Source organism: Corvus cornix, chromosome 4 (assembly GCF_000738735.6).
Source record: "Corvus cornix cornix isolate S_Up_H32 chromosome 4, ASM73873v5, whole genome shotgun sequence".
Classification (NCBI taxonomy): Eukaryota; Metazoa; Chordata; class Aves; order Passeriformes; family Corvidae; genus Corvus; species Corvus cornix.
The window spans coordinates 35,186,991-35,475,348 of record NC_046334.1 but is presented as its reverse complement, the minus strand read 5'-3'; the positions used below and the strand labels follow the sequence as shown (position 1 = coordinate 35,475,348).

The 288,358-nt window shown below is 37.1% G+C and overlaps 1 protein-coding gene and 1 long non-coding RNA gene across 3 annotated transcripts in view; one reads left to right on the top strand and one right to left on the bottom strand.

Annotated features, from left to right (window-relative positions):
• Nucleotides 1-80,210: 80,210 nt before the first annotated feature.
• Nucleotides 80,211-235,081, bottom strand: LOC120409861. Its single transcript, XR_005601678.1, has 5 exons — nt 235,020-235,081; nt 87,779-87,811; nt 86,897-87,046; nt 83,712-83,771; nt 80,211-82,548 (listed from the first exon to the last, which is right to left on the bottom strand). It is a non-coding gene; the product is annotated as an uncharacterized LOC120409861 (long non-coding RNA).
• A 48,291-nt stretch (nt 235,082-283,372) lies between these two features.
• Nucleotides 283,373-288,358, top strand: part of AADAT (aminoadipate aminotransferase) — a 15,977-nt gene continuing 10,991 nt past the window's right edge. Inside the window, exons 1-5 of one of the 2 annotated variants that reach the window (XM_039551422.1) lie at nt 283,373-283,471; nt 284,361-284,429; nt 286,081-286,249; nt 287,223-287,355; nt 288,033-288,107. In XM_039551422.1, the coding sequence (XP_039407356.1) occupies nt 284,363-284,429; nt 286,081-286,249; nt 287,223-287,355; nt 288,033-288,107 (444 nt within the window). In that variant the 5' untranslated portion in view covers nt 283,373-283,471; nt 284,361-284,362. Of the gene's footprint in view, nt 283,472-283,623; nt 283,725-284,360; nt 284,430-286,080; nt 286,250-287,222; nt 287,356-288,032; nt 288,108-288,358 lie in introns of those variants that run through there. The other variant, XM_010401438.4, reaches the window with a different exon arrangement.

Genomic DNA, 288,358 nt, shown 5'->3' with positions numbered 1-288,358 from the left:
TTCAAAAGCATTATTTTCACTCTATGGTGGAATGAAGTGCAATGGCAAGACTTGGCATGTTAACATGGATACATTCACTTAAGCAGGCAGACAGAAGTCAAAGCCTGGGGAAACTTGAACTCTTGCCTCCCACATCCTTCTCAGTCTCTGGTTCTGAAAGGGGAATCGGGGGGATCCCTTACAGGAAAACACTGATTTAACTAGATCATGTTTAAAAAAGAAAAAAGCCCAAAATTTTTAAGTTCATAAATGAAGAACAATGTAACTATAATAGAAAATTAAAGATAATTTACATCTAATCACAGTAAATATATTTAAGTAGATACTCTAGGAACATATGACCAGCTTTATCTAATAGCAGAGAAATGTTAATAAAACAGGATGGATTTTTCTTCCCCTTGAAGAGTGCTGTAAATAAGCAGCAGCATTCCCACAGCTGAGAGAAGAATTGAGCATGAATTATTTATACTGCCTGGAATAGATTCAGATTCTTTCAGACATTCTGTGAGTTTTGCAGTCAAGATGCAATCTTTCAATAATTCAAATGTCATCAGAAAAGAATAAGAAGTCATGTTTGGAAACATCATAGTAAATAAGTTTGAAGTGTTGAAAATATACAATGCAAGGACAAAATAAAGTTATTATTTAGTTGGCATTTGAATTAAATTGTTTATATTATTAGGTTGACTATGAGCTACAAAATAAGGGATTTTGAAATGATGTTGTCCTGTGGAGAAGTAGGATGATCTAGCAACATTTATGAGTATCAGATAGAGATGTCCTGAATATAGATGTTAATACTGAGAGAGAGAATAAAACCAACTAACATCACTGAATTTATGCAGATCACCTTTTTGTTTTTAATTCTAGTCAATTCAAGAGACTGTTTTTGAAGTTAGATGTTGTTTTTCAAAGCTCAGAGAGGTTAAGTATTAAATGGCTACTGTAAAGTCTGAGTATATGAAATTATTTCCTGATTTTATCCAGTAAATAGTAATCTTTTTTTGCTAACATGGTACTTCCTGATCAGACTTTCTTATTTCCAGTAATTCTCAATCTTCCCTCAACAAGTATGACTTTATAAAAGTAAAATTGTACCATATTTTCCCTAAAAGGAACTTAAACTATCTTAGGTGTTCTTACTCTCTAAAGATGACTTATGTCTCCGGGAAAGCGAAACAAGAGCCCTCTAAACAATGAAGATGAGAACTCATTGACAAAGATGATAAAAATGTCCTCTCTGTCCAGTATTGCCTAGGACCCTTTCTTCTGGTTCTATTTTCTAGTGTCGATACTTTCAGTGGCTCTCTTGGTTTAATTCTGAGTCCTCTTGAATCGTTATAAAAGTTTTATTTCTTCTACCCTGTAGCAGCTTAGCTCTTGGTCTGCCCAGAAGTCTGCACTGCTCCTGCAGTTGCCTGTTTGTTCTATCCCCCTCTGCATGTTCAAATCCAAACTTTTGGAATTTCCCAATCTTAGTACTCACAGCCAAGACCCTGCTTCCAAAAGACCCAAAGTAGGAGAAAAGCAAAAGCAGCCTCATTAATTTTAAAGGTACAGTTACTACTTTTCAAAAATAACAGCAAAAAAGCATGCAGTAGCCCATTGAAGAAGGCAACAAGTCATTCATTTGTTACACATGCACTTTTACAATCACATTTAATGACAATTGACCTTTGTATATATTTCTGTAGCATAGATACCTATTTCTATCTATATCTACATATAGCAATAGGAACTTTGGAAAGAACCAAACTGCACTGCTCGACAGAAAGAGGAATAGTCCAACCAGGCATCACTCTCCATCCTCCCCTTCCAGTCAGCAGGACTGGGGTCTTTGTGATGGATCCAGGATACAAATAGATCACTGCTGAAATGATGGTCAAGATCATATTTGATCCTCACAGGACAGAATAAGGAAGTTTGTATTTTATATTTGGTCCATTTATTTTATATTTGGACCATTATTTATTGGTCCACTTAAATGACATCCTTGTTTCCTTCACTCTTGTACTTCATTTAGGTGGCTGATGCTGTAAAAATTTTTCAATCTCAGTGGTAATGCAGTACTTCCAAGTGGCAGACACAGAGTGGGCACATTACAGCAGTTGTTTTCACCTCTGCCTCAGGCATCATTAACAGGAGTGAACATCTGCTGGGTTCCAAAAATAGTAATTTCTAAAAGCCCCCATCTCTCACAAGACAAGAATGTCTTAAAGGTTTTTAGAGAGATTCAGCTGACAGCACCAGTCACAGCAGTGTTTTATCTGATCAGAGACCCCTGATTTCTGTTCTGCTATACTGGTAAGAGGTGGGAGGAGAATCTGATTCAAAACTAGCCTGCCAACAGAACTGCTAGAACTGCCTCCAAGCAATGAGTTACACACACAAACACACATACATTTTCACAAATGAAGGCTAGAAAACACAGTCCATTCCTCACCTAAACTGTTAGTCATGCCCATTTTTACCTCAGCTGAGAATATGCTTTAGTAAGTCCTGAGCTAAAGGACTCTGAGCGCAACACAGAGCTGAATGTACAGGGAAGGGAACTAAACTGTGGTATTGAAAAGCAGGCACCTCCAGTGTCAGATGTGTTTGCTTTGGGTAATCTTTCTGTCCTTGCACACCAAGGTCCTTTTGGGTTTTTTACCCCAATCTATATTTTCCTCCTAAAATAAACTGGCTTCCACTGATGTAACTGTGATAAGAGCAAAATCTACAAAACATGTAGCAATTTCAAGCCAATAGTTGAGGTTTTTTTTTCCTTTACTGAGTAAAAGTAAATTGAAATATGTTAAAATAAATTATCACACAGTCCTCAGGTATAGGGAGCGCTAAATGGGAACATTAACTGAATACTGACAGCTTGAGAAAATATTCATTACCTGGTGTCACAACAGTTTCTGTAGCACAGTAGTGGAAAGATACATGCTAATAATATCCTAAGGTCCTTGTAACCTCCTGCTGGTATGGGGCAGATTTCATCACCAGATGTGGAGAGCAGCTTATTAGGAGATGATGCCTTAATACTGAAATAGCAGAGAAAGACTTCTGCTTTTCTTCAGGAAAAATTTGCGTTTAAAGTCTAGAGCAAAAGAGAAATTGCAGAAAGGGTACACACAACTACTCCAACACAGAAGAAGTGACATCTCAAGCTTTCCCAGAGACAGAAGTTTCTTTCAACACCAAAAGTTTCTTGAGAAACGTAATGCAGTCTGAGCAATGCGTAGTGTTCCTCTTCCTGTCTGCTCATATGTTGATATATGCCACTCCTCTAAAGGTATACATTCCAGTGTGGTCAGGTACCTATAAAGGCATCTTCCTGCATCAGAAAACCATCAGGATTTTGCTTAAAATATCAGGACCACAAGAACGCACCACACAAAATTCTTTTAAGACAACCTCCAAAATTCTGATTTTTGCAAAGTCTAAAAATGTTTAACCTCATCACCTCCTCTGGCTGACCATAATTCCAGGTTCTTTCTGCTTTTATGGGTGATATGTGTGACTATTATCCTAAAGATGTTTTTTCTAACCTAAGTGATTCTATGGTTTTTTGCCAAAATCTCAAATTTTGCAGCTTTAAAGTAATTTTCCCTCAAGGAAACAGATTTAGAAAAAACAAACAAACAAACCCAATAAAACCCAAAAGTTATCTGAAACTGTTTTTTGAATTAGGCACACCCCTCTACATATAAACTTTGAAGATGAAGTATTTGATGTTTGACACCTGTGTTTCTTAAAAAAAGGTTGGCATACAAGTTATTTCTATCTTTGCTGCTGTTCTTTGTGATTCCTTTCATTATTTCTGTGTGCCCAAGATACTTACAGAAAGGATAGAGCCATGATCATCCCAAAAATAATTTGGCTACTGTTAAGTGGATGAAAGGCTCCCAGAAGTACATTTATTTTAGCATTAGAAATGCTTCTCTCTCCTCTGTAATAAATTAAATCTGGTTACTTCCAGGTCCAGTTTCATAAAAGGATAGGCAACATTTCATCCATTTTCATTTCCCCTAAAGGATGAGTGCAGGAAGGAAGTGGGGGAAAGACAAAAACAAGTAATAGAAGGTAACAACAAAGACCAAGACTGAGAGGTTGGGTTTGAAAGGAACTTCAAAATATTGAAATGCACAGTAAAAATCCCAGTGTTACAAGTGCAAACATAAGCATTTCTGCAGCACTCACTGTAAGTACATTCCTATGTGCTGATCAAGAATATGAATCTTTTTGTCAAAAGCCTTACTGAGGCTCTCTAGGCAGTTAATTTTCAACAAAATTTGCTATGAGAAGCATTTATGTATTTCTTATTTTTGTATTTCTTTATTTTGTTCTGTTGGATATTTTCATGGAAACAAGTTCTTTTTCTCAGAAGCTTATTCTTTACCTGGAGCCATAACATTTCCACTGAAAAATGACAATGATGTCACAGAGGCAAATCAAAAGAAGTTATTCTGTTTAAAAACAGGTCATTACAGGGTTGTTCTAAAAGTGAGAAACAGGAGGTATCTCAATGACTGTTTCAGAATTGAGCTTCCCATGTTTTAATTTTCTTTAAAATAAAACACAGAGTGGAATGTTAGAATTCTTTTCTTTGCTCTGTATACACACCTTACCTATAGTGTTGCCCACTGCATAGCCTATGTAATTCCTACAGATTTATGAGGCAGGAAAGCCCACCAACTTGTTACAGAAAATAATCCCTTCTGAATACGACTTCAACACCTTCCTGTAGCAGGAGCACAGACTAAACAGCTGTTAACCATTTCTTCAGAGTTACTCAGAAGAATCAGCAACTGAGGGGTGAACAAAGAGCAACATAACCATCACTGCCATGTAAATTAGACTGAGATTTAACAGTACAGTCATGGCAAATAACAAAGAAATCACAGAGACAAAGAAAACCGTATTGCTGGACTTTTGAAATTCCATTGGTTTAAAACTATTTTGTTTCATATGCCAATATTAATGAACTAACTATTAGAATAGGGAGGAATTATGTTTAAAGTCAGATTGTTTCACAATTACTTTTCTTAGCCTCTCCAAAGCAACAGAGAACAGTTGCAGTAGACATGTTTAAGAGGGCTAGGACAAGAGCTGGTGAATAAAGGAAAGGAAAACTAGTGAAAATTGCTACAACAATAAAATTGTAATGATACATTTCTAGAACAAAGGCTGAAAGAACCACACATACAACCTCCACAGGGCAGGAGATTTCATCTAGGTCAGAAGAAGAAAGCGAGCTTCAAGATTTGAGCAGATACCTTAGAATCACTTAGGTTTGAATTATAATCTGTACTTCGTTCCAGAAAAGTAGCTTTGTGAGGCTCTAAAGAAATCCTTTTATGAAGAAAACCTGGAGATCAAGCCATGTTTTTAATCTTAGTACATCACATCCACCACAACGTCAGGCTAATAAAGGCACCTTGAATATATAAACCAGAACAATTTGGTAAGTATGGCAAAAACTCAAAACTAAGCTTATTTTAGAGTTTAAACCAAAGATGTGTCTTGGTATAGTAATAAACTCATATCCAGAAAAAATCAAGTCCAGAGTGTGCTGGAATATTCAAATTAAGTTATTCCTACAGCTATCTGGAAATATTCAGAGCAAAGAGAATCTTAGCAGGAAAAATCTTATGGAAAATTGCATCCTCTCTTCTGAAAAACTTTGTCTTTTTGAAGTATTTCAGGATTATAGTCCACCCCCTCTTTTTTCTTTTTCTTCTCCACATTCTTACAACAAGCCATTAGGCAATTAAAAAAAAAAAAAACCACAAAAAAAAAAAAAACAAAAAAAAAAAACCCACAAAAAAAAAAAAAAACCAAAGCAAACAACCAAACAGGATTTTGAAGTTGTCTTGGTTGAGAGGAGGTGTGGAGCTGAGCACTGTGTGAGCATGGCCAAGTTGTTGTTCCATACCATGCACCTTATCATCGGAAAGGGGTGGTTTCAGGAGGAAAAGCTGGCTGCCACTCCAGAATCGTGAGATCTTATTTGGAGTTGAATTTCTGGCTGGTGTTAAAACCAGCACAGAAGTGAAACTCTTCTGTCCCCTGAAGCCAGTATACTTAAAATGTAACAACTTACCTTTCTAGTGAATCAGCCTTAATAAACAAAATAACAATCAAACCAAAAATTTAAAGCATCAGGTACATCTGAGCCCCTTCTCCAATATCACCAAGCTATATTCTGCCTTCTTACACAAAAGGTAACAGTCTCTACATCATCTATATGTGTCACCTTCATCTTCTTTCTAACAAGAATGTGGAATAAAGGACAATACCTTATCTTTATGGAGGGCCATGTCTGTATATGAAGGGAAAATATAGTAAGCAGTAACATAAAAGAATTGTGAAAACAAAACCTTAGTATTTCTTATTGCACTGCAAGTTGTGAGAGGTGGATAAACAAGAGCTAAATGAGATCCAATCCCATTTCCTACACTGCAGGGAAGTTTGCAGGCAGCATAAGATAAATTGTCCTAGTCATAGGTCATCTTTAATGTTTATAGAGCACTTTCCTTGTGAATGATCACAGAGTGAATCATGAATGTTATAAACAAATTACATTAACATGCACAGTGGCTTGTACTTGACAGAAATACCAATAAAAGGAATTCAGTATGCAAGTAATACATACAGTTTCTTGGCTAAATAAGAATTTTGCTTTCATAGACCGAAAAATTACTTTACAAAATCATAAATGGCCAAAATTTTATCATTCCCTACCTTCTTAAATAGAAGTTAGTATCAATCCAAAAGAGTCCCTGGCTCCTAGCCAAGAGTCACTATTTCTTTCCTTCCCAGCCTTCAGCAGAAGTTTGCTGTCTAGTGTAATCACCAGATACAAAACTTGAATTACTAGTGTTTTTTAAACATCCTGGTTATTCATATTGGAATTTTCAGCTAGTTCCTACTAGGCAAGTTAGGATTTGTGTTTTGCTGTTTCATTTATTGTTTTGTTGTTGTGTAGCGTGGTGTGTTATGTGTGTCTCCCCTCTCACCTCCCCCAGCTGCACAAACTTCTTCCATAGAACTATCACATAGGTACACCAAACCACATTGACTTGGGTGTGGGGGGGGTGGTGGGGTGCATGATATGGTGTAAGGCACACTTTTGGGAGAAAAGCATTTGCTTTCTATCCCCTGTCTTCTGAAAGTAAAGTTTACAGACTTAGAATCATTCTACTGGATTCCTACCAAGAGCAAAGAAAGAACTGTAGCCTAGGTTCAGTGTACTCTCATGTAAATTCCCCTGTCTTCTTTTTTGCATGATGAGAAACCCAGCCATGAAAATTGAAGCCATATTCTGACTCATCCAGTTTCCTGAAGGGTAGGTGTCTCAATGAATCAGTCTGTATTTTCAAGTGTAGACCAACAAACGTGGCGAGTCATTCAAGCTAATGGCTTTTCTATTTTCACGGTCCTCATACATTCAGTGCCTTTATGCCTAGCTACATCTGTTATCCTTTTCACACACTTAGTAAAGCTATGTTCCAAGAGCCTTTGCAGACCAACTGACCACATACAGACACGTGTCCAAGTTCATTAATGAAATTCTACATTTCATTAAAGCAGCTCCATTTCATGTTGCAGTTTGGATACCACATTGTCACTGAAACAGATTTCTGTTATTGAAAGAGAGATCACTGTCACAAGAAAATTTTTTGTCAGGAGAACTACTGTTGAGAAATAAAATTTGGGCTTTAAATCATGTAATTTCCAGCAAAACTCCTGACTTTAGAGTGCAACCACACAACAGAAGGGAAAACTAGAGTCTCAAATGTTCTCCTATGCCATTCCTGTCAGAGGTATAAAGGGCACTCTCTTGCTTAACAGGCTTTACATTATACTAAGACACTGTTAAATGCCCTGCTACAAAAAAGGGAAAACTCAGTTTTTAACAGATTTTTGTCATTTGTAGTGCTTTCAGCCTATTCTTGCTTAGAGAGGAGAGAAAAAAAAAAAAAAAGATTAAAAGCCAGGGACAAAAGAAAGGGGGAGAAAACAGTAGTTTCCATTCCTGCTTTTCACTATAAAATTTCAGACATGCATTTCAAGATGTAGGTAATTTAACAGAAGTGAACTGTGGAGTAATGTTATCACTTTCCTTATGGAAGTTTTTGGCTCCTGTATACTATAACATAAGCATCTTGCATAGCATTTATATATTCCTGGCCATTCAGAGTTCACTAATATTCTGGAGACAAGATTCAGTGCTTTTTCTTTTATCTTCCCCACTATTTCTACATTGTAGATCTCCGCTGGTTGCCTTAATTTCAGAAACATTAGTCTAAAAGAGCAATAAGGAATGTCAGAGATGAGAGAGGAAGTTGATACAAAACTCTGCATTTGTATTCCTCTGCCTGCAGTGTACACTGCATTAAGTTTTCATCCACAAGAACACAGAATTGAAGCACTTTTCTTTATAAAAGCATGACAAAAACAAAAGCAGAACTGATCAGTGCACATGAAATATTTTGAATTATTATACCCTCTATTGTTATTTCTCTGTAGAAAAAGCTCTCTACTTGTTAGCACAGAACAAAACCAAGCAAACAATATAGCCCTTGTACCCTTAATGCTAGGTAATACTGATAGCCCAAGCAAAATTGTTTCTTAAAATTTCCAGTGCAAATAAATTTATTCAACATCTGCTATTATATTTGCATCATCATAATTCAGCAAAATTTAGGAACTACCACCTGCTAAAAGTAGATTCTTTTCCAAGTACAGCAGTGCTTTTATCATATTAGAATTAGAGGATATGCACATATTGAAAAAAAATTCTGATACTAATTTGAAACAAATTAAAATATGCACAGCTCAAAGCAACTCTGAGTGTTACAGGTATTTGACTTTCTGATTGCTCAGAATAAAAGCAAAAAATGTTTTTTCCATTTCTCAAATGAAACACAAACTCTTCTGGGTTCATTTTGCTAGGTAGTATCACTCACAAAAAAAAAAAAATCTAATTAATATATGGAATACATCTGGAGATTATACTTCTCCGGAATGCCAATTAATTGTACCATAAAGTAATGCCAACAGCAACATTTTCTGATTTTAAAATATTTTAACTGCAACAGCATGCTTGTTCTATATCACTGCACATTACCTCTCCTCACAGTTTCAGGTACCACAAAGACTTACAAATAAGTCTATGCCCAATCTTAAATTAATCACTTTTGCTTGTCACGAGAAACTAATCTGATAGCAGAGTCACTAGAAAAAAAATCCAAAACATAACAATTACATTACATAAAATTACGCCTCCAGCAAGAAAATTAAGTGATCCAAACTCAATGGGTACAACATCAATATCAGGGCAAAACACATGGAGGGTAGGAGCAAAGTCTATATTCAAAGAACAGCTTATAGCCAGCAAAAGAAACACAGTCAAAGTGGTAATTAAATTCCATAGTCAACAGAAGCACTCTTAAAAAGCTTCAATCACTACTTAACCTAATTGCACTACAATCTTCCCTGCTAAAATATGTTCCCATCCTTGAAGAGAAACACTAAACTCAGAATTTGTGTTTATTTTTATATAAAAAAGTAATCCCTAAAACCAATGCTAATGTGTTTTTCAGTTCTTCAGATGCCCATAACAACAAAACCAAATGGTCAGCAGGTCCTATGAAAGTATTCCAAAAAGCAATGAGTTTTTAGACAACAAAAATTTAAAAAAAAAATGCAAGAACTCACTAAATCAACATAAGATGATGCAAAAGCAAAGAAAAGGAACCCCACCACAACACAGCTACAAGGGGACAAACATATATGAAATAAGCAGTAGAGCCCTCTGGTTTCTATTTCTCACCTTTCTTAACCATTTTGAGGGTGCAGTCCAAATTCCCATGAGCATTTAGCTCTGGTTTCTTCTCCAAGCCACAGAGGTGCTCCTGCTAACTTTAGAACACTTTTTAGTTTCTGATCTATTTTTCACTTCCTTTAAAGTAAAAAAAAAAAATCTTATTGTTAAGAGATTTATTAATGAATTAGTAACTCAAAACTCCAAACTTGAAATAGTAAAAAAAAACCCCAAACAAAAAACCACCAAAACCATAGAGCACTTAACATTTAATCTTGAATATACAGACAACTCCTTAGATATGACACACAAAGCTTAAGAAGCATAATAACATCCTACTAGGTACAAAAAAAAAAAATACCTGTCCTTTCACGTCCCTAGGTCTTATCCCACTAAAAAGACAGAAGGATAAAGAAAAGTCTCCCTACTTACACTGGCACATGAACTTAATTAAGTTCAAACACAAAATAATTTTATTATTAAAAAGACAATTCAAGCAGCCGGCAACTGAAAAATGCTGTGCAATTTCTCAAATGTTTAATGGTTGCTGTAACAGTGCTAAGAATTACCTGATGCCTGACAGCTGAAAGTCATCTGAGGTTATCAGGAGTTATCAGGACAGCTGGTCAGTAGGAAGGATACTAAGCTGGTGCTAATGAATCCAGAGATCAATGGATCACTCTTTTAAGACCCAGGGAATTGCTTCATAACACCACCAATCTGGCAGATAAAGGTTCTGAAAGTTCCTTTGTTTAATTTTAACAGGGATCCAGAAACAGATATATATTGACTTTTCTTAAGTATTTTAGGATACTTCTGTGAAAACTGAATTTATTTATAGTTACACCAATTCCCTTTTACTCCTATTTTTATAATTACACCAAAGGGAACAGAGATCTTGAAGTAATTCAGTAAAAGAAATTCAGTAAAACAGGGTAGGCAACGTATCTACTTTTATCTCCATGAATTAGATGGCTAAAAAGCTGCAGGTGCTCCTCTCCAAGAGTCTCAGACTAAGAGCAAGGAAATCAGATGCGTTACCTATTTAGGGTTTCTGGAATCCACTTTCCATAACGGTATTTGAAAACTAGAATGCTAAAAGTAGCATTGATCATTATTGCCCTCAATAACAGTGTTCTGAGTTTCCCATGTAGTTCAGTGGGTGGGGGTTTAAGGCCTTTTTTCTCTACTGCCAATGTCACAACTCTACCCTTTAAACAGTGGGCTGTTGCTAAAGATACCATTGTCAGGAGGACTTTATGTAGTATGATAAGCTATGGTATTTTTTTCTTTTCTATAGGTACATAGCCATCAAATCACAAGGACAACAGAACACCAGTGCACTAGGATATTCATGAATTACAGCTTCTTTAAAAAAGCCCCATTTTTCCTATGGAAATCAGTATAGCCAAGCATCTGAAAAAAAAAATGGTTTTGAAAAGGACAGTGAGCAAAAACAACAATTTTTTTTTTCTTTTTTTGTAAAAAGGATTAATTTTAATCTTCAGGTTCATTCTAAAAAAGATTGGTGACTTTTAACAAGTCACCTATGCAGGCTCAGCAAGATGATATAGCTTACTGACTAGTTAAAGAATCAGGTCACGAATATAGTCAAGGTCTCCCTGTAAAAGTGTGATATGATAGCAGAGCAGCCAACAATTTTAGTCATGGACAGATGACAAATGATAGCATAGGAAATAGTCAAACCTGATAGTTAAATGGGTTAAAAAGCATAGTTGATGCTAACTGCATACCCGAAGAGATGCTTACCTGACAGTTATGGTGCCATTCACTGCTGCATGTAGAAAAAGCAGGATCCATCAGCAGCATTACACTCTTGTTCCCTGAAAGAATTCCCTGAATAATAATTCTTTTGGATGATCAAACTTTTTGTTAACCAGAAAGCAAATTCATACGAAACTTACTGGGAAAGTGGTTTGATTCAAAGAACCTCTCAGGAAAAGGATGCATTTCTACAGACTAAATAGTATGACAAAGGGAATTCAAGTCTTGAGGGATACAGTAATAGTTCCTCTTTTCCAATATGGCTGGAAACATAGAAGAATTATGTCTCTTAGCTTTATAAACAATAAACTTCATCTCTCCAGGACAGGAAACAGGCCACATAAAGGATAATGTTTGTATTACAGTGAATAGGACATCTGTCTTAATAAAATAGAGGCATGCAACTAAGATGTTTTGACTCTGTTATATATTTAAATAAAGATTGTCCTCACCTTTGTGTGCAAAACCAATTTTCACAGCAAAATAAAATGTCCTATGGATAAACAACAAGATCAGTGTACCCTGGCAGTGATAAAATGTGCATGATGAAAGGCAGGCTTTTGTGTAAGCTGACCTACTCATGAGTACAAATACCTGTAAATCCTGTGTGATAGTCGAAAATATATCAACTACACAGCTTATAGCAACAGGTAAAAATGAACTAAACAGATAATGCTATGTGTCATGCCTTCTTGAGGCAAGCCAGGTCTCAGGATATTTTAAGAACAGAAGGCTTATTTTGGTCTGGTTCGAAATTAATATACAGACACAGAAACTCATGGTTCTGGAGCAGTATATAAAGAACACAACAATGACATATTCCTTGCATCTCATTTTGAGAAAAGGGGGTTCAAACTGCAGCAAATTTGATCTTTTTTTCACCCTGCTGTAGACGTGGTTGGATTTGTAATCTTTGTAACAACCTGTTTGATATAAGGAGGAAAAATGGTCTAGCTGAGGGTTTGGTTTTTCATAATTTTGGGGTATATAGCTATTTTGATTGCTTAAAAGTCTTATATCCATTTTTCTAATACAGATACATTAATTAGAAATGTCAGTATGTCTCTCCTTAAAAGCAGGCACATGATAGTGATCTGTTCCTCTGTTTTCTGTTTCCTTGGGGAATAGAGATTAATACAAAAAGAGTTTCTCCAGCAGTTACAGCACAAGGCACTTTGAAACATTTTAAATGCAGCTGATAATTAAGGACAGGAAAGCCTTACACTGTTGAAGGGAAAACTTGAATCAGATAGTGTTACTGTAATTTTTACTTCAACCTTTGGTAATGTCAAATGCCTAACAATCAGATTTCTGAGGATCTAATAGTGGAAGTAAGAAGGTTGGTGTTCTGTGCTGATGAGTTCTCTTTCTCCTGATGGTAACTATCTCAAAAACCATAGCATGAACAATGGAAGCCCTGCTTTTCTATTTGCATTGTGGGCAGTACACAGAAGTCTTCTCATATTTGTTCTCTCAGTCTAATCCATAAGCATTTTAAGAGTTTAGTGACTTTAACAACCAATAGTGTCTTTAATAAAAATGTCACCAACCCATCATCTCTTGTGCCCTTTTGGGGTGAGTTTTATTCAGGTGAGAAGGAGTTGTCATCCTTAATACACGTCAAAAACTTTGTTTCTCCCTCTCTTTTTCTCTGTCTCACTGTATATACACGTAAAATTAATTGGATTTCAAACCCAGGAGAACATTTCTGACAAAACTCCAGTCTCTGAGGGATTTCTTCCACAGGCATCTCATTATATGAACTTAAAGTAATAAAAAGACAACCTGAACTGAAAAACAGACCTAGAAGAATGTTTCATTCCAGATCTTCATGCACACTTTTGTGGGAGCAGGAAAGGAGACTTGGAGAACTGGTTACATAATGCAGGAGCATTTGGGAGCATCCGAAAATAAGATAAATAGTGAGAGAAACAAGTCTTAATATCCACATAGAAAGTAATTTTCATTGACTAAAAAAAAATAAATTTCTAACAAAAATGCTAGTAGTTTAATCAAAGTAAGACTCAAATTTCTTCCTCTTTATTGCCTGTGCATTTTCTTTTCCTGACTTCAGTTTCTGATATCTCACAGGCTTGTGCATCTCTGGTTTTTAGAATTAATAAAAGTTATATTTGAAACCATATTTACTTTAGGGTAATAGTTTCTTTATTTTTCCAGTGCAACATCGTCCATTTTTCCTATGATGTCTGATGTATTTTCTCACACTAGTTGTATATTTTGTCCACATGCACTATTATAATTAGTTTACTTACTGGCCTATTACATTCAGCTGGAGACATCTAGAAAAACAATTTTTTTACCTGGTGCTTTTTATATCACCACTTTCCCTGTAGATCTGGCAGCAGCTTGTCCAATAAATTCATCTGCATTTCATTCAGTCCTTGGATGGGTGGTGGCCCATTTGCGAAAGTAATGCACTTTTGCAGATTTAAGAAATTCTGTGTTTACCTTCATTCTTGAAAAGGCAAATAAAATTGCTACACAAAAATAATGAACTCAGCATCTACTTTCCTATGACACTAAGAATAGCAACAGTTACACGCTGGGAAATTAAATGGTTAAAAGTTTCAGAGAAAAACTCCTAGGTGTGCTGAGCACAAGCATAATTTTAGAGTAAGCACTTAGCAGTGTAGAGACTCCTTCTGCAAACTATTCCTCCACTTTTTCTGGTTTTCCAGAAGGAAACCTTCTTTATGTTCCTCTGCCTTTGAATATAAGCTTTAAGCAGTAAAATTTTTAAGTCACAAGTTTATGGGAGAACAATACAGAACAGAGGAAAGCTGTCCTTACGTTTGTATCAGTCTATTGTCACCGGATAATCACAGACTTTAATTACTTTCAGGTATGTAAAGATAGATGAGAAATTGCATGTGTGCAATGCTGTTTTGGAGGAATTATTTTTTTGCTTGAGCTGTTCATATACGGATGTCGAGCAGCAACACTGATGTGCTTTGAGCTATTTTCTTTTACATGATTAAAAAAGTAAAAATGGACTCAAATTACCTGGTGTGCATCTGCAAAGTTTAAGAGAACAGCTCCATGAGAACCTGAAAAAAAGTTTGCTGGGAACTACACCAGGGTCTGACCCCCATTAACAAAAAAATGAGGGGCTATTACTATGGCAACTGGCTTTGGTTACAGGTAGAGGTGGTTGACATTTTCCCTCTCTGCAATATCTCCATAGGCCACATAAGAACTGAGGAAAATGTGTCTTTTCTGGACGTACAGATTTGTGTTTCAAACCCCACAGAGAAATTTTATTTATCATGCAGCATTGTCATCCCCAGCTGGAAACCCAGAACATACACAGTGTTCACTCACATGGGTGGCAGGATACCCCCCACTTGAAGGACTTGCATTCATTTTCATCAACTGTGAATTCCAGAAAATCTCTGTGGTTATTGCAAATCAGAGGGTAGACATGAGTCCCTAAGCTACAATGAATTTCTTCCTGATATGTCTTTCAAAGCCTCATTTCAGTATGGAATAGGCCTTCTCTTTTTATTTTCCCCTGAACTTCATGAGAGGAATTCAGTGCCACTGAAAGAGTTGTTAAACACCTTCCTGCAACAAAGGCACATGCACAGGCACACATTTATCTGTTCTTCCTTTCTTGGACAGAGTTAAAAGCCCTATGAGCTATATTGGCTTTATCATTGTGAAAATGGGCTTATTGGCACCTTAGCCAGAACAGTAAGAATGAGTTACTTTATCATGGAAGGTACTACTATGTAATTTATGAACTTCTGCTCCTTAAATGCATTCACATCCCAGAGACCAAGCTTGAGAAAAGACATAAATTTTCACAGAAAACAGAGGAGTCCACAGTAATATTTTTGGACACAGCTTTGGTATTCAATAAAGCAGATTTTAAGTATGAATGCTGGTTTACCACTTATACAAGGGCTAATAAACTTCAGATTCCCTATATTAAACATACATATATTTCCTCAAAGTTGCTTAATTGCTCATTACAAAATGACTTCTGCATGATGCAGACTAAAGATTGGCAAAATAGTGTTTTAATTTTTCATTAATAATATAATATTTTAGTTAACTACTATGTTTTCAGGAAGACACACGTAAAAAAAACCAAACCGTTTTTCAAGGAAAAAATTATCTTAACCTTAGCAATAGTAGTTACTGTGAAATGAAATTCAAAATTTTCTCTGTGAGAAACATTTTTTATTTTGCTGTAGTTGTTTCTTTAACATTTCTGCTAGCATTTAAGTATTTCAGTTGCATAAGGATTCTAAATGTAAGACATAATTCCTTTGTTCTTTAGTTGGTCCAGGATGCTAGACAGCTAAATGTAAAGTAATCTGCAGGGTTTTCTCCACTGTTTTTCATTTGGCAGTTCTTCTTTTATAAGGGTCATAAAGGCAACAGTCTGTAAAATCGGTTTCAGGTATTCTTGCTCAGTTGTACTAATCTTGGTATCTTATTCTTTTTATCAGAGGCTGGTGTCTTTCTTTTTTCAATTAGAATTCTCTGAATGATTCTTCATGATGTGGAAAGTCTTCATCTCTTCAAGGAATCTGATTCAGTTAACCTAAAGTGACCTCAATTTTGAACACAATAGAAATAATTTGTTTTCTTTACCTCTACTTTTTAACACAGTCATGCTTAGATGATCTTTTCTCGTAACCTCAGTAAGAACTTAAAAAGAGGATTTAGGTAAAACATTATGGGAAAAGAAAAGCTAATTGAAATTTCAATAAAAAATTAATTGCCACATCCCACTACAATAAAGAGGTCAAATCATTCTCTTACACTCATTGTGCACATTGTCAGAAATACTTTGATGCAGAAAAAGGACCATTGACTTTGCATTCATTTGCAGTTGGGAGAAGGGTAAAACAAAGCATTTATTAACCCTGTTCTCATCCCAGCACTGTGAACTTACTCGGAGGTATATGGAATGCCCAGTTGTAAGCTATCAGATGTATAATGTTTTGTATACATTTAGACAGTCATACAAAATATAATTCTGGGATACTTCACATTATGAATTTCTATCAGCTAAGTCAAGAATGGTCTGGAAAACTCCCTGGAAGTTTTTCTTGTATTTCCATATTGTTTAGACACAATACGGTGGGTCCTTTCTTCCTGGCTGTAGTTTATCCCACTAAAATACATGTTTGTTCATTGCAGAGGATGCTTTCAGGAATATCTCCACAGTGCTTGCTGTTTCTCCTGACCTAAGCTAATCCCACTCCCATGGTAATGTCATACCCTTGACACTGCTGTTGGCTGTTGCTGTCAGGATATCTGATGGATCATGATACATTTTTCATACAGCAAATATAGAAGTGAAGTGTGATCTCTGTAATATTAATGGTCCAGTTCTACTACAACTGGAATGTAAAACATCTGTAACCCATTTCTCACAACTCTACCAGCTACCTTTTTATTCTGGGCTAATATTAGAGTTCTATCTTTCATGCTTGATTAATCTGCTTACAATAAATAGAAGAACAACTGTGTAATCAGTAATTTTCACCCAAGAATAAAATTTTCTTGAATCTTAATTATATCAAATGTGCTGATGACAGATAGAGTTCTTGTGAAATAGGTTTCCTTTAAGATCTTTTCTACCCAATGTTTATGTCTAGATAGAACTAAATGAAGTATATTAATTCATTTTCCCAAAATGTTATAAGAATCTTCACATATAGACTTGCATTTCACCTAAATGGTCTCTGTCCATTGCAAATATAAACTTCACTGTGTTGTTAAATGGAAAAGAAAAAAGTTTCTAAAGTTATACTCAAATTCTTAAACTATCTCTGAAGACATTCTCCAATAAACTAAAAAAACCCTCAAAACACTGAATTCAAAAACATACCAACTTTATTCTATACTATTACTTTATTGTTTCACATGACTTCATGCTGCATTTACATAAGATATATTTTGAAGCAGTATGTTAAATGTTTGTGTTTAAAACAGCCATTTTCTTTTCTTTTTTCATTTTATGTAAATCAGTCTGTAATGATTCTCTAGAGATTTTTGTTCCATGATGTTAGAAAACATTTAAAATTGCAGTATCTGTAATTGTTTCTTGCAGGGAATGTTTGAAAAGCACTGTCTAGTCACAAGCATCATAAATGCATCGAGTGGAGTTTATGTCCTTGCACTAAATTATTTCAATTTCCTTTTAGAATCTTATGGAACTGGCAAATATGAATCTCATGCACAAAGAAACTTGATCTGAACCATTAAAGTAACAGAAACTTATTCTGAATCTAACTGATGCTGAAAATTACACTAAGACTATATTTTCAGGATCTTAGAAATTCTACCTAAGTACCTTTAGAAGCTGGACTGCATCTAGACTGTGGTATAAAGATGGCCTAGAAATATCCTCTTGAAAAATATTGTACATATTTTTGCATGCATGGGGGTTTTTAAGCCAACTGAGTACTTTCAAAATCTATTATTTGGAGAGTCAGTATTCATATGATACACAGAAAATCACATGCGGTTCCTAAATCAAACAGAAAAGATCAGAGGTCAGAATGTCATGGCTTAATGAGAAAAGACCTATCTCAGGAGTCAAGCAGAGCTAATTATGAAAAGTATTTTCTTTATTCTTTTTGAAGCAAGTCTTACGTGTTTGGAAAAGGGTTGAGCTGAATAGCATTGAACTTTGAGTTAAATGGTATTGAAATTGTCATGTCATTTCCAGCTTGGCATTCAGGACTGAATCAGCAGCTAATTGCCCAGTATACCAGCACCCCATGGGGAGGGCAAATCTGTGCTTTGTGGGTAAGAACTTCTCCAGAGCTAAAGAACAGGGGCAGAAGGCCAACTACTGGAATTAGCACGTTTGTTTATCTCAATAACAAAGGGAATAGGGTATATAAGGTGATTTTTCTGTAATCACTGGAAACACACTTTCCTGCTCTTTTTTCTTCCATTGCCTTCCCTCACTTGAACAAAACCTGAAGACAGATATTTTCACCTCAGTCTGCATTGATAATCAGCATGAAGCACTGAAAAGACAATGACTCTTGCTGCATTATCTCATGTTTAGGAAAAAAAGAGAGTTAAGAACATAAACAAAAAAAAAATCTGAATCAAACTCAGCATTTCTTTTCTTCCCAATTTGATAAAAGTAGTTACCCTTCAATTATTTCAAGTTTTAAGCTGCAATACCTTCCATAGCTAACAAGCTCATTTCAAGGAAAGAAATGTGGAATTATGCTTCAACTTTAATACACTTCCCCAAAAGGAAAATCTGCCTGCTGAATACAGAGCATGTTAATATCTTTACCAACACAGAAGAAAGTCTTTAATAGATTTCTAGATAGTGAGTGTATAAGTATTAGTATAAGTACTAGGCCATTGCCAATTTCACTGGCAGCAGCAATAGAACAAGGCAGAAAATCATACAAAATTTCAGATTCAGAGAATCAGAGCAGCAATGTTGAGCAAGACAAAGAAGGTGAGCAAAATAGAAGGGGTCTATTAGAAGACTTTCTTTAAATCTTTTAATAGTTTAAATCTGGTTATGATCACAGCATGACATGAATTAAGAATGGTCAGTCTTATACTACACTGTTTTGAATTTATCTAAAGCAAAATTGTGTTCTAAGCATTATATCTTCTAAGGCTACAGAGAAAAAATAAATCTGTGTAATGATTTATCATGTAGCCAGGGATGGTCAGTGACTATCTAGATGTAAGCATCATTGCAAGGAACATTATTCACCATGCAAGATACAGTGAGCTGATTCACTTTTCTATTGACTGATCACATTCAGAAAGCCAAAGGAGATTTTAACAGTTGTTTATTTATACATATACATTCTTCAGAAGTGTCCTGGGTGTCAATACTTATCCTCAAAGAATATACTTACAAAGTCACATTATAAATAAGGAGACAAAGCGAGAACATGAAATATATTTCCAGTCCCTGTCTATTAAAAAACTAACCATTTTTTGCTAGTATCTCTGCCAGTTCAATGGAACAGTAGCATAACACACTATCAAGTGCAATCAATGGTATTTGCTGACACAAACATTTTAATTATGCATTACAGAAATATAGTCAATTTTGGAGGATCTTTATACTTGTATTCTCAACTCATAATTATTTCAACAGTTCCATATGTCATAATTTGATCAATTGAAGGGCACAGGAAGCCCTCATGTATACATTACAATGATACAGTATCTGTAATAAAAATATAGCACACAGCAATCTTCGTCACTGCTGCTTGCAATATCTTTTAGTCTTTGATATTAGAACTGATGTTATCTACCTGGTGATAATGGCAGGCCCTGCTATCATTCCCTTGCAAGGACTAACTGAACATAATGACCAAGAAATAAAACTATGAGCTGTCTAGAAGGATCACTGGTCTTCAAAAAAGCTGTGCCTACATGAAATCATTTCCTCAATAGCACAGGACTTGGATTTCCACTAAGGGATCCTGAAATCAGCAGTGTTTTTCACAGACAAAGGGTCTTTCCATCTTGACTGTTCAACTTGAAACTTCCTGTGTAGCACAACTGAACCTTGACTATGTATTCTGCAGGTTCTTCCATAGGAAAGAAAAAATTGTCATTGCTCTTGCAGTACTGGCTGTCTGTTTATCATTGAAAGGGGTGGAGGAGAGGTAATCTGCCACTCAAATCACATTTCACTGGAGATGTGCAGGGCTTTGGAGCATAAACATGAGTTTGCCAGTCTGAATTTGAGTTGGCAGCAGCACAGCAGTGACAGAAAGCAGGCTGACAGGGAAAGGTGAAGTGAGATGTGAAGATCTAGGTGTCAGTTCAGGGGTGGTATTTAGTGATACCATCTGTAAATGGGAGCAGATGAGGTGGCCTGAGGACAATCTGTAGGAGATAGAGGAGGGAGAAGGAATCTCAGAGCTATAATGGAAATTGAAAGTAGATAGAAGCTGAAAAGAAATACTGCTTGGATAATAAGAACAGAAAGAAAGCTAACAGGATATACAATACTAGTCCAGATAAAAGAGCAGGGACTTGTGGATTATAGTATTTGAGAGAAAGATTAAGGTCATGATACCTGAGAAATTTTCCCAACATTGTACTGCTATCTTCATGTAAATGGATACAATTTCTTAGGGGAAAACATGAAGTGATTTTAAAAGAAAATTGAAGAATCATAATTGAATATGACTTTGCAATGAAAAAACCAAACTGCCCATCTATGCACAGCCCTTCCCCTCCTCAGTGAAGACCAAGTTGAAATGGGCCTTTGTACATCAGACCCTGATAATGAATGACATTTCATTAGCAACACTTCGTATGAGTTACCATGTAACTCATTAATAGAATTAATGTGAACTTCATTGTCTCTCGCAAGAATTAGGACTCTGCATTGCCTTTCCAGGTCAGTGCTGCGCCACTGTGGTGAGCAGGTGCTCTGGGTGTTCTCCCAAAAGACTGAGCTTGTGGATTTGGGCCCATCTCTGAAAAAGGAGGTATTAAATTTGTCTCACTCATATTCTAGGCAAATGTGCTAACTACCAAATTATTGTGGGAGACTAAGACCACCTTTGTGAAGGGATGAAATCACCCAATAAAGAAATCCAACTCCTGAATCATAACAGACTTGTTTAAGGTACACAAACTTTGGGGAAGAAGAGAAGGAAAGATATATCCACACAGTCTGTGCTTTTCATCTCCCTCTAAATGTGGAAGCAGTTTAAATGATGCAGCCCCATACACTAATGTACAAAGACCTTTCCAGTCTAATACAAGATATACAGGGTTTTTTCTTCTTGTATTTTAAATTGCAATGTAATATCAACTTAAGAACCCAATTAAACAAAACAAAAAGTGAACTCTGTATTATTTTGATTTCAGATAATCTGTTCGATCTAGGAAAACTTCCTTTCTTCTTTTTACCTAAAAATGTTGGATCAAAACTCAAAAATGTTTATGTGTATGCTGGAAATAAAGCACATTTCACTATCCCTTTTTTGTTATTGATGAATATTTTTCCATTAGAAACACTGCTGAAAATTAACAGTTTTGGGTGGGTTGTCTCTTAGAATAATTAACATGGAAAAGAGAATGAAACCACATACTGAAAAGTAAATTAAACCATCCACTAAGAATTGTGAGGCAGGGTTGTATCATTGTTTTTCCCCGAGAAAAATATTCACCCTTGTCATAGAGCTTTTACATCTGTCCTTTCAGTTCACTGACATCTTGATATGGAAGACCTATAGCAGGAGCTAAAAGTAAAATGCACTGTTATTTATTTGAATCAGCTCAACCTTTGTCCTATAACCAATATGGGGGGAGGTGATGGGAAATATATATTGCATTCAGATGGCATCTGATGGAAAGCAATGCTAAATTTAAAATATCTTATACTGACCAGTAGCAAAATATATGATGTATATAACCAAATTAATACTGCCTTGGACAGTGATAGAAAAACATCATGGCTACTATTTTTAGCTAAAGATATGTTAACAAACATTAGTCCTGATGAAAGAATAAAATATACTACAGCATTAAGACATTCATAAAGTGCTGGAAAAGACACACCACAGAAAACTTAATATTACATTTTGTATAAAAGTACCAAAGGATTCACAATGTGCCTACTGGGAAATGTCCCTTGTTTCCACAGTTATAAGTTTGAAGATATTAAAAATCACCCCATCTCCCAGACCTAGGGTTCCAGATCTTAAGAGATTTATTAAATTTTGTTCCGGACAAGAAGACTTTAAGATGCTCTTTTATCACAGAATCACAGAATCAATCAGGTTGGAAAAGGTGTCTGAGATCACTGAGTCCAAACCATGACCAAACACCACCTTGTCAATTAGGCCATGGCACTGAGTGCCACATTCAGTCTTTAAACACCCCCTGGATTCTACTACCTCCCTGGGCAGAACATTCCAGCATCTAATCATGCTTTTTGTGAATAATTTCTTCCTAATGTCCAATTTAAACCTCCTCTGGCACAGCTTTAGATTATGTCCTCTCACCCTGTCACTGGTTGTCTGGGAGAAGAGACCAACACCCTCCTGGCTACATCCTCCTTTCAGGCAGCTGTAGAGAGCAATAAGGTCTTCTCTGAGCCTTCTCTTCTCTGGGCTAAACAGCCCCAGCATCCTCAGCTGCTCCTTATAGGACTTGTGCTCCAGACCCTTCATCTGTTGCTTTTCTCTGGACACACTCCAGTGCCTCAATGTCCTTCCTGAACTGAGGAGCCCAGAACTGGGCACAGCACTCAAGGTGTGGCCTGACCAGCACTGAGTACAGGGGAAGAATCACTGCCCTGGCCCTGCTGGCCACACTGTTGCTGATACAGGCCAGGACGGCATTTGAAGGTTGAAAAGGCCCTATATAGTAAAGCATGTTTTCAGGTACAAGGAGACAATCTAAGGATTTGTGTGTACCACTGCAAAGACAAGTCCCAGTGATGAGTCCAAAAGACAGTTTTGACCAAACTTGTTTTCCTCCTGTGGTAACTGCACAAAAAGAATGAAGGCTGCTCTAGTTTGACATTGACTGGAATGTTTCCAGCTATGTGTGGGGAGGAAAAGTTCTACTTAGTCCCCTTTCCTGCTATTCTGCGATCCCCCAACATATCTCCTTAAACTTCTTTCCACTAAATGCATGTTGCCATTAAATTCTTTGTACTCTGTGGTTCCTTGAAGAAAAAAAAACAGTGTAAGGGAAAAAGAAATAGTGTTCAATCAGCATCTAACAAATCACCTTTAAATTTCCACCTCAGCCTCCAAATAAAACAAAGATCTATCTCTGTTTCTTGTCCTGTTGTCTTCCATCACATCATGTCTCATGCCTCATATCCTGCCTTTGTTCTGCTCCTCTCCCCAGCTCTTTGGGCAGCGGAGGGTCCTGCTCCCCACTGAACAACTCCTAGCCTTCTTTCTTGAAAAAAATATTGCTCCAAATAGCTACTCTCCTGAAAAGTAATCCATTTTCTCATTGAATTACCACTGACTTTCACCCATACACACAGAAAGTCACTGACATTTCCCACATCTTTCTAGGCACTTTTGTCTGTCCATTTTTCCCAGGAGCTTCCCAGAGTAAATGAATCCATTTGTGTTTCATTTATTACTAATCTCTTTATATTTTTATTTATATATATATATATTCTATTTTTTTTTTAATTTAAACCATTAATTATCTTAGAGTTTTTCATTCCCCTATGCTATAATGTCTATAGGTAGGGTATTTGCCAATAAAACAAAAATGCATTTAAAAAATTATTAGTTAGCAGACAAAATTGAAATCTCTAGATTTAGAGCTTGTCCTTGCTTTGCTCTATGCAAGCAGAAAATAGTAGCCACCAAACAGCACAACAGTACTGATTGTAAAGCACTGGGCTTTAGACTGATAAAAGACATTTTTTCACTCATTGTTTAGATATTTCAAGTTGAAGAAATCAGTATAATTAGCTGATTTTAGATACCTTTCAGATAAAACAAAAGTAAATAATAGTTTCAAAAATATTCTCACACAAAATTAAAATGTTAAAAACAAGAAAAATGCATTGCAAATAGTCAAAACGTTTCAAATACTTTGAAAAAACATTTTAAAGCTTTATCTTCAGGGTATAATCTAAAGCAATGTCTATCTTGTCTTTTTCCTTTGCAAATGGATTTGTCCTCCCTTATGAAGCTACCCATGACTTGACACTGACTGGAGTATCACTTTTGCATGACAAAGGACAAGAAAACATAAAATCTTTTCTAAAATGTTTCAAATTCAAATCTCAGGATACAGAAGCTGGTGCTGCTGCGCTGTACCTTGGGTGCCTTAGTGTTAATGGTTAATATTGCTAAAGGTCCAGTGTTTGCAGCCCTGAAGCCTTTCCCCTCAGCTGTGGCAGCAGATTTCCTTCAGCACCTCTGTGGCTGTGGATGCCCCTTGGATTCCCATGCTATTCATGTGGTGCTGGTCTCGTAATATTGCACCTGCAAACCCCTGGTGTTCTTGTTGTTGCTCTTCTCTCAGAAAGCAAATACCACTGGTGGTAGGTTGCCCTTCCCTCCTTTGCTTTCCTTTATCTCTTGTTTTCTGGGTTTTGTTTGTACAAAGAAACATAAACACAGTGGAAAAGAAGGTAGATAATGACCATCGAAATACTTTGTAAATATTATCCAAAAATACATGCATTCAGGAACTGAACAGAAAAATAGGATGCTGTACTTGCACAGTTAGCATACTCAATCAGCACTTACAACCTCACAAGCAACAATCAAGCTGTAAGGCATTTAAGCAAGTCTCACTGGAAAGCATATTGCCCTAGGGAGAAAGCATCACACAAAAATCATCATCTTCATCACTTGTCACCACCATTTCCATGTGCTTACTAAAGACTGCCTCCAGAGGCTGACCACTGAGGAGAGTTTTTTTCCCTTTCCCTTTTCCCTTTTGTTTTATCCTACCCCAAAACTTGCTCTCTGTGTACTAACATATGTCATCAGCTATAGCTCTCACTATGAAATCTTTTCTCATGTGAACCTGACCCAATATCCTTTGTGTAACAATAATATTGACAAATGGATACTATAGTCCTTATTTAGTTGGGGTATTTTGAGTGGCTTTTATCAGCCTAACCTGAAAGAATACATTAATAATGGCAGTGTATCATTGCTTTACCTCTCTGCATATGAATTGAATATCAACTCAAATATTTTCAACATGATCTGACTTTCAAGCAGTACGAGGTTTCTTTTAGCTGCCCCCTGCCCCCTGCTTGCTGCCATGATGGTAATTTTGATATATTTCTGGTTTCTTTATGGTAACAGAAGAAAGAGGACTACCCTAAGGCACAAGCCTTCCTCTGAAGCACTAATCCATCCATCCATCCATCCATCCATGCATCCACCAATCCACACACGAATACATACATACACACTTATACTCTCCAGTATGTTAGTGATTACTGTTTAAAAAGCAAGCTATAATAAAATCAGTTCCCTTTTCCCTAAAAATGTCTACTTTACTACTTATTTAATGATTTAGTTTTAATATTACAGCATTTAATGATTAATTAAATTATCAGAAATTTCACTCTAGGGGTGGGGTGAGAGGTTTTTTTTCCTTTGGCGGTTGAGCTTTGTCAAGCCAGATGTCACTGTTGTAACACCTGTGGTCTGTGCATCATGTGGCATGACTGAAAATCTCCAGTTCACAGAAATTATAACATTTTGCAACTGCTGAATTGATCCAATGCACTAATAATACAATGGACTTTGGATTTCTTTTGGTGCCAGATATTTTTCTAAACCATCTAACTTAAATACACAGCATGAGAAAAATGAAGATGCCAGTCATGAAGTTGCCTGGAATAAAACCACAAAATTTTCCAAATGGTATTAAGAGTGATAGCACAAAAAGCAACTCTTTAATGAAAGTTTTCAGGTGCGCAAATATGGTTATATGCACACATGATAAGGAATTTCTACAGTTTTTATAAGGTTAATTAGTTAATATATCTAGCAGGTACATCCAATACGAGATCAGTTGCCTCAGTAACCCACCTTTGGGTCAGTCCCTTAGAGTTGGTCCAAAGGGGTTTTTTGCCCCATTTCTTTTTATGTCTCTTAAGTTCTGGTGGAAAACAAAATGTCCTTGTCAGAAATTTTCTTCTTAGGAATAAGACTAAACAGAATTTCAAGAATGTGTTAGTAAGGGTTAGCTTATTGTGAGAAAGGGCAGGAAAAGTACTAGAAACCGTACAACTATATATTAAAAATCTACAAGGCTACAAATATATGAAAGATACATTAAAAACTAAAAAATCTTTAGGCATCAATGACAGTAGGAAGAAGACATGACTTACCACTATACTCTGCATAGGTATGTTGATTACCCTGCCTTCTTTGTCTGATTTTGCTACACTTTATGGTCAGCTACTGACACCCTGATATGCTCCAGCTTTCATAAACGTCCCCAGACCTTTAGGCCACCTGTTAGGCTTAATATGGCCAGACTCTTATGGCTGTAACAGCTATTTGTTAATTTTCTATTCTTATTCTATCAGGGAGAGAGAGAAACACGTATGTAAGTTAGGCTTTTAGTCATTCCCCCTTAAGAGAAAAAAAAGAGATAGAAGTTCTGTGGGAGCTTGACTAGAGAACAAATACAATAAAACATTAGGTTTTCTGTGGTTCAGTTGCAATTAATTATTTCAGGTTAGCTAGATGAGAATTAGAGAATGATCCCTTCTTTAAGTGCTTAACTTTCAAAAGAGGACTCAAATCTTAACATAAATTATTCACAAACAATGGTGCTTCTTCACTTTCTTTAAATTTTAATGGATTTGGTTTTTTACTTTGCTTTTACAATGGTCTTACTGTGTTCCACCTTACCAATCTTCCCTTCCATTTTAAATCCATTTAAAGATTTTTGTATAGATTTCTGAAGAAATTCTGATGTGAGTTTTGATGCCAACTTTTGTTGAAATGCATTAAATAATAAAACATGAGTAGACAAAGGATAGAAAAAATGTAGATAGAAGGATAGAAAAACTGTTAATGTAAAGAGTTTCCAGGAATGCATGGGGATCTGAAAATGGCAGTGCCTAAATTTCTAACATTTGCATCTGTTTCAAGTTTGTCATTCCTCAAGGACTTTGTTTATATACATGTAAATAGTAAAGAAATTTTATTTCTGCTTCAAAATGTTTTAAGTTAGGAACAAACATTCAAATATTTCCTGACTTACTAGCTGCAATTTCAATCTCTGCTACTGCTTGCTACTCAGTCCACATTTTCAGTATTCTTCATTATGCATTGATCAATGCACTGAATTGTGCCACAGGTCACACACAATTTTGTATTTAAATTACAAAACACAAAGAAATATGCCTGCTAGCTGAATAACTGGCATTCATAGAACATTTGTGATCCATGCATTTTCACAGATTTAACATTGATGACTGACACCTTGCAACAGCAATTCAAACAAGAAAACAGCATGACAGAGAATGAGAGATTTATTTTGATATAATATATCTTGCTCAATGTTGAATTTTTCCATTTAAGCAAATTCTGAGCAAGCAGAATCCTAAATGCTAATAATAAATTTATATTGTTCATTTCAAACACCTGTTTTGATGATTGTTTTCATCTTTCTGGACATTTAGTGTCCTCCAAATATACTCCAAAAAGTCAATGTAACTTTTAAATTTTTTAAATATTGAAAATTTAAACACAACCTAAGTGCAAATACCAAATAATCCCATCTAATGAGGTAGCGACAAGACACAGCTTCCCCGAAGTCAAAACTGTTCTTGCTTTCTAAATGACAAGAGTTTTTAACATCTCTTAGAATATAGACTAGCACTTTCCTTGCACAAAACCTACAGTCTTACTCACTACTACTACAGCTACGACAGAAACCATTATTGAACCAACATAGAACGTACTCAATTTGGAGTTCTCAGAAAATGCTTATACATGCAGACATTATAGCAGACTGTCAATAAGGAAGACACCAATGAATAGATACATAGTTTTTCAACTTTTCTTTCTCTTGTCAAGTTGGGGTTTTTCGTAAACACACAACAGCATATTAAATGTGGCATCTAAAGCTGTAAGAGCTTTCATTCCTCTTTTCTGGCAAAACCCCAGATTTTGTCCTCTAAGTGAAAGATCCCTTTAAGTATTTTAGGGTTTGGACCCATTCCTGTGCTTTTGAATGGCCTGCTTCTTTGTCTGGAAAAATACACCCTCTGAATCTCAGGCAAAAATTATTTTATTTCAAAGCAACAGTGAAACTAGACAGACAGCAGTGTCACTAGTTATGAACAGTGCTCTTTTATATCAGGATAAAGTGTAGTAGAAAAGTTGAGCCAGTTGATAAAAATCAGACATAAAATACATTATAGAATGCTACCTAATTTTTGTTAAGGTTTGTGATTTTATGTACTACTTACTCATTATTCCTGGTGTGTTTATAAGTGCATCAAACTATCTTAATCAGGAATGGTTTCAGCTTACTGATAAGACATCCATTAAAATTCACTAAGAAATAAATAGAGATATCTATTTGTAACATCTTCAAGATTCATTAGGATGATTGCTAAAAATACAATAGATGTTAAAAATAAAAAGACAACTATTAAACTGAAAAGGGTGTTAGCTCTCCATACCTTTACAGTCTGAAAAAAATTTTAATGATCAGCTACTGACTAATAAAATGTGTTTCCTCACCATTTACTCCATGCTTCCTAAAACATACATGACCAGCAAAGGCTGACACTTCTTTTTTTTAACAGAACTTGAAATTCTAAAATTATGCATTAAGAGTAGTCCAAACAAAATAAAACTCTTAGGTCAATGTAATGGTTTGACCCAAGGTGGCAACCTAGACCCACACTGGTGCCCGTTCACTCACTCCTCAGAGTGGGGTGGGGAGAGAACTGAGAGAGTAAAAGTAAGGAAAGTCGTGGGTTGAGATAAAGACAGTTTGATAGGTAAAGCAAAAGCTACATTCACAAGCATAACAGAAAAAGAAATTAATTCACCATGTCTCACTGATGGGCATCCAGGTGTTCAGCCATCCCCAGGAAAGCCAGGCTCCATCACTCCTAATGGTGACTTGGAAAGACAAAATACCATCACTCCAAATGTCCCCCGTTCTCCTCTTCCCCCACCTTTACGTGCTGAGCAATGCACCATATGCTATGGAATATCCCTTTGGTCAGTGTGAATCAGCTGTCCCAGCTGTGTCCCCTACCACCTCCTTGTGCACCTCCAGCCCCCTCGTTGGTGGGACAGTGGAAGAAGCAGAAAAGGCCTTGACTCTGTGCGCTGCTCAGCAGTAACACCCCTGTATTATCAATACTGCGTACAGCACATACTCAAAACTTCGACCCATACCAACTCCTGTGAAGAAAAGCAACTCTATCCTAGCTGAAAGCAGCATAGCCAGGAACAGATTTTGCCTCTGTGTTGGTAAAAGAGGTAAAATACATTATTTGGGTATTACTACTATGCACAACTCTGTTAGAGAGGTGATCCTGTGAGAGGTTCAATATCCTTTTCATTTTCAGGAAAATCTTCAAAATGCTCTCACCAGAATTTGCTTCTAACTGTACTGACATGATCCTTTCTTTCAAGGGACCTTTGGAACAGTTACCTCTGGCATGTACAACCACTCTTAAGAGTTTTTTAGGCCTTGAGATGTTAGATAGTGTGGGACTGAACTAAGAATAGATAAATGTGTTTTAGTCACCGTGACTAACGGAGCTCTAAGCAACATGGGCCCAATTTTGACAGTTGTTATGTTAAGCTGAGCTAACAAGAATAACTTATTCCTTAAAAAGCACTGGAGATAAAAAAACATATCAGAGCCTTACATGAGCCATGATTATTTAATAACAGTATTAGAAAAACTAGCTTTACTGAAGGTAGGTGTTTTTGTTCATTACACGAAGAAGCTTTTAGTTTAAGTAGGTGAAAAAATTATAAAACTGGGCATGAAAATTCAAACCATGACAGTGTTTCTCCTGTATTTTATATATGTTCACATAGAAGTACCTGTTTGTAGATACATTGAAACATCCCTAAAATGTAGGTTGTTGAGAAAGATTTTTTTCTCAAAGATGAGTCAGTTGTCACTGCTTTGTAATGCATTTTTTAAAATGCAGAAATGTAGTCTTATAAAGCCCCAGTCATGTCCAAACAAAGTATCAGCCTACTAGCTAAGGAAGTCACTTTCTGAAGCTTGCATTATACATGAGGAGCTTTGCTTGGTTAGTTTTTCTAGGGTTTAAATGTGTTGGTGTTAAACATCACACAAACATTACATGGCCACCATTTAACACAATGAGCAGCTTCGCTCTTTATAAGCATGGGTGTTGTTCCCATGACTGTCAAGCATTTCTCCTGAAGATTTTATTCACTTAAAAGCTGGTATCACTGCTATCAGGTTCATCACATCTTGAAATGTGATAGATCAAAGGTGAGAATGTGACCTGATCTTAACCTCTTTAAAAAAACTGCATCCTGAGGCAATCAAAAACTGGTGTTTCAGAAAACCTCACGTGATTTTTGTTATGAGTGAGGAGTGCATGCGTGAAAGGTGCGTGGCACATACCTTCTATTTACAGCCTCTCTTCAGTCTGGGATATAGAGGAGGTAATTCACAATTATAGGCCAAATCTTTAGAGATTTTAAGCATCTCCTAATTAGCCCAAGAGCTGTTAACAGCAGGAGACACTATAAAGTCTCAGCACATCCATAAAACATTGAATGAAAAGCCAGCACTGCAGTTTATCGTTTTATTGTAGTGTGTCATTTTGTAGTTTAGTATTTTTTTGGTTATTGTTGTAATTTTTGCTTATTATTTCATGTGTTATTTTATTTTTAACTCAAACCAAATATCCCATCATTTCAAAAAATTCACATCCATAGAAAAAGAGGATGGAATGAATAATATGACACAATCAGGATGCTGACAGTCATCAACTCTACCATATTTGTCTACATACATGTTCTCAGCTACTTCATTACTAGAAGCTATACATCATAACTTTGGGTGATTTTTCTACTACAGATGACACTTGAGGAGAACATTCCTTAAAAAAAGCACCTAAGTGCATAAACAAGGAACATCTTAGTCACCCATCAGATCTCAGCCCACACATTGGAACAAATGACTCGTATGGTCATCTGATAACTTTTGCAAAACCCTTTCTTACACCTAAACTTAAGATCCTCTTGTAAGAAACACGTTGATTAAGAAATGCGTATGTAATTTTGTCTAGTTTATTTGCATTTCCCTAATATCTCTACTTGTTTGTTTTATTGATTAAGCTTTAAACAGGGACTACCTTCAAGCATTTGACAAAATTCTATTCACATAGGAATTCTGCAGAAAATGTCATGCAATAAGATCAGTCCATTTTTAAAAGTCTAATTAAAGACATCAGAAAGAAATTACCTGAGGGTAGGAGGAACAGTTAATGGATGTTCTTGTCAGAAGTTGTGAAATGTGTTTTGCCAAAGGAATTTAACATACCCATTGAATACATCATGTCATACAAACATCCATTATTTGCCAGTTCAATCTATGAGAGGGAGAAATACTTCCCCATATCTTGTAGTTACAAAGCTGCTACTCCTATGGTGACACATGATGTGTCATTACCTATTTGAGAAGGAAGCCCCTCTAAATTAGGAGAGCCCAGTTTTATGTATCCCCTAAAGTCCATAGGTCAACCTCCTCTTTGCTCACCTCCAACCTTTCTAGGAAATCTCGCAGACTTCCTTGTAACCCCAGCAAGGAAAACATGATGAGAAACCCTTCTTGATGGCAAGATACTGCACTCACCTGCTGTACATGCCTACCATGCTATGCCACGAGCCTGGAAGATAACTTGGTCCTCTGAACAAGGAAGGCACTAACCCACTTGGTATTTATGACTTATTATGACAGTTCAAACTAAGGACAACATTTTAAAATGCGGGTTTGCTACTATAATATTTTGAAAGAAAATAATTACTCAAGGTTTGCTTTCAAAAAGATTTCACGTCTGTATAAGCTAAACACAGAGAACTCCTCACCTAAAGTCCTGAGTCACTTGTTTATGCTCAAAGTAAGTTTTGGGTAAGATATAACTAATTGAATTGTCATACTGGATGTTTCTCTTCATCTCTCAGGAGTTTGGGTTCATCGTGAGGTGCTTTCCTCTGCTTGCACATCATAGGACACCCAACTGGGTTCTGCATTGATCTCTTGAAGACAGAGCCCTGAGTGCTGTTAGAGGAACTTCCCTATTCAAACATCCAGGAGCCACTCTGGCAGTCACACTCACACAGTCAGACGAGGTTTCCTTACTGGCTCAGTCCTAGGTTTCCCATAGCAGAGTCTCAGAGTTTAATCTTGGTGAAATAATTAAGAGCTTGACTTGGTGTCTCCGAGGTAGGACCCGAAACACAAAAAAAAACCCTGGGATTTTATACCTTCAGTCTAAGGGGGCAAAAGTCTGGTGTCCTTGGCTCCCGTTGTGTCCCTAAGTGTCCCATCACTTGGCTGGGCCACAGGTCCCTGGGTGCTTTGTTGTGCAAAGGGTCAGCACTCAGCTCCCACTGCAGCTGCTCACTGAGCTGCCTGCACTGTGTGCCCAGCAGTGTTTCCCATCATAATGCTCTCGTTCTCAGCACCAGTTTGCTCACATGACTGCGGCAGCATTTCGTGGCTGCCTTTCACAACAGGACTGCACTCAGAAGTGGCAGGACTGTGAATCCCTCAGGAGAGAGCAGGGTGGAATGAAGCAGACGGATCCATGTGGGACCTCATCAGGTTCCTGGCTTCTCCTGGAAGAAGCACGGTATGAGAATGCTGCAGGCCAAGCTCATCACAAAGCAGCACTGAGAACTGCATGTTTCATGATTCTTGAAGCTGTCAAGACATTTCTGCACAAATGGGATTTCATTTAAAGCTAAAACAGAAATGGAAATTCTGCAGAATAAAAACACTAAAGTGATAATAATTCAAGTATTTAAATTAAAATCCAAGTCTCATGAGGAAACTTCATGTTTAATTTTATGTATGATGTGGAGAATAAGTTTATTACTGGGTACTGATTAATCTTGCTGTGAGATTTGTTAATTTTTTTGCAATGCCCACTGGACAATGATAAATCATTGCAATTAAGATAGGGCTAAATTAATCTTGTGGCTTCATTTTATGTCTGTTCTATCTTACTTGGTTTTGATGATCAGCTTTTAGATTTGGGGTGATGGCAGCAAATAGGTAATGTCACAGCGCAGCTACAAATCTTGTGTCATTTTGTATTTATTTTTATGTCATTTGCAATGTGTGAATTCACTATGTTTGATTTCTTTTGCCTGATGATTCATCCCCAAAGCTACTTTTAGGCATAGCAGAGACTTCTGAAACTTCAGGACACTGATTTACAACTGATCTCTAGGAATCACTGACATCCAAGTAGAACTACCAGCCATAAATTCAGGCAGAGTAAATCATACTGGCCATGGTATTGCATCTGAACATGCTTCTAGTCTCTTCCAGGATCTCCATTCATGCAGTCATGTCTCTTCCTTTGGTAACATTAGTCTGAAGCTTATTAAAGGGTATAATGTCAGAGTTACCAGCCTAAAGACCTGGATACAAATCTTTTAACCGGCACCTTGTACATAGAATTGTGCATTTTCTTATGATTTTTAGACTCTGTTGGATCTTCTCTCCAGTATGCGTATATGCGATCTATGCATCCATCTTCAAAGGTGTCACTGACACTTCAGAGGCTGTCCCAGAATTTCCTGAAAGCCTTCTTATCTGTTTACACTTTGATTTTTTTATGGACTACAAAAAGCCATTAACAGTTTATCAGACATGATCTATCTGTTTACCATCTCCCACTAATAGTTTGACAAATTTATGAACTAGGAACAGTCTTTTTCAAGCCTGCATTTTAAAATTTGTTTTTAGTAAAAATCCTTCTTTTCAATTGTTTATTTGTAGGTTATTGAAAAAGAACTACAATGAAGTCAAGCCTGGTTTTGTTTAGCCCATTGTTCTAATACATATTCAAAAACACTCCAGGTTTATAAAAGCTGGCATTGGCAGATCACGTCCTGATAGAGCTCTCAAGACAACTTGCTTCACCCGAGAATAAAAGTCAAAAAACATTCCATTCTTCCCATTCCTAATTTACATCTGTTTTTCCCCATTCATTTATTCTTGTACTGCATCTGCTTAATAATTCCAAGCAGTAGATGCATGTCAGTAAAGAATATATAACATCAGGATTTACAAGCAAATATTCCCAAACAACATTACAGTTCAAAAATAGTCCAAGGTAAGAATAATGCGTTATATATCTAGAACACTTCATTTGTGATCCATTTTATTAGCAATGTACTATGCTTTGTTCTTGTATAAAAACACCTTCTGGTCAATATGTAACACTGTCAAGCTAGAAACAACTTTAACCCAAACAGTATTAAACTGAAGATTAATAGAAAAAGAGACCTCAAGCAAATCAGTTTTGCACAAGGTCCATTGTTACCAAATCCTTTCTGCCTTGATGGTAGAAAAAAACCACTCCCTCCAAATCTCCCCTCAGTTAACTCTTTAGTGAATTATACACATGGTTCACATACATATAGAGTCAAAATTTTGCATGCCTATTGCTGATGTTCTTATGTGGATGTCACACATCTACAGAGCAACAAGACCAATAAATGAGTTTTAGAAAAGGCTGGGAACTTAAGTCCTGAAAAACCAAGTGTGGGCATAAAATGACACACACACAAAAAAGGGGGGTTTATTTTCTGAAGTGTTTCAGAACTTTTTCAGGTTGCCCATGAACACTTTTTCTAAAGGGTGTTTGACTAAACACATACAAAATCAAAGTTCAGTATGCCCATCAGTATCAGCAGATATCCCAGAACCAAGTGGTGTGCATGGACAAAGTGGACAAGTAGTTGTACATATGTTATAACCTTTTGGAGACAGAATATGATAAATTAATAATAAAATGCTAAATAATACATGGACCAGCATATGGCTTAGTGATTTTGTAGCTTCTGGTGTATGTGTGTTTATGCATGTATATACATAAACATATTTGCTGCTATTTTAGTTATGCTCATATAGGCAATAGCATCTTGACAGTTTATTAGTAACAGGTTATGTGTTTTTGCCTTCCTAAATGTCACCATTTGCTATTTAATAAATGCCAAGAAATCTGACCAGGTGTCAGGTGTGCTGAGGGGTGACTTTGCACTGGCTCTTTTACACATAATCCCTACTCTTTGGTGACTCTACCCTTGTCTAACCAACACATCATCTATTTTTGATAAATTAAGAGAATGGTTGTCAAACTTCAGAAAGGAGTGGCATGTCTAGACTGCTCTGTTAGTAAGCAATGGGTTATTTCCTTACTGAAAAATGGTCTACTGACTGAGAAAGCCTAATTTTTTGATCAACTCAACCATCTGCTTAAAGAAACTATCCTAAAATGGAGTTCTCACAAAATTTTAGGGCTAGCTTCTCAGTAAAATGTGACTTAAATCTAAATCAAATTTCTGCACCAAACATTGAATATGTTGAAGTATAGAGCCTAAAGAACTAAACCTTGTGAATTAGTAGTCTTACTCCTTGAACAAAAATGATGTAGGAGGTCTTCAGAACAACTGAGTGCCAGTATAGGCAATTCTATGGGAGTATCCAATTTAAATGAGTAGAACTTAATTTTAACTTAATTTGTTTTTCTTTAACTGGAAGTGTCAGTCTTGTCTAGTAGAATACTAAAGTTCCAGATTACTCATGGAAAGGTTATTAGCATTTACAGTTTCAAAAAACTTCTTTCTGATGCTCTAGGCTAGTGGATCACAACAGCACAAGTCTGCAAAATGGGGAATTTGGCTTGCAGCTCTCTGTGCAATGAAAAAAATATTAATAATTAGAGTTCATCAATGTGGTTATGTCATATAGTTATAAGCATTTTGAAGAGTTAATAAGAGTTCTGTTTTTCAAAATCAGGAAACAGCTGTATAATTATTTATCTTAGATTACTGCTCCTAAATAGCAAAAAAGAAAAAATCTAGTAAATATTAGACAACATTTTAGTATACTATAGCTTTGATTCTGTTTATTCTGCTAGGACTGTAAAAGAAATATAAAGCCAAAGAAATAACAGATTGGTTAAACAGTCTCTTTCATTTATTATTGAGCAAGCCATTTTCATTTGCATCTTTGTTAGAAGAAGGAAAGTATCCGCTTAAAGTACTCTGCAGAAATCTTAACTCATTCAAGGCAATTGCATTTGTGTTTGTTTAATTTATGTGAGCATTAAAAATTCTGCATTACTTGCCAGTTTTGTACAATAACATGTAACATGCTTCAGAACTATTGTTCTGTTTATTTAAAGGAAATAAGTTTTGGGGGTTTTTTTTCATGTATTTGCAAGAATGCAGGTAGATGAGAATACATGAGGTGTATTCTGTGACTGTTTCCTCATACATTTCTCAAGTTGCCTAGGTTACAACTGGCCTTCTAAGATGACATGTTTTTCCTCTTTTAATTGCTATTTTTGTTACAGTAGGGAGAAGATCCCTGATAATCAGTCCTGGGCTGGAACTTGCGGTGAGAATTGTCAGGATCTTTTCTATGTCTTCTCTTAGGATTTTCTAAGTGAGTGTGCTCTTGTATTGAAGTTCATATTCAAAGTTGGGGGCCAGTTTCCAGTTTTGACCACTCGTGTGTCAGATACTAACACTGGCCAAATACTGGAGATAAAACCGCTTAAAAGCAGATGAGAATTTCCACATTTAGAATCTTTGCCAGCAACTGTGATCCATATTTTTTCTATCTAATACCATTAGGAAAAGTTTTCCTTTCTTGGCTGTGGTTCCTTACTTCAAGGGAAATTTATTAGCATATATTAATCTCTTACATCTCTTCTGCACAGCTTAGCTGCAGCCTTATCTCCTCATTTATATTTATTACCTGCTTTATTTATATAAGGTGAAGTATTGTGTTCATAGTGTCCCCTCCTAGAATACTAATTGCTTCCTTTATTTTAGAGTATTTATGCTTTGAGTATCTAACTTAAAATAACTTAGAGGGGTGTTTTGTTTCTTCATCACTTACAGAAGGATGCTCTGTGGATGCTCCGTGTTGAGCTGAGGCAAAAGAGTAAGGTCATTCAAATTCCAGGTGACCCTTCCGTGGAGGCAGAAAACAAGCCAGAAGAGGAAAAGACCTGGAAAATCTTCTCCTGGGGTCTGTGTACATTGATTAACCTAATGTCAGAGAGTAATAATTTATGATACTTGGGGCGCAAACAGAAGGTGATCTATGAATTTCATGCCATTATCCTTATTATTCTGTATTATTGATGAGAATTGTTTCAACCTCTCCCATCAGCAGGGTTAAATCTTAACACCTATACACCTATACCACTGGAAGTTGCAATAACTTTTCTCTTATTCCCACTTCAGATAGGCATTTCTCATTAAATTTTAAATTGTTTCATTCTACCAGAGAAATTAACACTTATATAGCTGACTCTCACTTTTGATATATTTCAAAACTGTATAGTCAATTAATAACAAATCTAGAAACCATATTTTATGCCACTGTAAAATTTAACTAACCAAATGGAAGTCTGTTTCAGATGAGTGTTCCTTTCTTTGCTTAAAAAAACATTGCACTGCTTTCCTTCCTTTCCACCTTTCCTTCCTTTCACTGGTGAAAATTAGTTAATTTGTAAGTATATCCTCCAAGAGAGGCTATTGTAGCTAGGAGATCTTCTTATGACTAATTATTCCATGTGGAAATTTTTTTATTCAACAGATTCCTATCACACAGAATAAAGAGCCCTTGATTAAGTTCATCCAGACTGATTACTTGCATAAAGCATACAAACTGAGTAGAACTGACTTCAAAGGAGACCCTTTTTCAGCTTTCCTAGGGAAAAGGGGTCGTATACAACTACCAGATTACACAGAAAGATAAACTGGATGCCAGTCTAATGACTTTGTAGTAATATATGCTGATTTGCTGTAAGAATTTTAATTGCATAAGCTAATAAAATTTGAAATGATGATGTAGAGTAACAGAAGCTTCTTTTCAAAATGTATCTGCAACCCTTGCACATTGTTTCACAGGTTTTCCTTTTCTAATTTCTGTACAGATCCTTTCCATGTTGGTCACAGCAAATTACTCGGTGTTCATAATCAGCAAATTTCATCATTGCATGCAGCTTTTAATTAATAATCTCAGGTATTTCCACTCCACAGAGTGTACGGGGTTCCATGATCTCCTACATGAGTGGAGTGAGAAGAGGAATTCTATCCCACAAGGAACAGCTTGAACTACGTGAGGAATAAGGGGCATCCATGCAATTTTCCTTGCACCAGACCTATCTAATGTTTTCCATGGAGAGGCTCTATCTCCATGGAAAGGAAAACAGTATCTCCTTTTCACCCTTTTTTTATATCAGATGATTGTCTTTTCCCAAGATGTCAACTTCCCTGGGCAAGTTTCCATTCCTCCTTTGGGAGAAGCGTGGGCTGAAGTAGCTTTGTGGTTACTGGTGCTGCAATGAGAATGGACTCAGTGATGATGGGATGGATGCAGGACAGATGTGTCCAAAGGGAGCAGCTGCCATGAGAGAGCAGCCAGAGAAGCCTTTCTTGCCATGCTGATGGTAGGCTGACAATGAACGAATGATATGGACACAAGCTGTCAAGAGCAGTGCAAATAGACAGAGTATTGATCAAATAATGGTGATACTTACAGCACCCCACAGTGAGTCATCATATAGATAAATGACCAGATATGGGGGTTGGCAGATGGTGAATGACTCTTATATAATTGAAAAGTACATTTGAAGCCTGCCGAGAATGTTTCAGCAGCAATTTTATGATTTCATTCAGTTTTGAGGAACAATGAATGACTGGGGGTTTTCATAAATTTCACATTTGCTTCTGCATTTTTCATATGAATATTATAGATGTCACTGTATATTATTCACCGCTGTTACTTCTTTCTAAAATAATTTTCATCTTCTCTAAAGGGAACTATCAGATCTATTTTTTGGAAATCTCATCACTATATTCTGCAGATTATAAATCTTTGCAATGATCATAGTTCTAAACATAACATCAAAATAAAATAAAAAAAAATTAATGCTGCAATTTTCAAAAGATACTTCATCTTTGGTTTCCCCCAAACATTCTGCCAACCATTTAAAAAATAAAGCCAGAAAAAACAAAGCATTTACTAATCAACAACAAAAGAAATTATGCTATTTATTTTGTTTAGGACGGTTAAACAAATCAATATCAGTTTATCAAGATACTTGAATCTAACTGCCTTCTTGATTAAATGTATTATAAATATTAAAATACTTGCTTAAGTAAGCTCTGAAAATTATACATTAGATTTATCCTTAAGAAATTATCTATGCAATTGCAGTATGCAAGTAAAAATGTGTACCATGGAATCAGAGGGGATTTGATGTAAATGAAAGAACAGAAAAGGGTTCATAATATTCAAAGCTGATAGAGGATGTTTTTTATAAACATCAATACTTTTCAATATATGAGTAAAGAAAGAGAATCTAGCATTCACCTTGTAATGGAGGGCTTACACACGGCTAATGCCGTGACCAGGGGCAGAACAACTTACTCAGAATTGGTTTTACTTGGGTAGTTACCATTCTGTGGTAATGATCATGTTTTGCTTAATCTTGGAACTTCAGTCTCTGCCGACCTGATCTATCTGCCGAAAGTCTTTCTTTTGCTTTACAGGAGTTTTGGAGCTACTGTGCTTACAACATTTCTCATTCAGCAGGAAAAATGTCCCTGACATGGCTCAGAACAGCACTCTTCCTCTCCCCCATTCATGCATTTAATTTACACAGTTGTATTTTTCATTAATAGCTTCTCATGCACTAAACAAGTAAGCAGATTTTTTTAAGACTGGTTTGGAAAACGTCTGACTTTAAATATTTAAATAAAAAGATAACTTTCATACACTCTTCTTACTGTATCTGTCTGTCTAGTGAGAAATATATCTTGCTGTCTAAAGGATTTTCTTAGTTACTGTGCCTGTCTGTGAATTTCTAGATATTGCTGCCTAAATCTTACAGGCCAGACTTCACTAAGAATATGCTAAGTACAGTATCCAAAGGACCACTTTAAATTGTATGTTTTCCCAAAATGATAGAGTTGGGCAAAAAGTCAACAAAGGGCCAGGTCCTGGCAACAGAAGTCATGACCTTCCTCCTTGTGAGAAAAGGAGATTAAATAAATAAATGAATAAACAAACCAGCAGAGTTTAAAGAGTATAATACCGTAGGAAAGTACATTTAAGATCATCAATGATTTTTATTGTGGTGTTTGTATCAGATTCCACTCATGGAATGCAGTGGTAAACAAGAATAGAAACCCATACAAAAACTGTTTTATATAGAGCAGATTGTGCTTCCAGCAGATATCTGAAGGGGGTATCTGATTTATAATCAGAGTTCTATACCTTGAAAAGCAGTAAAATACGATTCAATTGCATTATATAGTTGTAAACTGAGTAAAAAATGAATGATAAGGTTATGTATTAGCAGGTGAGAAATCAATGTCCATTTGTGTAGGCATTCAGAGAGTATTCACACATTTTTGCACATGCTTCTGAGAAGCACAGTTGTGCTAATGAAAGAAAACCACTCACCCTCAGATGAGTAAGTGCACTGAAGGTATCTGAAATAGGGTTATTGATATTTGATATATCTGCTTACTTATCATGCCAATTTCTTCTTTGAGATGGGATGACAATCATTTTAGAAATTAAAAAAAAAAAATTCAAGAACAGTAAATGTTAGGACAATGTGAGCAAAGATTTATGGTTGATAATTCATGAATGTAATTAATGAAGATTTTGTGATTTACCAATACTTGTCCAAGTTATTGTAGACAACTGTATAAATTGAACTGAACCAACCTCAGTGTTTCTTTATTTCAAATCAGTAAAAAGAAATATAGCAATTTGGTCAGTTTGGGATTAGTTCTTAATACTCCATCAGCTGTGCTTGGAAAGAACCTCAAATGAAGAAAAGCAATGCAATAAATAATGATGCTAAAAATAAATGCACCTGTCTCGTGGATGACAAATGCAGATAAATGCAGACTAATGAGTTTGGATGAAAAAAAAGAGACAGTGTATAGCTGCTAAATGGAAAATGAGCATCAAGGCATTGACCTAAATAGAGATTTGAGAACTATTACAGACTAATCCTTAAACTCTGTAGCCTTTTTGGTGGCTAAACTGAGAAACATAAATGAGATACTGGGATGAAGCTAAAAATGCACGATATAGATCAAAGTCTAAACTTATTTTATAATGAAGCAACAGTCACAACGTTATATACACTAATTATCACCAACAGACAGGATTTCACATCAATCCCCAGGCAGGATAACTTTTAAAGACGGGGGACAACCATCAGATATCCGCATTTAGATCAAAGGGCAACAGTTAATATCAAGAGTGATGAGCAATTGGCAGCTTCCATTCAAGTGAGTTCAGATGCCTAATCCCATGCCCTGTACAGAAAATGCACACAAATAAATTACATTCCCCAGTATTTCCAGGTAGAGATCAAGGCTTCATGAAGTGAAGTAGTTGAAGTGCAGATTTGGAGTAATTAACAGGACTACATTTTGCATGAAATCATAGCAGATTTCTTGAGGTGACTGTGAGCAAGGAAAGCTTATTATTAATAAACAGATACTACTTTTATGCGTTGTTGCTTTCTGGTTGCTGCATATCACCTCAAACTGGTCTTCAACATAACCAACCATCCTATGGGAGTTGTTTTAGATAAGTGTTTGTGCACATAAGCATGCATATACACAGTAGATGCTACACTATATAAAAAAAAAATATATATACTGAATTCTATCAAGATTTCTGAGTTTAGAATAATGATTTTGAGGAAATTGTTACTTTTTACAGTGTATATATGCCCCAAATATTCTGAAAAATCTATTTTCATAAGAACATTAGCGAGTATAAACTAACTTCTTGTGCTGCATAACTGGCCTTTGATATATTTTTACTCTAATGTTTTAATATCTTAACCATTTTTAACAAAAGGCATAACAATTGGGGAAAATACCAACGTTTTATTATTAACAACTAAAAAGTGAACATTATTTCTCCCTCATTCACTCAATAAGCATTTGCATTACAAATGCCAGAACTTCCATTAATGTTTGTAGTGAGAAAGAGAAATCAAAGAACTGTAAAGAGTGCCTTCCTCCTTATGAACCTCACAAAACCAAACCTTTCTCTCTAGCCTGAAGGTCAGAGCACTTAAAGGAAAGACAGTGAGGACTTTCAGCCAGAAAATTGCTGAATCTCGCCTAACAGGTAACAGTAACTATGAGTCTCACAAATATAACTTTACCCAAGATCAGCCTGAAGAGGAAAGGCCAAAAGAGGGCCAAAAGGATGGTGAAGGACCTTGAGGGGAAGCCGTATGAAGAGCAGCTGAGGTCACTTGGTCTGTTCAGCCTGGAGAAGAGACTCAGGGGAGACCTCATTGCAGTGTACAGTTTTCTTGTTGTAGGGGACAAGGAAGGGCAGGCACTGATCTCTTCTCTGTGGTGACCAGTGACAGGACCTGAGGAAAGAGCATGAAGCTGAGTTGGGGGAGGTTTAGGTTGGATATCAGGAAAAGATTCTTCACCCAGAGGGTGAAGAACAGGCTCCCCAGGAAAGTGGTCACAGCACCAAACCTGACAGAGTTCAGGAAGTGTTTGGACGATACTCTCAGGCACATGGTGTGATACCTGAGGCATCCTGCACCAGGAGTTGGAACTCGATCATCCTGATGGGTTCCTTCCAAATCAGCATACTCTATGATTTTTATGATTTGTCCATCTGAACCAATCTGTGTGCCCAGAATAATTTTTTTCACAAAGCAACTCAGTCCTAGATTTGCAAGTCCAGTATGTATCTTACCTTCTCCTCTCCACAGCAATCTCTTTAAGGACAGAAGGATGCATTCAATGAGCTGCCTTTTGTGTCTCACTTTCAAGCTTTGCATTCTACTTTTCTCTATCACCTCAGTTACCCATTTGGATCTCTTATCTGAGAAAACTTGGTTTTCAGTTTACTGCCTTACTTTCTACTGTGATGATGGGTATGTGATATCTTCTGCTTGGAGACCTGCAGCTTTCCCAATCAAACAATACTTCTAATCACGTTAAACTTCCGTGTTGGTTAATATAATTGACCAAGATTTTGCTTAATCTCCCAAAGAACTCATTTTCTTTAAGTAGCCAGGGTCCCTATCTCTCATTTTCCACAGCCATGATAAAAATGCTAATTTCTTGTGACATGGGAAAAAATACTTGCCTTCAAACTTGTAAGTCCTCTTTCCTGGACTGGAGGCTTCCAGCTGCAATGGTTCCATTTCAGTGAAATGTAGGATGTACATAAGTAATACAGATGGTATTCAGAAGGCTAGTGAGTGAAAGCAGGCTAATGTCTGGAGGAAAATTACTATGTTAAAAAAAAGATAGATTTAAAATATTTCTAATTATAATTAAATTTTGCCAAATTGGTAGAACTCCATCTACATCTGCTAGAACTCCATTTACATCTGCATATGTAAAAGGTACATGTGCATGTATACAGAGAGATGCATATTCTAAATTACCAGATAGTATCCTCTAACACAGAATCAGCTTCAATTCCCATCCATCTATGGATGTCACAGTATATTAATCACTGAGATTGAAAAGAGCTATCATATCTCTAATGGGACATCTGGCATAATAGACAGGCAGGCATATTTTCATTCAGCCACTGAGGCCTCAGCAAATTATATCTGAAGCTTTGGATTTTGAAAGTAGTTTTGTTTAAATGAAGCCCGTTTTGGTAATGATTATATGTTAAATCATAATAAAGGAGTATCTTTATAGTTCCAATAGGGAAGCAAAGTACACTATGTGGAAACATTAGAAGTATTCATCTCTAAATGTCACTCAGCTAAAAAGTTTGACAATTGCACAGACTAGCCCAAATGGCAACTTAGGGAGCAATACAAAATCCTGATATTGGACAGATTTTGAAAGGCACAAAACCACGTTGTAAGTACTGTCTGACTCTCATCACACGGTAATTGTAGAGCTCTCTGGAATAGGAAAAGAAAGAAAATTAAAATATGATGCATTTGTTCAAACAAATACGAGTTAAGAAAAGCAAAAATAGTAGGCTGCTTCTCCAAAATGCACATCTTTATAAATCCACAGTCACATGGAGAAAAAGATAAATCTTTAGAAGAACATTTGCATAAAATATTTGGGTAGTTACATATTTTGTATATTTCAACTGATCAAGCAAAAAATCTTTTTATACATCCTTCGTTTTATACTTGAATGAACCATCATTTGACTTCTACTGACTTTACTCATACAGTTTAAGTTAAGAATACAGATATGCTTTCCTGGATTCTTTCTTCAAGTCCTGATTCTTTTCATAGGCCTCTGTATGTAAACTGATTTTTTTTTAATTGGATTAAAAACAGGCAACTAATGTAGCAAAACAACAGCCTCATCATTATAGCTGCCATTATTATCAATTGTTTCTCCCATTTTTCATACAAATGTCTCTTATTGATACTCAGTATCAATATTCCATGATCATGCATTATTGAGATTTAATGTGAGTTCTGCTATTGATTTCAGCAGGGGAAGACTCCCTGGTGAGAAAGGAAAACAAAAAAGAGTAGAGTGCTCTGTAGGTACCAGACTAAATTTTGTACTGAAATCAATGAGGTTATAGGTAGTGTAAAGCTAATACAGAATTTAGACTGCATAATCTTGAGCAATTAGATGTACCCAGACTTGCACGGCTTCAGTCTTCTATTGATTTTGCCATTGCCTTACAACGCGTGTTTTAGTAGCAATTATACTTTCTGGCAAACTTTTTTTTCTCTCTCAGCATCTAAATTGTTGCTTCTTTATTAATCAACAGGAAAAATCAATGCTCTATCCATTGCACTTCCAAGCTTTAATTCAATTACCATCTGTGAACTAATCAAACATTGATGTAGCTATGTCAATAGGCAGAAGGCAAATTTTTTTATACCACTATATTTCCTTGTCATTAAAGGTTACATTTTAGTTCATTCATCACAAGTCTAAATATTTTGTGTAGTTCAAAAAAAATAACCCCCTTTCAACTTTAATTTCTTTTAATTAAAACTCTTAAGACATTTTATGTCCTTTTGCCTATTTTCTGCTATTCATTCTCTGCTAGTGCAGGGTTATTTCCTAAACAATAGTCCAAAGTACTTTTTCCAGGGTGATTTTAATAGACTGAAACAAGAAAGAACAATTCCTTTTTCCTTGTTGTCAGAAATTACTTCCCATCCTTTCAATTCTATTGCCACTGACTTCCTCCTCTCTTCACAGCTGTTCTGTCTATTCATTTAAGGAAAAGGGCTCTAGGTTTTTTTAATGGGTAAATCCCTAGTAAGGGATTTTTTCTTCCATGAGCTTCACTGTCACTGCTTATAGCATTTTGCTTCCTATATGTCTCTAGCTAAATGTCAAACAATTTTATCATAAAAACAGCTACCAACAGTTTTGAGAAAAGGCGGGGCTAAGATCTTATTTACTGTCACTGTGGAAGCAATCACCAAATGGTAACTCCACTATTTTTATTGCCCAGCCCTAGGGCTATCACGGTTAAAAGGAGTAAAATAATCATAATGATCAACAACAGCACTAGTAGTATTATTACATTAAAAAGTGAACCTTTAAAACAAAACAGACAAGAAAAAAAAAAAAAACAAAAAAAACCAAAACAAACCCACAAAACAAACAAAAAAAAATTCCAGGGCCCTTTCATACCTTGGATTAAAATACTTTTAAAAAACACAGAAGTGTCTGCCCTAGGGGGAGTGGGACCTGACTGTCTTGCCTCCTATATAAATGATCACCAAAAATAGCCAAAGCAAGAAATAAATAGGTAAACTTCCTCTATGTCAGCTAGCTTTGTCTTAGGGAGACTAGGTATACCCTGAATATCTTTTAACAGGTCTAGGGGTTATAGCCTAAAAATAATTCCTAAAAACCCAAAGATAATAGTCAATTATCTAGAAAAGGCACATAAGGCACATAAGAAGAAGACTTGAATCAGGCAAGTCTTTGAAGAGTAAGAGTCCTGAATTGTCCTGTCCCTCTCTTTCCACCAAATCTTAGCTTATGCCTCTGCTCTGAGCACGTGATCACTGACCAACTTGGTGTTTCATAGGAATTTTTCCTCTGCTATACTGCAACTTCAATAATACATGTCAGCTTTACCTAGGTGTTTTACATTAGTCTTTTGGAGTGATTACCACTTTTCTTCTCAAAATTCCAGATACCTTTTAAGTATTAGCTGTATTTTTTTTTCTTTTACTCCTTTAATATTCTGTTTAAGCTGTCTCATCTTATTTGGGTTTAATAAGTGCTTATTTTTCTTTTATTTCAAGAAGAAAACTATAAGATTCTGATATAAATCCTGATATTGGACAGATACTGAAACAGTATTAACATTCTCTAGGAAGAGTGCTCTGGCCTTGCTGTGCTTGGAAGGAATTTGCTTAAGTGTTGCCAGGTAATTACTTTCTCCAGTTGGTATCAATATTCTTATATTAATAACTAGTTGTATTATCAAATGACCTCAATATATTTTTCATAAATCATGTAATTATTCATCTACAAGAGTATTAAGAAATTATTACATGAAGGTTACATAAAGATATGCAACATTTACAACATGTCTTAAAAGGCACTTGTCACCTTAGCCATAAAGAAGAGCCAAAATTTATTATACTGAAAGGAAATATGAGTCAAATAAAAGCTAACCAATGCTTTTACTATGTTCTTTTATAGAAAATACTTTTCTATGAATCATAGGTGTTCACTTGTGAAAGGAATAGAAGCGAGTTCATTTTGTAACAACATTTACAACTCTAACTCTATTCAATACCATTATGTTTGCATGTTCCTCACTAGAATGCCTTCACGTTATTCTACAATCAAGATATTTCAAAATCAATCTCAACCTGAGTTTTCCAGCTAAATATAATTCCAATATTCCAATTCAATACTCCCAAATGGTCCCATTTCTGAGAAAAACATTCCTTATTAAATGGCTTCTGAGTTTTTTTGTATTTATGACTTGCAATTACAGAAAACTCACAATAATCAATATTTATTCTTCAACAGAACATAAAATAAATTGAGAATTAAAGGGGCATGTAAATTATGAAAATCTACATTTTGGGGTCTGTACAAAGTATGGTGTTTTATGATCTTGAATTATACCTTGTGGACATTGCTTTAGCTATACACTGGGACTCCAGAAACCTATGGGCATGTTCTAAGCCAGTAAAATGATAACGTGAACAGCTGAAACAAAAATCTACACTAGTATATCTGAGTACAATTTCCAGATAATGGGAATATACAAATCTATCTCTCTTAAACATTAAAAAGACTCAGAAAAGATTGCAATTACCTAATTACACAATAAATACTAGTAATTATATTAAAAACCTATTTTCATACTTCAAAATAGCTCTGTGCTGTGAAATTTTGAATATCTTCAGAAAATTAAAAGAAGGTACTCAAACTCCAGTACCTTTCTGTGTCACTTTGTTCGGTACTTCGCCAATCTCATCATGAAAAATATTTTTCATATGTAAAAATACAAACTTGTCCTCTTGCCTCTGTTGTGACTGTGATTATTTATTTCACTGTACTTGTCTGAAAAGTCTGATCACAGCTCTTCCTTAGCTCCTAAGTACTGGAGAAAAACAATCAGCTGTTACTATAGGCTTTTTTTTCCAGGCTAGACAAACCCCTGTCTAGAATCAAGCAGGCCAAAACTGAACAAGATATGCTGGTTGTAGCATAAAGAAACCCAAGCAAAAGGGAATATTCATGGCATTTAACCTCTAGCTACTGTCTTCCTAACACAGCTCAACTGCCATTAGCGTTCCTCCACCCCAAAGGAGCATGGCTGACTCCTTTTTGAGATGTTATTCTATATTTTACACCTTCATCCACAAAAAATCCCACTTGAAGCAGTCTGTGGGATAAAGGGAGCAGAAGAGAGTACTTACACAGGTGGAATTACTAAGCTCAAAGGTCAGTGCATGCTTACCTAACTCTTCATTCAAAAGAATTGAGCATATTTCCACTTGTTACACTGGGAAAAAATTTTGAGAGCACTTTTCTATTCTTGGGTCTATCTCAGTAGCTATGGGATTGAAGCCGAGTGGCACTGCCACCAACCAGAGCTGTATCCTGCATTTGCTTCTCAATCCTCATTGCTTACCCTATTGCAATCCCATTAAAGTCAATGTGCAGAAAGAAGCCCAGCATGATCCTTACATGACATTTAATACATTTCAAAGCGATTCCTGCAGTATTTGCAGTCATAGGATATAACCCTCTCTTTTAGATTTTTCAGTTAGAATTCAACTAAAATTTTAATTTGTTTTATATTTCTGTGGAATCAGCCAAAATTACTCAAATCAACATTATGTTATTAATTTTATTACTTTTCCAGAGCATACAATATTCCACTTTTATTCTGTTTGTTGATTGTTGACTAATACGATCAATTACTCCAGTTCTTGTTGAGTCACAGGATCATGTTCTTTTTTTAATTCTTGGGCTTTACATTTTATTATGCAATGCTAACCTTTTTGCTTAGCCACTTTTTTGTAAAGCACATTTTGTGGGAAAAATTTACAGACTTACTTTCGTGCCAGATACAAATAATGAGAATTTTCCTGTTATAATTTTTGTAATAGTGCAGCACACTCACCTCCCACCAGGCAGCTTATACAAATTACTACAAACATAGTGGTAAATGTTATTTTAACACTTGTTTTGGACTCCAACATAGAAATAGATTACATATTTTATTATCTCATTTACCACCTACTAAGTTATATTATTAGCTAATTCATTGAACATCATATGTGTTGGGTAGATTTGGTTGCTACTTTAAAGGGACTCTTCTCTGAGTCTGTTCTGTGCTTTTTTGAATCCACAGAATTTACTACATCTGTGTGTTTTTAAGTGAAAATAAACCTGAGAGATGTAGGAAAGCTTAAAATGAAAAGGTAGGATCTGCCTCTGTCTGGCTCATGCACCATACCTTATTATAATAAGTAATTGATTTCTCATTGCCATTGTTCAATAGCTCTGATTCACAGCCCATTAAGGTTAATGAAAGAAAAAGACCCGTGAGTGAAACCTGAACTTCATTTAAGTACTTGTTAACACTTACAATGACTCTATAGGATTGGGAATTTGGTAAATGTTGAAGTGGCAGAATCTCAGACAAATCCCTTTGGTCTTTAATTTTGGTGGGACACATAATCCAAAATTCCCAAGTTCTGTTGAAGATCCTTATCATAAAAGAGATATCAACCAAGACTTTTAATAGCCTAGACCTACTGAGCATTATTAAAGCCTTGTGTTCCTATAAGCCTGCTACAGTTCAGGTTGTCAGCAATAAATGAGTCATGCATGCTACTCTTAATGCACAGAGATTTTAGGGATTGTCACTTTTGAAAGCTGGTTCTGTCTTAATAAAACCTGAGGTCACTGTATTAATATAGTACACATATATGTCATGTAAAAAGAATTTGGGGTATTTTTTTTGCTGTATCTTAGACAAAGATTTTTTTTTAATAATTCGACATATACCTTTTTTCATAATATCTAGCAAATATGTTTTTAGTACCACTGTGGCCCACAAACAGATCAGACACTTCATGGCTCTAACCAGACCTAAGAAACCTCCTGAGGATCATAATACTATTAAAAATGTGCAGCAAAAAGCCATGGTGACTGGAGTGAGAATTGAAAATGAGGAGCAGCAGTTAGGGTAGGAAAGAACAAAAAACATACCAGAGAGAGATGTTGCAATAGCCACCATCCAGCAGAAGGATGCTGCAGTTTTACAGTAAGAGGTGAAGACAATCCCATGGCATAAAGGGGAGTCAGCTTAATGAATAATACCAGGTCAAAAATAATAGAAAAAATAAACGTAAGTAAAAGTCAAAAAAAAAATTGAAAGCAGGAGGCTGAGGAGCCACACTGTGACAAAGTCCCATAGTATCTAGAAAGATGGGAATTTGTTGGTAAAGTGGAAAGAGAAGCTGAAGATAGGGTAAGTAAAAGGCATTGAAGACATAATATAAAAAAGAGAGATCATACCACTGAGTACATGAAGTGTCTCTTACAGTAGGCAATATATAGGAAAGAAGAAATAAAAGAACGGGAATCACACTTAGATCAGGGATAGAAGGGAAGAAATTTGCAAACAGCAAAATAAAAGTAGGAAATACAAGAATGGGCTGAAGAGCAATAGGATGAATCCACCCCCATTCTGCCTCCCCCACCTCGCGTCCCAACCCTGTGGTAATGAGACATTAAAAAAAAAAAAAACAAACAAACAAACCAAAAGCAGATAATTCCTACCTATGATTCTGTCTCTCATGTCTGAGCACGTCCCATCTGGAGGATGGAAACTAGGCTTAAGTGCTCCAGATAAACTCCTGCAGGACACAGCAGCATCCTATTCTCTTTCAAAACACAGAGAATTAGTACTTCTTTAGCATTTTCAACTCTCCTATGAATTTAGAAAAGGGTTGGAGGAAAGCATAGTTCCTGAGGAGATTATTTTTCTCTAATAACAATGCTAATCAATACTTAAGGAAGATAAGGAAAACAGAGAAACAGTATTTGAGAAGCTAACTTAGCCCTACAGTTCACTCACCTATACTCGAAGGGTGGCCAGTTGTAGTCCGTGGAATAAAATCTGCTTCCAAAACTGCCTTGTAGTATGATTGACAGCCTCTGCTTCTCAGAATAATGTTGCTATCATGACTATCCTGCACATTAGAATCTAAAACATCAACATGACAGAGGAAGACACACAGGAGTTTTACCTGCAAGCTGGACTCTTGTATTTCCAAAACTGCCCCAAGAAGCTAAAGTTTTGCCAGCTATGTTGCTCAAAAATTCTCATTAGGGAGTTTTTGAGCCTTCAGTATAGGCTGTGGCTATGGAGAAACCCAAATTCTTCATGGTGGATGTTTGACAAACCCACTTGGAATTACGAAAGAGGGCTCGGCTAAGCTTTCCTGAATTAGCAGCTTATATTTAATATCAGTTGTAGTAATAGTATTGTAGCAATAGTCATCATATTGGAACAACCTGATGGTTACTCAGCTGGTTTTTGTTCATTTAACAACATTCCACGCTTACCACTGACTTTTCTTCTGACAGAACTGGGTCAGGGATAGGGACTGACAGAGCCAAGGGGTATACTTCAAAGCCTTCTTCATGCAAAAGAATTAATTCCTGCATTTTGCTAGAATCTTCCCATTTGTTTTGTGGAACACAGCAGAGTGTATTAGTGTGACTAGTTATGCTATCAGTGCCAAGAAAGCTTTACTTTTCTGTTTGGCCTCTCTCGGCATGCAGTCAAGGCCAATTGCCTTTTTGCCTCATAGCTTTTTCTACAGAGATGAAAGTGAAGCCTTACTGACACACACACAGGATAGCAGTGCGATCACCAAAACAGCTTCAATCTATCGGTACAGGCATGATTAAGCTTCTCTCTTGTCATTTCCCTTAATGCATGCCAATTTGGCCTTGTCAGTCATTTTATCGAGTTTGACAGGAGCTTTCATCCAAAGAACATCTCTAGGAGCAATCAAAAAGCACTATGAGTAGGGCTGGACTGGAAGTACTTTTCCTGTACTGAGCGCTCCTTTTGTTCAATTAAAAAAAATTAAGCATTCTCCATTACTGAATTGTAAAATCAGTTTTAAATTTTAGAAGTGATCACTATGTCCAGAGTAGAGCAAAACCAAAAAATAAATAATATAAAGGCAGTATCAGAGCTGGCCTCTTAGTCTTAAAAAGAAACATAGATTTCCTTTAATTTCCAGGTGAAAAACAAAAATTATTGGGGTTTTTTGGCCAACAAGTTGAGCAGAAGTGTTCACTTTGCTTCTACAACAGCCAGTCCCTGATCATTCTCTTCAGTGCAGCACTATATGTCTGTGAAGTATTTTGGCCATATTGTTAACTGATCCTCAGTGCATTCTGCTGGATGTCACTTTGATAAAGATATAACTTGATTGCTGTACCATCAGGCAAATCTGTCTTTATGTCTGTCCTTTCATTTCTCTTCATCAAAGCTTTATATATAGAGGGGAAAGTAAAAGTAGGAAAAACCACCAGAAAGACAGTTAAGAATGAGAGTGCTTTTTGGGTCTGTTTTTTGATGTTTAATATTTCATAGCCAATCTACAAAAACTGGTCTTCTTGCTGCTCTTTTTCAAGGGGCTTGAGTTAACTGGAAGACTCTACAAGTTATTTTCCCATTCATCCAAATGTTTTCCTTCCATGAAGGAAACCCTTGATAGTCCAGGCCACTGAGCATCAGGAAATGCTGGCTTAGATCCCTTCCAGATAGAAAATGCCTTTAATGCTCTTTTTTTTAAATTAATATTTAATTTCATTCCAATAGGATTACAAAAGGTCATGAAAAATCTTAGGAGTTTTTCATATTGGGAGTATTATACTGCCATAAATATTCTCTTTCCTTTTTTCCGTATAAAAAAATTGAGAAGTTATTGAAAGGGTAAGTATCGTGGCTGAAGTTGATCTTTGTCTCCTAATGCTTTCTCTGGACACAGGCTGAAGACCTGAAGAGGCATTCAATTGTCTGGACCTGTTGCAGTGCACAAGGCAACTAAAGATATATTTTGGGGTTAATGACTTCCTCTGTTTTAAAGAGAAAGAAAAACAACTCATGGATCAGAAAGTGACCCCTTCAGGGCGTAAAACAGGTTGGATAGTAGATATGTCTTCTGTTTCTTTTTACATGTTCCAGGGTGAATCTTAAGCAACTCTGAATCTAGCCTTTACAAGATACCCCTGGGATTCTGAATGAAATACAGAGAGCAATGGATAGATAGCTGAGATGAAGAATTAGTCTGAATTTAACTGAGTCTATTGTGGAGGACTAGCAAGAGGAGAAAGCAGTTGAAGAAAAATGAATAATTTCTTTCAGGATCTGAAATGTTTACTCATAATAGCATAGACTTACATAGTTCACTAACCCCTGTGACATTCTTGGTAAAAAGTAAGGCTGAAAATGTTCATAACATGTCCTCCCTTTTGTGTTTAAGGATATGCAGGCATATCATGCTTACTATGCTTGCAAAGCAACTAAAATGCTGAAAAGCACAGGCAGGATCCTTCCTGTTTTTAACTTACAAAGGGAGATAATATAACAAGCTGGATTTGGAAAGGAGCCCCAAGTTTTGAATCTTTTGCTCAACGTCACGTATATCACTCCTACTAAGAAGATAACTTTGAATATCTGCATCTTTTCATTATCTTTAATTAAGACATAGTAATACATAGGGCAATTTCTTGGCTGTTTTTTTATAAACTGACAAGCCAGTCCAACATCCCAGAGCAAGCACTGAGGTGCCTTCCAAATCTGAATGGAAGATGCTGTACTTGACTTTGTTTCTTGTTCTTTAAAGTAGGCTTTGCCAGCTGAGCTTTCTAATAGGAAAACCTGAACAACATTATTTTGGCTGGTACTCTCTGTTAGTTAACTGTGCTATTTTCTCCTTCCTGAGTAAAGTATTTTTGCAATTCTCCTACAATTTTAACAACTCCCAACTAGATGAAAACATATTTAAATAGATCTAAGTATTTGTAAGTCTTCTTTTCAAAAGCTCACATGGTCAATGTAAAACAAAGTATTATTTACACTTCAATGGAAACAGAATACTTAGGAGAAAAAAAAGATTGCAAAGCAAGTAATGTACACATCTGGGTTTCCATTCCCAGTGGTTACCTAAGCAAGAACAGATAAGGATTTTCTTGTCAATGTTGCAAGGCATCTACAGAGTAGATGATTTAAGCACAATACTACTGCTGGAAAGTAAGATAAGAAAGCATCTGCACTGGTTTGACAAAGAGCCAGTTGGGGTCCAAAGGATTACAACTGTACACAAACAGAAAAGCAGACACTCTTGTAGAATCCTCCCAGCAGAATTCATAAACATGTGGCTACTGCATGCAGCCATGATTACAGCGTACTCTGGCCTTAAGCCATCCCATCTGTGAGGTAGAACACAGTTCTCTGCATTACACCTTGCAAATATCTGCACCGATGGTGCTCTTCTTTGGAAAGTGTCCTCCTTTCCAAATTCACTATAGCTCCTTTGATGCTCTGTAGAGCCATTATTTATTTATTTGGCTTGTCTCTTGCCAAATCTCCCACTGATGGATCTTCCATAAACTAAATACATCCTTGCCGGTAACCGGCATTCTACAGGTAGCACCCATTACATCGCTACAAGGTAGCTCCAGGTCTTCTCACCACCTACTGTTGCGCCTCTCTATCTCACCTGCGTAGATTACCTAGATAACCTCAGGTGACTTACAACATTTTCCATAACTCAGAAACAGAGCTGGGTGCCCACAGATAGAAATGGCACATGGAAGAGCTGTACCTCAGGGTTTCTGGCATCTGCTAACATTCCACATAGCAGCGTCTTTTTTTTCCTCTGAGACACCATTATTAATGAAGAAAACTGTAAATCCTGTTTCTGCCTTCAAAGAAATATCAAGAGTCGAGTCTAAAAATTAAAAGTCTCTTCCACTGAAGTAGCTTCACTGCTAGCACAGTTTAAACTAGGCTATGGCTGGTGGAGAAGGAAATGTGCATACCTATTAATTCTGTCATCTAGATGCTCTTACAATACCTGGTAGCTAATTCACTGAAAACACTAAAGGGATTATAACAAAATAGTTACATTAAATTTTCAGGCAAACAAGGGTCTTGAGAGGATGAGAAGAAAGATAATCTCTTTGGTTTTGATCAAAAGTATAAAGCTTTGGTTCTGTAATGGGTATGCAATAAAGCAGATATTGTATGTAGCATACATTCAAGAGAGATTAATGGTCACATTAACCTTTTGAAAAATGGTGAAACAAATACATCCATTTGTGATTGGTGTGACAAAGTAATAAAAGCATAGTAAAATAGAACTGTATTCATGTCTTCTGACCATCAAATAAACAAGTAAAATAATCAAAGATTTAGAGCACAAACACATGCTTATAATATTTGACATTTCATCCAAGCAATGGAGAAACACAATTAGAGAGGTGATAATAAGGTGTTCTAAAAAGTGCTTGAAAATTGTTCCAAAACTAATTTCAGCACCAGAAATATTGGTGCCATTATCTTTAATAAAATGCATAGACACATCCAAATCAATCTCTTGGAAGGTACTAAATTAAGACACATTTTTCACTATGTTAGTAATAGCCTTTTATGCTTGGCACTATTTACATAAAGTCAAAGTAAGCCATAATGTGAAAGAAACTGACCAGAAATAAAAATAAAACCTGCCATGGTCATGAATATTTTTGCAATTGTCATAGAAGTCAATGCTTAACTGCAGTGTTGATTTCATGATCTTTAATACTGGCCTCTTTTTTAGGTAAATATTATTATGGCCAGATTGAACATATCAATTTTCTTTTTGATGTAAGGACCTTGGAAAAACAAAAAATTCATCAAATACTTTTCATAAATCAATTTCTTTGAAAAAATCATGCCAGCACAATATCTAAAACTAATAAAAGTCACCTTATGAATATCACTGTCAAAACCAAAAGATGAAATCAGAAATGGCACTTCAGTTGTGTGTGCATTGCTACCTACCATGAATAATGTCTCTGTCAGACAGACTCTAAAACAGTCTGGTCAGGAGAGCAGCTGTGTGGTCTGTGCACCTTCACCTGCTTCACCCATGTTCTTACCTGGACTCATTTTCACTGGACTGGACTTTCAAACAGGGGAGCTCAAATTTATAAAGAAATCTCCTCCTCATAGCCAAATTCTTACAGACTGCATAGAATGGACCAACTTTGAAACTAAAAAGTCTGAAAGGCCACAAGAATGCAAGTTATGTGCTGTGCCTGGAGACGTTTCACTGAAATTTTGATGGCTGAAAGTCAAATGTCTGGTTGAGGGTGGTCGTCCCCACTCTTCTATAGAAAACAAAAGATACAATGACCTAGAAAATGTGATTCCCCACTTTGTGAGTGTTGACTCAGCCTTTTGCATCAAGTCCCATCCTGTCAATGAACAGTAACACATGTGAAGGACAGTCTTCTATTTGAGCAATTAAAGCAACAAAAATGATTGTTTGTTTATAAAAGTAGCCCTGGTGGCTTGACCCTGGCTGACTGCCAAGCATCCACCAAAGCCTCTCTATGACTCCCCTCTGCAAATGGACATGGAAACTATAACAACAAGTTCATGAGTTGAGATAAGGAGCAGGAGAAATCACTCACCAAATACTATCGCTGGTAAAACAGACTCAGCTTGGGGATATTAATTGAACCTATTACTAACCAAATCAGAACAGGATAATAAGAAGCAACACAAGACCTTAAAAACACCTTTCCCTCACTCCTCCCTCCTTCCCGGCTCTTAAAGGCAAAATGAAAATCAGATCACCAAAAACAATGTTTGCATAGCAATGTATGTGGATTGGAAAAAAGCTGATTTTTCTTTGTAACTTTATAACAGTGTCATTACACTGTAATGTTAAAACAATGAATAAAATATTTTCACCACTATCTTGCAAAATTACACACTGAGTAGCAGTCTACGTATAAAAGATCAGCAATAATCTGGACTACCTCTCTGTTGTAATTAATCTCACAAAAAGGACCTTGCAGGAGGTGATGAAAACAAGAAACAGACTAAGTACCTTTACAAAATTGCATGAGATATTCCCAACAAAAGGGCTATTTTCCACAGTGCTTGCTCCTGTTTTGTGTTCTACAAAAACCTCTTTGAAAATTTCTAGGAGTTTCAACATGTATTTTACATGTTTTAAAAAATAGTCTAAAGTACCTTCTTTCTTATGTCCATTTGGGGTAAAAAAAAAAAAAACAGTGCTGTAAAAAGCAATATGCTATTAAGACATAAAAAACGTTAGAAATTCCATCATAAACTTGCAGTATCACATAAGTGTATCCAAGTCAACATTTTATAGCATCGGGGACTACCTATGGTTCCTTTCTGCTGATTGTATTGTCACTAAAATGTGCATTAGTATTGATCAGTTATTCTACCATGATCTTCTTGCAGCTAAGTCAGCAGGAAGATAGACCAGAATGAACTGGACCTTTTCTGAGAACATCACAGATAAAAAGCAAAGGATTGGTCATGTAAAATATTGTATGTAAACCACTGTAAATATTTCCTAGCTCTTGGAAATAATTCATGTATATATATTTGTATATTTCTTAAAGAGTTAGCAAATAGCAATTTGTTAATTATCAAAACTATTATGCACATCATATGCTGGGAAATATATTAAAGATGTAGCATATTTTGGGCATTCATTTTATGTTATCTAATTACTTTTAAATTTTTTACTTAAAATTTCTCTAAATTAAATCTTTTCAAAAATTTTATATCTCTTCCATTGGACGATGACTATTCCTAACTCGTTCCATCTGGATGTTTAACATGCAATAACCACTCATTCTCTTAGCAATTATTCAGATGGTTGAAAGCCAAAATCTTTCCTTAGAAGTATGGAAAGTAAGGAAGAAAGGAATAAATTAATATGATGAGAGTAGGGCCAACAAAAATCATAAGAAATTTAGGAAAGGCATGCCAGGGGAAGAGATGAAAAACCCAAATGCAGGATGGTTTTGCCTCAAGCAGAATCATTGGCAGGTATGTCATGCATGCAGGAAATGAGGAGTCTGACAAAACCAGCACTGTCCTGAAAACAGCACAGGGTGTTACGGCATAATTTCAGTACACATGGGCTTCAGAAGAGGATGTGTGCCTCCTGGAGACATCCAGTTGACTATCTTCTGTCAGAGCTGAATGATAACTTGATATCATTCTTTGAAGAAAGGCACTGTATTGAAAATTTCCATTAAATCTCCACAGTAGCTAACTTCCCACTAAGACTTTTTAACTGATACTGATATTTCAAAGTCTTTTGAAAGAATTTTGACTACCTGAAGCAAACACCTGCTGTCTAATCCCATATCTTACATTATAGGCAGTACTTAATTTTCTGAAACAGATCAGGGAAAGAATTTAGCTACTGCATAAAATATTAAATAAAGATTTCTTCTCACACCAAGCACAATTTACCAGAAAAGGAATGTCTTTCTGTTCCTCTCTCCCAAGTCCTGTGAGTTTGTCCATTTCATTCTGCAGATGGAGGAGACACAGGAGGATGGGACTTGTAATATGGCAGAGGAACTTTTTGTCACAAAAAGAGCACAGAAAAGGTAACAATGACAATAGACACATTCACATAACACCCTGTAAAATGTGTATTTTCAAGTAGCGGGTTGACCCTGGCTGGACACCAGACACCCACCAAAACCTCTCAATCACTCTCCTCTGCAACTGGACAGGGGAAAGAAAATGTAACAGAAGGTTCATGAGTTAAGGACAGAGAGAGTCCATTCCCCAAATACCTTCACGGGCAGAACAGACTTGAATTGGGGATATTAATGGAACTTATTGCTAACAAAATGAAAGCAGCATAATGAGAAGTAAAATATATCTTTAAAACACCTTCCTCCCACTCCTCCGTCCTTCCTGGGCTCTACCTTCCTTCCCTCCAGCAGAGCAAGGAGACAGGGAATGGAGGTTGTGGTCAGCTCACTCCACACAGGTTCCCCTTCTCCAGGGTGGGGTGCCTACCATGGGAGACAGTTCTCCAAGAATTTCTCCACTCCGTCCCATGGCCAACAGTTCTTCACAAACTGCTCCAGTGTGGGTCACTCTTCCACGGGGTGCAGTCCTTCAGGCACAGCCTGTTCCAGGGTGGGTTCCCCGCAGGATCACACATCCTACCAGGAAACCAGCTCCAATGTGGGCTCCTCTCTCCATGGGTCTGCAGGTCCCTGCCAGGAGCCTGCTCCAGCACAGGCCTCCACATGATCACAGCCTCCTCTCAGGCATCCACCTGCTCTGGCCTGGGCCTTCTCCATTGGCTGTCAGTGGATCTCTGGATCCCTGTGGCCCTCCATGGGCTGCAGGGGCACAGCTGTTTCACCACGGTCTTCACGATACAGGCTGCAGAGGAATCACAACTCTGGTGCCTGAAGCACCTCCTGCCCCTCCTTCTCCACTGACATTGATGTCTTCACAGTTGTTCCTCTCATATATTTTCACCCCATTTGTCTTTGGCCACAATTATATCTATGCAATAACTTTTTTTTAATCTCTGTTAAATCTGTTATATCACAGAGGGGTTGCCATCATTTCTAACTGGCCCAGCCTTGACCAGTGGCATGTCAGTCTTGGAGCTGGCTGGCATTGGCTATATTGGACATAGAGGAAGCTTCTGACAGCTTCTCACAGAAACTGTTGCCTGGAATCAAGAGACAAAACCTTTCCAAACAATTATATTAAGAGTGGTAAGATAAAAAGCAACTCTCTAATGAAAGCTTTCAGGTGCACTAATATGGCTATATGCACACATAGCTAAACTGTGAGAGAGGACAGGAAAACTACTTGAAGCTATGCAACTATATATTAAAAATCTACAAAGCTACAAGTATGAAAAAGTCTAAAAATCTTTAGGCTTCAAAACCACCTCTGTAGACCCCCTGCTACCAAAACCTGGACATGCAAACCCAATACAACTTCCTTCAGCAATTATTATATTTGGTAGTTACATGATTAATACTGTACATTAATTATATGGTTACTGATCAATAAGAATACTTGGGTCTCTCACGATCACTAAAACGTAAAGAAAAGGTGCTGGAAACATTCACCCTGTGCTAACCCCTCTGGGCGCTGTCCAAATTCATACTGTTTAAATGATGTTATAGAATGATTTGGCTTGGAAATGATCTTCAAGATCATCACATTCCAACCCCTCTGTCAGGATACCTTCCACTACACCAGGCTGTTCAGAGACCCATCCAGCCTGGCCTTGAACACTTTCAGGGATGGGGTAACCACAGCTTCTCTCAACAATCTGTTCCAGTGCCTCACCATCCTCACAGTAAAGAATTTCTTCCTAATATCTAATCTAAACCTACTGTATTTCAGTTTGAAGCCATTCCCCCTTGTCCTGTCACTACACGCCCTTGTAAATAGTCTCTCTCTGTCTTTCTTGTAGGCTCCTTTCAGGTACTGGAAGGCTGAAATTAGGCCATCCCACAGCCTTCTCTTCTCCAGATTGAACAATCCCATTCTCTCAGACTTTCCCCATGGGAAAGGTGCACCAGCCCTCTGATATCTTGGTGGCCTCCTCTGGACTTGCTCCAACAGGTTGATGTCTTTTCTGTGACCCTATAGATGGATGCAGTTTTTCAGGTGGGGTCCCACCAGAGCAGAGCAGAGGGGCAGAATTCCTTCCCTTGCCCTGCTGGCCACGCTGCTTTGGATCCGGCCCACAATACAATTGGGTTTCTGGAATACAAGTGCACGTTGCCAGCTCGTGTCCAACCTCTCATCCACCAGCACCCCAAGTCCTTCCCATCATGGCTGTTCTTCACCTGTATCAAGCCCTCTCAACTGCCAATGTGAGAATGTCCATGGATATCCCAGATTTTTCTACACAACTTACAGTTGGTGGAGAGATCAAAAGTCCTGGTGAATTAACAGAGCTATATGGATCCACACTATCACTCTTATTTAAACGTACATAAAAGCAGCTGTTTGATCAGTCCTGTATCTTGAGCCAATGACTCAATTTGTGAGTAATCTGTAGTACAAATAAATGGAACTTTATGAAACTAAAAGAATTACGGGAAAAAATACAGAATGCGAAGAGAAAGGTGCAAATAATGTACTTGAGGCCAAAGGAAAAGTGTCATTTGAAGAGAAAGATATTCTCAAGAGTGCAAACTTGCTGTATACAAATACCTAAATTAAAGGAATCTTTTAAGATGTAGCACGAGATTTGTGATGAATTGTTGAGAATTAATGTTTCTGCAAATCTCCAAGAAAGAAGAAAAGTCCCAGAAAAGCCAGTGAGCTGAAAGATCTGTGAGGCTATTGGACATTTCTGGCACATCTCCTGGTGCATTTGTATCATAGCCAGAGTTTGTTTCCTGGTGTCTGCACAGTGAATCTTATCTTCCTGCTCTCTCCATGGTTTCCTAATCCTCTTCTCTCATCCCTAAGCTGGAACAGAAGGCATAGAGCAGAAGATAATGCTATTATGAACATTTTAAGCTGCAACTCTTTTTTCCCACTGGGTATCCCAAAAAAACCTGCCCTCTTTTCCTCTACACATTGCCATTTTATAGCTTCACTTCCCACTGCCGGGTAATTGGGGATGCTTATGTCTTTGCTGTCCCTAGAGCATAGAATGAACACATTCATAATTTATCAACTATTCTGATAAATATTTAGAAATATTTTGAATGGATAGACTCTCTACATCACCAAAGAAAATTTAGAAAAACAACTAGGAGTTGTGGAGACATGTATAGAAGTCAGAATTTGCTAGGAACTTGAGGAAGTTGGGATGGTGAATGCATAGGGTCTTTGAAGCAAGTAAGGAAGGAGGACAAAGAAAGAGAACTCAACTGTCGAGTAGTTGCAGGGTCAGGTATATTTTTATGAGCCACTTTTACAAAAATAGTCCAAATAATCCTAAATAACATGTAGAGCCCACAGATTTAACAAAGACCTTAAATAATTATTGCGGATTTTCTTCAGGGAAAGCCAAAAAATATAATATAAGAGAAATGGAGCTGGCATTTACCACTGACATGTTTAGTTAGTTCTATATGAATAATTTTTTTTAAAACAGTTATGCACATAAATGCACCTATTTTTGAATAACGTTTCCTTTAAATAATTACCATAAAATTTATGAACTTTCTCATTCATTTCTTCTCTTTTTATTTTATATTAAGTCAGGTGTTTATAGATTAGCTGGGTTTTTTTACCAAGTGTACTGTTCCCTCGCGGTCTGTAAAGCGAGATGAGAGCTTGATGTTTATGTGGTTAAACACGATTTGTGCTTCCTGCCTTTGAGGCACAGCCATAGATCATGCTGTGTTATTTATCTTGCTTACTCTAGCTTTTTGTGATGAATTATTAAAATATGCCTGGAAGCATGGAGCCATTTGGAAGAAGGGTCTTACTGGAGAGTAGAACAGATAAAAGCACTGAGATAAAACAAGCAACCCTCTCACCAGCAGACGCAAGCAATATTGCAGAGAAGAAAGAGACCATTTTATCGGTCAAATTCTGCTTACAGCCACACTAGTGAAACCTCATCTAGTTCAGTGAATACAGCTGGTTGCTTGAATTCATCAGCTGCTTAGAAAGCTGTATAGTGACTATCCAAAGGCAAAACTGCCACATGAAGCATGGAAATGTAGTTTACATTGTTAGTATACCAGCAGCTAGACTGCAAGATGACTGTAACAAGACACTAGTTCAGGAAAAAAAAGTAGTTCTGCATCTGAAGTCTTCATACAGTTTCTTTTTCATCTCAAGAGAGGTAAACCACTACAGGATTTTTCTCCCAGGGGAAGCACATGAATTGCCCTGTTATTGTGTTGGGTGAAAATATGCCTGGCTTTTGAAATAATCAGGAAAGAATTTCTCCGTCAAGTATTGTTAGCTCTAAGTTTATAATTCTCATTTATTTCACTAACTACAACTCATTTTGAAAAACTTAGAGCGATACATCAAAATTTTGTAAGCAATATGTCTCAGATTTTTAGACAACTCAGGCAAAAATGCTCAATTATTTTTAATAAAAAAAAAAACAAAAGAGAAACATATTTTTTATGCCCTATTAAACTCTTAGAGCCAATTCACACAGAAGTCCTAATGCCTGCAGCAGAGCATGAAACTTGTAGGAGGACTTACACGAGATAAGGATACGCCTTTTCCATGTTTCCTAGAGATCTTCCTATACTATACCACTATTAAAATGAAGTTTGCATATGCTAAAATGCATAATAGCTCAGAATTTAGCAGTGAATTCTGCAAAGATTTGTCTTTCCTGACTGTGTTCCTGTGCTGTGCAGGACATGCACAACCACTGCATTCACTACATTCATGGTACTCCAAGAAGAAGTTAAGTAGTCTGTCCTCTTAAGGGAAGGGAGATATTTTTTCTCCTCCAGATTCTCCAAGTCACTTCTGGACTCTGGCTGCTGGAGATAACTTGATGCCTACCCATAATGGTAACATGCCTAGAGAGAAAGAACGGAGGCAGAGGCTAGAGCATGAAGAAGCAAAGACAACAGCAGATCAGACTAGGACAAGTTAGTGTAGAACCAAGAAGTACAAGACAGCTTGGGAAAAAAATATAAAGGAAGAAAACAGAATGAATAAAGGTAGGGAAAAGAACTGAGGAAATTACTTGAAGTAGTTTTTTTTTCCCCTGGTGATAGTCAACCATTACCATATTTTACATGAAACTGAGCTCTGCACAGGTCTGAGGAGGACACAGGTATTTTTCCTGATTGAGTCATCAGGTGAGTTGGACTGGAAGATATCACTGTCAAGATACAAGATTTTCCATGGAGTTGAAATTAGGGTCCTTTTACAGTTCAGATCCCCTTGGGATTACACAATATCTCAGCAGGGTTTCCAGGACCACAATTTTGGATTTAACTGTTTAAGTGCTCTTCAAATGGCCATTTCCATATCTGCAATCTCCAGCCTAGTCCGGCAAACATTTTCCGTTCCACTCCTCCATAGATATGATAAAATGAAAAAAGCCATGAAATTCTGAGCGTGAGTCATAGTATGGCATGTAGAAATGCAGGAAGAATAATAACAAGACAGAATTCTCTCAAGAGAAAAGTTTAGAAAGCCTTCAAAGCCCAACAATACCAACAAAAAAAATAGCTCCTTTTCAATAACAATGCGAACATGAAAAGAATTTTTGGTGGAAGTACCTAACACTCATGTGAACTGCACCTTCTGTGATGTACTGTAACACAGGTAGTATGTTACACAGGTTTCCAGTGTAGTGAATCACACATATTTCTCTTCGGTCAAAAAGGTAATAGGAAAACTGGACAACTAATTCTGTACAAGTTGTGTTAACCCCTTACTACACAACCTTACATACCACAGATTTTAGATACAATGAGGTACCCACATTAAAATATTTAATCACTTTGTGAATTCCTAAAAGTTTTTTAAGTGTCTGTTTATAATACCAGCTTATGAGATGTGCAGCTGGAGCTTGTTTGGAATGCAAAAATAAAGAGAAAACTGACAGGTAAATGAAACAAATGCAGGTGTTAAACAAAGAGACAATAACACCCCAGTCACAGTGTGGCTTTCAGAATCTACGCAGGAACTCAGAAGTGCTCTTGCTAAACTAATATGCTCTAGGTGAAATGCCCTGGAATCCAATAAGTGCATGGCAAATTTTGCAGTAAATTAGAGGCAAGTCACTTAGCATAGACATTTAGTTTAATTAGCTAAATTCTACAATTTGCAAACACAGACAAAAAACCTAGGCATAATTTCTCTGTGAGGTTCACTGCAGAAAATATGAATAACGAGAGTTAAGCAATTAGACTCCCAATTTGATATATGGCATGCAAATCTTCAGGTGTATACAGATATGTAAGTAATGTTGCTTCTATGCAGCTAAGCTTCAAACATTTAAATATTCCTTGCTAGGATGTGTTTGCGGCCACTATGATATTCCTCAAAAATGCACTTTGAATTTCAGTCTAAAACTTATTAATATTCTATAGAGATTGCAAACAGATCACATCTCAGAACAAGCAGTAGTAATAGAGCCCAACACCCTGAATTCACTGCAGGTTTTTTTTAGCAATAGCATTGTTCAGTAAGCTCATATAAGAAAGTTCTGGGAATGAAGAACTTCATCATTTTGATTATGAAGTTCTGAGGGCTTACCTTTAATAAACTGGAAAATCATCAATAAGCTGAAGAGATCCATCTGTCAGCAGAATATCTACTTATTCAAAAAAGGTGAATCCATCCTTGATTTATTCAAGTTTAATATCGCTCTTTTGCCTGAATGAAATAGAGACAGAAGAAATGGGGTGAAGCAGAAGAAATGGGGTGAAGATAAGAGGAGCAGGAGAAAAAAAAGGATCCATGTGGGTTGGACAGAAAATTTAACATAAACTTTGCTGATAGGTACTCTCTTCAAAGAGGACAACCTGAGATACAAGATCTGATGCATGTAAGCAGGATCTCATAAGGAAATCAGGCCAGGGTTCCCAGCTGACGAGAGAAACTATTATAATTTTGTGTCGAGTATCCAGTTTAAACTTGGTTTCTTTTCCTTTCACAGTGGTGTTCTTGAAGACATTTGTATCTATGTTGTCTATGCTGGGAAATGTAAATGAACTTTTTTTTTTGCATCCTTCCTTATCTCAAACACTACAGATAATTTCAAGATTTTGATTTATCTCTTCCAAACATACTGAGAGACTAAAAATAGCAGTCCCAGAGCCCAGTGTCACAGCTTTCTGACATAAAGGTCCAGCAGGTCAAAGAAGACTAAGATTATTTTTTTTGTAGAAAGTCTATTGGATTATATCTTGTATTAAAGGGAACAAGAAAGAAGTGGGGTCAGTCACTGTCACAAAAGTTTTCTGACATACAGTTAAACGCTTGAACCCTGAAGGTTCAAAGAAAGTTTTGTGAAGTGACTTGCTTAAAACAAACCTTTTCTGAATCTTTGATGTGTTTATATTTACTGAAAGACAACCTGGAGCTCTTGATTTATGTTGTGTTTGTCAAGGCAAGGAGAGATTTCAATTTTTCAGGAATTTTTTTTCTACTCTCTTTTGTGATAGGCAGAAGTGCATTCAAACAAGCAACATTTAATTCAGTCACTTTCTGCAAAAGATTGGTTTGATGGTATATACATGGCTGAGTGAATAATTAGTTGTTTATATTTTTCTGTTAAACATTACAGGACATGAATAGAGCAAAGCTGTAGAGTTAGTCTCTCTTGCCTGCCATTAAAATGTTTTGGTTTGAAAGAATAAGTTATCTCATCACTATCTGTATACTTCTATATAACTTGGAAAGAAGTTATATAGAAAATAATTCTTTTGAATTAATAAATGCATAATTTTATACTTTATTGGCCACCCTGTTACACTCTATGAGTTGTATAAAAGATGCCATTGGAAGAGTGTTTTGGTGGTTGAGTTTTTGTCTTCTGCATTGTTAAAGTTTGAATTATGGATATTTTCATCACCTAATAAGATCCTGACTTTGCTGGAAGCAGAAATCATTATTTTGGAAATCCATAACAATTGCTTTATTTTTATTCCCTCTGGATGTTGTTTCCTCTCAGTATACCGGCAGTTAGAGTTACAACACAAAATAGTACCAAAAAAAAGTCACCAGACATCTTTTTTCCTTCTTTTCCTTCAAAGGACAGATTGTACCTAAGAAAACATCTTCACATTTTTAGGTTACATGTCTGTATTTTCATCTTCTAATTTGAAAAAATTAATGATAACTCTTCTGACTGCAGAGTACATGAGAACATTTTGGGCATATGTTCCCAGATATATTGGGGAATATTTCACAGAAAGGGCATAGACTATTCAAAGGAAAAAAAAAGGTGTAATAAGCAGAATGAGCCAAACACTTTAATGAAAGAGTATTAAGGAATACAGTTTTCTTACAAACCAGTAAGTTTGACTTACTATACAAGTTGTGTGTAAATATATTTCTTGCAAATAACTGCATCAGAAAAATAGGATTTCCACTGTAAGTAACTGAACTGTTTTACATAAAATCAGTTATGTTGAAAGACCAAGTTTTATTTTTTTTCATGTGGAGTAGAATTTGGTTCTGTAGAGTCTTCATTCAATGGCTTCTGCAACCTTATTGGAATGTTATGATTTCTACCAAAGCAGAACGAGAATTGGTGTTATTTCCAGTGGCTTTTCCAGGAAACTGATCCACTACTAAAGAAAATGCAGGCCCCATTAATTAGTTTCCAGACAGGACCACTGGTAACTTAGTGCTGGAGCTTTGCTTAGGCCTGATGGGATATTTCATTGCTGAGTTTGCTGATGCAGCAGCAGTCAGCAGTTAAATGTTATTAAAAACATCATTGCTGTAAATAGACATGGGCTCAGAGTAAGGACTTGACCAGAAAGAAGGGTCTCCAGCTTACCTACCCCCTCCAAAACAACCACCTTTTCCTGTATTCAATTCCAACTGCATTAATCTTCTCCAGACCCCAGAGAAGGGTTCAGTGTTTCAATGCTCCTAACCAGTTGTGCTACCATTCTTCCAAGGATGCAGTCAGAAAGTTGGAGAAATAAAATACACCACCTAGATTTCCCCTCAGGAGAAACACCTCCACATTTTCAAATGTTATGTAAGTTCATATTTAAATAATCACTATAAAAATTTAACAAAAATAAAAAAGCAACTTCAGAAATCAGCAGTGAATGGTCTCTCACAGCACATCCAAAATGAAAATATGCTGGACACTCTCTTACCACTTAGAGCAGCTGTCAGGGTAATCAAATTCTTCTTTCTAATAGTAGTTGTACAGCAATCATAATTCATTGTGCAAGCTTGAAGGTCTCCAGGTGCTGAAGGTTTCTGGAGAGCTTTTCCAGCACAAACAAGCACAGGTCTGTTGCTAGCTAAGTAACCCCCTGGCAGGAAGCAGGAAGCAGCAGCTGCTGTAAACCTTAATACCCTCAGAAAAGTGGCCTGTGCTGCTCCATCATGATTTGACTGCTTATCACTTGCAGTAAGCCCTCAGTGGAAACAGTGACACACAAGATCCCAAAGCTGCAATTTTAGCATATAGCATATAGCAATTAAAAGAGAACGTTTTCCCTCTCCACCAACTCAGTCCAAGGCTCTTTGACGTATTCATGATATAAGGCACTGTTAAGAAGAATCCTTACACTGCTAAGAATAATCCCTTATAGGACTGGTAGACAATGGTCCCTGTAAACATAATTTCCAGCAATAGCATATTTGACTTCAAATCACTTCAAACCCTGTGAGAACATGTTTGCAAATAAGGTCTTCAGATCCAGTTGCTTCTCTCTGCTTGCCTACAGATGCCATCAAGAATATATTACAAAGAACTTCTTACACCTTTGTAAATATACTGATTTAATCAATTTATTATTACACCACAGAGATACACATATGCATGAGTCTCAATAAACTACTGACATAAACTTTGCTAAGCATGGAATAACCTCAGATAGCAAAAATATTTTCTTCATCCCTAAGTCCTACTGTTAAAGACACTGCCAAATGATTTTAATTTTAAACCTCTACTCTTCCCTTCCTGAGTCTGTTCTCCTTGGTCTTTATTCATGAAGGAATTGTTTCTTCAGAGATAGTTCCTCAATGTATTTGGCAGCTAACCATAATTCAGAACAGCACACATCAATACACTTCTATCTTCATTGAATCTCTCAGTGGAAAGTCTACAAAAGTTTCATGTACCATCCAGTTTAAGTATTCATATCCAAGACATTCCGTAAGTCATTAATGACCCAAATTATAAAGAATACACAAATGGAACTAAAAAGCAGGTAAACAGCTTGTCCTTTCCTCCTTCCAATTCTCCCTTTCCAAAAAAAGAACAAAAGATAACAAAAAACAACTAAATCACAAAACAAACCTCTGAACAAAACCAAACCCATCAACAACAAAAACACTCCCCTCCAAAAAGAAAAACAAAACCAAAAAAACCCCAAAAAACCCACAAACAAACCCTAAACCACAAAGCAAGAAGAAATGCAAGCATCAAACAAAAGAATAAAAACCCAAAAAACAATCTTAAAAATGACACAATTGTTAGTGGTTCAAAAGACTATTCTTAATTCAGTTTCATATTCACTGGGAAGCAATCAGCTTAAAAAAAAGGGGATTGAACATGAGTCTTTTCGAAGAAACAGACACACTAAATTCCCTTTATCTTTGCTTTAGACTCCAAGGTATAGGGCTTAGTACATTATACTTAAGTTTGTGTTGTAATCCAGCATTGTTGCTCAAACAGCTAATTTTTATTGGACAGGAACAGGAAAAAGCAATCTGACAGCAAGCTGAGGAAAAACCTTGTATTTCTTGGAATGACAGGACCAAATATTATGTGCATTTGAATATTTGTTACTGTTAGGGTTGAAATACAGGTGTTCAACATTCTAAATAACTTCTGCACCTATTGATAGCACTCAATACTCATTTTCTTGAGTAAAGAAAGCTGAATAAGCATCTACAAAATGTTTTGCCAGAAAAATATGGAAAACATTTTCTATGTGCAAATATGTACATATATGTAAATTTCTCCAAACAAGTAGCTGAGCAAAAGAGCATAGCCAAGCTTTATATAGTGGCACTTAAAACCTTTTCCTAAATAAATCCTTGTCCATTGCAGATTTTTGACTGAAGATTGGTGCTGAAGTTTGCAACCATATAAATTGTCCCTATTGATCTCAGTAGAGAACCCTTGCTTCTCACAGGAAACTGTCCAAAGAAGACAAAGAGCAAGAGGCACATCATATCTGTAACATATGGCTGAGCTTCCAAACAGTTTCATATACTGCTTGTTAGTTTGTAACTCCTGCCTTGCTCAGCTTAAAAGGAGACATGGTCAGAGAACTGCTGACATGACACATTAAAGGGAATAAAAGTATAATATGTCACTACCAAAAAAGTCCTCCCAGTATTCTGGGTACTTTTCTGAGGGCGTGATCCAGTACATAGCCTAATCTGTACAAAAAGATGCAAATGGCCTGTGGAAACTGAAATAAATAATTTTTAAAACAATTCACTAAAGTTATAAATTAAATCTACATCTCAAAAAGTGATGTGTGGTCCAGATTTCCAACTATTAATACAATACATCTATCAAAGTTTAAGAAATGGTTTCCCTGCTTGATCACAGCAGAAATTCTTTGTTTCTTTTTCATCACTGCTGGGGTTTTTTTTCCCCATTCCATTAAGAAAGCTTAATTCCAGCTTGGGCCATTTGATTTTTTCCTTAGTATCTTTAAACCTCTGTTGTAATTGAATCAACAGAACTACTACCTAATCATATTGTTCTGCTATTTATGAAGGTTTATAAATCTCTCTGCAAGTAAATTAGTGTCATATCAAACTGCTGAGCCTGAATTTTGCTGGCAGAGACAGATGTAGGGCACTTTCCTTTAGGAGAGAACAGCAAATCCTGTTTTAAAAATAATTCCTCTCTCTTCCCTCCTAATCTAGCATGTTCAGGAATAGGACTCTTATGTGGGTCAGCTACAACAAAGATGAAGCCCTCTAAGCTGCAATTTCTCAAAGTATAAGTCACTTATTCATTTTAACATATTCATTATTGTTAATTTAAAAACTGTAGCATCTAAACTCCTGCTAATATAATTATATTAAACCTTACTGCTTTTCACACACACAAAAACCCCTCCAAAACTCTTCAATTACTTTCAACAGAAATCAGCTTCAGCAAAAGAACATTTAGTGATACCATAACAACAGCAAATCAAAATCTTTCCTTACATAGTGAAGCCCATAAAGGAATGGGAAATCCCAGATACAAAGATAAATTTGCCGTCAGAAAAAAACAAATAAAATAAGACACACTTTTATATTCCACATTTTCAGCATAAGTAAATCACCATAATGATCTTTAAAGAGAAAGGTTTATTTACCACACTTAAGGATCTGATGCTATACACATAGAAAGAAACAGTTTACAGAGTGGCCAACCTTTTCAAAGAAGACCGTGCCTACTGTAGACCCTGTAATGAAGCTAATGATCACCCACCAAAAATAAGAGTGAGAAATCAACAGGTCTGGACATTAGACCACTCTTATTTAAACAGTTAAATGTGTATTATATGATTAATGTTAAAGAAAATGAGTTTGCATGAATACGTACATCTTAAAGGCTCAGGAGCAAGCTGTTCCCATGAGCTAAAAGAACAGTTGACAGAGAAGAGGACCACCCTGGCTGAACAGAGAGCTTTGTCTGGAACTCAGGGAAAAAAGGGGAGTTCACAAACTTTGGAAGAAAATGCACGACAGTCAGGACTAAAGTTATGTAAAGAGAAAATTAGAAGGGCCAAAGTCCAGCTAGAACTTAATCTGGTGACTGCAGTAAAAGGCAATAAAAAAATTTTCTATAAATACATCAGCTACAAAATGAGGGCTAAAGAAAAGAATAAGGGGGAAAAGAGTGACAAGGGAACAAGGAAAAGGCTGAGGTGCTTAATGCCTTTTTTGACTCAGTCTTTAATACAAAGACCGGTTGTTCTCAGGATACAGAGCCCCTTGAGCTGGAAGAGAGGGATGGGAGCAGAATGGAACCCTCATAATCCAAGGGGAAATGATCAGCAACCTGCTACACCACTCAGGCACACACAAGTCCATAGGGCCAGATGGGATCCATCCAGAGGTGCTGAGGGAGCTGGCAGAAGTGCTCACTTAGCCACTTTCCATCATTTACCAGCAGTGCTGGCTAATATGGGAGGTCCTGGTCAACTAAAAATGTGATGCTCATCTACAAGAAATGTTGGAAGACGAAGCTGAGATCATCCTGTCAACCTGACCTCAGTGCTGGGAAAGCAGATCATCTTGATGCCATCGCATAATATGTCCAGGATAACCAGGAGATCAGGCCAGACAGCAGGGGTTTGTGGAAGGCAGGTCCTGCTTCATCAGCCTGATCTCTGTCTGTGACAAGGTCATCCACTTAGTGGATGAGGGAAAGGCTGTGGATGCTGTCTACCTGGGCTTTGGTAAAACCTTTGATGCTGTTTCCCACAGCATTCTCCTGGAAGTGTTGAGTCACCATCTGGTTTAGTGGTGGACTTGGCAGTGCTTGGTTAACAGCTGGAATCAATGGTCCTAAAGGTCTTTTCCAGCCTAAACAATTCTGTGACCTAGGATTCTATGAGATACTCCTAAATAGGTCTTTAAACTTGCCATTTACACATAATTATTAAGTATTTGCTGTCCAAACCCTTCCAAACTAAATTCTAGAACTTTTTTTTTAATGTTATATGCAGTCAGACAATTAATTCTAAAATAATACGTTCTCAGACATGTAATACATACAGTCACTCCCAAGCTACTTTCACACATGTTAAATTCACTTGGCTCTTGTAGGAAAATAACAAGCTTCAATGGACTGGATTTGCAAAGAAATATAATGTTTAGATTTAGGTTAGGTTTCAGATATGAGTCTTCATGTTTGCTTTGTTTTTTTAATTTTCTGCTAATGTTCTGGTATATTTTGAGTTGTTTGGCTTGATATCAAGTTATGAAAACTCTACAGTCACTTCTGAAAATACTTTGCCAGCCTCCACATGGTCTGTATTTCTAATGTTTTGTCATTGTTTGTGCTGTTGTAATAGGCAGTGCTGCTTTATGTGGCTTTATAAATACCTTGAAATGGTTGCTGTTTTACAGGATTCTTCAGAATTTTTCAGGGTACTCAGGTCCCCTGACATTAAAATTTCTGATGAAACTTGGGTGTTGTTCAACATATGATCAAGACTGAGGAGTCAGAACAAGAATATTTATGACTACTTCAAAACTGGAGCTAGAGAAAAAATATAATTTTAAGAGACTAGATTGTCAGTGTTGAACAAAGTCTAGTAAACAGTGATTAAAGCCCTCCTGGTTAAGAGGGAAGGACTAGAAAGATTACCATTTCTCTCTGTAAACTGCAAAATTCAAGCCATGATCTGAATAAGTTACAGATAAATTTGCCTGAGGTGTTAAGTTCTGTTGACAAGGCTTACTGACAAATAAAATGCTTCTTATGCTCCAATAATTATATTTACACAAGAATTATTTTAAGTAGTGTCCTATGCTGATCAATCCCAATAATAGTCCAAAGATTTTCTTTCAAGTAAATACTGTTGGCAATAAATTTTTCTTCTAGCATGTGTTCTGGGGTGCTATACATTCCACATACTTCTTTGTTTCTCAAAAGATATTCCAGACAATTTTCTTTCACTTCTTATCATAAAGACCTTTACTAATACAGTACTGCATATTTAAGTTCTCCAGTTCTTACACTGATTATTCCATGTTCCACATTCCAGGTCCCTCCCATGTTTAGGGACATCTATCATATGGAGAGAAATAAATTAGTTTATGTGTATTAATCTTAAATTATTTTATAGCTGATGTCAGGCTTTTTTTACCTCAGTTAAAGCCATTTCTTTAAGTAAAGCATCTTGGTAATAATTTCCTTCATTCTGAGCTTAACTGGGCTATCACAGGAGAGAGTTAATGATAGTCATGCGATTGACTTAAGTAGAAGTAGGGCCAGGCTTTGTATATTTGAAATGAAGCAAAAAATATCTCCCAACACTACTAATTATACCCTGGGGAAAACTGCCACTGAAATTTATAGGCAGTGAATTCTTCTTTATATTCCAACCATTAAAGTTATGCTGATTAATAAACAAATAAAATAAAAAATGTCTGAATATTGCTACAAAAACTTCAGCATTTCAATTACTTCCTCTCTGAGTGTGTTTACGTGAAAGATGCACAATACTTTTGTTATTGTTCTGTTTGATGTTGGTGTGTTACTCCCCTCCTAGATCCCTGAGGGAGATTTCAAGTTTTGAGGTAAGAAACTTCACCCCGCTGTGTCTGCCACCCACCTCAGTTGGTGGGAAGTCATTTTATATGCTACATTTACTTTAATGATTATGAATTCTTAATAATATGAAAATCTATTCTATTTAGGAGATAAGGCAATTAAATGCAAACCAGATGCATTAAATGTTTATAATTCTATAAAGAAAAAATCTTTCAGTGTACAGGTCCTAAAACAATCTTTTCTAAAAACACACACCATCTGTTTTTCCTGCCTGGAATGCCAAGGAATCGCCCTGCTTAATCCCTTCAGTTTTGTTAGTCCTGAAAACAAAGACATAATTTCAAAAATAACACTGAGCAAAGAATTTTTGTTACAAGAGGTTTTCTCTTGAAAACTATTGGGTCTGTAATGACTTGGATATTTTTGAGGCACTACACCCAAGGGCTATCTTTTATAATAAGGCCACCAAATCCAAAGAAGAAGGAAAGAGTACTACGAAACTATACTAAAGAAACTACAGGTTTTTATACAGTTGGGGAAAACAGACACAGTGGAAACAGCCCTCCCATTAAGAAATTCAAAATGTCTCCACTGATAACCAGGAAAGCTAACAGTAAAAGTTTCCATGTTGCCTGACCATCCAAAGCACCACAGTTTCAGACACTGAGAAATGGATTGCTAGATGCAGTTGCAGAGGAGCTGATCATCCAAAACTACAAAATAGTATAAATAAAGAAGGAAAAATGAGTAATACAGCTAATATGAGAGATTATTAATAAAGATAACTAAGCAGAGCACATAGCAATAAAGGTGCAGTTCACCCAAGCTACTGGAAATGATGTGTTACTAGCATGATTAATATAAACTGGGAGAGGGCCAGCAAGTAAAAGAATAATACTGAAGCTCAGTAATGACCCTCATGAAATCGCTTACTTCAGGAGCAGAATAGTAACTATAACACACTGATGCAAAATAGTGGAAGGTTAAAGTGAGGGAAATTAAATCATCTCTTCATAGCAACCTGTCCACTAGTTGGGCTCTTCTCAGACTGAGGGGTGGAGAACAGAATGGGGAGATGAAGGTGAGCAGTCATTGCCTTTTCCTACCAGTCCTGTAAGCCCAACAAGCAGGACAGTCAGGCCACTTCCTAGAGTACTATTCAGGCTAATGGGGAAGGAGACAGGTGGGAAATAAGCTGACCTTTCATCTTCTGAGACTATTTGATTGACTGAGTAATTATTCAGTGAATTCCATAATCATACTAGAATGATCAGGTATTTTAGAAAATGCAGACAGTCAGAATAGCTCCTTCTTTGTGTCTTCTTGCTCAACTAGTGTGAGAGTGGAAAAGCATTGCTTTTTAATTCTCTGCTATGAGTCCCTGTCTCAAGCTCCTGGATGGGTTGTATGCTATCAGTTACTCAGGTATTAGTGCTGCCAGTCAGTGACAGGAGTCGTCACAAACCAAAGTCCCTTTTGCTAGAATGTGTCACTCATCTCAAGTAAGATGGTTGTGAAAGCCAGGAGACCATGACACAGTGCAGGCTCACCTAATGTGCGAGGTCAGCTATACTGCCTCTGGTACCCAGCCTGCTACACGATCCAGCTTCCTTTTCCTCAAAGGTTTTACCCAGAAGAAGGGTCACTAAATAAAATAAATAAATAAAAACCAGCAATTTCCTTCAGAAAAAACAAACAAACGAAAAAAACCAACCCAAACAAAACACCCCCAAACCCTGGCCAAGAAATTACGTCTGTTTGTCAGTTTCAAAAGATTTTGTTCCATAGGATAGTGTATTTTACATTTTGCTTACTTATGGGGACATGTCATAAAAAGCACAGCAGCTAATTTACAATACATATTGACATCATGGAAAATGGCTAATGTTCACTATCTTTCGAAATTTGCTTTGTGTCACTTAATATTTTTGAAACTGAGATTTAACAAACAAATAAGCGAATATGGCAAAAAAACTTTATAACCTGGCTTGAATGAGGAAAAACAAATAAATAACAGATTGAGCATAAGGGACTAGGGTATTTGAAGTTTTAGATTGCTATATAATCCAATAATGAAAACAGAAAAAATAGAGCAACATTTCAATTCATTTCATTTCAGAAGCTTTTAGCTCCACAGAACTTTAAAAGCAGTACTTTATCTTGAACTTTACTCACACTGATACAAATCTGAATTCACAGGCTACCTTATCTGTCATTTTCCCTTTTAATCTTCTATAAAATTACATGCAATAAGCCTAAACAAATTACTGTCCTTTCAGTTTAGTTTTACTATATCTTATCAAACCTTTATTATTTCTTTGGTTGTGAAAGTTTGATTTTACAATATTTCTTTCAACTGCAACTGCAGAAATATCTTTTAAAATTTGCATTTTCTCTGACTTACTTTTAAAAAGTAAACATTCCTTTAATATTTTTCATTTCATTCACCTAATTTTCAAACTTTTTTGAACTTGAGCTTCATTTGTTAAAAATAATCCCAGCATATACAATCTGCAATTTATTCAGTAGAAAAGTATGTTCTGCCTTTTTCAACCCGATGAATGAATTAAAAGTAAAGCAGTAATCCTAAATCAGTTCTGTATTTAACCTCTTAAGTAGCTACAGTAACATCCTTCTGAAAACAGATATTGTGAGCAAAACTAGGGACATACTAACTCACAATAAATTCTTCTCTTTGTTAAAAAACTAGGCCTACATTAAACTGTTCAAGAAATGTAATTTAAATGTCTTTCTCTTGCAGATGAAACAGACTTTAAAGCATCTTTGCAGAAGGTTATGGGGAGTTCAGCAGTTGCAAGGGGCCGTGGATGTTGGATTGTCACAGTTCTTCAAAGCAGCACTGATCAGAGCCTCTGAGGTAATTTATCCATGCCCTGCTGATTCCAGAAGCAACCAGCTCTATATGCATCTCTTTTCCATGTTCATATGCCAAGATCTGCAAGAGTGTCTCTAAATCAGAGTAATCCACCCTTGTCTGTGCTCAGGGCATCTGACAACTGTTTAGACAGTATCTTTTATCTTAAACTCATTTTATTCTCTTGCTGCATAGAAAAGACTATGGTCACCCTCCTACTCACTAATGAAAGGTGCATTTGGGGACTGGCGTTATTGTCTTCCACAAGTATATGAATGTTGCTCTGTTGTACTAAAAGTCACTGCTCTCACATAACGAGGTTTTTCAATAAGGTATAAAATTCTTCTCTCTTCCATTGAAAACTCCTTGCTTTTCCTAAAAGTTCTTTCTCTGAAGTTTCGGTTCCTGTATAGCTTATTATTGCAGCCTAAACACAGCAGCAATCTACTAGGCAAACAAGTGGGTGCTAACTGATCCCTGAAATGGTTTTTTTAGGCAAACCACAAGGGATAAAAAAAACCCAAAAGGAAACCGACACATGGTAGGGAAGATACATGCAAATTCAAATGTTACTGACTTAATTTAAGATTTATAGATAATTGCAATTAAATTAATAGCCCTGCAATAACAATGACAACATACACCTGTCAATCAAGTTTTACTCAAAAATGATGCACATACGTTATTCAAAAGATGACAAATAGATCAGCTTGGATTGCCACTTCATTTTACTTTATTTAGGTCTAGAGTAAAACACCATTATCCCAGGAACATCTAACAACTTCAATGGCAACAATCCAAATGCAGAGTTTGACCTACAATGATCAAGTCTGTGTACCTTAACCATCAGCATTTCTCAGAACTCCAGTGATGTCTTTCAGACTGACAGTGCACATGTGACCTGGAAATGTACTGCAGCTATTGTCACTCATACTTTGAATAAAGTAGAAAAATACCGAGTTGTTACTAGACTTTTTTAATGTTGAGGTGAAAATTATTTTAATGCTTCCCAATTCTGTCAAAATGTTTCAGGAAGAAACTACTGCTGAGAGTGACAAACGCATTGATGCTGTCACACACACTGGAAATGAAATCTGTAAAAGTTTCCTGTCCTTCAGTAGTTTGTAGGTGAAGACTGTTAATCTTGAAAATTTAAAGTACTGTACTTGATGGAGTGAACAGAATAGATATAGAACTGTCTCCTGAGAGTTTCCTACCTTCTCAGTTTAAAGCACAGTTACAATCTTGCAGAGCACTCCATTTTGGCTCAAATAATCTCTTATCTTACAGCATTTCAAAGTTTAACTGACTAACAATAACCTTACAGAGTTTAAGGAAGTGAACACACTCATCGCTTCTTTCAGTAGTAAAATGCCAAGCCAAAATCAACTGTCAGTGCAACTTCACTGACTTCCAGGTATGCATTTGATGTGTTATAAAATGCCAGCATGGAGCTAAATTCTGTCATGGTTTTTTAAGGTTTAATATCATTACTAAAATTTTCTTACCTTTTTCCTCATTAGTCATATAATGTGCCAAAGATCTCAAAGCACGGTTATTTTATGAAAACCATTATATAGGAGGTGAACATTACGTCAATATTGTAAAGCAAAAGTTGCCTTCAGGCTCAAGATCTCCCTTGCTGCAGTTCTGGAGGAGGATGGTCCTGATTCATATGTTTTGCACTGCCAGTAGGTGGAATAAAGCAATGTAGAGAGACTAGACCTGCCCTGCCAAGAAGATGGGCAGATGTTGTCACAGATATGGGACACCACTGATTGTTGTATCCACTGTTAAACCTGGCAGTCACGCAAAAAGTGAAAGCCAGTTCCATCATTCATATGGTTCCCAATTGCATGATCTTGCAGTCCATATAAGTGCAAGGGTGCCACAGAACAAAGGAAAAAGAGCTTATAAATTAGACTGGCAGGTTTATTTGCACTTTGCACTTAGACTTATTGCTGTAAGCATTTGCATACAGATTAATTTTCATTAATCTGAACCACCCCATAACAGTACTTCATAGCACAGTCTTACCATTGCTTGTGATGCTCCAAAACTTTCCTTGACAATGACTGCTGTTGTTGCCCTGGTGTAAGAAATTATTGCTTTATTTGTGTGCTCAACATACATTTTGTATTATTTAAATACAAAGCAGTAGTAAATAGCAGGACATTCCTGAACAGCAAACACTGCCTATGAAAGACACTTGCAAGCTGCTAGCAGAAGCAAAAAGATGAAATTGAAGAGGAGAAGCAAGTCCAGTAGAATAACTGCAAAGAACAGACAGAGCTACTGTCAAACAAGCTGCAGTACTGATAACACACAGAAAACAGTTACATGTAATATTTTTAACTCAGCCACTTGTGTTTCTCTCATCTCTGTACTGACAATAGATCTAAATGCTTATTAACCAGTTATCATAGAAAAGAATTAGAAAAAGTTGTTCTTGAGAAAAAAGGTGGAGAAAAGTTTAAGTTTTATGAGAGACCATGAGCCCTAGTATACAGCTGGTAAATTAATGCATAACCAGAAATTCATGCAATTCCTTACAAAAAAAAGGAAAAAAATTGCCACATTTGAAATGTAATAAACAAGTATTTGTCAGTACTTTAATACATATAATGAAATACTATAGTACAAGTAATTTATAGATACTTCTCCTCACCTTATAGATGAATAATTTTGAATGTTTCAATGATTATCCAATATTTTAAATTCTCCTTTAACTTAGAAACAGGGGGCCTCATGGGGTATTTATTTTGCTTCACATGACAGGTTGTCTACACTTTCTAAACAAAGAAAAGAAAGCCCTTGGATCAGTGCCATTGATGGTGCTGTCATATGTGCTGTAGCTTCTTTCAGAAGTAAGGTAGCTCCACTAAATAAAGGATGAGACTAAGCAACCACTTTCCAAGAACAAGACATCACTGCCACTGCTTTGGGACAATTCACTGGCAACCCCTGAAATATCTCTTGGTCCGTTGCTCTAATCCCACTTTTTCCCAGCCTGCCAGGTCTGTCTGGCTTGCTCCTTTTCTGATGGAACTGGATCTAAAGCCCATAGTTACTAGCCCTGACAGTGTTGTAGCCATAACTGTTTCACTGCAAGAGAAGAATTTAGGAAAATTTCACAGAAACCTTAAAAGAAAGGCCAAAATTTTGTAAAAAAAATGTAGCTGAAAACAAGATCAGCATCTCACCTAAGGAATTAAACTGATACCTTCAGAATGTGTTAGAGTAAAATGCCTTTAATTCTGTGTGGCACCATCTTTTGATTTGCAGATTAATTACTTCTCTTCCTGTAGCTGGAGCTATGTATTTGCACACCCAAACTTTTGCTGGAAGTGAGGGTACTGAAAAATTACTTATGTGACATTAGCAGTAAGAAATTTGTTTATTACATCAGGGTCCTGGAGATAAAACCTCATGTCATGAGGTGATGAATAATGTATTTTATTTAATTCAATCATCTTAAGGAAAAAAATAACAAAAAAAAATCAACTCCAGATATGAGAGACTGAAGGTAGTGGGGTGAAAAATACACAGCGTAGACTGAAGAGAATTATGTGTAATTATGAATAAAATGAAAGATAAAAGCAAAGTATAAAGTTTGAATACATGGCATAACAAAAATCATTTACAGAGCTTGAATTTGAATTTTGACAAATATAGAATTTGCACATGGCTGTAGAATATGCACATAGCTTTATTTTTATCAAATTAATTTTCAGACAGTGATATCACTATACAAATAACTGCCTTGAGAACATTGAAATATGATTTTGAAAGTTTCGAGGGCTCAACATTATGCTAAATGTTTGAACTCCAACACAATTTTTCTCCCTGATTATATTATTGCTCTTTTAAAGGAAGAGGAAAGCTTCTCTTATAAAACAATCAATTACAGTACTCTAGACTATCTTGTTCTGCATCATACCCTGCTGGGATGAACAGGGAATGTTCTAGTCAATCACACATCACTTGAACCCTAGAGGACATTTCTGTCTTTATGAATCAAAGGATTAGTGAAGACAGTAAGGACACCAAGAAACACAGATGTGAGGAGAGAAATACAATTCTCAGTAGACATAATCCACTCTTGACTCAGAACTTGAATTTGAGCTTGCAGTCCTTTCAATGAATAACATATTTGATATGTCTATTAGATTGTCAGGGTTTTTACTAGAAACTTTCTTTCATGGACATTTTTTCTTGTTTTGAAGACTCTATATGGATAGATTATGATGAATGGGATGAGATAAAATGAATAAAGGCTACAGTTAGATGTTCTAATTTGATTAATACTTGCGTCACTCTATAAAAGTCAAAGGCATTTTAAAGCTATTAAAGAAGACAAGTTTCTCAGGAGCCTGAGATGCTAAAAGCAAGATTTAAAATTGTGAAAGTTTCTGCCTATTTTTCTGATGATAAAATCCCACTGAGCCCTTAAACTTTGAGCTGGCTTCTTTCTTCAAAAATATTTTTCTTTTTATTTAGATCAGCCAGAATATAGATGCATATTTTTCAGTCTTCCACCACTTATTAATTTCCTAAGTTTTCTCACATCTCAATTTGTAGTGAATGATTATATTTCATACACTTTCCAATTCAGAAGTTATCACACCTTTCTTTCTCTTAACTAGCTTTAAATTTAATTCAATATTGATGCATTAGAGTGGCTAAGACTCCCTGGGCAGAAATGGAGGCAAGGGTTTTATCTCAGGCCACCAATGTGACATTGAAGGGCCAGCCATGTCCTAGGGTGCACCTGGCACAGCATCACCAGCTGGGCAAGAGAGGGGATTGTCCCACTCTGCTCTGCACTGCGGCGGCCTCACCTCAAACGCTGTGTGCAGGTCTGGGTGCCACAACATTAGAATCATATTATTAAGCTATTAGAGGGCATCCAAAGGAAGGCAACAAAAATGGTGGAGGGCCTCGAGGGGAAGCCGTATGAGGAGCAGCTGAGGTCACTTGGTCTGTTCAGCCTGGAGAGGAGGAGGATGAGGGGAGACCTCTAGTCTCAAGTCTACAGCTGAGAGTCTACGGAAGGCAGAGGGGCAGGCACCAATCTTTCCTCTGTGGTGACCAGTGACAGGATCAAAGGGAATTGCCTGAAGTTCTGTCAGGACAGGTTTAGGTTGGATATTAGAACAAGATCCTTCACCCAGACGGCAGCTGGGAACTGGAACAGGCTCCCCAAGGAACTGGTCACAGCACCAGCCTGAGAGAGCTCAAGGAGTGTTTGGACAACACTCTCAGGCACATGGTGTGATGCTTGGGGATGGTGCTGTGCAGAGCTGGGAGTTGGACATGAGGACCCTTCTGGGTATCTTGCAACTCAGTTTATTCTGTGATTCTGTGATTAATAGTGCCAGTAATACCTATAAGCCACATCCTCTTAAGTAAGATTAATTAATGATAAAGATCTGTTAATCTTACATTTGCATTTTACCTCAATAAAATCATGTTTTACTAAAAAATAAACAAAATATCTTCTTTTTCCATGTCATTTAGCCTGTAGAACTGTTTACTAACCTTTCTGATTTTACTAGAAGCCATCTTTCTGGTTATCATCTTTCCATCATCTGGCTTTCATTCTTTATCCTACATAATTATAAGCAATTATTTATACCTTGTTATTTGAAAAGGAGTTTCTACTTTATTCCCACCATTAATTCTCATACTCTCACATGCACACACAGCTATGTATATAAAGATGTGAATGGGACGTGAAGAAGGGTAGTGCCATGAGATGCATCCAGTACGTTTGTAGGCTCTCTTATAGACAACTCCCATGGAATACAGAGATAAACTCCAGGAGAATGTATAGTCTTCCTTTGAAATCTGTAAGAAATTATAAGCTACTCATTAGAGAGTCCCAAAATATAACCACCATCAAAGTACACAGAGTGATTCAGAAACTAAAAAACAGGGAATGAACCAAGCCTCCACAATCAAGTACTGCCCCAAAAAGATCCACAGACTGTTTCTCACTCACTAGAAAATAATGCATCAAATTCTAAACATAAAACAACGATTTACTTCAGTAAAGGAGTGGGAGAGACAGAGCATCACAAGCATCCCAGGTTTCTCAAACTGTTATTATTTTCTATTACATTTTAAAGGATTTCCCTCAAGGCTTCTTGTTTTAATTAGTAGCATTTTATTGTATTCCCAAGCACAAAAGAATTTAAGCTGGCTTCATAACACGTTTCTTAGAGTTTCTTCTTTCTTTCTTGAGCATTTGAAATGTAACTATAGCTAAAATTGTAAATCCCTTTCTCTACCATTCTCTGGCAGTGCCTCAGCAACAGAAATGGAGGAAAGTTGTCTGGCTATCAAGAGAAAAAGGAACTACTGTACTCCAGCTGGGTATGAGAGCTGTGGCAAGGCGTGACAGTGTTGGCAAAGGTGTGCAGAGTGTGTGAAACTTGACAGCTTTTCCATCAGAGCTAAGGAAGAGGACACTATTGGAAATATCGGAGTTGGATAGCACATCTGTAGTGCAGAAAAATAAATAGGCAGTTAAAGAAGGAAAGAAAGTTCATTAGAAAGAAAAATCAAATCTATCAAAGGAAGAAGAAAAAATGGGAAGGATAAGCATCACAATATAAAGAGACAACAAAACTGAGGAATCTGTTGCAATCTGTACATCGCAAAAAAATTTCCATCAATTGAGTTTTATTCCTACAGAGACCATTAGAAGCTTTGATCTGGACAAATCAGAAATCATACCTTTTGGATGAGATTCTTGTAGTGTGCCATAATTTGCTAGATATGCAAATTGTAGAATCCAATTATATTATTTACAGATTCATCTTGCTGTTGTTTTTCTTATCTTGCTTGTTTTGATAACACATTTGTTTGAAGTATGTAAAAGAAATTAAAACTTGAGGTTTCTTAAACAGCTACCAACTTTATTCACATAAAAAATAAATACTGAAAAAAAGCTTCTATCTGAAAAACAAAATACTGTGACTGATAAACTGGTAGTGTTAATTCAGTACCCTTTGGAGTTCAGCAGGAAAGGCAGTCTTTCCAAATGTGAAGTCCTCCTTCTGTTGCACCTTGGATAGAAAGAAAAAATATTCAGACAGAAGAAATTAGAGTTACTTATCCATCCATGACAGCAGCAATGTGTTAAGTTGATTTTAGCATTTGTCAAAAGAATGAAAATAAGATGGCACCATTTTCCAAAGCTGATGAACTGAAAACTACTACTGGATCTCCCCGACTGATCACCCAAGACATAAATACACTCTAAAAAATAATTTGTCAAATATAAGTGGACCTTAAAGAACAGACTGCAATGACTTACACCAGAGATTGTAAAAAGAAATACGTGCTCATGTTGCTGTGCTTTATGCCTTACTAGAAGGATGAATGTACTTCAGGATTTACATTAAACCAAACCAATACCTCATAATAAGAACAAAACAGCAGAATATTTCCCGATTCTGTTGTCCACAGAGTAATTTTTGTGGGAAACTGATAATTATGTACTAGTGATTTTTCCCCCTTATCTCTACCCACTTTTGAAAAGTTACATGTTGCTTTATCTATTTTAGTACTCAATTATAATTACAATATGGAGTAATGTCAGCTGATACCTGAGATGATTTTCTGCTAAGATGGAGCCTACATTAGAAAAGTTTTTTAAACCACTTTTGCTAACAGTATGCAACACTATGGCAAAAGAGTAAGACCCCAAAGACTCCTGGAACACCACCCTATCTGTAGGTTTCTGTAACCCATAAGCAACTACAAGGTGTTCTTTGGTAAATCATATTTTTAAAGAAAGACTCTTGACAAATAAGAGCTTATTTTTGCTTAAGCCCTTGTCTGTGGTAATTAACTGTGAACACTTGCCACTTTTAAAACTTTTGCTGACAAAACATGGCAGAGAGAGGCTCCAAACTTCTTCATAGTCAGTGTTATCTTTAGATTAAAATACATATTTTCCTGTTTCCATCAGTCAAAGTGACAAGCAGTGAAAATAAAAGCAGACTTAACATTGCTAAGATGCCATTCCATAGTTGCTCATGCTCAGATAATGTATTCCAGAGAGAAAGACTAAGATTAGAGAGAGATTTATATTTCTCTCCTGACTGCCCCCCAGGAGTAGGTATAGTGGACAAAAGATGATGAAATTCTATCAATTACAGGAAACCGCATGAGCCAACCTTACTCATACAAAAAAGGGTATTTTCAAGGAATTATAACTTTGCTTTGTAACACATGAACTGAGATGAATAGCTATAATAATACTCTGGACCTTGCTGAGATAGATTGTCTAACTTCACTCGTTTGAATTTTATCTAGCTCATAAATCGTGATCATTTTAATATGTGACTTGATTACAATGCCTGTTAATAACTGTATTCCTATATCATGTATTATGCTGCACAATGTCTTATCTGTTGTATATAGCTATGAAATATTTTACAACCTTTCCTTCAGAATACTTCAGGTTGGACAGACTTCTCAAAGTTTTTTTCTGATTCAAGGTTTGTCAAGGGGAATTGAGCTATTTTTTAGTGGATTTCTGAAAATTCCTTCCAAATACTCTGTTTCCCACCAAGTCATAAGTTACTGGCAGGAACATCAGTTGAAATGTGACAGCAGAGCTGAAATGTAAAGGTTTTTCACTAAACTGCTTCTTAAGAACCAGCCTGTAGAGAAGTTAAAAATAAAATGTATGAAGCTTTTGTGAAAAACACAGAATTGACCCTATTGATCATCCCCAGTGCTTTAGGGCTGTTTATTTGGATTCACCCTGGTCATGTCCCAGTATTACCTTTTTTTTTATGCTACATATTTTAATAACTGTTAGTAGAAACATATGAAAAAGTTGCCCAGTAAACACAGCAGTGCCTTCACAAAGATAAAAGATATGCTTTTTAGTCCAAACAGGTTGAGTTAGCTGAGATGAAATAATATAAAAAGGAAATGAAAAGGGTATAGATGGGATTCTATCTTCTATTAAAAGACTCCAGGAAACTGTTTCTGTCCCAAAATAAAATGAATTACTTGCACTTCAGGCTAAACTGAACAGTCAAAAAGGCCACTCATCCTTATCTAAAGAGACTTGTTTGCAAGCATTTGAATCTCTGGTGAACAGCCTGATGTAGTACTAATCAAAAGGTGCATGGTTTCCTTAGATGAGAAAGATTGAGTTTCTGCTGAAACTGTCTGATACTCATTTCAGCCTCAAACTGCCAGTAATAGATTGCCACTAGCCAGTAAAAAGTTCACTATAAAGAATTATATGTCCTCTCTGTCCTTGGTCACAGTTACTGTGTTACCTACAGTAGGCAATTTTGTCATGTGTTCTTCAGAAGGTCATTCAAAACTCTCTTACTTGGCAAAATGATGGGGATCTAAAAATATTATGATCTCCAGGCATTTAGCTTTAGTTAAATTTCCCAGTGTTCAAAATAAGATGAAAGTCAACAAGAAAGGTTAAATTCAAACAATCTGGTGCTTATAATTTGCATGGTATAACTAGAGCCCAATTTTGTCAGGAGTTTGAACAGACATAGTTAATAGAAGCACCAAGGATACAATATTCCTCCAATAAATTTCAATATATACACTCCTAGATTATCCATGCATTTTAGATATATATAATTCTGACTTAAATGCATATAGTTTGTACTTTCTAGCCTAATTTTTCAGTAACTAAGAAAGCAAATAGCCTGGGAAGTTATGTTTTCATATTTCATATCTAAAAAGATGCCCTCATTATGTACAAATCCTACTGCTTCTGAAGCATACACAATAACCTTGGAAAATTACATATGAAAAAAACCACCCAACAAACCGCCAGGAATATTTATAGGTAAAGTCCTCAAGCTGTGCAAGGTTTTATGAAAGGTTTGGTGAGTTTTTTGGGTTTGGTGTTTTTTAAACCACGATTACAATATATGTATGGTACAAAAATTTCAACAGCTGTCACATTCATGTTCATTCATTACTTCTTTAAAATAAATACTTCAAATTACCCCTTGATAAATCAGTTCATGTATTTCCCTATTTGCACAGAAATGGCTTACATACGGCTTCCTTTTGAGCACACATGATTGTTGAGAGCAACAGCTTCGTACACAAGTTCCAAATTTACAGTTTTACTACCTCTCATAAGGCCAGCATAAATAAAATACCATAAATACCATAGCGAAGGGATTCTTACCAAGACTTGTTTCAGCTAATGAGGACTAAAAGAAAATTAGAAGGAAGGATTTGCATTTTCCCAGAGTCATCTCCCTTTTTTTTTTTTTGGCTATGACTGCTCTTCTGAAAGGAAGATTTTATGAAGATGTAATATTTGGGTTGTTTATACCTAGTACAAAAATATAAAGGAATGAGAGAGAAGATAAAAAAGTATTAGAGGTAAAAAGTTTGTCAGGTGTAGCATATATAGCTGTTGCTCAGCCATCAACAACTATTACACACCTATCATCTAATTTGGACTCTTGTGTTACATTCAGTCTTTAATCTTCAGGAAATAAGTGTCTGAAATTTGTCTGACTGGAGATTTTAGGGTATTATTGGTCTATAATTTTGCTGGTTAGTTGCAGGGCAAGGTTTATTATCTATCTAATAGGCCCTCATAAAGCAGAAAACCTAGTAACCCCCTAAAGCTCATCAGATAAAAGGATTATAGACTGAAGCACTATCTTTCATGAAGCTCAAGAGCACTGAAGCCTCGCTTTCTATGATGAAAATTGTGCTTGGGCAGGGAACAGAGCCCTATCCAGCCTCTGCAATTTAGAGACGGACAAGTGGAGAGACCAGGGTATTCAATGTGGTCATGAAACAACTAGCAAAAAAAAGAAGATGCTTGCAGGTTTTGATCAATTTATAGTTCCTCTGGAAACATCAGTTGGAGACACAGTCCTATTAGATATCTCTGCTGTGAAACTGAATGTTGTCATATTTCTCACAGAACTGTCATCATGCCAATGTAAAAACAGCACCATTTTAAAAATTTTCAGCAGCAACTATTCTAAGGAATTCAGTTTTACTGAAGTTTACAGATGAATTTTTAAACTGTGCATAGTATAAAACATACCTGGAAATGCTTCCTTTTCTCAGGCCATTCACTCTAAATTAAGAAACAAAGAAGAGTTAAGATACAGGAAAATTCCCAAATGCAGTCAAATTGAGCTGTCTGTGGCTGGACTTTTGAGTTACCTACTACTAGCTCTCCCTTTCCCAAGTGAGCATACAAAGTTGAAAAACACTCTATTGCTAGATGAAATACACTCAGCTTTGACCAAAGCACCTTAAAAATGAGGTGACAGTGGGCAAAGGGAAATAAAAAGCCCTCTGATAACTAATTGAGCATCAACCTCACCCAGTTCTCCCTGTCTTCACTCACTCTTCGCATCTGTTCTTCTCAAATTTAACTGCTAAGGCAAAGCAGACTTTCAATCACTGATAACATAAATCTGTTGCAGCAGGTCCCCAGTGTCTTTCATGCATTCTATCCCCCTAAAATCACCACAATGAACCATACCATCATCCTATTTAGACAGAATTGCCATTGTTAACTTTTTTTAGGGACATATTGTGAAAATAGTAGCCAGACTCCGCCATCTGCATTTCATCCAGCTGCCTGCTGCCTCATTGAGCCAAGTGACTGCAAATGTATTCCTCAAGTGCCGGTCTTTCCATGGATTCTTAGTGCTTTTCTATCCTCAAATCAAAGTCTTAATTCTCCAAGTGATCCATGGATCAGGGTTTTAGCTACTCAGTGATAGTGATTTCAATAAAGCCTTTAGCTCTGCGATCAATGATACAATATGAGCTTCAGTCTGCAATTTTGGATTAAGTGCAATAATAAAAAGCAACAACAATAATGTGGTCTTCTCCTTTAAAAAGATGTGAAACATTGTAGTACCTCCCAAGGAAATTCAGCTAATTCATATCTTAGAAGAAACAATTTTGGCAAAAGTGTAGAACTATAAAAATTAAGGGATTTGTGTAAATGGTCGAGTATGTATTTGCACAGGAAGACTGTAACAGAATGCCAAAATTCACAGAAAAAAAAATTTAAATATAACATTTGTGTCAAATACATTTAAAAGGGGCAGACAACAAAAGAAACGAACTGTTTTGGCGAAGAAACATTATTACAATTTTTGTTGAGTTATTGCAGATGAAAACAAAAGGCTTTGATACATTTTGATGTATACATTTTTTTTAAAATATCATAATCACACACAAGAAAAGCTTTATTCAAAGAAGTTCAAGCACTTTCTATAGTTTAGCAAAGTGTCAATGAACAAAATATGTATGCATAAACTAAATGCTTCCTTCTTCAAGACTAGTTTCACAATTCTTAACAGCAAAGACTATCAGTTATTTGTTGCAACATTTCATAGGAAATTCAGGGAAAGCAAAAGATATTTCATTTTCTCAAATAGGATTGCAAAAAAAGAAATTAATTCATTCTCACCTATTTTCTTTCTACTCTACTTCAGCTGTATACAGGAGATAACTAAGAGAATAAATAAAAGAGCTGCTAGTGTGTGCAAGGCATATTTTCCATCAAAATAATGAAGAAAACAGTAGGTCTCAAACCCTGAACCTTGAAGTATAAGAATCCCTGGGACCACGACAAATGGTTTGTAGGTGGTTCCTCAAATGGCATTAAACATACAAAAGCTTCAAATTTAAAAACAGTAGCTATGCAAATTCGTGGGATTTGAGGGGCTTATTATGTCAAGAAGAACTCCACCTACAAGGAGTAAACTGAAAGAAGCCTTACAATATTTTAGAAGGAAAGGATCCTGCTTTGCAGTTTCTAGATGACTGATGAGTGCCTCACTAGGAACATCAGTGATGTGGAGTAGAGTGAAAATACCTGGCTAGAGTATAATGATCATTATAAAATGATATAAATATATAATGAGATAAGAGTGGAAGAATAACAATTTTTTCAGCCCATACTCATGAATGCTTTCTAAGAATTCCCCTTAAAATAAAGGGCCATCGTTTATGAACTTACATTCAAAGTGTAGATCTCCAGCATTCCATTAAAGTCTCACATATTTCTCCTACAGGTTGAAAAAACATCTTTAATGAGGGGTTTTTGGAGGGCTTCTAGGGGCTTTTGTAGTGATTAAACCCACCATTCCTTTTCATTTTCATTCTCCAAGACAGTAATTTTTTGATTATATTTAGTTAAAGCTATTAGAATTCAAGCATGGAAATGACAACTATGTGACTCTTCATTATATTCTCCATACCTCTACCCTTCAAACAAAAATTCAGTGTTTTTCAAGCTTTCATCAGCTGCATTTCACACCATTCTCTTGAGATACATGAGGAATACATAAAGATTTATGAAGCATAATCATAAGGATGATCAAAACCACAAATATAATCAATTACACATGTTATACCTGAACTTTTGTTTCAAAAGAAGACACAATGAACTGAAGCACTATTTCAGGCAAACAATTGTTTCATAGTTTGGGTTTCATTTTTTATAAATCTTTGGATCAGTTTCTTTTCCTGATGGAAGATACTCAATGCGTGAAAAATTCCTCAATTCAGCATCCCAGAGGTATTCTTAGAAACTCTGATGACCTTAACTCTGATATTATTTTTATCAATGCAAGTCACAAACATAACACCTAGAGCTAATAAAATCATGCTAAGGAATAAGACAGTTAGGCTCCACAGAATTCACCAAAAGTATGTAAAGATTGAATCTGTCCTGTAAGTAGATTGTTTTCTATTTGTTGTAATGAGATGGACCAACCTGCTCCTACATTTGGTGTATCTTAATGTGAGAAATGACTGGCTTTATAGAAGGACCCAAGGAAAACACAAGAAGCACATAGCAGAAATGTTTTCACTGGGAAAACAACTTACAGAACAATGAAAAGTAGTTCTGCTGCTGTTGATTGGAAAAGTTCAACGAAACCAAAAAGCATCCTATCAAATTCCAGTCGCAAAGAGTTTGTCCACTCAAACTGGAACCAAAATAATCAAATGCACTATATTCCATAACTCTAGTTATTTTTGAATAGTTTTAAACTTTTCTGCCTTAAAAAACCCAAAATAAAAAAACCACAAAGCCTCTTACTTATCTTTAGTATGAGAAGAAATTATGTGTTAAGCAGAGGCATTACTTGTTAATTAAAACCATAATTAATTGCTTTGCAGAATCTATTTTACTGCTACAAAACCAGGAACACTTTCTCAAGAGTTATTAATATGTAATGTCAACTGGAAGTCAAGGAAAGCCACATGTATGAGAGGTATAGGCTATGCTAACTAAACATTTAAGCCCCCAAAAATCAAATAATGAAACATGACTCATCTTATCATGTAACTGCACATGCCATATGAATTAATTTTTATTGGATTTTATGATGAGACATCTATTCAAATAACTAACCTATGAGTATCTTCAAAGATGATGCCTCCTATCCCAGTCAAAATATATTTAAAATAATTTATTATGAATCAATGGAGCAACAATCTCTCACTAGCTCATTTTACTTGTAACTTCGCATACTTTGAAAGTGCAAAAAAAGGGATTTAAATTTATCATTGCTCATTAAACCTGCAAAAGGCTGTGTTAATTGGATGTCGCCCTAATTCACTTACGTGTTTCCTGACAATAAAGACCTTATGATTTAAGTTCAACTGATTCTAAAGTCATTATTTACTGACTTCACTGAAGTTCATAGCCTGAAGTTGAATCAAGAGTGTTAAGAACTATGCCTTAGAAAGGAAAAGGATCAAAGAAACACAATTACTCAAAATTAGAAGGAAAAAAAAAAAAGTATAGAATATACACTAACACCTTCCATATTTTTAAAGCTATAATTCAGTGTCATCACAAATAAAAATCATACAATCTTTAGTAAATCTCATTGCTACAAAAAAAAAAAAAAATCACTCTGGAAGCTAAAGTTCTTTTTGACAAATTGAACACACCATTTTGCAGTAGTGAAGTACATGCACACTCAAGCCTTCCTAAAGCATCACAGTTTAACCCAACCATACCTGAGGGAACTAAAAGACTGATATTTTGATAACCATACTGAAAATGAGGGAGTAGTTGAAAGACTGACTCTATGATATGCCATAATAATTAGTGATAAAAAGATGCATATATCAATATATATACAAGACAAAATTGAAAGTAATTAGTAAATTACTTCAGAAACATGGATAATTGGAAAAATTGACAATAAAGTATTGCTTAAAGCAAGCTTAAAACATGAAGAAAAATAATAATAGATAGAGGGAAATGTATGCCATGCTTCTAGAGATTTTACTGAAATGATCTTAAAAACCGAATCTCTCTCCAGCACAAAGCCAACTGTCAAAAATCACACCCCAAAAATGACTCATGGTTTAAAGCTCTGCTAACTTCTCAGTGGGTTAGCACTGCAGTTGACAAAATCCACTCTCTCTCTGCCCTCGGCAGGAAGCAAAACCTCAGAAATCTCTTGCATACATACAGCAAACCATGGACTTTGTGTTGCTCATCTCCTGAGCATCAATAATGCTGAAGACATTGAATGATGTTATTGAAAAGGAATGTTTCACATTCAAATTGATTTAATCTGTAATATAATCCTTTGACTACCTGAATTTCTGTAAGAGAAATACAAGCTTTCCTTTCCACTCATGTCCTCCATCAAGAATAATTTTTTTTGTTGCTTTACAGAATAAATCCAATACATGATTAATAAATTCATAATTGCACTAGTTTGTATCTGGTCACTAAAACAAGAAAGGAATCACAACAAGCACAAAATTTTGTATGATTCCACTCACTCTGGGTTACATGATGAAAACAGCTGACTTTTGCTGCCTCCAGACCATAGTTCTTTTTCCTGTTTCAGCATAGTCCTTTATGGACTTGGTTTTCATACTTAGAAGAATACTAAATATGTGGACATCCAATGATTAAAACAGACCAGGAAATAATATCACAATTTAAGGGATCCTAAATCAAAAATAAGTGCCATTTAGAAAGCATTATTTATATTTGCCACGGGCCTCCTGGTCCTAAAAGCAACAATTGTGCACACTTCTTATGTAAATGAGATGCTTGGCACTGTTTTGTTCACGCATACACACCCAGCCCTTCTCCAGGAAGTGAGCTGGGGTGCACCGGGAGGCAGGGACTGAGCAGGAGTCTCAAGGTGGAGCCGGATGTTGGCTCAGAGCAGCGATGCTCCACCTATGCTGGATCCTCTCTTCCGATCACACCTTTCCTGTCACAACAGTCAGAGTGTTAGATTTGGGCCTCTACAGTCTGTTATTATGTTACTGACACAATATGTTCATTACAAAAGAAATTATTGATCTGAGAAGTTAGAAGCTCTACAAAGCAAACCAAACTATTGCTAATTCACTTTTAAAACAAAGTAATTGGAACTATTAGTGAGATGTTCCCTTTAGCAGCCCTGTGTTACAGAGATCATGCAAAACTCCTCTTAGATTGAGACACATAGAACATTTATCTGAAAAAGAGTGTGATCAATGAAAGAACAGTTTCCAGTGCGAGATGGATAATTAGAGATTATCCTCTACACACTGCACTACAAAACAAGTCTATCAGAGGTATATGGGATATGATGCAAATGCATTGTAATTGTCTGCAGATATGTGAGTGACAGATGGCTGAATTGAGTGGAGGAATAGAAACAGTGTATTCTATTTCAGTTAAAGGGAATACAATAAAAGTGGAAGTGCAATTTTTTGCAGCTGCAAAGGCTTTTTGACAGCAATTCGCTTCCAATCACTTTCAAGTAACACACAGCTAGGACAGTAAACATCATTAAAATAATTGACTAGTCATCAGGAATAATAAATTAATAGAATAATTTAATATTCACACCCATCTATTCCTAATGTAGACACCTAAAATATGTGGCTAGAGACAGCACTCTGAATGCTAACCTGTCAGACGTGATACTGAAATCCATTCTTTAGTGTGTGGCTTAGAGAGGGATTTTCAGACAAGAAATAGTACTGGAAAGAGCAGTGACTGGAATAACTTCAGTGGTATTTCTCAACCATTTGCCAATGAATTTCATCAACTCACTGTTCTTAAAATGAACTTTAGAATTACTAAATGAAATCAGATGTTAACTTGAGGTACTGCAAGAGTGATATGAAAGAATGCAGACCTTCATAGACAACTTATGTATTAAAAGGAAAACACCTGTAGAAAAAGGCTTAAATCTAATTTTTGCCCTTCCAAGGACATTTAATACACGGCTGCTGATGTCTCAGAGAACTCCTTAGTCCATTTTAGGCAATTTAATAGAGTAATAATCTTATACAAGAACAAATCTATAGTCACAGGGCAGTGGCTGTGACTGAAGTACCACTGCTGCCCAGCAGCAGTACTGCTTCCTCCTGTCCCAGTGGCTTCTGCATTCAGATGTGCACAGGATGATCTTTGGTAGCAGTCTATAAATCTGCCCAGCCCAAGGGACCCTTAAATCCAGGCTGCTGGCTTTTTCTGTAGAGTGAAAAAAGTGAACACCTGTTTGAGAAGAAAATGCTGCGGGACAGTGGCATGACTCTGAGGTTGACCACAGACTCCCTCACAGCCTTTTCTTGCTTCTGCCGGGGCTTCTTCAGCACCAGTCGCCCACCTCTGGTGCTGGACAATGAAATCAGCAGCTAGACAGGCCATGAAAATCCACTCTTGTGCTTTTCCCATTCTGGATTTAAAACTTCATCTGACCAGATAACTGAGATTACCATAAAGGGATCAACTTGTCCCCACCCCAATGAAGAAAATAAATTTGCATAATAATATCTACATATATACAAAAACAAAATCTGGCTAGATACAGTACTGATCAGCTGTGTTATAAACCCTCCGTATCAACAGTAAGATGAGCACAGCTTTTGTGGCTGCTAAAGAATCATTAACATGCATCACAATGATCTTCAAGCATTCAGGAGTTCAAAGCCTAGAGTCTTCATGCACACTTTACACAGGTCATCGCAAAAACCAGTCATTGAATTCAAAGGATGGATGATTTAATAAAGGAAATTTAAAAGTTTGTAGGGATCTCTGGACTTTCTTCTAACTTGTCAAAGGCTTTTTTTGTGTGCAAGAAGAAGAAAATATTGACAGTGTCACTTTCTCATTATCTTTTTTTAAGCTTCAACTTTACTTAATTAATTATCTAAAGCAGAACTAAAATTTAAAAATATATAAGCAAAGCCAAAGAACAAGTAAGGCATTATGCCTACTTTGCAAGTCTGTCTTGATTTCAAAATGCATACTTTGAATACCCTTATCTCCAGTGGAATCTTGCTTGCCCATATCCTAAATATAAAGTGGAAATTTATTCCCACATTTAAGTTATTAAATGTATGTTTAATTAGTCTAGGATCAGGTGGACATTGTGGAGCTCTACCACAGCAAGAGTACTACTTCCATTGTGAAAAAGAGCATTTACAGTTTTCAGTACAGAGGAGCTCCAACCTCCAGACATAAAATGCTCCTTATACATATGTCTCAGAAGAGGTAAGGAATCTATTCAAATAAATGAAACACTACAATCACTCTGCCTTATTTATAAGAATATGTTTCTTCTACATGGCTCAACTAGTTATATTCCAAATTCTGTGACACAAAGGCAAGAAAAATCTTCAATATTTGGAATGGATTTTTTTTTAAATTATCAAGTAATGATAACGAGAGAAACAAAGAGTAAAAATGCAGTCTTAAATAATTTTATCCAGTTAGTTGTCAAATATACCATAATTCTGCTCTCTATATTTTTCACCTGGGGAAAAAAAAAAAATACATTAAACTTATTTGTGTCAGTTCATACTTGTGTCTCTTCTTACATGAAGAGAGGTCTGAAGTAACTGTAACATTTTTTTACATTATTAACAAGTGATTGAAGTGCAAAACAGACTTTGCTAGCCATTATGGTAGTCACTGTTCCTATAGTAATTTTTTTTTTTTTTTTATGTTACTTCTGCATGTATAAATAAATATGCAGTTCAGTCCTTTTTGGATGTTAAGTGAGTGAACATCAACTAAAAATCCAGTGACTGTTCAATGTTTTACTATTATTTTTAATACAAAGGCCAAATCAGATCACTTTGAGCATATTCCTCTGATTAAAAGCCAGTATCACCATGAAATTAGTTTCTGTCATGCAAGTAAATCAGGTCAGTTATTTTTACATTCTCATGCTTTATTACTAATTTGAAATCTTTAGTGTTTTAAAGATTTTGCTAAAGTACTTTTAGTAAATGTCAGTTAATGGGATTATAATGAGAATTTGAGAAAATAATTCTACTTAAGAAAAAGAGAGTAAGAATCAAAGACTAACTTATTCAGAATTGAAAGCTTTGCCTGTTTGCAAATTCAAAACACAGAAAACTACAAAGCAAAACCATATTCTGTTTCTTATCTTGATAAATTCATCTTAGAACACTGAGTATCCAATACCTAAATCGTAATTGAAATATCAATTGGATTGGAAACAAAAAGTATGAAGATTGGGACAGATATTGCTATAATTATCAGCAAAGTTTACTATTAAAGAAATCCGTGGCTGCGGACACAAGATAAATATAAAATTCAATATAAGACCAATTTTATCTGAATAACAGACCCAGGTTAGGGGCCAACATCACAGACTGAGATTCTTGATACCTACTATCTTTATTTCACAATCAGCGTAGACAAAAGAAAGATACATGACTAATCAAGGGGATGTTCTCATATCCTCTCCTGCATAGAGAATATAATTTAATTAATTAAAACATTCCTATGAGCACAAGATATATTCTTTCAAGATTGCTGTGATTTTAGATACTCGTTGGATATTACATCTGGCCATCACAGGCATTTTCCTAATCTTCATAAACCTCAGAATCCCTGTGAAACACAAGACAATTAGGGCTCAAGTCATTTACCGTACGCAGGCATGAAATGCCATCTGAAACGCATCCAGATACCTTAGACAATCTCCCCTATCAGTTCCTGAAGTCAACAGCTCTCTTATAGGTCCTATGTTATATTTGCCAACTACATCCAGGTGTCCTAGATCTCGGATGACATGAGACACTTCTGAGCTGGCAAGAAAAAAACAACATGTGTTACTGCATTCAAGAAGCATGAAGCCTTCCTGCTCCACTAATGTATCAGACATAAATGCTGCCAACACACTGCTCAGCACATTTGAAGGGATCCTCAGTTCCTCAGAACAAGACCAGGTCTCAGAGAATAAGCAAGTATAATAATTCATACAATTTCTCATTAAATTTTAAAATCATATTCATACGAAAAATATGATTCTGTCCTCAGCTGCTGTCATGACTTTTTTTATAACCATGACAGACAGGGTGTCCAGTGATATGGAAGAATACACTCAAGAAAGGTGTATCTCACAGCACAGACCAAGAAGCAGAGGGTGGTCTCCTCAGCCTTCTCTTTTGTCAGCAAGCATATGAGCCACCAACTATGTGAACAAGTTACCAGATGCTGTATCAGAAAACTTAGGAAGAAGTGAGCATGAGTGTCCAGGACTCCAGAGGAAGTCTTGGTGCTCTTTGTCCTAAACAGCCACCAACTCAAATAAACACCAACGTTCTGTCCATTAATTCCAGATTTTCCAATATTTCAGGTATCACATTAAACCAGGCTTCGTGTAAAAATGTCAGTTATTCATAGCTTGTTTTCTAAGAAAAAAAAACCCAGTAGCAAACACACACAATGGACTACTCATATTCTGTGACAAAAGTTCGTCTTCACTGGCACTTTGTGAAACATACTCAGTGTGAAGCAGCAAAGACTGCACATTAAGACTATCAGATGCAAAGGGCTTTGATCTCCTCATGAAATTCTAGTTCTGACTGAGGTAATACAAGATAGATGAGAGCATACGGTGAACTTCATATTACATCTGTTCAACACATCGACGTTCAGCATTCTGAATTAGAGTTCCCTCTTGCTGCAGAGAAGAAGGACCATGATATCTCAGCAGGAATTACAGTTGGGCATCACAAGGGTACTGGTTGTGTATGAATGTCCAAAGTGAACCCTAAGCCTAACTAATTATGAAAACTCAATGTTGTTCAATTTATAAGGCAGGACCACAGACAAAATAAATAGGTACATTCAGTGTATACATCAAAGCCCCTGACACTTCAAATGCCTCATTTTCACTATTTGTAATACGTGAGTACCACAACATCCTACAGTGAGCACTACAGCTGGGTGTGCATCATTTTGCAGTTGGGATTTTCAAAGTGCCCGTGCCCATGAGTTTTTGCTAATTTAGTTCTAAGTTTTCTTGTCTTCTGTGTGAGTCCCCACAAGTCAGTTTCTTGTGTACAATCCAGAGACTGTCAATGCACACACCCTGGAAGATCTAGCAATGTAACCCAAAGAAGATATGAGAATGGATCTTCCAACCAAACCTGAAATGGCTTTTGGAGGATTATAACACGGGCAAGTGTTTCACCTGAATGGTGGGTTTAGCTGCCTTTAAAGAACAATGTAGACAGAAACTACCAATAAGAACAGAGGACAGCAACTGCACAGGAGAGTAACCCCTAAATAAAGCAGAAGGAAGGTGAAATCAAAAAGGAAGTCAAGGCAAGACAAGGTCACGAACCAGATAGTTGGAGATCTGCAAATGGAGCCCAGAGGCTTGGCTTTTACATATCTAGGTCATGCTACTTCCAAGTCAATGAACAGATAAACCAATTATAGGTTTTTTTCAGAGTTTTGAATCATTAATTAAGGGATCCAGAATATAAAATCTGTTTTCCTCAAGTAGAAATGTCACATAAGGGGTGCCCTACACTTTCCTCACAATTAGGTCACTAAAATAAGCTGTGGTTCAATACCCTGACATTCTTTCCCCTAGTAATTTAGAAGGGGAACACCTTTCAGACAGAAGTATCCAGCTTCAGATATACTACTTCTATTTAAAGCAAATTAAATTTTATTCTGTAAATGAAGCATTTTTTCACGGTTGCCACCTGAATCCTCCTGTCCCATGATTTATCACCTACTGCCTTTGTCATATTCTTCTTTGTTACTAAATTAAAAATGACTATCATGTCTGCATTAATAAGTCTAAGACCCATAGTTTTCCAGGCCTTAGAAATGACAGATTTATCAATCAATATTTTGTTCATTAATATATATCCTTTATTCACTACTTTGTCAAAACAAACATTGTAGGTCTCAATAGTTCTTGCAAAGATTTATTAGTTTATCTTTCATTGGCTGTTTCTAGTATGATTAGTTTTTGTGTGGATGAGGATTAAATAGCAAACACATTTGTCCAAATACCTTTACAGAGCCAATCATCTCAAATTATACAGCAGCTTACATTATTTATATGTTAGTGGTCAGGGTCACACTGCCAACACATTCTTGAGTTCTTGCTTTCTAAAAGAAAAAAAAAATTTAAGCATTAAATAATTCAGATATTATTGAAGAGAAATTGGAAGACTTGTTGGGCAAATATCAAAGTAATCTAAGGCTGGTATGTGTAGAAGACATACTGTGCAATGACATGAGCAGAGTTATTATGTTGGGAACACTTCTGTTTGCACTGCAAAGTTTAATAGACCACTGACTGTGAAATGAGATGTCTTCCACTTACATTTTTCTTCCTTCCACCTCTTTGTAATTCTGAACCTTCCAATTTTGAATAAAATTTCTTAATTATTATTTGGCTTTACTAGCCTCCCAAATGCAATTAAACAAAATTAACACAAATTCAAAGATAGGTAAGTGTTCAAATGACGTGCAAAAACAACGGACAAATTTGGTGAGACCAAATTGCTCAAGAACCCTGTACTTAATAGGCAGTGCATGTTTACTTGCAAAATAGCATGGTATAGTCCAAAACACAGTATTTCAAGTCTGAAAAAAGGCCCGGAGGGAGGACAGCAATACTGTAATATAAAAGCTTTTGTTCTCATAAAAGATTATTCTTGATTTTTTTTAATGACATCCTTACTAGCTGCAAATTTAAATTTTCTTGGGGGAGGTACAGGGAGAACTAAGAAAGGAAAGCAAGCAATTGTTTTGTTATTTTACTCTCAGGCTCAGCTGAGCCTGACCTCAAGATGAGACACTCTCCTCTCCTATGGCATGTCACTTGGAGTGTCTGTGTGTTACTTTGCCTTCAACACAACCTTAATTGCAGTGTCTTTGACTTCACCAGTGCAAATAAAGGCACAGTTCAGGATATACAACTTAACCATTTTACTTTCCAGTTCAGTACGGTAGAACAGATTGAGACAGAAGCAAGCTTAAAGTAATTGTAATCCTCCTGCCATGGACAGGGACACCTTCCAATAGATCAGGTTGTTCAATACCCCATCCAACATGACCTTGAGCACTTCTAAGGATGCAGCATCCATACTTGGTGATTTCAGTGCCTCTTCCAGTTTACAACCATTCCCCCTTATCCTGTCATTGCATGCCCCTGTAAAAAGTCACCTCCAGCTCTCTGGCAGGCCCCCTTTAGGTACTGGAAGGCTGCTCTAAGATCTCCCTGCAGCCTACTCTTCTCGAGGCTGAGCAACCCCAACTCTCTCAGCCTTTCCTCAAAAAAACCAACCAAAGAAAACCAACAAACCAAACAAGCCCCCAAAATCAAAACACATACATTTGCAGGATAACTTTTCCTCTCCAGATACATCTCAGGATTCACACACAGGAACTGGTTTGCATCTACATCAAGTAAATAACAGTATTATTGCAAAAAACATGGAGGAACTGTAACAAACCCTATCCTTGTGATACTGTTATTCTCAATATATACGTACAGAATTTTTTCTGAAGTAGGTGGGATACCAAGATTGAAAATCTTCTTCTATTTTTCTGGATTTAAATGAAAAATTACCCTAAACCTTGGATTACAGGGGAACCTGGAGTCAAACACTTCTTGGTTCTTCTGTTGAAGGTGTTGCCTATGCAAACATACCACAGATATTCAACAGCCTTGCACAGCAGGCCAAGCGGATGAGCATGCCTTCCCTTTTGAGTCAGTCTGGCTTTTCAGCTTTCAGGGCTGTAACTCCACAGATTAGCAGAAGACAGCCTTCTAAGTGCAAAGCAGAATAGCAACCTCTCATATCTCCTGAAAGTCTCCTCAAGACACTAACAGAAAGGCCAGCTGGTGATCTTAAACGTTGTGTATTCAATAAACTGTACACTTCAGGAAATTACTTTGCTAAAATGAATGGTTTTCTGCTCCTAATGCTGACTATATCAGAAAGGAAAACGTTAGTAGTCCTGTCTCACCAGTTTTGTAACAAAATTACTTGCTTTGGTAACCTTTAGACTTCCAAAGAGCTTCAAAAATCTCTCTCTCATGTTTTCTCTTCAATAATAAATCTGACAATAACAAATGAGCCCTGTTTGCTGACCAGAGTCTTTTAAATCACAGTCCTAAATAAAACAAAAGATTGAGCTAAGGAAATAAGACTCACAGAATGAAGTGAGTCCCATTTTAAAATTAAGTAACCATAGTTAGAATTCCTTTTCTTAATGTAGTGGAAGTCTCCAGCCCACTATGGGAGACTAAAATAATCATAGATACTTCATTTCTCAAGAAGCCTATATAACTCCTTTGTTTGCAGCAGCTCTTTGAAAATCATGCAGCATAAAAGACAATAATAATGAACATTTTACTCCATATTTGTTTCCAACTTACAGAGGCTGGTACAGAGGCTTGGTGCTGTATTCAGGTGACAAGAAGGTTTATAAAGCTGTGCTAATGCATGGTCTCACAGTTCTAAGAATATGACCCTGAGCTTTTCCACTACACATTCTTCTGAATAACTGCAAATTTCCCCTTCCATACCTGGCTCCCAACTTCCACATTGAATTCCACATTGAATTTATTATTTCGGTTTGGGGCTATCTAATTCCTGATACTTCGCAAGTCCCAGAATTGTTGGCTACTGTGGGGGAAAGACAAACACATGTTTTACTCTTAGAGTTATAATGCAATTGCACCTGGCTCCCATCTGTCTGCCTCCTGTGAGTCCTCCATGCCTAATAGTAGCTCCTCTTTCTATTAGTCTATTTAAGTTAAAGCTGAATGTCTGAAAATGAAGTTTTAACCATTTATGAAAGTATAAATTCATGTAAGACCAGGCATCTCACCAGCCTGAATCATTTCCAGGCACTCATATCCCTTATTGCATTCCAGTAAATGGAAAACAAACCTAAAACTCTAAAAAAATTTCCCTTCTCCTCTACTATACCCTTTTTTTTTCCAGTGAGAAAAGGCAAGGGCTTCACATCTTTGAGGATTTAATGTGTGAACACAGACGTTTACAAATCAGGTTTCACTGGTACTGCCTGCAAATTTCAGCATCCTTACCATTAGTAAGTAGTGTCAGCCAGCATAACTCTGAGACCTTTACCCTCTTCTCTTTGTCATCTCTACTCCCAAGCTACTGACTGACTACTTTCCTCTACAAAAGCATTAATGCACACATTACTGGGGAGATTTTTGCCACCTTACATTCCGCCCAGAATTTATTCCCAAGTAAACCGTCTGCCAGCTTTAGAACTAGCAGCAATTAAGAGTTCTCACTATTCATTCCACAAAACTTTCAATCTATTTTATCAATATAAAACTCTATCAGCTTTGCAAAGACAATGAAAATCCATTAAAAAACTCCTAAATTACGCACTGCAGCATGGAAATAAGATCCACGTGCTCCCTCTTCATGGTAAAGAGGTTTTGGCATTGCTGTTATACAAACCAAGTAAAAGCTTTCATAAAATTAATCAGTAGTGAACATGATGGAAAACCATGTTGATAATCTTTACTCTAAAATAGTGGAATCATTTAAGAGTAAAATTCATAACTAATTTTACATCAAGAAGCAAATCAGCTCAGTTTAGACCTACAGAAAGGTAGAAGAAATGTTAAGGTTGCATTCTAATTTAGTACACCTATCCTTATGTTCTATAGGAATTTCCAATAATACAGCACATAGTTAAGGTTGTAACAACCATTCATAAATTATGAAGTATTTTATATCAAAACTATATGCATTAGAAGTCTAATATCATTTCTCATCCCTGGTCATAATGATTTTTTCATTGCATCACCGTTTCCTAGACTTATTTTTCTTTTTAATAAGGAACATGTCACTTTTTCTGTAGCAGAGATACCAGAACAAAGAGAAAGAACAGTTCTGCCAACCCTTACACAAACCATACGAGGTGTATGACACTTAGCTTTTCATGTAAGAATCCCTATGACTATGAAAAGGGCATTCTGGGACTACAACAAGGATCAAAAATTAATAAGATCACAGAAAAGCATCAATTTGCAATCTCATAAAGTAAGGGATGAAATGCAGATTGTTTACGAAAGGCTTCTCAGTGTCTGGCCAAAAAGGAAAGTAATAGCACAGGAGAAAGTAGCCCACATTCCAGATACAAGGTGAACACTACACTATAATTGCTAATAAATAGAATATAAACCCGTGAGAAATTGCCACATAGTTTAGCATCTTGTCTGAGAAATAACTGGCATTTTAACATATGTTTTTTGAAAGCTGATTTAAGCAAGAAAAATAAAAACAGCTTGCATGTCTTCTAAAAAGAAAAAAAAAAGCTATAAATATCTTCCTTTGGTTTGTGATTATTGTTGTCTGTTTAAAAAGTGAAATGAAGTCTTTTTAATCAAGTCACGTGTTTCATATACATCTACAGATGCAAAGGATCATTAGGCACCCCCAAATGACGAGGAAGTTTAGATCATGCTAGAAATATCATGGATGTGACATATTTGTTATTCCCTTGATATTAATCCAAGAGTTACCTAAGTTTACACGTCAATGTTTTCATTTTCTACCCATGAATGCAATCATCCTGTATCATTGATTTCACATCAATTGCTCAGGATACATGCCAAGAAGAGGCCACAAAAATATATGAATTACTTTTTGCTCTAATTTGCACTTACGCCATCTAACAGTGATGCCTTACACTTCATAGATTATAACATCTTTAATTTACTCATTCAGTTACAGTAACTCATTTAGCAACATTAGCCACTATGCAGCAGAATTAATGTGTTAATATTTCATGAAAACATGTGGTTAATTAGGATTTTATTGCTTTGGGGTTGGGGCTTTTTTGGTTTAATCTCTGTGCGCAGGCTGTGAGCAATGGCTCCTGGGAACCATACTCACTGCCATGTAGCATGGGCAGAGCAATACTGGATACTGTGACTGTTTTAATGTTTATGCAAAGCAGTTAGACCAAGGGGTGATGTGACTGTCCTCTAGTCAGATGTACCAATATACACGGATTACAACATTTAAGCATGATAAAGGGTATGAGATAAATAAAGCTGCCACTCTTACATACAACTGACTACATTCTCATTCGCTAAACTGCTCCCTGATGCTTACGTGTCACAGGACAAGCTTAGAGAGCCCCAAACTGGTTACAGAAGTCACCTGCCACACCCACCCTAGCAGAAAGTACTGGCTGGGCAATGACGCTGGGTAGAAACAAAAACCTTTCCCTCAGCTGCACAAACACAGCTCAATCACTTTGTAAAACCCTAAGTGAGCACAGAAGCTTCAGCAAAGAGCAGCTAAGAGCTGCAGTGAGGTCCATAAACCAGGAATACCCAGGAGTGTTCTAACTCTGTGTTACCCTGCAGCATCACAATCCCATACACAGACTGTTGAATTCACTTAAGAATGTGCTGCCTCTCTAAAACAAATAGTTGACTTAGTAGTCCTCTGACTTTTCTTTGCAATTTGTTTTCACTTGCTTATCCAGACACTGTGAAAATATGAGATCTCCATTAAAGCCATCATAAACATTTTTAGCCTGACCCCATCAATGAGCTCTGCATTCATGTAAAAGATTGTTAGGCAGTAGGGGTTTACCAGGAAAAATAAAAAAATGATTGCTTTAATGGTTGAACAATCCAGCACTAAGAAATGATGGTGAAGTTTGGTTGCGGTGAGAGTGGCTGTGGCCACTATAAGCCCAGAGGCAATGAGAACATCTGAGTCCTGGTGGTCAGGCACCAACGTCTAAGATCACCCCGCAGTGATGGCGAGCTCCCAGAACCCTTGGGTTCCTTAACTTGCTTGTTACAAATTGGTTGGTTTTTGGTCTCCCTTTCCAGTTTTATGTAAAGAGTCATAAATATTTATCCCTTTTGTTGAATATGTATCAGTTCTGGAAAGTTCTATGTTCCTCGGTGCCCCATTGGTTACTCCCCATTACCCCTCCCAGAAGAGTTTCCCATTGGCTAATTCCCTGTGGACTCCTCCCCTCTTGCCCTTCCCTATTGGCTATCGCCCTTTTTCTCCACCCCAATCCCTCTGACTATAAACCCCTGGACCGACCCCCTTCCCCCCCACCTCCCCCATCATGTTCCCTGGTTTTGCCCTTGGGTCCATCACCTGCAATAAACCTGCCTGTGGCAGCCATACGGAGAGCGCCTCCTTCTTCTTTGCCTTCGCCCACAGACCTAAGCAGTTTAGCTTGGGGCTAGCTCCCTCGGGCGAGGAGCTCGCTCTCTGAATCTGTAGAGTCGCTGTCAGTGAGGTGCAGCCAGACCTCCAGGCTTTCCCGTGGCTCAGCGTGCCCTCAAAGTTTTTCTCCAAAGTTAGACACTTTAAAACCTCAGAACTGTAACAAAGGGCCTTTCTGTGTCTATGCATGTGTCTGTTATTTGTATGCAAGGGTAGTAATAGGAAATACTCTCAAGCCCTGAAATACACGTATCTAGTATGCATAAATTAATGTTATAGAGCTTTTGTGTACATGCCAGCAATGGTACAAGCAGGAAAAATGACATTAATATGTTTTATTTGATTAGTATTGGCATAAAAACATCACATTACCATTTGTTTCCTTTTATGAAATGCAAGACTTAAATGGAAATCTAACATAATATATTTACACACAAGGAAAGTAAATGTGCAAGTTAGCACTAAAGTAACAGTTACAATAAAAATTATAAGCAAATACCTTTTACTTTGAACTATCATTTGCAGTAAAAATATTTGTAGGGAAAACATTCGAAAGAAAAGGAAAACATGCTTTCTAATGAAAAGCGTGATTTTAATCTCACCTGTTTATGCAAGATGTCAAAAAAGTTATTACACTTGAAAGAGAAATATAATTATTATAATAATTAGATTACTTTTTTCCTGGTCTGTATACCATTATGACATTTAGATACATATCAGATGATTTTAAGCACAACTAATATTTCGTACACAGCTTTTATTTAATGCATTACAGAATACTAAATGCAACATTTCCTCCAAGTATCTTCTGAAAAACAACCGTAATAGCACATTAATATTCACAGCTCTGACATTCAGTGTTCAATCGTTTATATCCCTGCTTCCTTCTCAAAAGCAAGATACAGGCTCTTGCTATCCTGTATAACACCTTGAACCCACAGTAACCTCCCTTCACTCACATGCCACCACTTCACACGACCACTGCAGTTTGTTTACTGACACTTCTCTCCCATACACTGGGCATCCTGTTGACCTGGCTACTCACCTTGCCAAAGGCTGCAAAAACTCACCCACCAGACTAACAAAAACCTGCCATACACTACATTTGCAGCTCTTCAGATGATTCAGTTTGTCTTGCACATAGTATTTTTTGCAGGCAAGTTTAGACTTACCAAGAGAGTTCAAGAAATTCAGTGGAAAATTCCTTCTCTTCTTTGACATGTGAAAGAATAAATAATAATGCTTAATACTTTTTTTAAAAAGTGTAGGCTATATAGTAAAAACTAGTAGGATTTTAGCCACGTATTTTATACCTTCATATTGTTGTTAATAAGAATTAGCATGGAGAAAAAAAGAGATGCTCGTATTTTTAGCCAATTAGCATCTGACAGATAACGAGGTAGGAATTCAGTTTGCGGCCCTAAATTGTAGAAAAGAAAGTGCTTTTGACATCAGCATCCCTGAAATAAGCCTCAAGGCAAAATTAATTTTTAAGCATAGTTGAATCAGATGCTAATATATAACACAGTGCATGCCAGACATTGTTTTTATTATTTTAATCAAGCTATTGTCCTGACAAAAAGCATGATTAGTAAACAAGGTTTGTGGTTTAGAAATTCCAATTAAAAAAAGGAGTACTTCTTGTTAGACAGTGTATTTTAAATTTCTTTCAGTTCTGCTGGCTAATACATGCAGGACCCAGTATCAACAAATTCTTTCTACATGTTAGACAATTCATTTTTCCCAGAAAAACTGAGAAATTACAAGAAACGGAGTACAGACCTATATTTTTCATCTAAATAAGGCACCCTAAAGGCAAGGGTTTATACACAGAATTATTCTAAAATAGTGCCCTCAGCTAAGGTGAAGGCAGAGGGGAGGAGGGACAGAGGAGGATAAGAACCCCAAAACCTCAAGCCATTTCCATTTCAAGAGAGTAATTCATTTAGAGGATACTGTAAACACTCCAAAATTCATTACACACAGGTCTTATACACTAAGAAAAAAACACCTTGTAAAACTCTAAAATGTCTGGCTCAGATACAAACTCTGATTTATACATTAGATCTCAATAGTAGTGAAATCATTTTCTCTGGGATCAGAGGCAGTATTTTCATTAGAAATTCAATACTTTCTTTTTTCTACTTCAAAAATGGTCCAATCAAATATGTATTGGGTTTTCATGGCCAAGCTTTGGTAGCAGGGAGCTAGAGGGTGCCTTCTGTCAGAAGCTGCTGAAAGCTTCCTCCATGTCCAGGAGAGCCAATCCCTGGCAGCTCCAAAGACAGACGTGTCGCTGATCAAGGCCAGGCCAATTAGAAATGGTGGCAATGCCCCTGTGATAGCAGAGTGGCCTCTTCATGGGCTGCCTCCCTGTGGTCCTGCAGGGGCTGCAGTGGCACAGTTGTTTCACCATAATCTTCACCACGGGCTCCAGAGGAATCTTGGCTCCAGTGCCTGATGCACCTCCTGCCCCTCCTTCTCCATGGACTTTGATGTCTGCAGAGTGTTTCCTCTCACATGCTCTCATCCCACTCTTCTCTGGCTGCAATTACATCTGTGCAGTAACTTTTTTCCTTTTTGAATATGCAATCACAGAGGAGTTACTCTCAATTCCTAATTGGCTTGGCGTTGGCCATTGGTGGGTCTGTCCAGGAGCCAGCTGACATTGGCTCTGCTGGACATGGAGGAAGCTTCTGGCAGCTTCTCACAGAAGCCAATCCTGTAGCCTCCTGCTACCAAAGCCTGGCCATAAAAACCAATACAATATATTCGAGCAAAACCAAAACGAGATAAAGGTTTGGATATGCCATTAAAAGGTTTCCGAGAAGTATAAGCTTAAGAAACATTTGCTAGCTCAGCTAACCCATTTTCCATTTTCTTCAGTGTCTCCCTTCATTTTAGGGTAAATCAATAAACTATCTTCAGCTAGAATACTAATCTTGCAAAACAGAAGTCTTAAAACATTGAACATCTGTAATAAAACTAAAATGCTGTCTCTATCATACCTGAAAATGCAATTTTCAAGAGCTCTGAGCTTGTTTTCTCAACATGCAGAACCAATTTTCATCCATTCTTATTCCCAACAACATTTTGAAGGCATACACAACTTATCCACAGCTGAGTTCTACTATTATGATAGAGCATCACACAGTGTCATTTTATACCAGGAGTTCAGATTATATGTTTTCACTTAAATGCTTAATTAGAAGCCCCATCACTGTCAAGGAAGCGTGTTGGCTTAAGAGAGAGTTATACAGTGAGTAATTAAAGTCTAGAAACAAACACTTTGTTCATTTGAGTAGGACTCCTTAGAGCAGTTTTTTTTATTTTTAATAATATAAAGGAGTGCACTCGATAGGTAATTCATTCTCACAGCTCTAGATTTATAGCTGTCTCAGTTTATTATCCTGTTAATAACACCACTGCAGAAATAGTCAATGGTTTATTTGAATTGGGTAGCCTTTCTCAGTGAGATTATAAATCACAAAAATATCATCCGTACTTCATTCAGCTGGTGTCCCAAGGGAGAAGTCATTCTCAGAAAAAGTTCAGAGATATTTCCTTACCAGCTTATGGTCAAGGTATAGTCATAAGACTTGATGAGTACATTTCAAACAAAACTATGGATACTATGGTCACAGATATAATCCCCTATACGGTGTGGCTATCAACACTCTACGTCACATTCTGACTTAGAAGCTAACAGTGTTTTGTCACAGTTCAGCATTCCGTATTTGACAAAATCGTATAATTAAATATAGCTTCTAAATGCTTATGGAAAACACAAACACTCTGGCATAGGACAAGCGAGGAAGGTGAAAGCTTAGTCGGGAATACACATTGCATCTTACAGACACAGCAAACGTAAACAGGTTGCTATATCTCCAAATTCCATTAAGTTTATATGCTTTTAATTGCTAAACAAAATAAAACCATCTCAGAATATATGCTGGTAAGGTTCATGCAGGCTGTAGATAAAATATTTTGCCTCAACCACTGCAGTGCTAACTGGTGGCTATGGGATGTCTTGCTGGTCATCTATGAAAACAGTGAGGAGAACGTTAGAGGATATAAGCATCCTGACGCGTACCTAGACTGCTGAAACAATTAAATAATCCCCCTTTCCTTTAAAGTAGGGACAGTTCTGAAAACCTCTGTTGCTTAGAGGTATGACATTGACTCATGACAACAATGTTCATACACAACACATGTGTATGAATTACACATTAATTTATCAGAGACCTGACTGAAGCAAATTTCTGCCTTGCCTGGGCTGTCCTCAACTCTGGGCACTAGAAAGCTCAAGAATGTGATAATGGAATCCAAGAGAAGTAGTCCTTGAACAACAAACAGGAAAGAAGCCCCTTGTTGAAGTTTCCCTTGCCATTTTCCAGTATTTGAATATTTTGCGGTCAAAGTTTTGCCTCCGAGACTTTTGAAATGACTTTTTGCTTCCATTAAGCTCTTTGAAAAAAATGGTGTGTTAATAGTTTCATTAAACTACATGAACCATATGTACAGTGAATGCAGACATCAAAACACTGACAGAAAATTATATAAGATTTTTACTCACCTTTTTCAACATTGGAATTTGTTTCCTTAAAGACATATTTTCATTTTACTGACCATATTGGATAAAGTAGAAAACATTTATATACTGCCCTTAAGTTCATTCCTTGCCAATTCTATCAGACTGTTCAAGGAAATATGCAATATAAGCAAGATACATTAAGTTTCATCTTGCCAGGCAAAGCCCTTGCTCACAGGTATAGATGCGTGCGTTGAAAGGAAAAAACAGGATTGTCTCAGAACTATTCCTTATCTCATGCAGCCAGAGTTACAGTTAAGATGATTTTGGAAGTATTTTTTCTAAAAGATGAGAGTCTGAAATTAACTCCATGGATTACTGTAGGTTTGATTTTTTTTCTCTTTACTGAGCTGTTCTGTGAATGCAACAGCACAACATTCCTCAGGTTTGCATATCATGATAAACCACAGAAGGGTTTGTCTTGAAATAATTGTTTGAGGGGACAAAACTAAGGGTGGCTAATGCTTGAGCACGTTCTTCTTCTGTTGCAGTCAATAACTGCAGGTGTCAGTGTAGTCCTAGCAGCAGCAGCTGCTGATCTCTCCATAAGAAGCCACAAATGAAGCAAAGCAGAACAGGCCAAAACCAAAATCAGACTATTGCTTTAATTCTACCTTTCTGTGCCTCTAGTAATAGCAGAAGTTCTCAAACAGACATCTCAGTGCTGGAGCAACAGTAGTCCTGACTAGCAAGAGTGCAGCCCACTGGTCAAGATAAGTGGTTCTTCACACCTGCACAGCACTTGTGAGGATACAGAGGAGATGGAGACAGATCCTTCTTCATCAGAATTGTGGTAGGACGAGGGGCAATGGTCACAGGTTGAAGCACATACTAGGTTTCCCAGATAGGTTATGCAATCTCCATCTTTGGAGACACCCAGAACTAGAGAACAGGGCCCTGAGAAGCATGATCTGATGAGATCGGGGTTGGACTAGAAGATCTGCAGAAGAGGCTCCTTCCAGCCTAACCTTTAATTCTGTGCAATTTGCTAGCAAAAAGTGCGAAGACTCATCAGTGGTGAAGCAAATCATTGCCTAGTAAAGGGAACCCCAAGATAGAGCAAAGATGGTTGATTAGGAACATATAGACATGTTACGAAAGACTGTGTTGGGCAAGACAACATAACATAAAACAGAGAATGGCAGTTACTGCCAAAACAAGAATGGTGTTGAACTGTCCAAAGAGAGTATTCATTAAATAGAAGTATAGATAAACTCTTGTAGATGCCAAAATGGAGAAAATAAAGTGGCCAGCAACAGTGGAAAAACATGGTTCAAAACTACCTGGTTTTGCACTTCTGCAGTGATAATGAAATAAGAATTCTTGTTGTTTAGAACCATCCTGTGACCAAGTGCAAGTCTGACATTTTACTGCTAAAAAATCATTTTATGTTTGTTAGCATCTTTCCTTTAAACTTCTGATTTTCCATACAATGATGCATATTTTTCAATTTGGGACCAAAATGAGACATTCTAAAATTCTGATGTAGGGTCATGTGTTTCACTTTTTTTTTCCACTTTTGTCCATCTGTAGATCTTCATCACTTATTCAGCTTCTTCAAATAAAAATAGTAACTTCAGTCAAGCAAAAATTTTTAAAAGGAAAAGAAAATCAAGAATGAAGAAGAAATAATTGACAAAAAAAAAATAGGTTCCTAAAGCAATTTTTTATCTTCATATAATTGTTTTTTGAAAATTTCATTAAATATAATTTAATTAACATTTCCATAAACCATTTCTAACTCAGCTTCCTAAGAGAGCAGCTTTTGCTGTGGTCTGTTTATCCCTCCTGCACAACATTTTGAATCTATCAGCAAATTTCAGCCCTATTTGAAGTAAAGCACTTAGATTCCTATGACAGTTCTCCACAACACAGGTCTCCACGGCCACATGAAGCCCTAGAGCCTTGGCTTCTGAGAAGCTAAGATTCAGTGTGTTCTGCTGAGTGACAGCCAAAAGGCAGGAGCCAGTTTGCCTGTCAGCACACTCACATAAACTAAAGAAGACCCACTTATTTAGGGCCTGCCAGCAACAGAAGCTGGGTATCAGGATCCTGGACTAGCCCCTAGTTCAGGAGTGAAATTTTACTTCTTGAACAGCCATTTATGAGCCTACGTACCCAAAATATCTGCAATTTGAACAGCAGCACTTTAGCCCTTTTGTACAGAGAGAAATCATTATTGGGAATCTGTCTCCCAAACTCCAGAAAGAAAAATTACCAAAAATAGTCCATTCATGACTGGAATGTCTGCTGTCTGTACACAACACATAATATTCAATCTCATAATTCCTTAAATTATGTACCTCAAATCTTCTCTTTCCATGAACACATCAAACTGGGATTATAACTATGCAGCAGAATTGAAAATGTACTTCCTTTACAATTTCCTGTAGATTTTTAAGAGTATTATCAGAAAATTTAAGTCTGCCTGGACTTTAGTTAGACCATATCTACCTCTGCAAATGTTATTATTAGGATGTGTAAGATTATGCAATCAAGTCAATTATAATTACATTGGAGAATAATAGCACATGGCAATTTCAATACCAACAGTATTTCAAAAGCATCCATAATAAATTTCTAGACATAATCCAACTGATTTCCTGTCTTTGAAATAGGATTTTCTTCTTTCCTGAAGGTGAACCTATTTCCATTTTTCAGTTCAAAACTAAGTTAGACTGCACTTTTAATGTGTTTTCTTAGTATAATTAAAACTATAACTATCTTTCAATAAATGCATTAACAATGCAAAATGAGAGATTTATTAACATCTTAATCTCCAATTATGTTTTTCCAGCCACATTTTTTCTCCTTCTAAGTCGTCTGGGAGGTAACATATTCAATAGCATTTTAAAGTGCCCCTAGGGCTGGCATAAGTACTGGGGATCCTATTGAAAAAAGCAGAACCTTTCTGTACAACTGCTTCTTTTGAGGTCTTATTTATTGAACTACTCCAGTCCTACCACATTAATGACTTGTTAATTATAATCTTCTTTGGCTTCCACTCCAATCCCATCTTTCTGAATTCAGGTCATCAACAGCCAACCCTTTGCCCGCATGAAGAGGTCTCCATATAGAGAATCAGGAAAAAATCAGTGACAATGACTGTTCTGGTTTTGGCTTGGGCAGAGTTAGTTTTCCTAAGATTAGCTGATATGGGACTATGGTTTTGATTTGTGCTGGAAACAGGGTGGATAACACAGGGGTGTTTTCATTATTGCTGAGCAGTGCGCAGTCAAGGCCTTTTCTTCTCCTCACCCCACTCAGCCAGCAAGAAGGCTGGAGGTGCACAAGAAGTTAGGAGAGGACACTGCTGGGACAGCTGATCCCACCAGACCAAAGGGATATTCCATAATATGTGGTGTCAGGCTCACCATATACAGCTGGGGAAGAGAACAGGGAAATGTTTTGAGTGATAGCATTTGTCCTTAGAAGTCATCATTACACCTAATGGAGCCCGGCTTTCCTGGGAAACCTGCCTGACCAGGGGAAGTGGTGAATTAATTCCTTGTTTGGTTTTGCTTGCATGTGCAGCTTTTGCTTTACCCATTAAACTACCTTTAAGTCAACCCGTGAGTTTTCTCACTTCTACTGTTCCAATTCTCTTGCCCATCCCACTGGGACTGTGAGCAAATGGTAATATGGGACTTGGTTTCTGTCTGGGGTTAAACCATATCAGACTTCCAGAGAGTTTCAGAGGTATATGTCCATTCATCTTGGTGATTTTTGCATTCAGTATTAGTGAGATGAGCATTTTAACATTGTTTTATGTTCTGTGATTAGCAACAAGCATTCTGGTTTTTGCAGCACTAGGCTTGGCATGGCCTACTAAAATCCTTGAAGTAAAAATGCATGTAACTTTCCACAGAAAAAAAGTCTGAAAGGTTCTATCAAACTCAGGCAGGAGCTTCAAAAAGAAGAGGCAGGTATGAATAACTCTGATTTTTTGAGGTTTCATGTTGCCCAGGCATGGTTTATATATTGGAAATGGACAGCATAAGCAATATTGTCTACATGGAGAAGTCATTCTTTTACAGAGAACAAGCCGAAATTTTTGCCAACTATCCAATATAACTTCATCCTCATAATTGTTCTAGGAAAAAATAATAGGAGTCATCTATTACTGATTTTTTACAGCTCTTCTGAAAGTCAGGAGAGGTACTGAAACATCAGAGATAATAGAAAGTTTGCACTTATGCCTTGCTTCAACATTTATATGACATGCTCCTACATTTCCACAAAATTGTATAGGATCTGAGTATTGCTGTCAATCACAGGAGTCTCTCCTACAGGACAAACCCACAATGTGCTGTTCTCCTGATGCATCCCCACAGGCACCAAAGGGCAGACCACAGTGAAATGTGGAAGCAATTCTGCAAGAAATATTACCATTAGGAAACAGTGAGGCATTCTCTGTGATACCATGAACTATCATGGGAGCTCTTTAAGCACAAGCTAATCTCAGAATGACAAAAAAAATCCCAGTTTCTCAGGAAGTCTTAGAGCTATTTTGTTTTTTACCTAGTTCCACACAAAATCCTATTGCTTCCATTTCTAACACCATAACATTTATTATTTTCTTCCATTTCTAACAGCATAACATTTACTATTTTTCTTTTAGAAAAGGATATCTCCAAGCTCTTAATCATTTGTTGAAAAATATTTTGAAAGCAGTAAGGCTTATGAGTAAATGTGTACTCTGGGACTGTGCTTTATTTTAATAAATGAAAGGGAAAGGGCTTCTTCATATGAATTTCAGTGATGCTGAATGCAGGGAGCAACATATTGTCACTTCAAATTACTGTTATTGAAAGGTATTTACAGACTTCAATCTGAGTGCCTTCACACACTAGGCATGTTACAATTGCAAGATTTTCTGCAGTATTAATAGTATTCCCCCGGGCCTTCCTAATTGTGTATATCAAAGGTAAAAGTTTCTCTTAATTCACAGCACACTCCTGATTACTGGATTAAAACCAGGTCCAGTTCATGTCTATTTACAACCTATTCCAATTCACCTTCCTAAATTCTAACAGCTACTATAACAGATTGTGTGTTACATCATGCTCCTAACCTCTTGTCATTTTCAGCTGTAGAGGTAGTATTGTCATCAGTATTTTACTTTTTATTTCAACTGCATGATTTGTCTGAGTTTCTTAGTCTGTACCCTTCATTTTACCTCTGAAAACAAAAGGTATAAAAGGGATTTTAGGGAGGGATTAAAGTATTTAGTCTTCCAGAGAGTGTTATAGGTAATTTATCACCTTAACTCATGTGAAACTCAAACATCTATAAATGTCTCACCACGTCCCAAAGCACAAATAGTGACAGGAGGCAGAATTAAAAATCACCCAAACTACCACAAAAGATTTTATCTCAAACTATATGTGATGTAATGTCAAATACCTCATCTACTATGTTCTCTACATCAGCAACGAACTTAACCAAAGTGGCACTAAAATCCAAAGACTTTTCCACACAGAACCTGACACACCAGCCAGTGCCAGGACTAAAAACACAATTTTCTTCAATATGACTGAGATGTATCTTCATCTTTTTTTTGACAAAATATGAAATTTTAACTATCTAGATAGCAGGAATAATAAGATAAACTCAGGTTCTAGTTTACTGGTTTGGCAGTTCTTATCTTCCATGCCTGTTGTCTTTTTCAAGTTTTCTATTTTCTCTGAATATCCTTTTAGGAGTTTTTGTGCAATTATTCTTGCAGGAGTTTACTTCATCACAGTTTTTTAAATACAAAAGACTATGCTGAAATTAATTTTGTACATTCAGTGGTGGGTATTCAGCACAAGTCTTTGCTTAACAACAGTATTTCTTCTCCTAACAAGGAATTTGTCCTCTTCATGCCTATTCAACAATAGCTAATGGAAGAGAAACTGGTGGAGAAATTCTGAAAAAAAGGCTACTTAGCTGAAATCAGACCATTTACAAAAACTGGATTATGTTGCAATTCAAAGTAGAAAATAGAGCTCTCACAGGATGCAAGCAGGAAAAAAAAGTTCTGCCCTTTAATTGTCAAATCATTGGTTGTTCAATGCCATCAGTTTGTATAATAGCATAATAAAAAGTCTAAATTTTAACATACAAGACTGATTTTTTTAAAAGAAGATACATTTTGATTATTCTAACTTTAAAAAAAATCTAGATTTTCCTAGTAAAAAATAATTAAAAATGTTAGGACTTGTTCATTGAGGAGACAGGAGAGGGTGGAAAGGAACAAACCAAAATACATTTCAGTGTCTTCAAGTCTTTTCAGAATTTCTCTTCTCTCCATGTGTTTAGCCTGTTCTGCAGATACTGTGGTAAAAAAAAAGGAGTGTTAGGACACAATTCAAACAGTGTCTTGGGAAGTGAGTGAAAGCAAAAGAAATGCAGTGGAAATGTCAGACAATTCCAGGAGATCAAGTAACACAAGGAACTATTTTTGAAAGCAAGAGCTACAGTGAGGTTAATAGTGCAAGACTGAAGCGTCACACATGAGTGTAGCTTAGCTCTTATTGTTTCTGGGCAGGGCTACCTCCGTTTCTGGGAGGTATCTCCACTCTAGTCTCTCTCTAAATGCCTTCTCCCTTTCCTAAAGAAATAGAATTTTCAGTTCAGACACCAGCAGTTTCTACCTCAATTTGATCCATAAATGCCTCAGGACAAACTTGATGAAATAGACCGAACTTTCTGAATCATCCTGGTCATGTTTAGAAATCCACAAGGGAAATGACAGTACACAGACTTGAGTCAAACATGGCTACTGGATTTACATAATGGTAAAAATGGATTGTGAAAATCTTTTTTTAAAAAGTCGTTGAAAGAGAAAAGTAAGGAATTGTAACATTGACATAACATCAGCTTTCAACATACATTGAAAACTGTATTTCCAACTTAATCATGAATCAGCTCCTTCTACAAACACAAGGAATTTCTTCTGTCACAGTTATCTCTACTCCTTTATTCCTCACCATTCTTAAAACTTTGGATGAAACTCAAGCCACACATTACAAATTTCCATATTAAGAAGCTGGGATATGCACTGACAAGTAACACACACATACAGCTATAGAATTCACAGACTGGAAAATGTGCTGGACACGGGACTTGTACTGGAACAATACCGACTCCACAGCTTCTCAAGGTCCCTTCCAGCCCTGTTTTTCTGTTATTAAATATGGTCATGCAGAACACACAATTTTCTCAATGTTTTGTGGGGTTTTTCCTCTTTGTCATCAATTATCCATTCATCTCAATAATCGAGGCTTCTTGGTGGAAAACCTCCTACATCCTGGCACACGGCACATCGTAGCTCTGTAGGCTGGAGATCATTAATCACATATGACTTCAGGAGAGAAGACAGGGACATTGTCTGTCCACATGATTCCACTCTAGTCTCAAGTGAAGCACATAGATTGCAGTCTGTACACAGGAGTATAAAGAAAGCTGAAAAATCGAAGAGAGATTTGAAGCTATACAAGACCTAAATGACAGGATTTTTTTTTTTTTTTTCTGAGAACCTTTGAATTCACCAAAAGCAAATAAAGTCCAAACCTTAATCCTGTTGTCCATATCACTGTAAATCTTAGATGACTAAGCTTTAATACACCACTGTGTGTTTATTGTAATAGGTGAGGCACTCAAGAGAGCAGAAAACACCCCACCAGCTTTCTCTGGTACTTTAATATGTGAAGAACATGTTGGAAGATAACCAAGGTGCTTTCCAGAGGAATCCTGAGACATCTGAATAGCAACCATCTAAGAAGGATTTTAATTTCTCCCAAAGTTTCAGTCTTAAAGAGAAAGAGCACAGTGGAAATCAGACAAGACACCTTTGAAGATTATTTCAAAATGCCCCTGAAGACCTAATAGCAGGAGATCCGCAGGATAATAAAAAATCAAAATTTTAACTACAGACCTGTGTATTTTCAGAGTGGAGAGCTGCCAAGATGTTTGTGACTCACTTCATCATGTCAGATGAAAACAGCTCACATAAGCCAAGGTACACACCTGTTTAAATATCAGCGGAATCACAGCTTTAAATTCTAAAAATGCAACTAAATATCAGGAAAATTTAATTTATTTTGATGATAATTTACTTGACATTTCTTCCAACATGGAAAGAAGAATGCTAGTTTTGCAGTAAAGGCAGCAGTCTCAGCCACTTGGGTTTTATTGTTAAACAGAATTCAAGCTTCCCATGAGATTTCTGATTGAGATTCATAGCAACACTGACTCCTTAAATTCACATATATACCTTCTTTATAAACTCTTTTGTTTAATTTCTAAGAAAACCTAGGTTAAGGTTAGGCAGGTCATATAGCAGGACACTACCAATGCTACAGCTTAATGCATCTCACCAAATCCTCAGGTTTTGTTGCCTATCATCCCTCATTTTATGCTTAGATTCTAAATTGTTTGACAAGAGATCATTATTTGGTCTTTCTAGTATAGTGTGTAAAAGGGTGAAATTCTAGGTGATCATAGGATGTTCTGTATGCCAGGAAATGGCAAAAAAATGAAAGTAATAGTATGTGATTTACTGTGGAAATCTTTGTCAGTAATTTTCACCATATAATTTGTACTCAATAGCATAATTGTCTTCTGAACAGTAGGATGTGTTTTATATTTTAAATATACTTTATTTTGTGATTTATTATTTAATGTTTGTGTACATCCTTGAACAGCAAAATACAATGAAAAGCCTTAGTATCATTTTCAGTCTTTTATCATGACATTTTGTTTTATCATTCTATATTTTGTAAAGATTTGCATACTGAAAAGACACTAAATTTGTTCCTGGCTTTTTCCATATACTGTTTGTGGTTAGTGGGATGTAGCTAAATTTATGAATGCAAATATTAATATTTTCTAAAAACTTCAGGTAAGAAACAAATCTGAAAAGGAAAGTATCTGGGGACACCATTCATATGCAACCCTCAGACAAAGTCTGTAAACCAAAGAGCAGTCTGGGGCAGTAAATCTGTGTGACCTTTGGTTAGTCTGCTGAGATGACCGAAAGGAAGTGAAAAAGGAAAAGGTATGTAAGTTAGGAAGCCTAAAAACACAGGAAAAAAAAAAAAGTAAGTGTGGATATGGGGATAGTTAGCAGTATGAGAACTCAAGAGGAAAAATACTGACATTAAAAGGTTTAAAAATGCTAAAAAATAATGAAGAAGCAGAAGATGGCAACTCAGGAAGATCAAGGATCAAGTGCAATCTAAGAAGCAAAGATTATTGACCTCTCCTCACCCAAGCAGCAAGTGTTTGTCAGATATCTCATCAGATTGGTGACTATATAATTCTCAGTCTGGTAATATTAATCCTTACCTAAGAGCTCACTAATCCTTGCTATCCACAGTGTGCTTACCAATAAATAAATGCTCTTTACTCTTCAGTTGTTTAAATCCTGTGCTTTATGTTCACAGTAAAAAGAAAAAAAGGAAGAAAAGTTGTCAAGCAGATAAAGAGTTACCAACTTAATTATCTTAAAAAAAAAAAAAAAAAAAAAAAAAGACAGAAAAGGAAAAAGACCTCCTTAGAAAGAGGGGGAGGGCAGAAAAGTGAGTTATGGTTGCAGTACCATAAGCCTGGTAAGTCCTGAAGGCATTTTCATCTACAACATGCTGCCAGGAGCCTTTATATCCACACTGAAGAGATTATTATGAAATATGCCAACTCCTGGAGTTATTGTGCTCATTCCATATAGAACCCACGCACAGAAACTTTCACCAGCAAAAATTATGTGAACATAAGATTGACATATAAATAGGCAGGAAGAAATAGGGTTTTCATATTAGAAAATAATCACACCGCTGCAATCAAACTCAAAGGGTGGGCTGAATGGTACTGAATGGAAGCTTTCTAATCAGCTCCAGCAGTAATGTCTACATTGCCTTTGACTCGCCCAGATTCAGGCTTCAATTTGTCAAGACGAGTGCTGTGCATCAGCAATATGCATTCTGCAAGCTGCCTTTGCCCCCAGGCGCCAGAGAATAGAACACGCTGCAGAGGACAGTCCCGTTACTGTGCTGCCCCCACCAGTGCAGTGTAAATTGCACTCCTTGGCTAACACCCCGTGCCCTGTTCCCACCACAAGACTCTCCAAACACATCCCCCTGGAGGGGGTTGCAGCTCATCATTATAATGTCTGTGCTAAATTTGTTTGCACGAGCTTTGTACCAGCTGCTGGTGAGGGATCAGAAGCCCTTCATTAGAGCAGAACTTAAGTCTGTTTCTTTCGCTGTGCTGAGGCCAAGCACAATAAAAGTCTCTCATAACTTCCTGGCATAGAAAGACACTTTCTGCACTCCAGCAAAGGGATATCTGCCCTTTAGTACATTTTACAGGAGACAAGAAAAATGAGAATTATCTTTCTGCCTTCAGTGCAGTGTCACCTGTGAAATCTGCAGCACTGGTACATAATGTTTAAAATCCTGATCTAGTTCATAAGAAGACTTCCTTCACTACCTAGATTTTGGTACTTCACTGAGACTAGTATGGAAAAATGCATCACTATGTCACAGAAATAGGCATAGTCATGAAGCACGTCTTCCATCTCTGTACATTTATGTCAAAGATGATATTATTCACTCCCTAACTGGCTGTCAAAAGGTGTTCACCTTCCAATCCACTGCCCACTGAAGGCATCTGTTCAAAATTATCATGGTATTCATGCCAACGTCTTCGAGCTGACTGTCCTTACTTTTGGCCTCACTAGTGCAGAGTTTTCACCACTAATGTCCGCTCCTGCCATTGCTGGACTCCAAACTTCACTGATATTCAAACAGGTGCTGACTCCCTGCATGGGGATAGGAAAGATGTGCATGCTTAGCTGGCTACCTCCACTGGAGTGAATTTCACACTATCACCTGGAGACCAGAATCTTGACAGAAAAATATCACACTGTGCTCCTACACATTCATCTGTCAAAATTGAGGAGGCCTAGTCCTTCCCTATTTTTCAGCTGAATAAGTATAGTCTGAAATAACTGTGTGGTTCAGCTTCAGCAAAATTTGTGGTCTGTAGGGGTAGAGTGGAAGTCTGACGTCACCTTCTCCTACCTACCATAGTTTGAAGCTCTTTTGTGATCTAATTTATTCAAGTTATAACTCATGGGAAGTACTAAACAATCTGGTACTAAAAGATTTGTCTCTCTTTTTAATGCTTAGACCTTTATCTAATCTATGCCAGATGAATGAGCCCACACTGGGCACACAACTTTTCCAACAGATAATGTTCTGAAATTAATCTGCTAAATACGAAGAGCAATAAGACAGTCTCATACAAGCTTCTGCACAATCTCTCTAAATTACAGATAACATATGGGTTCAGAAACCATGCATTTTTTCCTCTCCTGACACACAAATGTATATACCCCTTTACTCAGAGAGCTAAAAGCAGATGTTTCACCTAACCAAGACAACTGTTTGCATACCTAAGTAATGCACATTACAGACAACGGATGTAAAACCGGCGACACATAAATATCCAGTATTTACAAACAACTCGCATTTCAGTACTGGCAGAGCTGGCACTTCTAAGCAGTTTTCATGTTCTAAAATATCTGGACTAATAAAGTGAAAGAAAATAACATTTGGGTTTAAAATTCACATTAGCCCATTCTCACCATCTCTGTAAATGCTTGCATTCCCAGCATCTCATAGACATGCAAACGAATTCAGAATTAAAGCACCACAAAATGCTTTCTGTGGAGTTGCTTAAATTGCTGCAGATTTTCTGAAAAGAGTCCAATATATACACAAGGAAATATGGACTTGACTTACACACAGGTAAAACCTGTCTTAATATACAAAGGGGAAAAAAATTTGTTCTCTAAAGTACAGATGCCATCCCTAATTAATATATTTTAAATTATACCATCTTCCTCAGCAGCATTAATTTTGAAACATAACACATATTTATAAAAATCAGTTTGCACTAATTTATAAGAGCAAGAATGTGTTTCAGAATCCATACCTGCTACAAAATTTTTGTCTTTTATCAATAATAAAACTAAGTTTAATAATTCCAGCTCTCAGACATTTTGGTATATTTCATAGGTCCTAGTTTGCAAAGATGTGAAGTACATCCACAATGTATGTCTGATCTATGTTAATCAATGAAATACAATCAGAAATAGGGCCAAACAGGGAATACAATATAACAAAGAGCAATTACCTTTGTACATTTCCCACATTTAGAAATGAAAAAAAGAACTTGTAATCACCTTACCTCTAAATGTGAAGGAATCAATAGCATCATTTTCTCCTACTTGCAATAAACTATCAGGCTGTTACAAAACAATCAAAATAATGCTAATAGTCAAAGAAGATAAGTTTTCCAAGGCTACCCCAGTTATCAGAGTACTCTCTGTCATTAGATATGGCAAAAAGATTAAATTAAGAATATTAACCACTTTTGTAGGTTTAAACTCTGTGACTTTAAGATTCTAACTTTTAAAAAAATGTATGTTCCCCAGTTATGTCCACATCAATTATTAGTACTATCACAAAGGTGTTTTCAAACCCTCTGCATTATTAATTAATTTTTTCTGTAGATGACAGTGCTGTTCTGGAGAGCAATTTCTAGCAGGTACCTAAGTGTTTTCCTGAGTAGAAAGGAACTGTTACAGATTTTCAGGTTTTATAAATAAAAGAAAGGAAGACAGACAACCTTTAAGTTCACTTGGGGGAACAGGATCATAACTGTCACTAGCCTGAATGCTCAAAACCAGGGGAAAAACTCACAGTTGGTCCCTGTATTTTCAAACTGGTAGAACAGAAGTTGCTGTTTCACATAGATAGAATTGGAAAATATTTTTTTCCTGAAATGCATTAATATTCTAGATATTCTGACCAACTGTGATTTACTCTTCAGATGCAAAGTACTACAACCTATTAACCGAGGGAGAAAGCAGATTAATATTATACACTATGTGTCTTCTGAAAACTGGGATCTGTTACCGTTCATTGCCACTAGATGTAACAGCTGTTCTGTTTCCAGTTGTAGGCAGAGAAAAACAGATGCCTCATATGACAGAAATGTCTGGAAATGTGGATGACTGTCTTTTGCTGCCATCGCTCCATGGTTCAGCATGGGGAAGCTGGGCAACACTTGTTCCTCAGAGAAGGAGAAACTTTCCCTTCCACATCCTTCCTCTGAGGAAATAGCAGCAGGGAGTCTGGTCCCAGCCCTTCGATAGAAAAAACATCCCAAAACCATCCTTTACCCCAGGCAGGGACATTCAGAGTTTCCTGTGTGACAGCCTTGCCTAGAGCCATCTCCAAGTAGGCAGATCTCTTCAGTGGGATGATTTCTGACCTCTGTGAGTTAGGGAAAGACAACTGGACTGTTGAGGGTGACTGTCAGGAAGGGGCATATGATATCTAAACTCTATGAAAGATAACTACAAATCAAACTTGTAGCTAGTACAAGAGAGGCATTACAATGTTTAGTGAGGCTCTATCAATTTACATCAACCTAGTTTAAGGTTCTTTGTATATCCAACAAAGACGAACAGAGTAATTTCCAAAGTTTTACACATTTGTTCAGATGCTATCAGGTTTCCAGGGTAATTTTCAAACTGATGAAATTCTTACCTCTTAATTAGTAGTAAAATGTATTTTAACAGTGTCCATTCAGTCAGGTTTTTAAATGGGTAAAACAGAATTCAGGATCCTGTTAAGCAGAAGGGTAAGAAGATTTAATGCATTTTTTTTTATCAGACCCTACTTTCCAGTCCACAGGATAACCCTGAATCTTCTGACAAAGCGAAACTTTTCACGGTGAAACTGATGGAGTTTCAAAGACCCTCCACAGATGGGTGTCTCCCGTCTGCCATCAGCCTGCTTCCAATTGGATGGGCAACCTCTCTTCATTTGCAAGCCTGAAGGCATTTTGACTCTTAGAGTACTTGGTAAATCTTTAAAAAAACAGCTGGGACTCCAGAAATGGAACACATTAATTCCTGACACATTTACACATGCAAAGGCTCTACGTGTAAAAGAGGTCAAATACTTCTGACAGTCCATCTCCCCAACTCAAAGCCTTAACCAGATCATGTTTTATTGTGATATAAAAGAACATATTACTGGAGAAGAAGAGATGTTGTAACATGAAGCAAAGTTGTTGCTTGAAAACTATGCAGTGACATTTATTTTGCCACTTCATGTAAGAAAAGTGAGAGGAACTATGGGGGAAAAAAACCCTTTCAACCAGAAGGAGGAGTTCTGTCTCTACATGGATGGGAAATAAAAGCAACTCTGTCCACGATTTCTGTTTCACTTGGCTCTGAGGATAGTGATACGGGGGAGTCCAGAGAGAAAAATAACAACTGACACATTCTCTGTCTTGCTTGTCTGTATAAGTTTTCAGACATTGAATCATCTGTCCCTCAAACTCACAGTATTAGATGGAGGAAAACACAAAGACTACATTTATTATACTAGAACCAGTAGCAGTTTTCAAGGCATTGCAGCAGTAGCAAGAAGGCTGGAAGCAGGCGAAAGGTTGTGAGGGGACCCAGCCAGACTAGCTGACCCAAAGTGGTGAAAGGGATATCCCATAAAACATAATGTCAGAATCAGCAGTAGAACTGGGGTAGTGGGAACAGAAAGGGAAAGGCAAGTTGGCTTTTAAAAGTGGCCATCTCTCAGGGACTGGCTGGGTATCACTCTGCTTGTGGAAGGTGGTAAATGACTGCCTTTGCATCACTTGTTGGGTTTTCCTCCCCTTTTTTTCTTCACTTAAACTGTCCTTATCTCAACTAATGAGTTTTATGAGTTTTGCTCTTCCTAGCCTTTCCCCTGTCCTGCTGGGGTAGGTGTGGATGGGGTAGATGAGCAGGCAGTTGTGTGGTCACTGGCTGCGACCATACATTACCTTCTAAAAAAAATTGCCCTCGCTTCAAGAATGAGATTCTGTCTCGGAAAATACGTTCAAGCTCCTACAAAGACCTCACTGAAGTATTTATTCCAATATTTTCACCTCTATATCTCTCATTGCACAGAACAGAAATATATTAACACTAATAATGGAATCAATTTTAAATTTGTAATTTGATTGCACTTCCTCTTTAAAGTAAGTTCAGCCCTATACCAATTATTATAAGATCAGCTTCTTCCTATAAACAGGGTTAAATAGCTGACTCCCATTTAAACCTTGATGTGGATACAATATTACTGCTAGCAAGAATTTTTCTTTCTTCCAGTCCCGTGAGATACTTTTCTCTCTCACGAAGGGATTAGCAGAGTTCTATAAACTATGAACACCTGCGACCTTGCAGAGCTTTGTTTATGGCACAGTAGAAAAATATTTTGACAATGGATGTTTTAGGATTTTAGCCAATCACCCCAAGGGGTGGCTGATCCTTTGGCCAATTAGACTATGAAGAAAAAAGTCTAAAGAAGAGTTTGTAAAATAATTAAATAAATCAATCTTGCTGCACAATTCCTGCCTGTTGGATCTCTCCTCTCCTCCCTACCACTGCGGGATACCTTAATACCTTGGGAAAAAATTGCTGGAGTCTCATAAAAGTACCTCAAGGAGAATATGTCACCACAGAGGCAAAGCAGAAAACAGCACTGGCTACTGCCTAGTATTCCACAGACCCCAGCTTCATTAAATAATACAGCAAAGAAGAATCTCCTTTTTTACAGGAAATTATTTGTCCTCTTATAAGATTATTTTTATTATTAGAAGTGAACATAACATAGGCAAGTCACATGTATTCATATGGTTACGCAGATCATTTCCTATTGATCAAGTAAAACTATTTAAGAACATGATTTACTCTGTGTGGGTTTTCATAGTCATCATTCTTAGCGTAAGTATCTATCATGAGCTAGAATCTCACTGGTATTTGTTAAACATAATGTTTGCATAACAGTAAATGTAAAATTTTGTTTCAATTTGCTACAAATTAAAGTGGAGGATTTGTAATAACTTAATATTCTTGCTTTGCCCCAAGCTTTTCCTTCTTATCTTTTCAAATTAGCAAATTTTATGCCCAAAAAGCTGCCTGCTCCTGCAAGTTCCCCAACTTTGATCTATAAGAATTTTTCAGACTATGGACTGTAAAACAAGATAAAGATTACATTGCCAAAATAATCTAGCAGAAAATGCCCAGCTATCCCAGACTAAACTGTTTTCTTGTGCTTCAGCCAGTTATTTTCATGCAGAAGACTGAATGCATTGGATTTTCACCACTGTCTAATTTACTTAATGAAAGCTCTCCAAGCCAATTCTCGCTTATGATCCAGGTTTAGAACTTCACCCCCATTTTTTTTCCCCAATTCTGATAAGGAGGTCGAGGGCTTTTTTGCAACACCTCTCACCTTTCCCACACTCACCAAGACAAACACAAAAGAGCACATTGCTTATGGCCTGTAAAATCCATATTATCTCCCTTTATATTGCTGTATGCTTTTTCACCGCTACCTGGTGCTGTTATTCATAGGGGAGTCCTCTGATAAAAATCCTGACATCATACAAGTTTCTTCATGCAAGAAAATAGCCAGCAAGCCATGATCAATGGGAATATATAGATAATTAAATAAGTCAAGTTGCTTTTCAAAACTAAGTTGTAATCAAGCCAGTACTGAACATCCATTTTTGCAATAGATGAAAAAATCACTTCCCTGATTAAAAAAAAAGTCTGAGTGTAAGAAAGAATGATTTGTAATTAAGAAAAAAATCAGAATTAGGAAAGAGGGTCACAAGGTTTTGCTTTATTCCAAAAAAAATTGGGTAATTTTAGTGAGTTTACTAATTTTTTCCTCTGCCCTGAGAAGTAGTGAGCAAAATTTAAGTCTCCCTGCAGTGTGTGTTTATGTAAAGGAATACATTGGAGCCTCTTTCCTTGAACCTTTAATGGGATTTATATCATATCAAGGGGTTTCTTGCTGATTGTCTTTTTTAATGCAAAAGCAACAATGGGTTGCTGAAAATATAATTAGTATTTGTTTTTAATTGTGCAATTCCACAACATGAAAAACCCATGACAAAGATTTCAATAAGCTTTGTCTGTACTAGAAAGGCAGCTATGCTGCCTAGAAAATAAGCCAAACGTAAATAAACCTTTCATGGTAATTTGACAAGGCTATATCATCAATTTCAATACATAAAGTAATACCATCTACTCCTCTAAAGATTCTTCATCTAAATGCATCTTATTTTGACAGTCATAATGTTTACTTATTCCATTTTTCTAATGCATACTATTTATATGACTCAGGGATAAGTACCGGAAAGCTCTAGGTAAAAATTAGCCCCACTTTTAAGAGAATATTCATTTTCCCATAATGATGATTTATTTTTTAAGTTATCTTTGAAATTGCAGCTCAGACTTCCTTTCTGCTTTGGCCTTTTCCATGTCAGCTTCCCACTGTTACATATCAGCATGTGCAGACTCTGAAACATGGGAGTGACTGACAGAAGCCACAATTCTGAAAAACATTGATTCAAGACAACAGGGAGCCCCAAGGTAGGTCAAAATAGAAAGAAAAGTGTTGAAAAAGAGACTTGATAAATATTCAGATTTTCACTGTCTGTGATGCTTGAAAAGACAAATACTAATATTTTTGTTAGTAGCTAAATCTCTGCAAAAATACAACAAGTAGCTCAAAACCCCTTTTAAATCTATCTCCACTTTGCCTTCAGAGACTCGGTGGGGTTTTTTAAAGCCTTTCTTAAGATTAGATAAGATTTAGTGCTCTGACAGTCTTATTAGAAACTCAGTGTTTATGGAATCAGGCAGAAATACAGAATGGGAAAACAGAACTTAATTTCTTAAATTATTCCATCTTCATCTGACACAATTCACTCACTTTGGCATAAATGATTTTTAGCCTAAAATTAGAGGGATTTCCAAGTTCTCTTCACCTTAACTTACTTGTTATCAAAGTTAACTGCAAATTTCTCATTATCTGTAGTAGCTGTGAGCTTAACTCCATGCAAACCAAAAATATCTACTCTGCTTTCTAAAGCAAAGGTATTTATTTTTGAGAATGTTACTGTAAATAAAATACCCGATGTGAATCAAATTACTTCATTTTATATATAATTCATCATTGCTCTGAACATAAATAATTCTGGGCCTGCTCAGGTATTTTTATTGAATTCTTTGCTTTGATTTTAAAGACTGGATCCTTCTTTCTAGTGAATCAACAGGAATTTTGGCTGAGTTACTGTTTCTGTTGCATCAATTAAAGCTTAGCTAGTAAAAATTTATATTCCAAGATCCTTTTAAAATATAGCTGTAAGGATCTAAGATCTTGGCTTAAGGACAATAAAATCACAATGACAAACAGGAAAGCCTGGTTAATAGCACTAATTAAACAGTAAAGAAAACAGTTACTATAACTTTCTAAGCATAAGAATCATTGCATGTGAGTACCCAACCATTTGGCAAAAAAAAGTGCATTACAAAAATCAGCTTTAATCCATATAGATAATTCAGTACAACGCAGCGGTCATTTAGTTCCTTTCTATATTAATTTGATTCCTCTTACTGTAAATTTACACTTTAAAAAATCATTTCAGTTATCTTTTTTTTGTCATATTCCAGTGCAGTGCTAGTAAAGTTGATAGATAATAAATAATCAGGATTTTCTTGCTTCTTGCTTTAGCCTTCTCTTCTTGCCTGAAGATTTTTTTTAATCTTTATTCACATTCTGTACATGCCCAAAGGCCTTTGCTTTATTGCTCCAGCTACTTCACAGACAAAACTGACAAAACAGCCACTTAAGCGATTTATTTGACAACAAATTCTTATCTATGCAGTCCATGAGAAGCCAAATCCTAGTCCTGAACATCCTTGAACTGAAAGGAAGTTTGTCTGCTACATTCTCCCAGTATTATTGGAAGGAAAAAAGTGTTTCCTTTATTTAACCGAATTATTATCTTTACAAGTCTTCTATTCTGGAATTTTCCAATGCCCAGTCACACAATCTTATTGCCTTAAAACATCCTGCAGTATCTTATCAGCATGAAGAATGAAGTAATTAAGGCACACATTCTTTATCTTGATCAAGAACTCTCCTCCTCTCCCCTGATTCTTACCCAAACAGTCCATTATACAGAAAAGGCTGCAATAGTTCAGTGGGAAATCCATATTCAGGCACCCACTTCTGCCAGTTCAAGGCCAGAACCAGAAGATGTCCATACTGCTGAGGGAATCAGGATGTGGAGATGGCAGTGCATGAGCTGATGTCTTTAGAATAATGTCATCATCTCATCATCCTAAGAGGTCAGGAGATGTCTCACCTGGAAGTGGCCTGTGATGGTCAGTGCAGTGTGATGCACCTGCTCTTCCAGTCTGAGGGAATTACACGGGTACCACTGAGTGTGATGCAAGGCCCTCTGCTCACACCATTCCACTCTGTTCTGTTCACTCTGATTGAGACAGTGAATTACTGGAGCACTAGAAGGGTAAAAAGTCAGCCTACTTTGTGAAGTAAGCTTAGAAAAGAACTGGATTTGCTTACCTCTCAGCGTTCACTGAGGCAAGAAGCTCCCCTCAAGCAGAGATTCAGGTTTATGTCTTTGCTTTCATTTCAGCAGAGCAAGGACTCTTCCATTTCCCAGGTAGGTACCTTTACTTCCAGTTTACAAGTTATTATGTAATGGCTCACTATCTATGCTTTTGTTCACAGAAACTTTCTCATCAAAACATGCAAAAATCTATGAAGCAGTTTTGATATAACAAGGGTTTAATCATGGCTTTTTATATATATCCATCCATATATAGCCATTCATACATTCATTCCTACAGGCCAGGTAAAACATGGTATGGCAAAAATATCAACATAAAGCTCACCAACCAACCCCTGGAAGTGTGAAAATTCATCATAATCTGAAACATTCAGCACTGGCAAGATGAATCCTCTGCAGACACCATTGGAAAAACTCCTGCTCAACTGTTGCTTATGGTTTACACAACCACAGAGCAAAGCCAGGAAAAATGGCAATTATACATTGTGACAAAAACTATTTTCCAGATGGAAGGTGACAATGAAATTCAAGAACACAGTCAAAGAACTAAACACAATTTTTGGGTCAGCAAATTTTTTCCTATGTCAAACATCAATTAGTATAGTAATTGTACTGGTCTTATAATAATTAAATTAATTTTCAGGAAAAAATATTCTCATGTATTTGTCCTTTACTAGTTTTAAACACCAAGTTTTACATGAAGTGTATTTGCCTATTGATATATGTTGACTGTATATAGAATATATTTGAATGTACTTCAATATTTAAGCTATTGAACCCTTCCCACAATGAAAATATTAAAAACAAGAAAATATTTTGTAGTGAGGGAGTGATTAAACTACAAAAAATTATTTCGATCAAGCATTTGTATAATGTTTTTACCAACTTTGTTTCAGGAAACACTTTCCATAAGTGTCATTAACAGCTGAGGTCATACTTCCAGCTGTGCTGATGCAACAAAACACTTAATTGTGAGGTTTCAGTTAACTCTAGGGATGGCTTGGCACTGGAGGTGTGCAGGCTCAGGAACAGGCACCAAGTATGACAAAGGAGACCCACTACAGAAATAGGTAGTAGCAGGCAGCTGCCTGTGGGGATGCTGAGAGCACTTTTGGGAACATGGATATTAATGTGCTTGTTATAAAAGCAGAGAAAGTAAAGCCTAACAAAAGTCAGCCTGATTTCCTCTCCTCCCTCTTCCTACTTACACCCATACTCAGTAGGGGACAGAAAATAGTATCTCATTGTCAGCATCTACAGATGGACTACAGTGCAATTTTTCTTTCTGGCACTTTGAATATTTCTCAGATAGCTCACTAACCACCACAGCCTTAACATGTCTAATTAAGTGAAAAACTAATATGACAACATAGGAGAGTATTTTTTTTTCCATAAGCCTAGGCAGAATTTTCCAAGTTTAAAATTTCCAAACTGCAGCTTAATATTTAAAAAATTATTCAAGTTTTTATACCTGTAACTCAGTGATACATATTCTATTTCCTCCTCAAATACATTTCTTGATTCTACATTTTGCCCCAGATATAGAAGAAAAATTAGCAGTTGTAGAAAACAGATCAAAAGCCAGGGAAGGGGGAAAGGATGCAGGTGAGACTTAAGATTTGGTTACATTTTCAGTTTTGTTTATCTCATTAGACAACAGTGTGAGAACATACCACAGTTCCCCTGAGGTAAAATAAGTTTACAGAAATGGGAATTCAGCATCTTTCAGGGGTTGCTGGAGACTGGCTACATTACTTACAAGAAATTCTCTCAGACCTTAAGCAGTTGTAATAATATTCTTGATCCTCTTGTAAACAGCAGAGGTTAAATATCAATTCTCAATATTAAAATTAATCTTATTACATCATTATCAAGCTCAGAGGATAATCAGTCTTCTGATGTAATTCTGCAACAGAAGACTACATCCTCTTTTTTGCTATGTCATGTTTAAATACAAGGTAATTCAATCGTAGGTATTTATTTCAGAAAAATCTGTTTAGTAGACATAAAAGTTAAACCATACTAAGACAGCTCTATGAATCTACTTCAACATAAACAAATATTAAAAACAGTATACAATGAATTTATCTCCTGACCTCTTAGGATGATGAGATGATGACATTATTCTAAAGACCCACAGCTCTTTTAAGTGGGAGAAATGTCATATTAATCTTTTGTGCTACACTCAGCCTTCTGTTCGAGTCATGTGCATGACTGTGCCATCAGAATCCATGCTCTTCCTTCCAACACAAACCATTCTATGATTCTGTGATTAATTCAGGTATTTTGTCAATTCCTACTGAAACATATGAGACATAAAGCTTCCCTTTAACTGAACTATAAGTTGCTTACTTCTTTAATGTATGCTTTATTGCAGACTGAGAGTGAAATAAGAAAATAGGGACTTCATTACACATCACAAATACAGCTTAAAATTGTTCCATATTCAGAATAGCTTAAAACCATTACCCCACATGTACCAAGTACAAATGTAGCAATGTCTTTTTGTACATTGGTTTGGTCAGAGATGGTCTCTGCCTGGATGCTACATATGTCCGAGATGAAAAAAAAAAATACTAGAGTATGATTAGAATGTATTTTAAAAAGAGGAAATTAATTAATATTGATGATTTGCTGCTAAACTCAAATCAAGTAGGGAAATCAGGCAAACTGCCAGTTTGTGAAAGTAAGCACAATTCTACCCAAAAATTTGGTTTTGGCTAGGCATCAATTTCATCTGGAAAAATATTCCATTGCAAAAACTTTTAGCAGAATGCATAGAGAAATATGGAAGATTGTTCATGTGTCATGCTCTGTTATTAAACACTGCCAGCTATGTGTTCAAGACTGAATCAGAACTCTCTTAATCCCTTCTTCTTTATCAAAATGTAACATATAAAATTAGCAGGGAGATAACCACTTTGGGTATCAGTTTTCTCACCCTGCAATTAGGTTATATTTTCACCAGAAAAGTTAAAAATTTGCATTATTTAATGAAGTGTAGATTCCAGTGGAAACTGTCAGTTGTAGGAGCTCCAGAATTAATGCAAGACTGCCAACTAAAAGCTGAGATTTCTTTAGTTGTTTGGGGGTTATTTTGTTTATACTCATTTTTAGAGAATATTTTGAGCAAAAAATAACACAACAGATATCAAAAGCTTGAAGACAGCTGCCTGCCAAACAAAAAAAAATTGTTTTGTTGGCATTGAATTGTTTCTTTACAAAGAACAAACTGCAACAATTCATAAAAGCTGTGGGATAGGATTGGCTTGGGGGGATTGTGTGATTTTGGTTTGTTTGCATGATAGGCCAGGCCTGGTAGAACAGGCCCAGAGAAACATGTCAAAGGATACATACAGCAAGTTTTCTAACTTCCTTCCCTTTGGGTTAGAAACTGTTTTTCTAAATATGGTATAGTGTTTCATACAGCTTCCAGTATAAAAAATCTTCTCTGAAGATTGAGGTGACTGATGAGAAATGTTGATGTGCTTGACCTGCAACTTTTGTTTTCAAAATTCTGCAAGATTTAGCATGAAATTCAGGTAGACTTTGTGTCTGCAGTTGGTACTTCATCAGATTGTATTTTTTTGTCCAGGTAGACCAAGACATAATTGTTACTACTAAGATGAAACAGAGCAAATAATACTAGAAAAGAACATCCAGGCAAGAAAGCAATAATAAGATACTTGGTCTAGCTGCTTCTTTTTATCAGAGCAAGTACTGACCCCTTTTGGCACCAAAAAGCTAGTCTAAGCAGCTCTGTTCCACCCCTGAAGGAGTAATAAAGAATAAACCTGTACTATCCTGAAGAAAATCTTATTATAAAAAGCTGACTACTAATGAGTCAGGTCAAACAAAACCAGAATAGGCTAAAAGAAAGCCTTGAAATTAATGGTTTCACTGGAAATTAGTTTCACTATATCACATGATCTACAAAGTTAGGAAGGTCATACTACTTACTAAAAAGTACAACAAAGATTTGTTACCTACTCTTTTACAACTATCTCATCTGTAGTATAAGAATTATCCCAACTGATGAATTGCCTTTACCCAGCTGATGAAGAATAGCTTCTGAATATAAAATAGTTTTTTCACAGGCTAAAACCACAAAATCAGCTCTCTTTCTCTAAAATATCTGACCATCACTGTTGCATCCCAGTTCCTCCTCCTTAAAATACTCTAGGGAAAGTGCTTGGCCCATCACCAACACAGCATCAGATGAGGATGTCAGAAAAGCCCTGCAAAAGATTTCATTTGTACTTCCTCACTCCAGAGTAGACCTAGGAACAAGTCCTTCCCAACACATAACTGATAGCAGTAGCCAATCTGGCCCTTCCAAGAGTGCTCATATTCCAGAGGCATTCCTGATTATTTCACTTTTCCCTATCATCACTAAGAGCTACACAGATATTTCCTAGTTCGGAAACTTTTTTTTTTCTACAGCACTCTTGATTAAAAAAGAATTTGACTTTTTGACCAAAAAAGTGCCTTATACTTCCACAATTTTTGAAACATTTTGCAGAAAAATAATTTTCATTAATTAACATTATTAACACAATGATTAATTACTATTTTATTTCAATCATCACATTTCTAATATGTTTTCCGTGTCCTCAGATATACCATTCTACAGCATTTCTTCAGTCTACATACAGGTCTTATGTTCTATCTATTTTCTCTTTGCGTGATTCTATGATAATGATTCTCTTGCAGGCTTTTTTTATTAACAAGGCTATTTCTTATGCAGAAGTGGAAGATTTAATGCAATTAATGACACTATGAAAAAGTTAATTATCATCAAAGCATACCTCAGTAGAAAAAACTGAATTCAGATTTTGGAAGGATGCTAAAGTATATTGCTTTATCTATTCAAACTACAGGGCTAGTAAAACCATGATATAAAATCAGGCAAAAGAGGAAAGTATTACAGGTTATCAGTCTTCACATTACCCTGAATTTTACTATATTTTAGTGATCAATTCTATCTAATCATGCCCAAGTCTTAAAACTTAGGTGCCTACACTATCTAAATATTAACTCTGTGCCACAGACTCTCAGTAAGTGATTTGCTGATTTTTCAAGTTGACTGCAACATGCTTGTGAATCAATGATGCTCCATTACAAATTCAGGTACATTCTTTAAATAATTTTACAACATCTGCAGAGCACAAGAGACTGACTCCTATTGAAAATCACTGGGAATTAGGTACATAGCATAGATTTTCAAAATTACTCATTGCCAGAATAACTCTGTTAGACATTTACAGACACAAATATTTAGCCTTGGGTTATAATTTAACTAACATTTAATGCTCTTTAACATACATCATCCTATTTTAAAATTTAATTAATTTTTTTTGTCAGGATACATGGTGCCCGACAGCTAAACTGTAAAGTGTGTTGTAAATAAAGCAACGTATGAAATACAGGATTTAAAATTTAATTAGAAATACTTCAGACTTATAGATTAAACAAGTTTGAATCAGTTTTATTTATCTAGAGGGAAAAAACAAGAATTTATTAATGCATGTTTTTACAGTTTATTTAAAAGCCATAGGGCAGGAAAATTTAAAACTCAGACATATACAAACAAGCCTGAAACTCAAAAAAAAAATGCTGTGGAAATTTCCAAAACTCTCTGCAGTTAAGTACGTATTTTCACTAGACATATTGTGGCAATATCTATAGAGATGTACAAAGGGTGGAGTTAACAAAGACTTTCTTCATTGTTACCAGTACAGAGAGGTTTTGATTAAATGCATATAAATTTGGATTGGATGGCCAGTCACCACTAATTTTTCCTAAAGGCCATGGAAAACTGAGATAACATTACAATTTATGTATTAATCTAGACAGAACTAGTTTCAGGATTTAAATCTGAGTTTGAAGCAAAGTTTCTGCTTGTGTAATTCAACAGTTCAGACACATGTTAATGCTAAGCAGATTTCCACACACAAGTGTATCCAGTCTACATGCATTAAAACACTCTGTGAAGTCCATTTTCAGGCTCTTTAGACTTGTCAAACCTTGGACTGCAAAAGAATGGGTAAAGATATGTAACATATGTGTACTAGCTTTCCAGAGTAGACAATTTTTGTGATGAGTATTCCCTAACTATATGCCCCCAAAGTGTGTGCTCCCTTTCCACCTTATACTATAACAAGTTGAAACTGCATTTTTAAGTTGCAGCTGAAGGATTTCAATCTTTACTGAAAAGATCTCTCTTAGTTCCATTAATACAGACATTACAATCATGACAAAATAGTTTGCAGTCTAAATGTTCTACAGTTTTCACAGAAGACAATATTTGGGTTCTTCCCCTCTCTGTAATAATACTACACCACAGAAACTCGTGGACATGTTAAATCTGCTACAGCACATTTAGTACATTTTCTAAACGTGAATATAGAAACTATATAATTCTTCATTAACAAGGTGTCTTTTTTTTTTTCTTGTTTCAAAACCAAAGTCTGTTTGATAGACTGGTTACTGCAATAGGACACCACTCACATATGTAACAGTAGCAAAAAATATGTCAGGAATTTTGTACATTGGCTAATTCTTTTCCTTCTGGATGATATATGTGTAAAGGTATCTTAAAAAGTAGCAAAAAAAGTGACTGGGATCTGATTTGTAAGCAGAGTTTATGTGTTGTATCCCAAACATTTCCAGAGCACTGCAAATGTCGTATTAAGTTATTCTGCACATGTTCGCAATGTCTGCTTCTCTAATTTCACATGTAGAAGAAACCAGAGTATTTTCAAAGACAGAGGAGAGCTTTGGTGATTGATATTATGGCTCATGTTGTTCTGTTAAAGTTTTCTGCTTTTTGAATGGACAAAGTTGTTAATAACATTTCCTGACCTAGCAGGTAAACTCTGCAGTAGCAGATTCATATCTACACTGAAAATTGCACTCATATCTTCTAGCTAGAGAATACCACATTAAATACTGTGCTGCAATATTGAGGGTGCTGTGAAAATTGGGCTCCTTCTGCAAGGAAGGATTAAGTTCTGCAGTAAAATTTCAGAAGCTGTCGTAAAGATTAATATTTTTTAAATCTAATTTATTTCCTCTTAATCTTTTAGGATTCTGAGTTTAAGACATGAGTGAATAAATACAAACAAATGATGACTCATCTTTATTTGTAATGCAGCTTACCCAAATGGCATGTTTCACAGACACAGCTCTGATGGCTGAGATCAGCACATATTAAATGCCTGGTACAGAATGAGAATAATTTTCCTCCAAAGATATACGTCTTAAAATTTACAGGAGAATGGTAACAGTTACAAGCTATGAAAAGCCTATTTAAGGAGAAAATATTTTTGAGAAATATTCTGTTTAAAGCCAAGCTACTAATCAATTGCTTCCAGAGGAGACCAGTAGGGAGTTAACTTGAAAGCTACTACTTGGTAAAAGCCTGCTGAGCTACACTGCAAGAATTACACAGATGTACTAACATTGCACATACCTTGGAAAAGAAATACCTAATTTTGAGAGGATCCTGCAGTAAAAAGTCTCCTATGGGGCTAAAAAGCTAAAACACAGCAAGAGCTGACTACAAAAAAGGCAGTAACATCTTTAAAGCTGCAATCAGGAACGGATATTGTTCTATGACACCAGTTTATGCTTGTTCACTTCTTTGTATTCTATAAACCAGTGAAACTCACTCTACATCAGTTTCACAGTATGTAACAAACAAGAAGACCTCATGGGTAAACTAGATAAACAATCCTCTCTCTGTCAATAGTATAATACTGCTGCATGCAAATATATCTGCACATAGACCAGCATGAAAAGATCTCAGTAAGAAAGTTATATTCCCACTTCTGTTGAGAAATTATTTTGTATCTAAATATATGTAGCTGAGTAATTTATGAAAAAGAATTTTCTTGCCATAGTACATCTACATTTCACCTTCCACCTATTTGAACCACTGTGTTTTGTTCTAAAGGATTTTTCTTCCTCATTTTCACTAACCTTCAAATATTTATTGGTTATTTTCATTCTTCCCAGAACTATTGTGGGAAGCCCATACAATTTGCCTTCAAAGTATGCAAGGTCAGGAAACGTCAGCTGCATCATGATGTCCTGGAGCTGTGCCAGCATTGTTTGGAACTCGCCAGATTTCTAGGCAGAAGGTCTCATTATTGATCCACTTTTTAATAGTTTAATCAATTGCTCAGCACAGGATATAAATATTCTTCTGACATTTCTAAATTTCTAAATTTAAATATGTAATTTTTAGGTGTTTAGGGGTTTGGAATGTGTAGATACAACTCTTATTTGATATGTACTATTAATGGACTTTTTCCTGGTTTATAATGGATGTCTCTCATGCATTTTAATAAACTTTTAATGGCTATAAAGGAACAGCTAAACCGCTTGCAGCAAAAAGAACCCACATGGCACATCAAGCGAGATTTGTGGTTCTTTTCACCTCAGCTTCCAGATTGCTGCTACACTAAATGTTGTGAGTGATGAGTGAATTGTGGAGAACATCAGCAGAAAAACCTTTCCACATGTGAGCTTCTCAGAAAAATAGTTTTTTCCAAAACACCAGTCCCTAAATAATTCATCTGTGAATACTCTTGGTCCATGACAGAAGTGCCACATCTGGTTTAACATGATGTATTTTGAAAACAGTTTGAGATAAACCATTGTGGCAATTCTATAGTTCGTAAGCACTGTTATTCTAGGATAATTAACCAAATCCTTTTCACAGAATCATCAAGGCTAGAGGAGACCTGCAAGATCACCTAGTCCATCCATCAACCCAGTACCACCATAATCACCCCTGAATCATATCCTCAAGTGCCACATCCAGATGAATTTGAACACTTCCAGAGACAGTGATTCCACCACCTCCCTGAGCAACTTATCCAGCACCAAAACACTCTTTCAGTAAACTTTTTTTTCTGATATCTAACCTGAACCCCCTCTGCTGCAACTTAAGGCCGTTTCCTCTCATCCTTTCTCTTGAGACATGGCAGAAGAGACCAACCCCACCTTGCTACAACTTCCTTAAGGCTGTTGTAGAGAGCAATGATGTCCTTCCGACCTTCCTCTTCTGCAAGCAAAACAACCCCAGCTCCCTCAATTTCTCTTCAGAAGAAATGTTTTCTAGACCCTTCCCCAGCTCTGTTGCCCATCTCTAGACACGCCCCAGTACCTTAATGTCTTCCTTGTAGTGAGAGTCCCAGAACTGGACACAGGATTCAAGGTGCAGGCTCACCACTGCCAAGTACAGTTCTATTGCCCTAGTTCTACTGGCCACACTATTCCTGATCCAAGCCAGGATGCCATTGGCCTTTTTGGCCACCTGGGCACAGCTGGCTCAGATGCTGCCAACCAGCACCCCTAGGTACTTTTCCATTTGGCCACTTTCCAGCCACTCTGCCCCCATCCTGTAGCACTGCATGGTGTTATTTTGACCCCAGGCCATGACCTGGCACTTAACGTTGTTGAACCTTTGCAGTTGTCCTCAGCCCATCAATCCAGCCTTTCCTGGTCTCTCTGTAGAGCCTTCTGGCCCTCCAGCAAATCAACACTCCTGCCCCGCTTAGTGCTGTCTGCAAACAGACTAAGGGGTGCACTTGATCCCCTCATGCAAATCGTCGACAAAGATGTTAAACAGGACAAACCCCAATAATGAGCCCTGGGAAATCCTGCAGGTGACTGGCAGCCAACTGGATTTAGTTCCATTCACCACCGCTCTCTGGACTCGGACAGTTTTTCACCAAGTGAACAGTGCAGCCATCCAAGCCATGAGCCATCAGTTTTTCAGGAGAATGCTGTGGGAGACAGTGTCAAATGCATTACTGAAGACAGTAGATAGATGACACGTGCAGCCTTTCCCTCATCTACTAAGCAGATCACTTGGTCACTGATCAGATAGGTCAAGCAGGACCTGCCTTTAGTAAGCCCATGTTGGGTAGGCCTGATCCCCTGGTTGTCCTGTATATGCCATGTATAACTTGAATTAAAGTTATCCATCAAGAGAAAATAAGCCCTAAGTAACTGAAATACTTCAAAAATGCACGGAACAGAACAGTAGCAGAGCTGGAGACCACTGAGTGAGAAAAACAGAACAAACATCACAGTAGCTACTCACTCAACAAACCTAGTCTAACTACAAAAGGAAAGCACATAGAAGACAAAATTGAGAAACATCACATCCAGCTCATGAGTAAACAGAAAAACTCTGGAAAAAGAATATATAAGTAGAAGAATACTGAGATAAACACTACCACAATATAAGAAGGGAAATGCACAATCTACATAAGATGATATTTTGTTTGCTAGAATGCTAACCAAGAAAGTTGAGATTTCAACCTTACTTCTCACATTTGCATTCAGGATATCTTAACCACCGCATTAATTGACTGAAACACCTGGGGAAGTCGTGCTTGTTTTTCAGTTTCTTCCTAAGATCTTACTTTGGTTATGCTGTGCAGAAACCCTAAAGTCTCCCCCGCCCCCACGAGAAGTGAGGAACCTGTGGGTGCAGATCTTCTCTCAGCCTCTATTAGTGCATAAATTTCAAGGCTCGGGACTCATTTTCTCTAGTGGAAAGCAATAACACTAGTGGAAAGCAATAACACTTGCGGGTAACTTGCAAACTTTAATTCTTCTTTTGGCACAGAAACACATTTGGTATTCTCTATTTGAAATTCATCACACAGAAGAAACCAGTGCCTTTACATCCCCTTCATTGTCCAGTTTCCTTTTTTCCAAGTTTTCTGTGATGTTGCTATCATTGCTCAAACTGAATATTGACATGCAGCTGAGTTTCAGTTCTGTTTGTTTCTCTGATTACTTCACACTTTCACTATTTGACATGTGAAATCCAAAAAAGCTGCCGTCCCAAAGTAACATTTCTTCTGTTTAAACCAAACTTCCTAGATTAACAGAAAAAGATTCCTTTTTTGGGACCTCCTACCCCTCTTGATCTCTGAGGAGCAGCTGGAATGCAATGGGGTTTATTTTCTGCTAAATTTCGATACATTTAATGCAACAGCAGTGTTCTCTGTGCACTGCTTTTGAGTATCATTGATAAGAGAATCAACTCCAGCTCAGCAGGCAAAGAAAAGGCTTGGGCTGTCCTCCAATCATGAAGGATGGCAGTCTGTAGAGAAGGAGCAGTTTTTTCTGGGGAGATGGGGAGAGTGCTGGTGAGCAGACCCTGATCCTTAGGGGAACCTCAAGCACTGGGACACTGGGAGTGCTGCTTAACCTTCACTGCCTTCCACTCCTACTCCTTCTCTGAAAGGGAAGTGGTCTGAATACAGATCAGGGTTTCAAAAAACCACCCTCAGTCAGGAGGAGAACCCTTAAGATTTGGACCTTTTTCAAGACCAGTTCAAGACAGAACAGTTTGGAGGGGACAATGTTGGGAGTTTCTTTTAGATAAATTCATGACTTGGGAAGGTTTTTAATATTGTTTTGATTACAGGGGATGTGAAAATCTCTTTGTGTTTAACTCAAACACACCTCATCAAGTACTCAGTCTTTTCAACTCTAGCACTACTCTAAAAATACATTTGCAGTCTTTTTATTGCTGTAACCACAAAGTCTGCTGAGCTGTGAGGCAGTGCACACAGCCTAAGAACTCTTAACAACCAGTATAAAGCACTGTATAAACAATGCAAAAGCAATATAAGTTATATAAAAATCAAATACATAAACAGTTCAAAGCGCAGTACCAGAAGAAAACAGCAAATGAACAGTTATTTGTAAATCTGATGAAAGACTAGAAAGCAACGTTCATAAAATCTGTAACAACAGAAACATTTCCACTTTGACTAGACTGACACCAGTTAATGTATTCCTGCAGGTGTATGCCTCTATAAATGATCAGCTGATGTGCACTGGGCAGCTGAATATTTGTAACACAAGGTTTGCACTCCCTGCCCATTTGTGTACAAAGGCTTGATCTGTATTATGAGTAACATGGCTTTTGAGAGCATTTTTCCAAAGTTGCCCAGGCTAGACTCTTGTAGCATGCAAAGTATGGAAGAGTACATCAACTAAAATGTTTGGGCAAGAGCTCAGATCCAAGTCATAGTGGCACAGCCAGTGTACCCCGTTCACAAAATGTACAGCTACTTTGTAAACAGGAGGGGCAAGTAGTTTCTTTTGAAGGGAAGAGAGTGCTATGAAAACAAGTTTGGAAATGTTTGTCAGGAAAAAAATTCTAGCAGAAAGAAAAGCTGTTTGATTTTTAAAAGAAAAGTTTGAAACGGCTCAGGACATGTTTGAGGCACAGAGCAGATTGAAAACTCCCAGGCATCTGGGTGTGGGAGACATACAGTTCAGCTTGCCAAATGGATGAAACACTATGTCTTACCTCTAAGTGAATGGTCTCTCAGCAGCTCTTTGGTTATGGGCCCCATGTGGTTTTGGATAGGAGACACAAATAAGTTTGCATCTTTTGAAGATCCAAAAGAGCAACTAAAAAGGATGGTAGCGCTGAGCTGGGAACAATGGTCTGGCATAGGTACGTTGTATGGCATAGTAAAGTTAAACCGGCTGCCTAAAATTGAAGGGGCTTTTAATATGAGAGAACTGTTGCAAGCAGGGAAGTAAAACATTTTTATTCCCTTCTGGTGAGAAGGTAGAATTGGTGGTTTATATGAGCCGAATGCTGAGCAGGTAACCTGTAGGAAAGCTCTGACAGAAGCCTTGTGAAACTTTCTGCTGTTGGTTTTGTTGTTCTTTTTTTTTCTTGGGATTGTTATATCTATTTATAGGAGTTATTTTTGTAGAGGGATAGGAGATAACAGGAGCCCAAAACAGCAACAGTTAAGTAGGGGTACATGGGAAACTGCAGCAGAGCTTATGGATCTGTACCACTCCTGTAGAGCAGAGTTACTTCAAGGCCATACCAGTAAATTAAATCCTCGAATAAGTGGCAGAGGAAACTGGAAATAAGGCTCCTTCCAGTAGCAGGTATGTTCGAGTGGGGCTGAGCTCTGTCTTCATTGTTCTGGGCAGAGAGCAGAGGCATGTCTCCAGCCCAGCAAAAGTCTGGCAGAGAGGGATGGCATACTAGAAATCCAGAATGGGCACGGAGGACGTGTGCCATAGTGCAGATCCTGAGCAAGAAAGACAGAGCACAGAAGAGTGTGAAAGAAGTAGCAGTCACTAGCCTCTAGTTTTGCCACGTCATGTTGCACTAAAAGCCTAGATCTAAACATTGAGATGATCCAGGGCCAGAACCATCCTGTCAGACAGCAGGTTGACTCTCATTCACCTCTGGTAATGGTACCTCATCCCCCCCTCCCACCTTTCCACCATGAACTAAGCCAAATGGCAATGCGAAAAAAAGCAGCTGTCAGACTTATTGTCTGTTTAGGAACTTGGAAAGTTTTATTGTGCCTTAGCTAAGCATTAATTTTTTTGTATCTCTAGTACCAAAGCTGAAAGGCAATAGAAGCCAAAAGAAATATATTCTAAAGTAATAGCATTTAAGTTTCAATACATTAAAATGTTAGTATCCTAAACATGTTTGCTGATGACATGAGAGCTGGGCTTATAACCTACTGCTGAACACTTTTCCTTGCTTCATCAGCACAAGATCAGATACTTTATTACCAAGTCCCACATACACTATTCATAGATACAGGTACCCGAATAAAATGCGGATAAAAAACTCATACTTGCTTTTCTCCTCATCTCTTATTTGATTCTCTCTGACAACAGTTTCTAATTTGTAGCTACAAATATTATTCAAAAGAGATAAATAGTGAAGTCCAGCAGCTCTAACCTGACAAATCCTTTTAGTCATTTAATTGGTGCACTTTCATGTGCTTATATCACGCCGACCAGATACAAGTGGAATTTTTTTTTTATTACTTGAAAGCTGTTGGTGACAGGTATTTATTGCTGCAATCATCCACTCTTAACATTTAGACTATAAAAATTGACCCTAGCCTGTCAACCATTACGACCCAATAATTATGTCTGAAGTTGTGAAAGTGAAGTGTGACAGCCATTTCATACCTAGTGCTTTAACAGGTCTTATAACCTTCTGAATTACTTTTATTCTTTATTTTCCATGCACCAGTCAAAATCATGAGTGTTTTTAGGGAGAAGTGTCAAGTTTGTACATGATCAAAGAGTGAAATTTCATAACACTATCATTGTGAAAGAGAATTATCATGCATCAGGTGGGTGTTAAGTTGTCAATTCACAAAAAAATGTTTTTTCATCTGTAAATATACCTATAACCAGGATTTTTTTTTTTAACTAGATACAGTGACAATGCAAAACAAGGTCTTTGCTACCACTATTAAGCAAGAATTAGCAAACTTTGTATGAATGTCAAAGGTGGTACACTAATGGAAATATTTTTGTGAACTGTAAGGCTCTATTAACCACGTGATTTTGACAACAAGAGCAATTATAAATACCTCACATAACTTTTCTATAGTATAAAGCATACACCTCAAGCACAGTCGACAAGGCTTTTTAGAGCCACCTTGTTTATTAAGCTGTAAAATCTCTTTGTAACTGCATGTAACTTGTTGATGCTTGTTCGTTTTCTACTGGTACCACTCCTGTAGTACATATTTCTCTTTTTATTTTTTTTGTCTCTGTGCACTAGAAAGAAAGAGGGAGACAGTGCCTCAGTCATTCATTTGCTACATTGGCTTGGGCCTTTATGAAGCACTCCAGGTAAAATTCCTGGCAGATACCTCCCAAGAACTGCAGCAAGATAGGCCAGGCAATTATTAACAGCTATTATACAGCATGCGGCTGTAACATTAAATTCCTTTTCCCAAGTTAAACAGTTAAAAACTCATCAGTATAGAAGAATGAAAATAATTCAAGTGTTAACAATGTGCTGCAAAACATTATGCAGAACTCAGACACACTTTCAGCTTGTTTCATTTTGAATTATTTTGGAATAATACAGTTTATTTAGAATGACTGACTCATAATAGGAGTTTTTCTAAGCATTTGAAATTCACTTTATTTTTAATGGATTAAATTATTTTCATAACTTGACATGTCTTGTAAAGTTCTGTGCTGACCTAGTCATACATCTGCATCTTGTTTACATTTCAAAATTTTAACAGCACAAAATGACAGAAATATTATATGTGTGTAAAGTGACATTTGGATTGCCTGTTTATGCATATGGCACCTCAACATATCTGAAAGTCTTCTTAGAGACTATTTCTGTTAGCAGAAAAAAAACACGCACAGTGCTTCAGCAACAAGGAACTGATGTCTGAAAAACAACTGGTCAAAAATCTAGATAGGATGTCCATAATTTAGAACTCAGGAATGGCAAAAAAAATATAAGCTTTTTTTCTTGCTAATTCTCCAGGAAAAGCCTTCAAACTTGAATGTCTTACATTTTAGTAGAGAATCTGCCCCTTTAAATTAGGTAGACATCATCCTCACGGAGTCATATTTGCCAGGAAATAAAATTGTCATATTACTAAATTAGTCTAGCCACCAATACTAGATATTATCCTCTGAAGACTATGCACAAAGCAGGAAAATTGCACTGCATTTATCTTTTCATCCACTCATATATTTTCTCATTTATTCAGAAGACCATTCACTGAAGGTCAGAATCTCTGTACTACTTTAATGTCATTTCACTATTAGTGCAAGTTCCAAAACAAACTTAAGTATTCCATAGAAGAAAGCCAAATAAAACCAGATAAAATATGAGGTCTGAGAACTTAAATTTTATATTTTTAATAGAAAAAATAAGAATAAATATTTTGACAAAATCTTCCTTGCAATGATTTTGATGTTTAATCAGACATGGAGAAAACAAAAATAGAACCATTAAAACTTTTGAAAGGTTGAAGTACCTTTATAAAGAGCATTATGATAAGAGGTGTCAATAGGCAAAGAGAAGGAGCATCAGGTATTGACAAGGAGTAAGTGCTAAGAACAAAGCCATTAAGATAAGGCTGAATTAATTAATTTGTCAAACCTTACTCAGAAAGGTTGAAAGAAGTTCAATATGTTCAAGACTAATTGCAGGAATCACAGACACATGACAGAGTACTTCAAGCTGAAGTCAACCTGTTTTATGTATATATGTATATAGTCTATTCTCTCATCTTATTTAAGACTATAGCTATTCCAAATACGGAGTGATACTCCCTAAAATACTGTATTGTTTGGTTTCATAAAACTGAAATTTTTTAAAACTAGCACAGGTTAGTTCCTAAGGCAGGAGTTCCGTTTTCTTTCAGAGCTTGGCACAGTAGGTACCTACTCAATGCTAGCATTGTTGGCTGATACAGCAACACTGAGGATATTAAAAAGACCACTTTTTCATTGCAATTCATGGCTGAGCATACACTTCAGAAACAGAAGAACATATGGAATACTATTAAAAACTTTAGAGTATTTTTCAGTCTGTGCTGTCAAAGGTGCTCCATTTTGTGCAACACAGTTCAGTATTCATTAAAGCAAAGCCCAGCACCTACATGTCTCAGATGAATATGATCCCTACCACGCTATAGCTGTGCAAGAAAACAGTATGCTGGTATTTGAAGAAGTAACTACTTATCTTCTATTTTCATTTAACAGCAAAATTTCAGAAATCCTTTTTCTATAGTGAAACTGACTCACATACCTGGCGCACACCTGGAAAACCACCTTCCCCATTAAAGCACTCATCAGGACACTTCATAAAACTCCAGTTTCTCTCTAATATAATTCTGTACTTGTGGTCTCATTTCCTTTCTCTAAAAATCAGTTTTCAGCAAATTGTTGACATCAGGGGGTGCTCCGTGAAAAGTAGATTGGAAGCACCTGGACAATATGTGTATATTTATTAACACTGGTTTCCATAAAACAGTACAAGACAGACACAGAGATTAGTGAAACACAATAAAAACCAGAATAAATTCCAAAGGTTTCCACACAGAAAGAAGCCTATTTTTTTCTTGAGAAAAACCACAAACCTTTATATCTGGTATTCAGCATTCTAATACCATGCAAGAACAAGCATCTCACTTAACAATGGTCTTAGTTGGTCATTTTACACTGAAAGAAAAGGTAAATTAATATGATGATTTTCAAGTATACTACTACTCATCCTCAAATACCTTGCTCCTAAGTAAATAAATATATACATAAATAAATAAATTAGTTTTAGAAAGGTTTTCAATAAAATAATTCATCAGTATCCAGTATACCTGTCTCAGATCTTTCTGTAAGTTTTGCCTTGGAAGATATGGGGATAAATTAATTGCAAGTAAATTCCCTCCAGTCAAGCAGAAGTTACTTATATGTAAATCATTCTCTTCTCACTGAAGGAGAGGCTCAGCTTCTCTAGGGCACTTCTGTCTACCCCAGATCAGACTTGGTAGAGTCCTCATTTTGGGGCAGATGACAAAGACTTAGCAAGCCAAAAAAATGATTAAGCAAGGCAGGGGCCCATTAACAGTTTATGGTCTGGTATTTTCACCTACAAACCTTTGCAAATTATGTGTTCCACGAAGAAAACAGCCTCCAAAAACAAACTGATTCAGCAGCAATGCTTATCAAAGCAAGTACCAGCAACACAGCAAGATCCATAATACCCCTCTACTTCTGACTCATTCTAGTTTATTTGCTTATTTCCTACAGCTTCTGCATTTCACCAACACTTATACCAAAAGCCAAGAATTTGCAATAGTCCACAGCTATCTATGGAAGAGATAAGCATACAGAGATTTTTCTTGGATTAAAAACCATCTTTAAATAATTTTACTTTTCTAAGGAATTGTTTTGTTCTACATGGGTACATTATGTATATGAATTATTAATTTTGACATACTGTCTTGGTACCAAGTTCCAATAACAATGTGAAAAGTTCCTACAAATGGTGCAGGCCTAACTTGGAGGAAATGATAAATCTAGAATTCTCTTTCCGGACTGTGTGGGGATGGGAGAAGAATATTTGCAATACACCTGTGAACTTGGGAGAAAGCTGCATATGGGCACACTTTATTGTGGACTTGAGTTTAGCTAAGTTCACAACACAGCCTTCTCCGAAGCCAGATATCCTCATCCCAGGCTATCAGAACCTGGAGATAAGCAATGTCTGCTCCAGGAAAGGGTTGAACCAAATGGTACTTTTGGTGGGCTCACTAGCAAGAATCTTTGTTTTAAAGTACCTGATTTTTTTTTTTTATTAGTCCTAATGTTCTTTATCTTCATTCTAATGGTTCTCACTACTTTCATCTCGTTTGATATTATGAGGCTCCTCAGATTTTTTACTGTAGTATTCCTATATATAGTACTTCTTACATGGAGGTTTTATATTTTACCTTATTATTTCACAGAAGCTACCTTGGAATTTTAATGCCAACCAATGTGTTTGCTTTTGGAACAATATATGCTTACACTGGAGTTTTGAAGTCAATTTTGCTCAATGAAATGAGTGGCAATGATGTGAAATGGGATGAGAATGTAGTACATATGATTTTGTTTAAACTTTTTAAAAATTCTGTTTAAATCCATGAATTCTACTAATATTTAATAGATGGGAACTAGTGAAACTGAAATATTGAAGTAAAGACAAAACTGAGAAAATAATGAGAAGAGAAAGAAATTAGGTTACACTAAGAGAAAAGGGAGGTGGGGGAAAGATCCTCACCTTACCATAAATATTTTGGATTATTTGAAAAGTTTGTTATCAGAAGATGTGTCTAAGTCAAATGGATGCACAGCATCTAAATTATCTGTGTCTATATGCACTATACAGGAAAAGACTGAATGAGTGAATTGTAAAAAAGGGAATAATTTGCCTTAAGGGATGTGCAAACTACTACAGGATGAAGAATTTGCTACAGTCTAATCAGTGTGGATTTCACTGCTGTAGTAAAAATGAGCAAGATAAAAAGAAAGACAATACTGTAGCCCGTACTAATCATAGAAATATAAAGGCTATGAATAAATAATAAAGGGTAAAATGAGAAATGAAATACAGAAGAAAGATGTTAATGGTGAAATGAAAAATGTGTCTCAAAATGAACAGGGACTCTTTGTAGCTGAAAATAGTATTAATGTAGCCATGTTGAGCATCTATATAATTTAGAACAGTTTAGACTTCCTGACTGATTTTGTGTTGAGGTTCCAGCGCAGAAGTGCATGAGCCAAGCTTCCCCTCTATGTTCTGAACAGCACACAGTGCACACATGCGTCATCCTGAGCATTCCCTCCTACTATGACATCCAAGAGAATGGACAGTTTGGCCGTTCTCATTCTTGAAATAAAAAGCTTATAACAGGGGTGAAACGGAGTAACAGCAACAGAAAAAGTTAAAAAAAAAAAAAAATTTAATGAAAGGAAATAAATGATTCATTTACTTGTGACAGAAGTGGACCAGATTTAACAGAAATTTCCTTTGTACGAAAGTCCTTTGTACTTATCCCAGCAGATTGCTAGAAAGGCAGATGAGCAGGTTATAGAAAGTAGAAATTTCACTTCTGGGGTCACTGGGCCATTCAAAAGTGATTCAGTTTGCAATGTGGAAGTCCATTGTATGAGGTAAAGATCTTAATTTTTCCTTTTTACACTTAGAAGGCATAGCATGAGATTCATGGCTGGTAGGAAGCAACTACTTTCAACATCCTCCCATAATCACACCCACAAACCCTGGCAATAAAACCACAAGAAATCACCCAGTAGAATTCACTTTCACATGGAAGGGAAGTGGAGGCTAGCTGCCCACAACTTGAGTTTTACTCATGCTTGTAACATGACATTCTGCAATCAGGATCAATATTGCTGGATTGGTGGGGGGGGGGGGGTGGTTTCTGCCTACATCCAAGTTATCATTTCTTTTTCCACTTTTGGGCTATTCTTCATTTGGTTTTTAAAGCATGGTATCGGTAGAAATTTACACTGCTTTCAGAAGATTGCTAACCCAGGTAGTCTGTTTTATGAAACAATTGCTGTTACAAAAATATATAACAACTTTCAGTCTTTCATATTGGAAATTATGTTACATTGTAATTTAATGATGTCAGAAGACATTTGTATTCAAACCATATAATTCTTCAGGTACTGCTCTTTTCTTGATGCCTTTGTAAACAGTACCACCTTTAATTTTCCCATACACTTGAGCAACAATTGCTTTTGGTATTATCACAATATCTCAGGTGGGGTTTTTCAGCATTATTCATGAAATTAATTTTTAGGAATCTACCTAGAAATAAGTGTGCCAAATAAGCATGGAAGCAAATATTTATTGTAGCAGAACTCCAGTTTCTTCAATCATTATGTTTTACTGGTGTCAAAACAACAAGACAATTTCTACTATTATTTAAAATCCAATTTTCATAATGCCCTCAGGTGTTTTTTTAATCTCTTTATAACATATTTGGTTTGCTCTACAGCAGACTATGGAATAAAATTTTAGACAACAATTTTTTTTCATGACCACCAGTATTTTCCTCAAAAACTACTGTATGTAGTTTACATTCCCATTTCAATTCCATGAATATTTTGAACTCTGTGTAAATTTCTGTTTATTTTTCCTTCCAAGTTTATTAATGACACTCCTGCCCACTGAACTTTGTTAAGCTTACTTTAAAGGGTTTCTTATTTCATGTAGACATTTCTGCCACTCTTATTGCTATCTGTAGTAATACACAGATTCTTCTAAGTCCTGCTTTATCTCAGCTGCAAGATTATCTCGTTCTTTTCCTAGATTACAGCTAATTTCAAACTAGAAATGCCTTCTTGTGACATTCCACTTCCAACTTCATTAGAAAATCTTCAGTGAGAAAATGATAGTGGGAAGGAAACTGAAATATATATCAGTATAATGTGGCCATGAGAACTGAAGAGAGTGTAAAAAAGATGCAAAATTGTCCACAGTTGTAAAGACCTCTGTGTAAAACAGACTTAGCATATATGTTTATAAAGAAGGAGGGAGGGAGCTAACTGAACAGAAAATTTTCTGTGGTGTTATTATCTATGAATGATAGACAGAAATCTGGTGTCAGAAAATTATTAAAAATAAAAAAGAAATCCAGTGTTCATTGTAATAGAACAGAAGAACTGAAAATGCCCTTTAATGCTTTCAAAGCATAATAATGCTGCAGTGCAGACTCATTTCATATCAATAATGAAGTCTGAGTTGCCAAAGAAACAAGCATTTGTTATATAGAGAGAATATAGCAGAGAAAGCCACTTGCTGAATAAACTAGGAATTTGCCATGAATCTACAACATAAAAAAGAAGATAGCAAACACACTCTACATATTCATGAAATAGTTATGTCTAGGACTACCCCAAGATAATTCATGAGTAAATCTGGAAATTCATCCCAGAAACTGTTTATGAACAAGTAATAACTGCTTTGTAGAGTCTTTAGACTTCAAAAGTGACAGGAAAAAGAGCTAAATCTCATATTCACAAAGAAGTTTTTCCAGGCTATTAATAAGACATTAGCTCCAATGAAGGACTTAAAAACAGCAATGAGCATTACATTCTGCTTTGTTCCCTTGTTAAAGGACATGAATATGTAATACAGAAATTGGAGGATACTTAATATTAGCAACATTAATTGTTACATCAGACAATTTGGCATCTTAGGGTTTCAGAATAATTTACAAACATGAATTTAGCCATGCAACACCCTTCTGAAGTAACTGCTATTAGTATTTACTATTATGAATGGAAGATTCGTGGAAGGCAGCTGACGTTTCCAAAACTCAGCAGTCAGACAGCATAATTAGTAAGAGATACAATAGTTCTCCAACTAAACGGGGACCATTAACCTTCCCTTCCTGCTAACATAATAATCATCTTGATATGCTAAATGAAATAAACCATTCAATAAGCCAATATAGCCACAAGCAAAAGATTCAGACCAAAAACACTGAGTGAGCAAAGTATTTATGGGGATTGAAGTAAAACCTCTTCAGACTGCAGTCTGCAAATCTGTATGACAAACCAAATTTATATAAACCCAAATGTAAAATAATTGTGAGGAGTTATTGAGATTCTTACCAGTAAAAAGGGAAAGCAGACGGAGCACCAGGACAAGTAAGCAGCTCTATTAAAACACTGAGAATACATCCAATACCTCTAAGTCAGTCATTGCCCTTTCTTCTTCTCACCTGCACGCTATTTTCCCCACACACTCCAGCTTCCCCACCATCAGCCTGTGCCAATGCCTGGTAAATCAGACAGTGAAACTGATCCAGCTTTATTTTTTAGTAAAACATAAAACTTCACATTATCCAAACATAAAAGAACAGGGGTGGGAGTTAACATGGTTGCACTTCAGTCGGACCAGCTCTTTCACTCAGCTCGCTGTTCGAGCTCACCAGTACTCTCACCTGGACAGCACATGTAGAAGTGAGAAACATGAGCAGACAGAACCACATCAAGTATCTGACCGCGGCCTCTCACCCATCCCTCATCTCCCATCCCCAAAGCCTGCTGGCTCTTGGTTATAATCATTAAGAAAAACTAAAACCACAATCAACTCCATCTGGGCAGTTCTGGCAGCACAAAGAAATCTGAATTGACCACATCTTTGTCCTTGGGCAAAACCCTGAAGTGTATCCATGCCACTTTGAGGTGACTGATAGCAACACCCCCAACCCTGAGTGGGACACATAAGCTATGCAAGTGCCCAACCACCCTCTGTGTGAAGAACTTTTTTCTAATGCCCAACTTAAACCTCCCCTGACACAACTTCATGCCATTCCTTCAGGTCCTGTCGCTGGTCACCACAGAGAAGAGATCACCGTCTCCCCCTCCTCTTCAGTATAGGCAGATGCATAACCAGCTCTAATTTAATTCATTTCACTATCTCATGCATGTGTATAATCTGTAATTTAAATCAATAAACATTTATTAAGCAGATTGTCTATTGAGTCACAGATGCTCTTGCTGCAGTTCATTACGCTGGCTCATGTTCCAGAGTGCCCAGTGAGGGCTGGAAGGGTAAGGTACTGCAAAGTAAATGATAAATGTCTCATGCCTCCAGCTCTTCAAGGAGGAAAGGAAAAAGAAGTATTGCAGTGCTCAAAAGTTCAGTTTAGCAGTATTAGTAAGCAATGGGACTGGAACTCCAAACTAGAGTGCTGTCATATTTGATATTAGTTGAAAAAGAATCTAGAACAATCAATACAGCACTGCAAGAGCAAAACTACTTCACAAGAAGAATCCACAAAACCTCAGAAAACTGAGATGTTGCTCTGAAACTGTAAATGCACTGCTACATTGCTAGTCAGTGACAGGACTGGCAACATATAAATATCATATGCAGACTTCAGATGTATCAGAATAGTTCATCATATACACATACCACATTAAAGGTTAACATGAAACCTGATGACTGCTTTTACAGATACAAAGGAAATGAGTATTATTCTCACACTAAATAGAGTATTTAAATTTCCTATTACAAATAAAAGGAGACAGGAGAGCAATAGAAACAAGCCCAGTAAATTCTGGATGAAAAGAAATGTAATTACGTCAAAGTCCATTATTTAACTAGTAGCTGACAATCATATCGATTGAAAATATCAGAAAACCTACTAGCTTTCACTGCATATGAATAGGAGTTTCTGTGAAAGCACCTAGGGAGAGTTCAAAATAAACTATATTTAAATTTAAAAAAACAGGAAAATTCCTTCAAGGCAGCTGTTATCCCTTGGGGCCACAAACACACACATTTGGTTCATTGGTCTTTGACAGAAAGTTCATGTTCTAGGTGTTTCAGGCCATGTATTCTTTCAGGAAAAGATGAACAAGCTTTGTTTATAATGATGCAGTTAAGCTCTAGGAAATAAGGAGTTCTCCAGAGTTCTTGGTACTTTTTGTCCAGCTGGTATCCTAGGTGAATATCTTATAGAGGTTAGAAAGATATTCATCTGCAAATTGTTTGGGTTACTCTTTGTGACTCCCCAAAGTCTGGCCACTTAAACTGCGCGGAAGAGAAAGAAGTGCCCACCATAGAGGCCAACACTTAACATTCCTACACAGTACTGGTTCTTTTCCTCTGAACAGAGTTACTCACATTAAGCTTTGCATCAATAGGCAAGGCTCAGAACTCTAAAACGGAAGTTCTGCAGTGAGAATTTCATAAGGAGAAATGGCAGAAGTTAGCTATTGTTGAAAAGATGCAATACTACTGGCACTAGCAAGACTGAAGGAATTACCTGAACCTTTACCCTAGCAGAGTAAGGGGATGGAGCCCCATAAAAGAACCTACCCCTTCTTAAGATCATCCAACAGAGCACTCAAGACATTTCACTCCTGACAGGTGAAGTTTGGGAAATGGGGAGCAGGAAAGGTGATATGAAGCAGGTTTTGCTAGACAGTCACCCTTTGAGCTCAGACCAAATTCATAGACTACTCCAAGTTCCCAAGCTAAGCACTTTTCTTCCTCTTGGATATAAAACATTGCTATTTTTTTCTCCATTGTTCCTTTTGTCTCTAAATTTGCTTAGATTTATATTTTCATTTTGTCTAAGCAAAGAAGCAGTACCTACTAAAAGCACTCTCAGAGCCCACTGTCAGGAGGCATTTGAATTGATGGTAGATTACAGATTTAAAGAAAAAAAACCAACCCAAAACCAAATATAAATAACGTATTTCCACAGAGAAAATACTGACATCGTTTTATACTTAAATCTAAAATGCTACATTTCAACAACATAATGGTTGTGACAAACACAAATCTTCTCAAATTTAGATAGTATGACATAATTATAAATAAAGGTATTAGCTAGTCCTTGAGGATACTCCATTAGTCCCTTCTTTTTGCATATTTAAATTGTATTCAACCATCCAGCTAAGTTATTGCACCCAAGTGCATCATAAAGTATAGTTTGTGCAGTGTCATTAACACATAACGAACACAAGAAATCATTCTTTGCATGGATCCTAAATAAACAGAGGAACAAGATGCTCTCCTGCCACCATACAAATGTTTCTTAACTGTTCAACAGCTGCAGCACTCTAGTGGGAGATGCTGTGAATTTAAAATCTAACATTTTTCTAGCCCCTGGTCCCAGAAATGCCTTCAGCTAGTCTGGAGAGGCAATGAGGGACACAGTCTCTATCCTGAAGGCTGCTGATTTGCCCACACAGAGAGACTACACTGCACACTAACCTGTGTGAAACACACAATGGACAACATTCTCTGTGAGAATTCCCTACTGCAAACAAACCTAATTTAATCTAAGAAAGATTATATACTTTTACTGACAAACATGCAAAGAGTGTATCTACACCCTTCGGCAGCACACAGGCAGCCTGCAGCTATCTCCAACAAAGCTGTATGTACCTGCACATGACATAACAAAGAGCTATGAACCAGCTCAACCTAAAAGGAGCATAGCTACATCCATGCCATTGCTTCCATTTCTGAAGCCAGCATGGGCAGTTCTCTGCTATGCATGTCGGACACGTGCTCGAAAATTGCCTATGAAAGGGACTAGGATAAAGAGACAAATTATGTAGATGAATATATTTCTTTTTATTTTTTCAGCAATTCCCCCTTATAGACAAGTCCTGTTATTCCATAGGGCACGTTTAAATCCTGGCTTGCATTAAACAGCCATGAAATTGAGTGCAGAAATCTGAAAAGCTTACGTCACCAACAAAGACTAATGTCATAAGGACAAAGAACCAAGAGATTTTAGTATTTTACAAGCTTTGGAGGATTTGGGGGGGTTGTCTCTTCTCCTTCCCCACTCAAAACCAGTAACATACAGTAACAGTCTAGCAGCTTTTAAGCACAGTTTCCTTTGTTGTCTAAATCTAGTTCATGCAGTATAAGGAGTCATAGTCCTAAGCGGAGACAGTAAACTAACAAAGATTTTCTGATAATATCACATTTGCTTCAACTTTATTGATTGAACACAATCAGCTGTCAGATAACAGAGTCTAGAAGCTGTCCACATGGTGGGAAGAACATAAATTGTAATTTACAAAGTACTTCATGTGACACATAAGGACACAGTAAGAAGAATTCTCACAGCAACATAGCCAAGAGAAATCAAACTTCTTGGAATATATGTAACTGATTGACATAAAGTAAACTGCAGTATCAAGGAAGATCTTTCAAAGCTAAGTGGGAACTTGAGAAGAAACAAAGACCAAATTCAAGGATTTTAATTTTCAGAAACTCTGCTCATTCATTCCTTTTTACCTGAAAAATAAGACAAGGAAAGCATCTTATACCATTTATCAGTTAGATCAAGAAGGCATGTGAGTTATACATCTCTGAAGAGTGAACACCCTTCTACAGTCTCATTTATTTCTCAGTTTATTTATATCCTCTGGAAAAGAAAGCTGTCAAGTTGCCTTAGGTGCACCATGAATACCCTTTGCAAGAGATTTATGCAGACTTGCAAAGGGCAGCCATAGCAAAGCAGGGACCCACACACTGAATGGTGCCCAGAGTATGGAATTCTTGCGCTACTGTGTTAAATATAAAATCCCAAGAAACCCATGTTTCTGAAGGGTACTGATTTTTGCAAGATCTCCAATTCTACAATCCTGGTCCAGAAGGGAACCAAAGCCACCTGAGTGCAGATCTCATGAACAGTGGTTAACCAGTGGGGTTAACCCACAGCACAGATCTCATCAAGTTTCAGATTCTGAAACAGGTTCTGAAAAACAGCAGCCTTGAGAGTGTTTGGGAATTCCCACATCTATATTTTCTCCCCTTCCATCCTGACAGAAATTAGGATTTTTGTTTGAATAGCCCACTTAAAACTAGCAGCAGTAATACTTATCCCACCTATTCTACATTTACTTTATTAAAAAAAATACTGAGTATAAATTACAATTTTTCACCAGCACTCCCCATCATTTCCTTCACGTTGAAAATACCAAAAATTGTATGCTATTTCCATCAAGAATCCAAACTAGCCTCAGCACTATATAGTATTTTCCATTTAAGACAGAACACACTTCAGTGAAAGAGAGAAAAGCACACAGCAATCCAGACTAATGGAAAGGGAGGGAGTGGAGAATAAGACACGGGGAGAGGATTGACAAACAGTTTCTATTATTTTTGAAGACTTTCAGCATGAAAGCCAGCAACTAACTACCATATGACTGCTTGCCCACTCCCCCATGCCTCCCAGCAGGATGGGGAAGAGAATCAGGGGGGAAAAAAAAAAAGAAAAAAAAAAGAAGAGGGAGAGAGAGATAAAAGCAAAGAACAAGTGATGCACAATACAATTGCTCATCACTCCCTGACAGACGACCAGCCCATCCCCAACTCACAATCAGCCCCATTTCCGGTGACTCCCCCACTTTACCTTGGCATGGGATTTTATGTTATGGGATATCCCTCTGGCCTTTTTGGGTCAGCTATCCCAGCTATGCTCTCTTCCAGCTTCTTGTTCACCTCCTCACTGGCAAAGCACGAGACACTGAAAAGTCCTTGACTTGGGGCAAGCACTACTAAGCACCAACCAAAGCATCAGTGTGTTATTGATATTATTCTCATACTGAACCCAAGACAAAGTGCTCTACCAGCTACTGAGAAGAAAATTACCTTTATCCCAGCTGAAATGAAGACAGAGGTTAGAGACCCACACCCATAATTGAGTATTTATCTTGGTATAGCTGACCAAGGAAAGTTATTAATAAAACGTGCCACAAAGTTGGTTGTTTCATTCACGGAATTCAAGTTTGTCTATCTAAATAAAACTCCTTTCATGCAGCAGTGTACTGGGGCTGAGCATTTCAAGACCAGTGAAACCTGAGCTCCATAAAGTGCTTAATATCATCACTGCAACCTCAGAACAGTAAGAGTGTATCAGGAGTTAGTGAGAAAAGTCTTGAGGTTATAAATACAAGATGCCTCTATTTAATACATCCCATATTTAGGAAAACATATTCTATAAATAAAGTGACTTCAAGGAAACACATCCAATTTCTCCTAATAATTGAAACAAGCTTGAATGTTGTGCTGCTCAGGTCAACAAATGATAATAGTAATACTGCTTTAACACTTTCATGTTACAACCTCTGAGGAGAAAGTCCCATCATGGTGAATGCCAACAACACAGGAATCTTGAGATTGCAACTAAACAGGTCTAAGCCCAAGGAGAAATTATTGCAAGTTTGTTCTATTTGGCTTTAGCATGGTTCACTATAAAAGTAGAATGTTATATGCCCAGAGAAGTTGTGGCTGCCCCATCCCTGGAAGTGTTCAAGTCCAGGTTAGACAGAGCTCTGAGCAACCTGTCTAGTGAAAGGTGTCCCTGCCCATGTCAGGGGAGTTAGAACTAGATGATCTGTAAAGTCCCTTCCAACCTGAGCCATTCTATGGTTGTGTAACTCTTATCTGTCCCTAGAAATTCAGTAACATGTCTGTAAAATGAACAACACAAATACAGCTAAGAGATCTTGAAAGAGAAACCATAATCCAGAGGATGACACTTTTTCACATCTCAAAGTAACATTAAGTATTCAATACCAAATACCTTATCTGTTCTTTTATTATTTTCTGAAAAAAATAAATAGATAATAGTAAGCACAGGCATACAGTACTGGACGATAAATACACTAAAGGAAAATCTGAACTGAGCAGGACTTAATGTTGAACTCCAGAGGTTCTAATAAAGAAAAAAAGGTCTTCCTAGTCAGGGCTTCCTTTCTCATGGTGAAATATTTAGACAGGATTACAGTTTTTCAGGTGACCTTGGTTACCACAAGGCTATGCAGACTTGTCACTTGAAGGAAAATGTTATTACTTTTGGGGACTGGGGTAATTACAATCCATGTGCTATGCTGATTGGCAACAACCTCTTCAACTTCTGCATTTGGAGTACAGAGAAAGCGCCAAATGAAGTGAGTGAAGGCTCATAAAATAATCAGATATTCTAAGAAATACAGCCACAACACTGCTGAAAACTTCATTTAATATCCATTTGAATTTTTATAGGCTCTGCTATTTCCCTCTTTAGGAGACCAAGCTTCAGTGTCACCTGAAAGAGTGAAGAATATTACTAGGAACAGTCACTTAAGAGCTACTCATATAAGGAAACAGACCTAATTTCAAAATTTAACTGTTCATCTGGTTGTGGTCTCACACCATTCTGCAACATGGCACCAGATTTCACTGATATATGGGGAGTGGCTGTTCGACAGCTTCATAAAATAGTAACAAGTATTGATAATATATTTTTAAAACAAAGATACAAATCATTCAAAAAATAAACTCTTGGAAGCTGAAAATGCTTAGGTTTGATTAGTTACCTAACCATATCTGGTGGAATGAACTTCTTCTCTAATGATTGCAGTGTTCTCAGTTCTTGTCTGAACCCTTTCCAGAAGAAAATCTGTATTTGAGTTTACGATTTCCTTGTCAGGTTCCATTCAACTGCAAATTACCATAGCTGAATTACATAAACCACTGAAACAGACTTTAAAGCAAACTTCAGCCCTTAAGTCTGGCAATGCTGCTGAGTCTGTAATTACTGCTACATCAGCACTTCATTTACAATCCCCTAATGCCCTATGTCTATCGCTATCAACAAATTATGGATTACCAGGCCAGTTGGTTGCTGTCAAATATACATTCTGTCTAGTGTTCAGACTAACAGCCTGCAAACAACTGACTGGATCTATGTCATGACAATACAACACTAATAGGAATAAGGGGGAAATGAATACAAATGGGAAAACCTAACGTGAAAGGTATGTAGATGATTCCTTTGATGTAACAAAGTTAGGTGTATTTAAATTGGGACCAGAGAATCTGGAAGAGGAGTAGTGCTTAACTTACACTTTTATAGCAAATTATAGAACGTGATGTTGTGTAGTTACAGCTTCATAAAATAGGAAAATTCACTTTGTGAAATTGTGATTAGTTGATGGATTTCAGTGACACAATCATAGGAACAAAAATACCTGGATATCAGGAGTAGGGATTTATGAGGAGAACTATATGATGCATATCTATTCTATATAATGTTCCTGGTCTATAGGAGAAATTTTAAAATTGCAGGTAAATATCCAGCTGAGAATATAGAAAAACTAACAGTACAGTACATCCAGAATCATAAAATAGACTTTAGGTCAGGCTGTATTAAAAGAGAAATGGCCAGCAGATCCAGAGAGGTGATTCTCCCCCTCTACTCTGCCCTTTGGAGACCCCACCTGGAGTGCTGCATCCAGGCCTGGAGTTCTCAGCCAAGAAAGAAATGGACCTGTTAAAATGAGTCCAGTGGAAGGCCATGAAGATGGTCAGAGACATGGAACACCTCTCCTGTGAAGAAGGTTGAGAGAGCTGTGGTTCTTCAGCCTGAAGAAAAGAATCCAGGAAGACATTAGAGCAGCCTTATAGTACCTAAAAGGGGCTTGTGAAGGAGAGGGAGAGTGACTTTTTACACGAGCAGATAGTGATGGGACAAGGGCGACTGGTTTTAAACTAAAAGAGGAGAGATTCAGATTAGATATTAGGAAGAAATTCTTTATTTAGAGGGTACTGAGGCACAGGAACAGGTTGCCCAGAGAAGCTGTGGATGCCTCATCCCTGGAAGTGTTCTATGCCAGGTTGGATGGGACTCTGAGCAACCGGGTCTGCTGGATGGCACCCCTGTCTGTGGCAGGGGTTTTGGAACTAGATGGCCTTTAAAGTCCCTCTCAACCCAAACCATTCCGTGACTCTAAGTACTTAAGCTACTAAAACCAGAAATTGGATGAACACGGCAGGGGAAGTACCACTGTTGTCACTCTCCTTCCCTAAGCATTTGCTACAAAGACAGGATGCCAGACTAGATGAACATCTGACCTGATCCAAACCCACCCTTCTTACATTATTATTAGTAGGTACAGGCATTCCAGATAGTGACACTTATTACAAATTTCCATCAAAAACAGACTGAGAACTGAACAACATGAACAGGTCATAGGGACAAAACCTCAGTGTATCTGAACTGCTGTGTTTTCTGGCTGTCAAAATTGCCATGTTGATTTCTGTCTTGCCTTAAAGATCTGTTTGACCAAGTCTACTTTACCCTGGTATTATGATTGCATTCAATAAATAATCAACAGGGTGTAGTACCAAGCTATTAAAATAAATGGAAATGTAACCTTTAATTTAAGGGGGAAAATATTTGCAATGCATAATGAAGACTGGAAAAAAATGTTTAATTAAAAAAATACTTTTCTAGTATCCTCCCCTATTTCTTCAGAGCCCATTTAGTAAGTACTTTTAGCAGCACAATATTATTTTTTTCTACTATTACTTCTTGCTTCTGAATTAAGGCTAGCAGTTCTGGTAATGACACTTTCTCCAAAATCATATTTCTTAAAAGCAAGAAAATTATCTGAAAATAAAGAACTTCCCCAAAACATTCTCTATAAAAATTTTGAGAAATCAATTTTCATTAGAGCACTTAGAGTTCTAATAACTAAGCAAGGAGCATACTTGGACAAATAATGATTATAGATTTTTTGAAAAGTCTTTTATAAAGTGATTTTCAGAACATACAATGGCATATGATAACAAAGAGAATGCTACAGGAAATGTGTTTTGGTTTTGTATTTATAGAGAGCAAAGCACTACAGGATCCTAGAAAACAGAAAAGCTTCTAGGACAGGGCAGAATATCTGTAGAAAGCAGTCAGATGCAGTTTATATTTAAATATATTTTTTCCTGATTTGAAACTGTTTTTCTGTTGTTTCCTTATTAGCACCTGGAGGAGTAACTGCTGAAGAGAGGTGAAAAATGCCAGTTTACTCCTTGAGAAGAATGATTTGTCAGGTTCTAGTACCAGCAACTGACATATGAGAGCTAAAACACACAATCATTTATTGACAAAAGCAATATGTAAAATGCCAGAGGGATAAGATTGTGGATGTTCTAAATACTGGTGTGATGTAAGCTGATTGTATACCACATGGGTCAGCTTCTTCAGCTTTACAGGTGTGCAATTTAAAGTTTAGTAAATGTGGCTAAAAAGAATCAAAAGCTCCTTATCTATGACCCTCAGAAAAAATAACTGCCCAAATAATTCTCATGTAGAATTCTGTAAGCTGACAATGTGTCGCCACTTTCCTTGCCACAAAGGCACAAAAGATGAAAAGATGGTTAGTTTCTAATGTATACAGCAACTTTTGAAATGTACTGTGTCCCAGCTTGGTAGCTATTTAAAGAATTTCACAACTATTGTCACACTTCCATAGCAAGGAGAGGATATGACAAGAGAGGAGTCTCTCATCACTACCTGCATTCTGTGAAAAAAATCATACAGAACATCAGACTTGACCTTAGTGCACTGAGAAAGTACCATTACCTCCTTGGAAATGCTGACATCATTTTCACAGGGACTGTGCCCCCTCCAGTACTGGCTAGTAGTGATACTTGGAAAATTCTTAGCCCAACAAAGGATAAAATGGTGTTGCAAGTGAAATGGCAGTGCCCAGCTGGGGAGACTGCACACAGATCCTCCTGAAATACTTTTGTGCACTCTGGGCTCTATACTTCATTTTGAAATTGCAGTTATCAGCATACATGAAACTGAAACATGCAGCTCCCTATTGGAGTTTGACTGATATATGACTCAGTAGCAACTAGCTGGTTCCACATAATTCCAGTTTCATCTTGTAAGGAGACTCTTGAAGGAGAGGTAATAAAAATAGGGAGGAAAAGAAATGCAGGAAATAATGGAAAATAAAGAGAGAGAACTGTCCTCATTATGGTAGAGTACTTAAAGCAGTATTTCACCTGAAGGAAAGTAACTAGCTGGTTGTCAGTGAACAATTTGCTTTCATCGATCTCTTGGTTAAATATTGAAGACATTTGCCTACAGGGTACAATGAATGAGAATAAATTCCTTAATCACCCGACTTTTTGTGCCTGTGCTTGTAAATCAACATGTGTTGCAAGTGGAAAACTGCTTAGGTTTTAAAGAATGGTCTACCACTGCCAGCTGTGCCTTCCACTTGCCTGTGTCATGAACCTCCCACAATGATAACCATTCTTTTCTGGTCTGATCTTCACATTTTTTATAAAACAATATTAAAATAATAAATTAAAAAATATTTTTAAAAATACAAAATACACATACCAAAGTTGAACATGTACCTCGTTTTAACCTGGCAATAGTGTCAGAGCCATCTCAAATTCAACTGAAGTTTTCCAACTAATTTCTGTCAAATACTAAGACTATGGGGTGAAAATATTATGTGTAGTTATGTGGTCATATAATGTTCATATGTTAGAGTACACAGTACACCAAACAGCTTATTAATCTTTAGTGCTCCATCTTGCTAGCCTTTTTCAAAGTCAGAATCTTTCTTCAAAATATATAATTAAAAATAGGTTGATCTTGTTATATTTTTCACTATGAATAAACTATGACTAACTCATAAAACTTAACTTCTTTTTCTCCTGACTGAATTATTTGAGTCAGTTAAGCACATACAAGCCAAAGGCTCGCAGTAGAAGCCCATTTAGCCCAATATACTATTCAACAGTGGCCAAAAGTGAATGCTTGAGCAGTAGCAGAACCAGATGAATATATTTGCAAAGCAACCTCACAGCTTCTGATAATTTCAGCTCACAGACTTACTGAGACAGATACAGATCATTTTCATTTACAGGTTAACTAAACTCAAAAGTTAACTCCATGTGGCTCTTCAGCTCTCCCTATCTTTGTCAAGAGCTCTTCTGTTTGTGTATCAACTAAACCCCTCCTCATCAACCCATTCCTCTTCCTTGGAGTCCACCTTCTGCTGTCTTCATGTGATGTCCCTTACTTTTAAGAATCTCCCTTTTTATGAAATGTCCCTTATTATTTCCCAGGTAGTCTAGAGTAATATGTTTACTGGCTATTTTTAATTATTCATCACATTTAAAGGATTATTACATTCATGGCTCCATTTTAGGATCTTTTTAAGGGCTACTTCTGCTCTAGAGTTCACTTTTGTTGTCATGAGATTTCATGTTCCTTACTCTGCTAGTAGCACCAGTTTTCAGTGTCTGCCATTTATACACTTAAAGTAGTGGAGGCGACGTTTCCAAAAGCCAACACTGCAAACAATCTAGAATTTAAAAGCCAAGGTGAATAGATCCCTGTCTACTCAGCTATCACACTCCTTGATTTTGCTGCCCAGTCTATACTTTCAATCAAATCTGGGCAATCCATGACTACTTTAAAAAAGGCAAAATAAGTAATATTTTTCAAGTTTTACTGGCAGCAATGTAAAAACTGCACAAAATAATTTGTAGCTCTAATTGAGGAGGGTTACCTCACAGGCATTCAATCCATTTGTGCCTGATTTCCACAGAAGTCATTCTAACTGAGAGGAAGTTTCCCCTGGAGAAAACTGAAGGAGATGTCTTAATTCAGATCTATGTGCTCCATTAACATGTTCCGTTATTAAGAAGACATTGACCACTGAACTGTACATTATCTCGCAAACTAAAGCTCTCTTTGTTTTTAGAAACTGAAGTCTCCTTCTTGGCTTCCACACTTCCCTCAGGATCTGATGTTCATGACTAGGGGATTAAAATCATACACACTGTGCTTATAAAGTGTTAAATATGCCAAGACTATGTGTTCTATACTGCTTTACATTGTCCAGTAAATAATGTGGATCCTTTCACGCAAACAGCTGTGCAGGGAACACTCCCTAAACTAATAAGGCCCAGGATCCTTATTCCTTCTATTGAGTGTAACACTTCATATTAGTCTGTTGACATGCTCATAAAAAAAAGCCTCAGCAGTTTATTACCTCATGTAAGATCACACCAGATAAATTAAGGTAGTTGTGCATGCCAATAGAACAAAACCTTTATTTATACTTTAAATTAAAATGAAAATAAACTATTTGTCAAAAGTCTCTAATATGCTACGATACTTTTTTATAGCAAAAGAAGTACATTTTAACTCCCTTTCTCTTCCATTCTTCCTACTCACTTCATCATTGTCAGGCCACTGTTAAGAGACCTGGGAGTTCCTTCAGGGAAAATGGGGAACTCTGGTTAAATTATGCAAAAATTCATACACAAAAAGTATGAGCACTTCTAACACAATAAAAACCTTCAAGGTATCCTAATTTCATAATTTACTGCTCTTTTAGATTCACAAAAACAAATCGTTTCATCAAAGGACACCTGAAGTACAAAATCACATCTTAGTTTATTGTCTCTATCCGTGAACGGCAGGTAAATAGACGGGATCTGCGCTTAGGGAGCAGAGGGTTTATGTATGACAGGCACTAGAGCAAGTATTTAATAATGCAGGCAATATCATCTTGCTGGAGAAAGTGCTATGGAATGATACCTTTTCAGACAAAATTAATGACTTAGTGCAAGCATACTCAGTCTGACAATTAATCAGTGAAATCCTGTGAAAGACTGTCAAAGGAAATGGTAGATGTGAAATGCTTCAGGGATTTACCACACACTTAATTTCTAGAAAGCAGCAGGTTGGTATACCGGTCACATGCCTTAGGCTTGAAATCTGAGGTTCATGTGGCTCTGAATGCATTTTACTACTATCAACACAGAGTATATGCAATAATAGAGCTGGTTTCCCATTTGCTACAAAGGCGTAATAGCTGACGTATGGCAATGTAACTGTAATTTTAGTTTAACAGGACTGTTTTAGTATGAATTTATGCTACAGTTATTCACATATGGCCCACATGAGGAATTATTTTTCATTAGTTCATCATCACATGGAAAACGTGAGAAATAGTAACACCAGAGAGATAAACAATGGTAAAATAGCTAATCACGCAAATACTTGGGAACTGTACTAGAGTTCATTGACATGGGATTCAGTGAGAGCAACATATCAATACCTGAAAGTACCAATTCCCATTTAACTTTTACATCTGGTTTTTATGGATGGCCTGAGTTAATTGAAAATTGCCTCCCTAAATAAAAATAAAATGCCATTGGCTTCACTGGAGTCTGGATCATACCCTTCCTTCTTTGCCTACATTTTAATCTGCCACATTTGCTTCATAGTTTGACAGAGTAATGGAAATCACAGTAATTGAAAACTTAACTTGTTGCTCAGTGTATCTATGAGCATCAACTGAATATGGAAATACCAAGGAGCTTGTGCAAGTTCAGAAGACTCTCAACAAACATGAAAGCCCCAGAGAATTGTCCAATAACATCCATCTCCAGTGAGTTTGCTTAGAAATAGAAGAAATTTCAAGACACAGATTAAAAGGTGAATAAATGTTCTAAAAAAGTATATAAGAAATCTTGGATCGAGGTTTGATGTAAAGATTTGTATCGGTACAATTTTAACCTGGCCAAGTCTATTTTGCCACAACTGACATGTTCATCCACATCAGGATGTTTCACTTACCATAACTATTCTGAGTGAATTTCTTTCCATTTGGAAAAGTTTAATTATTGTCTTTAGGCTGTATTAAAAGGAATGAGCTTTACCCTAAATTAATCTCTTTTTATGACTTTGCAGAGGCTTTTACCAGAATAAGGCCCTAAAAAGCAAACAGATGTTGCTTTACAAAATCAGCTTGCATATATACCACACTTTCACCTGACAGTCAAAAAATACAGCTCCTTACAGCAACATTCTACATAAAAATCATAGACTCCATCATGATTCTGACAAGATGAGTATTTCACACACTAAATATCTGAATAGAAGCCATCACAGATAAGATTTAGGTTTCACAAGATTGCTCCATCACTTCCAAAAGACTTATGGTACTTCAGTGAAACTGAACCTTTAAATCATGGCTATTTTTCCAATTCAGTTAGGCTATTTATTTGTTTATTAGCAGAAAGCTTTTCTGCAGCCAGTATGCCAATATTTTTTCATTAGGCAATCAAAACAGCTTAACTTTTTATATTTCTTTTTATTATCAGTAAAATCAGTGGACCCACATTAAAAAAGCATCTCATCACACCCAGCAATGTTTGGATGGTATTGCTATCAGATACACCTAGAGAAAATGAATATACCTTTGGGTAGAGATGCAGAATAGAGAAATACTACAACGTTTAGTTAAAAGTAGTTTCAGTTCAGAAAAAAAGTGTTCGATTTCTAAGCAAATGGAACTGAGTACTATCTCTAATAATATTAACATATACTAACCACTTTGTGGCTCAATCCCAACACGAAAATGGTAACCAAGATGTCAACAGCAGTGTTGTGCCTAAAACCACAACTAAGCAAAAGTAGAACCCGTATAATAGGGAGGGACTGCCCACAACAGCCCACCAGGACCCTATATTCTATTTAACTGGAGAGTAACAATTATGATGAAAAGAAGAGTTCTTGAGAGAACAGTTGCTGGCAAAAGCATCCAGGCATCCATACTAGCCATATACTTGCTTTTTCTTTGATTAAGTCATGGAAATGTATGTCTGGTCGAAACCACGACTTGACTTTTGGTGTAGAACTTGTACCTTGAGTCCAGATATTAAAGATTGTGTTTAACTAGTCCTCCTCTGCATTCTATATTTACTCCTGAAAGCATGTATTTCTCAATACTTAGCATCAACATTTTAGGAACACTGAATACGAAGTTTATATGGCCATAAGGCCATTCAGGCAAAAAAAAAAAAAAAAAAAAAAGGCAGAAAAAAAAATAGCATCTAACTTTAATAATTTCAGTAGCAAGTTGATGCATAATGAGGGTGGAAGGGAGAAACACTGATTCCAGAACAGCTTCCACTTTGCTGTATGCCCCTCCCCTGTCTATTTTCACATGCAATTCTCTTTCATGCTTCCTTGCTTATTGGAAGTGGATTGACAACAGAGAACTAGGTCATGTCATGAAGTCGAACAGTAGGAAAAATTATGATGGACATACCTGGATGAAGCAGGATGAAGGCAATTTGATAAGGAGAGATTCAATTCTCACTGTACTATAACCTTTCAAGCAACTTGAACTGGGCTTTTACTGAAATCTACTCACAAGAAAGAAGCACACATCATTTTCCATGCTTGAGAAGAGGTTGAGTGAACACAAACAGTAAAAGTAGAAGAGCCACATAGTAAAATTCCTTTGTGTTTCTTAGAAAAGCCAGAAGAAAAGATCAACAACTCAGTTGGAGAGGCAGAGAAGAATTTAGGTAGTGAGATGGAGTGATGATAAAAAAAATAAGATTGTATGTGGTCTTTGCTATAAATTTAAAGTCACTTAAAAAGAATTTACACCTTCACTGACTGTTAACATTAAAAAGATAAATTTTTCTCTTGCCTGTAAGGTTTCCTGACTACTACTTCCTATGAGAAGGCATCCAGAGAGTTTAGTTCTCCTTAAGCTGTGGATAAAATTAATCAGAATACAGTAAATAGTAATAAAGTGTGTTTGGCCTCAAAATGGCCAGATCTATGACTGCTATAGGCAAAAGTGGCTGTTGGCACTGATTTTAAGATTTTTTTAATATGTCACTCAGCATATGTTTTTTAAAGAATAATTGTTCTGTCTGCTATGGTCATATTTAAATGCCAGATTCTGGCTGTCAAATGTGACCGGATTTATCAAAGAGGCAGAATGATACGGAGAAAATTGACAGGCTGCAAAATAAATTATTTGGAAAGTTAATTATAAATAATATAATCTCTATATGCAAATATTAAATGTGTTTATTTAATTAAATCACTGCAGATTTTAAAAGTTCTGTCATCTTTGGCATGTCATCACATCAGGCTGTTTCTTGGGGATATAATTATTTAGTTAAATGATTAAATGAATGCTGTTATACATATTAGCTGTTCTCAGCTTTAAGCATATAAAAGTGTTATGTCAATATACTAACCAGGGAGCGACCTAATTGTGGAACATGCTATTCAGGAAGAAGAAAAGAGTCATTGAAAAAGCAGTATCCAACAGTTCTTGTATCCCATTCACATTTTGAAGGTCATTTGTAAGTTGCACACATAATACTATTGAGTCATTGAGACCCACTTAAAAGTTTCTGTTTCACTGGCTTAGAAGCCTTAAACGATGGTTAAAACCTCAGTCATCATTCAGAGAGCAAGAATGCAGAGTAATTTTTACTTACTAATTTTAGAAATGAGCAGGGATGAACAATCCACTGTTGTCACTCGACAGAAGTAATGAGAAGTAATGATTTCAGCCATGTTTTAGCCACTGTCTATTAGTATCACTTCCTACCATCCAAACTCAGCCCACATTTTGCAATAGGTTAGATGAAATAAAATATAAATTCCTAAGCAATTTATACATTACCGTGCCTCTTCCTCCCAAAGGACAAAGAACATCAACCCAGTGAGCTATAGTATCCACAGACTAGTCACCCCTACCAGGCGAGTTACTCCACTACTGCTGCACAGCTGCAAAGGCAGGACCTCACGCAGCTCTGCAAGCTCCCTGCTTTGCTCCTCAGAGCCAGTCATTCACTTTTGTGACATACCAGACAACCACTGCCAGGAGAGACTTATTTATGGCTCACGTGTGCACAGCATGAGCCTAACCCTCAGCATCTTATTCAGATGGCCCAAAACTGCCACGTAATAAATGCGTTGCTCTTTAATGGCCTGTCATTGTTAACACACCAGGTTCATTATTTCAATTCCTTGGTCTCCTGGGTTCCCTCAAGCAGGGATTTGCAGATTATTCCAGCCAAGTGATCGCCTGTCCAATATTTACAAGTTTTTGACAATAAGCCTAGATGATTGTACTCAAGACAAAACTCAGTAAGCTCTTGTATTTTATTACTCTTTCAAGTCAATTTTGCAATGAGAAAAAAATGTTAAAAACTTTTAATGAATAACTTCCATTCTCCTTGTAATAGCATAACTCTTCCTCTATTTTTTCAGTTTGGCAATGTCTAAATTAGCTATTTTTCTTGATATCTTTAACTTCTTTCTTGCCACTACCAGTAAGACTGCACTGGAAAAAAAAAAAAAAGAGTAGGATACATATCAAAACAATGTAAATCATTAATCACAGATACCTCTACATATTCAAAATTGAACTGCTATATTTGCTATCACAGAGTGGTTTCCAAGATAAACTTCTTTTCAGTATCTTTAGCAGCTTTCCAGAACAGTCAACATTAAGCAGAGAGTTTCCCTAATGGTTCTAGAACTGAAGATTTCTTTCCCTTCAGGTCAGTAAACCTCTTTGGCTGTTTTTAAGAAAGCTGACTGATTAAACTTTTTCTTTTTTTAATGGATACTTAAACCTGTATACTTCAAATACCTGTAAATGTATGAATTTTTGATGTATGTTCAAAACAGGATTTTCATAAGGTTTATTAAACTGGGAGAGTGCTTTTTGCTACTTTTAAAAACCAACAACAACAAAAAAGTCTTGCATTTTCATACCAGAGATATCACTCCTAAGATTAATTCTCAGTGAGGAGAAAAGATCTCTGCTTTCTCAGCTAAATCTGTATTTGTACTATCTCAAAATTTATCCCAAGAAATTATGCCCTATGTACATCAAAATACAGAGCAGCATAAGAACTGTAAATCCAACACAACAAAATTCTTATTTTTGCTAATCTATGGTCTTGCAAAAGGTCCTCCAATGAACCACAACTATAGTAAGACTATGTAACGTTTATAGTATAGTCCCATATATATAAGACCATGTCTTAATTAGTATCAGAAATGTAAGTGCAGCAGCAAGCCCACAAGAGCCAGCAGAGTGACAGCAGGGTGACAGCAGGGCTCCCAGCATCCCCAGCTGCAGAGTGAATTCCTCACTGCCTTCTTTACTCCGGGGACATCACACAGTAATGCTCTGAGCCATTGCTCAAAGACACTCTAGGCCAGCACTCTGGGGTGTTCACATTTCATTAAGAGACTTTTCCTTAATGACAGCAGGAGCACCATCATGATGAAAAGGAAATTTAGTGTCTTGTAAGTTAGCCTGTAAGTAAAGATGACTAATTAGTATTGATGTACAGATTTTTCAGTAAGCATATACATCTAACATGATAGGAATATGCAAGTTTTTTCTTTTCTGGAAACAATAGAGGGAACAATAAATTATGCAAGAGTTACTGTTGAGAAAAGACATAGTGTAAGTTACATTACAAGCTCCCTTTGCCTGTTAGAATGTGAGAATCCCTGTTTTCATTTACTTTTTCATTAAAGCACCTACGTTCTCAGGCAAACACAGGCAAAACAGTATGCAAAGAAAGCATCACAGTTCAGACAGCTCTTATAGTATGTCTAACTCCCAGCTACTTTTTGATTTATTTATTCAGTACTTACTGCCTTATTTCATTCCATTAAACAACAGTTGCTATCTTTTTCTGTGGCTGGTGCTTTCTGATACATATTCCCTATTTCCGCATCTGAGAGAGATGAAGGTAATGGATGAGGTGGAGGTAGAAAAGTCTTTATGCAAAACTGAAAATTTGAATTTCTAGAAAATCAAAAAAGCAAGACAGATTCATAGCTCTAGCACTGCATCAGGTATTTTTGCATTTCTTGTCCACAGTACAGAGTTACCCAGTAATCCAGTCTTCTGGTATCATTTCCAGTAGATCAGTATGGTGAAACTTCACTTTTCTCCTTTTATATTCCCCCTGGCCCCAGTTTTCTTGTATTCCTTTCCAGTATGCATCTGTCCTCTCCATCATGCTCCCCTGCCTCTAAAGACTGCCTCCATTCCAAATGTGAGAAGTGCCTCTCCATATACTGCTTTCAGTACCAATTATTCTTCCACTCACATTTCCCCAAGAATTTTTTCATGCCCATGATTTGCTTATCCCTAAAATTGCCACCAAGAAGCACAAAACTATAGAAGGTCATTAGAATGGTCATTTGTGCTCTATGCACATACAGGACCTAAGAAGGAAAGACACTGAGCCCTTAAAAACACAACAAAAAACAACATGCCAAAAAAAACATAGCACCTTCTCTTTGGGGTTTATGCAATCACAGGCACTCCTCTTTGAACATGAGCTGGGAAGCTCTTGTTTCCCTTTTTGTTTCCTTTTTACACATTCAAAGAGCAAAGGTACTTTCTGACTACACAGGACACGTCATGTAATGTTTATTTGGTATTACTAATTAATCTGTGCTCCCTACAAGGAATTAATCAGGAAAAGAGATTGCTGTCATGAACAGTGATCATTTTTGTCATATATGGTGATTTTTGTCTTTACTGGAAAATAAATGAGATTGCCAACACATAGCCAGTTTTAAACTGGCCTTCCTTACAAATAAAAGGCATCTTCTCCCATTTATAGTCCACTGAGCTGTCCATTCTTCTTCTGATTAACTTCTTTCTTAGCAGCATTGTACACCACACACTACAAGCAGCAATTTGCATCGTAATAATCCATTAAAAAAAACCCTTTAATAAATTTTCCCCTCTACAAGTTACACAAAGCTGTAATAAATGGTGTCTATGAAGAATAGATGGAATGGGAAGAAAGTCTTTCTCAATTTAGAATTTAATTGTAGAAGGTCAATTATAAAATTTTAATTTCCGCTATCATCTGTCCTGAATATTTACCTTATCTAGCAGCTATTTTATTCATAATGGAAATCTCTGATGGCTTTTTTTGTTATGCTATTCTGAGTTATGGATTATATACACTACACTGAATTAAATTTGTATGGAAAAGAGGCCATGCTGGTTCATGTCTGAAATTAGATACAGCTAGCTTAATTTTCCTGACATATAAAAGAAAGGGAGCTTTGTTTAAAAATATAAACAAAAGAAAACATAAATAAATTCATTAATCTCATGAAATATTTCACCCAATATTGTATCTGCCAAAAGTATGAAATCTACAGGAGCTTAAACAGCAATTTATTGGAAATCAGAACAGGACACCTGCGGTACCACTTTCTGCTGATTAAAACTGCATGTATTGATTATTTAATAATGACGTAAATTTAATGTTATGAGTGTTTAATATAGTTCAAAAAGCTGCTTTTTTTTAAAGCTGGAAAACTCACTTGTATTTATCCACAGATACAAATTCCAAAATTCTGAAACAACCTCAAGCATTAAATACTACAATCTTCAAAAAAGAAGAAAGAAGGGCATGGGGTAGATAAGCATAGACTCCCAATTACAAGGCTATTTCAGTAAAACAGATTTGCTGAAAGATAAAATAGAGGATGTACATATACAGCAGGGCAAAGAAGCCCTGTTTTAATTACTGTGGATAAAGCAAAGAAATCACCGCTATTTGCACTTCAAAAGAATGACATTTTCACAAAATTGGAAGGGCTATAGATGGTGCAATATTGAGATTCTCATCTGCAGAAAAAAATTATCAAAAGATCCAAGCCTTTAAACTTAACTTGATTTTAACCTAATCATCAGTAATCTGTCATTTTGAGACAGTTCAAGTTATGAAGTAGGCTATTAACATTGAAATGTTAGCTGCATTTACAAGATGTATTTTGATACTTACATTCTATTGTCCCACATTTTTTCCTCTTTTAATATATGTTTTCAGGTTTAAGTCCATCAACACTTACATTCGTACCAATCACATTACGCAACCACAAATATGTTAAAAACAAGAAACTGGAAAGAACCCTACTCCCTTCTTTTTCCCTCTCCTTCGTTTAGGTGGAGAAAGAAATAATGCAGAGAGCCAGGTGAAAGGAGGACCTGCAGGATTCACATAGCAGGATCTCAGCTCCTGGCCACTTCAGGGCTTTAGTGCTTTTCCACAGCTCTTTTGCTCCCCCACTTTCTTTTGACCTGAGCCATTGCAATGTCAGAAAAAGTCAGTGCAGTTTGTGACAAAAATGAATCCTGATGAAAGTGGAAGGAGAAAGGAGAAGAAGAAAAAATTATGTTTGACATAAGACTGGCACCATCTTTCTTTCCCCTCTTGTGTCTAACACATTTGAAATTCTGAGATTGAGGCATTAATTATATGAGTTAAAAAAACTGAATTCTTCTTCTAAAAATTCACAAAATGTAAATAAAGTCTTTGTTGAGTGCATGAAAAATTCAATCAGACCTGCTACTGAACAACATGTATCAACTCTTAGGTCACAATAAGACAAGGTAGGTCTTTTATGATGCTGACATAGTAACACATCTTAATGATTTTTATGCAAAAATGACAGGGTGCATAAAGCCACGCATCACATCCAAGAAGTGTTAAGTGTTTCATGCCACCAACAGTGCCACTGCAGTTTTCTTCAGAAAAACTCAAACATGCTGAGCACTCAGGATGATACAAGCTTTTGGACTTTGAGAAAGAGAATACTGTCTTACTCAGAGCAAAGGCACAGAAAACATGAAATTGGCAGTTTATTCTAGAAAACCACTTGAAATAAGCTTTAGGGCATATTTGTCATCACCCATAAAATCCAGAATAATGTTCTTCACAGTTACAGAAAAACCGTGTAGGATTATTATATAACAAAAATAAGGATTAATTAATGCATATTATTTAATTGGAGAGAGTCATATGTCATAGAAGCAACAGAAAACTGAAACACGTATTGGGTGACTCTAGTGCTCATTCAGCAGCACTATACAATTCAGAAGAACTGCAGGCAAAATACGTTTATGAAACCTCATACAATCCGTGTGGGATTTACCCAGGTTCCTGCTTGGAAAAACCAAACATGACTTTGTCTACCTTTTTGGTGATCTCACAACAAAAGGAGCTACTACTTGCCTTTCCCAATTTGGTATGTGCAGACTGGCAGTGTTTCAGAGAGGCCCACTGAAGCTTCATTCTCCCCTTGGTAAGTCTTCTGTACAATGGGAACAGACCAGATGTGCTTGAAGGGTTCAATGGGAGTGGCAGAATGTGCTCATTACTTTGTTCTTCTGAACGCACAGGTCAAGAGCATTTGCTACAATGACAGTTGATGAAGTTATTCACTAAGCCAGTGGAAGCCTTTCCATTGATTTCTAATGATGATGGATTGACTCATTAGCCTATTTAACTCTAGACTGCCACCTGAAAAGTGGCAGCTGTTACACTGACCGTGTAGATATAAAACACACTAACAGCTTTGTTTGCACCAAAAATGTTTCGTTGCATTGACAATATTGAGTTTGCATGTTGAAGAACTGATCAGTATTCACTTCAACAGTGCATTTTTACTTACTGTCTTTAACTTGTAATGAAAATTAAAAACTGGTTTTATTCATAGGCAGAGAAGTCTGCTTATGGGCAGGGTTCAACAGACAAGCTTGCTGGGAGGAACAAAGAGGATAGAGTTTTCTGCTTTTCTGTGTGTTAACGGTTCCTTGCTACTTTGACATATTTTCTGGGGCAAAATCTAGTAGCAGGCCTCATGGGCAGATCATGCTCTAGACATCTTTTGCATTGCTGTAACATGTCTATTCACTATGGCAGGCTAATAGAACTCTAAATTTCTCATTTACACAGCAGTATGGGGGAAATACAGCTGGGTGAAGCCCAGTGCAAAGAAGAACATCAAGTCACAGTTGCCATTTGCACAGCATTTGCATCAGCACTTGCTCTGTACTGAAAGTGAAAAATATTGGAAGGTGTGTACATTATGGCTTAGAGTAGGTAGTGCCATTCCAGTGTTACTTGGCATAGATGTCCTGAATGTTGAGCTGCCCTGAATGGTTGAACTTGGGGGATAGACCCCTTAGAGGGATCAACCCTGGAATGAGAGCCCGGATCCTTTTTCTTCACGGGTTCTATTACAATGCCACTGGAATAAGCTAAGGCAGGCAGAGGACCCATCCTTTGGGCTACTATAACACTCCTGACTGATGGGACTCAGAGCAAGAGCTGAAGTAAACTTTCTTTCTACTTGTGAAGCCCCGGAAAGGAAAATATGCTTGTGCCTTGGTCAGATGTACTTTGATACAAGACAGCACACACAGTCTGGTTCAAAGGACTATTTGTCAGCTCTTCATCTCACAGCACCTGAAGGCAACTACAGCACAAAAAGCAGAAGCTACCAAGAGTATGCCTGGATAAGAAACAGAGGTATCTGCCAGCAAGGTGTCCCCCACAGTTTGATACAAACATACCAAACACTGTATATCTGTATTTCTAAAATGGTAACTCTGGCAGATATCCTTCCACACAGTCTGGCCACCTTCTCCCCAAGGCAGAGCGCACACCACCAAGGTGCTGCTCCTCCCTCCACACACCCCTGGAAGCAGCAAGCCCACGCAGCAGAAACAGCTTTATTGGGGTGGCAGACCACCATCTCACACAAATCCCTGCTGTGACCACCCCATTCACACACCCCACACTACCCCAAGCCTACAATCATACCCTGGACCCTCAAGATTCTTCAAGAGCCTAAGGCTCTGGAATTCTCATGCATTTAGTATAAAGATGTATTAGATAACACAGTAGTAGGAATCAATTAACATCTCACAGCTCACACATTTGCAAGATTAATATCATGGAATCATAGAATCATTAAGGTTGGAAAAGACCTCTAAGATCATCGAGTCCAACCATCAAACCAGCACCACCATGTTCACCACTAAACCATATCACCAAGTGCCTCATCTACACCAGTACAGTTATTTGCACCTATATAGATGGAATGAACAGGAAATGCTAACAAATGTAAAGTAGAGCCCTATTTTTCACTATGGCACTGGTTGGTTCCCCATGAAGAGCTTGGAATTTTAGCATACTTTTTAAAATTACATACTCTACATGTTATTTAAAAATGTATGTGTTTACAGAGAAATTATTTTAAAGTGTTTGAGCGTTAGACTTCCAAAAATCAAATTAGAAATAAGTTATCTATTCCTAAGATGGGCTTCTTTTTGTTGGCAGGTGGATGCTGTATCTTCTTATTACAACAGAATTAATACTGTACTATATTCTGAAGGTTGATGACTTTTGGCTTCCCCCATTTTTAAATCTCCTAGTTCATACAGCATATTTGTGTACCTGCTTTTTAACATGTTCTATACAGATTCTGTGCTGTACAGTCATTTTTCTGAACTACTTTTCGATGTCATAAAGACTATCAATAGCCACACTGTCACAGTCTGACCTAATCTAGCCCCTTGCCTTAAAACACATTTAGTTATAGCTATGTCATTCCTTAACAGTGCAACCTGCTCCAAGATCTCCAGTGCAGAACCGTCTATTTTAACTCTTCATTTGAAAAAGGGTTTTAGTCTGTCATCTAAACATCCTTGTGAAGTGCAAATCAACTACGTTATCTGTTTTCTATTCCATAGTGTATATATCATCTACTTTTCTTTATCACAATCCTCTAAGCACCAGAATACTCAAAGACTTTCAACTGTTCTCTCTTCTTTTACAAGTCTTTCTAGGCCAGTGCTTTTTTCCCAACCTCTACTCATTTTACTCAGCTCTCCTTAATCAGTCCGTCCATCTCTTGCACAGAGCTGAGGCTAAAACAGTGTATCACTCCCATGCAGCTAAAACCTTACCTAGACACAGCCCTTCCAAATGTTCACATGATACTCTTGGTTTGTACTAACTTGCGATTCAGGGTAACTCCCAGACCATTCTCAAAATAGCTGGCAATAAATAATGCTGTATTTCTTGTAACCCTGAAAACCCAGGTGGAAGATGTAATTTAAATAAGAGCACTTAATTCACAAGATTTCAGTAGGCAAGTATCTTATCCCTGACTCACCTGATACATCTATTCATACACACTTTCCAATTTTTCTATTAGTGCCCCACTCAATACATACTCTTCCTTTCAGACCATCCTTTTTTACAAAAACATTTAGACTTTGGATTTACAATTGACATTCAAATTGAAAAAGAATTTTCAATCTATCCACTCTATTAACTATTTCAGAGGACAGTATTATCTCTTAAAAATACTTAATGATGTATTCAGTAGGCTTCACATTCATTAAAAAAAAAATCTATCCATACAGTTTAGTAAAATTTAATTCACTTCTATTGAAGTTCATCTGTTAGAAGCAAGGTTACTCTAAGCTTAATTGGACTTCCATTATGAAACAATCCAACTGTTTTGAAATCAGATGTAGTAGTATGCAGAGAGTTGTATTTCTGATGGCCTCTATTTTGTGAATACAGCAGTTATGCAGTGTAAAAATATCCTTCTGTGATTTGATACTAGTCCTAGAAACTGCTTACATTTATATTCTTTTTGGCTTTGGTACTTCTGGAACTAACCCAGTATTTGTTCAGATCTGATGAGCATCCTGCAATACAAAATACTTCTTTCAGACACAAGAATGCGGCCCTGAAAAAGAAAGTTATTTGTGTAGATATTAAAGTCACTGGATATAATAGAATTTATGCCATTAAAACAGTAACAATCAAATTTAAACCATCTATTTTCAGTATAACTTTTTTGCTGAAGCCATCCTTTATGTTTATGAACAAGTGGTGATATGATGTTGATTTCACAGTAGTAGTTGCAACTCTAAGTATATATAAGAGCAGCCATTATCAAAAAGATGAAATGTGGTGCATGTGTAAAATTGTGGTATGCACATCTCTAAGCTTAGGTCCTAATTCTGGTTGTTACATCTCCATCCTTGGTCTCTGCTTCCAAAGAGTTGGGGCATTGCCATCTGGGCAGGTACATCACTCCAGCTGGCAGACAGAAAAGACCAGTGGCAGAGCAAAGCTGCTGGAGAGAAGTCATGCATCCAGAAAACAGGGATGGCAGCTCCCAGTCGCTGCCATCATCACATGGTGAACATTGCATTGGTGGGGAACTGGAAGGAATACTGATAGTTAAAATGTTTTCATTCATGGCTCTTTTTCTCCCCAAAAAACACCTGATTCACTAATTCCGTCCATAAGACTAAACAGCATGCAGTACCTACTATTAGTATCTTTTATTTGGTATGAGTATTTTGAATCATGTAAGTGGTGTTCTCCATCACTGTATGAATCCCTTAAAGGGAGTTATTACTACCATTTATTCCTGAGGAACTTTGGTGATTATGATAGAAAAAACCCAAAGCACTGGACTGAAAGGGTTCATTGGTCATCAGTGTAATTTAAAAGCTAAGTCAGAAGATTCTTCATGAGGAAATTATCTCCTCTGAATCCCCGCACAAAACACTGTTATTGATTTGAATGATTTATCACAGTTTTTTCAGTGAGCCTCCACTTCAGTCAGTGTACAGGTCATCTAACATCACAGTTTTAAAAGGCAAAGTATGAAATTAATTCTCTGGAGAAAAAAAATACCCACTGAGTTTTCAGAACATGACATTTCAGTATGCTTCAGAAACACTGTCAGAAAATAAATGCCCTTAGTTTCTCTTTCAGCTGGCTTTTTGTTATGCAAAACCAGTTTTCACCTAATTAAAAGGCTTTTTTAAAGTTTCTAATTCATTAAACTGCTAAGTCCTTGAGCCACAGAAATGTTCCACACCTCCTTTTTCAGGCACTGCCCTCCTATGTTACTTTTAAGTTATTTATAAATACAGCTCTCCTGCAGCCTCTACCAGCAGGGCACCTTCACATGTTGGAATTTAATGAGGCTCAGGCACAAGTCATGAGTCCCTGAAGAAAAGTGTTACCTGATCTGCTTCATTTATTTCTACCAATAATCATACCATTACCTACAGCTTCTGTTTTTAATTAGTGGTATCTAATGATTAACACTGGCCAATTTGCATCCAATTATGTCCCCTGAAAAATCAGAAGTAGATGAAAAGGCTGAATACAATTAATCATTCTGCAATGTGAATATGCTTAAATATCAAGGATGAATGTGTCGTACTTTCCTAAATAAGTTTTTATTAAAAACATACACTGTCTGGTTATGAAGCAAAAGCATGACACTTCCCATGACAGTATGATTTTAAACACTACAGAATTACCAATCACATTCACGCATATCCTTTTAATAACAATGAAAAAATGATGTGGCCAATATCTAATTGCACTCTGGATTCACATGCTGCAAAACAATTAAAAGCAATAAGCAAGATAACATTTTATAACAAATAGATCTTAGCATTGTTTGAGACAAAGTTTGGGTTTAGTATGCAATCTTTAGAATCTAATTACCACATATTCTCTTCCAATCTTAAAAGGTTTGGCTTTAGAAAATACTCTGTCCCAGGCTCAAGGCAAATTCAGTACTATTTAGCTATGGAATATTTTGGACCACCATAACATCTCTAAGAAAACTTACAAATCATAGGAAACATTTACCAAAAAAAATTAAAAAATAAAAAACCACCCACAAAAAAAGAATACCACCACAGTGCAGGACAAAACCAATTTATAAGGTATCTCCCCAACTTGATCAGTCAATTTCACAGATGGCGACAACAAAGCGCTTTTTGTGAAGAGGTCTCCCTCTTCTATCTGAAAAACTCTGAAGAAACCTCACGTAAATACAGAATTTTTTTTCATCTATGATGGTGACATTATTTTTTCCCTAGGATACCTGTGAGATAATTAAAATAATGTGACAATTCTTTCAAAGGTTGATACTTGTAGAGTAACTTGCAGGTATATAATCCTCTAAGCGTAAACTTACAAAACAAGATTTATTACGTTACATACCATCATCACAAATTTTTCATTTAAAGCACCCTTCCTCATATTGTTGAAATGTTTAAAATACAGTAAAGCTGATAGAAACCTTTTGGAAGAAGATAATAATAAAAATTGAGTTTAAGACAAGGGAAGATCCTAAATGACATTTATATCTCTTTTTTGACCTTTAACATGTAAAAATCCAAGCCCCAGACCAGCACCACCTTATTTTTGCCCAAGAAAAACCAAAATAGTAGGCATCCAAATAAAGTATCCATTTCAGTGGTGCACAGACTTTAGTTTCTACCTTCATTCCCCACCTTTTTCATATTTCCTCTGCTTCAAACAATTTTTCCAGTTCTTAGCTCTTTTGGTCAGGCATTTCATGTTGCTCTTCATAAAACCTGAAGCATTACTTTCTTCCCTTTATTACTGTGCTCTTCCATCCCACTTTCTGTTTAGGACACAGGACCATTTTTAACCTATCAATGTTTGGCACTGCACTTTGGAAAGATCAAAATAATTTAGAGGAGAAAAAGATTATACTGCAGATGTTAAATGCTTGGGTTTGATTCGTGCTTGGAAGAACTGTTAGAATTTCTCTGGCAAAAAATATTTTTCTTTCAAATGTTAAGTTCTTTTTAGCTAAGTTCTTGTATTCATTATGCCAGATATTCCATAAGTAATTTGGTTTTAAGGTGTATGGTATTTGTCATCTGTAACCCCAGCAGGCAGCCAAGACCCACACAGCTGCTTGCTCACTGCCCACACATAGGATCAGAGAGAGAATTGGAAGAGTAAAAGCCACAGAACTCACGGGTTGAGATAAAGAAAGTTTAAGAGGGAAATTAAAAGCTGAGCACACAAGCAAAACAAAACAAGGAATGAATTCACTGCTTCCCACGGGCAGGCAGGCATTCAGCCATCTCCAGGAGAGCAGGGCCCCATCATGGGTAACGGTGATTTGGGAAGACAAAATGCCACCACTCCAAATGTGCCCCCTCTTCCTCCTTCTTCCCCGCAGTTTATATGCTGAGCATGATGTCACATGGTCTGGAATATCCCTTTGGTCAGTTTGGGTCACCCGTTCTGGCTGTGTCCCCTCCCAACCTCCCAGGAGCCCCCACCTGCCTCCCCAGCATGGCAGTATGAAAGGGAGAAAAGGCCTTGGCTCTGTGTTAGCCCTGCTCAGCAGTAACAGAAACATCTCTGTGTTATCAGCCCTGTGTTCAGCACAAATCCAAAACACAGCCCCATACCAGCCACTGGGAAGAAAATTAACTCTACTCCAGCCAAAACCATCAGTCATCTCTGCTTCTACTCCAGGCATATTCATCAAAAACAGCTCCAAAATGCTGTTTTGAAAAGTATGGCTTACTGGGACAAGTGCTTCAGTTTTGAACACCAGATTAATTTACAGAAGCTGTACTGAGAAACATTGCGACAATACTTCAATTCTTGCCATCTGCAAGGAGCCCAAAAGGTTAGAAATAAGATCTAAAGAGTACACTGTACCCCCTCAGGGGGTACATTTTTCCCCCTCAAGGATCATCAAGTTCCAATTAGGGTGGATTTATTATTGTAGAGTATTGGGTTACACTTCATGAAGCAACCTGCAATGACCACCAGCAGACTTACAGCTTCAGACATAACAGACTATCAGCTTTTTTACCAGGAAAGTTTTTATGCTTTCTCCCTAAAGGTGTATGAATTCACAGTGCCTTAAATACCATAATACTAGCACTAAAAAAATATGAAAAATAAAAATCCCTCACACCTCTGTGCACTGAGATAACTATTTCTTGATTAAGTAAATGGCTGCATGCTTGTCTAACCTAACCAACTGACTGAGACTCATTGAGGCTCTTTTTGAGGTCTGGCCACCTAGTTAAGTTGAATATATTAACGCATTTAATTTCCCTATTCACCACCACTTAGGAAAATAAGTAAATGATTCATGCATTTTATGAGGAAAGGTAGTCAGTATTGCAGTATAATGGCAAAATCTGTGGCAAATTAATGAAGTTTAAAGACTGCAAGCAAAATACATACTACAAGAGAGTAAGTGTCACCAACCTCAGAAAAAGAAATCATGCTCTATACCACAGGAACGAACTGTGGTTTTGAATTAAAATTATTTCAGCAAGAATATAGACAAAATCTTGCTGAACTATGTGATTTCCTCAAAGCACCTCCTTCTTTGAATACCAATGCAATGCTATGCCTCGTGGCTTTTGGGACCAGTTCAAGTTTCTTGGGGCTTGTGACATAAGTGGGGACAACATCCCTAATATGTGTATTTTATTATTAGCATTATAGTTTACACACTACTGAGTGTATACTACCTGCAGCCTTTGATCTGCATGCATATTTAATCCAGTGATTAGTTTTGACCATGGCATCATAGTGAACACAAGCCATGAGAAGATTTTCACTCTTGGACAAGAGTGAAAAACCCAGAGACTGAAGGTATAACTTCAAACAGTATCACAAAGTGTTAGTCTAAGGCACCTCATACTTACCTTCCTGCATTCCTTGTAGGTGGCCACTTAAAGAATTACTTTTCCAATTACTTTCTCCTATTCTGCCTTTCAGCTGTCTCACAAACACAATCTTGTTGGCACTTCACTGTCAATATAACCAGTCTGGTCTTATTTGCAATATTTATCTTTCCTCTTACACTCTACCCTACTGTATATACCCTCTCATTTCTGGTAACTTCACTGTCTTTCCTGCCATCTGAGTGCAAGGGCCTTTGACATCCCTAACCCACTCCCTTCAGGCATCCAAAACATGACCATATTTGGTATATATCTGAAACTCACATTTTTACTGTCAAAACTTTCTGTATACAACTCTAATCCTCTTTTAACTTATCTCCATAGAATTCAAATTAACTGCAGTTTCCACTGTGCTGTTTTCCCAGTCCCAGCTGTTTTAAGTACCACTTGACTTGAATTCACACAATTGCTCCCCTTTTCCAGGTATATAAAGTTCAAAAGTTGTTCTCATTTTCAAATCTTTTTCCTAGTTCAACATATTTGCTCCCTCCTATTACATTATCCACTGTGCCAGTATATTAAATGATGCCTATTCCTTACTTGCCCATTTGGCCCATAACTCTTTTCCATGCAGAAACAACAGTTTCTTCTTTGCAACCCTTCATGTTTTTACCACAGTGATTAAAAGTTAGCCATGTAAGATGGATGATACAGCTGAATCAATTACAGCACAGCAAAGCAGTGTTTTAACTCTTTCCTGCCTTTTTTTTCCCATTACCTTTTGCCTTTTTTTGTGGCGGATGAATAAAGAGTGAAGAATGCAGTGACAATTCACTTGAATGGATGGAAACATTCTTCTCTACTCATCACTCACTGATTCTTTTGCACTTCCTTCCTTGTCTTACACCAACATGCCCACAGCTATTTTAGATAAGCTTATAATACAGCTTTCTCAAACTTCTCAGACACCTATATCCTATAAAGTACTCTAAGTGCGAGTAGACAGACCAGCTCCAAGAAGTTAAATTAAGATGTAATTTTACCATACAGTACTGACAGAGCAGAACCACCTATATGCCTATAGTATCAGAAACAAATACACATCCCACTTGGCCTGTGACAGATTGCACACGTGTCCATCCCCGCAATAATATTTGTAAAATAGTACCTGAAAATGAATTGGATCCTTTGGGAAGAACTGCCTCCTTTTCTAACTTCTCAAAACAGAAATTTTTTCTTGCAATTAAATTATAGGTAAAAACACACATATTAAAAGAAATATCTGGATTGATTGGATTATCTGCAGGAGAAGAGCAATTTAAATATTTATGCTTTATTTAATCCGTAAAATGAGGTCTCTAATCAGTCTTACTCTAAGGACAAAGTTCATGAATGGAGCCACATGTGCAGGCCATTTTTGCTGCAGACATTACTGGGCATTGTCAACAACAGAGGAGCCCAACAAGTAAGCCAAGTGTTGTATTGCAGGTCCCTTCAAGTGCAGTGAGTTTCTGTATTAATAGAGATATAACTTTATTTCATCTTGCCAGAGAAGATTTTGCATTGAGAGTATCTCCACATTTTTTACTAGTCCTTTCACTCTTTAAAATTTTTATTAGGTCCTAAAACTATAATGTTGTCCTCAACCATAGCTATATCAATAATTGGGAACTGGGGAGTGAGTGATGTCCCAGTAACTTTTTCAGCAAATTTCTTAAAATACATCTAACAGATTCATCTCTTTTCCTGAAAATATCAAATCATCTACCGTGAGAGTTTTAACATTGATTTTTCATGAGTATTTGATGTCTAGAAGAAATTGCCTAGAATAAAAATTAGGCATGAGGAGTCAGTGTACCTAGGACTATAAACCTGTTTAAGTCACTTGATCACTATGACCTTGCCTGCAGTAAGAAAATTAATACTGTTAATTCAGTATCAGTGCAAGCATCAGGTCATAGACAAAGCCAAGGTGAGGCTACTACTGAGAGGGCAAACTTCTTCAAGCTACTTTAAACAAACCCAGCTCTTTCTGCTCTTATTGTCTGTGTTCTTTTTATGAAGAATTTTACTGTAAACTCTGAACTCCAGCACTGCAGCTGAGCACAGCCGATGTGCATAAGCAGTAATGAAATAGCCCAGGATCAGCAGGACATTGCATGCACTTCTTTGTATTGTAATGTAAGAATTGATGGGCATGGGACCAATAGCACTGTAACATAAAGGAGCAAAATAGCTGAAAACAAGGCAATAGAAAGCAGTAATATATCACTGCTATAAGGCAACACTGAGGTACTGGCCCTTCAGAATAGAAAGTAACTGGGAGAAGGATTGTGTTGTGAGGATGTGTTTTGAGGTCAGTTCTTCCTGAGGCTATTTATGAGCAGTGTTTCACTTGCTTGGGGCTGTATTAAAAGTCAATATCTAGCCTGCAGGCAGCAAGGACTGGCTCTCCCTACATAATAGAACTTTCTGAAAAGCATATCAGGCTTTTATTATATTGTTTATAGATCCAAACGAGGCTGTGGATTGGGACTCCTTTGGAGATCAAGTACCAAAAGTAGGAGGCAGCAGCAGAGCAGAGAACAGACCCTTGGCAATTCAGCCTCTCCCCTACACTCTGCCCCAGGCACTGGCAAGTGCCTCTCCTCCTCACTGCCCTTAAAGGGAGCAGATAGGCAAAGGCTAGAGGTGTCAGTCAGGATGTCTTAGCCTGCAAGTCAAATGATTTAAGATAAAAGAACACTTTAATTATTGTCTTTATTCTTAATTAAAAGTAATACAGAAGATTACTGCATAGGAGAATTCCAGACATGGAGATCAGCTGAGCCCTGAGTATTCCCTTGGCACTGACAAAACAGATGTATAATTGAACAGAGTCTGTATGATGTTTGCAAATGACATAAAACACTCAGTTAATTAAGCTTTCTACTCTGATGTGAACAGAAGTGTATTCATTGACCTAAATGTTGTTTTCTTTTTTGTTCTATTACTATCTTTAGAATTAGGACTTGTACATTTTACTGTCTTAGGAATTATGACTAATAACTTGATGACTTACCACCTCTTACTGAACTCCACCCCCACCACCCGCCAGCCCCAGCCAGTATTACCACTGATCCCCAAATTAGATCTTCAAATGACACAAGGGCTTTCTCTGTAAGATGCAGTATCCGAGACAGTCTCTGACCTATAAAGGAATACTCACAACTGCTCTACAAAGCACACATATGTGATGCAATGGTTTTCTAAACCATGCTTAAGTACCTCAAAAGGCAAAGAGGTGCAATTTTAGTGGTGTTGGCATTTTCAAAGCTGCTGACAAAGCATACCTTGGTACAGCTATTTTCTCCCCGTCAACATCGTCAAGTTAGCCTGAATACTATTTGTATCAGGCACAGGGATCATAGTCAGAAATTATAACCTCCAGTCAAATCTCTTCTTCTTGCCCCTAGGAGTCGGTTGGTCCCTGAGCACCTCAGTAGCATTTTACTGCAGGGGGATGTACCTGTCCCACTCAAGAGCCTGGCAGTACAGCATCCCATATGGCATCTGTAGAGCAGACCCAACTTGGGCGTACAGACCAGGCACAGCATGTGAGTGAGAAAGTGTTCCAATGAGCTAAGCTCACCCACTCATCTCCAATCCTATGATTCTAGCTAAAACACCAGTTATTGGGACATATCTCTAATTTGTGTAACTCAGTTCAACACAGTGTCCCCATACCAGAATCTTCCTACAAATGGACTTAATGAGCTGAAGCTCTTAAGAATTACCTTCCTGTCTGCATATTACCCCAGTAAGCATTTCAGTTATTTTCCACCATCTCCCAGAAATCTGAACAGCATGTTGATCTCCAAGCTCAGGGCCTGATTCACCTTTCGCTCAACTTCAGTGCAGCCTCTAATTTGTATCCTTTTTGTATTTTCTGTCTTCCTTCTATTGTACATACAGGCATTGCAAGGATTTTTTTTTTTTATCCTGGTGTGTCTTTGCCTTAACTAAGCATTATTCACAAGGTAGATTAAATGTGCAGTAGTGCTGCTCCTGTGTCTCCCCCTTCCTGCCATCAAACTCTTCACTACATAAACAACAGCCAGGCCTGACATTTTCAGAGAGAAACCAGTCCCATCTATAAATAAACAGCATAATATAAGTGGAAAAGGGAAATATTCCTCAACCCACTCCAGGGGTTCTGCTCATGAGAGTTTGCTAGAAAGATTGTTTCTCATTTATTTCTTCCTCCCGAACTCAACCTGTTAGGAGTTAGTTTGACTTCTCCATTATTCATGTCAGCATTTTTGATCTTACAAACCTCGAATGAAGCAGTTCAGCAGTGTAAAAAAAAAACACTCTCACACCCCAAAATAAATGGCATGCTTTCCAAATATTTAGTCAACCAAAAAAAAAATTGTATCAAAAATTGAAAATGTTTATTTTTGGTGAAACCATGGTGGCATTCAGCATCCTTAATAGACAATTGTATGCTCCGTATAACTGCATATGACTAAAAGGCTTACCCAAACTTCACCTTTCTCCTACACTACTGAGCCATTTTAATGGTGACCTAGACAGGAATACAACAAGAAGACCACAGAGGAATTACTTTATTACAGCATCATGGAATGGCCTGGGTTAGAACGAACCTTTCAAGATCATCTAGTTCCAACCCCCTTGCTGTGAGCAGGAACACCTTCCACTAGACCAGGTTGCTCAGAGCTCCATCCAGCCTGGCCTCGAACAGTTCCAGAGATGGGGCAGCCACAGCTTCTCTGGACAACCTGTTCCAGTGCCTCACCACTCTTATAGTAAAGAACTAACATCTAATCTAAACCTAATCTCTTTTGTTCGAAGCCATTCCGCCTTGTCCTGTCACTACACGCCCTTCTAAATAGTCTTCTTCCACCCTCCTTGTAAGCTCCTTTGGATACTAGAAGGTTGCAATTAGGTCACCCCACAGCCTTCTTTTCTCCAGGCTGGACAATCTTAATTCTCTTAGCCTTTGATCTGAGGGCCTTTTCCTTCTTCTATCCACTTTGAGAAAAATAAACCAAGAGACCCAGCAGCATGTGGGGTTGTAAGAGCATAGAATTAAAATAGAAGTGTCCAAGTTCTGAAGCTGTGACCAATTAGGTGATCGATATTTAGCCAAGATTAGGACAAACACGCATGCCAGATCTTTATTAGGCATGTAAATGAAGCGAAATGAAATGATTCAACTGTCCTGAAGTTTGAGAAGTCCAAAGCAAGAAAAGCTTACCAGGTAGAATTTAGAGGGGTTTGAAGAAGCAGAGGGGATTTTCAAAGGTAACTGGTAAAGCATGTTAAATTTAAACAGGAAACAAAGGTTTTAAGGTGATGGTTACTCAACTGCACATCCCCCAGGGGGCCTAGGAATTTAAATTCTTCAGGAAAAAGTGGAACCTTGACCCTCTGAATATACTGCTTGTCTTTGATACACAAGAAAAGAATATTTTATATTCTTATGCACTCCCCCACCCTTTTTCCTTTGTTCCCATATAAGTAAAAAATGGAGAAACAAAGAACAAAGTAAAAATATTACTTCAAACCAATTCAGAGAAACCTGGAAACCTGTCAGGAATAAGAGTCTAGGGGCTTAGAGAAGCACAGAAGTGGGGGGGGGAGCAAAAATACAAGCACCAACTTTCCTTTAATTCCTGTGCTGCAGTGACCTTGCGAATGTTACAAAATCTTTTATGCACAGTCTCAAACAGACTTTTTGTCTCGTGATTTTTTTTCACCTGAGCACCGCTCACTTTTAGAAGGGGGGAGAGACTTGGGGTTTGATAAATGGAGATCTGAATTTAGCTTGCCATACACCAAAACCAATTAAATCAGGCTGAGTAGCTCAAGAGACATTTTTAGTTTTCTGCTGAATAATCAGAAAGTATTAATAGTACTTTGAATGAAAAATATGGAAAAAGTGTACTCAAGGGAAGAGAAAATTTTGAATTGATGGAAATTCAAATGAAGTGAGTGGTTTCAAGTAGGAAAAAAAAAAATAAATCACAATGCAGTAACTCTCTGATACTGTTAGCCTGTGTGTAGGGAACCTGTTTCCAAAACAGTGCCTTATAGATGAGAAAACAAATGCAAAATTTAACAGAATTAGAAGCTAGAATAAGAATGCACACCTTGCAGATAGATATCATGGGGATCCTAAAGGTTAAGTTCTCTGAAGCGAAGACTTTTCTTCAGCTCTATGTGTATCAAACAATGAATCCTTCAATCCACCTGCTGGAACCACATAAATAACTAGTAATTGATGAATAAATAAATAATTCCATAATCCAACCTGCTTCCTGCTTCCAAAAGCCAGATATACATACAAAGGTTGGAATACAAATTTAGCCTTGCAATAGCTTGAAGAAATAATTTTTGACTATTCAAAGCACAGCATTACAACATCTAGTGTGCTGCAAGAAAAACACCAATGAAAACCACTCTCAAAAGGAGAGTGTGAAAGAATGAAGAAGAAACAAGGTACTGGTATGCACTGTTGCATCTAAGAAGTTTAATTACACACAAAAGTGAGAAGATAGAGATAAGAATAAAGTTCCAAAAAGCAGACAATGGAAAGGAAATACACAAATCTTCTATTTCCTGGTATTATGCAGGACAGTGAAATACTTTTACTCCTCCAACACAGAACTTTTAATCATAGCTGGGCATTTTATGACAACAGGAACGTTTCAGATGGTGCCATGTGCTGGTTAACAAACAGATGGAAATCTACCAAAGCAACACTGTACTGCGGGAAAAATCCAGCAGCTTTCCTCTGGCTCTTCAGAGGAAAGCAGTATTAGACACTTCCAGGACCACTTACGCTTCATAGCAAACACCGTAAAAGGTTTTCAGATGAGGTATGACTAATACAGGACAGATCATACCTCTAAAAAAGAGCAGGTCTGGGGAGTTCCTTACAGCTTGGTTATGCACTAAGCTACAGGACTAGCTTTCACCAACATAACCAAAAATTAATTGATACCTGCTGTCACTGTAGCCACGATAGCAGAAAGCTAACAAATCTGTTTCTATTTTTCAAGTACATTTTGCAGCCTGCACTGTTGTCCCCTGTACTTCATTTAAGAAGTACATCACTGCCCAGCAAGAGCTTGGTGCTCCCATACAAACGTCACTCATAAAGCACACGTTCGCTACAAGGCGTTACATCCAACCATTCCTGGAGTTCCTCCAGAGCACATATACGGTGTATGGGGTTTGTGCATTTGAAGTAGCAAAGGGAGAGATTTCTTTCTAAGTAAACTTTATATAGGAGAGATTTCTTTCTAAGTAAACTTTATATAGAAAACTTGTTGAATAAGTCTGAAACTTGCAGCAAACTTAAAAAGCAGCAATTGCAAAATGCACCCTCAAAAGGAGTTTTACAAAAAAAAGCCTATAAAGACTATAAGGAAAAAGAATGTATTTTAATCTATATACTGTATTTGCTGAAAGTCTAATTTTTAAAAGGGTCTAAGTCTAGGCCTAGTTGAAGTCAGTACCACTTTATAGGTTATCTGTTAGTTGTACTAGTATATAGGCAGAAAATGTTTTGTAATTCATTACTAATTGCAACTTCAAAACACGTTTGAAGTATCCAAATGATGCCTTTTTTTTCTTAGCTTGACTCTCATTTTAAACTAATAGCAATCATTTATATCTTCTGCTCCTTGCTTTTTGTTATGTCTACGTCACTTCCAGCTTTATCCATACAAGAGGTAGAACAAAATATCTCCTGTCTTTGCTGGGTAGCAGAGTTGAAACATTATGATGTATAGAGGATGCAAATATTTCCAAGTTATGTCCAAATGAAGATTCAGGGAAAACACTAATTCCTTTCATGAATGACCTAATAGTTCTTTAGATCTGCCAAGCTGAATATTTTCTACTTAAGCACTAGCTCTCTTATTCACTTAATGCTCTCCTATAAATTCAAGCATTTTCAGCAGAGTGATAATAAGGAAGCCTACTTGAAATTAAGTGAAAAGGTTCTATGCATTCTTGATGTGTCAAAAAAAAAAACAAAAAAACCATGTTTTCTAAACAATACTGAGACCAAGTAAAAAAAAGCTTTTCCCTCCATAACACAGAATTGTAGAAGTCTATTCCTAACTAGTTTGATTATTCCATCAATACCTTGGCCATTAACTATTTTAAACTCATTCTTTTCTTTATTTTAAATCCATGCAAGGGAGTTAACTACTGACTGCAACAGCTTATTTTATGCTACAGTCCTTTAGCAGAATCTCAATAAAAACTTAATCTGACTGTGGGCTCCCTGCATAGGGGCAGCAGGAAAACCCTTCCTCCACATGCATAATAGGATAAAATAAAAGATGGCCCAAACAGTCTCCAAATCCAATGCTTATTTATTCCAAGTGCCAGCTCAGAGAAACAGCTAGATTCTGTCTCACAGGCTGCACAGATCCCCTTGCCATCAACTCCACGCTCCTGCTTGGCTTTCCTCTTCCCTGATTTGCTGTATCTCATACTCCTTTCAGGATCTCTTCCTTGCTCTCTACTCACATGCTCCTGGGACACTACAGTAAAGAAGAGCACTCTTATTACTTCCTGGGGACATTTTGTGGAGAAAACAGGGAGCCCCCTACAGAAACAATTTTGTTTTCTTGCCAGACTCCATGAACAAGTCAATGGGTTCTTACAAAAAAAAAAAAAAAAAAAAAAAAAAAAAAAAAAAAAAGCCCCTCTGTGGTAGCCTGTTAACCCACTGCTTTCATGATACCATGTTCCCCTTCCTGGTTCCCCCTGCTCTAGCGCTGGCCACACCCTCGGTTTCTCCCTATTTGCTCCTGTACCCAACTCCGCCCAGGGACCCCCCTGGGCCCCTGACAAAACCACCCCGCACCCAGACCACGAGGTCTCTCTCCGCGTCTGGAGATGGGGGGGCGAGATGTGATTAAAGCCATCTCAACCCTCATGAGAGACCCTTTTCGCCTCCTCTGTCATCACTGGTTGTAATGCTGGTGGCTGACCAGAGCAAGATCGCAGGGCTGTCCGAAATGGACTGCGGGATGTGACTGGGTCGCGTTGCCCCAGGCAACCCTCTCTGAGCTCTCAGGGAGCTGCAGCCTGCTAAGCAAAATGAAGCGGTTACAACACACCTCCTGATTTCACAAATATATGGTCTTTCCTAAATCATTCCAGCCTATTTCTGGATTTATAGGACTCCTAACATGACACTGTTTCTACAGCCAAGAAGAGAAGACAAAACTTCTCATACATTTCTTCTAGGGGTCCCTTTCATTACCTCTAGAAAGTAAAAAAGTGTCATGGGTCAAAATAATTCCTGCCAATGCTTTCTCCTATTTTTCATTGAACTGTGTCTCTCTGCTTGACTGACCCAGCTTCTTTCTTCTTTCAGCCTCTGCATGATGGAGAGGACTTCTTAACGTTCCCAGGAGCTGTTTAAACTATTATGGTTAAGTGCTATTGCTGAATGACTGTGAAGTTCATTTCAGGAGTTGAGAGCATAATTATTACTACTCCATTTAGACTGGATTGTCATTTCAACTACTCTCCTAGGTGTTTTATGAGTATGCAACTTCACCATAGCCAGAAAAGGGAGTCCTTTCTCAGATTACTTGTTTCCATCTAGAAGCTGCAGTTATAATTGCACAGGATTGTGGCAGTACTTTTTTTAATAGAAAAATTTAAAATAGTCAGAATTATCTCAATTCTTAGTGTGAAAGAGTATTTCAGAATTAGCTTGATTTGAGACATTAGAAGTCCTGTTGATGATATCAGTGGGTTTTTTCCAAATTGAATAAAACATCTCTGTAGATACACACGTTTGGGGTCTTTGCTCACAGAAGAAACAGAAAATGATCTTTACAAATATTTAATCTATAACAAAAGTGTTCATATCTGTCAGCTATAGAGATAAACTCATTTTTCCATATCCTTAATCACAACTAAAGTTTTCCAATACGGTAATGTAGAGACTGAATTTCTACAACTTCTAACATACAATTTAATGACGATTAATTTTTAAAAAAATAATGAATGCTTCAAGCAGAATACCAGGAAAATGCTACACGGGGGTGCATGGCCCTCTAATTCAGATTCTATAAAGACACCCAGAGTATAATTTATTCTTGAGAACAAGAATAAAGGAGACATTTTCTTCTCATTTGGATAACATTATAGGAAATAGCATTGTGCTAAATTTCCCGTTAACATAAATAATTATCTGAGTTTTAAAAAGTGTCTCCTCATTTACCAGTTAACAGTATTTTTTATATATGTTTATATTTTGTAACTGTAAAATACTCTACCATTTTCCTGATTTCTAGCTGCTTTGGCAGATAACATTTGCAAGAACTATGTAGGTACTTGGCAAATACCAGGTTAGGCATTATAATTTCCTACTTGTGTATAATACAGATTGATTATTCCCAAATATACCTGACATTTTAAAATAAGTATTTACTACAAGTAGCAAAGAAACAAGAGGGAATACTTCAGGTCTCACTTTAAATCCAAGCTCAGGCATTCATTCAATGTGTGACCTCAGGCAACAGATTTGACCTCTTTCTTGTTCAGTCAATTCAGCTGGCTAAGAGCAGGAAATCATTGAAAACCAGATGCTGCATCTAAAAGCAGAGCTTCCCCAGGTAAATAAATTACATGAGAGCCACAGGGATGGAGGAATATAGTGTTTCTTATTGTAAGAGTCACAAAGGCATATGGATGCAAACTGGAAATAAGCCAGAGGTCTTTTAGCCTCAAGCTTTACTTTGATACCTGAAAAATAGCATTTTTAATGCTGTACAGATTCTAAGATTTTTGTGTTATAACTAGACTGCAAAATTAGATGATCTTTATTCAAATATACTCAGATCATGGGCTCAAGGTGGGGTTTTTGTATTTTGCCAACGTTATTGTTCACAGACATCTGAAGTATTAACACCAATGCCTGATCACATATGCAATAATGTAAGACAACAGCCAAGATTCAAATTTCTAAGGACTTTGGTAACTACTGTAAATGCAGTCTGTGGTAATTTTGGAATACTAGGAGAGTTTGGGTCTCTTTTTCCTGTAAAGGGGAGAATGTTCACGTCTTCCTAGCATTTCTTCCTTTTCCCCTCCATCCAGCTCACATCAAACCACTTTAGACTATGGCTGTGGCCTCCAGAGTTATGAGCAAAAGGTTTGCATAGGTTTCAGAACAGAAGCAACGTGTCACACCCTGTCCCACCAACGTAAAATGGAAAAGAAGGAGTAAAGGTAGAAAGGTTTATATTTGGTTCACTTTTCCTACATCTAGTAGAATGGCTGCTATTGCTCATCCAGATCCTCACCCTTTAGGGCAAACCACTAACAACCCACACAGCCAACTTTTCATCTGAGTATTGGACAGACATAATTGAAAATATTCATGGAAATGACATAACCCTGCAGCTTTATTAAATCACTAATAAAAGGGCCAGAGAAAAGAAGAATCTGATTTATTGAGTGTAGCTTTTAGAAGATGTTAGAACATACAGGAAAGCTTCACAAAATATTCAGTAGCTGACAGTAGAGAAGGTTCTGTCTCCAGTGACAATGCAGCAGGACACAGAAACTTCTCAACCCACTTGACAACTATTTACATCCCATTTGTCACAAAGATCAAATTATATTTACCAAAACCTGAAAGAATTTATATCTACCAGCAGCCTGGATATCAAGAACTTAAAAACTTGTTTATAGTTTTTAACTTTTACAGGAATTTAAGTAGCACATTATTACATTATGAGCATTATACATAATCCTATAAACATTTTAGGGTGTTATTGATTGGTTTCTCTGACATTAAACTGTTCTGAGAAAAGTAATAAGTTAAAAGCCCACAGGCAATAAATGTAGCATTTTTTATAGATTATTTTGGTATAAAAATACTTAATGAATAGACTTGTTTATTTCTGCCTACCTAAAAAAATAACAATAATTTATAGTGGAAATTTACCTAAGAGAGTTGAGAGAACAGACTTTGAAGGCAAATGAACAGGACATGGAAAATAAATTGTTACAAATCAATCAAAAATGATAATTTTTTTTTTTTTTGAAAATAGAAATTTAAGACCAAAACAATCCAGTTGTAATAGTTGTAATTTATAAACTGTGACGTCAGAAGTTACATGTCTTCTGGTTCTCATCCCTTCCACAATTCAGAAAATGTTCTGTGCTATACAAACAGTGGCTGTCCCTTTGTATAGCTACAACAGCTAAGCAGGCATGCAATTTTTCCACAGAAGTCATGAAATAGAGTGAGCCTGAGCAGTCAGGCTCTATTACATCTGTTTTCTCCACATTAGTCTCTTGTTCAAAAACCATATACCTGTTAGAATTATTTTTTGCCTTAATGATCCAACATCTTGGTAATTGTATTGTAGTTCAAATGCAGACATGTCTGTGCATATGTGTGTGTCTGTGTGTCTGTATGTATACATACACAGGTATATTTTAAGAGAAGAAAAAATACTGCAGTAAAGATAATACACTCAGATTGAGGAGATCTGGGTGTAATATTGATTCTGACTCAAACTTACTAGGCCAACACCAAACAAATCCTCTGATTTAGATTAATATCTTCAAATAAAATTCTACTAAGTACTGTTATAACTTTGCCTGGAATTCTAAATTCTCTATCAGGTATTTTCTCTCTGCCACTGCATGTACTAAGGAAGAAACATAGAAGGATACAAACCTCATTTGAAACTAATGATACAAGGGTTACCATAAAATTATTCTGATCAGTGTTGGCTGGTAGAGGAAGGACAATCAAAAAGTTTCAGGGGAAGAAAAAAATCACCTCTCACTTAGCAGAAAAAAAATGGAGGAGCAAAAGACAGAGTTTGCTTCTTATCGTAAATAGATACAAAATGATAGAACTTTTCCTGTAATCAAGACTGCAGATAATACAAACCATTATCTTTCCATATTAGATAATTCAGTAATGCCATTAACTGTTTCGTTTTCCATTTAAATATCAATCCTTGTAAAGAAGGTTAATACAAGCTTTTAACATAACACTAGAAATAAATGGCAAATTTAATATAGGCTTGCAGCATCCCACTTTCTGGAAGCACTTGATTTTCTGATCTCAATTAAGAAAAGGCAGTATTTCAGTGAAATGAGTGTTTTTACTATGGAACCCTTTGCAGCAAGGTCCAGAAATCAATTAGGCACCATGAAGATGAATTTTTGTAGCATTTCTATGTAAGCATTAAGCATTCTAAGATCTCATGTCAGACATTCAGGCTTCCTATACAGTTTACAGAAACAGGGATCCTAAAATAGAATCCCAATAGTCAAAAACAAACAAACAAACAAACAAAAAAAAAAAAACATTAAGAGAAAAAATAAAAAGGTAATACCACCTTTATTCTCTTGTTTATCCTGGGTTAGTGTTACCACCCTCCTGCCTCCACTCAGGAGTTCTTGCCTCCTCTCAGAGTCCCCAGCCTCATACTTGCTTCCATCTCCTACACTTCATTCAGGGATTAAGCAAAGGGATATCATATGTCATTTTAGAAATAAGGGCAGTTCCTTTCTTTTCTGCACTGAGACCAAAACTTCATTTTTGTTAAAACCCACACTACCAGCCCTCAGCAGAGGACTCTTCTTGCTACATTGGGAGCTGTTCTGGAACTATGAAACCTCACTAAATCTTCGATGTGAACAATCCTGCATAAGCTTTATATAGCTGAAATATATAGGAGTGGTATTGCTTTTGTTTGCTAAAATGTAAAAGGAGTGAATGACAAGGTGTTAATTCATTCTTCATGGTCTAATTTTCCCTTAATTTTGCAGCTATATTGTCACAACTTATGCCTGTATTTAATAAACCTAAAAGCTTAATCACAAGATAAGCAACTAATAGTTACAAGGAATCAAGAACACCAACCACAAGTTGATGAGGACTGTAAGCAATATAAGCTTTGATTTGCATTAAAATTTTCCGGTCTTTTTGAGGTATTCCAAGAAAGTAAAGCTGTGTGCTAGATGTGTTCTCTCACAAATAAAAAAATAAGTGAAATTATCAATGAAGCTCCTATTCAGACTTTGTGCTTTCAGGATTAGTCAATAACCAAGCTTCAGGTTTCCAGGATTATACTTTTGGAGTTAAGTACATACATTTCACCACTTTTTTCTAAATAATGCCTCTTTTTGTTAATTTACTAGCACTCAGGAAAAAAAAATTAGACACAGTTCCCATTCTTTCTTTTTTCCCTGATGTGTTCAAGTCAATCACAAGAGAACCTTGTTCAAAGGAAAGCCACTGACTGAAGTCTCCCCCAGCTTGTACTGCCAGACACATTTGAAAAGATGTCAGTAAGAACTCTAATTTGTCACTGAAGAATAATGATTGCAGGTACTTTTAAGTCCTGCAAGGTCTTTGAAACTGCTTTGCAATTTAGTAAATGGGATAAGATGTGCTGGGTTTCAATTACCACAGAACAAGTAGAAGAACTTCCATTGCGAGATCCAAATCCTAACTACATCTGCAGAGAAGAAAAGAACCAAAACGGGTATTGTGGAAATAGTCAGAATGTGATAGCAGGGTCCTGTGAGGATATACATGGCAATGATGTACAAGCAACAGTCTCAGGGCTGTGCAAAGAAAGCAACAGGCCAAAAATCACAATTAGTATTTTTTGAAAGCCAGCACATTTATGTTGAATTTAGGCCCTATGCAAGTCTTAAAGGTCTATAGTCAAAACAGATTTTCCAAAAGACAGTTGAACAGAGGCGGGGAAAAATGATAAAAAAACAGTGGAGGTCCAAAATGAAAACTGTGTGGTTTCACATTTCTAAGGAAAAAAAAAAAAAAATCAAAGCCAAATTGAACAAATTAATAGTAGCAATAACAGTCGAAAGTAGCAATCGCAAGAATCACAGCAACTTAAGGATACTCTATGGTTTCAGAAAATGATATCAAATCATATTCAAGCGATGAGTTAAGACTAGACAATAACTGACCATTAAGAGTAACCTCCAAATCGTTTCAATTACTTCCTAATGTCAACAAAACACTAGCTGTTAAATAACATTGCCTTAACACCCAGTTAACAGCTTGCATCATAAATTTAGCACTGTCTTTGTATCAGATAATTAGTGGCAACTGTAAGATCTATATCAAGCTGCACATTAAGGTTGGCTTAAAATTATTTCTTATTAAGGAATGTGGGTCAATTCATACAGCAAGTCATTTTGCAAGATAAGAAATGAACACACTAAATATTTCTATATTTAATATCACAAGCTGAAAAGACCGACAAAACTAAGAACTCGTCTACAAAAATATTCAACAATATTATCCAAACTGTTCTGCCTTTCTGCAATGTGTCACATTCTGGTTCTGAAGAAGATCCAGATGCCACATTTGCACACTCTAGTGAATTTTAAGACTGATGGTTGGAAGAGCTTGGAAATTATTCAAGTTGCCTGTAGAATACTAAGGAAAGTCCAAATTCCCAACATATAGAAAGTGGTACTTGTCCATGAAATCCAAACAGGCACAAATCTGTTCCCCAAAAATTACATATCATGGCATTCACTGAAGAGTGAGGCTCTTAAACATTTGAAGTTTATTTCAGAATTTTGCAATAAGCATTTGCAAACAAGACAAAGTATCAAGCCTTGATAACTGACAGAAAAGAATGAAGAGCCCTGTTGCTTGCCCTATCAGTTTAGCTAATGGTTGAAAAGTAGCACCTCCTTAGTTTTGAATCTCAGAAATGCAAACATTTATTCCCATGCTGTCACACTCTGCAAGTGTACTGCTGAAGCCAAGCATCTTTGAAAGCATGCAAGCATAACACATGTATGAACTTCGGAAGAATGAGCACCTTTCAATCTTCCTCTGAATTCCTTCCTCAATGCAGGTACTTTTTAATTTAGTGATGGGAATAGTACATCTCCTTTCCTCTGCATAATAGAGCACGAAATGACAATTTTTTCAACAATACCATCTGGGAAGCGATCCAACCATCAATTAATAACATCAACAACTATTTCAAACAATGAAATTAACTTTTCTGATTTACTTCCTAATTTTCATTTTTTTCATTTTCCATCCAGCTCTAATAATCATGCTGCCTTAACTGGATTGCAGGATTAGATCATCTCTAATGATGGGTCATATGGCTGGAGCTTCCTATTTGCCCATCCTGAATCCTCATATGTAAGAATAAAGCTATAAGGCTAAAACGCAGTTCAGACCCTGACTGAACTCTTTTTGGACACAGTTTCAACTGTCTTCAAAATGTTATAAGTATCTACTGCCTGACATTCACTATACCGTCAGCTGTTAGCAACTTACTCTTTTTAAAGACATTGAACGGACCATTTATGACCACTGGATTTAGGTTGGTTTTTGAGAATTGATGTTAAAAGTCTTGCAAACAGACACACATGAAAAAAGGAAACCACTACTTTCTATTTCAAATGTAGATGAGATCATGCAGGCAACAGAAACAACAGACAAAATCATCCTCATGCACCAGGGCTCTCAGACATCACAGAATGAACTCAGTTATTACAAAACCAGGAGCCTGACTTCCAACGTTTCTGTGAGTAGTTTCTAATCTACTTAGTCATTTTAAGGTTTCATCAGTTATAAAATCCAATTCAAATGTCCTCTTCACATCCTAGGAACAATTACAGAAATGCCAAGCTTGGAAGGGGTAACTGGAGATCATCTACTCATCTACTTTAATACTGCCTGCACGCACCTTGAATCAAACCTGCACGCACCAGGATGCACATTGAGTACCTGACCTCTCGACAGGAAAGCATTTTTCCAAGGCGATAGAGCATAATCCTTCTGAAGGTTTGTTTTACTCCTATCAGGACCTGGTCAGAACTGAAGAGGTCCAAGAAGACCACAAATCTGTGTTTGTACTCTTCTTTCCTCTCAAAACTGTAGCAATAAAGCTAATTCGGTGCAGTATTTCAATAATTAGTTAACCTTTACTTCTGCAGGCTGATTTGGCAAAGACTGTCTCCATAAAAGCATACAGCACACAACGACAAGAGGATTCGCAACAGACTGCAGGAAAACATTGCCTACTACTGGAAACGGGTTTTAATTAATGTCTTGGAGAATCCATCTCTTAAGAAGCAGTCCTTGTTACTATTTTATGCTCATTCTAGTTAGGACTCCAGGTAAAGCAGCATTCTTGTTTCCAGTGAGCATGCTGAAGTCAGAGGCATAAGAGGAATCCCTCTCATTTACTATGTATTAGTGTTAATACATTTTTCAACATTAATCCTTTGAGCAAACGACACATTGATAGTCTGGGACACTAATGGGATACATTAATTGCAAGTAGTATAAGAAAAGAGGATTACTAAAATGCATGCTGGAAACAGAAAATGAGATTAAAAATGGCATTTTGGTTAAAGTTCTTCAGGCTATTAAAAAAATACAAGATGATTAGTCAAGGAGAAACTAGAAAGCCCATAAATGAAATGTGCTGAGGGTCAAGGAGAATCTGGGAGAAGGGATTTATGGCTAAAAGTGGAAGAGAATAAAGCTAGAAACTAAACCCAAACTTAAAGGGAGAGGGAGAAGGATGGTATTTCTAATACTACAAATCTTTATTCTTCAGAGGAGAGGGGAGCAAAGCTAATGCCCAGATACTGCAGATGTTTAAGCATCTGTATAACTTAAGTAATCACATGGTTATAGCTAAATCCTTACTTTCTTAAAAATGTAGCCAAGCAGACCAGTTGTAAAGGAGACACCAATATCTTTGTCAGACAATGAGAAAAAGACTTGACTCATCTTTGCAGCGTGAGAAGATTACTGCAGTCTGCGTGTGCACAACCAAGGGAATCAAGTCAGAGTGGTGAGGCAATATTGACAGTCTAATCAGTACCTGAATAATGTATCTCACACTGTTAAAATTCATAGGAAACTGTTCATAAATGATCCACAAGGAACAATTCTACTACCAGAAAACAGGCATTACAGAACAGTAGGAAGAGATACTAGAAAAACAATCAAAAAGCCAGTTAAAGAAGAAGTATATGAAAAGTGGAAGGAAATTTTGACAGTGAGCTCTACAACACAATAGAAAAAAAATTACCATTACACCAACTAATCCAGATATTTTTAGAGCAGAGACTTTTAGGATGGTTTCCTAAACAAACCATTGATTTTCTGTCCTTGGCTATTCTAAAGTTAATACTAGACATTTTTGTAAGTAATATTACCAAGGACACAGCAGGGAGAATGCAACTTCTCTGTATCCTGTTATGAAATCAGACTAATCATTCTTTTTCTACAATCTATTCAGGGAAAAATCAGCCCGGGTACATCAATACCCAAGGTGAAAAATGAGAAACCTGCATGACTTTTTTTTTTTTTTAGTAATTACAATCTGTGAACTGCCCCAAGAACTTCTCTAATTTGGTAGTTCCTTGGTGCTGCAGTTACATAGTCGACAATACACCCCTTCCACCAAAAAAGTAGACTTGGCTGCTTCTTTATCACACCTGATGTAAGAAAACATCCTATGCATTGAATTGCAACTGGAAACACAGGAAGGAGAGCACAAATGATGCCATGAAGATTTTTACCTTTTCTTTTATACCCCTGTTATACCTTTTTACAACTTCTGTATTCCTAGTGCTTTTTGCCTACATTCTTGGACTTGTTTGTCAAGCTCAGAGACTAAACATTTTAGAAGCTTCGTAGCCAGGGATCAGTGCGCCCCAGACCCCAAGGTCCTCTCCAGAAGACATTCTGTAAACCAAGATAGAACCATCCAGGGGAAGGTTCCTTGGGGAGGGGGGCTCACTTGAGCCTCTCATTGGGGAATCTTTGATAGATATGCTAATTAGTAAAACCTATAATGTTATACCCAATGTTGGGGGGGAGAGAGACAGAGACACAGAGATAGACTCGGCGGGGTGCATCTCGAGGCATATGACCTAGACGTGTACACCTAAGGATCCTTAAAATAAATACCAAGGTAAAATCCCTTTTCCCTTTCTAACCGTGTATGCCTCTTGATTTTAAGACCAGGAAAAGGCATCACAGAAAGCACTTGGTCTTGCTCATCTTCCACTGCTAACTACATATTGTGATGAGAAACAGCAAAGATAGAAAGAGCTTGGAGATAAGGACATGAACACGTGACTGATAACATGTACTCTGGTACCATGGTATTGAAAATTCATGCAAGAATTCACTGATAAAAACTGTGTATAGGTGTGTATGTGTACACAACATACAGCAACCTCAAAAGAGTCATTAAGAAACTACCCAGTTTCTTCTGCCTTTTGACAGCTTTTTGAACCAGAGAAGACATCTGCACTGAGAGGAATGTTCCCAATGCACAAATCAAAAGTATTGCAGTAAGTAAAGAAGCTGGGGGGCAGGGAGGGAGGGTTTGGGGAACAAGTATGTTGACTTGCTTTGCAGTTTTTTTAGTACTTTGATTGTAATACCTGAGACAGGAGGTAGGCAGTATGGGATTTAGTGATGAAAGCCCTATGGAATTAAGTGAAGCACTTTGCCTTGTACCATCCAAGAGTTGACCTCTACTGCAGCTTGTAGAAGACAGATCAAGTCTGCCCTGCAACAAACCCAAACACTTCTCAGCAGCTAAATGGTATTTTAAAACACCCAATTAAACTGAGATTTTACTACCTCAAAAAAAAAAAAAAAAGTAAGAGACTAAAATGAATGTAACATTGTCCTAATCTGAACAGATGCAGTGAAAGACAAGCGAGACAGATGTTTGCAGGGGAATCCCTAAGCTACCTCAGGCATGATTCTAACCGAACTGCAAACACTCAGTTTCAGAAAACCTGCTCCAGATTGTATAATTTAAACAGTATGATATGTGAAGCAACAGGGATGACCAGGAAATCACTTGGGAGAGGTTTTATTCTCTTTATGACTTTCAGTACTGTTGCACATTCCAGGCAAGAAGTCTACAAATCCCAGTTGCTTTATCCCAGTACATGGAAACTGTTAATCAAAGTTTACCTCTGGATCTATCAGTGCAACTAAAAACAGTATCTGTATAGTCTGTCATAACATTTCCTGATGAATTATGGACATTTCTCACTTGGCAGACCTTTGACATATTCTGCTACACATATCTGTACTTTTTCTATCATTAATTTACTTTTTATATAAGAAAAATGACCCTCACCATTTCCTTATTCTATCTCATGGATCATCTAGAGAACTCACTGAAAAACACAGAAAAGATATGGTAGAGAAAAGTCTTTTCCAGGAAATTAAAGCTTGTGTAGGATGCAGAGTATTCTAAAGGACTTTATTTTTATTTACAGAGCAAATCTAAGCAACTAGATGGAACCTGAAGTCAGTTATTCATCTTTACTTTTTTTAAAGGCAGAAAAAAAATGCCTTGTTCAGGCATTGTATCTTCTGGTTTAACCACAGGATACAGCTATTTATAGAAAAACCAAAGTATTATAATAGAGATTTGTGCTGTAACAGGGGTTAAAAGGCATATGTTATGAGCACCACACACTGATTTAATTACTAGATGTATTTGAAACCCCAACAGCTGGGAAGACAGAACTAGTATATATAAAACACAGCATCCTTAGTCCTCAATCCTGTAGATTTCCACACAATTTGATACCTGCATCCCACAGACTAATTGGCAGCACAAGCAGATTATTGTATAATATGCTGTTAAAACCTATGCCATTGAGAAGGTCTAATGGAATCAAAGGCATTTTAAACTCACCAGCTGGTCTGACAATTTTGGTAGCAATCTTAAAAATAAAATACTTTCAATGATATGTAAAATTTCGTATTGCCATATGAAATATTACTGTTCATCTAAAAAAAAAATCAGATTTACTGAGAGTAATTGGAAAACTAAACACTACAAAGAAAAAGTACCGAACAAGGCCTGGCCTTTCTTGCTGTCTCAGTGCAGGCTTTTATCCCTGTTAGAAATAGGACGTAGTCTTTTTAACGGAAAGTGGATTTCTCCCCCCTGCCCCCCCAGAAAGACAAAACTATTCCTTCAGCCCAAAAATCAGAAAACTCAAAGAAACTGAAATGCTTTCAACTTCAGCTGAACTGCTCATATCTAAGATGCATTGTGAAAGAAGATCAAACTCAGGCCAGTTAAATATTAGCCAGAAGTTAAACTTTTCCATTCACTTTAAACCTAGATTCTGGTGCACTGATACTGTCTGTGGCCTCTCTAAAAGATTCAGAATGAACAAACTCCTTGTGAGCATTGTGTTACCTGGGTTTAAAGGATATCATAGTTATAGAAGAAGCTGTGTATTTGCACTCCCACCTGTGACAAGCCGGGGATTCTGCACTTTAATTTTTGAAGAACTATATAGAGCTTCTCCTGGCAGACGATTCATGGAATTATGATTATCTCTTTTATTAAATTCCACATGCAATGCAATTCCAACCATTGTTCAGAGAATCACAGGTGAACATTCAGGTAAAAATTAAAGTGCAAGTGACACAGTAACTCAAGCCTCTCCAAAAACAAGTGGTTTTATTTCCCCATTAAGTAAGAGTTATCAGGACTGCTTGCAAAATTTTCTTACAATTTTTATCCCCATTATCTTCCATCATTTTAAAGGAGAAGCGGCATAACTTGATACCTATGTAATTATTCTCTCTCCCTCAGGTGGTCTTCACTTGCTTGCCTGCCTGCCTGTGCTCACTCAGAGACTTTTGTGTGAAGATAAGGATCCTCTTTGATCTCCAGCTTCCTCCTTGAGGGCCTAAGACATTTTTTCTTTATGGAACCACCCCAGTAGTTTTGTTCCCATTGATGGCACAACTGCAGTCTCCTCAAGAAACTTTATCTTTGCTATTTTTTTCCTACTCAAAATTTGCCCTGGGCTATATTTCATCTTATTGTTTCAATTATTTTAATATTTCAAGGTTACAGCAAATAACTTCATATTAAGGTTAGGAGAATGGAAAGTGATGCATTTGTGTACAGCAATATTATTTCAGACACTGGTATCATCGGTGCAAGTCTTCATAGAGGCAAAAGAGACAGCAGAGAGACTGACAAAAAGAGACAGTGTGAGAATGTGTGCCTATGTTTTGGTTCTCAGATGCTTGCATGCTCAAAGTGTCTTACTGGGTTTCCTAAAAGAAGCAATATGGAACTATAGTATTTAATTCTCCAAGTTAATAAAACTTTCCCAAATGTTTTTCTTTTGGGGTTCTTTTTTTTTTTTTTTTTGGGGGGGGGGGGGGAATAACATTTAGGAAAATATTTTCACTGTGAGTTTTTGCTCAGTTCTAGTCCTAAGAAAAGTGCCCCTTAGCGCATACCTAATTATTTTCAGATAATTTGGTGTATTTCAAGTTATTTCCTTCACTCCAAGTCTATACCTGTAATAATTAGTGTTCTATCACAGACTGAAAGCATAACTCTAAACAAAGATAAAAGTAGCCTGACAGCTGCACAAAGATGTAATTAGGAATCTCTATGTTTACTTTAAACCATGAAATTGATGCAGAAATGTATGAATCAGATGGTATCTTTATAATATCCTCACAACACTTTCAAAGTCAATTACTGTCACATTTATTTCAGATCATTCAAGAGATGTCATTTTCTCCCTCTCTTAAAAAAAAAAATAAATAAAATCTCTTTTCAGGGCCACAGTTCAGTTTAATAATTCATTAGCAGATCCTTGGAACTGATGCCTGGCAAGACTTTCACAACTGTGGGCTTTTTTAGTTCTTGTAATTGCTGTTTCTATTCAATTCAAACTCCACACTCTTATTTTTAACCATGTCCAAATAATTAACCATATCAAGAACTTGATAACTGTATACCTGCTGATTTTAAAAGCCATGCTTGTTTTTATATTTTTGTACATCTTTTCTACAATTCCCTAAACAGCACTTACACTGGGAACTACATTTAAAAACCTGGTCAGTGACATAAGCACACTGGGACTAACTTGGGGTCTCTCTCTTCTGCTGTGTTCTTGAAAAATCTGAAGGAACCCCACATAGCACAGCAAAAATTACTTAGATTATGTTGGCAAGAAATAGGATTCCCCCATGGCCCTAAGAAAATATTTTGTAGGACAAGAGAAAAGTTCCTGTAAGTAAAGGAAAACCTCCAAAGGGTGGCCTGGTATTGCAAAAAGCCTACTCAGCTCTATAAAAAGAAAACACCAGATTTAAATCCATTTAAAAGCTGATCTAGCCTCATCAGGCTCAATGAACTCTTGGTATTTGCCCAAATATTTACATTTCCTAATCTTAAAGATGTTTCTTTTCCCTGTTGCTGCACGAAACTCTCAAAGAAAAGCTCACCATTTTCAATCAAAACGATGCAATCTCCAAAGTGAGCTACCACAGCATCCTGTCATGCTCTGTCCTGTCCTTTCCCATTCAGTATAGTTAGACTCTAACCTGCCTTGTATCATACCAGGATCACTCTGCTTTTGTCACCTCTAGAACTGCAGGACTGCCATAGCATAAGAAGTGACATTGACTACATCACATTTTACATCAATAAATGTAAAAAGAGAAAATCCTATAATCGTTTTCTTCTGAACATTCGCTCCCCCTATAATCCCACAAATTTTTGGTTGAGAGAGAGGTAAGGTCAGTCAACAGGGAGACTCTTTAAGATGACAGATTCATCTTTGAGATCACTAAATCTGAAATAGTTTTAGAAAGAACTTGTAAATGCTAATGATAAAAGGTTTTGACATGATTGGACCACTGTTCCCATAAGACAAAAACCACTTTGAATAGTACATCAAGATCCTTTACTACTTGAACCTACTTCAGATAATGGGATATAAGGACTTTAAAGGGAGATATTGTCAAGGAACACAGGAATATGGCAAGATTTAATTATGCCCTTACAATATTTCAAATGCATTAAATGGGCTATATAGACTGGATCCAAAGATTACAGTATTCTATTAAAAGACTCCTATTGACAAGAAAGGTGCTATAAAGCAATTATTCACTTACTTCAAATTCTTTTTCTATTTGCAAAACCATTCAGCAGATCTTGCAAACTGTCAGCTCACTGTGCAAGGAGCAGGAGTCCAGAGTTAATGTATTTTATAAAAGACATAGTCACACAGGAAACAGACATGTTCTGTGCTATGAAGGACATCCACAAAAGAGTTTTGATAACATTGAAAGCCATTTGTCATGAATGTACCATGGAAGTGTGGCAGCAGGGAAAACAGAGATTAATTGAGAAACAACAATGTTATAAACCCAAGAGAAATCATGCAGGCATACATTCAATAGCCACAGTCAAAACTGCAAAATAAGAAATCTGCAAGTATGAGCAGTCAGGTGTTCTTTCTAATTTTTGAAAGAAAAAAAGCACCAAAAATCAGAATACTGCATTATCAAATATGTGACTGTGCCACCAGACATACACACACAATCACACAGAATGAACTAGGTTGGAAAAGACCTTTAAGATCATCTAGTCCAACCTATGACCTAACACCTCCTCATCAACTAAACCATGCCACTGAGTGCCATGTCCAGTCTTTTTTTAAACACGTGCAGGGACGATGACTCCACCACCTCCCCAGGCAGACAATTCCAGCGTGCAATCACTCTCTCAGTGAAGAATTTTCTTCTAACATCTAACCTAAACTTCCCTTGGTGCAGGCCTTTTCAGCTAAGTAACCTTAGATTGACATTTTATTAAATTTGCTAGATATATTTGTCAAAATATCCTTCCCTACTCTCTAACTGCATGTTGACCAAATTCTGTATTGATCTCAATGCAATAGCAGCATCCTATTGCATTATAGCAATGGTTTCATTAACTTTCAATATGCAGCATGCTTGATGTAGCCATGAGGTTTTTGTAAATTTGAAACTATTCAACAACTGAGAGAAACTGAAAATTATATTTCATGACGACAACCTGACAAGGCCATTTAGTGAGCTCAAATTTTTCACCTAGTGTCAGATATTCTAACATACAGTTGCAAGATGTTTTGATTGAAGTAAAAGCCTTATTTAATCTGCTACAAATGGCAAATTACCCCTTTATCTATCCTTCTAGTACAAATTACTGCATTTCACCTTATGTTTGGAAATTTAAGTAAAAGCAAACAGAATTACAAAGAGAATTTTCTCGCAGTGCATCAATCGCCAGAGCATGGAAATCTAAACACGTGGTCTGTAGAACTGCCCAGCAGATGTCATTTATGCACCAGAACTGGATCTAATTGCCAAGCATGGTACCTTAAGGCTTCCTCCTTCCTTACAAGGACCTAAAGATCCCAGTCACCTGACTCCTGTTGTGACAAACTGTGTAAAGAAGCAAGCACTCATCTGTGACCACCAAAGCCCAGCCTCCCCCAGATATGCCTCCAAGGATACCTGGAACCTGGACTGAAAGCTAAACCACAATGATAAGATAAAGATGGTACTATTGTCCAAGAGTTACCTGAAACCTAGGAAGAGATAAACAAAGGGGTAGAAGAATGTATCACTGATAATGGACACAAAGAATACCCAAGGAAAGCCAACTCAACAGCTGTGCTAAAATCAGCTCTGACTGAGTAAAAGGCAATCTTGGCAGGGGGCCATTGCAGCCCACCAACTCAAGAAACCCACCAACTCAAAAGAACAGATTAGCATTAGAAACAAGGGAATTGTTTAACCAATAAAACAAGAGAAAAGAGAACTGTATAGCCAATGAGCATTAATTCCTTTGTTTGCAAAATTGTATAAATATTGAAAAGTTTTGAACATCATGGGGACACCCACTATCAAGAAGCCTGCAAGTGAAGAAGGACCAATAGGACGCCACTAGATCCATGGATAGCGACTACCTTCCGCTTGATCTCTCTCTCCTTTATTTTCTATTTCTTTCTATCTCCCTACCGCACGTTTACTGTTAAATAAAATCTGTACTATTGACTTCAGCATATGGTCTTGTTTGCACCTTAATTCAGGCAGAGGCATCTCTCAATAACTGGATCTTAACAAAGGGCTTGCTGACAACCAGTCAAGGGGCAGCCAGTAGTGGCAGTTTATTTATGCACAGTTTTCCTTGATTTAATAATTTAGGCAGAAGGACTTTCTTTTTTTCTTTTGCCTAGCATATCTCTAGTTCATTAGGGCCATGGTTTGCTGGGCATACTCGCTTCATTCTACTTCCTCAGTAAAAAGGAAAGCAGCCAGAGAATGTCTAGTTACACAAGCAGATCTCATCATCAAAATCAGAAAAATTGTGAAAGTACATATGACTTCATATGTATTTCAGCCATTCTAAAAATAAATATCTGCATTTACTTCTCAAAGTGGAAGTTTGGTGGCCAAATCTAATTTTCAGTGACTCCAACAGGTAACACAGAAGCTCTTGTAAACAAATGGCCATTTGAACACACATCATGACGATAAACTCATCAGTACTACATTCTGCAGCACAATTACACTAAGTGATGAGTAATCTGTCAAGGTAAAGAAACAACTCAAAAATATTTCTAAGTTTGACTGCTGGGCTGATATTAAGAATAAGATGTTAGAGAGAAAAAAAAAACAGTAGGAAAAAGCACTAACCAATATTCATAGTAGCACATTCACAGCAGCACAAATCAAGTCTTAGGAGTTATTAGCTGACATTGCTGCCAATTACTTCTGCAAGAATGTGTCCTTATTTAAGATGCTGCAGTGAACATATGACCTAGTAAGGAGACAAAACCACCTTTTTTCAGAAGGCTTACACTTTTCCTTTCAATGAAAGATGCTAGAAAGAGTATGAATAACAGAAAATTATTTTTTAAAAAAATTGCACACAACTCACCATCTGAAGTTCCTTTCAGCAGTTAAAAAACATTATCAAAAGCATCTTGATGTACTAGGCATATAAACATAGATCTGTAAAGCATTAGCAGCTTTAATAATGTCAAATTTCAGGGAAATGAGGTTCCAAAATCTCACCGGGAACATTTGAAACCTTGTATCATAAGACATTTTTAGAAGATTTAATTTCAAATTTTATTTAGTTTTCCCTTAGTGATCGGACTTAGACACTTATCTGAGAAAAATTACTCTGATTTAAGCATAAGAACTATCAACAAAGAGACAATATATTTTATAGGGGAAAAAAAGTCTTATAAAATAAAACTCAATTTCTGTTCAGCTACCAAATAGTCCCACTGATGTAAGAAAGATTATTCATCTGCTTAGATTTAAACAGATATCTTGTTCCTTACAGAAGCAGTGTATTAGTTACTGTCTCTTTTCTCCCAAGAATGAAGGAAGTAGAAAATGTGCTGTAGTACATAGTCAAAACAGGAGCAGATGTCATCTTTGACATGGCTTGACTTTGTTTTTAAGTTGAATACATTTTAGTTTGACTGTATGCTTCTAATGCTGAGTTTGTCTCAATCATTGAATTTGAAAGTACAAATTTCACACTGTTAAGAAAAGTAGGAGAGCAATATTTTAATATCATGCTTTTAGAATACTCACTGTAATTTTCAAACAAATACTGCAAGTTACAATTGCAGTAACACAAGTTCTCCTGTTACCAGTTATTCCCAACCAGGAGCTCCCACTAAAGAGCAAATTGCTAGATTGTTGAAATCTCTTCTGTATGGTTTCATTTAATAACTGAAATGTTTTCCAATGCTCTTTTAACCAAACCTCTCCAAGTTTTCTCATATCCATATATACAGAGTACAATTACCACACTGACAAGATCATGGAAAATAATGAACTAATAATGAATAATAATGAAGGGCACTGAGTTAAAGTCTTGAGCTGTTCTCAAAATATTTTTAGCTATGATTTTAAAAGCATAGCAGATCATTCTCATTAATACAGATAATGATGTGGAGAATTTTGTTTGCTCTTTTAAAACATAAAATACCCCAAATCATGCCACACTCAGATGAGGGGGGAATCTTTTATAGAAGTTATACAAAATGCACAAAAGAGGACCAGTTTCATGTCAGCATTTGCCAAATTGGATAGCTAAATGTTAGGCAAATACATGTTGATCCAAGGAAATAGAAGTATGGGCTTATAAATCATAATTTTTAGCACCTGTCAGGAAAAGCTTTTTTAACTCAGGTCCTTTTTCCACTGAGAGAAGGTTGTACACTGGTTATCACTTGACACAGAATTACGTAAAGAAACAGATCTGTTACTGAGATATCTTGGGGTGTCTGTATGATAGTGTATTCCCTGTTGTCTGCCCTATGCCAGGCATGAATCCTGTGTCTTTAAGCTGGGTCTGAGAGAAAGGGAAAAAAAGAAACCGAGTGGTTTTGTGTTCAAGGACACAGATATGCACTCCCCTGCGTTCTGCTGCTGTGGAGCCAAGGAAAGCACCTTCCTGTTTTATTCCTCAGCTCTCTGCAGCAGAATACAGGGGAGACGTACATGACGTATTTAGCATTTGCTGACAAGGATAAAAAAACTAGTAATTGCAAGTTGGAACTTACCCAGTTAAACTGCAGGAAGTGTAAACTTTCCAAACAAATGGTGAAAAATTATTAAATGCTGAAACAGCTTACCTCAGATGGTGCATTTACCATTTTTAAAGAAGAATTTATATTTTTTCTTCCACTAAGAGTTATTCTTGGATCCAGCTTTCCTGGGGTAGCCTTCAGCCTGCTGCTTGGGCAGGGAATCTCAATTCCGATTTCTGCCCTAATACTGTTGTGTCATTTTGGAAAACAGACTGTTCATTTTATCCAACATGGGCATGACCTTATAGGTTGTTAAGAAAATTATAATAAATATTTTATGAAGTCTCTACCAAAGAATGCGGTTAATTTCTGATCTCTCTCTTCTCCCAAAATAAGTTCTGCTAAAAGACTGCTACGAGCATAACCTTTTCCCCACAACCATAAGCAACTGACTACAGCTTGAACAAGGATGCTGAAGCAGTTGCCTGTCTGAATGGTCTACAGAGCTTTCCTTCCTGTGATTAAGTGGTGTTCCTGCTCAAATATTAATGTGCAAGCGAGAAGGAGGTCATCTTACCTCTCTTGTCCTATTGCAGTGTAGCAGTATATAGAAAAGAGGTACCTTTGACATTCCTTGGGCTCTCTCAAATACTGGGTCTCAATAATGCTAGCATCCCTAGCAATGTCCCATCATCTCATTATGGATTACACTACTTCTAGATCCAAACAGACCAGTTTTATTAGCCTAGCAGAGCCAAGGCTAGCATGAAATGAACAGGTTTTGTCTGTTAGCTTTTGTCAAACATGGGATTACTCCTCCAACCAAACTAATGTAAAGACATTTACATTGCTAAAGCTTGGCAGAGAGTAAGTTCCAGCTCCCAAATGGGCTGGATAAGTACCCTCAGAGGGGTACTCAGTAACTCCACTAACCAAGTCACACTACACATTTTCATTCTTGGTAGTTTAAGCACTTAATTTTTGATACTACATCTTGGAATAGTTCTCCCCTTTCCCTCATCATCTTCCCAGACCTGCTGCAATTGGTTTGTTTTGAAAACCATTCCTACAACCACTAAATATCAGACAAACTTCTTTTTTATAGCCTTGCAACTAAGTAGAGCAATGTTTAAAATCCAGTGTCAAAGCATTTATCAAGACATAGGCCTTCTGCCCTGCTAGGCTGTCATGGGAACAAAATTCTTTTAAGGGTAGATTTGAGTCAATGGTTTTGTCACATGAGAACACACATTCTCAGCTAAAAAGCAACATGCTAATTTATATCACTGAGGAAGCAGACTCCTAGTGTGAAACTATAAATAACTTACTTATTAAAACTTCTGGCATGATTAGCAGGAATTTGATTTTTTATTGTCAGCCTCACAATAAGAAAATATTACTGCTAAAAAAGGAATCCCATTTGCAGCAGCTGTTGTAGGGAAGTTAGTTCATGTACAACACTACAACCATGCAAATTTTCGTTTGTTCCTAGAAATGTGCTCTAAGGTTGCAATAAAAATCAAAATGCAAAGATCAAGAAAACAAAAGCATGTTATTGCCCCAGCAATGAATGCTGATGAATTACCAATGATCTTCTGCTGCCAGGTCTCACCGTTTCATAAGAAACGGGCTGCAGCAGAAAGATTTAAACACTCTTCCTGACACAATTCAGATTTGTCCTTTTTGTGTAATGTAAGTTCCTACTACACCAGCATTTGTAAAGAGCCATTATACTCCCAGATCTGAAAGAATACTTTGGCTATTACTTTGGTTTCCCATAGCAAAACATCAGCTGCTGAACGGACTCAACAGGCTGATGTGGTCTTTTAGTAATATCTTAGTACTGCTAAAGAGCAATGGAAGGCAAGACCATAATACTGATTTACTAGAATACAGATATAAATTTGAGGATCTAAAGCTACAAGTTTTCTCAACATCTTAGATTTTTGTTAACCATAAAAGTTGAAGGAAAACAGCACATTCCTCCCATGTGTTCAGATTTTAAAAATCCTTTAAGAGGTTTCCTCTTTTTTCTTTGCTTTGCTTTTTGATTACAGCAGATCTCCCTGACAGAGGCAAGAAGCAAAGAAAGATTAGTCACATGCTGCAGCCACAAGAACTAAAACTTGCTTAGAGAAAAATTTCAAAGGAATAAACACATCAGATATCTAACGTATTTTAAAGTTTCCCATTGTGACAGATACCCAACACTACTTCTAGTTCTAAAGATATGTAAACAGTTATTAAATGCTTCCTTTTAAAATCTAATTTAAATTTGGAATAGCTGTATACTGTAAGTCACTAAGGACACATCACAAACATCTGAATACACAAGAACGTCCCACAAGTGTAAAATAGCTTCATTTTATAAAAACCGTGGAGTGGTAAAAAAAAAAGGTGCATGAGATACTGTGTCCCATCAGTTTAGTTCGTAGGGAAGTTAACTCCTTTTCCTTAGTAGAGTAGAACTTGATTCTTACAAGGCATGATGCAATAAACAAAATATCTAGAACTGTATTTAAGTGTTTAGCATTGCATAGCTCTTATAAAGTAGGTTTTTGCCTACAAATATTTTTTCCTATGTTTTTGCACCTTCACCATCAGAAGCTTAGTCCCATAAGATTAAGTCCAAAGATTCAGCTGTGCTGAGCCTCTTAGGCAAACTGTTAACACTAGGCCTGTTATATCAGTGTCTTCACATCAGTCCACAAGAAACACATCAGGATGTATAGTACAACCTACTCAGCCTGGGCTGCCAGGCTTGCCTGGAGACAACCTATCTTGTCAGACAGCATAACAAAGTCAGCTCCACCTGTTCTACTGAGGACAGATCCAGGCTGTACTTTGTGCTTGCAGTTTTATTTTTATTTTCTGAACTAACAGAAATCCCTATGGATTTAAAACAGCAGGCCTATTACAAAGCGTGTGTTTAAAAGCTTTGCTCAATGCAGGTTAGAATGGGTAGAATATTTTAGGTTCCTTCTGGCATTAGTAGACTGAAAAAAGGCTATAGGATCATCCTACTCCAGAGTTCAAATATATCACTCTGTCATTTTATATAATGATTTCACTTTATAAAGTTCATACACAGCTGAACTCTTCTGTTCTTCTCATCTTTAGCAGGTAGGTTGAAATGTACCGTTGTGTGATGATGTTAATAACATATACTTTTCTATTTAAATATTATCTACAGAACAAAGCCACAATGGACTTCTCTGTAGAATTTACAGTACTAAAAGTAGCAACACTAGCATTCTTTGTGAGAGTTTTCTGGGGATTTGTGCTGCTAAATAATCATATATAGTGATTTATAAAAATCAAAATAAGTCACAGACTTTGCCTGGCTGAATATACATTGTTGTACAGAAAAGCATATGCCTAGGGTCATCTTAGTTATAGGAAGTCATCATGCTTTTCATTATCTCTTTCCTGTCTTGTGTGTTTTCCCAAAAAAAAAAAAAAAAAAAAAAAAAAAGGCTATTTCTATCACTTGAAAATGTGCAATTGTAATTTTCATACAAATTTTCTTGCTTTTCTATTCCTTCTTTCACTTCCCCCTAAACACTAGATACCCTCAAACTCTCTTCTTCCTGCTTTGGAATCCCCAAATTGTGTCAAATTCTGCCAAGCTGAGTATCTGTGGTATTGAGTTCCTCTGAGTCATTTTCCTGACTGCTGACACTAAATCTAAAGCTGACACTTCAGAATTTAGCTAATAAGGATTCTGGCAATGCACCCTAAATTAGAAAGCAGCATGCTGCAGTCCAAATAAAGGGTGTCATTAAAGATGAATCCCTCTCTGCCTCTTTAAATCCTTGAGAAAACACTGGGAAAAAGGGAGGAAGACAGAAGTGGCCTCAGTAAGGGAAACTTCACATCATTTTGAATCCTGTTAACTGTAAGAGAAAAGGTATGGCAAGAAAAGTTCCACTACAATCACATTTCTAAGATCAGTTGTTCTAAGTCAGTTTCTTAAAATGTGTGCTTCCTAAATTCCCCCTGCTTCCATCCCATTTTAGGCATTAAAAACCTCTCTTCCTAAGCAAAGAAAATTTGAGAGGACGTAAATGGCTTTGTATTTCCAAGGTAAATATGTAATTCCAGTGTAAATTTAGGATGATAAATACATAAAAACAGTAAAGCTAGAGGTAACGAGGATGACGGCACACGACAGTGCTACAGAGAAGGATATTCAAAACCATTCAGGTAAGTCCTAGTCCAGAATTGTCCACTTCCTTGCAATTTTGATTAAGCAAGGGAATGCCACTAAGAAATAGTTTTCTCAGAAGAACCACATGATGGCAATGAAGGTTAATTAGATCACAGCTTTAATTGTCACACAATAATGTGAAGGTAATCAGTTTTTTCTCACTCACTGTCCCTTGCTTAAGGGATGCTGTCAGTCATGGACACATCTCAGGCTCCAGCTGAGATCACATGGCCATAACATAAAAGAGAAAAAAAAAAAATCCATCTGAACCAAGAACATTACATTCAAAACCTTGTAACATCACAAGCAAGAAAGTGCATGTCAGAAAGACTTCTGAATGCACACAAACCTCTTTTTCCATACAGTATCTAGAGTGAATGTTTGATGAACTTCACATAAGACAAATCCAGTAAAATTCAACACAGTTGTGATGGAGATAAAATCAATCCTATTTCTCTAGAGCATAAACTGTGTTTGATTTCCCTGGTTTTTCTTTACTACTTTCTCTCAAAAAATGAGGAGTTTGAAAAGAATGGCATTACATTATGACAGTCTCTGTTCAGCCCCACAAAGACTGAGACCCAAAGCTGCCTCCCCACCACAAGCACTGGCTGAGCCTTACCCAAAAAACTTCACAGTCATTGCCCAGAGAGAGCCATGCTCTTGCTACAGCCTGCCCTTCCTTTGATTGGCTTCCCCACAGGCTGAACATTAGAGAAGCCCCAAACATTGCCGAAATGAAAAAGTTCTCAAGATAGCTCCACTGTGAAGAAACTTTCCATCTATGTGATTGTTGTTGGAGAGCTTGTACGTGGCTCAACAATTGTAAGGAATAGGTTTGGTACAAAGTCTAAGGGTCCCAGGGTCACACCTGTGAGCACACAGACCTGCTCTGAGCAAGCTACTGGTGTTGGCTGCTACGCATCAGTCCCTGCCAAGAACAGCCCTTTCCCCCATACTGACTTCTGACTGCCTGATATGCTGTGTCCCCAAACTGGCTTGTGAAAACCATCACCAGGGCATTATAATAAATAGCTTTATTTTAATGTAAAGATAAAGCTGTAGTGGAGAGGCAGCAACTTGCTTAATACCCGCTCAGTCAGTTCTAATGGCAAGAACTCCAAATTCAAGCGCATAGTTTAGCTCAAATATTCACAGTAGCATAATGCCTGTTTACCATATTCTAATATCATTAAGTGGATTGTAACTCAGACTGCTGTTGCACATTTAACAGCAAGCACAAAGTTTGAAAATAACTAGCATGCAGAATTAACTATAAATATTTTATGGTGTTAAAGTTAGTTACTCCCCTTATCTCTGGAGTCATATACTACACTAGTTTTAACAGCTTTATCTTCCATTGACATCAATAGCTCCCAGAAGAGTAAAAGAGAAAAAAAAAAGGACTATACAAAATCACAAATTTTAAAACTGCAAGTGAAGTTCATTCAGATGGAAAGGCAAACATGCCCCACATTTATTCTCATCCTCATCACTAAAGACAATCTTTATTGCAATAGCCTTTCACTGCAATACAATTTCCATTGTATACAAAAGAACTTAAAACATCTGGGATACAATTGTATAGATGCAGATACCTCTCATTTCTAGGATTAAGATAAGCAAGAAAAAGCAAAAGTGCTATTGTCATAATTTTCTGTTTCAAGGCAAAGTTCAAAAAAGCCCAAAATTTAATGTGTTCTGATCAAGCAATTTTTCCATTTCATTTCCCTGAAATCTACACAGTGTGTAGACCTCTACCATGATGATGACTGTCTTTTACATAGTAGGGTAAGTATCTCAATGGCTATGTGCAGGCAAAATCTGCCTGTGTAACTAGTTTAGTGCATGCAACTGCATGCACTCAGTAAAGAGCTCCTATTTCTGGAGCATTTTGTCTTTTTGTAACAGTCAGTAACCAAGTCTGTGAGTACTTGCTTGCTCATGTACACTGCAATTATCCAGTCTTCACTCGCCATTTCTAATTTCTCCAGGCTCTGATTGAGTAGACTGTGTCTCAAGGTGGAATTCCCTCAGAACTTTGTTTTCCTTTAAGACACCTGCACTCAATGAGAAGAGGCAGCTGCAGTAATATTGACTGTAAAACACATGAGCAGAATGGAGAGATGAGAAAAAGCTTAGGTCAAATTTACATTAGCATTTTAACACCATCTTCAGTAACTTCCTCCTAGCAAAGAGGAATATATATCGAATATAAGAGGTTAAAAAGTTTGATCAACTCAGAACCATTATCAAATTCTAAGTTTTTGCACAAATAAGGCACATTTGACACTTCCATGAGATAGCAGCTTGTTCAGTTCTAAATGTGATTTCCCTGCTCCTGGAGTACCAATTATCTATGTTTTCTACCAGGAATGGTTTGGACTCTCATTGTGATAGCATGGATATTTAAGTAACGTTCATAAAAGTAAAATGTAAGCAGACACTACATTTTGTGTATATTAACCTAAAAACCAAATAAAGAAGTAGACTCCAAGAGAGGTTAAATCTGATACAAATTGTCAGAAGCAAGAAAACTGTAATCACAGTTGTCGTTCATTCTTCAGCTCCATCATAAGGCTATGGATACTGTAGCACACCTTACATACAACATTATATCAGGTTCTCAGTACCTTGTAAAACTCAGGAACAACAGGCTGCTTTTAGACATGTCTGTCAAAGAAACATTGAATTTTCTTATTATTTCTCCAGAACAAGACTTCTTATCCAGTCTTTTATTGTTTACCTTATTAATCCACTTATTTTGTGGTGGCATAAAGTAATAAGCTGACATGACTCACTTTAAGATGTGATTTTATTTTTTGATGAACATCCATGAAGGCCTTGTTAATTCATCTTACAATAAACAACATCCTCGTTGATACAGCGCAGCTCAGCTCTGTGGAGTGGTAGCAAGACTTCCACACATAGAAAGTCTACAGCCAATAAGGTAAGATGGAAACAGAACATTCCCTCCAGTAAGTCCTAACATTTACTGTAATAGCTTGCATTATCTCCCTTTCCATTTTCCTCTTTGAGTGTAACATTATGAATAATTAGCCAGATACCAAGTTTATGGACGACATTGTTACTATAATTCTTTTCTCTAACAACTGGCAATCATTTTCCTAGAGGCGTCTTCCTTCAATATTTTGGGCTACTAATCTCTTAACAATGATTCACCCAGCAGATTCTGTTAAAATCACCTACTTTATTCACAAAAAGCTTATCTAAGGAACACCAGCTGCCCCTAGCTGCATGGAGTAGCAACACAATTTTGCATCAATTGCATATGATGAATTACATATTAAATTTCCAGTACTGTATAATATATAAACCAACATGGAATTACATTTTCACAACAGCAGACCTTTCTTAGTGGAATTCTATAAAACATATTTCTTTTTAACCAACAGGTTGTAATAGGGCTTTGGAGCCCCTGAAAACTATCAGGCAAGTCACAATCCATTATTTCTCTTTATGGGGAAAAAATACCCTGGAAGGCTTTATTTTTTTATTTTGTTTAGGGCCTATTGCCACACCAAAGCATGTTGTGCTGAGTGTACTCACTGGAGCCCACAGCTTCAAACTTTCCCCTGGGCCTCCAAAGAGCTACAATGCTCCTATTCCTACAGACAAAAATATGTGTTTTTTCTAAATGTGATTTAGAATGGAAAGGGACACCTAGTTAGGAACCCAGGCCACCCTCACCATTCCAGTGCACTTGTGTATACACCTGGCACACATAAAAATGCCAGAGTTTGTGTGTGTGAAAGGCCACACAAGATTTCACAAATTCTTAAAAACACTGGGGTACTGGTTTGGGGTTTAAGTTGCTCTTTCTTCTTGTCCCTTACTCTTATGTAGCAAACTTGGGGCAAGTAATTTTATACACTATAAGGATTGAAGTAAAGGCTTTTCTTTCCTAGATCATCCGTTCAGTAAGCAAAGTGGTTTGTGACTTTTCACTAACGATTACAAGAGACATCAAATAAGACTCATGCAGCGGGTCAGAAAAGACAACCAAAAAATCAGCAAATAGATTTTGAAAAGTAACACATAAGAAACATTTGGCACTCTCAGTCATGTCACACTGACCACATCTTCTCTGCTCAGTCACATGCACCATTACCAGGGTGACACTGATCTGCACTGACAACACCCTTAACTTGCAAGAGTCACTGGGCTCTTTCCTGTGCTTAAAAGAAAGGGCACGTGAAAAGTGTTGAGTAAGGGTAACAAACATAACACAGCATATACCTTTTAAGATTTAAATCTAATGATAAATTCAAAAATTTAAAACTTATCAAATTTCTGATTTATGGAGAAGAAATATTTGTTTTCTTCCCAAGAAAGATAACCAGTAAGATCAGAATCCAATATCTGAGGCTTAAAGTAGAGCACTGCACATATCAGGCTCACCAAAAAAGCTGTGCCCGTAGCTATAACAGCCATCTTAAAGATCAGCAGAGTGGGAGAATACAAATGGAATGAGCATTTGTTCCTTTACTTTTCCTGGTTGGTGTAAGTATAGGTGTACTCAACGTGACATGAAATGCAGCCATAGGTTTGTTCAGACTTAGAGCAGCTCCATTCACCAGTCAAATTTCCCACAGGCACCATCCTTGCACAAATTTCTTCTGATAAACATTTAAACAACTTTCAGTATTATTCCCCAACCCCCCCCCCCCCCACCCCCAAGATTTTCAAGGCATCATATAAAATTCTTTCTTCAGGTCATTCTACACACAGAAATATGTACTCCATGATAAGTCTATAAAAGGCCATTTTTTACCACTGAGCCACCTTCAAAAAACTGAAGGCACAAGTTTTAGTTAAATCTCCTTATATGAAGGGATGAACTAAGAATAGTACAATTTCTGTAGGAGATACTAATCTCACTTTTTTATCTTCACCAATAAAAAAGAAATAAGAAAATAAAATTTTGAAGTTCTTTCGATAACAATATTCCTACCACAATAATCATCTATGAAACTGTCATCCTGTAGTTTTAAATAGCTGCTTTTTTGGCTCACAAGTCATGTCATTTGTGAATTCTACACTTTTTTGTCTTCCATGTTTTCCATATATGTATATAGAGAGGCAAAGATTTACATTTTAAAAATCCACAAAATGACAAGAGACTTAATTAGATACTTCATGAAACCATAAAAATTCAGTGAGACCACAGAACTATTTAATGATGAATTTCAGGTACCACTACAAAGTTAATCTGCATGTATACAGCCAGGAGTTTCAAAGGTAAGAGAAATTCCCTACTCCACATCTGGTATTTATGACTATAAGAAATGGTATAGCTAGTAATTTTCCAGGTTCTTTTTCAAGTTCTCTTCCTTGTGGCATAGAAGCAATAACTTTTGGAAAGAAACTGAGCAATTTAGAGGGATGGTTTCTATGGACATGGCTCCAATTCTTTGAAAAGCTGCTGCTTAGGAAATTTGCTATCTCCCTTAATCTAAAATCAAGTCAGGCCACAAAAATGGTAATATTGTTACAGGTTTCCAAGGAAAAACAGAGAAAAAAGAGGAAGAGAATGAGATATTGCTCACAGAACTTTTGCTCCATTCTCCTCCAGTCTTGCAAAGTACTCATTATCGTTTGAGAAAGATGGAAAGCTAAGATGAGAACAGGAAACTTTTGGTTAAAAAAAAATAAGTCATCATGCTAGAAATTGTTTAAGTTAAAAAAAGTATATCTCAAAGTCTATTCTTGAACTGAAAAACAGTTCAAAATGCTTTAGAGCATAAGCGGAACATACCTTTTGGAAGGGTTAATAAGTTTGGTTCAAATTCATCACTTCTGAAGACAACAAAAAGCCTCCCAGAACCCAATTTTGAGATTGTCCCAAGTGAAAAGTTGTTAACTGGTATTACACTTCTTTCCAGTGAGCAGACTTAATGAATACTAACCAACGAAAAATACAAAGCACAGGTAGGAAGTATGAATGGCACTCTGTATGCTCTCCAGGCAAAGACAAAAAGCTTTGCACCTGAGCAAATCCTCTTGAAAACACTTTGTTGAGTTTTGCCTCAAGAAGAAAACCCTCATTGAACTGAGCTTTGTTCAGGTTACGATTTTCACCTAGCTTTTACTATTAAGACATTACATTTCACCCTGCCACCTAGGGGATATGTAAAGTGTTTGCCAGTCTAAGCACTTTATACAAACTGTAAGTAGGAGAGATGGTAAAAGGGGTAAGGCATTTCTACTTTTTATTTTTCCAGACATAAGCTGACTGCTAAGTCTGGTTTATTGAGCAGCTCTCCACACCAATATATGAGTGGGGAAAGGTTGCAAAGAGATGTAGAAACAATATATGACAGAGGTCTGCACTGATGAAGGATAAAGATAGAAGAAACAATAAAATATGGTCTAGCTTCTATGCCCTTAGGAGAGGAGATGCTGCCTTGGAGAGAGCTTGAACGTAATCGCAAAGTTCAAATGACTGGGCAGGTGGTGTAGTTTAATCACAGTTAGCAACTAAGCACCACATAACCACGTGCTCACTTGCACACCAGCAGCAGGATCAGGGAGAGAATCTGAAAAGTGAGAAAACTCATGAGTTGAGTTTGGAATATCCCATTGATCAGCGCAAGTCAGCTGTCCCATGTGTCCCCTCCCAACTTCTTGTGCACCCTCAGCTTCCTCGCTGGTGGAGTGGGGTAAGGACCAGAAAAGACCTTAACTCTTTGTGTCCAGCAAAAACTAAAATATCCCTATGTTATCAAAACTCTTTCCAGGACAAATCCAAAACACAGCCCCATATCGGCTACTATGAAGAAAATTAACTCTACCCCAGCCAAAACCTGTACATCAGCTACGAAAATAAAAATGCCATTTCAATGAAAATGTTTCAATGCTAGGAATTTTATTTTGTTCTATATGAGGACAAAACAGGCATTTTCCAGAAAAGTTTAACATAAAGTTAAGGAGAGACTGCTGCAAGAGCAGCAATCAGTACTTGGTCATTCACCTGGATCCAGATTTTCCCATAGCTTAACAACTTTTGCTTCTTGACCAGAAGCAAAAATACAGATCGGGGTCACCAAAGTCCTTGACTGATCTCGACATTATTAAGCCCTTTTTGATGAAAAAGCTTCCACCAGAAATTCCCTGGTGTTTTCTATTTTTAAATGACTTCTTGATAGCTTTCACAATATCCTGGTACCACCACACTGCATCTCAGACATATTTTGTTTCACTTATGTTAGCAAAACTAAGACGTCTTTTAAAGGATCAGCACTCTGCCTTGTACACATCATGAAAAGAGGAAATCAGTTTGTAGCTTAAAAGAAGATACAATAAAGACATGAACTATACTTCTTCATTAAAGATGAAATAAAAAGTCTAAAGGCAGCACACTGCACCCCAGCCTCCCCTACTTCTGCCCCATGATATAAGAGTGCAAAATGCTGTAAGACAAAAGCTAACCCTCTTCTGCTATTCCCCAAACAACAGTTACATACATTACTAGCACTGAATAGGTCATAAATTAAAGATATCAAGGTAGTCATATCTTCCTTGCATATAAATTTCCTCATAATCTGTTTTGGTCTTAATTGAACAATTTGTTAGGCTTTGGTACTAGAGGTTTTCTGAATAGTAAAATTAAAGAGAAGGTTCCATAAATGTATAATACAGCAAATATGGTTTAAAAATTACATTCTACACAAATTTCCTTTTTGGCAATAAGATCTAGTTTTCCATTTATCTTTCCACTTCTATTTAACATTGGTGAATGTTATTCATATCCTGAAATTATGAAGAACAACATTAGTGTTCAGTCACTGATCACTACAGTCAATCACATGCAATAAAACCTGGTGGATTTTGTCAGATATGGCCAATGTCAACAGTTTCACCAAGATAAATGTGATAAAGCACTTTTATTCCACAAATATTATTTCAGTGAGGAAATTGAAATGCATCTGCATAAAACCAGAGTTAGTTTACTATCTAAAAAAAATCCAAGTAGACAAATATTTTAGTTAATGGACTAACATTAATTGAGAAATAAATTAGTCATGATACATTTGCAATCCACCTGCATGCATAAAACATTAGGAATATTTTGAGCAATCAAAACAACCATGTCTGTTTAATAGCTCACTTGTTCCAATTATAAGAACCTACCACAAAAAGGGAAGAGCAAGAAAATCCTGTTCTTGTGTACTGTAATATTTAGTGCTCTGCTAGGTCTCCCATTTTTTGTAGATGTGCATAGCCACAAAATATCTTGAAATATTTGCAGCCTTTCTTTTTGTTTGCTTCATACATAATATTCCTGAAGCAAATGCAAGAAAAAGCAGGGGTTTTATTGTCCTTTAAAAAAAAAAAAAAAAAAAAATCCAGCAGATTACTCGGTTTATAAACTGGTCTCGCAATCACAGCCTATCTACCATAATCAGGTAAAAGAAGAAATGCTGTCTGTCATTTCAGACCCCTTTTTTATTCTCTAAGTAATTTCTGAGAATTTGAGAGCATTTCTAACAGTGACCACATAAATAGGGCCATTGTTAAGCCATATTAGGAATAACACGCACACAGGACACCCATCTAGGGGGATAGCTCTCAAATTTACCATCAGTTGTGTTACATTAAAGAATATTAGTCTGCATTTTTAATACCCATTCTCACAGTTTCAGACTTACTTTCAGGAAAAAGAGCACCACTAATATCTTTGAATGTTCCCTCCCTTTCTGAAGATGATATTACCATGGCTTTAAAGGCATCAGTGTTCAGCTGAGTTGGCTAAAGACTACTCAGTAGTGCCTCTGTATGCTGTAATTACAACCTCTCTGCAATGCAGCCCCAGATACAAAATAAGCAATATGAATATGGTGCCTCCACACCTTGCCTCTAGCTTTTCTCTCTCTAGGAAGTATTTGGATTTAGTCTTCTTCCAACAGCAACTCAAAATTACTCTTTTTGTAATTCTTGCACAAAGGTTGAAGGTAATGTATTTCATACCTGCTGCAGGAAACCCTGTATGTTCAACAGGATTTGAACATGCAAAGGTATGAAATACTCGAGGTATTCCCCATCAAGTTAATTTGTTCAGTCATCCAGAAAGATTATCTAGACCTCAATCCCCTTTGCTATAGCAGAGACATGTGTTTTTGTTATGTGAGCTGTCCCAGAACACACGGTGGCCTTTCAGAACCTGGAGATGTGGGGCAAATAGCATGCAGCGTATGAGCTTCCTTGGATAATGTTCGACATGCGAACACACTTTAATTAATGCCAAAATTGGAGGGGAAAGAGTAGGATGTTTGTTCTTTTGACCTTGCCCCCACTCATAACAAAGTCAAAAGCCATCGCCACAAACACTTTTGTGGAATTCTTCACATACAAACACAGTGGCAACACAATATGAAGGCAGGGATGTCTGAGGAGAAATGTGTAATTTCCCTACTTGCCATAATCATAATTCCATCCCCATTATAACACAGTTCTGGAGGCTTTTGTCCATCCAAACCAGGTACACTTAAATATGAATGTATATATTAAATATACATATTATATATAAATGTACATATTAAATACATATATGCCAAATACCCTGGGTTATGTACACTTTCACAAAAACTTCATGCACACAAAGGCAAAGTTTTACAAATACATTTCTCCAGCTTGCTTTTGTCTCAGAAGGGAATTTTATAGCTGACAGTTAACCTGATTGAAAGAAAAAATTTTCTGCAGCAAGTGTCACCGATTATTCTTACAAGGCTTTGATCACCATTCTTGGTAATACAAAAAAAGAAGAAAATCTTCTGATTGCCACACCTCTATTTTCAGACTGAATGAGAAATGGATTCCTCCAGTTAATAAATGAACAAGCAATTGGCAGCAGGTTTCAAGACTAATTCTTCTGGCAGTTCTACAGGAGCAGACACAGGATGTCTCTCCTCTCACTTTGCTCTAACCACAGAAAAACAAGCCGCAAAAAAAGTTTCCTCAGATTGCCTTTAAAAATTCAGTAGCTTTGTGCAGCTTTTATCTTTGCACTATGGAAACACTGACAATGAACTAAACTAAAGAAATATGACCTAGTTCCAAACAATGAAATTGGTCTAGGCTGTACCTGTAACACATTCTAGATATGATTTAATTGCTCTTTTATCTTTTTTCCTTCCTTCCTTTTTCTGCCATTTACTCAAGGTATTCCCCATTCTCCAGGATTAATAAAGACACCTTTCCATGTGCTGCAGTGATACTCTGAGACAGGGCAGGTGAGAGCGAATAAACGCCTGTCTGACTGAAGGAATTTCTCTCTACGGAAAACCCAAAAATGCACCACAAACAACACCCAGAGGACAGTGCTTTGAAGGTTCTTGGCAGTAAACTCAGTCGTCTTTAATCACTACATCACCAGCCTTGTTTCTGCCAATCCTTTACATAACCAAACACTGGCAATAAAAAAATTCTTGGAAAGCACAGGGAGATATTTGAAGAATATTTTAAATTGTGATGCCAAGAATTAGTTTCCTGACAGGATTAACAATAGCTTCATATTTTTAAGGATAAACTACCTACCAGGGCTAAAGAAGAAAAAAAGCATGGTTGGTTCTCAGCTTTCCTGTATTTTTTTCCGTATGAAAATTTCATCTTTGATGAATCCTTGGTTAAAATAATTTTATTGGTTAAAGACGGACAAATGGATCAACAAGCAGTGATTATGGGACACACTGATCTGACTAACATTTTATTAACCCCCAGATTTATTAGTCTGATTCGGGAGCTTATCAGGGAACAGTCAGGGCTTCCTCGGGGAACAGTCCTGGGCTACCTGACTTGGTTTTCTTTCTAAACCAATGCTGCCCCCATCTGGGAGTACAACCTGGAATCTACTACTGCTTAAAGCACTTGTTCTATCAATACAAAAATGCATTAATCGTATTGATAAATTAACTAAAAAAGTATTTTCCAGTATAACATACTTAAGAAATGCTTCGTTGCTCAAAAGACTTCAATTCAAAATCTATACACAAGTGCTTAAACCCAGTGATCTGAAAATCTATATTTTTTTTTTTTCTTCCCCCCCCCCCCCCCCCCCCCCCCCTTACTGGATACATGCACACTGATTAAATATAAGGTGAGTGTACTTTGGAGCATGTAACAGATAAGTAATGCTGAATATTTTTTATTCTAAATTTATCTAAAGCAGATTCTTCTATAAGACAATATCAGAACCAAGTTTAAAAAGTACAGAATGCAATTACATTTGAAAATATATATAATTGTGATATATAATCAATACAAAACCATGTTTGTTGATATTTTGCGATGTGTATTAGCATAATACACCAAATTTAATCAATGCAACAATTAAGTCATAATGGTCTACAGAGTTGAGCATTATTTTCCTGTTTTTAGTTTCAGTGTATGAGCATGACTCATTAGTAGTGGACATGAATGTTTACCAAAGGTTTCATCAAGCATGAATTTATCAATTAATAACATACCTCAACATAGGGATCCTGATGTTGCACCTGAACTTCATGCTTATTCTTATTTATGCCTTGTTTTATTCCCCTTACCTCAGCTAAAGAGCCATCGTTGCTATCCACAGAGCTACAATGAGTATTTGTAGAACATAGTAGAAAAAACCCAGACTGGAGTTTTTAACAATTTTTGTACCAAAATCACCTTGAAGATCTGTTATGTTACAACTCCAAATTTTACCAGCCAGACGGATAAGATTTCAAAGGAATATAGAATGGGAGAATAACATTGAGGCTGACATATATGAACAAAATACGCATTTGACCAAGGTCTTGTGTCTTTCCCGTGGCTATACCTGTTCAAAGTAGGATAATCACTCTGTGCATTAACTTGCAAGAAGAGCTCACCAACATGTTGTTTGAAATAAGTAACTTATGCACTGAAAAAATATTTAATTACCTGTATTGAGCACAGTGCATACTGCATAAAGAGCAGTACAGAAAATAAGGAAAAGACACAAATAGCGGTCTCTTGCAAAGTATGTACAGAGTGAAAGATCAAACTTGTTACCGCCATGGTCCAGACTATCCCAAATAACTGAAGACCAACAAAATATTTCTTTACATTGACATAGGTAGATATATAGATTGAGACCATTCAGATACCTAAAACCACTGCCTACCCTTTGTCGTACGCCTGACATCTCCCTTCTAATACAGTAAACCCTGACAGAATGATCTTGAGAATGCCTGAGAATGATCTTTCCAGATGTGTAAAGATAGCCATGGATAAAAGCAGCAATTTTTTTGTATAAAACTAGACAGCAGAATACTACATCTTGAATATTTTATACTGTGACTAAACCATTGTTAGAACATACTTCTTTTGGGTCTCATGAAAACACAGGTTTTCATTGCAGTATGAGTACATTTACTGTTATGTTCTAAAATCTACATAAACTTTATGGCCTTTTTACTAATACTGTGATAAATATTTGGTACTGCATTATAAAATAGCAAGCAAATGATAATTTTACCTTCTGCTCTGTTCTGCTATAATTACTTCCCTTAGGAGTACAACCTAGCCTTTGTCACTTTGACAGCACTGTTATTCTCCAACAGAGACAGCAGAGCAGCTAAAGGAGATGGATGCATATGTAAAAAGCTTTTAATCACAGGCATGAACAGACGTAAAGCATTTGGAAGAAGAATCACACCGATAAGGTGTCTGTGGCTTCAAATCAGACATATTTCTAAATCTTAAAAATACACAGTGAGAAAATGTGAGTTCTGGCTCTGTTTTAGACCCCTTCGAAAAAATAAAAAGCAAAAAATCCTCTAATGTACCAGAATTGCAAGTACCAAAGAGCCAGCACCAATGCAGTAACAGCTGGGAAAGCAGTCTTCCATTACATACAGAGTATATTCACCCCTTACCATTACCACTGTGAGGTAAAAATTACTGTGAATATGGATAGAAATCAATGTCTTTTTCACTTCTTATCACTCCTCCATTCAACATCCCAATACAATTCACTCTAATATGGCCATTAGTGCCAATCTCTACTACTTAACTCAGCTTTGAAGGGGATTTTAGAGAGAGGGGACACACTTCAGGAGTATTAGATATCTCTTGATAGAAGTTTGGTATCATACAATTACACTTTGTTAGCAAAGTAATTATTCCCACCTTTACCCTCACCTCCCTTTAAGATACTGGAGGTCACAGAAAACCACCAGTGCAGGGCTGCTGGACCCAAGGGAAAGCTATCAATACAAATCCACTTCTCATACTTACATAAAGTTTTAATCTTCAAAAATTAATTACAATTTTTTTTAATCATAGGTTCATTTCATAAACAAGATGTAAAAAACTAAAAAACATCAATATCAATTATTTGGGAAATAGGAAGACCCATTTGCAGGAGTTTATAAAAGAATCTCTATAGATAAGGTACATTTTTCCCCACAAGAAAGATTTGACTTCTTAATTTTTTTGGATTCTATACATTACCTAGATTTTTGCATGTAACCATGAATTTTGAATTATACAAAGAACAAAGCCTTGAAAAAAAAAATCTAATCAATAAATTAGACAGCTAAACATCATATGGCATGATCTGAGACAGTACATATTGATCTAATTAGGAACTGCTATACTACATACCCACAAGACTAAGATCTGCCATTTCCTGGCTTCTTATTGGAACCCTGGGTTCTGAGAATTTCAGCCTTTCAGTGCTGACAAGCAGCAATCCTCAGATGCACACAGTATTTGACCCAAAACCTTGGGAAGACCTCCCTAAATTGTGTGATAACACTGAGGTTATTGCTATGTAATTAAAAGTTATATCAGTGGGTGGAATATGTAGAAATGTAGAAAATTAGATTTAGGTAATAATAGGTTACAATATGGAGGATTTGGGGTGTGGATTTGTTCTTCATCTTTTCTCCTCCTTCTTCACAAATCTGAGTGCTCTGTCATTGGGTCAAAAGTCCCACACTGCGGGACATGAAAAGTTAGTAATTGGGTTGTAAGTAAAAACATATTACTTGGTACTTCACAACTGGATAATTTAGACTTTTAAAAGCCTTGAAAGTTAGAACTCATGGCCATTTTCCATCCTGCCAACTGAGAGGCACACTGTGCAGCTGTATTACTGATAAGATATAATAAACAACTAAGTCCGAACAAGAATTCTCAATCTCCTGCATCTTAATTCAAACTGAGTAAAAGAACTCGAAATTCAGAAACAGAGAAAATTAATAGCTTCTGAATCTTTAATTGAGCAACCTAACATTGTTTTAGAGTCAGCCAAGCTGTCGACATATTAATAAGCAAAGATCTGCCTTAAAAAGTATTTCATCTTTTCATGGAAAATTTGGCTCTTTGACTTCTTATTTTAATACAATATAATTACTTCCTACAGGAGGGTCTAGTAGATAGATTTTTTCCAAGTCCATGCCAATACTGACACTCATCTCTGTGTACAGAATTTTATCTTGGGTATGACAAATATTTTCAACAACTGTTAAAAAATCAAAAGTACTCTGAAAAGAAACTGAGTACTGTAATTAAATACAATTAAATCAACTAAATTGATTTCAATCAATAAATTAAATATAATTAAATGAACTAATCTTCATGAAAGCCAAAAATACCAGCACTTGGGATCTCAGAATACTGATGTTTTATAACCTTTTGGGGGATAGTCTTTGGCATTCTGGTTTCTACTCTAGTTCAGTTTCCCAGAAGACAAGCATTTATAGCTAATTACCAACCTCAATCATATTTGCATATCACTTTTCTTAAAACATCCTTTCAAACACTTCTTACAAGATGAAATTCAGTTTTTATTTTCAGCTTGAGCTGTAACTGTAAAGTGCACTTATAAGATACAGATTTTCATGGCAATGACTTGGTCATTTCTGATTTTACAGGTCTCTGAATTAGAACTGTGATGAAAAGATCTGACTAGACTATTGCAAGTAAGGGCATTCTCCACTAGCTCTCATATCCACTATCCCAAAATATGTGAATCATCTTCTTATATTTCTTTCCCTGGAGAGAGGCATTCTGTTACATCTGTGGTTGCACAAGACCACACGTATACACAGGATCAAATAAAATTAAATGCAGTCCTTGAGCTTTCTCCTCTTTAAATTCACCTTCTAATAGTTTCCCTGCACTGAACAGTGGAACATGCCATTGATGTTATTTCATAGGACCTCTCAATGAATAAAATGCTGCCTCTTCAGAACAACAAAACTTGTATACAATTTTTTCCAACACCCTAAACAGTAGTAAAATGTACTTAAAGTATGGTTTTCAGTGTGTAAAAACCTGCTATGCAATCTAGCAGCCTTAAGTGCTTCCTACACAAAATCAATTCATCACAGAATTTGCAAGAAAATGTGCTTTTCCTGCTATGTCTCCACAATGAGATGGCAAGTGACAGGTTAGGATTCTGTTTGGAAAAAAAAAATTTAAAAAGCCAGAAGAGATAATGGTAAAGACATGAAAATTTCTAGATGCTAGTATCTATGCAGATTTTTAATGTGTCTAAATGTAGATCGTTTTGGGGGGGAAAAAGATGATCATGATGTGCTCCTCATCAGAATCCGAAAGTTTGGAACAGAAAAGCCATCAAATAGAAGGCAAAACTTCTGCTAAGTTACCTCAGGCTGAAATTGTGGGATTCTGCATTTATGTATAGTATCACCGAATGAAAAGCATTTGGTGAGCCAGATTAGAGGTACATTACCAAATTGTGATATCAGAGGCTCAAGGAAACAGTGGTATAAAATTCAGGATCCCTTGGCTTTTCCTCATGGGCCAGGAGAAATTTTATCCTCAAGTGGAAACTTTGAAGTGCTAAAGTATCCCAAACCACAGTTTCTAACTTCTCTCAAGAATTAGTTTGATATTTACTCTTTGAGAGGGGCCACTCACAGGCCAAATTAATCTGAGGCAAATAGAACTGCCATAATAATTAACAATAATGAAGAGAGGGGAAAAGATTTCACATCTGTCTCTTATGACTATCTTTTTTATAGGAGCAGAAGCAGTTAGCCAATTTAGAACTAGCAGAAGAAGCAATCTTTTTTTGTTTTTTATAACAGAAAGACAAAATATGGAAGAAAAGTTGATTTGATATCATTTTGATATCATTGATAAAATTTTCAAAGCACTTCATTGATATTAAAGAGGAAATACAGATGAGAAAAGAACACATCCAATTAGCACTGTAATATTAGATACCAACCTTACAGAGTACACCCTGCAGTATTTTAGGTGAAAGCAATCAAGAAAAACACTCGGTATAATCTCATGACTATGATTTTTATATATTTTTATTGGGTACATAAACCAAAATTACTTTTGAAAAGGAAACATGAGAAGCAGGGAAGGAGCTCCATCTGTCAGGCTCTAATGAGCTCTAATCATTCCCTTTGAAAGAAAGGAGTCTTGATAAAACAACATGTAAATCAAAATTATCATGCAGTCAGTGATAGTACCATCCATATTAAAAGATGTACCTCTGCAGTTTTAATCTCTGATGTTTTGCTTCACACTCCTGTCACGTGGTTCCCCATGGATAATGCCCTCTTGGGTAACTGAAGTTACAGATACTCCTCTAATGTCTCCAGTGGTGAAAAGTCACCAGGTGTCCTCAGGTTCAGCTAAGCAGGTCGCATCCTCACTGTAGCATAGGACCTGACTGAGGTTTCTCCTGTTGTAACGGGAGTGACCTCACAACCAAGAACCTGATAATATCTCACACGAAGCAGCATTTCAGCTGACAGCACCACACACTAGAACAGCCCCTGGATGCCCTGTCTTTTGGTAAGGCAAGTCATAAGGATCAAACGGATCTATTACGGGCAGTTAGCACGTTTAATATTCAGCACACAATCTATGGCTCAAACACGTTTAGGAGTGGCACCTGGTGCGTTATTTCTGGAATGTGGAAATAACCATATGAAAGACCTCAGAGTAATTAGAAGATGCAAAAATGCTTCAGTTTTAGACCAAGCCCTTTACCGTTCTTTAAACATGTTAACATGTTGTAATAATTCTTTCTCACAGTGATCCATGCTAAATATTAGTTTTACCCTTTGCTTAATGGCTTCATTTACATCCTTTCTGAAAATCTGACCTGTCCTAGAGTATTTCCTATATCTTCACTTAGTTTTACTTTTTTCTCCCCTTTAGCTACAGCAGTTAATGTTATTTTATGATAACGTATCTTTCTGGAATAATTTTTGGCTTATTTTCAGCCCTTGAATACATAGTTTTGTTACCTGAGGCAATCCCATGTAGCTCACGGACATATTTAGTAAGCATGTTCCCCCACTGCACAACCTAAGACACAAACTCCACTCTGGATCCAATGTGATTGAGTCACACATCCTTCATTGTAACTTTCATTACAGAGTATTGGTTTCTGCATGACTGGACAAGTTTAGAAGTATCTAAGTTTCATTTGTGTTCAAGTTGATAGTTTGGTAACTAGATAGAAAGGTCTATGGAAAACTTCTCACGGTCACTTTTCTTTGCTGCACAAAATACATTTTGCTCCTCCTCAGGTACCATTCTTACTTTCAGGCTTCAAGTACACATCTCTCACTTCTCACAGTTATCTGTCCAAAACCTGGACAGAGGTTAAGATAGGTTGTTCTTTCATGGTTTGTGAAATCTTATGCATTATTTCTTACAAGCTTCTTTTAATTAAATTTTAAGGCTCTTCTTATGTTCAAAGATATGATTGTTCTATTTTCCTTCCCAGTTTACAGCCTGATTTACTTGGCAGCATGAGAATTCTCACTGGTTTTTCCACATCCTGCCAGGATATTCTGGTAGTCTTTTCTTACCATGGTGCTCCATTATAACACTGTTTCAATTAGGAGTTCCACCAACTTAAACTTTGAGCAAGTCTCAAGTCTTGCAAAATATTTTCAAGTTTTATCCAACTTTTTTTTTTAATCCCTCTCAGCAAATTATTTCCACAAAGCACAGCTTCATTACTATTTCTTCATCACAGTTTGATAAATGGATTTTGTGTCATTCTAGTATTAAACAAATCAGTTTCCACAACTTCACTGGCTTGAGACTACTTTTATCCTTGATCCCTCTCCAGTTGTCTCCAATGATTCTTGATGTAGATACTCAAAAGTTTGTAATTCTATTCTCTTTCCCACCTACTACAGTTTCTACTTCCAGCCCTGATGATGCCTAAAGAAAACTCAGTGTCAGAACTGATACCAAAAATAGTATTACTCTACCTACAGGGAAGCTAACACTCAAAGAAAATCAGAGAAGAAATTAATGTCTCTAGCCCCATAGCTGCTAGAGTTTCCATCCAGAATGTTCCTCGCCAGTCAATACATACATAAATGCCACTTTCAAATAAGCTTCCTTCAAAGAAAAGTGAGCCAGCCAGGAAAGCTAAAAAAAATCTGGTATATCTTTCAGGCCCTGTTCCAATGCTACTCACCAGCACTGCTTGTGCAGCATGAGGGATGGAATATGTCTCTCATTTGCCTTCCAACAGTCTCTCCTCAGCTTATTAAGATCTTTCTGCTGGTACAAACCCCACCACCCCACTTTGCTGGGGCCTGTGAAACCACCACCACCACATCTTCTGCAATTACACCCTTCCATGTTCTTACAGAAGCACAACAACCAGTCCTGAACAATACGCAATGCAAATGTCCTGTATTTCTTTTTAAGATTATTACCTCCAAGTTGTGCACAGGAAAAAGCAGAAATGCCTTTTTTTTTTTTTTTTTTGCTGACTTTTCACTCTAAGAGGGCATGCTGAGCAGTAAGTCCATTTTAAATGATGCTTTTCAGCAGACAGTGACAGCTTTTCAGAACAGAGCTGCACTTCAAATATAGGTCAACAGAAGGTAAGACTGCATAGGAGGATCACCGCTAAGAAATGAAAGCAGACTAGATTTTATTCATTGGGAATTCTAGGTAAATGTAAATATGTGAAATTATGGAAAATAATGAAAAGGAGCATTAAAAGTTTGTGGACTTCAAGCAACAGAATTACTTATACAGGAATGTTTCACCAGCAAAATATCTATTCTGTTAAAATGTGCAGCTAGCTACTTTTTTAATCCTTTTTAATAGTCTATGTCATTCAAACATCTTTTTTGCTGATCTCAGAGAGCTTAGTTCATCCTATTCAACAGCAGCATAGAAAAGAGGCTGGCTGCTCTAGGAAATATGAAAAATATTGTCCGTTTTCCTAGGAAAAAAATGCAAAATGAAAAGGATTTTCATCAGCTTCCACCTACAAACAAGTTAACCTGCATATTCTACTTCAATTATTTAGGCTAAGGAATCAAATAACTAAGCACATAACCATTAAAAACAGTGTTAAAAGCTAGCAACTTAAAGGGATAGCATGTCCTGTGACTCTACAACAGCAGGACGACTGACATGTTTCTGGACACCCACACATTTTATTGCTACACTGGAGACAAGCAGGTAAATAAATGTTCCTTGTGGTCAACAACTTAATGATATTGGTTCACACCTGGTCTACAGCCTCACTGATTAACTGCAAATATCATTAGGCATCATATCTCTATGTATTATGAGGCAACAGTACTTTTTCCATTGTTTTCATTTTTCAATTCAATGCTATTGAAATGCTGAGCAAATACAACCCCTCAATGTGTATCTACAATAGTAGAAAGCTAAAAAACACACATGTCCTACCTCTGAATGACACACAGAAATGCATTGTACTAGTTTAAGCACTTTCTATTAGGCTCAAGTTCTCTTCCTTGTTATAATGTACTCACCCATACTGATGTGCTCACCATACTGTATAACATGGCTAAGCCAGAACCATCAGGAAATAGCCTTGGCAGTGCTTTAAAGGGGGCATCTTGCCCATATCTTTGTCCAAAGCCAGAAACAAAAATACCTGAACCATTCTGAGCCGCATGTCTAACCTCCTACATCCTCCTACAGGTCCAGAGCTTCCTCAGACAGTCCATTCCTTTGATTCACAGCTTACAACCAGAAACTCACCCTGCTGAGTAACTTGTACTCTCCCCACTGCAATGTAAGACACAATGAGGAAAAAGTGGTAGGATGTTAAATGGCAGCTACATTGGACAAGCTTTAAATGTGAGTGCTTAGCTGAGATGTCATTTAGGCAGTCTTAGGTTCACAACATTCAAGTCATACACTCACCATGCGCCACTCCTACTGCAGATTTGAAGGCATCTTGTATACTTGCCAGCCTGCACTTGCCTGGAAAAATGAAAAATAAAATAAAAAAAAATTATTAAGTTAATTAATTCTTTAGAATCTACTAAATAATTTGAATTGTTCAATAGTAAAACAGTACTATAAGTTTATGGTCCAGACAGACCTTCCTCCAGCTCACTAGGAACTTCAATGCATTGTTCAAACTGAAAATAGGTCACGAAGAAAGGTTCTTCATTTACAAATTTTTACTGGAGCAGTTCAGAATCAAATGAATCTGCTTAGATTCCAAATGTTGCTGAACAGATGCTGGGAGTGACATCCTGCACCAGTGTTTCTGTAAAGTAGTCTGTTGACAACTAGCAGGTTTTTCCATGTGAAAAGAAACAAACAATTAAATCCAGAAGGTGTTTGTTTCTTTCCTTTGGGAAGAACTAACTTAAATCATCATGGACAGTGCAAACTGGCAGCCCAAAAAGAACTTAAGAATTTTAGCCAAAAGAAGAACAACAAAAGAAGTTGATATACAGTCAGAACTTGGATTTTGCCTGAGAAAAGAAATGCAACTAACACTGATTCTGGCAGTTTTATTAAGTGCTCTATACTAAAAATCAGTGAAATTCTTGCAGGTACAAGACATTTCTGTACACAGTTGTACAATTGTTGTCAGTATTTTATGTTGTTTTTAAAGCAGAATTACATTTACCACTATTTCCAGCTTAGTTCTTGTACAAGCTGTATGGCAATGGGGCTTTCAGTGTGGAAACATAAAATCACCTACAGCTTTGTATGTAGCAACTTTAATCCACACAAAGCCAAAAATCAATTTTTAATTAGTGAAATAGCTTGAGAAATCATGTTCTTATACTATGTATGGGATCCTCTGGAAGTTAAGACCAAAAATACCATTGACTTTAAAGTAAATAAGGTTGAACTTGGCATCCTCAAGCCCTTTCCCAACTAACTGATGTAAGGCTGGGCCTCAATGAAGCAAAACTCAATATACTTTTATAGTCATGTTCTCAGCTGAATGGGTGTGATGTGATTGAAAAATTGTTTAGGAGCAGGGTAGAAAACCTAAAGCCACATTAGCTGACCAAACTAAAGAGGACAGTATTTAATCATATTCAGTTAATTCAATTTTACTTATAAGATTAAAGGACAGACTCCTATCTTCTTATGAAAACATACCCTAACTGTTTAACAGTAGCATGTCATGTTAATTCACTGGAAAAGAAAGAGACAAACACAGCACAGAAAGCTATGACTTATAGATTGTATCCAGAAAGCTATTCTAGCCTGTGATGCAGCCATAGATTTTTTTTCATCAGCATTTCACAGTGCAGAGCAAAAGGCAGGCTGTGATGAATAAAGGAGTCTATGGGCTATTTATAATCTTGGTTAAAGACTGAATTTCCTGCACTTCTAAGACTATAAACATTAATTCGCTCAGAGTTAGTGGACTACCTTCATATCTCCATTTTGGATAAGGAATTTAAAGAGTAGCAATATGATAAAAAGTAATATTTTAAGATACAAATGAGCAGAAATGTAGTAAAATAAGTAGTAGTAATACTCCCCAGCAGGCAACCAAGACTCAATGTTCTTCTATTTACAGTTAAACAGCCATCAATTTTTGCAGAAAAAGCTACCTTAATTAGAGGAGAAACCACATGTAAGGAAAAAAAAAAAAATCATTTCTGGAAGACGTATTTTAGGTGAACCAGACCAAATAAATAAATAGTGAAAAAGCAGACAAAGATACTGGCTACTGTTTGTCTGGATCTGCATGTGTCCTCTGCCAGCTGTACTCACTCAGAATACTCTTTTGCAAAAGACAGAAATACTTATCTTCAACTTTCTCTAGTCAGCTAAGAAGTACAGAAAACAGTAAGCAAAAGCTCTGAAAAAGAACATGCTTCAGTAACTAAGACACTGTAAGGAAAGGATCAGCACTGGCCCTAGAAGCCTGAGCAATTAAGACGCTTCATTTCTCTACTGATGCGGGTACACCAAGGATAAGAGGCAGGGATCAAAACTGAGCTCATGCTGGGACATATCTAAACCACAGTAACAAGCCCACATACGTATGGATGCTAAATGCAGGGTGTTTGGTGAGAACTTTGTCTGTTTACCCATCCACTTGGACGCCTGGATATAATGCAAATAAACTTTTATGGGGGGAAAAGGGGGTGGGGAGAGGAAAAAAAAAAAGCCTAAAGCCCTGACAATTAAAGTTCAAGACTACCAAATACCTTTGGTAAAAAAAAAAAGTCTACTTTATTTTAAGAGACATTGAAGTTAAGATTCAAATTAAACATTCTTTGGAAAAGAAAAAAACCACATAAAACCAGGGAAAACAGTCTCTCCTGTATTTCTGTGACTGAAATCTAAGGGCATGCATGCCTTTGGAATGCATAGAGGAGAAAACAACAGTATAAAAACTGCAAAACCACTGAAAGGTGAAGTTATAGTGCTATTGCAAAACAATCTTCATGGGAGTGGTTGTGTTGCTTTTGGTAGGGTTTGGGTTTTGCTGGGTTTTTGATGTTTGTTGCTTTGCTAGATTTTTTTTACAAAAAAAAAAAAAAACCTGAAGTTCCTAGCGTTCATTACAATCAGACATGTGATATTGGGAACACTGAAAGGACTATGGATGTAATAATGTATCAGAAAACCCTGCCCCAATCTTTCCCCTCCTTTTCCAATGTCTTTTAGAGAAAAGTGAGAACAAGTTCGTGAAGGAATAATGTTAGCATTAGGATTATTTTCTCTACTTATAATTATCAGATCAAAAATAACAAAATTTTAAAAAGCAGGGAGGGGGGTTCAAGAGAAAAGAAAGAATTTCCTTCTTCCCATCCCCCTTTCCAATTTCAAAGAAGAGAAATTGTAACAAATAACCAAAAATCTTTAGAAAAGGCAATCTGGCTCTTAAAGTGAAGGAACACAACCCTTTCCCCTAGAGTCAACAAAGACTGTGGTCAAGGCACACTGAGTTGAGCCGCCTAAGGCTTTATCCCCAGCTTTGCTACAGACATTTGTGGATGGATGCCAAGGCAATTATTTCATCTATCAATTACTATTTATAATTCAGGCTATTCAATAGAGTCTGCTACAGGAAAGTTTTAAGTCCTATGCTACAACAGTGAACTTGCAGCAGTTGAAGAGTTGGTGTGAGATAGATAAGGGCTTGGGTTTAGAAGGCTGTTACAAAGAAAATAAAAAATAACAAAGGAAAATTCAAGGAAATAAAAATCATTCTACTGCAGCCAAAACAGGGAAAAACATAACTACTTAAATTACAACTGTATTTTAAAAAAGTATTTGTTCATCCTGTCTTGGTTCAAAGTAACACAAATCCAAAAAAAAATTTTTATGTGGGCTTTTGTACAAGGATGCATTTAACTTACTTTTCTTTCAGAATAACAAGGGAATGCTGCCTTGTACTCTGGTTATAGCAATGTCTAGAATAGTCAATTTATTATGTTAAGTATTCTAATATTGAATCAATGTACCTCACAAGACATAACATGGGATGACTTCTCTCTGCTGTTATACATCTAAACAATAAATGTGGCAAATCATACAACCAGTACAATGGTATCACTTTGTGATATGCTCACAAAGTTTTGTAGCGCATAAATATCTTTGGTCCATCACCATTCATGGCAAGGGCATGTCTTCCAGATGTTCATGGTTCCTTTTAATCCATTGGTCACAATTCATGCTGCTTCAGAGAAACAGAGAAGCTTGATTCACAAAGCATCATGTAGAGATTGCTATTAAATGATACTGATAAAGATCTTCTTATTTTAATCTTTAAAAGATGAGGATAAAACACAGACAGTGGGATCAGAGAGAAACTGACTCTTGTGCCAGGAAAGAGAAGGGGCAACTCAGAAGATAGTGATATGTAATACACCCTAGAGACCAGTTTTCCTCAGAGCCCTCACAAAACAAACAGACCTATAAGTGTAACATTGTTCAGGAATGTATGCATTTTCACTCTACTTGACATTATTTAGCACGACAAATTAAGACAGCAGAGGAGATGCAAAACTATGCAAACATGTACCATCTTCAGTGATAATAATTACATTATTTCAAGCTTTAATGTGACAATCCCTATTATAGAAGTCTTTAAACAGTTGTTAATAACATTTTATGTTTCAGTCTGTCCTGCATTACATGTTTCCTAAAGCATATGGTACTCTTCAGGTAACAGCCCTTAAGCTCTAAGTTGGGTTTTTCTGTTATGTGCTTAGCAGTTCTGTTCCTCCTTGGGATCTATATCTCTTCAATAATAGTAAAAATAAGAAAACAATTCTTTCCTTTATGAACTTTCAAAGTTAAATCTATTTGAACTGAAGTAACTAAGAGTATGCTACACAGTCTCTATACATCACACAATTCATCAGCAGAAAAGCTCTTTTATTTCCATAGCTTTAAAGACTTCCAACTCCATCATCTCCTTTTTTATTGCTGGTTAAACAACCTCCAATAATGCATCTGTAAAAGATACAGTAGTACTGTACTGCATGGGTAAAATTAAAGATGCTCCTTTCAAAATTAGCTGAAGATGCATGAAGTAAACAATAATTAAAAGAAAAAAAAATCTATAAATAGACATCAGGCTAATAGTTATTACATTCAATAATTTAGCATGATATGCATGACAGCTTCGACCTCCAAAATAATTTAGCGCCTTGAGCTGAGATTAAATGCAGAACATTAATTTTTCCCCTCTGGTTGTCAAGCCAACCAAGAGGCCCGTCAAATCTATTTAAATTAAGCCTGCATCATGTAATGATATTAAAGGGGATAAAATATTAAGATGGGCCTGTGAAAGAACATTGGACAAAATAGCTGCAGTAAGGCAGCTTTAATTTACTACACCAACAATCTGTCTTTATGCTGAAAGCAGGATTTAAAGGTCCAAAGGAATAAATACTTGAGTTTACATGATATGCTCATTTATAAAATGTTACTGATTTTGAATTGCTGAAAATATTTAGCAGTATTATGCAGAAGAAAAAAAGTTATGGTTCCCAATGTAATCCTACTGATGTAGGGAAAAAATACTGGATCAAAGTCATGATGTGTGTGTGTCCCATACGCAGATGTTATTTCAGCCATAAGCAGTATGGCTGCATCCATTTATTGCCAGCAATGTGTTTTCTTCCTTCAGCTAAAGGATGATAAATGTCCTTCAAAACTTCAACACTTCATAATATAAAAATGGACTGAAAGGGGAGGTAGACTCCCAGACCAACGACAAACAACTCTGAATATTTAGGCTACGGGTACTTTATGAAAACAGTAAGGTTTCTGTTGTCATTACAGAACTACTCAGAAAGAATAGTAAAATAGAACAAAATAAAACAAGTCTGTGAAGCTGCCCATCAAAAAAAAAAAAAAGAAATCTAACCCCTGCAGATTTAGATCTGCTTAACTTGCACAATAAATGAATGGGATTGGTCATGTTTAAAAACAATACTGCAAACATCCAGAATATATTCGATATCACATTCTTCCACTCCATCACAGTTACTTTTATATTTTAACTTTCCAGATCATTTATTTTTCTAACATTTGGGATCCCAACAAGAATGCAGACTTGAAAATATATCCTGTGTCAGCTAAATTCAGAAACAGCCCTGAACACTGCTAGTTTGCAAAGGCATTGCTAACAAGTGTCAAAAACTGGATCGAGGCCCAAGTTCACTTTATTAGGAGTAAACATTTTTTATTACCGTTTGTTCATATGATGGTGTGCCTCTGCAAAATCTTGTTTCCTCGAAGAACTGAAAAATTAAACAGTAAAGTCCTGTTCTTAGTGTACTTTATTGCTAATGCACTGAAGTCCTTCTAATAACACACGTGCACAATTACGGTACAGTTACACAACTCACAAAAAATATGAAATTCACATCAATGGAAAAACTGAAAAAAAAAAAGGGCAAATGAAAAAAGGATGTATAGAGTGCTTTCATACAAAACATGGCTTAGCTCTGCACATCAAGCAGGGAAAAGGTTGAGATTTATCAGGGCAGAGTGGGCACAAAAGGATGTTTGAGTGGGATTTGAGTGTATTTGTGGCATGGCTCCAAGTTATCTCCCAAACATGACATTTCTTTCACAAAGCCTGCCCATCAAGCCCAGTCGAGGTTGTTAACTGCACTTAACTGAAAGTCAGTAACTCTAACAGACAAAAAAATTGTGCTGTCTAGTATTCCTTAAACACACATTCAATGCAAACTCATTCAGCTTTAGCACATTACAGGCTCAGAACTGATAGATGAGAAAGCTCAGGGTAAGCCAAATATCTGACAAATTGTCTGCCTAAACGGCTGCCACAGGATTACCCAAATGAGTATGTCACTAGTTATGCCATAGTCTGTATCAGTTCTCATACCAACCTTTTTTTTTCCCTTTTTTTAGTGCTCATCCATACTACACAGAACATGTGGCATTCATATGCCACAGACCCCTCAACAAATCCTTTCTCTCACACAGGAAGGACATAAGGTAAGGGGTTATGAACAAGGAATTTATTTATGCCTGAGCCAACCACTTTGATTCAAATTATAATTTCTATCAAATGAGGTCTAGACTATACTAACCTTCACGCTGCAAGACCAAAGCAGTTACAGCTTTGACTCCCATGTTCCTCTAATGAAGGAAAGGCTTGACACTATTATATTTCAGAAAGTATTGGTTTACTAGAAAACCACACACACACTTGCCACTGTTTTATGGGACAGAGAGAGCATAGGTCATAATTTACTAAGGATCCTCCTTGAAGTTCCAAAACAGCGTTTAAGCAGAAGACACATTGCTACTGAAAGAGTAGAGTGAAACTAAATAAGCTGAATCCATTTTTCAAAGCAATTGTTCCCACTTCAAGGCTGGTAAAACTGATAAATATTGAGCAATGTGTAAAAAATACACAAATACCATAAAAGTAAGATGTGTTGGGACTTGTCATTTGTTTGCTGACAACATTTGTTTGGGGAGTTTTTGTAAGCTAACTGCCCTATCTTGTTGCCCACCTATATTTTGCATATTGGTCCTTTTGTAGCACTTAGCATCATTCACAAATTAAGTAAGCTGTGGAACATAAAAGGTGCTATGAGCATGTAGTGTCAGATATGCACAAATAAATAAAAAGAAAACAAGTAAAAGGGAAGGAATGCAGATGATACCTAGGAAAAACTATCCACACAGAAGTAACACACCAGAAAAAGTTCAGAAAGAAAAAAAAAAAAAACACCACAACAATAAAAGGAAAGGACCAATGTAAAGAAGAATTCTAAGTTTTCAGATACTAAGTTTAGGGCAAAGGAAAGAAACCTGAAAGACACATACTCACCACAGAATTACCTCAGCCTTCTCCAAGTATTTACTTCACCCTCATGCTCTAAGGCAGAATCTGTTCCATAGATACTTTAACGTTATATGACTCTACATTACACATTTTAATTCCTGTCTAAAGATCACACCTAAATAACAAACAAACAAAAAAAAAATAGAGAATTATTTGCTTGTCAATTTGACTTCATTGCTAACCAGTAGGTGGGAAGGATATTTTCAATTTTCTTGGGAGGTCCTATTTAGCAATTTTTATACTGTGAGAACATTTAACAATTCTGTGCTTTCACTGAGCTTACATTTAGCACTTGATCCCTGCAAGGGCTCTCCCATCCCAATGCCATGCAAGAGGACCACAAAGCTGCACAGTATTCTCCAGCACATCTCAGTTTGCACCCAAAGAGAGAGTCAAGTTGTGTTCCCAAAAGCCACCAATCTAGGACTCGAAAAACTGAACCCCAAGTTGAACCACACAGCACTTTGGCTGTACAGAGAAGGGAATCAGCAAACTGCAGTAAATTATCTGACAAAATATTATTTGTTTAGTCTCAAAGTTTAGCAAATTCTCAACTTTACATTTTTATAAAAAACTACTGGAGTGCTCAGTCTTGCAACATTTAGAGAAGACACAGAATTTTTATCTGCACCTTCTTTTGGAAGGTGTGAAATAGATCTTGACCTGCTTTATGTCCTGGATGATTTCTGGACATTTTAGTTTGTCTATTCAGGTATGATACCAGGTTTATCATTAGGGCACCTCCACACATTAAGAGCATTGTTGACATGTTGCTACTGCTTTTTTTCTTAGAAGACAAGAGCACACACTTAGAATTTCTTTTTATTGGCATTGACACGAGAAAAAGTATTTTAAAGAGAAGTGAGTTTTATACTATGATCTTAGAGGCAGTGGATCTGCAGCTGTCCACAGTCACATCAGCAATAAAGCCCATCAACTGTCTTCTTACAAGATTTGATGTTTTTGTCATGATCTATTGCAGAATTTTATGTCAGTTGGATACCACATCAAAGCAGTGTCTCCTTGGACACATTGCTGATAGGTGCTTTGAAGAGAAGAATCAGAACTGAATATGACCCCATGTCAGAGGGGTACGTGGGACGATATCTTCAGGCAAAGGGCTCAAATCATTATAAGGCACCAAAGGAAACAACTGCTGCAATTCAAACAGCTGAAATTTTTCTGAGCATACCTGAAAGCAACAGCCATCCTAAAGCATGAGAGATTATCTTCACTCTTTGTTCTACTCTTCCTTTCAATATGAAATTAAATATCAAGAGACCTGGAGCTGGCAGACAGCCAAGACCAACTTCAATGATGGTAGCTAAGAGCCACATCACTTGGATTCATACAAGGCCAGCACAGATAACCTGTCCTGCACATCCCTGTGGAGGGGATGAGCAGAAAATCTGATTTCCCTATTCTGAAGGCAGAATGAAATGCAGTCAGTAATATCTTTGCCTGTAACTTGAATTAGCATTACCAAATATAAATAGTCTTTATCCTTTCATTTACCCCATATATGCAATTCCAAGGTAAGGAAACAACAAAACACAGGTAGGCACAGTAAAAGACTTCTGTGTCTAACAATGCAAATGAAACACCCAGTGTCATTATTATAAATTTTTACTATTTAATTGTCCTAGAATATAAAGCTTTATTAAATACTGTTCAGGTTACTGGAACAAAGTCTCTGCATTGGAGAAATACAAGGATCTGAAACAGAAACATTGAAGAGCAAGAATGGCAGTAACAGAGGGCAGTAAACATAAACAACATAAATAAACCAGAACAGCATTCCCCATGTGGAGACGTGTCTTGCTTCTAGCTAATCCTCTCTTTTTCTGACAACAGATAATGATCTAAACCCAATTTCCAAACTGAACTTCCCGAGGCTGATGCATACTTGCTGATCAGTTTCTAAATATCTCCCTTAGCTGATTCACCAAGCAAATTCAAATTCCACATGGTATTAATCAAGGAATTATTCCAATAGGTTTCTAACACTAAATATCGTTGGAAAAGGTCAGCGACGGATACCAAGTTATTCTAGCTGTCACAATTTCATATCACCACTATAAAGCTGGAGGCAGTTGTTTATGATTCTCAAATGCATGCTTTCCCCAGATGTACTAGCAAAAGAATTACAGCAAACATGACTGTAAGACTTAAGAAAGGATGGCTAACCACCCCTTGTCCCTAAAATGGGGAAGAACATTTATTGAGTACAGGGATTTTAAACCACCTTTTAATGTTTATTTTAGTGCAGCAGAAGAGCTTTATCTACTCCCTACTTTAAGAAAAAGTCAAAATCGACTATTGCGCATACTAGTCTGCACGTACTTGGATAACATTTACGCTATTTCCACAGTATAACTAACTTATATTATTGCAAGCTTTGAGAACACACACTCACTTTGAGGAACACAAATTCAGATATTTTGTGCCAGTTCTGCTCTTGAGGTTTTCAGTAAGATACCTGTTGGACCAAATACACTTCCCTAAAATACCCTGATGTTACATGTTCTTACAGTCCAAGCAATTATGCTGTTATCAGTCGTGGAGTCTTGGGTAGGACAGAGATGATGCTTCGTGTCAATTTAATAATTGATTAGAATACTCTGAAGCGTTAGGACTTTTGGATCTCATTCCCAAATGGAAAAAACTGCTCTACTTCCATTTCTATACAGGCAGCAGTAAAAAATAGAAATGGTACATTTTGAAACCTCCCCTATATATAGCACTTTACTCAGAGATAAATCAAAGGTTTTGTAGAAAACCTACTCCTTTTTACCTGCCTTAGGTATAGATTTCCTAATTTCAATATTACTGAGCCAAGCAATTTTTTCCTCAAAATTACCTTAAATACAGCAAACAGGATAACTTCATTCATAAGGTGTTTTCCCATGGCTCACTACTTGCAACTCATTGGGACCATCTACTAAGAGATGCCACTCTAGACTCCATGCATTAACATTTTCAGTTCACACATTTAGTGAAGCATTAATATGCCTTGGCTAAAATATGCAGTAAATGAAACCCAGATTTTAAAGCATTTTAAACACCTTCAGAATACTACATACTCGTTTGGTATCTGTGGAAAAGCAGTGCTGTGAGGGGGCTGGTGTGGGGTCTGTAGCTCAGACCCAGGAAACCATAACCAGTCTGGAGAGATGGTCCTGTGAGGAACCGTCTTCCCGGGGCCCATTTAGTTTTTCCCTCAGCTACTGGAGTGCCCTTGCAGAGGCTGTCAGCTCTTTAGTGATTCTCAGCTCGTGATTTCAACTCTTACTTTGCGGGGCAATCTCCAGGCCAGACCAGGAGGAGAGAGACAAGAGGCTCATATAGCAATTCCACAGGAGGTTGCTTTATTAGCCAGCACCCTGTGAAGGGAAGGCCAGGGACAAGCTCTGATCCCACAGGGGCAGTGGGCTAGATCTTATAGGGATACAGGGGGTGGGTGTCAGAGGGTAAAAGCCAATGGGTTATAAAGGATCTGCATAGGGTCTCCTAGAGGATTCTGGGTCTGTCTTCTTCTCACTGTAACTTAAAAAGTGGTTGCCTTTTCAGGGGAGTCCTCCTGGGAAGTTATGCAATCTCCTTATCGAAGCAGGCCTCCCTCCAGGGCAGAGGCTGGGCATACCCCACAGTGCTGCTTTTGTTTGATGCCCTTAAAACAGCAGGCCCATCAAAGTAAAGAATTAAAACCTCCAAATTTCTTTCCTGAAAAAAACCTTGATTTCATCTAACATTCTGCTTTCAGTGCAAAGGCAGATAATCTCGTTCATTTTGCACTTTTTTTAAAGTAAGTTAGTCCATTCAGTTTTTCTTGGAAAACAATCAAAATCAGGAAAAGTTTTCCATCTGTTCCAAGCGATGAGTTAAGGGGCACAATTATACCACCATATGAATATTAGAAGTAATCAACTTGCCCAAGGACTAAAACAAATACCAAAAAAATCCCACATTTCAAAACTAGGCACAATGAAGTATGGCCTTTGATCTATTTACAGTGGCCAAGGGGACTCCCTCATTCTAGTTTCATAGCCAGCAACTCCCTGAGGCACAAACACAGGATCAAGACCCTGTCCTAAATATGTTTTTAAAACAAAGAAAAGATGATAGAAGATAATGAGAAAATATGTCTCAGAACATGTCTTGAATTGGTTTTGCATTTGTTTTAATTGTCTGGAGCACAAAAAATCTAGAGCAAGTTTCTGCTTCGCATCTTACATAGCTGGTTTGGACCCTCCATAAAACCACAGGATCACATATCAAATGCAAATGTTACTTCTTAAACTACCTTACAGTAGATGACTTGGCCAAAATTAATTAAGAGTTCAAAAACCCTATTTCAGGGAACCTCAGCCTTCAGGCTGAGCTATAGTGGTGCAGGATCGGGGCAGTTAAATCAGCCCTCTGAACACATGACTGACAACAGAAACTCAAGAACCTACAGGGTAAAAGGGTAGCTGAGAAAACACTCTGACCAAATGTATCTAAGCATCTGGCTGTTTCCATAACTCATTTCAATGAGTAATTCAATCATACAGTAATCTATGATTTTGCCAAGATAGTCAAACAACTCCTTTCAGAACAGTCTATACTGAAGAGTACCATTATGCATCCCATCCCAAAATTGTCTTTCAAACTATACCCACAAGAATAAGTGGGAAACAGTCAGTGGAATCACTCAAAACCACTCTCTCCAAACAAAAATGATACTATAGAGCAGCCTGCCAGAATCAGCTCCTAAATTTTCTGACCTTTCCATTTTTACCTATCTAGAAAATGGAGATCATCATTCTGCCAATTGAGTGAGAAAAGATTTATTAATGCCCATGACATTATGGAAGTGGAAGGAAAATAACTCTTGAAAGACATTTCTTTTACCCATAGATATGGGGTAATTTCCTGCATTCTCATAGCCTTTCCTTTACATTAAATAGTTTGTGCTTTTCCATAAGTATGATGGTTTCAGTTATAACAGCTACACTTTTAATAGCAACTCTGTTATAACTCCTTTAAAAAAAAACTACTCGGTTTTTTTCTCCCTAGAGAAAGGGACTGATAACCCCCTACAGATTTTTGTCTCATGACTGACCGATATTTTTAACTGTTCTAACAAACAAGGCAAGGTTTATACAGAACAGTAATATCTTATTAGGTCAACAGACACCGCTAAAAGAGAAGCGCAGTTTTGAGCAAACAAACCTTTTTCAACAGTAAGGAAACCATACAGAAGGGCATGCTTTACTGGGGATTACATCCTCTAACTTTTAATATAGTGAGATCCAAAAACTTTAGATCATTATTAATAATTTCTATTTATGAATTCTATAGTAAACAATAGGGCTGAGTTGACTGTGAACTCTCAGGTCCCTGGAACATTAAAAGGATGATTTCATTGCTGAGCTATTTTATTTAATGAAATTAGAAAGCAATCATTATCTTCCAGCTCCTCCCCCTGGCAAACAATTCAGTCAAAATTCTGGTTACTTTAAGACTGCAGGTCAAAGAAAATCTCATACAAACTCCAGACAGAGAAAAGCATTCAAGACTGGATCTATTACCACAAAGGTAAGTCAAAAGTGTTACTGCTTGTAACATTTCCAAGTCAATTATATAATTAGAATCTGTACCTAAGCATATAAAATTTCACATCTCAAAATTTCTATTCAGATATTACAAGCATGTAAAAAACAATCTACAGTGTAGTGCAGTTCATTCTTAATATTGGCAGAAAATAACTAAACTGAAATCAGTAGTAAACTTCGGGATGCTCTAATTCTATAGACACTTGAGTCTGATTCAATACTGTTAAATCAGCAAACTTTTTTTTTTTTTAGCTGAGTAAGGACTACAGGATTCAGTTCTTTGCCTCCTAAAGTGGCATTTTGAAAAATGATGTTAGTTTGGTTTGCAACCTCAGCTGACACAGGAAAACGCTAAGATGAATTACTAACATTTCTGCATGAGCTCTGGACAGGATGATGCAATATGCTGAAACAACCCAAGCAACAAGAAGTGGCCCAGGAGCAAACAAACAGCAAAAGCAGCCCCTGTAGCCCATGAGTGATTAACTGCCTGCTCTGATAAAATGGGGAAACCCTTTCAGTGCCAGGTATTTACTTTAGAAACAAAATCTAAAACTTAACAGTCTCAAACAGTCTTCATTACTGCAGTCCATGAGAATAGGTTTGTCTGTAAGGCACAAGGACAGCTAAATGCGGACCCTGCAGCACAATCATTCAATGAAAAAAATATATTAAATATCTCCACATGATTTTCAGTACAGCCAAGCAACCAATTCACAGCAGCAAATAGATAGGTTTCTCCTTAAAATATCTTGCCTGGCTAAGTGAGATGAAAAAGGAGCTTCCTTTTATCTTTTCATGTTGTAGATTTAACTATCAGCTGTAGACTTTGGCATAAATGTAAAGACCTTCCTGCCAGATCACACAAATAAGGAAAACAGCTTTGAAAGAACCAAAAGGTGTCAATAGAGGATGAAAAAATGAATCAAGGCAAAAATACCAATGAACCTGAGTTGATACTTAGGGTTGAAAGAAAAACAGCAGCTGTGTATATCCAGAAAGCACACAACAATATAGAGAGAATTTTGGCAGGAAGCTAAAAAGCAATGTCATTGTTTATCTAGTATCCACTCCCTAATAATGATAAATGAAAAATTTTTCTCTAAGTTTTTCAAATTGGACTGGAAATCTTAGAACTAAGCCACAATACGTCCTTCCTAAAAATGTTTCAAATATTCCATTTTGGTTTAGGTGCGGTGGAACTTAGATAGTCTGTTTATGAGCACTTTAACTAACCTTCAGTGAACAAAGGACTTATTGCCTCACTCATTTCGCATAAATTAAACAAATAATTGGGAGTTCAATTTCCTGTTGGGTGTTAAAATAAAATTCAAACAAAAACAAAGTGAGGCATTATTAATTATGTAAAATATGAGCTGCAGCTCTTGGATTTTTACTTCAACTATAAAAACAAACTGCTGTATTATTATTTTAGCAAGTATTCTTCTTTTGCCAGATAGGAATTTATGTATCTTCTCATGCGTCAAAACAGGACTCCATTGGTCCTCCAGGGGTCTCACTAAATGGTATGAAAATTCCACATTATGGACAAGAATTCAGTTACGCAAAGAGAACTTAACTTTTCAGGTATGTCAGTTCTGGGTCTCCTTTAACCTTCCTATAACACATATTACACAAAACCAAATGAAGGCACTGTGAGAACATAAATAGGGGCTTTCTCCTGTCATCACAGGAAAGAAGGTAATCAAGAAAGCAAGCAAGCAGACAAAAAAGGATGTCTTCAGATGTGTTTCAGGACTACAGGCATTACACACTATTTTTTATTGCCACATTTAGAGCTGTCAGTGGCAGGTAGAACAAATTAGGCTTCCTCTCCTCATCAGATATCAGCTGGATTCAAACAGATCAGTAGACAGATAGCTCATGTCATGATAAAAAGTTTCAATTGAATGAACTGGTAAATGAGTGCAGACTAAAGCAGCTCCACTAACTGGCAAACTAAAAGCTCAGACTGAAACCTGGTAGGTTTTACATCAGTGCGAGTACAACACATCGTAATTGCTACCACCAACTCTAAATCAATATGAATAGGGAGCTATGCTCCAGAGCACACCAAAGATCCTGCTTCCTTCATCATTCAGATGACAGATCTTGCCAGAAAACCTTCTCAGTTTCCTTGCTCAGAAAGTATTCCCCCATCCACATAGTTCAGACATACTCTCTAATAAGGTATTGATCCTTAACTGGCAAGCTAAAAACCTCTAACAGACCTGTGTTTGCACGCCTGCCATATTCCCTTCTATTCCTTTATTGCCGAGCCACCATGCACTATTGCCACATCAGTACTACTCTCCCTTACATGATCCTTGTTTTCATTACCTTTATACATCTGCATCAATTGTTAATCATTTAAGATTATTCCTCCCCTGCCTCTTACTACCACACTATCACATAAAGGCTCTCCCAAATCTCCTAGTGCTGCTTCTTTCCCGTCCATTTCACTTTCCTAAAAGTGAAAAAAAGCACTGTAAAGCCACTTCCTTAACTGAAAACACAATCCTTTCACAATTGGTTTTGAAGCTGCCTTGCCCCACCATCTCTGAGGTATTTTCGGGATACAGTTTTGTAAGGTAAGCATGGCAAGCATGACTTGAGTATTTGTGTACCTTAGCTGGGAGAACTGGCTGGTGGAGAGCATCAGGCATAAGGATTATGTCCTTTTTTTTGTTTATTTTATCTCAAACTTTCTGATTGTTGCAACAGGAAGGTTGCAACTGCATGAGAGGGTCCTGCAGAGATGGGGCAGTGCTATTCTGAGCCAACTTCCTTTTCTGCCTTGAGACTCATGGTCAGTGCACCTATGTCTAGAAAAGGGTTGAGTCCTGTACAGCGCAGTAAGGAGCTCTATAACCACCACAGATCCCCAACTCCTACCCCCATCACTTCCTGGAGGGTTCCAAAGGACTGAACATGCATGCACAAACTACATGTGCAAATGGTGTGAAAAATCTATTTTACACAAGAGGTGTGCACCAGGTAAACTATAAAAGGAAGTGCATAGGTCCCACACTCAACTCCCTCTCGTTTGGTGGCCTCAGATCTGGACCATCCATGGCAGCAGGAAAGACATGAGATCTAAGGACTGGTGACCTTTTTCTTTCTCTCTCTTCCATCTTGATTTCTCTCCTCTCATCTTATCCTGGCTAGTGTGGTGATTGTATTCTACCCATCACTCTGTACCTGAAGTTTGTTTAAGATAGTTATAGAAGTTGAGAGCTTGTTAGCAAACACTTCTATGACTAATTAGCTACAGTAATAGAGACAACTATACAATAAAGCATAAGAGTTCCCTGACACATGGACTAGTGGGTTTTTTCAGCTCAACAAGAATTTAAAACAAACATCATGCCCACTTCCAGGTTGTGACAGCTGGTCAAGCTGTTTCAGATTTTGCTCATTCAGGATTGTATCAGGAAACTTGGCAGCCTAGGGCTTTTTACCCATCTCTCAATCTACCTGGTCCTTGATAAACAACTCAGATGGGTCTCTAGTATCTGGCTAATGGTTTGCAGTGTTTCACTCCTCCTGAAAGCCCAGGGCAGAGGAAGAAGAGAACTGCAGTGCTAAATGGAGGGAACTGAGGCTTAAAAACAGAACAGCATCAGTTGTCAGTGACACAGTATACGCCCATTATTTATCTTCATCATCTATAAACTCTCTCAGCCCATTTGCTGGAAGCATAGCATGGGTCCAAGTAGCAAACTGGATTTAGATCCAGGTTTCTCAGTACTATTTGTGTATCCAGAAGACTTTAGTCTCTAGAGAGTGCTAAAAGAAAGGAGCATTTTTAAAGTCCTTTTCTTCTAACAAAGCACACTCACATTGGTCAAAATAAAGCAACCTCTCTCATCGTGTGAATGTAACTTGAAACATACTGCTCAGAACATCTATCACTAATATAGTTCTAATTCTAACAGTATCATCAAAAACATTAGGTTTTTTTCATTGGGTATAGTTTTAAAAATCTAGTAAAACAAGTTTTAAAAGCTTGAGTGGATTGCCTGCTCTCATTAGCAGGTTTATCTAGCCAATTCTAAATCTGTGCATGACCTGGATGCATACAAGACATCCAGAAAAGGAGGATCTGGCAGAGGATGAATACACTGCAGTTCCACACTCCAGAGATACAGGGCTAGCTGAGGCCCACCTGCTTGGGAGAACATTTCCAAAGCATCGCTTTCATCTATTTATTACAATGCAACTTCACCTGCCAGAAGCGAGATGCTCAGAACCCGGTCAATGATCAGAACTGAAGAATGTCAAAAGCAGAAAGGTGAAATCCTCTCTGGTAAAGTAGATAAGGGAAATATCTACATGAAGAATCTTCAGTATAAATTTTAGGAAAACACCCTTAAGGTTCAAGACTGATGTATATCTCTGAAGAACCATGGGAGACAGCCTGAGAGCAGCTTCATTTGGCAGCCTGTTAGATTAAACAAATAAAAAGAACACTTCGGGGTTAATCCTGGCTCACAAGTAGCTTTGACACAATATTTTCAGTGCTCTAAATCTATCCCAACATACAGTTAATGAGAAGAGTTTTTCAAAGCACTATAGAGTGAGTGGCATGCATGCCTCCAGTACTCCAGTCCTGAGGAAGGATTGATTCTGAACAATCCTCATTTACAGGATCTGGCAGCCCAGGGCAGGTCACCACCATTCCATGGCAACCCTGCACTGAGCAGCAGAGTGGGAAAAGGTTTTAAGGAAGAAGACTAAATTGCAAGATCAATATTTTAAACAAAGCACACCTTTGCTTCCTCTGGACATTGTATCACTCAATTAGTAAGATATGAGTGATACACCAGCTGAAAGTGAACTATCCTATTGCAGCAAAGATACAGAGCTACAAATGCAGATTCACAAAAGTCCTGGAAATTAGGATAAATAATTTAGTAAGTTCTCTGCTACAGCTTCCTTTCGTGAAGGGACTGATGAGGTGAAAATCCATTCCTCAGAGGTATTAAGCACCTGTGGTATCAAAAAGGGTTGAGGAAAACATGGATTGTGATTAATTTCAGATATTAGTGTCTCTGTAGAAGCAGCTTTAATCTATGCCAATATTGAAAACAGTTCAATTTTTCTGGTAAAGGACTACAATTCTAAATCATTTTGAGGTTGGTTGGCAGGTTCCCCTCCCCCCCCCCCTTTAAATAAAAAACAGTATCTCTGTAATGGAACTTCTGAGCACCAGAATGACTTTTGCCATTTCTTAAAGCTGCATGGTAACAAAAGGTCACAGGCTGGCTCCACTTCCCTTGTATTTAACAAAATAATGTGGTTCAGAACAGAAGAGCTCAGCTTAAAGGTCACAACAAAATCTATTTTTCTTCACTGTATTATTATACAGAATATTTCCTTAGAGTCATATTCCATGCTAAAGCAGAGCGAAGGGCTTTCAAAACGAATGTAGGTAACACATAGTACATGCTGTTTTCTAGACACTATGACACTATCATCTTAGTCTCTTTTGGAGTGAGGGCAGGGAGGACACTAAACTCCACTAGTCAAAAAAAATTTTGATGGAAAAGTGTCGGAACACTTAAGGAAGCTAAATATAGCAAACCAAATCAGCACCTTTGAAAGTTATATATAATGACTTTAAAAGCTTTAGGGAAGCAATTCACATATTTTGGAATATTTCTAATAAAAAGCAATCAATAGTTATAAATGTAGTTATTGCATCATCTATTTCTAGGCCTAAACAAAATTTCCAGATGCAAGTCTACATGCCACACCAGACAAAACCAAACATTGGTTTGCTTTTTGCTTATCTTCTCAACTGAAAGAACATTAGAGTGTTAGGTTCAGCCTATTCTTTTTGTTTTGATTTTTTTCCTTTGCAATCAGCTCTGAGCTAGAGTTTGAGTCAAGAGGAGAATTAGTAGAAATGGGGTATTTTAAAGATTTTCTACTGACTGAGGATTAGCGCAGACCTCTATTGCCTGAAGAAACCTTCGTGACCAATGATACTAGTTACGGCTACCAAAGAGAGGGCCATGGGGTAAATCTTATTCCCACCTTTTTCTTTCATTTCTTTTGAAAAGGTTGCCACCCACAGAATATTGTAACAATGCAACCTAGTGAATAAAAGGGGGTAACACCTAGATTTTAGACAAGGAAATTGATAGAGAACCTCTTTGAGTCCTTCCAGTTTACAGACATTCTTGTAAAATTCACCTTTTTGCTGTGTTTCCTTCCTAGTTTCAGATATACTATAAGACCCTAAATAAACCAAAAAACCCAGTCTTCTCTCATGTATGAAAGATCTTTTGTCCTCTTCATTTGTGTAATGGCTTCTTCCTCCTCTCAACCTTTAAAATAAATCTGTTTGACATGGATTGTGATTCACTTTCTTTGAAGTGTGGGCAGGGGAAATCTCGGACCACAATCACCATGATACCAAGTACTCTATGAAAAAAGAACACATATATAAGGATATACATAGAGCATATAAATCTGTATCACCAGAAAGATCCATATCAAATCAGTGATAAAAAGAGCAAACAAAAGAGACACAAGAATATTCTGATGAAGCAGTGCAAATGTGTGGGGGTGTTTTCCATGTCTGATAAAAATGAAACACCTTTTATTAAGAAGTAATGACCTTTACCGTGACCTAATCTACAAAATATTTCAGAGCAATATTAATCAGCACAATAACTGAAAGTTTATATAGCAAAAATCCTGCTAGTCAACACTATAACTTTACTGAAGAAGAATCAAAAGTGTGGTCTGAACTTTCACCTTTCTTATCCAAATTAAAAGAACAAACACAGATCTTGCTATGAGCATGTAACATTGTAAATTCACACCAAAGAATGAGAACACTGATGCATAGTACTGCTACATGTAGAAATGTACAAAATAAAGAATGTAGGCTTGATTTTTAATTTTTTATCCATAATAAGTAAAGAAACCAGAATCTAACCTAGAGTTATCGTGGAACAAATATAAATGGTATAAAAGAAATCAAACTTAGCTCCATACAAGGCATTTTAAATTGCCTGGGGCATTTTTTCCAGGAAACTGATAAAAACAGAAGCACCTGGTATTTCTGCTTTAAATGTGAGAAGTAAGTAATATTAAAGCTTTTCCTTGAATATTTTACAAGTGCCATTTTATTGGCATCAAGACTTTTTATTCTAAAACAAATTTTCTACTAGTAACCTAACTTAAAATATGCACGCCTACAAATGTGGATATATTTGTCCTTTCTAGATAAATGAGTAGCCAGCCTACTCAAAGGTAAAAATTTTGCTCACTTGAAGATTTTAACAAATCAAGAACAATTACTATACTTGCAAGTAACTAATCTTTTTTTCCCCATCTGCAGAGGGTTGATCATGAAATTAAGTTTCAGATAACAGTCAATATTAAAACATGGATGGAGATGGGAATTATGAGAACTATCAACAGGACAATCCTGCTAAAAGCAGTGAGTTTTTTCATGTAAGTTTTTGCTCAGCTATAACATATACACAGTTTGGGTCTCTTTAAGGAAGATGAATTGAAAAGCAAATATTTTTCTTCCTCCTCACACTTATACAGGATCAGCAAAAACTGATTGGCCTCTTTCTACACGCACACTTCGTACTCAGCTCTATTTAGCATCATGCCATCTGGGCCTAATTTTTTTTTTCCTTCTGACATCAGCAAGCTTCATAATGCAAGGCAAATTTCCTTTGATGCTAAGGCTAGATCAAGAAGAATGAGCAGGCCAGCAGGTTTTTCCACATTTAGACAGCCAGATAAACTCCTACTCATCTTCATCACACACTGCTAAAGAGTCAAAATTTTCCTACAGAGACTCAGTGTCTTAAAAGAAAAAACAGATGCAATATTTAGGCATTGTTGTACAGTCAACAGTCAATAACTTTCAAATTCAGCAACTGTCAACTCTTGTGATATTTACAAAGAGTAAGCTATTCCCCTTACAGTTTGGGGTTTTTTTAAAATAAGAAAGCAAAGACAAAGTTAGATCACCATCCATACACAACTAACATAAGACTTCTATCCCCTCTCATCATCAGCACTGCTTATCAGCATTTTTGTGAGCATCTCATAAGAGAAAGGTACCAGCAATGCACGTTCAATGTTGTCAAGCTCAGCTTCTGGTAAAGCTCTGCCAGTTTCCAAGGTAATAGCCTCCTTGATTATTGCTTGAGGTTTGTGTTCACAGAAAGAACAGACTTCTGAAGACAATATTTAAATCTTCCTTTACCTTCATTGTATGATTTTTTTTTTTTTTCCAGTTTCTTATAACTTTACACATACTTTAGCTTCTTAGGTCAAAGTCTGCAATCTTATCTGAATGGGTAAAACTTTTTTTTTTAATTTCAACTAAAACAAAGCAATTACTCAGGTGCTTTCCCCTGGTCAAAAATTGGATACACATGATCTGCACCCAAAACTTGTAATAACACAGTAACAGTCCACTAAGACAAACACACAGCTTTTGTCTCCATCATTTGTGCCCTTTGAAGATAAAAATTTGCTAGAGATTTCGCGTCAAAACTTTGATAGATGCCATTTTTGCCAATCCATTTCAACATACAGATGATCAGGAATTTTTTTATTATTGTATCTGTGAGCTGCAGTGAAGCAAAGAACCAGAAATGAGAACTTTAACAGTTCAAAGGGACTGACTGAAGCAGCACTCACAAAAACACCTTGATGCATATTCCTGCTGTGGAATAAATGTGTGAGCTAAGGCTTGGCTATCTGAAAAACAACAACAAAACACACTCCACCCTTTACCTGCATGTCTGAAAGGCCAGAGCTTTACACAAAAGCCAGGCACAGAATCCTGTAACACTGAGAATCCCCTGCCTATCATCTCTTCCCTTTTGTTATTGAAAGGTATCTCTCCAAAATCCTACTCATCAGATGACAAGACAATCACTCTCAAAGGTCAGTCCCAAGCCCTTCAGTTTAAATTACAGAAGACAGAGCAGCAAATTGCATCATTCAGAGTCACCAGTGCAGAGATCCAAAAAAGACTGCATACTGGATGAGAAATGGAGTCCCAAAGGCACCATGCCTATTTGATATGGTCTAGATACCAAAACTGGTATATTTCTACACACCACTCTTGTAGTTACAAAGTAGTTTACACTAGAAAGCAGTTTCTTATTAAATTTCTCACTATATGGTATCTCTCTATATAGTATGTGTAAGGCTTGAATACCAAGCAAAAACCGTTTCCTTGCTCCATTAAATAATTCTCTTAAGGAGTACTTCCCAACACTAAACAGTTGTACTGGGACAGTTCCAACAATTCCTAGGGCATTATTAATAAAGTAGCAGCACTCTGCGTTCTACATCACTGTGGCTTTTCTTTGAGGATTTTATCTTTTCTTAGTGGCATGATATCTTTGCTAACACACACAATTTATGACATTTCTGAAAAGACATAGCTTTCCTTCCTGAAAACAAGGTCTGCAGAAAGACATGCATTTTATTCCAACAGTAATTCATCTTATCCTCATTCATTCTTGTCTTCTCAATTCTCACTTATTCTTCCTTGACCAAATAACAATTCTGTGCACCCTACTTTTCAGCAGAGACTTCTACCTGTTCAGGCCAGAAACAAGTTCTCAGACTCGCTCTTTGCCCCTGATGTTTTACTCCTTCCTCTTGTTAAAAATCTGGGAATTGCTGACGAACGTACCAAAACACCAACAGAAAAGTAAAAATTACCACCAAGTTTTTGTGCACTACAGAGTGTTATCAAAGAAAAACAGTAAATATTTTAAATTATAGGACATTTGTTGAGCATTTCAAGTGAAAGGAAGTGTGCAAAGAGGAAGATGTATCTTAGCTGACTTATTTCATGACAGAGAGGAGCTGTGAATATGGCCTGGAGTTCTATGCATTGCAATGGCAAGGTTAAAAGCACAATGAGCTGCAAAATACACACTAGGCAAATTGACAATATATTGGAGTCATTCTTTACTTGTTCTGAAATGCTACTCAAGCAGAAATGACTGCTTTTAAGATTTGTATCTGCAAATACCAGTATTTGTACAAACCAAAAGTGGGAATGATTCAAGGATGGTTGTATCAGCATAATCCCATGTAAAAGTCAAAACAGCTTTGAACACCTGGAACACATTAAAATTACTACTGAAGTGGCTGTCATCTTTGGCATACAGAAAAAAATAACAGAAAAAACCCAAAAAAACTAGATTGCTTATTTCTTCACATTTTTAGCTATATATTGATAAAAACCATGTCCATTATGGAAACCAAGATTAAAAACATTTTAATATTAAGCTTCAAAGGAGGAAAATAACCCATTTAAAATAAAGAGAAGAAGCAGAGTTAAAGGCAGCACACTGAAAGCTTGAGTTTCTTCTAACTATAAACCACTCCAATTCATTACTGTAATAAAATCAACACACAGTAATCTAGTATTTTTCATTCATAAGCTGCAAAATCTACAGGAAAGTTCTCAGCTGATAACAATAGCATTGTCTCATTAAACTATATATGGAATACTTTGAGGGTATTTAATGCTATTTTTAACATTAAAAGTGCTAGTTCTTCCTTGCTGTAAGGAAGAATGTTCTGCCTTGGAGTCACACACCAGGGATCACTATTAGCAAAATCATGTATGCATCTTGCTGAGATGCAAGAGATGAAACTTAAGTGAAATAGAAACACACCCAAATAATCCAATCAGACAAAGAAGGAATGTAAGAAGACCTGAGGAGGTATTACTGGTGGTTTATAAAACCTTCCTGGCGATCACAGAAGGTGAAACCACACTGCAGAAAAACAATAACCTCTACTTCTATTAGCTGTAATTCCACTTGAAAGGCTGAGTACAGCTCTGGTAATATTCACCACCAGGCTGCAAAGAGTAACATGAACGATGAGACTGAGAAACTGATTTATGGGGAAAGATTAGGAGTTAAACACATGGAATTTCGTTATCTAATAGTGAAGAGTGAGCATGAGCATCCATGAATATTTGATAGATGGAACTTCTAAGGGGAAAGAAATCTATCTAGTGTGACACACAAGAAATAGAACGATGAAGACCAGAAGAGAGAAATTTTTTAAAAGAACTTCCTTATGAAGCTCTTCCCTCAGCGAAATAATTATATTGTGAAACTGCCTCAGACTATCATAGATAAAAGTTTCAGAAGTGGGCTGCAGTGAGCATTTTCACTTTGGCAGGGATACGGACTGGCTCATACAGCCATTTCTCCTAGGCCCCTGGATAACTCTGCTTAAGTTTGAAGGGACAAGCAACAGGTGATGGGACAAAGGCAATTGAGCCATGACCTATTCTACTGCCTTCTTACCTTTCCTTTCATATGCATCCAACTACCTCAGTTGCTGTTCATGCCAACTCCCTTTACATGCACATACACAGCTGCTGCTTCTACCCCGATCTTTTAACAATGGACACAGACATTGCCACTGATGTGGAACAATAGCACATGTATGTGGCCATCTACAGAACAAATCAATGCATATGTGTTAAATCACTTCATAGCAGTGACAGAGGCTTGCAAATCAGGAATGAAGAAAAAAGAAATCTACACACAATGACTGGGAGCCATAAGCACTGACTGCAAGGACCCCATCAACAGGACTAGCAGTGCCATGTTAATGCACCTTTTCTAGTCTTTTGATGCCTCCATGTGCATTACCACATGAGCTGCATTCCAAATGTAGTGCCGAACTTGCTTCACTCTTGATGCTTGTATCCCTAATGATCCACATGGTTAGTAGTACTGGGTATGTCACAAGCCAAGGACAGGTAAATGGCAGATACTGCCTTTGGTATTCATAGATAGATCCTTCTAATGACAAAGCCCTTTTACCCCAATTGCAACCATAGCAACCCTCATAATTCTTAGGCAAGTGTACATTGAAATCATTCTTGGGAAAAGGCAGCTCTTGAGGAAGATACAAGTTCACTGTCAAATAAGATTACTTGTTCAAACAACATCCTGGACTTGTCACTCCTGATATGTACAATGTCAGGGTAATGATACCTAGTAAATCTTCCAAAAACATACTGGTTGCACAGAGACTCTTAAGAGAAATGTCTTTCAATTTGTTTCCTGCATCACTCAAAGTGAATGCTAACCATAAACAGAAAAATAAGGGATAACCTGTAATCAATATTGAAGTATGCCTATTTTTTCCAAAAAAATACTCCAACTGCCTTATTAAAGAATTATGGCTTCTAAAATTACTTACCCAAAATGGCCCCCCTTAAAAGTCTGTCTTCCCTAATCTATATACAAAATACTTGGTAGGGTTTTTTTGCACTCATAACAACCATTACTCTAACTGGTCAGACACCAAAAAAATGAGCAATTTAAAAGGCAAAACAATTAGAGAAATGACACTGCTGTTCAACTCAACAACATTTTAAAGCCAGTATGTTTTGGCATGTACCTACCTTCATATACATTGATATGTAGATATCCTCTATATATCTCTCTCTCCAATATACATATGTAGATATCCTCTATATATCTCTCTCTCTCCAATATACATATGTAGATATCCAATAAAGAAGTATTGGAATCCACTCACATTTCAGGTATTGAGATGTAAGCCCCTGAAATCAAGACAATTCCCTGGTGTTACAAGGTTTTCTAGTTTAATCTTATCCTTCCTCAGGCACATATCAAGTAGATGTCATGGTGTTTCCAGCTCTGTAAGCTTACAAAATAGACACCAAAATCCTGTTAGAATAGAATTTTTATGGTGTGATTAATATTTATTACCTTAGTATACCTTCCAGTAACATGCAAAGATTACCTATGAAGACTTTTGAATATAGGTATTTTAGAAACTAATTTTAACAAAAAAAATTAAAACAAAAAAATTTACAAAATTTAAAAGCAGAAAATTTTAAAAAGGCATAACAATTCAAAATTTTGGCTTACTAAAAGGGAAAGACTTCAATCTGAAAAATGTGTCTAATTCAAAATTTTTAAGGTTCACAGTGACAACCAAAAAGTGACTCTACAACAACAGACAGAAAATACTGGAAAGCTTATTGCCCCTCACTCCTCACTGTTTAATGGGTGGCCAGCTAGAGCGTTGTACAAACTCAGTTAGTGAAAATCAGTTAGTGAAGAAACTTGTGATGTACAGTAGATATATAAAAATAACTTGTATTTTTATGTACTGAAAAATAAATTTGAGACTTACTGTCACAGCAGTTCAGTGAAGTAATTCAGTAAACTTCCAGAAAATGGATATGAATATGATTAAATGCCTACAGAGACATTCTACAAAACTTCTGAAAGGATAACCTATTTGGCCCAAAAATGAGTCTCTACTCATAGCTGATAGAAGTTACAAGAACTATTAAGTCAGATGCTTTAAGTCTCAGATCCAAAACTTCTTAGGAAATCCACACCTTTTTCCTTATGAGCTGCATTATAAGAACCAGAATACTAAATTACTATTATTGCTAAAGACACTTCCCTCAAAGTCTCCTATACTAAACAATTGTGAAGCACAGTCCATCAGAAAAGGTGTGTTTCTTTCTTTCCTGGTGGGCTTACTCTTCATAGTTGTTTTACAAAACACTGAAAGCCAAAACACAGGCACTGTCTTCCTCAATATTAATGTGATATTGGAAGGGGGAGAACAGTCTTTTCATCATTTAACTTCTTCAGAAATGAAAATGGGGAGAGGAAACTGGTGTCACTGGAAGAGAATTGTTTGTTTTTCAGTGGTTTATCATGCTTGAATTGTTCTCTTTCTAGCAGGATTTATTCATGCATTTTCCCTACAGGTATATAAAAATTATGGTCAGGATCTCGGTATCTGATTTGCCCCAGGGAAGAAAGTGCAGAGAAAAGCAAGTATCTATCTTTATTTCTGCTTGGCTGAGGTTTTTCATGCATTGTGCCAATTTGTTCATGTAGGAGAAACAAAAGAATAGCAGTAGCAAGCATGCCCTTGGGTAAATCTAATGGTTGGAGAGCAGCAGGTCAGGAAGTTTACTGAAACATAAGAGACAAGCTTTGCAATGTTCCTTGATTGTCAGGTATCTGAAAACTAAGTAATATTCACATACAATTCTACATTATGCATAAAGACTTAGGCTGTTTCACAGCAGTTCTCCAAGGTTGTATAGGGAAACTGAGGATCTTTCCCACTCCTTGCCAGACAGATTTTCCCTCCAAGGCCAAAGTTACCAATATATGGGAGATAAGCTATAAATCAAATAATGGATATACACAGCTTCACCATATATGTTACAGTACTTTTCATGTCACAGTCAAACATTCAGTCAACATTTGTGTTAACAGCATTACTCAGAACTGCCTAGGGACTCACTAGTGTCACAGTGGCATCACTGAAATCATAGTCATAACAGGAATAGCATTTTTAATGTCATCTAATTAACTATTTTCTATTTTTAAAAGCACAGCTCTTCTACCCAACTTCATTGCAAGAAAGATTCTTCAGCGGAGTGGAACCTACTTGCATGAATAAGTAATGACATTGAACAGTAACAAAAGTACATTTCCCAATGTTCTTTCACTCAATTTCTTTTTTGGTTAAAATTTCTTCCCAACCAGATGAGTAAATTATATACCAATGCCATATAGTAGAATTTTTTCCCCTCATTCACCTAAAATCAGGAAAATACTAAGTCCAAAGTGAAGAACCAAATACGTCTCCCACTGGTATATCAGCCAGGTGCAATTCTTGTTTTAAGAACTTGGCTTAATTTTTTCAACTATTTCTTTCCACTGTGATCACAGCTCTCATTTCTTGTAACTGGAAATAAACTTCAGTTTTCACTAACACATAACAGCTTAAAGTCCTTAATGTCAAGAAATAAAAAGAAATGACGAGCCATTTTTGCTGCAAGTCTTTGACAACAGGTCACATGATGGATTTCTGGTTTAAAGCACAAAACACAGCCTTTCCTGAGTAGTCACTCTGAGGAATAACAAATGTCAGCTGCTTGGTAAAGCTGATCTAAACCACAAAACCTTCCTGTGGTCATCTAAAATAGGTAGGTCCTTCTTGGAGCAACAGTATTTCTAAGAACTGGAATATAAACATACCTCTGAGTACAGGCTCAGGTCCCTGCCTTCACAAAATGATACGGATTTTGTCACAAATTTTACATCCATTTGCCTAATTTTGAACCATTACACCTTCAGGGGAAACTGCAAGACAAAATCATCAACTTTCTGTCTGCCGGAAAAACATGGGAAGGAAAAAAGGCACAAGGCCTCAAGGTGTTTAAAAAAAGAAAATCACATTTAAATGCAGCAATATTTCTTTCATTTCCCACTTCCCCACCTTCCCACTTCCAAACTGTGATCAGTTTGGAAAGCCTGACCTATATAAGCATCTATGCAGACAAATACAAAAGTAATAAGAAACAAGTCTGCAGCCCTCTGTTCTTTGAATTCCAATGCAGGTTTAGGGCACTAGGTTACAAACTCTGTGAAAGAGATTTTCTTCACAGTTCCTGGAAAGTAGACATTGTACTGAAGCAGGCTTCAGAGAATGGGACAGAGGATACCTGAAGCTAGTGTTCTCATTCTTGCCACTCAAGAAAAAGTGCTTTAACAGCTGCTTGTTTAGTAAAATTTGTCCTTAATATAATTGTTTAAGAGTTATAGACACTCCCTGGGGAATTTTACTGGCCAGAAATGCAAGACCTCTCTGCAATGCTATTATTATTCTGATAAAAGATGACAGGGTAAGAGGATGTCTCTAAACTGGAGGGACATGGATTTGACAAATGGACCACTCGGTGGATAAGAAATTGACTGAATGGTCTCACAAAAAGAGTTGCAGTTGATGACTCAATGTCCAAGTAGTGACCAGTGACAGGTGGTGTCCTCAGGGGTCAGTATTGAGACCGGTGCCATTTTAATATTGCTGTCACTGTAGGATTGAGCCCACCATCAGCAAGTTTGCCAACAACACCAAGCTGTGTGCTGTAGTGGACATGCTGGAGGGAAGGGATGGCATCCAGAGGGGCCTGGGCACACTTAGAGGCGAGTCCATGAAGTTCAACAAGGCCAAGTACAAGGTCCTGTACCTGGGTTGGGGCAAATTCAAACACAGATACAAGCTGGGTGGAGAAAGGACTGAGCCCTGGGGAGAAGAACTTGGGGGTATTGGATGACAAGAAGCTTGACATGAAACAGCAATATGTGTCTACCACCCAGAAAGCCAACTGTGCCCAGAGTCACATCAAAAGCAGCATGCCCAGCAGCTCAAGGGAGGGGATTCTCCCCCTCTACTCTACTCTACTCCCGTGGGTCCCCACCTGGAATGCTGCATCCAGCTCTGGAGCGCACAAAATAAGGACATGGACTTGAAGCAAGTCCAGAGAGGGGTCACAAAGATGATTAGAGGGCTGGAGCATCTCTCCTAATGAAGACAGGTTGAGAGTTAAGTTTTTTAGCCAAGAGAAGCCTCCAGGGAGATATTTTAGCAGCCTTCCTGTACCTAAAGGGTATCCACAGGAGAGCTGGAGAGGGGCTTTTTACAAGGTCATGCAGTGATGGGACAAGGGGAAATGGCTTCAGAATGACAGAGGGTAGGTTTAGATTAAATATTAGGAAGAAATTCTTTACTGTGAAGTTGATGAGGCACTGGAACAGGTTGCCCAGAGAAGTTGTGGAGGTCCTATCCCTGGATGAATCAGACAGGGCTTCAAACAACCTGGTCTAGTAGAAAGTGTCCCTGCCCATGGCACCCCCCCTGAACTAGATGGTCTTGAAGGTTCCTTCCAACCCAAACCATTCTATAATGTTTATCTAGCAAAATGAAGAGGCACGAAGGTTCTACTCTACTCCAGAGTTTGAGGTTTCTACATATGGTCAATGTATCTATTTGAAATTACGATTTTGTTTAAAAGAGTATGGCTAAAAGTATGTGCAGGATCAGGTGACTACTGGTACTGCAAGTCCTTGACTATAAACTACAAACCTCCAATTAACTTCAGCAGTGTAGTGCAAAGCACATTGTTCTTAATGATTTATTTCTCTTACAACCAAAATTAACAAGGGATAACATGCAGATCCCTGCATATCATCAAAAGTATTGAAGGGGAAATCATGTGTAAGATTATTTAGGTCACATCAAATACAGTGTATACATGACATTTCTTTTGGAGAGTTAAAAAAAATCAGAACCTGTAGGACTTGCAAAATCTGTGCACGAAGTCCTTTCCTGTTCAAGTAGGTACGATCGTAATATGAAGTATATAAACAGAACTGAATATATTATACAGGCAAATAAAATTATACCAATTCAAAACTTATTATACACTTTTTTCCTGTTACAAAGACAAGGTTGCTCTGGCCTATATTTTGTAAACTACTCACCCTGAGAACTGTCAGGATATGCCTCAAGTCCAATGCTAATTTTCAGGAGGTACAGTTCCACAACTTAAAGCCACATTTTAAAATCCAAACTTCCAAAGAAAAAGGACAGATTCAAGAATCAAACACTTGGAATTCAAGTAGGAGAAAAGCACTTAGAGTATGCTGACATTTTAATTTCAGGGACAGAAGAGATTCACTCGATAGCATTATTAGCTACACAGTATGATCTGAATACAAGTGCTATTATGGTTGAGAAAATGGTATAGAACAGAACAGCCTTATTTTCAAGAGGAGATTGAAGCTACCTCAGGGGTCAGACAGTCTGTGTTATTTTCAGTCTTTGACTTAAAAAGCTACGGTTAAACAAATGCTCAAACCAGCTACCTGCTTAAACAAAAGTGGAACTTTATTCAACACCTGAATTTTGAGTTTGCTCCTATTGTGTTCTACTTAGGTATGCATTTTGTCACTTAATATTGAAGCAATTTCTTTCCCTTATCATATACACCAGGGTATTTCACCTCTGTTAAATTAGCTATCCTACTTTCATCAAAAACATAGTCTTATCCACAATGATAGAGTTCTTACACATGGAATAAAAAAATTTCAGACATACAGGCCTCTTCCAACCCACTGCTCACTTCCTTCTGACTACAATCAACAATTAGAGCCTTGGAGTGTTTCTCTGCACCCAGACACTACCTCACACACGGCTCCTGCCCTCAGACTTTCACAGGAAAGAAATGTGAGCAAGCAGATAAAAAACAAAACATTAATCAGTCACCTCCCCAAAGTGAGAGACTAGGGGAATCAGGGCTGAAAAGCACATTAGCCAACAAACCTGCCTCTCCAAGTTGGGCTTTGCCTATGGTCTGTGCAGAAACAGATTCTAAGCCTCAGAGGAAGCTCTGTCTTTAACAATCCCAAGCTGAATTGATAATTCACTTTCTTTTGTGGGTTTTTACCTCAACAGAGGTGCACAAAACAGGAGAAGAACAAAACTCTCAGCCTCAAACCATCTGCCTAAGACAATGCTGCATCTGGGCTTCTCTGGACCATGCAAAATATAGCCTAGACCCCAGGCCCTCTTCTTGAGCTCATCCCCATAGCTTCCTTTGAGATAAGAAATAAGAGCAAACACAAGTAGTACACCATAATCCTTCCCAACCAGAAACAATACCTGCAGCAGAGGGGGTTCAGGTCTTTCCTTTACAGTACAGAAATATATCTATGTTCTCTTGGCACTATATATACACTAAAGACCAGGACTTTACATTAGACTATGTATTAAAAAAAAAAAAAAAGATCCCCATGCTTTTAGAAAAACATGCACTGGAATATAAAATGCTTTGCAAATTTGTCAGTTACATTGATTTTTTTCATACTATAAAAACCTTCATAAAAACATTCTAGAATTGTGAAAGTGGCATGTTACCTTAACCTTTAAAGTGTTTGTGTATATATATATATGTAGAATATTTTAGTACATATAATACACACATTGACAAACATCTTGCATCAAAATTAAATCCTTAAACTTGATGCTCACTAAACACTTAGGTCAATTTCACACAGTAATTTGTTTCCATTCTGAGTTACTCCAGCTGTGGATAAAAGTTTCTGACCTTATCAGAACCTTAAAACCCAATTATTCGCCCAGTTATACTATGTTAGTGGTAGTCCCCCAGTAACATAGATATTCTTTGTGTCAAAGCTAGGAATCTCAGAACAGGCTACATGAGCCTGTGACATTTAAGATTTCAAAACTCACTTGAAAATTTACAAATGCTCATATGCCTCTGCATATGGAGAGAGTGTCCTTCCATGGGTGTCAATTAAAAACAAAATTTGCATTTAAATACATTAACTCATTATCGGAAGGAATTAGCAATTGAGAATTAACCAAGCCTAGAACTTCAGCCTCAATTTGACCAAAGTGAACCTCTTTCAAAGGACTTAAAAATTAACTGGAAATGTTATGATACTGTCCTCTGAAACCAAAAATAAGATAACTGCTATCATTATTCTCCTCTCAAAAAACAATACAATTGTGGTTCTCAGCAGGCCAGGTATCATTTTTGTGAAACTATTATGTTTGTGATTCTCATAATGGTTTATTGACTTGTCCCTGACTTCTCTTTAATTCCATTATCTGTGGAAAAATATTTTCTTATAATGAGTAAATTGAGTTTTTGAATAATGAAGACTAGCGAAGACATAAGGGAGGAAGTCATACGGAGCTACGGGAGTAATTGAAGAATCTCTTAGTAGAGGCAGGTTTTTTCCCTGAAATACTACTTGCTGAATATACTACCTCCTGTGCTGATAAAAATGAACTAAGGCCCTCTGCACAGTCTTGTAATATTGTGACTCCTATAAGTAGCTGAGCAGCTGCTACCCTCATTAAATTAAAGACAGTAGCAAAATGCAATCGATCTTAATTTGTACAGTGATGAGCTCTGAATAGATTGCTAATTGTCCTAGTAGACATTGATTTTACGCTTCTCCTGTGATTCTTCATTTTCTTCCCTAATCTTGTGACAGACATGAAGCACAGGAGACCAGGAAACTGCCACCCTAGGATATGGTGCCACCTAGAATATAAAGTCAGGCTGGTTTATTTTATATGCTATAGAAACATCACCATTGTTTTCATGACAATACTACATTTATAACTCAAAAGTGCAAATTCCTTTCGAGTGCAGCCACCTGTACTATACCTCATGAACGAACAGAGGTATATTTTGTTTGGTATTGCACGTTACAAATTAGTGTAACTTACCACAGACAAGTGACCAATTCAGATATCTAAAACAATGAGACTGTGAGCACCTTGGCTTCGAATAAGGTGAAAAAACAGCTGTGAAAAATGCAATTGGCATGTAAACAGGTGTTCCTACATAAAATGCATATTCATCCAAAGATGTAACAGCTATTATTCAGAACATATTCTGGGTTATATGTGTCATCTTAAGCCAATTCCTATCAGTTTCATTTGCATAGGCATTTTATCACCATGATGCCTGCCTCAAAAAATGGTCAACATGTACATCATCTATTTATCAACAAGCAGAAGACTGAGAAGGGGAAAGAAATAGTGACCATTTAGCAGTGTTTGTAGCAATAAACTTCCATCCATGTGCAACATGAAAATGGTAGAGTCACTGGGATTCAAAGAGCAGCAAGAGCACTCAACTGTTCAAAGTCCTCATGTAAAACTTACATCAATGTCATAAACCCTTTGCCACACTGACTTGCAGCCATCTCCAAGGAATACAATGACAATCACACTGAGCACATCTGTGCACAGAACAGATAATGGGAGAGGGATGAATGGTTTAGTCCTTAGAAGCAGAAGAAAGTCTTCAGGCTTAAGAGGCACAGGTGCACCAGATGAAATATTAATTGAATTTAGGTACTTTGGTCTTTTCAAGGGCCTAGACATAGCAATGCTTTCAACTGTGGTGCTCAATTTTTAAGCATCTTGAAACTACAATAAATCACATGAGCCCCAAGGGGTTTTTTTGTTTGTCCCTTAATAACAAAGGTGGCAATTACAAATAAATAGAGAGGATTAACAAATCTCCTCACACAGATCAGACCTTTGAAAAAGCAAAATAGATGCCTTTACCCTAAATCCACTTGGGAGTGCAATTCAGGCATCTTGCTTTCTCATTGCTAAAAAAAGGTGGCCTCCCCCATTTGAAATTCACAATCTTTAATTGTGAATAATGCTTTGAAACAGTTCGAACAAAAAAAACCCAGGCAATTCTCTTCATTTGCAGTACAGCTGGCAGGTGGTCTAGCTACTCAACTGCTACAAAAGTACAGCTTCCAGGGATCTTTCTTACCCACCAATTATTACAAACTGCAAAACTCTTCAGCTGAAGCTGTTTCAGTTTAGAAGGAGAAAATAGCTTCTGCAAGACTAAACCTAGAAGCACATACCCCAGACCTACTGATTAGGGCAACAAGCTGTATTCCAGTTTCTGCTTCAGTGCATGTTTGCATTTCACTAACAAGGATCTATATAAGCCTTCATCCACAAACAGTAACAGACATCCAGTCAATGCACAACAAATTGTGCTATTTAGAGAGGAGCAGCTTCAAACTGAAAAAAAGAAACCCAAAGCACCCCCAAATCACAAACCATCTGTAACTTCACAACTAGGAACTCTCACTGACAAAGGGAATGAGATTCTGTCCTCCCATATTCCAGAAAGTAGTCTGTCCAACCACTGCTTGCCAAGCAGCTCCACAGAGAGACGTGTGGGTTCTGATGATGCCTTAAGAGGCCTCCTAGAAACAGGGACTAGACAGGAGCAAGGGAATAAAAGTAGGTATTTTTTTGAAAGGCCTTCAAAGGTACACCCTGGAAGCCACAGGCTATTGCCAAGATGGACCCCAAGATGGATGACAGGTCACAAGTTCTTCACACCTTTATAGGTTTGGTTCATTTGCATATCAGGGTTAATTCTCCAATTAAAGCTTCAGTTTAATGATGTAAGTTCCCCTCCACTTGCTCCCCTTAGAGGCTCTTTGGTTTATACTTTTTGGGCCCAGGACGGTCTGGGTGTTCTTGAAGAGCAGACCCAGAAAGGCTTTGTTATGTCTACCTAGCATGAGAGAGCAGAAATTAACAGGCTACAAGAAACAAGAGTTACACACTAAGCCATACAGAATTTGAAAAATATAAAAGTTAAAACCTAAGGCATCACTGAACTACAGCAAAAACACCCTGCCACAATCTGGAACTAGGCAGCCCTACAAGGTAGGCATCGTAATAACTACCAAGGGCAGAAATACAGCTACTAGTCATTTAGTTAGAAGTTTGTACACCAGGACCCCATACTTGTAAGCAGAACCCTCTCCACACATTGTAAAGGACACCTGTGTGTCCAGTTTGAGATAGGTGAATTCTAGAAGGAAGCAAGGAGTTTTAAATTATGTTACTAAACCTTATTATGATAAGGGTTGTGACAATTCAATTTTCTCATCAAGTTGAATGAAGCTTTTCTTTTTTTTTTTTTTTTTTTTTTTAATATTTTAGAAATGCCCAAGTATTACCAAGTAGCCAAGAACAAGCCCCATGGTGTTGTTTTCCTCAAAGGACTCGGTAAAAGCAGATACAATATAACTTTCTTTATCAGTAATCAAATGTCTGGAGCTTAGAATGTTTGGACTGAATATCCTACAGTACCTATAACAAGTGAAGTTATGCATTTGGTGGGGAAAAAAAAAAGGCAGTGTTCGAGAGAAACAGCAATGTTGAATGACATCAGTATTAATGCACTTGTAAATAAGTTGTATCACCCAAGAATCACAAATAAGGTGTATCTTACCATCTCTGGCTCCAAATCAGGAAGATCTGGTTTTAAACCATCAAGATACAAGAAAATATATGACTTCATCTGAAATCAGATAAAACCAGATTTTTCTAGTCAAGTCATTGCATCAATCTTCTGTAAAGCATCAAGAGCTTTTCTCTCACTGTGAACAAGCCATTGTTTTGACAACCTTTTTAGACGTGCTGAGAAGCATTTTTTTAAATAGCAAGGACATTTTAATTGTGGATGACATGAATCAACTATGTGAAAGAACAGCTGCATCTTCAGATGACATGAAGAAAAGCGTGATCTGGATGCAAAGGAGGGTAAAACATTATTTTATTGTACATTTACTATTTTTCTGCAAGTTCTACTTCAGAAATTTTACAAAAAGTTTTACCAAAAGAAAAGAAGGTGCTAGGGACAAAGCTATTTTATGTGCATCTAGAGCCTATGTTAACCTGTTTCAAAGATTGTCTAAAACAATGAGTTGCTTTCTGTTCACTGAAGCACACTGCTTCCCTGAAGTTGGGGATGAGAGACCTCAGTGTTAAATTACTCTGAATTCATGAGTCTAAAAACTGAGCCTCCTCATTTTATGTTTTATAATTGGAAGTAAACACTGGAGTACAAACAACTTTGAAACTCAGTCTGTGTAGCTTAGGCATATTCTAATTATTCTTGTAGGATTATTAATTGTGTCTTATACAAAAGCTCTCAAATGCAGGAGGAGGCCTCAAGAATTTAGACAGAAAGTGAACTACAAAGCATACCTTGAACACAAGGACTGACATCCAGCCTCTGGCATGCTGCCATCAATAGTAATTAGTGCTTGATACTTCAGATACCACAACAAATGCAAAACAAGAAGGCAGCGTATGCACTCCAACTAATATTTGGTGCTGTGTACACTGCTGTTCTAGTCACTGCAGACACTATTCTCTCCTAGGCAGAGAAGTGACATAAGGCCACCATTTCCCATCTTTAACAAGTTACTAAGACACAGGAAAGGATTACAAGATCTTTAAGAGCTATTCTTCAGTGTACTACAGTGCCATTTATAAAACAGTGAGTGCACTTCAAACCCGAAAACTCAGCACTTCCAGTTCAGTCTAGGCTGGGAGTTGACCACCATAAATCAAACAATTGTCTGGTGAATGAAAGCAATATAAACCAGTTCAGAGGTATGAAAAGAAATGTTACTCAAAGCTGGTTTAAAATTAAACTACCAGATAAAGTTCATATAAGCTTAAACGTGGGGAAAACCCTTCAGAAAATTCCAAGACTTCACCTGAATAGGAGTGGTTTTAGGTGACCTTTCCTAACCCAAGACATTGGTACGAAGTCAGTACATAAGGTAGACAGATGCAACATAGATAAATGGCAAAATAGACCAACAGCATATTTTGGAGGAGAAAAGTATAAAATATTTCTAGAGTGAAAGGAGAAGAATTTGAAAAAAACAGTTATAAACAATAATTCTATTAAGATGATGGAGTTTATCCTCTTTTCTTTTGGAAATTTTCAAAATACTTGTATACATCACTCAAATCTCAAATTTTCATATAATATTGGATTCTCCACACAGCAACAGACATTAAGTAAACCAGACTTGTTAACAATTTTATTTACTGAAACCTTACTGCCAGTTTTGTAGGAACTTGTAAAAACAAGATTATACCCAGACAGAGAAAAGTCAATTGACAATCAGGCAAAGGAGACCTTCTCTACGGAAAGCAGAAACTAACATGGCTGATAATACATATAGGACAATAGCTGGCTCATCTTCTAGGGATACTGAAAAACAGAGAAATAAGACAACTGACAGGGCAATAGTGGAAAATTACTTTCTCCACTGTTATGAAAGTCGTGTCTAAAATGTTCAAATTACAATCAGCTTCTAAATTAATTCAGCCTGGCACAAGTGATCCATAATCAGTTTACACGTAATTCTCAAACTGAGAAAAATATACTATTCCCACAATCTGTACGCATACTATTTAGCAACCAAAAATCTTGATGAGCTATCAAGATCAAATTTTCAAAGCAGCTTCTTCCAATGACAACTGATTTTTAACTCAAAATTTAGTTTCCAGTACAAACCTCAGAATCCTTGTCCAGCTATGCACTCATATGGAAAATACAGATAGGCAAGAGGCTTGAATTTACACTTTCTGCAATTTCTTCTGCTGGGATCAAATGCCATGGATACAAATTACAGGGAGAAAATTACTAGATTAGACCTCAGATCTCTGAATATTTTGCACCATAACATTCTCTGCCTTGAAACTATTATTGGCAGGTGTGGGAAAGAAGCTTCTGCCTTAAACTGTAAGAAGATTCCCCTAAGGAAGGGCAATTGTGTCTAAAAACTGCTTCCACCAAGGCTAGTCCTATCAGTTCCTTAAAGCAGGGGTGAAAATCCTATTAGTTGGCTTATGCCTTTCAGAGCTTCAAAAGGTACCGTTTGAAGATGAAAAAAACCTTCTGAAGTGACCAGTTATGCAAAAAACCTTTTTAAATGACAGGTTATTAGCAGTACTGCATTTTTCCAGATACTGTATAAACAGGGAAGTAATCAAAGATGCACAGGGATCTGAAAAACATGCCAGTGAAGTTAAGGCTTTTCCCACTTCTGCTTCTGCTAAGTAAGCAGGAGCATTCAGCTGGACAGCTTCCCTCTGAACCATCCAGCACTGCACAGCACACTTCCAGGCTTTAAAATCTCTCATTAAGCCCCCACCAACAATCCCCATGGATTTCAAGACCTTTCTGCTACTTCCTGCAAGATTCACTTGATTTTCAGTCCCAGAATTATAGAGTATGCTCCCTGCTCCTTCAAGAGACAAAGAATAATTAGAACTGGTCAGGCTTTGTCTCAGTGATATTCCACCATATCTGTAAATGTCATGGTGAAGCATACTGAAATATTATGTAACCAAGTCTCTCCCTTTATCTAGTAAGAGCAAACAAACCCAAAATATATCAAATCCCGTAACCATTTAATACTAAATGAAATAAACAGAGAGCCACCAAACCAAGAAGGGGCATTTGGGAGAGTGGAGTGGGGGATGTTAAAATTTTAAGTTTCACATGAAGCTAAGCCCAAAATTTTGATGCAGCTTTATCCAAATCAAAGACTTCCTTTGATACAGTACTGATGGATTAGAGAGGAAGATTAGCAGAAATTATGTTTCAAGTAAGTAATTAAAAAACCTTTAGAAAACTCCAGCAGTACTTATTTAAGTATGAAGGCAGGGTTTAGGAGGTATTATCAGAAACAGATCAATGTATGGTAACATTTCTATTTTGAAGCTGTTGTTAATTTTCAATTTGAGTGAGAAAAATATTGGAAAGCATTTGACAGTGGAATTCATTTAATAAACAAATGTAAAAGTATCTCACACATCATATTCCTCTCACCTCCAGCACTCACATTTATTTCCACTCAGTGTTGGCCACAATCCAGATGTCTAAATGGAAATGTTTACAGTTCCTCACCTATAGCTCTCACTCCTTCCACTCTTACAGGCTCACAGCCTGGTATATGCAGTATTCACCTTCCTCCCTCCACCCCCCCAAAAAGTAAAGCTCAGCTACAGAACCTTCTCAAGAGTATTTCACTACCTCTAGATGCTGTAGTGCCAAGAGGCTCAGGTCACAGAAGTCAGAACTGTCAAGTGGATGAACAGATGGGGAAGGCTGAAGCCATCCCAGAGGAAATCCTCAAAGCATGTATAATGCACCACAGCCCTGGAAGCCTCAGGAGCTGCAACATTGTCCATCAAAATAACAGAGATTAAAAATCCTGATATTTTACCAAGCTTGACAAGTCTAAGGTCCAACAGCAGATAGCCAGCACAGCACCTCAACAGTCTTTCAGAGACAGATAGGCAGGAATCAGACACATGCTTCCTTCTTGGAATCATGGCAGGTTTGCAGCATGAAGTAGAGAAAACTTCAAAGCTCTGTCAGTCTTGACAGTTTAGTTTTCTAGTGACTTGAAAAATAGTCATCATTCCCTAAGACCCACAGATAATACACTATACCATGGAACATGACAGATGTCAAGGACCCATGGGCAAATCCTAAGAACACTCAGTAAGGTGATTAGTTTTCTAAATAATACTTTTATATATGTGTATCACTCCCAGCTCTCTCTCTGAGGTAGGTGTAGTCAGAGCAGAGCTGGTATCTGTTGAAGTTAGCATGCTAACACAAGTCCAGTTTTCTAAAATATTGTTGCAAGTTGCAGCCCAGAGCGTCTGCATGGGAAATATCTGACTTTCCTAAAAGCAAAACTACATTCATTTAGATCCTAATTCCAGCTACTTCAGGGAAGCACAGAACATGCATCTATCTTTCCAAACAGCCACTTGTCTCACCTATGTACTAATCACTCCCACGAATTCCTGCATACCACAAAGAATTTCTCTAAATTCATATGAAAAATTAGAATTTTGATTCACAATTCCTGGAGTCTCAAGGACACTCTCACAAACACAGCTCATCATTTATAGACAATATTGCCCTACAAGATCTATCTATAAGCATTGGCAACAGACTTTCTCCCCAGTTCCACGATACAGATGTAGCATTGGCCAAAATTACTCAAACTATGGCCTGGTTGTATAAACAGTTACTTTAGTGCCTCCGAGAAATTAAGGAAATTCAGACATATTCTAGAGATGAAAAAAACCTGTTTTATTATGTTATCTATTGAATTTGCCTTATAAATATTCTTGTTTTCTAGATTTAATTCCATCATTCCACAGTTCATCTTACTTGTGCCAATCTCTGCCTCAGTTTTAGTAATTAATCAGACTAATTTATATCACTTAATTCCTGAGAAGTTAACTTTTGCAGTTTAATTGCTGACAGCTTTAGAAAAAAACACTTTCTAAACCCATTTTAAAAGCAGTGATTTATAGCATGAATGCAATAAAAACAAAAGACAAAACAAAAGCAACTGCAGAGCTAAGAGCTTTTGGTGAATGCTAAAGGGCCATTAAAATGCTTTTCCTAGTCTATATGATACAGTCAATTTTATTGTTCTTTCTGTGAATGCAATTGCTTCTGCCAAATGTGCTGACAGAGAGGTACAAGTCCTTGCAGAACTGTTTATCATTTTTAAATTTAGTGGTGTATGAAAAAACACAGAAAGCTGGTGTGATTTACAAACCAAGATCATAAAAATGAACTGGGCTGAGGCTGTCTCTTTGAGGATTTTGAATCATGCCCCAGATAAGCCAGAAGGAAAAGGGATGAGGAACTTGTCAGGGACACAAACACTGAAGTACAAAATACGTTAAACAATGATAACACAATGAAGACCCACTTGACACAGGAATAAAGCTGTTTTACAAAGTGAAAGTGAGGAGTTCAACCCCAGAAGAAACTGGCTGTACTATTCAAAAACAATATAAAACTATCATTCCTAAAACTTTTATTATTTGATGATAAATTAATATAACCTTATTCAATCATAATCTGTCATCTCTAAAGGAAGATTTTCCAAGATTATGAGACCTGTAGAACTTATGATTCCGCTTTCATCTGCCTTGTTAGTCCAACAGATAATACATCATTCTGACTGTCCTATGAAAGTTACATTATGCATTACCAACATTAGACACAGCAGCAGCAAAACACTTTGTCACTGCCTAAGGAAGGGTTTAGTTAAAAAAAAGTAAAACCAAAAAAAAAAAACCCATGACACTTTGCACAAAGCCATAAGTAGACAATAAAATATACCCTGGTTACAACCCAAATAGCTTGGTTAAGGATCTCCTCTGAAATGAGAGGAGAAATTTGGTTTGCTTTAACTAAGAAGCTGTTCCATGTAATATGAAAGAACATAACACAAAAGGAACTAAAATGAGACAATTTCAACAAATCAATGACAGAGCTGTAGGTACAAGAGGAAAGCACGACAGAGAAACAAGGGTCTGAGGAATAAAGAGTCTGAGAGGGAAAAGAAGAAAAAACTGAGATAATGGCCAAAGCTCCCACAGCTCTTCAGCATTCAGGCAGATATGGATGTACTTCATAGATGTGGTAGCCTGTTAACTCCCTGATTCTGCGATGCCATGTTCCTCCTGTTCCCTGCCCTAGCATTGGCCACTCCCTCGGTTTCTCTCTATTGGCTCCTGTACCTCAACCCCACCCAGGGACCACCCTTGGGCCCCTGACAAAACCACCCCACACCCAGACCACGAGGTCTCGCTCTCTCTCTCTCTCGGCATCCAAGGGTGCAGAGACAAGATGTGAATAAAGCCATCTTACCGCCCTCATGGGAGACCCTTCTCTACCTCCTTCATCACCACTGCATTGTAACGCTGCTGGCTGCCGGAGCCAGATCAAGGGGCTGTCCGTAATGGACTCTGGGATGTGACTAATTGCACAGCCCTAGGAAACCCCCACTGAGCTCTCAGGGAGCTGCAGCCTGCTAGGCACAGTATAGTGGTTACAACACTTCATGAAGAAGGATCACCTTGACCACCTGCATGGAAAGAAGCCCAAGAATCTGCACAACAATGCGTATTTCTCACTCTTAGAACTGTCGAGTTCAGCATTTGTTTGAATAAGAATTACAGAGTAGAAAAAGATGCCATAATTAAAACAGACTTTATTCAATCTGAATTAACAAATGAGAATTATCAGAACAAGAGTCCATTTAAAAATTTCATTAGGAAAGAATAGCCACATGGAGTAATTGTCCAGAGAAAAGAAACTCAGGCTTTAAGCACGTTCTGAGAATATTCTCATTTATGAAAGAGTAAAGGAAGACAAAAATGAGGGACAGTCTGTGGAAAAATACCCCTGAAGTACCCCATAAATGAATCGCACTCACCCTCTCAGTTCTCACCATTCCTGCCTAGTCAGGGGTTTTTCTTTCTTTAAGGACACTGAAGAACTTTTAACCTTTTTTGAGATTAACTCCTTGTCAACATTACAGAGAGTATTTACATCAAAGGACAGACTGTCATTTCTGGAGCTTCTGATGTGTCTTAGGTTTGAATCTCAAAGGCATTGCCCAACAACAAGGGAAGAATTATATGCCCAGCACAGTATGTCAAAACATACTAGAACAAAAGCTGCTAGGGAAGGTAGGAGTTAGGAGATGGACTTGGTCCATTTAATAAGTCTCTACAAATATAAAATATGCTTTTACAACGAGTTTTCCAAAATTTTTAAAGAGCCCTAGTTATATGCAACAATCGTGAAGCATATCATGCTAAGTCTGCATATTATAGGACACATAACACAGGAGAAAATTTTCATTCTTCAAAGGCTACATCAGGCAATGTCCCCACATTCCCTGTCTATTCAAAGTGACAGAAGCACCTTCAGGCTTTAGAAATTCTGTATCATCTCTGGAGCCATGTAATGACTGCAGGCAGATAAGTACTGTAAGACTGATGGATACGAGGGTCTTGCTTATCCACACCTGCTCTGGTAACACATGTAGACGTCTGTTCTCAGAAGTGACAGTTTTCTTTTTACTACAGAAGTGATTTGAACATGAAGAAACATAGCTCTTAAGAACAAAACCTAAAGGAACAGAAGCATAATTTATTGCAACTGCTGAACATAAAATTTGGCTTGCAGTAGGATACAGAACAGTCTGAACCACGGTTTATGTTTATAAAAGCAAGGCCCAGAAATTAAAATTTAATAGATAAATGCCCAACTTACCCTCATGACAAAAGGCCAAATTTTAATCAAGAATTAACAACCAAAATGTATCTTCATCAATTTGAAGACAACTACATACAAAACAAGCAAATTCTCTCATGTTGAATAGATAAACTTCAAAATACAGAAAGATATAACACATCTCTAGTACCAGTTGTCACCACACCTGAGAAGCTTATTTTCTCCAGGCAACGACAAGAATGAAGCAACAATTTCACTTTTCCATTATCTCATTCTGCCTTTAGGATCATTCCTTTTTCCATGCCACACCTGCACCAGACAAACATCTGACCTTGCTAGGAACAGAGGAACATGCTAGGCCAGGGGAGAAAAACACTTTTGCCTCCACTAAATGAAAATGGATAACAAAGGTTGAGCCCTGGGAATAACATATGTCACAAATAATAGGGAGTACCCGCTTCCTGGGAGATTTACAAAATAGAGTTCATATGTCAGCAACTGTTTGCCTGTAGCATAAATTCAAATAGACAAGACTGAGGTATTATGGAACAGCATTTATCTCAAGATTGTCAGGAGAAGTCATTTCATTTCTTATGATTCATTTCATTTATACGTTAGTGTATTAACTGGATACATTATTGATCTTTGCTCCATCCAATTTCAGCTTCTATTGCATGGACAAAGTCATCTGAAAAATATCAGTCCTCCTTTTTTTTTTTTTTGAAGCACAGGAATGTCTGATGCATATCTAAGGAAAACCTCTCATTGTATTAGACATCCTATCAAAGGAACACATTCTGGAGCAAGCAACTGCTTTTGAGGAATATGTTAGTGTGAAAGTCAGCTTTTCTATAGCTTTTCTTAGAATATCTAGAAACCTGTTGTTCTAGATACTGTGCTGTCCCCTTTGCTTGACTGACAAAAAGGCAAAGATGGAAGCCATGATGACAGTCTTTGTACACTCAAAAAAACAAAAAAGGAGAATAAAAAAGGTTGGCAATCAAAACAAGACTGCTATATGTCTGGGTGCCACCACCCTTCAAGCAGAGAGGGCTGCTTCAAACATATACAAGCCACAGCTGTCATTCTGCAGAACCGCACATCTTCCACTCTAAGACAGTATTAATTGACAGCTGCTACAAATATTATGAATATCATGGATGTCCTGGTACTTTCATCTGACAGTATCTGAAGCATAATAAGGAGATAGCTACTACAAAAAAAAAAAAAAAAAAAAAAAAAAAAAAAAAAAAAAAAAAAAATGGGGGAGGGGGAGGTGTGTGTAACAACATGAACAGCAGCAGAAAGCACATCAGGATGTCCTCCTAACACCAACATGGTCAACAAGTGTACAGGTGAGACCAGGATGCTGTTTAATTTTATTTGGACAGACAGCAGGATTCGTAACTGTTTAAGAATCAATCTTCACTCTTCCCTAAGCCCTCTCCCATTTTAGGAATGCATCGAGTTTTAAAACCCTGGATAAAGATGTATAAACATGTTTTACTATGCAGTTGCCTCAGAGAGGGGGAGGAGCAAGTGGCAGCATTCTACCTCTTTTGCAGCAGCTCTGATTAGGTACAGCAAGATCAGGGTCCCACTGAAAAAGTCATGGCATAAAGGAAGAATAGAAATGTTACTTTCCCAAGAGCTTACAGTAAAGACAGACAGAAAACAAGAAATCACTCTAGTAATCTGCAAGCCAAAGGACAACTAACTTCATATCTCTTCCATTAATTGTCTCCAGAGCCAGAGCCAACACACTCCTAGCAGTTTTACTTTCCCACAGGAAAACCAGATACTTCTCATCTCTGCAGTAATTGTGTCAGTGGATGTTCACATCCTAGATTCAAACTGTTCTGTACTGCTGAGATCTTCCTGATCTCAGTGGCTGCTGCACACCAGTGATGGCTTGCTGCACACAGGGGGTGTTCTGCAAACATAAAGGTGCTGCCAAAGTCAGCATTTTTCCTGAGGAAGGCAGCCCTTGGCAGAAACAATTTGCTTCTAATGTTTAAAATGGCTGATCTCACACTTCTCCATTTTCCGGTCTTATGCGATTTTCTCATAGGCAGCCATTCCAATTCGTTACAATAAAATTCCCACCTGAAGGTGAACATCGTAAGGCTATTTTGACAGCGCCACTTTCCATTTCTGTTGTCCCCAACCCACAAGAAGCATTACCAGCCGAAATTTAACCCATTCACTGAAACGCGGATAGCCAAGCCGTTCAGGCAGGACTCTTAATCACAGCTACAAATGACAGCCAAATAAAAGATGCCAATAGGATTTTCGCCGGGATTCCTGTTCCGGAGCGGGAGCTGGCTGCCGGGACACGCAGTGCGCACGGCGCCAACCCTGCGGCCGCCGAGCGCCGGTGCGGGCCCGGCTCCGCCGAGCATCGCTTGGATCCGCAGCTTTTAACCCCTCGGGAGCAGCTCTGCGCCCCGCTCGGGCCTCTGCAGACAGCACCCTGTTCGTCATACACTCACGTTTAACCGTGCGAAACGATCGCTTCAAACAGGGCACTCAAATATTACAGAATAAACATGCTATAAAACTAAAAAAATGTGTAATATCCCAGGCTACAGTGCAGCGTCTTGGAGAGATTTACACTTTGTTGATACAGTTGCAAAAAACAGCAACTCAGTTAAATTTTTGTGTTTACTGTCTCAATCCTTTGTCCTCCTCTTAAAAGAAATACCCTGAAGTCCTTAAGGGAGAAGGAAACAGCGAAGTAACAATATTTACCTAATCTCCCTGTTCTTAAATCAATTTGCTTTAGGCTTTTATGTTCTGTTTGTTGTTTGGGTTTTTTAACCCATAAGTGGACATAGCATGTAGCAAGTTTAGAAGGAGGTAGTACAGTTTCAGATGACAGGAGACATTAACAACAACCACACGTACACCTTACCAATGCTTCATGAATTATGCAAGACTTGCACCAAATCATTATTGTTCTAAGTGTGCAAGTAATAAACAAAGACAGCAAAGACAGAATTTCTTACACAGTAGTAAAACAGAGCATTCGACTTGTGGTTGCTAAGGAATATAAACAGTGATGCAGAGAACTGCCAGATGAATCCAGCTGGGATAAGCATCCAAACAATTTTACACTAATTATTTTTTTTTAATTTGTTTCAATAGGATGACACCATAATTGGCTAAGAGACCAGACAAAGCCCACAAAAATCAATGGAAAATGGAAAACTGTCCCTTGACTTCTCTGGGCTTTGGTCTGTGTCACAAACTGCAACACTGACAGCCAGGAAATGAAAAAACAGAATTACACAAAAAGCAGTTCATAGTCAATCAGTCTTTCACAGCCAGAACCCCACAGAAGTTCAATATCTCTTCACTTGCTATTTCACATTTATATACCCATCTTTTATTTTTGTCTGTAGATCACACAATTAGAAGGCAATTACCTAAATTATAAATTATTCAGATCATTAAAGCTATTAATAAAATTTTATTTTCAGTGTAAGAGCATTCATGCACCAACTAAGCAATCCTTCCTGACTGCATCCCAAACTTGATAGGAACTCCATTTCTATTTCAACATACTCCATCTAATTATGAAGCCTTTCAGCAGATCCAAATACTGCATAAAGTGACCCAAATTAAAGAGGGGGGGGGAAGAAAAAGGTATCTTGTTCATGCACCTCATCTTTTTTTCTAGAGACATTTTGCTCTCATACCTCAGCTTTGCCTTCAGCAAGTTTTGGAAGGTTCCAATTAAAATATGCTTTGAGCATGGGGCACTGTAAAGCCTGGTGATCTCCTGAATTAAGGCCTAGAAATGTTCCAGTGCTCGTCCCATCCAGTATTTTTACTCTCCTGCCTCCAAGTTAACTACAAAGATCTACATGCTGCAAAGCACAGCTGATTTGGCATGTTCTTGTACTGGTTTTTTCAGACTACTGTACACCTAGACCCCTTTCTAGCGTTTTGCACTCAGGACCAAGAGCCATGGCAACCCCAGAGTGCTGAAGACCAAAGCCATGAATAGAAAATGACACTGTGTCTCTGCACCTTTCTAAGCAGCAGCAGCTACTCCACCAGTTACATGTGTTGCACAAGCAACAGCGTGTAACACCCAGCAAGGAGGGACATGTCATACCACAATCCTGCTTTTCCTTCCACTGATCCTACTCACCTGTGGGGGGAAAAAAATTACTTAGAGATGTCACACTTCAAATTTTAAATAAGATACTGCTCCCTTATATGAGCAAAACCTTTAGTGGAAACATCATAAAGTTCATTAAAGTGTGGAACCATTACCACTGAGGTGATTCTGCCCCTCTACTCCATTCTTATAAGACCTCCCGGCCAGAGTGCTCCCAGCACAGGAAAGACATTGACCCGTTGGAGCGAGTGAAGGCTGGAGCACCTCTTCCATGAACAGTCAGAGAGCTGGGGTTATTCAGCCTGAAGACTCCAGCGAGACCTTAGAGCACCTTCCAGTACCCAAAGGGGGCTACAACAGAGCTGGAGAGGGACTTTTCACAAGTGCCAAGGAGGAATGGCTTCAAACTGAGAAAAAGGAGGTTTAGGTTGGATAGTAGGGAAAAATTCTTAACTGTGAGGATGATGAGACACTGCCACAGGTTTCCCAGAGAAGTTGTGGATGTCCCATTCCTGAAAGTGTTCAACGCCAAGTTGAATGGAACTGAGCAACCCGGTCTAGGGAAAGGTGTCCCTGCCCGTGGCAAGGGGGTTGGAACTAGATCATCTTGCAGGTCCCTTGCAAGCCAAACCACTCTGTGATTCTCCTCCATTTTCCCCACCACCAGCCCCTGCTTCGCCCCGCCGCTGCCGAGAGGGCCCTGGCCGCACCCGGGGCTGCCCAGCCCCGGCGGGGCCCCCTGCCTCGCTTCCCCCGCCTCTCCCGGCGGGCACTACACAGCCAGAACGGTGAGGGAGCCGCTCGTTTTAGGGCTTTCGCACAGGATCGCTTCCGGGCCCGCGCCACCACTCGCTGCCGAGCTGCCCGCAGCGCGCAGGCGGCAGCGCCGGCCAGCGCCCCGCGGCCGCTCCGCGCCCCGGCACAAGCCCACAGCGGGGCCGCCCTGCCCGCCCGCCGCCGGTAGGTGCCCGCGGCCGCCAACCGAACCCACAGGACAGCGGGACGGCGCCGGTCGTGAGCTCGGGACGGCCCTGAGGGCTCCGTGCCCCGGCGGGGGGGCTGGGGGTGGGCAGCAGGGGGGTGTCTCGGAATCGCCTCGGGGAGGACGGCGAAGCGCTGCTCAGCTGTCCCTTAAAACACAGCTCCAGCCCGCCCTTCCGTACAGCCAGCACCGCGCCTGTGCCGGGCTGGAGGGGGAGCGAAGTTAAGGAAGGTATTTTTAGAAAGCACGAGATGTTGTTTTCAAAGCGGCCTTGCTCGGTAGATCGTTTCTAGTAACTGCCAGCACATGCGTGTTGCTGTGGTTGCTCTTTGCCCTTCAACTTCATTTCTGTGCTTTCCTTACCTTCGAAGGAGATTGCTTGTGGCCCTTCCAGGCCTTCGGGCTTGCTGCCTGACTCTAGTTCACTATCCATTGAGTCTCTATGGGCACCAGGGAAAAGGAGAGAAAGCACTCATCAGATACATTTGAAAGACTATCTTAATTATCCTTTCCAAAAAAAAACCACCTCTAACTTGACAGGTGTTGTGACTCATAATGATGGCTTGCAGTCCTAAAAGCATTTCAAATGCAGTGCTTAATACAGCTAAATAAAGCTGGATTCTCATTAAATAAAAAAGAGCTGATGGTTGTTTAAGAGCCATCAAATCTTCAGATTTCTAATTTGCCTTTAAAAGTCCAGAGCTGACAGTAAGGGGAGGGGGGAAAGGGCTTTTTCCTGTTCACTGGCATACCACAAATTACCCAGATCAAAAGCATTACTTGTGGGAGATGCACATACCAAAAGCACACTGCAGTTCTTATTCCCTCTTCTAGCTTCATGTCCAACTAATTACTCTTTCTCCATAGATATGAATTACTCTAGGTTCATCACCACTGTGAGTGCAGCAAGAAAAGCATCTCCAATAAGACTCCTGAGTGAGTACATGTCCCTTCTTCCCAGTTGCTCTGAAAGTATCATTGTATGTTCTGGTTTGTGCTGGGATATCATGGCTTAAGACTTGAAAAGGTTTGAAAGAAAACCATGCTGTAAGCTGACAAGCAAGGCCAGATAACTTGACTTCTGTCAAGTGGAGATGCCAAGCAGGTATAAAGAAAAATAAAGTGAATAGCCTTGAACCATTTCAGAAACCCATCCAGACAGACAAATTAGTATTATCACTTTCACAAGTGACTGAAAAGTCTCTGTTACTGTCTCTGAACCTGGGCTTTTTGGCACAGTTTGCAACTGAGTTTATGCTATGTGTCCAGGAGCAAGCAACTGCTAATGACTTGAGAGTCCCAGCATGTTTCTTTCCACCTCATTTTCCTGTATCCTGTTCGTGTCCATAAATGCCTCACCACCCCCACCCCCTCAGTATTACTACACTTTCCTTTTCCATATTCATCTATCTTTAGGCTACCACATTACATTGTCTTCCATGTGACAGATAGAAGAGCTTAACTGCCTACTTGTTTACTCAGTTGGAACCCACAGAGACCTGACAGAATCTGAGCATGAAACATACATCAGTAGTTAAGCCTTCAGGGGTCAATTTCCCCTCGTGGTAAGGGGTTGGCATTTGCTGTTCTGCTTAAAATGCTTCATACAGGTACAGCTAAGTCAAGTAATTCACTCTAGGCAATCTCTTTTTCAAGTGATACATTGCTATGCATCATAACAAAAGCATTAAGTAGCACAGTTCCTGCAGAAAGACATATTGAGCCTGCAGTTTTGATGACAAAGTAAATCTCTCTTTACCAGGCCAAAATCTCTCTTTACAGGCATAACCCAAATTGGTGAAATAGCTGAGAAGAATTAACTCCCCATGTTCAAGTCTGCTAATAACTAGTAGAAAATAAACTCAATAACAGGCTGCTTTTTAAGCCAGACCTGGTATCATCTGTCCCCTCTTATCTGATGTAAAACTGTCAAGCCAGCATGAATGCCGTATTGCGAATTCTTAGATTTAATGCAATCAAGTGCCCTTGCTGGATTAAGGTCCAGTCTGCACTGTATAGATTGGATCTGAATGATTGTGAAACTGACTTAAAAGCAGAATTAAGATTTTCTTCATAGCAAATTACTTACACAGTGTCTCTGCCACTAAAACTGGGGTACCAGAAACATTTCTGTTCCCTTATAGAAAAGCTATAATCATCTGTCAGCGTAGCTGCCAGAGCAGCTGAAGTGAGACCGAATGAAAAACAGAAAAAAAAACAAAGCCAATCATCATTTCAAGTCAGTCTAAACAGAAGATGATTAAGATTTTAAATTCTTGAAGCTCAAAAGACACCAGTCACTGAAGTTTTTATAATAGTAGAACTGTTCGGATTGTTTCAAAATAAATTACAAATTTTTTAACTTAAAATTATTTTTTTAGTCTGTGCTAACAGTATCTCCCCCTCCCTATTTAATCCAAGCAGAAAGGTGAGTTTAAGAAGAATTATCCATTTGAGTTCATGATAGTTAAACAAGTAAATTGAAAAATAGAACAAGTTCTCTGGACTGTTATTAAATATCGATTAAAGGATATGATCACCATTGTAATAATCAAATTGTAACCAACATGTTTTCCTTTTACTCTAGCCGAATTGATGCAGAAGTCGCCTCCATCTCTCATCTCTCTGGCTGGAGGGGCACCAAATCCTAGTGTTTTTCCATTTAAGAGGGCAACTGTTGACATTGGACATGGAACTCCTATTGAGATTGGGGAAGATCTGATGAAGAGGGCTCTCCAGTACTCAGCCTCAGCAGGGTATCTTGTCACAGCTACTTGCAATTCAAGATACCAGAAGCTAAGGATCATAAAATCCTTTATTATTGCATTAAGTCACCTGTGTTTTTAAAACCTGTTCATAAAGCCCATTTTTCAAACAATAGGTTCTTTCCAAAACCCATGTTTTTTTCATTTTGCCTCACTATTTACATTTCAGTTCAAGTGGAAAAAAAAAATCACTTAAATCACCTAAAACCCTAATCCTAGTAGAGCATTTCCTAGCTGTTAGTATTTGAGAATCCAGACTCCCAAAACAGATAGTATTTAGGAGATACTGAATTGCAATACATAGTTTCTACATTTTGGAGTATTTCTTTTCTTTTGGCACTATATACTAAAGTCAGTATGTACTGGTGATAGTTGAGTGGAGGTATTTATAGAATTGTCATTTTTGGTACAAAAATTGCATGTCATTACATTACTTTGGTGCTCATGTAAACTCCTCAAGCAGACAGCACTGATTCAGGTGGGAAATACTTGGGTACCTACAGAGACACATGGGGCATCAGCTAAGACTTTTCTTAATATTTAAATGAACCCAGCCATTTATGAACATCCTACAAGATCATAAGACATTTTTTGGAAAATGTGTTTTCGAAATCCTTGTAATCTGCAGCCAGTTTCTAGCAGCATTAAGAGCTTTGTCACAGTGCCACATTTGAGTACAGAATGATCACTTGTAGGAGTGGGTATTGTTCAGCTTCCACCCTGTTTCATCCTTAGCAAATAATTTCTGCCCAGATTTCACTATGATAATTTGGTGTATGGTCCACAGATGCCCATATCATTTTCTTAATTTGATAAAGCAGTCATAGCAATTGCATCTAAGTGTATCTGTGTGACAGTTGAAATCAGACTCAGGACTGCATGCTAGATTTGGCAGGGATTTAGAGGAACAGCCTAACTTTGGCCTATATAAGGTGTTAGATATGCCTTCTTATTCATGTTTCAGGATTCCAGAGCTGTTGTCTTGGCTAAAAGATTTCCAGCGGAACCTACATGATCCCCCCACAGCCAATTACAGTCCAGAGCAAGGACAGATGGAAGTGTGTGTCACAACCGGCAGCCAGGAAGGCTTGTGTAAAGTAAGACCAAAAGGTTCATATGTCAGAAGCATTTCATTCAGAGAGATGTTTATTCTCCCATCAGTTCAGCTATAGTCAGCATTAAGTGCCCTCTATAACTATAGGCCGGGTACTTTATTAAATGCATGTCTGATGGTATTGCCAATGCAAGGGAAATGAAATAAAATGGGAGTGGCATTCTAGACTGTCAGGACTGCATGAAAGTTTGGATAACTAAAAAAATTTGTGTAGAAAATATGCTATAAGGTAACATTTCCTGTGACTCAAGTAGTGCAGTAATAAGCGCATAGATGCTTTACCATAACTCTGTTCTGAATATGTTTCTTCTTTTTCTTACTTCCTGATTTTTTGGGGGGTTTTACTTGCTGAAATAGTTATCCTTTCTAGTCCACTCTCACTGCTGTTTAGTTGATTCTTTCTGTAACTTATACAGGAGAAAGAGTGCTTCAGAGCACTGTCTTTCCATGTCAAGTTGGTATTCTCTAGTTGATAACCTGTCTTAATTTGGCTCTAAAGCAGATTTTTCATCTGTTCGTTGCCTTTCTGACAGGAAAATAATATGGTTAGGGAATTACTAGTATCTAATCAAGATTTTTTAATCCCACTAAGAAGTCAAAAGTATGAAGCACATGTACAAAAATTGAACAATCTTTCAAACAGAATCTTTTCTTTTGCAGGTGTTCGAAATGCTCATTAATCCTGGAGACAACATCCTTTTGGATGCACCCACATACTCTGGGACACTAGCAGCTGTAAGTATTCTTTAGCTACAAAACACTGTGAATATTATATTTGAACTAATATAATAGTTTAGTGCCTGATCTGCAATCATATAAACACTGCCTGTATTTGCCATAAAAACATACCTAAGACTGAAGATTTTAGTATCCAACCAGTTAAGTTCATAAATATTAACTCATAGAAGGTTTTCTACTATAAGTTCTGTAAAAGCTATTCAAAGTTCCTCTTCCAAATACTAGTTCATTCAAGGGCTAAGATCACA